Source organism: Tachyglossus aculeatus, chromosome 16 (assembly GCF_015852505.1).
Source record: "Tachyglossus aculeatus isolate mTacAcu1 chromosome 16, mTacAcu1.pri, whole genome shotgun sequence".
In the NCBI taxonomy this organism is placed as follows: domain Eukaryota; kingdom Metazoa; phylum Chordata; class Mammalia; order Monotremata; family Tachyglossidae; genus Tachyglossus; species Tachyglossus aculeatus.
Genome location: NC_052081.1, coordinates 22,243,056 through 22,531,413, shown reverse-complemented (window position 1 = coordinate 22,531,413; position 288,358 = coordinate 22,243,056). Strand labels below are relative to the sequence as shown.

Sequence of the window (288,358 nt, the reverse complement as noted above, 5' to 3'; positions counted from 1 at the left end):
TTTTCCCATTTAATGATATGAATTATGGTATTTGTTAAGTACTGTTACTACGTCCCGTGAGGAATCGCATAGAGAACACGGAGACCCCAATCTTCCACAGACTCAGGCTCCTTTAATCCCATTCCTTCCCGGAAGAGTTTACCACACAATCAAGGATCAAGGCACTGAGCGACTCCACATACTGTGTTTGGACTTCTTATCCGGAATGGGTTAGAACATATCTTTGCATTTGAATGAGCCCACTCCGAGCTGAAAAATATAGATGGTCATGTGTCTTCCAAAGATGCTTCCACAGGAGAGAACCCTCATTAGTCCCCTCCCTAATCGTACGGTTCCCACGTAGTCGAGCTCAGTCACTGACACAGCTCATCAGGCCCTGTCACGAGGTGAGGGAGCGAGGCATGGTGGCTCAGGGCACAAAGACTACTAGGAGTTGTATTTTGATGCTCGTTCTAGACAGCATTCACCTTCACCTACTGAACTACCATTCCCGTCATTCCCTTTCGCGAGGAGAGGGAGGGGGCATGGTGGCTTGGGGCATAAAGATTTATCACACCACCAAGTGTCAAGGCACTTAGCGGCTCCACATACTGTGTTCAGGCTTCTTACCCGAGTTTGGTTATAATATATCTTTGTATTTGAATAAGCCCGCTCCGAGCTGTCAAATGCAAGTGGCCTTGTCTCTCCCAAAGATGCTACCACAAGAGCGAACCCTAAGTCCCCGCCCTATTCGTAGGTTTCCTATATACATGAGCCCAGTCACCGACAAAAGCAATCAGGCCCAGTCACCAAAGGAGAGAAAATGGCGGGGCTGCTCGGGGCACAAAGACATCTGAAGTAGGGTGGCTTAGTGGAAATAGCACGGGTTTGGGATCAGAGGTTATGCGTTCTAATCCCGGCTCCGCCACTTGTCAGCTGTGTGACTTAGGCAAGTCACTCAACTTCTCTGTGTTTCAGTTACCTCATTGGTAAAATGGGGATTAAGACTGTGAGCCCCACATGGGACAACCTGATAACCTGGTATCTACCCCAGCCCTTGGAACATTGCATTGCACATTGTAAGCGCTTAACAAATGCCATTATTATTATTTTTCTGGGAGTTGTAATCTCACTTTTGCTCTCGACTGTGTTCAACTCCGCCTACTGAACTACCACTCCCGTCATTCATTCATTCATTCATTCATTCGTATTTATTGAGCACTTACTGTGTGCAAAGCACAGTACTAAACGCTTGGAAAGTACAAGTCGGCAACATATAGAGACGGTTCCTACCCAACAACGGGCCCACAGTCTAGAAGGGGGAGACAGACTCGGCGGGGGCTGACTCTATGTCTGGCCCTGTCGAGACGAGAGGGAGAGTGGAATTGCGGCTCGAGAAACAAAGACTTCTGGGAGTTTTAGTACGATGCTCATTCTTGACTACGTTCACCTCCGTCTACCGATCTACCACTCCCGTCATGCCCCGCGGGGGAGATTCCGCCATATCAGGCACTGCTGCGCGGACAGGGAGAGTGGTGTGGCGGCTCAGGGCACAAAACCTTCTGGGAGTTGCAGTGTGATGCTCGGTCTAGGCAGCGTTCACCTCTGCCTACCGAACTACCACGCCAGTGATGCCTCGCGGAGGAGCCGCGGCCATTTTGTGGAGCCCGGCAGGTGCAGGAGGTGGATGTTCAGGGCGTTTTCCCATTTATAATAATAGTAATTGTGGTATTTGTTAAGTACCTGCTACCACTCCCCATGAGGTGTTGCATAGAAAACACGGAGATCCCAACCTCGCTAAAATCAGGCTTCTTTAATCCCACTCCCTCTCGGGAGAGTTTACACAAAACCAAGTGTCAAGACACTGAGCAGCACCTTATACTGTATTCGGGGATCTTACTGGGTTATAACACATAATTATATTTGAATGAACCTGCTCCATGCTGAAAAATGCAGATGGTCTTGTGTCTCCTGAAGATACTCCCACAGGAGTGAACCCTCATTAACCCCCATCCTAACCATAAGGTTCCTATGTGGTCGAGCCCAGTAACTGAAACAGCCAATCAGGCCCTGTGGCAAGGTGAGGGAGAGTGGCATGGTTTCTCAGGGCACAACGATCTCTGGGAATTACCATGTGATGCTCATTCGAGATGGCATTCACCTTTGCCTACCGAACTGCCACTTCTGTCATGCCCTGAGGCAGGGTCCTGGCCATGTTTGGCGCTGTCTGGAGAAGAGGCAGAGTGACATGGCGGCTCGAGCACAAAGATATTTGGGAATTATAGTGTGATGCTCGTTCTAGGCAGCGTTCACTTTCGCTTTCCGAACTACCACTCCTGTCATGCCCCACTACTAGGCCCGTGTCCGTGTCTGGCCATGTCGCAAGGAGAGGGAGAGTGACATGCCATCTCAGGGCACAAAGATTTCTGGAAATTCTAGTGTGGTGCTCCTTCTAGATGACATTAACCTCTGTCAATCTAACCTCCACTCCTGTCATGCCCCGCGGGGGAGACTCGGTCATTCATTCATTTAGTTAGTCAGTCGTATTTATTGAGCTCTTACTGTGTGCAGAGCATGTGCAGAGCACTGTACTAAGCGCTTGGGAATTACAAGTCGGCAACATATAGAGACAGTTCCTACCCAACAACAGGCTCACAGTCTAGAAAGGGAAGACAGACAACAAAAGAAAACATGTAGACAGGTGTCAAAATCGTCAGAACAAATAGAATTATAGCTATATTCACATCATTAACAAAATAAATAGAATAGTAAATATGTAAGAGTAAAATAAATATAGTAATGAATCTTTAGAAATATATACAAGTGCAGTGGGGAGGGGAAGGAGGTAGGGCAGAGGGGATGGGGACGATGAAAGGAAAAAGCGGGCTTAGTCTGGGAAGGCCGCCTGGAGGAGGTGAGCTCTCAATAGGGCTTTGAAGGGAGGAAGAGAGCTAGCTTGGCGGATGTGTGGAGAGAGGGCTTTCCAGGCCAAGGGAAGGACGTGGGCCGGTGGTTGATGGCGGGACTGGTGAGAACGAGATACAGTGAGGAGGTTAGCGGCAGAGGAGCGGAGGGTGCGGGGTGGGCTGTAGAGGGAGAGAAGGGAGGTGAGGTAGGAGGGGGCGAGGTGATGGAGAGCCTTGAAGCCAAGTGTGAGGAGTTTTTGCTTGATTCGTAGGTTGACAGGCAACCACTGGAGATTTTTGAGGAGGGGAGTGACATGCACAGAGCGTTTCTGTTCAAAGATAATCCAGGGCAGCAGGTCATGTCAGGCTGTGCTGCAAGGAGAGGGAGAGTGGCGTGACGGCTTGGGGATCAAAGACTTCCAGGAGTTGTAGTGTGATGCTTGTTTTAGACAACGTTCACCTCCGTCTACTGAACTACCATTCACGTCATGCCCCGCAGTGGGGCCCGCGGATAAATCAGGCCCAGTTGCGAGGAGAAGGGGAGTGGCATGGCAGCTCGGAGCACATAGACTTCTGGGAGTTGAAGTGTGATGCTCGCTCTAGACAGCATTCACCTCCGCCTACTGAACTACAGCTCCCGTCATGCCAAGCGGAGGCTCCGGCCACCATTACTGGCCCTGTCGTGAGGAGAGGGAGAGTAGCATAAAAGCTCAGGGTACAAAGACTTCTGGGAGTTCTAGTGGGATACTCGTTCTAGACAGCGCTCACTCTGCCTACCGAACTACCACTCCCGTCATACCCAGCGGCCTGCCACGTTGACATGTCAGGTTCTGTCGCGAGGAGAAGGAGAACCTTCATATGAACAAGAAACTCCTCATTTTTGCCTCAAAGCTCTCCATCACCTTACTCCCTCTTACCTCACCTCCTGTCTACCCTTCCTCTACATCCTCCCTCTGCTCTATCCCCCCACTCTCCCTACAGCACTTATGCATATTTATTTTTCTATTTATTTTATTAATTATGTGTATATATCTGTACTTCTATTTTTTTATTGATGCTATTGATGCCTGAATACTTGTTTTATTTTGGTATGCACAAGTGCTGTGGGGAGAGTGGGGGATAGAGCAGAGGGAGGATGTAGAGGCAATGGGTAGGAGAGAAGGAGCAGAGGACAAGAGGGTCTCAGTATGGGAATGCCTCCTGGAGCACTTGTACATATTTATTTTTCTATTTATTTTATTACTTATGTGTATATATCTGTACTTCTATTTTTTATTGATGCTATTGATGCCTGAATACTTGTTTTATTTTAGTTTGTTGTCTGTCTCCCCCTTCTGATTGTTTGTGTCAGTGACTGGACTTGACTATATAGGAATCCTACGGATATGGTAGGGATTAATGAGGGTTCGCTCTTGTGGGAACATCTTCGCGGGAGACAAGGCCATCTGCATTTGACAGCTCGGAGCGGGGTCAATCAAATGCTAGGATGTCTTATGATCCAGCTTGGGTCAAATGCCCGAACACAGTAGGTGGAGTGTCTTGATCCTTGGTTGTGTTGTAAACTCTCCCAGGAAGGAATGGGATTAATGAAGCCTGATTTTGAGCGAGGTTGGGTCTCCGTGTATTCAATGCAACACCGCATGAGGAGTGCCAAGAGGTACTTAACAAATAACATAATTACTATCACTATAAATGTGAAAACGCCCTGATCATCAGCCTCTTTGCCCTTGCGCCTTCCGCAAAATGCCCACGGATATCTCACGGAGCATGATGGCAATGGTAGTTTGGTAGGTGGAGGTGAATTCTGTCTAGAACGAACATCACAGTAGAACACCCAGACTTCTTTGAACCCCGAATCGCTATGCCACTCTCCTTCTCCTCCTCGACAGGCCTGACATGGCCGAAGCTCCCCCTCGGGGCATGGTGGGCTTGGTAATTCGATAGACGGAGGTGAACAGTTTTAGAAGGAGCCTCACACTAAAACTCCCGGAAGTATTTTTTGTGCCCCTAGCCGCGATCCCACTCCCTCTCCTACAGATACTGAAGGACATGGCCACAGTTCTCACCAGGAGCATGACGGGAGAGGTGTCGGTCTCACCTCCACAATATCGCCAAGATCCGCCCTTTCCTCTCCATCCAAACCGTTACCTTGCTGGTTCAATCTCTCATCCTATCCCGACTGGATTATTGCATCAGTCTCCTTTCTGATCTCCCATCCTCCTGTATCTCCCCGCTTCAGTCTATGCTTCACTCGGGTTATCGTTTTAGTGAAACGCTCTATGCATGTCATTCCCCTCTCAAAAATCTCCAGTGGTTGCCTGTCAGCCTACGAATCAAGCAAAAGCTCCTCTCTCGGCTTCAAGGCTCTCCATTACCTCCTCCCCCTCCTACCCGCACACTCTGATCCTCTACCGCTAACCTCTTCGCTGTGCCTCGTTCTTGCCTGTCCCGCCATTGATCCCTGGCCCACGTCCTTCCTCTGGCCTGGAATGCCCTCCCTCCACAAATCTGCCAAACTAGCTCTCTTCCTCCCTTCAAAGCCCTACTGAGATCTCACCTCCTCCAGGAGGCCTTCCCAGACTGAGACCCCTTTTTCCTCTCCTCCTCCTCCTTCCCTCTCCATCCCCCCTTCACTTCGCCCTCCCCCTTCCCATCCCCACATCACTTGTATGCATTTGTACATATTTTTCACTCTATTTTATTTGTACGTATTTACTACTCTATTTTATTAATGATGTGTATATAAGCTATAATTCTATTTATTCTGACGGTATTGACACCAGCCTACCTGTTTTGTTTTGCTGTCTGTCTCCCCCTTCTAGACTGTGAGCCTGTTGTTGGGTAGGGACCATCTCTATATGTTACCTATTTGAACTTCCCAAGCGCTTAGTACAGTGCCCTGCACACAGTAAATACTCAATAAATATGATTGAATGAATGAATACATGAATGAAATGAATTAAAGAGCACATATCGGTATGAAGATGTTGCGCTGAGAAGTTTAGGCCATTAACGCAAAACATCTATATTGTATTCTAGGAGGCTTATTTCATTACCTTTCTGTGGACGTACATGTTCTCTTATCCTTTTTGTACAGTGTGCCATAGTGCTTGAGTCCACATACCAGTCACCACACTCTAGCAAATCACCTTTGTTGAAAAATGTTCCACGTGATATCTCTAAAGGACTCTTCATGAAATTTTAACTGGTCAGTTCCATGTACAGTATACAACCAGTCACAAGTCTAATCCTCCCAATGTGCCATTATATATCTATCTGCTAAGCAGGCAAGTAAAGTGAATGAGTAGTTCTGTCCATTCTGTCAAATAGACTGCCTTCACAGGATGTCCACTGGACAACGTAATGATTGTGTCTCTAACCCAGCTCAAGGTTTTTTTTTCTTTTTAACTGTAAATTGGGATATGAGTGAACATAAGTGCAAAGGTTTTGTGCTGAGCAGTTTAGGCCATTATCTAAAAATATCTCTATTGCATTCTAGGAAGCTTATCCCAATAACTCTATGTGGACTTACGTGTTTCTTATTATTATTACTATTATTATTATTATTACAGGGTGACATAGTGTTTGAGTCTATACCACTCTCTAGAAAGTCACCTGCACTGAAACCCATCCATCATGATTTGCCAAATGAACTCTTCATGAAATTTCAAATGTTCAGTTCCATGTACAGTAGTAATACAGCAACAGAAGATATCTATACTGATCCTTGCACTGCAGAGAACAACCTACCAGGAGTCTAGTCATCTCCATGTGCTATGATTCATCTATCCTTCTCAGTAGGCAACGTAAGTGAGTATGTGCTTCTGTGCATTCCATCGAATTGACAGTCTGAACAGAATACTCATGTGATGCTGTAGCAATTCTTGCAGCAACTCTGGAGTCTTAAATCAGTGCTCAACCAATGCTTCAGTACTTTTGTACTTCATCATCCTCTATGACATCCTCTTACTGGGATTATATTTTTAACCCTCCTCCCATCTACACTGTCTAGTGCCTTGGTGCAGGGCCTTGTGTACCATATCCTGCCGATTCCTCCAACTAGACATGTTCAAAACAACTCCTTCTCCTTCCACTCAAATGCTGCCCCGGCACCTGGGGTTTTTTTCATTATTTGTTTGTTTGCATTTTCTTCTAATGGTATTTGTTCATAAGCACTTGTTCTGCACCAAGCACTGCACAAAACCCTGGAGTAATTTCCAGCTAATTTAGTTGGACACAAATCCTGTCGCACATGGGACTCGCGGGCTTACCCTTTCCTTTTACAGATGATGTAACTGAGGCCCAGAGAAGTCAGTCACTCAATAATTCGCTCATTCATTCATTAATTCATTCAATCATATATATTGAGCACTTGCCATGTGCAAACCAATGTATTAAGTGCTTGGGAGACAACAATATAACAATAAAAGGGCAGATTCCCTACCACATTGAGCTCTCAGCCTAGAAGGGGAGACAGACATTAATCTACATAAACAGATTAAGAAAGAAATGAATAAATAGCTAAATTACAGAGGAAGTGACTTGCCCCACAGGCTCACACAGTCGAAATGTGGCAGAACCAGCATTAGAGCCCAGGTCCTTCTGACGCCCAGGTCCAAGCTTTATCCACTAGATCACACTGCTTTCCTATCCCATCAGTGTAGACAATACCACTTTTCTTCCTGCCTCACCAGCCTGAATCCTTGGTCTTGTGCTCGATTCAATCAATCCATCGATCAAACCATCGCGTTTATTGAGCACATCCTGTGTGCAGAGCGCTGTACTAGGAGCTTAGGGGAGTACAATCCAACAGTATAGCAGACACATTGCCTGCCCATAACAAGTTTTCCATCTAGACGGGAAGACAGACACCAATATAAATGAATTAATTTCGTCTCTAGACCGAAGTGCTAGAGGGTTAGGTTGGGAACTAACATTCTTCCCGTGGTTCTGGTTCCCCACATCTGCCCAGGCCTGGCCCTCCTCCTTTCCCTGGTCATGGCCTTCCTCCTCTGCCCATTCCTGGCCCACCTCATCCTCTGAATACTGGCCTTCCTACTTCTCCCGCTCCTGTCCCTCCTCCTCCACCTGGTCCTGGCCTTTCTCCTCTGCCCGTTCCTGGACCTCCTCCACTGCCTGGTCCTGGCCCACTCCTCCATCTGGTCCTGGTACTCCTCCCTCACCTAGTCCTGGCCTTCCACCTCCCACTCCTCCTGGCGCTCCTACTCCTTATGGTCCTGACCTTCCTCCTCCACCCTGTCTGGGTTCCCCTCCTCTGCATGGTCCTGGCCCTCCTCCTCTGCCAGGTGCGGACATTCCTTCTGTGACTGTTCCTGGCCCTCCTCCTTTTCTTGGTCCTGGTTCTCCTCATCTCTCTAGTTCTGGCCTTCTTTGTCCTCCTGGTCCTGGCCCCTCCTACTCCTCTTACTCCTGGCCCTCCTCCTCCACCCATTCTTGGCCCACCTTCTCCGCCTGGTCCTGGCCCTCCTCGTCTGTCTGGTCTTGGCTCTTCGCAATCAATCAATCAATCAATCAATCAATCGCATTTATTGAGCACTTAATGTGTGCAGAGCACTGTACTAAGCGCTTGGGAAGTACAAGTTGGCAACATATAGACCACGGTCCCTACCCAACAGTGGGCTCACAGTCTAGAAGGGGGAGACAGAGAACAAAACAAAACATATTAACAACATAAAATTAATAGAATAGATATGTACAAGTAAAATAAATAAATAGAGTAATAAATATGTACAAACATATATACAGGTGCTGTGGGGAAGCAAAGGAGGTAAGACGGTGGGGATGGAGAGGGGGACAAGGGGAAGAGGGAGGAGGGGGCTCAGTCTGGGAAGGCCTTCTGGAGGAGGTGAGCTCTCAGTAGGGCTTTGAAGGGAGGAAGATGGCGGATGGGCAGAGGGAGGGCATTCCAGGCCAGGGGGATGACGTGGGCCGTGGGTCGACGGCGGGACAGGCGAGAACGAGGCACGGTGAGGAAATTAGCGGCAGATGAGCGGAGGGTGCGGGCTGGGCTGTAAAAGGAGAGAAGGGAGGTGAGGTTGGAGGGGGCAAGGTGATGGAGAGCCTTGAAGCCGAGGGTGAGGAGAATCTGCCTGATGCGCAGATTGATTGGTAGCCACTGGAGTTTTTTGAGGACGGGAGTAACATGCCCAGAGCGTTTCTGGGCAAAGACAATCCGGGCAGCGGCATGAAGTATGGATTGAAGTGGGGAGAGACACGAGGATTGGAGATCTGAGGAGAGGATCCTTCCTAGAGCAGCAATGCCACACGGTGTGATGGCGTGCGGGCCTCTCGGGAACGGAGTCCCGGGCATCCCTGGCAGCACTCTGAGGAGAGGATCCTTCCGGGAGCAGCGGGTGCCACGTGGTGTGATGGCGGGCGGGCGGGCCTCTAGGGAACGGAGTCCCGGGCGTCTATGGCGGCGCTCAGAGGAGAGGATCCTTCCGGGAGCAGCGGGGGCCACGCGATGTGATGGCGGGCGGGCGGGCCTCTCGGGAACGGAGTCCCGGGCGTCTACGGCGGCGCGCTCTGAGGAGAGGATCCTTCCGAGAGCAGCGGGGGCCATGCGGTGTGATGGCGGGCTGGCGGGCCTCTTGGAAATGGAGTCCCGGGCGTCTGTGGCGGCGCTCCGAGGAGAGGATCCTTCGGGGGCCACGCGGTGTGATGGCGGGCGGCCGGGCCTCTCGGGAACGGAGTCCCGGGCGTCTATGGCGGTGCTCTGAGGAGAGGATCCTTCCGGGAGCAGCGGGGGCCACGCGGTGCGATGGCGGGCGGGCCTCTAGGGAACGGAGTCCCGGGCGTCTATGGCGGCGCTCTGAGGAGAGGATCCTTCCGGGAGCAGCGGGGGCCACGCGGTGAGCAGCGGGGGCCACGCGATTAAGACTGTGAGCCCCACGTGGGACAACCTGATCACCTTGTAAATTCCCCAGCGCTCAGAACAGTACTTTGCACATGGCAAGCACTTAATAAATGCTATCATTATTAGAGTCATTCTCCTTTGGCTGGTCCTGATTCTCCTCATACCTCTTGTCCTGGCCCTCCTCATCCTCCTGGTCCTGGATAACCTTCTCCTCCTGATGCTGGTTCTCCTCATTCGCCCAGTCCTGGCCCTCCTCCTCTGCCAGGTGCTCCCTTCTCCTCCACCCTATCCTGGCTCTCCTCCAACACCCGATCCTGGCACTCCTCCTTCAACCGCTGTTGGACCTCCTCCTCCTCCTGGTTCTGGCCCTCCTCTTCCGCCTGATCCTGTCCCTCCCCCACAACCAGGTCTTGGCTCTCGTCCTATACCCCTTCCTGCCTTAACTCCTCCCTCTGGTCCTGGCCTCCTCCTTTGGCTGGTCCTGATTCTCCTCATCATCATTCTGGTCCTGGCCCTTCTCAGCCGCTTGATTCTGGTCCTGCCCCTCCCACCAGTTCTGTTCTTCTTCCTCCCCTATGTTCTGTCCCTCCTCCTCCACCGAGTCCGGACCCTCCTCCACCACCTTGGTTGGGTATTCCTCCTCTGCCACGCCCTGACCCTCCACACCGCCTGGTTCTGGCCTTCCTTCTTGGCCTGGTCCTGGACCTCGTCCTCCACCTCATCCTGGCCCCACTAATAAGCCCGGTCCAATTCCTCCTTTTCTACCTGGTTCTGGACCCCTCCTCCTTCTGGTCCTGGCCTTCCTCTCCCACTTTGTCCTAGCCCTCCACCTCCTGCTCCCCCTTGCACTGCTCCTCCTCCCGCTCCTGGCCCTCCTCCTCTGCACGGTCCTAGCCCTCCTCCTCTTCCTGGTTCGGGCCCTCCTCCACTAGGTGATGGCCTTCCCTCTCTGCCTGATCCTGGCCCTCCTCCTTTGGCTGGTCCTGGTTCTACTCATCTCTGTGGTTCTAGCCTTCCTTGTCCACCTGGTCCTGGCCCTCCTCCCCAACCTAGTCCTGACCCTCCACCTCCTGCTCCTACTGGTACTCCTCCTCCTGGTCCTGGCCCTCCTCATCCACCTGGTACTGGCCCATCTATTTCCTCTTGTCCAAGCCCTCCTCCTTTGCCAGGCCCTAGCCTTCCTCCTGCTCCTGCTCTTGGCCCTCCTACTCCTGCTCCTGGCCCTCCTCAATCAATAAATCAATCAATCTTAATTATTGAGCGCTTACTGTGTGCAGAGCACTGTACTAAGCGCTTGGGAAGTACAAGTTGGCAACATATAGAGACAGTCCCTTCCCAACAGTGGGGCTCACAGTCTAAAAGGGGGAGACAGAGAACAAAACCAAACATACTAACAAAATAAAATAGAATAGATATGTACAAGTAAAATAAATAAATAAATAAATAGAGTAATAAATATGTACAAACATATATACATCTATACAGGTGCTGCGGGGAGGGGAAGGAGGTAAGATGAGGGGATGGAGAGGGGGACGAGGGGGAGAGGAAGGAAGGGGCTCAGTCTGGGAAGGCCTCCTGGAGGAGGTGAGCTCTCAGTAGGGCCTTGAAAGGAGGAAGAGAGCTAGCTTGGCGGATGGGCAGAGGGAGGGCATGGCCCTGGTTCTCCTCATCTCTCTGATTCTGGCCTTCCTCCTCCGCCTGGTTCTGGCCCTCCTCCCCAACCTAGTTCTGGCCCTCCAACTCCCACTTCTCTTGGCACTCCTCCTCCTCATGGTTCTGGCCGTCTTCATCCTCCTGATCCTGGCCCACCTCTTTCCCCTGGTCTTGGACCTCCTCCTCTGCCAGGCCCAGGCCCTCCTCCTCTGTGTGATCCAGGCCTTACTCCTCCCCCAGGTCCTGGCCCTCCTCCCCCACCCATTTCTGGACCACTTCACCCATCTGGTCCTGGCCCTCCTCCTCTGCCTCATCCTGGCCTTCCTCCTTCTCCAGGGTCTGACCCTCTGCCTCAGCCTGATCCTTGCCTAACTCCCTGGTCCTGGCACCCCTCCACCTCCGGGTCCTGGCTCTCCTCATCTAGCTGGTCCTGGATCATCTCTTTCCCCTGGTCCTGGACCTCTTCCTTCAAGTCCTGGCCCTCCTCCTCTGTCCAGTCCAGGCCCTCCTCCTCAGTCCAGAACTGCTTTCCTCCCCTGCCTGGTCTTGGCCCTTCTCCTCCACCCATTTATGTTCCACCTCCGCGCCCGGTCCTGACACTCCTCCTCTGCCCAGTCCTGGCCCTCCTACTTTGCCTGATCCTAGCCCTCCTCCTCCTCCTCCAGATGCTGGCCTTCTGCCTCTGCCTGTTCTTGGCCCTCATCCTTTGCCTGGTACTGGTTTTCCTCATCTCTGTGGTTCTAACCTTCCTCGTCTGCCTGGTCCTGGCCCTCCTCCTCCATCTAGTCCTGGACCTTCACCTCCTACTCCTCCTGGCGCTCCTCCTCCTACCGGCCCTGGCTCTCCTCATTATACTGGTCCTGGCCCACCTCTTTCCCCTGGTCCGGGCCCTCCTCCTTAGCCAGGTTCTGTCCCTTCTCCTCTGCCTGGTTCTGGCCCTCCTCCTCCTCCAGGTGATGGTCTTCCTCCTCTGCCTGATCCTGACCTTCCATTTCTGTCTGATCCTGGCTCTCCTCCTCCCCCTGATCCGACCCTCCTCCTCCTCCCGGTCATGGCCTTCCTCATCCGCCTGGTCCAGACACACTATTTTCCCCTGGTCCTGTCTCTCCTACTCAGCCTGATAATGGCCCTCTACCTTTGGCCATTCCTGGCCATCCTCGTCTGCCTGGTACTGGCCCTCCTTATCTGTCTGGTCCTGGCTCTCCTCCTTTGGGTGATTTTGGCCCTCCTCCCTCTCCCGGTCCAGGTTTTCTCCTTCCCATACTCCTGGCCCACCTCTCCCCCATGGTTCTGCTCCTCCTCCAGCCCATGATCCTGGACCTGGACCTGATCCTGTCTGTCTTCCTCCACCTGCTCCTGGCCTTTCTCTTCCAGGACCTGGCACTCCTCCTTTACCTGGTTATGGAGGTTATAATTTCCTTCACCGTTATGGTCTCTCCTCCATCGCCCGGTTCTGGACCTCTACCTCCACCAGCGGTGGCCCTCCTACTCCCCAATTCCGGTCCCTTCTCCTCCGTCCGGTCCTGGCGCCCTCCTCCACAAAGTCCGGGACCATCACATCGGACTGGCCCTGGCCTTCCTCCTCCGCCCGGTCCAGGCCTTCCTCTTTCACCAGGTCCTGGGCCTCCTCCTCCACCCCTTCCTGTCACTCTTCCTCTGCCCAGTCCTGGCCTTCGTCCTCCACCCAATCCTGGCCTTCCTCCTCCACACAATCCTGGCCCTCCGCCTATGCCCAGTCCTGTCCCTCCTCCTCTTCCTGGTCCTGACCCTCCTCAGCCTTGTAATGACCCTATTCCCTTGGCTGGTCCTGGCTAACCTCTTCCCCTTTGTCCTGGAGGAGTCTTCTGCCGGAGCCTGGCCCTCCTACTCTGCATGGTCCTGACCCACCTCCTCTTCTGGACCTGGTCCTACTTCTCTACCTAGTCTGAGCCCTACTCCCCCGCCCAGTCCTGGCCCTACTCCTTTGCCTTGTCCTGGCCCTCCTCCTCCACCCAATTCTGGCCCTCCTCCTCTCCCTGATCCTGGCCTTCCTTCTCCATACGGTCCTGGCCTTCCTCCTCCACTCAGTCCTGGCCCTCCTCCTCCATCAGTCCTGTCCCTACTCCTCCTCCCAGTCTTGGCCCTATTCCTCCACCCAATTCATTCATTCATTCAATCGTATTTCTTGAGCCCTTACTGTGTGCAGAGCACTGTCCTAAGCGCTTGGGAAGTACAAGTTGGCAACATATAGAGACGGTCCCTACCCAACGGCGGGACCAATCCTGGCCCTATTCCTCTGCTCGGTCCTGGCCCTACTCCTCCTCCCAGTCTTGGCCCTATTCCTCCACCCAATCCGGGCCCTACTCCTCTGCTCGGCCCTGGCCCTTCTCCTCCACCAGTTCCAGGCCTTACTCCTTCGCCCCATCCTAGCCCTCCTCTTCCTCCAGGCCCTGATCCTACTCCTCCACCAGTTCCAGGCCTTTCTCCTCCGCTCCATCCTGGCCCTCCTCCTCTGGCTGGTCCTGGTTCTCCTCATCTCTCTGGTCTTTGCCCTCCTCATCTGCCTGGTCCTGAATAACCTCCTCCCCCTGGTGCTGATTCTTCTCTTCCACCCGATCCCGGCCCTCCTCATCCACCTGGCCCTGCCCCACCTGCTCGCCCTGGTCCTGGCCCTCCTCCTCTACCCGGGATAGGCCTAACTCCTCTGCCTCCTCCTCTTCCTCTTCCTCCTCCACCTACTCCTGGTCCTCCTACTCTACCAGGTCCTGACCCACCTCCTCCAGGTGATCCTGCTCCTCCTCTGGCCCCTGATCAAGTCCTGTCCGTCCTACTCCCCCGGTCCTCGCCTTCCTCCTCCTCCTGGTCCTGGCCCTCCCCATCTGCACGTTCCTGTCCCTCTTCCTCTGCCCAGTCCTGACCCATCTAATCTGCCTGGTTCTGGCCTTCCTATTCTGCCTGATCCTGGCCCTCCTCCTTTGGCCGGTCCTAGTTCTCCTCATCTCTCTGGTCCTTGCCATCCTCATCTTCCAGGTCCTGACTAATCTCCTCCCCCAGGTACTGCTTCTCCTTATCCACCCAGTCCTGGCCCTCCTCATCCACCTGGTCCTGCCGCACATGCTTCCGCTGGTCCTTGCCCTCCTTCTCCGCTTGGTCCTGACACTCCTTCTCCTCCTCGCCCTGGCCTTCCTTCTCCACTCATTTCTGGCCAACCTCATTCCCCTAGTCCTGGCCCTCCTCCTCTGCCCAACCCTGGTCGTCCTCCTCCAATTGGTCTTGGCCCTTCTCCTCTGCCTGATTATGACCCTCTTCATTCATTCATTCATTCATTCATTCGTATTTATTGAGCGCTTACTGTGTGCAGAGCACTGTATTAAGCACTTGGGAAGTACAAGTCGGCAACATATAGACATGGCCCCTACCCAACAACGGGCTCACAGTCTAGAAGAGGGAGACAGACGACAAACCAAAGCATGTGGACAGGTGTCAAGTCATCAGGATAAATAGAAGTAAAGCTAGATGCACATCATTAACAAAATAAATAGAATAGTAAATATGTACAAGTAAAATAAGTAGAGTAATAAATCTGTACTAACATATACATATATGGAAAAAGGAGACTCAGTCTGGGAAGGCATCCTGGAGGAGGTGAGCTCTCAGTAGGGCTTTGAAGGGAGGAAGAGAGCTAGCTTGGCGGATGTGCGGAGGGAGGACATTCTAGGCCGGAGGAGGACATGGGCCGGGGTCGACAGCGGGACAGACGAGAACGAGGTACAGTGATGAGGTTAACGGCAGAGGAGCGGAGGGTACAGGCTGGGCTGTAGAAGGAGAGAAGGGAGGTGAGGTAGGAGGGGGCGAGGTGATGGAGAGCCTTGAAGCCGAGATTGAGGAGTTTTTGCTTGATACGTAGCTTGACTTGTAGCCACTGGAGAGCCATTCCTGGCTTTTCTTGTCCGCCTGGTACTGGCCCTCCTCATCCGTCTGGTTTTGGCCCATCTCCTCTGCCTGGTTTTGGCCCTCCTCCTTTTCCCATTCCTGGCCCTCCTCCTCCACCTACTCCTGGCCCTCCTCCTCCACCAGGTCTTGGCCCCCCTCCTCTCCATGGTTCTGCTCCTTCTTCTGGCCCTGATCCTGGCCTTCTTCCGCCATCCGATCCTGTCTGTCCTCCTCCACCCTATCCTGGTCCTCATCCTCTGCCTGGTCCTAGCACTCCTCCACTGCCTGGTCCTGGCCTTTATCCTCTGCCTGGTCCTAGCACTCCTCCACCGCCTGGTCCTGTCCTTCATCCTCTGCCTGGTCCTGGCCCTCCGACTTTGGCTTTCCCTGGCTCACTGCATCCACCTGGTCCTGGTCCTACTCCTCCTACTGGTCCTGGCCCTCCTCCCCTGCCTGGTCCTGGCCAACCTCCTCCCCATGGTCCTGCTCCTCCTCCTCTTGCACCTGATCCTGGCTTCCTCTCCACCTGGTCCTGGTCCTCCTATTCCGACTTGTCTTGGCACTCCTCCCCGACCCTGTTCTGTCCCACTTCCTCCGCCTGGTAATGACCCTCTTACTTTGGCTGGTCCTGGCCCTACTCAATCACCTGTTCCTGGCCCTCCTCCTCCAGCTGGTTCTGGCCCTCCTCCCCCACCCGATCCTGGCTTTCCTCCACCTTCTGGTAAAGATTCTCCTCCTCTGCCTGGTCCTGGCCCTACTCCTCCACCTAGACATGACCCTACTCCTCCCTGTCCTGGCCCTCCTTCTTTGCCTGTTCCTGGCCCTCCTCTTCCACCTGGTTCCGAACCTGTTCCTCTGCCCAGTCTTGGGCCTCTTCCTTTGTATGGTCCTCGCCCTCCTCCTCTGTATGGTACTGGCCCTCCTCCTCCACCTGGTCCTTGCACTCTTTTGGATGGTCCTGGCTCTCCTGTTCCTCTCAGTTCTTCCTCTCAGTCCTGTTGCTCCTCCTCTGCCCAGTCGTGGACCTCCTCCCCCAACCGGTACTGGCCCTCCTCCTCTACCCCGTTCTGTCCCTCCATAATTACCATCATTATTAATGTGAACATGGCCTGAATAACCGCCTCCCGCGCATTCTGTGCTCCGCCCAATGGCCGTGCTCCCCGCCGCGAGGTGCCTGATTTTGAATGAGTTTGGGGTCTCTGTGTTCTCAACGCTGCACCTCATGGGGAGCGGTAGCAGATACTTAAGGAAGACCATAATTACTATCATTATTAATGTGAACACGGCCTGAACAACTGCTTCCCGAGCATTCTGTGTTCTGCCCAATGGCCGTGCAGCACGCTGCGAGGTACGACGGGAGTGGTAGTTTGTTGGTGGAGGAGACCTCTCCGTTGACCCCACTGCCCCTTCCAGTTATCGCCCGATCTCCCTCTACCGTTCCTTTCCAAACTCCTAGAGCGAGTCGTCTACATTCGCTGCCTCAACTTCCAACTCTCTCCTGGACCCCCTTCAATCTGACTTCCTTTCGCTCCACTCCACCAAATCTGCCCTCTCAAACGTCACCAATAGCCTCCTTCTTGTCCAATCTAATGGGTCCTACTACATCCTAATCCTCCTCGACCTCTCAGCTGCCTTTGATACTGTCGACCATCCCCCTGCTCCTCAACACGTTATCCAACCTTGGCTTTATGGACCCTGCCCTCCCCTGGGTCTCTTCATCTCTCTAGCCATTCATTCTCTTTCTCCTTCGCGATTCCTACTCCCCCTCCTATCCCCTAACTTTAGGGGTTCCTCAAGTGTCAGTTCTTGGGCCCCTTATCTTCTCCATCCATACTCACTCGCTTGGTGAACTCATTCGCTCCCATGGCTTCAACTATCAACTGTAGGTAGATGATACCCAAATCTGTTCTCTGTTCTCTCTCCCTCCCTCCAGGCTCGTATCTCCTCCTGCCTTCAGGGCACCTTCACCTGGATGTATGCCCGCCACCTAGAACTCAACATGCCTAAGACGGAGGTCTTTATCTTCTCTCCAAAATCCTGTCCTCTCCTTGACTTTCTCGTCACTGTGGACGGCACTAGCACCCTTCCTGTCTCACAAACCCGCAACCTTGGTGCCATCCTTGATTCCGCTTTCTCAATCACCCCACACATCCAATCAGTCACCAAAACCTGCCGGTCTCCCCTTCTCAACATCGCCGAGATCCGCGCTTTCCTCTCCATCCAAACCGCTATCTTGTTGGTGCAATCACTCATCATAATCCGACTGGATTACTGCATGAGCATTCTTGTTGATCTCCCAATCTCCTATCTCTCCCCACTTCACTCTCTACCCGGGTTATCTTTTAACAGAAACGCTCTGGGCATGTCACCCCCTCCTCAAAAATCTCCAGTGGTCGCCTATCAACATCCGTGCAAAGCAGAAACTTCTCACTATTGCTCTCCATCATCTTGCCCCCTCCTACCTCACCTCCCTTCTCTCCTTCTACAACGCAGCCTGCGTACCCTGCTCCTCTGCTGCTAACCGCCTCACTGTGCCTCATTCTCGCCTGACCCGCCATTAACCCCTGGCCCACGTCCTACCTCTGGCCTGGAATGCCCTCCCTCCTTACATCCCCCTAGCATACTTCCCCTCTTCAAGGTCCTACTGAAAGCGCACCTCCTCCAAAAGGCCTTCTCAGACTGAGTCTCCCTTTTCCTCTGCTCCTTCTCCCCTCCCATCGACCCTACCCCCTCCCTCCGCTCTACCCCCTCCCCGCTCCACAACACTTGTGCATATTTGTACATGTTTATTATTCTATTTATTTTATTAATGATGTGCATATATCTATAATGCTATTTATTTATATTGATGATATTGATGCTTGTCTACTTGTTTTGTTTTGTTGTCTGTCTCCCCCCGCCCCAGACTGTGAGACCGTTGTTGAGTAGGGATTGTCTCTGTTGCCGAATTGTACTTTCCAAGCACATAGTACAGGGCTCTGCACACAGTAAGTGCTCAATAAATGAGAATGAATAAATGATTTAATTAATTAACGCCATCTAGGGCGATTTTCAAACTAGACTCAGAGATGTCTTTGAGCCCCGAGCCGCCATTCTACCCACTCCCCCCTCGCGACTAGGCCTGTTTGGCATATTTGCAGAGGTGTCAGCGCAAATTTGCATATTTGCACTGACTATAAAATCAGGCCCGAGGCAACCTGCGTCCCACATCGAGGTTCGCATGTGGAAGAGGGAAAAGAGGTAGGTCATCCCCAATTTTACACGTGTGGCAGCTGAGGCACACCAATGCCAAAATGTTTTGCCCAAGGTCACACAACACAAAAGTGTCGGAGCCGGGACTACGACCCACGATTCCCACCTCCCAGACCTGTGCCCTTTTCACTCATTTTGCTGATTCTCGAAGTGTTGTGTGGGGTTGTTTGGTAGGCGGCGGTGCTCTGGGAATCCAGAGGCTCCGGCCTTGGCCATTGTAATCAGGGCAGGTGACCTCCTGTGGCAACTGTGGAGAATTACCTCAGCGCTCAACCGACGCTGTTTTTGTACTTCGTCATCCTCTCTGACGTTCTCCTACCGGGAATATTTTTTGTCCCTTCCTCCCATCTACATTGTCCAGTTCCTTGGGCAGGGACCATGTGTACTATTTCCCACCAACACCTCCAACTAGACATTTTGGTCCTTCCAACTAGACATATCCAAAACAAAACTCCTTCTCTTACCACTAAAACGCTGTCCTGGGACCTATTTCTTTTGTTTTGTTTGTTTTTTTCTTCTACTGTCATTTGTTCCTAAGCGCTTGCTGTGTTTCAGGCACTGTACTAAGAGCTGGGGTAGATTCAAGCTAATTTAACTGGACACAATCCTGTCCCAAATGGGATGCACAGTTTTAAACCTCCTTTTTATGTATGAAGTAACTGAGGCCCAGAGAATCCATTCATTCACCTAAGTCGAATTGTACTTTTCAAGCTCTTAGTACAGTGCTCTGCACACAGTAAGCTCTCAATAAATACGAATGAATGAATGAATCACACATTCCTTCATTCAATCGTCTCAACCGAGAGCTTACCATGTGCAAAGCACTGTACTAAGCACTTGAGAGAGTACAATATAACAATACACAGACACATTCCTTACCCTTAACGACCTTACAGTCTAGAGGGAGAGAAATAGATCGATATAAAAAAGAAATGAATTAATAGTTAAATCACAGGGAAGTGACTTGTCCACAGGCTCACACAGCCAAGATGTGACACAGCTGTGATTACAGCCCAGGTCCTCCTGATTCCCTGCCCATGCGCTATTCACTAGACCATGCTGCATCTCTCTTTTCCATAACTCTAGACAGTACCATTTTTCTTCCTGTCCCACAAGACTGAATCCTTGGTGTTGTGCTTGACCCAATCAATCAGTCAATAATGCTTATTGAGTGCATTCTGTATGCACAGCACTGTACTAAGTGCTTGGGGGAGGGCAATACAAGGCAATAGCAGACACCACGAGTTTTCAATCTAGATGGGGAGACGGATACCAATTGAAATAAATTAATTTCGGCTATAGATGGACGTGCTGGGCGTCTGTGGGTTGTTGACAGGAGGGGTTTAGTGCACCTCAGCGTGGCTGCTTCACCGCGCTTCGCTGCCCTTCCCCAGGCTTAATATCCGCTTCTCATGCTTTCTGCCCGCCCTTCAACGGGTGGGAGCTCCGCTGTTGGGCACAATGGTACTGGTAGTTCGATAGGCAGAGGCGAACTCTGTCAAGGGCGAAAGCCAGACTACGATTCCCAGGAGTCTTTGTGCCCCAAGCCAAAATGCCAGCCTCCCGCCCTTCGCGACTGTGTCTGATTGGCTTGGTTGGTGCCTGGGCTGGGTTACATGGGAACTCGACGGATAGCGCGGGAACTAATGAGGGTTTGCTCCTGTGGGAGCATCTTTGGGACATCTGAGGGGATCTGCATGGATCTGCTTGGAGCAGGCTCATGCAAATACAAAGATGTTTTATCAGCCCACCTCACCCATGTGGGTGAGTTCTTCCAGCCCCCAGAACTATGCCAGGGATATAGACTGCCCTAATCCTAACCATAGCCCTAACCTAACCCAAACACTAATCCTTACCCTAACCCTAACTCTAACCCTAATCAGACCAACCCTAAACCTAGCCTTAGCCCTAACCGTACACCTAACCCTAACCCTAACTCACCTGGCTCCAGATGCGTGTGGGTGGGCTCTTCCAGCTCCAAGAATTCAATTTCAAACTCCCCCAGAACAATAAATTTCCCTGACCCTAATCCTCACCATAACCCTATGGCTAACCTGACTCAATGCTAAAAACAGAAATAACCCTAACTCTATCCCTAATCCTAACCCTAATGCTAATCCAAGTGCTGACCTTAACCATGACCCTAAACCTTACCCTAAAACTAACCTTACACACAAACATACCCTAACTCTAACCCTAACCTTAACTCTAACCCTGAATCCTAGAAGTGTGTCTGGGGGTCTGTGTGCCTGTAAATTTTCAGCCCCAAGAATTTCACTCAACCTTTAACTCTTCCAAGGCAAGAAATTAGCTTAACCTTACCCTTGGTCCTAAACATAACACCAAATCTACCCCGAACCCTAACCCTAAACCTAATCCTAACTTTAAACTTCACCCTAACACTAACTATAACCTTAGCCCTAATCTCAAAAATAACCTTAAATACTCAGAGCTGTGGAAACATTTCTGGGGGCTTATGTGAGGGGGAAATTTCGGTCCCAAGAATGTCGCTCAACCTGTAACTCTTTCAGGGCAACAAATTGCCCCGATGCTAACCCTAACCTTGGAGAAGTAGCGTGGCTCAGAGGCAAGATCACGGGCTTTGGAGTCAGAGGTCATGGGTTCAAATTCTGACTCTTCCAATTGTCAGCTGTGTGACTTTGGGCAAATCACTTAACTTCTCTGTGCCTCAGTTACATCATCTGCAAAATGGAGATTAAGACGTGTGAGCCCCTGTGGGGCATCCCGATCACCTTGTATACTCCCCAGTGCTTAGAACAGTGTTTTACTCATAAAAAGCGCTTAATAAATACCATCATGATTATTATTAACCCTGACCCTAAACCTAACCCCAATGCTATCCTTACCCCTACCCTAACCCTACCCTTAAACCAAACCCTCAACCTATCCCTAACCCTAACAACCCAAATCTAACTATAACCTTAACTGTAACCTTAACACTAGTCCTAACCCTAACCATAGACTTAGCCCTAACCCTAGGCCTAACCTAACCATAAACCTAACTATAAACCTAAATTAGCCACAACCGTAGCACTAGGCCTAATCCTATCATTAACAATAGGCTCAGCCTTACCTCTAAACCCAATCGTAAACCTAACCCTAATCCTAGCACTAAACCTAACTGTTAACCTAGCCCTGGACCTAGCCCTCGCTCTAGCCCTAACCTTAACCTTAACCTTAACCCTAAACCCAACTCTAACCCTAATCCAACTTTCTCTCTAACCCTAACACTAACCCTAACCCAAACTTTAATGAGAACCTTAATCCTCAACCTCAACCCTAACCTTCATCCTAACCCTAACCCTAGCCCTAGCCTTCAACCCTAATCCTAACCCAAACCTAAAACCAAACCTTAACTCTAAATCGACCTGTGAACCTAACACTATCCCTAGGCCTAGCCCTAGCCCTAACTCTAACATTAATGCTAGGCCTAGAAGTAAATCTAATCCTTACCCTAACCCTTACACTAACAATAACTCTCACCCAACCCTAACTGTAGCTCGAACCCTAACAATGACCCAAACTTAGCCCTAGTGCTAACCATAATCCTGATCCTACCCTTAGCCCTGTCACTAGCCCTAGCCCTGGTCCTACCACTAATACTAACCTTAACCCTAACCCAAATCCTAACCATTCATTCATTCATTCAATGATATTTATTGAGTGCTTACTGTGTGCAGAGCACTGTACGAAGTGCTTGGAAAGTACAATCGGGCAACAAATAGACACAATCCCTACCCAACCATGGGCTCACAGTCTAGAAGAGGGGAGACAAACAACAAAACAAAACAAGTAGACAGTCACCAATAGCATCAATATAAATAAATAGAATTATATATACACATCTCTACTGAAGTAAATAAAATGATAAATATGTGCATATATACACAAATGCTGTGGTGCAGAGAGTGGGGTAGAGCAGAAGGATGAAGTCGGGGTGATGGGGAGGAGGGGCGGAGGAAAAAGGGGGCTCAGTTTGGGAAGGCCTCCTGGAGGAGGTGAGCTTTTCCTAAACCTAGCAATAACTCAAACCTTAACTCTACCTCTAGTCCTAATAATAATAATAATAGTAATGTATTTTGTTAAGTGCTTCCTATGTGCCAAGCACTGTTCTAAGCGCTGGGGGTAATCAGGTAATCAGATTGTCCCACAGGGGCTCACAGTCATAATCCCCATTTTACAGATGAGGTAACTGAGGCCCAGAGAAGTTAAGTGATTTGCCCGAAGTCACACAGCAGACAAGCGGTGGAGCCAGGATTAGAACCCATGACCTCTGACTCCCAAGCCCGTGCTCTTTCCACTGAACCACGCTGCTTCTCTAGTCCCAGTCCCAGTCCTAGCTCTTATCACTAACCTTAATTCTAACCCCAACCCTAACCCCAAATTTAACCCTAACCCTTTTCCGTAACCATAACCCTAACCCTAGACCAACACCTAGACCTACACCTAGCCCTAAACTTATTCCTAATCATTACAGGATCCCTTGTTTTACACTGACCGAAACACTAATCCTAAACCTAACCCCAACTTTAAAACCAAATTTAACCCTTAACTTAATTTTAACCTTAGGCCCAGCGCTAAACCTAGTCCTAAGTCTAACCCTAACCCTGAACATAATGCTGAAACAGCCCTAACTATAAACCTGGCCCTAGCCCTAATTCTGACAGTAATCCTAACTCTAATCCTAAACCCCATTATAACCCTTAACCTAGAACTATTGCTATCACCAACCAAATCCTAACCCTACTCCTACCCCTCACCATGGCACTAGCTCCAGGCCTAAAGTAAACCTAATAATAACGCTAGCCCTAACCCTAGCCCGAACCCTATCTCTAACACTAACCCTAAATCATTCATTCATTCAATCGAATTTATTGAGTGCTTACTGTGTGCAGAGCACTGTACTAAACGCTTAGAAAGTATACGTTGGTGGCATATAGAGACAGCCCGTACCCAGCAACGGGCTCACAGTCTAGAAGGGGGAGACAGACAACAAAACAAAACATGTAGAAAGGTGTCAAAATCGACAGAACAAATTGAATTAAGCTAGATGCACATCATTAACAAAATAAATAGAATAGTAAATATGTACAAGTAAATTAACAGAGTAATAAATCTGTACAAACATATATACAGGCACTGTGGGGAGGGGAAGGAGGTAGGGCAGGGGCAAGGGGAGGGGGAGGAAGGGGAGAGAAAGGAGGGGGCTCAGTATGGGAAGGCCTCCTGGAGGAGGTGACCTCTCAGTAGGGCTATGAATGAATGAATGAATGAATGAATGTGTGCAGGGAGGGCATTCCAGGCCAGGGGAAGGACGTGGGCCGGGGGTCGATAGCGGGACAGGTGAGAACGAGGTACAGTGAGGAGGTTAGCGGCAGAGAAGCGGAGGGTGCGGGCTGGGTTGTAGAAGAAAAGAAGGGAGGTGAGGTAGGAGGGGGCGAGGTGATGGAGAGCCTCGAAGCTGACAGTGAGGAGTTTTTGCCTGATGCTTAGGTTGATTGGTAGCCACTGGAGATTTTTGAGGATGGGAGTAACATGCCCCGAGCGTTTCTGCACAAAGATGATCCGGGCAGCAGCGTGAAATATAGATTGAAGTGGGGAGAGACAGGAGGATGGGAGATCAGAGAGGAGGCTGATGCAGTACTCCAGTCGGGGGAGGATGAGAGATTGAACGAGCAGAGTAGCAGTTTGGATGGAGGGGAAAGGGCGGATTTTGGCGATGTTGCGGAGGTGAGACCGGCAGTTTTTCATGACGGATTGGATGTGAGGGGTGAACGAGAGAGCGGACTCGAGGGTGACACCAAGCTTGCGGGCTTGTGCGACAGGAAGGATGGTAGCGCCGTCTACAGTGACGGGAAAGTCAGGGAGATGGAAGGGTTTGGGAGGGAAGATATGGAGTTCAGTCTTGGAAATATTGAGTTTTAGTTGGCGGGAAGACATTCAGATGGAGATGTCCTGAAGTCACGAGGAGACCCGAGCCTGAAGGGAGGGAGAGAGAGCAGGGGCAGAGATGTAGATTTGGGTGTCATCAGCGTAGAGATGATAGTTGATGCCACGGGAGCGAATAAGTCCACCAAGGGAGTGAGTGTCGATAGAGAACAGAAGAGGACCAAGAACTGACCCTTGAGGAGCCCCTACAGTAAGGGGATTGGATGGAGAAGAGGAGCCCATAGAAGAGACTGACAATGAACGGCCCGAGAGATAAGAGGAGAACCAGGAGAGGCCGGAGTCTGTGAAGCCAAGGTTGGATAGCGGGTTGAGGAGAAAGGGGTGGTCTACAGTGTCGAAGGCAGCTGAGAGGTCGAGGAGGATTAGGATAGAGTAGGAGCCGTTGGACGTGGCAAGAAGGAGGGCACTAGTAACTTTTGAGAAGGCAGTTTCGGTGGAGTGTAGGGGACGAAAACCATATTGGAGGGGGTCAAGGAGAGAGTTGGTATTGAGGAATTCGAGGCAGCGGATGTGGATGACTCGTTAAGGAGTTTGGAAAGGAATGGTAGGAGGGAGATAGGGAGATAACTAGAAGGGGAGGTGCGGTCAAGAGAGGGTTGTTTTAGGATGGAGGAGACGTCGGCATGTTTGAAGGCAGAGGGGAAGGAACCAGTGGAGAGTGAGCGATTGAAGATGGAAGTTAAAGAGGGGAGGAGGGAAGGGTCGTGAGAGTGAGAGTGGGCGAGGTGGGGTGGAGCAGGGGATTGGCAGCGTCAAGAAGAGATAGAAGGCCAGCAGCAGAAGAGTCACCAGGGACATCCATGTGGAGGTTTAAGTCTCCGAGGATCAGAGTGGGCATGGAAAAGGAGAGAAGAAAGGTGAGAAAGGGGTCAAAATCATTAAAGAAGTTGGAGGTGGGGCCGGGGGGGCAGTAGATGACGGCTACAAGAATCTGGAGGGGGTGGTAGAGGTGAATAATGTGGGCTTCAAAGGAGGGGAAGGAAAGGGAAGGGGGAGGAGGGATAGTGTGAAAGCGACATTGGGGTATGAGAACGAAGCCGACACCTCTTCCTTTTCCGGTGAGTCTGGGGGAGTGGGAGAAGATGAAGCCTTTACTGGAGAGAGCAGCAGATGAGATCGTGTCTTCCGGAGAGAGCCATGTTCCAGTTAGGGCGAGGAGGAGTAGAGAGCTGGAGAGGAATAGGTCCAGGATGACAGTGAGCTTACCTATAATGGAGCGGGGGTTCCAAAGGCCAAACTTGGAAGAAGCTGTGGAGGGAGGGGAGGGAGGGGTAAGGGTGCGAGGCGTGGGGAGGGTTTGGATTGGGATGAGTTGGCGGGGGCCTGGGCGGGTAGAGGGAGAAGAGGGGTGGCGATGAGAAAGGAGAACTGTGATGGGGTGGGGACGGGGAGGAGGGGAAGGAGGGGGCTGGAAAGGAGGAGTTGAGGGTTGGCGCTTGTACAGAGGGATCCTGGGGAGGGGGTGAAGGGAAGGGGTGGGGGTGTGGGAAAGGGAGGGAAAGAGCTGGGTGGGAGAGGGGAAGTGGAAGGTGAGGAATGTTCTAGTTATCGCCCTATCTCCCTCCTACCATTCCTTTCCAAACTCCTTGAACGAGTCTCCTACACGCGCTGCCTCAAATTCCTCAACGCCAACTCTCCCTTAGACTCCCTCCAACCTGGCTTCCGTCCCCTACATTCCACGGAAACTGCCCTCTCAAAGGTCACCAATGACCTCCTGTTTGCCAAATCCAACGGCTCCTACTCTATCCTAATCCTCCTCGACCTCTCAGCTGCCTTCGACACTGTGGAACCACCCCCTTTTCCTCAACCCGCTATCCAACCTTGGCTTCACAGACTCCGGCCTCTCCTGGTTCTCCTCTTATCTCTCAGGCCGTTCATTCACAGTCCCTTTTGCGGGCTCCTCCTCCCCCTCCCATCCCTTTACTGTAGGGGTTCCTCAAGGGTCATTTCTTGGCCTTCTTCTGTTCTCTATCGACACTCACTCCCTCGGTAAACTCATTCGCTCCCACGGCTTCAACTATCATCTCTACGCTGATGACACCCAAATCTACATCTCTGCCCCTGCTCTCTCTCCCTCCCTTCAGGCTCGGGTCTCCTCCTGACTTCAGGACATCTCCATCTGAATGTCTTCCCGCCAACTAAAACTCAATATTTCCAAGACTGAACTCCATATCTTCCCTCCCAAACCCTTCCATCTCCCTGACTTTCCCGTCACTGTTGACGGCACTACCATCCTTCCCGTCGCACAAGCCCGCAAGCCTGGTGTCACCCTCGAGTCCGCTCTCTCGTTCACCCCTCACATCCAATCCGTCATGAAAACCTGCCAGTCTCACCTTCACAACATCGCCAAGATCCTCCCTTTCCTCTCCATCCAAACCGCTACTCTGCTCGTTCAATCTCTCATCCTACTCCCTACCCGACTGAGGAAGTAGAAGTATCCACCCACATGGAGGAGATATTGATTCTCCTATTAGCGGCCAGAGGTGAGGTGGAGGTTATCCACACGGACTCATGGCCCTCTTTTAAAAGTGCAATCACGTGGGCCCCTGCCTGGGAGTCCACGAGTGAAAAGCCCAAGGTCGGATCGTCTGAGAAAAGGAGCTGTAGTGAGAATGGCTGAAAATCGCATTTCGGGAGCCTTTGCACGTCGGACACAGTGGATGCCCATGGCAGGGGCTGTGATCTCACAGCAACTCACTGGAACAAGGATGTGGATCATTTGGCCCAAATTCGGGGGGTCCAGACCTCAGACCAAAAGCTGTTGGACTAGATCGACCAAGAGATGGTGGAGTACAGAACCTGGTGGGTCCAATGGCCGGTCACGTGGAAACAAGCATATTCATTCATTCAATCGTCTTCCTTGAGTGTTTACTGTGTGCAGAGAACTGTACTAAGCTCTTGGGAAAGTACAACAGCAAACGGATATATTCCTGCCCACAGTGAGCTCACAGTCTAGAGTAGGGGAGACAGATATCAAGACAAATAAATAAAATTACAGATATGTACATACGTGATTGGGGGCTGGGAGGGGGGAAGAGCAAAAAGACCAAATCAGGGCGATGCCGAAAGGAGTGGGTGATGAAGAAAAGTTGGGCTTAGTCTGGGAAGGCCTCTTGGAAGAGAAGTGCCTTCAATAAGGCTTTTAAACAGGGGAAAGTCGTTGTCTGTTGGATTAGAAAACATAGGATGTCCCAGGCCAGAGGAAGGATGTGGGATAGGGGCTGGTGGTGAGACAGGCAAGATTGAGGCACAGTAAAAAGGTTAACACTAGAGGATCGAAGTGTGCTGACTAGGCTGTAGAATGAGAGACCTGGGATAAGTAGAAGGGGGCAAGGTGGTGGAGTGTTTTAAAGCCAATGGAGAGGAGTTTTAAAGCCCCTGGAGGTTTTTGAGGAGCAGGGTGATGTGACCAGAATGCTTATGTAGAAAAATGAAAAAAAAAAGTTAAAGTACGGACTGGAGGACATGACACTGTCCGATCCTTCACACTATGTCAAGTCAGGCAGGAGGTGGTCGGCCAAGGGCACGTGTGGGGGAGCCTCAGTGAAGGGAATTTTCTCTGGTCAGCATCGCAGGTGGACTTCATAGGGCTCCTTCCCCGGAATAGGGAAGGATGATGCTATATTTTTCCAGGCATAGAGATTGTCAGTGGTTTAGGCATGGGGAACCTTTGTCCAACCGCCACCACCGACAAGGTCATCCGTGAGTTGGATGCTTGGTTTTCACACCTACCCACGTCGAATGAAGAGTGCTGTAAAACAACAGCTCACATTTTGCCTACCGGGTAGTAGCCCAATGTGCAGAGGTTAGGGGGATTAGGTGGGTCCTCCGTGTCCCCTGCCACCCTCAGTCTAATGGAATGGTGGAAAGGTATGCTTAGAGGCAACTTGGGGTGGCCCAGGGCAACCCGGGCAAACGGGGATTCTGGGGACCCAGGTTGCATAGAGAGGTTTGGGCACTCACCCCCGGGAGATACAGCAGAGTAGCCTGATATGGATCACCTCTGAGACAGATTGTCAAGTGAATAGGAATACGGTTGGTCAAGAGCCCCCCCCCCCACCCTGTGGACATGAGAGAATTCCCTGCAGGTGGGGTTGCAGGTGGTCACCAGTCATCTACCCCAGGGTAAATTTGAGGGGGTCTTAGTCCAGGCCATCTCCAAGGCAACATGGAGAGCCCAGGGGGACAGGGAGAGTTCCCTGACAGTGTGGTCAGTTCAGAATGGATTCAAATCCCGAAGGAGTGGTGGAGGGTGAGGGGGGATGTTGGGGGATAGGGGGACATTCCGGGTCTTGTTTCTTCCCCACAGGATTCTGGCAATCTGCTGTGGAACGAGAATGGGACCCCACCAACCAAGGATCCCTTCCGGTATGGCTGGCCTGTCTGGGTAACGCTGATGCATGCATGGAGAACACTGCCCTGTCACTGGCTGAGACAATCAACCGGAAGGCTTACCCCAGTAACATCAACAAAGGCACAGCCTACTGGGTCAGGCTGCACCTTCCACTTCACTTTGGGCAGTGTACTCATTTTCTGGCTGTTCCCTTCCTGTTAGTGGACTGGACAATGGGGTGGAGCAACTTTACGGTATCTCATCGGACTTAACAGAGGGATGCTTGGTGGGGTTTGGAGGTAACAACCCCTCTAGATGTACCCCTTTGTTATAACTTCACATGAGGTAACCTTTCACTGGGGCAGTACGACGGGTGTCACTCTACCATCACCCTGTGTGACTGACAGAATACACTCCAATATTGTTGTTCCTCCCACAATGTTACTATCCCAGGGGAGGCTGTCAGAGTCCAAGAGACTTTAGAGACTGGCCGGAGAAACCTCACAGTATGTGTACAAACGGATGTGATGGTTTTCAAACGTGACATGCTGTGATTTAGGGAATCTCAACCAACAGCCTAGTCCAAGTTAGCTGTTTAGGGACGATGGCCTCAATACCATTGTGGTTGAGGATGCCCTCACTACTGTCTTTCCTGGGCTGAAGGAGGATCCGGGATGGACCCAACCTCCCGGCCTATTCCTTGTGTGCGGAACCCTTGCATACTCCTTCCTCCCCGATGACGCACCCTCGCCTACCTGGTCTCTTCTGTCTGGTTTCACTCTGTATTGGCCGTTCCCCTGGAATCTGGCGTGAGGTCAATGCTCCAAAAGAGCAACTTCCAAAGCCATAGTGGCTGGCGTCCTGAGGGTCCACTTCCCGGGGATCACCTCCCGAGTTACTGGGCAGAGTGAGATAGACATGGCCTGTGGAACCTTAGAGGCACTCTGATGCAAATGGCCAATGGGGCAAAGAATGTGGTCCCTGGCTTCCAAGAAGAAGTATAAGGACTATAGCGGATGGCCCTTCAGAGTAGGGCTACACTTTGGACACACTTCTAGCAAGCCAGGGAGGTGTAGTATCATTATTATCAAATGTGTTGCGTCGTTTCTGACTCAAAATGACTCCATGGATATATCTTCTCCAGCACATCCTGTTTTCTGCCATAATCCGTAACCTTGCCGGGAACAGTTCTTCCGTTATCATTGTTAACTTCCATCTTCAACCTCTCACTCTCCACTGGTTCCTTCCTCTCTGCCTTCAAACATGCCCATGTCTCTCCCATCTTAAAAAAACCCCTCTCTTGACCCCACCTCACCTTCTAGTTATCGCCCCATATCACTCCTACCATTCCATTCCAAACTCCTTGAACGAGTTGTCTACACACGCTGCCTAGAATTCCTCAACAACAACTCTCTCCTCGACCCCCTCCAGTCTGGCTTCCGTCCCCTACATTCCACGGAAACTGCCCTCTCAAAGGTCACCAATGACCTCCTGCTTGCCAAATCCAACGGCTCATACTCTGTCCTAATCCTCCTCGACCTCTCAGCAGCCTTCGACACTGTGGACCACCCCCTTCTCCTCAACACGCTATCTGACCTTGGCTTCACAGACTCCGTCCTCTCCTGGTTCTCCTCTTACCTCTCCGGTTGTTCATTCTCAGTCTCTTTTGCAGGCTCCTCCTCCCCCTCCCATCCTCTTACTGTGGGGGTTCCCCAAGGTTCAGTGCTTGGTCCCCTTCTTTTCTCGATCTACACGCACTCCCTTGGTGACCTCATTCGCTCCCACGGCTTCAACTATCATCTCTACGCTGATGACACCCAGATCTACATCTCTGCCCCTGCTCTCTCCCCCTCTCTCCAGGCTCGCATCTCCTCCTGCCTTCAGGACATCTCCATCTGGATGTCTGCCCGCCACCTAAAGCTCAACATATCGAAGACCGAACTCCTTGTCTTCCCTCCCAAACCTTGCCCTCTCCCTGACTTTCCCATCTCTGTTGACGGCACTACCATCCTTCCCATCTCACAAGTCCACAACCTTGGTGTAATCCTCGACTCCGCTCTCTCATTCACCCCTCACATCCAAGCCGTCACCAAAACCTGCCGGTCTCAGCTCCGCAGCATTGCCAAGATCCGCCCTTTCCTCTCCATCCATACCACTACCCTGCTCATTCAAGCTCTCATCCTATCCCGTCTGGACTACTGCATCAGCCTTCTCTCTGATCTCCCATCCTCGTGTCTCTCTCCACTTCAATCCATACTTCATGCTGCTGCCCGGATTATCTTTGTCCAGAAACGCTCTGGGCATATTACTACCCTCCTCAAAAATCTCCAGTGGCTACCAATCAATCTGCGCATCAGGTAGAAACTCCTCACCCTCAGCTTCAAGGCTCTCCATCACCTCGCCCCGTCCTACCTCACCTCCCTTCTCTCCTTCTACAGCTCACGCCACACCCTCCGCTCTTCTGCCGCTAATCACCTCACCGTACCTCGTTCTCACCTGTCCCGCCATCGACCCCCGGCCCACGTCATCCCCCGGGCCTGGAATGCCCTCCCTCTGCCCACCCGCTAAGCTAGCTCTCTTCCTCCCTTCAAGGACCTACTGAGAGCTCACCTCCTCCAGGAGGCCTTCCCAGACTGAGTCCCTTCCTTCTTCTCCCCCTCGTCCCCCTCTCCATCCCCCCATCTTACCTCCTTCCCTTCCCCACAGCACCTGTATATATGTATATATGTTTGTACGTATTTATTACTCTATTTATTTATTTATTTATTTTACTTGTACATATCTATTCTATTTATTTTATTTTGTTAGTATGTTTGGTTTTGTTCTCTGTCTACCCCTTTTAGACTGTGAGCCCACTGTTGGGTAGGGACTGTCTCTATATGTTGCCAATTTGTACTTCCCAAGCGCTTAGTACAGTGCTCTGCACATAGTAAGCGCTCAATAAATACGATTGATGATGATGATGATGATGATGATCTAGCTGCTGATCTGCCTCTTCCACGTTTTTCCTGGACTTTTCCTAGCATTAGTGTCTTTTCCAGAGAATTAGTCCTCCTGATTATGTGTCCAAAATATGTCAGTCCAAGTTTAATCATCTGGACTTCCAAGGACCACTTTGACTTAATAGGTTCCAAAGTCCATCTGTTTGTTTTTTGGGCAGTCCATAGTGTTCTCAAAAGCCTTATCCAACACCACATTTAAAAAGAAACGATGCTCTTTCTATCCTGTTTTTTCACGGTCCAGTTTTCAGGTCCATGCATCGTCCCTGGAAACAGTCGATCGTGTTGCATGTACGTGGACAAAACAAGGAGGGTGACCCGGGACACTGAACAACCCAGTCAGAGAGTGCTTTCCCTACAGCACACCCAGGGGGAACTGAGTGGGAACCTCCTCTCCAGAATTGGCAGGTGGCTCCTGAACGTGTCACAGTGGTCCCAATCATTTGTTCATCTTCTTTTTATGCTTATTTTACAAGTTGCTTTGCTTGTCTGCATGTGGAAGCTGCTTAAATGCCTTTGGAATGCAGGTTGTACTTTCCCCAAGAATAACGGCGACAGGGCCAAACCCATACCCACCACCTAACCATTGATTGAGCCATGGGCAGTGATGTGGCCATCGAATGCGATGTCACACGAGACCTAAATGAGTCCGCTGTGGCTGAACTATTATTACAGAGCAAGTCAGGGAACACGTGGAAGAAGCTTGATGAAGGTGAGAATCAAGGAAATCTTGGAGTGTCTGTCTACCCCACAGCCATGGTCCTTTCTTGTGAGCCCGCTGACTCACACATTTGAATAATGTGCATAACCAGGGGAGGGGCGCATGCAGACTCAATACCTGTTACAACCTGGCTTTGGTGGAATGGGATTGGAGAACAACAACCAACTGGTAGTCGCCCTCATTTACTAACAGGTATAAGACTCCCACTCACAAAGGAGTGGTTGTCACATTCCAGTCTGTCAGAGGGTACACAGACCGACCTGGAGTGATTCCCGAATACCAGGTGGGACTAGGTGGGCAGTTAAGCAGTGTCGTGCTAGGCCCAGATAAGTTCTGGTGTTGTTGTGGTCTCCTGGAGATTTGAGTTGATTATAAGTTGGATAGTGATTTGAAGAAATAGTGTTTTGAGACTAGGTTATGATAGAGGAAGAGTGGGCCTTAGCATGCATTTCTGTGGGTGTTGTTCATTCTGTATTTTGTTTGCATAATAAATTGTGATTGTTTTAATAACTGCCTTGTCTGAATTTTGTGCTCTTCTTCCCAGGCAAGTCCTGAATCACCTACCCAGGTCGGGGTATGGTCTAGCCCTATCTGTAAAATATATATCCTAAGCATATTCCGAGGCCTGCCCTAACGTTAACCTCAACCCTAGGCCTAATCTTAAGCCTACCACTACCCCTAACCTTAAGCCTAACTCTAACCTTAACCTGAACCTGAACCCAAAATCTAGCCCCATCACTAACCTTAAACTTAACCCTAAGAATAACCATATCCCTAACCATAGCCCTAGACAAAGTGCTAACCCTAACCTTAACACTAAACCTCACCACAATCCTTATCCTGACATTATATCTAGTCCAGCCCTAGCTGGGCCTAGCCCTCACCCTCATCCTAACCCTAGTCCAAGGAATACCTACATGCCATTCCATAACCCTAATTCTGACCCTAACCCTAACCCTAACTTTAACCTTAATTCTGACCCTAAACCTAACCCTAATCCTAACCCTAACTCAAGCCTAGCCCTAACCCCAATCCTAACCCTAACTCAAGCCTAGCCTTAACCCTAACCCTAGCCTTACCCCTAGCCCTAGCCCTAAACCCAGCCCTTGCCCATACCCTATCATAAACCCTATCCCAAATTTATCCTGGTTGCAGAAGCATGTCTGGGATCCTATGTAGGTACCCTTTTCTAACCCCAAGAATTTTGTTCATCCTGCAACTCTCAGAGACCAACATTTGTCCTATCATTAACCCTACCCCTAACTCTAAACCTAAACCTAACCGTAACTCTAAAACAAACCTTAACTCTAGCCTTATCCCTAAATCTAGCCCTAAAACTAATCCTGACCCTAACCCTAGCCCTGGGCCTAGCTCCAGCCCTAGCCATAATATGAACCCTAAAACTAAAACTAACTCTAAACTTTACCCTAGCCCTAGTCTAACCCTACCCCTAACCCTAACACTAAACTTCACCATAACCCTAACTCTAACCCAGTCTTAAGATATAATCTTAACTCTAGCCCTAAGCATAGCCTTAAATCTAATACTAACCCTAACCTAATAAGGGCATCTTTACAGCTTCGGATACTCATTTCTCATATGACAAATGAAAGAATGTGTTCAAATCCCACGTGTGTAAGTGGCCTATGTTCAGTAAGTGGATGGTTCAGTGCCTGGACCAGTGGTCATGAACTGAGCCCTCCTGGGAGAGAGGGGATTAAAGGTACCTAACTTGAAGCGAGTTGTGGTCTCTATCTAGCCCTATCCCTAAAGCTAACTCTAATCTTGGCATAGCATAAACCCTAAATCTATCCTCAAGCCTAACCCTAATACTACCCCAACCTTAACTGTAACTGTAACCTTTAACCCTAGCCCTAACCTAAACACTAACGCTAACTCTAATCCTAACTCTAATTCTAGAGGAGCACTAACCTGAACCCTAATTCCTAGGCCTAATTTCCTAAACTAAATTCTAACTCTAACCCTAGGCCTGTTTTGAGAAATGCATTCAGTTGTATTTATTGAGCACTTACTGTGTGTGGAGCACTGTCCTAAGGGCTTGGTACAATATAACAATATACAATATAACAATGAACAGACACATTCCCTGCCCATAATCAGTTTACAGTCTAGAGTGGGAGACTGTCATTAATATGAACAAATGAATAACAGAAATAATGATAATAATAATAATTGTATTTGTTAAGTGCTTACTATATGCCAAGCACTGTTCTAATCTGTGGTAGATACAAGGTAACCAGGTTGTCCCCCGTGGGGCTCATAATTTTAATCCCCATTTTACAGATGAGGGAACTGAGGCACAGAGAAGTGAGTGACTTGCCCAAGGTCACACAGCAGACAAGTGGCAGAGCCCCTTCTAGACTGTGAGTCCATTGTTGGGTAAAGACTGCCTCTATATGTTGCTGACTTGTACTTTCCAAGCGCTTAGTACAGTGCTCTTCACAAAGTAAGCACTCAATAAGTATGATTGAATGAATGAATGAATGAGAACCCACATTCTCTGACTCCCAAGCCCGGGCTCTTTCCACTAAGCCATGCAGCTTCTCATGAATGTTCATAAGTACTGTGAGGCTGGGAAGGGGGATGAATAAAGAGGGCAAGTCAGGGAAATGCAGAAGGGTGAGGGAGAAGAGGAAAGGAGGGTTTAGTCAGGGAAGGCCTCTTAGAGGAGATGCACCTTTAACAAGGCTTTGAATGGAAGGAGAGTAATTGTTCGTTGGATTTGAGGAGGGAGGGCATTCCAAGCCACAGGAAGGACCTGAGCGAGGGGTCGGTGGCAAACGGATGAGATGGAGGAACAGTGAGAAGGTTAGCATCAGAGGAGTGAAGAGGGTTGCTGTAGGAGAGTAGCAAGGCGAGGTAGGGAGGGGGTAAGGTTTACTTGTATTGATGCCTTTCTCCCCCTTCCCCCCCCCCCCACGTACTATGGGGCTCGTTGTGGGCAGGGATTGTCTCTCTCTTTATTGCTGTGTTGTACTTTTCCAAGAGCTCAGTACAATGCTGTGCACACAGTAAGCGCTCAATAAATTCGGTTGAGTGAATGAATGAAAGGTGATTGAGAGTTTTGAAGCAAATGGTAGAGGAGTCTTTGTTTGATACGGAGGTGACTGGGCAACCACTGGAGTTCCTTGAGGAGTGGGGAAACAAATCCTGAACATTTCTGTAGAAAAAACCAATCCGGGCAGCAGAGGGCAGTATGAACTGGAAGTGGAAGGGACAGCTGGCTGGGAGGTCAGCAAGGAGGCTGATACAGTAATCAAGGCGGGACAGGATAAGTGACTGGATGGAGAGGAAAGGGCAGGTTTTAGCGACGTTGGGGAGTTGGGAGCAACAGTGCTCTGCACACAGTAAGCGCTCAATAAATACGATTGAATGAACATTTAGTGATGAATTAAATATGTGGGTTGAATGAGAGAGATAGAAGTCAAGGATGGATTCATGGGTTCAAATTCTGGCTCCACCACTTGTCTGCTGCGCTACCTTGGAATACGTCACTTCACTTCTCTATGCCTCAGTTACTTCATCTATGAAACGGGGAATGAGACTGTGAGCCCCATGTGGGACAGGACTATGCCTAACCTGATTTACTTGTATCCACCCCAGGGCTTAGTACAGTGCCTGGCACATAGTAAGTCTTTAACAAATACCACAATTCTTATCATTAAGGATAACACCCAGGGCACGGGCATGTGAAGATGATGATGCTGTCTACAGCAATGGGAAAGTCAAGGGGAGGCGAGGATTTGGGTGAGAAGATAAGGTGTTCTGTTTTGGACATGTTAAGCTGAGGTGACAGGAAGGCATCCATGTAGTGATGTTTTGAAGGCTGGAGGAAATGTGAGACTGCAGAGAGGGAGAGAGATCAGTGGTGGGAAATATAGATTTGAGGTATCATCCACCTACTGGTGCTACTCAAAGCCATGGGAGCGAATAAGTTCTCCAAAGAAGTGGGTGTAGATGAAGAATGGAAGGGGACCCAGAAATGATCCTAGAGGGAACCTCCGAGTTAGGGGGTGGGAAGCAGAGTAACAGCCCATGAAGGAGATTGAGAATGAGCATCCAGAGAGGTAAGAGGAAAACGAGAAGAGTACAGTGTCAATGAAGCCAAGATTGGTTAAATGTTTCCAGTAGAAGGTGGTCGACAGTGTCGAAGTCAGCTGAGAGGTCAAGGAGGATTGGAATGGAAGACATCGGATTTGGAAAGAAGGAGATCATTGGTGACCTCTGAGAAGGTGGTGTCTGTGGAGAAGGAGTTGGAAGCCAGATTGGAAGGAAAGAATGGGCAGAGAGGAATTTGTGACAGCGGGTGGAGACACCTCTCTCAGGGAGTTTGGACAAGAATGGTAGGAAACGAATGGGTCGATAACTCGAGGGAGCAGTGGGATCAAGGGAGATTTGCGGGTTTTTTATGTTGGGGGAGAGGCAAGTTTGAAGGCAGTGGGGAAGAAGCCCACTCTCTCTGATCTCCCATCCTCCTGTCTCTCCCCAATTCAGTCTATACTTCACTCTGCTGCCCGGATTATCTTTGTACAGAAACGCTCTGGACATGTCACTCCCCTCCTCAAAAATCTCCAGTGGTTGCCTACAAATCAAGCAAAATCTCCATCACCTCGCCCCCTCCTACCACATCTCCCTTCTCTCCTTCTACAGCCCAGCCAACTTCCATTCTTCTTCTGCTAACCTCACTGTGCCTTGTTCTCGCCTGTTACACCGTGGACCCCCGCCCCACATCCTTCCCCAGGCCTGGAATGCCCTCCCTCCACACATCCGCCAAACTAGCTCTCTTTCTCCCTTCAAAGCCCTACTGAGAGCTCACCTCCTCCAGGAGGCCTTCCCAGACTGAGCCCCCTTTTTCTTCTCCTCCTCCCGAACCCCTACTCTGCCCTACCTCCTTCCCCTCCCCACAACACTTGTATGTATTTGTACAGATTTATTACTCTATTTTACTTGTACATATTTACTACTCCATTTTGTTCATGTGCATGTGCATATAGCTATAAGTCTACTTAATCCGACGGTTTTGACACCTGTCTACATGTTTTGTCTTGTTGTCTGTCTCCCCCTCCCAGACTGTGAGCCCGTTGTTGGGTAGGGACCGTCTCTATATGTTGCCGACTTGTACTTCCCAAGCGCTTAGTACAGTGCTCTGCACACAGTAAGCGCTCAATAAATATGATTGAATGAATGAATGTTTATACATATTTATTATTCTAATTAATTTATTAATGATGTGTATATACCTATAATTCTATTTATCCATTTCGATGCTATTGATGCCTGTCTACCTGTTTTATTTTGTTGTCTGTAACCCCCTTCTAGACTGTGAGCCTGTTGTTGGTTAGAGATTGTCTCTCTGTTGCCGAATTGTACTTTGCAAGGGCTTAGTATAGTGCTGTGCACATGGTAAGAGCTTAGTAAATAAGATTGAGTGAATGAATAACCCTAGCACTAAACCTTACCATAAGGCAAACCCCAACTCTATGACCCTATCTCTATCCATAATCCTAAAACAAGCCCTAGGCCTAGCCCTAATCCTAACTATAACCCTAGCCCCAGCCCTTTCATGTACACTAACTGAAACACTAGCCCTAGACCTGGACCAGCACTAACCATAACCTTAACCTAACCAATCCCTAAACATAGAACTAACACTAGCTCTAACTGTTAGTCCTAGCTCTAACACTAACTGCAAATTTAAATCTAACCCTAGTGCTTTCCATAAACCTAACCCTAGCTCAGCCCTAACCCCTACCTTAATGCTCTCTACCCCTATATGTAACTCGAGAAACTGACCTTGTCCTAGCCCTAACTCTAACAATAAGCATAACCATATTTTTAACCCTAACCTTAACCACCCTTGTTCTAACCCCAACCTTAATCCAAACCATAGGCCCAAACCCAGACCTAACGCTAACCCTCTCCCTAACCCTAACCCTAGCCCAATTTGTAACCCTAACTATTATACTAAACTTCACCATAAGTGAAACCCCAACCTTAACCCTATTCCTATGCATTATTCTAAAGCTAGCCTTAGGCCTAGCCCTAATCCTAACCATTACCCTAGTCTTGGTCCTAGCCAAAATACTACTATTAATCATAACACTAACCTGAAAACTACCACTAGCCCTAATCCTAACCCTATCCCTAACCCAAACCTTATCCCAAAGCCCAAACCTAGGACTTACACCAACCCTCTCCTTAAACGTATCCCTAGACCATTTGCTAATACCAACCCTAGCTCTAGACACAAACTTAACCTAACCTAACCATAAAACTAATATTAGTTCTAACACTACCATTAGCCCAAGTCCTAACACTAACCCCAACCCTAACATTAACCCAAATCATATCCATAACTCTAACCCTAGCTCAGCCCTAATACCAACTTTAAAGCTAATTCTACCCCTATCTCTAACTCGAGACAATGATCTGGCCCTAGCCCTTACTCTAACAATAAGGCTAACCATATTTTCAACCTTAACCTGAACCCTGGTTCTAACCCTAACATTTAACCCAAATCCTAAACCCAAACTTAGACCTAACGCTAGCCGTCTCCCTAATTCTGGCCCAAGCCCAACTGGTAATCCTAACCATAACACTAAACCTTACCATAAACCAAACTGCAACCCTAACACTACCTCTACACCGAATCCTAAAACAAGCCATAGGCCCAGCCCTAACCCTAACCATGACCCTAGCTCCAGGCCTACCTCAAACACTATCTGTAACACTAACCCTAACTCTGGCCCAGCCCTGGCCTAATCTTAACCGTAAAACTAACTTTAGCTCTAACACTACTGCTAGCCCTAGCTCTACCACAAACCCCAACCCTAACGCTAACCCCAATGCTAACCCTAACCCTAACCCTAGCTCAGTCCTAACCCCAACCTTAACACCAATTTTACCCCAGCTCTAACGGTAGAGATTGCCCTGGCCCTAGGTTTAAAGCTATCAATAGTCCTAACCATATACCTAACCCTATCTCTAACCCTAAGTTTAACCCTAACCCTAGACTAAACCTAGACCTAACCCTAACCCTAGGCTAAACCTAGACCTAACACTAACCCTCTCCCTAACCCCAGCCCTATCCCAACTGCTTGCCCTAACCATAATACAAATCCTTATCAAAAGCCAAACCCCAACACTAACACTATGCTGACACCTAATCCTAAAACATGCCCCAGGTCTAGCGCTAACCCTAACCATACCCTTAGCCCTAGGCCTACCCCAACACTATCCCTAACCCTAACCGTGGCCCAGCCCTAGCCATTACTTTAACCATAAAACTTATACTAGCCCTAACATTCCTGGTAGCCCTCATTTTAACACTAACCTCAACCCTAACCCTAACCCAAATTATATCCATAACACTAAACCTAGTTCAGTCCTAACCCCAACTTTAAGTCAGAATTGTGAGACAAGAAGAAATGTCCTATGATATAAAGTGATACAAAAGAAAAGCAGATGGGTCTGATGTAGAGAGCTCTAATTCCAGCTCTTGACTATGTCAACTCTGTAATTAACTGATTAATTCATTTCTTTCTTTCCTTCTTTATCAATTTCTGTATATTAACGTCTGTCTCCCACTCTAGACTGTGAGCTCGCTGTGGATAGGGATTGTGTCTGTTCATTGTTCTAGTGTAATCTTCCAAGCTGTGAAGGCAGTGCTTTGCAAAGAGTAAGTGCTCAATCAATGAGAATGAAGGAATGAATGAAGGAATAATTGGATGAGTTCTAGGGGCCTCAGTTATCTCATCTGCAAAAGGGAAGATGAAGACTGTGAGTCTCATGTGTGACAAGAGTGTGACAAACCAGATTAGCTTGAATCTACCCCAGTGCCAAACCTGGACCATAGCAAGCGCTTATGAAGAAATACCAATAGAAGAAAAAATACCAAGAAACCAATAAAATAAGCACATGCCGGGACAGGGTTTTAATAGGAACAGAAGGAGGACTGCTTTGGATATATGTAGCTGGAAGTGTCAGAGGGCCCTAGTACACATGGTCCCAGCTTCTACACTGTGAGCCTGCTGTTGGGCAGGGACTGTCTCTATTTCTTGCAAACTTGTACTTCCCAAGCGCTTAGTACAGTGCTCTGCACACAGTAAGCGCTCAATAAATATGATTGAATGAATGAATGAATGCTTAAGGAACTGGACAGTGAAGTCGGGAGGTGGGACAAAAACTATATTTTCCCAGTAGGAAGATGTCATATAGGACAACGAAGTACCAAACGACTGAAGCACTGATGTAAGACTTGCCTCAATAAGGCAGCTGCCTGGATTTATCTGACCCCGGAAGCCTGCCCTGGATTTCCACAGCCCATCACCATTGAAACAACCTTGCAGCACCCTCGAGAAGCAGCGAAGCGAGTTGGAAGGGGTGTGGCAAACCTGGGACGAAGTCCCGGCTGTGAGAGTTTTGTGCTGTGTTAGCTTGGCTCAGGCATCTTGGAATCTGTGTGTCTCAGCTGGTACACCTGTAGAATTGACGATGAACCACATGTTAAACCTCTTCCAATGGCTGCGAGCCCCGATGAGGGACGCGGGCTGCCTTTGCTCTGGTCGTATGATCCCCACACCCGCGATTGGCTAAGAGTAATCGCTAAATCAACATCACTACGAGAAAGCGGAGGCGACAAATGCAAGACCAGGGATACAACCAAACAATCCGGCCGTGGCCGTGGAGAGAGCGTGGTATAGCGGATCTGGGTACAAAGACTTCTGGGAGTAGTAGTCAGACGCTCGCTCTTGACTGGCGTTCACCTCCACCTCCGGAATTACTAGTCCCATCGTGTCCCGCGGCGGGGCCCAAGGCCATGGATCGGAGCGCAGTGGGCATGGGCGGCAGTTGATTAGAACTATTTCCGATTGAGATTGATAGTAATTATGGTATTTGCTAAATACGTGCTACCACTCCCAGTGAGGTGTAGAGCAGAGAACACAGAAACCCCAGACCCGATCTCCGTTCATCCCATTCGCTCTCGGGAGAGTTTATCACACAGTCAACCGCCAAGAGACTTGAGCAGCCCCATGTGCTGATGGTCGACCCCTTAAATCGGGAGGATTTTTACGCACGCTTTCATTGGCATGAGCCCGCTCCCCTCTGGTCCAGGCAGCTGCCCTTGGCCCTCCCTAAGATGTTCCCTCAGGAGCAAAACCTCATTAGTACCCCTCGACCTCCATCGGGTTACCATTAAGCCCAGCCCGGGCACCGACCTAGTCAATCAGACCCTTTCGGGATGTTCTGTGGAAGCTCAAAAACGTCTTGGAGTCGTATTATGATACTCACTCTGGAAAGCAGTGGCCTCCGCCTACTGAGCTACCATCCCCTTCATGCCCCACGAGCTGTCTCGTGGCCGTTGGGGGGCTCGCAGAAGGATCAGGTAGACGATATTCAGCATGGCAAAGGGTGGCTTTGCACAGTGCTGCGACTGTGCTGAGCCTCTCCCCGCAACCCCTAGTCTCCCGGGACTTCTGTCTATAGCCGCAATGCACTGGTTCCAATTGCTGTCTGTCTTCCCCTGAAGACTGAAAGCTCGTTGTGGCCAGGGGATGTCTCTGTTTTGTTGTTAGGTTGTACTACAGACAAAGCTGAGTACAGTGTTCTACGCACAGAATGTACTCAATCAACAAGATTGATCGATAGATCGATCGATTGATTGAGTCAAACACAACACCAAAGAATCAGACTTGTGAGACAGGAAGAAAAGTTGTAAGTACGACAATGATGCGAAGGAAAGCAGATGAATCTGGTTGAGAGAGTGCACACACTGGCTTTTGACTATGTCACGCTGTTGGCAAGTCCCCTATCTGTAATTGACTTATTGGTTCACTTTTTTTCTTCCTTCTTTATCTAATTCTGTATATTAACGTCTGCCTCCCCCTCTAGACTGTGAGCCCACTGTGGGCTGGGATTGTGTCTATTTATTGTTCTAGTGTCCTCTCCCAAGCTCTGAGGATGGTGCTTTGCATACAGTAGCGCTCAGTCAGTGTAACTGAATGAATGAATGGAGGTTTAAATGAATGAGTACTCGGGGCCTCAGTTACATTATCTGTAAAGGGCAGGTGAAAACTGTGAGTGTCATGTGGGATGGTAGTGTGTCCAACAAGATTAGCTTGAATCTACACCAGCTCTGCAGACGGAATCTGACACATAGCAAGCACTTATTATGAAATACCTGTTGAATAAAAAAACAAGAGCCCAGTAAAAAATCAGGTGCTGGGACAGGGGTCGAATTGGAACAGAAGGAGGACTCCTCTGGACATGTGAAGTTGGAAGTGTCGGAGGGCCCTAGTACACGTGGTCCCTGTTTAAGGAACTGGACAATGTAGACGGGAGGAGAGACAAAAACTATATTTTCCCAGTAGGAGGACGCCAAAGAGGATGATGAGGAACAAAGCAACTGAAGCATCGATTGAGTGTCGATGTAATAATCCAGACTTGATACAAGAGGGTAGCTGCCCGGATTCATCTGGCCTCGAATGGCTGGCTCCTCTGGATTCCCACAGCCCGTCGCCATCGAAACAAACTCACACCACCCTTGAGAAGCAAGCGAAGTGAGTTGGGAAGGGAGCAGGGCTGGAGTGTGACAAACCTGGGACAAAGTCCTGGTTGTGACACTTTTGTGCTATGTGACCTTGGGGAAGACACTGTGGAATCTGTGTGCTGTCACTCCTGTGAACCTGAGGATGAACTTTGTGTTAACTTTCTTCCACAGGCTGCAAGCCCCGAGGTGGGATGCAGGCTGCTTCGCCTCAGGTCGCAGCGTCCCCACACAGGCCAAGAGTAATCACTGAACCAACATCACTGCGAGACAGCGGAGGCAACAGAGGCCAGCCCAGGCACCCACCCAAACAATGTGGCCTTGTTGCTGTGGGATGGAATGAGGCATGGCGGATAGGGACACAAAGATTTCTGGAAGTCGTAGTCTGACGCTCGCTCTTGACTGGCGTTCACCTCTGCCTCCCGAACTACCAGTCCCATCATGCCTAGAGGAGGGGCCCGAAGCCATGGGCTATAGCGCAGTAGGAGTGAACAGTGGTTGTCTAGACCGTTTTCCAATTGAGATAGATAGTAATTATGGTATTTTTTCAGTAATTGCTACCACCCCCTGGGAGGTGTAACGTAGAGAGCATACAGACCCCAAATCCGGTCCAAATCGAGCTTCTTTCATCCCATTCGCTCGCTGGAGAGTTTACCACACAATCAACTGTCAAGGCACTGAGTGGCCGCATGCACTGGAAGCCGGTCCCTCAAATCGGGAGGGGCTTTTAAACATCCTTTCTGTGGTATGGGCCCGCTCCCCGCTGGTCCACTTAGCTGCCCTAGGCCCTCCCCAAAATGCTCCCACGGGAGCAAACTCAAATTAGTACCCGGCACTCTCCATCAGATCCCCATGGAGCCCAGGCCAGGCACCGACTCACTCAATAAGACCCTGATGTGAGGGTCCTGTGGAGGCTCGAGGCCCAAAGACTTCTGGCAGTCGTAGTCTGATACCCTCTCTGGACAGCGATCGCCTCTGCCTACCGGCCTACCATCCCCATCGTGACCCACGGTCCACGGTCTGCTTCGAGGACGTTGGGGGTTCGTAGAAGGTTTGGGTAGCCGATATTCAGCCTGATAAAGGGTGGCTTTACACAGCGCTTCTGCCATGCTGAGCCTCTCCCCGGAAATCCCAGCTACCCAGCCCTTCTGTCTACAGCCGCAATGAATTGATTCCTATTGGTGTCTGTCTCTCGCTGGACACTGAAAGCTCGTTGTGGCAAGGAAACCTGCCGCTTTTATTGTTGGGTTGTACTGACACAAAAGCTGAGTACAGTGTTCGATGTACAGAATGCACTCAATCTAAACGATTGGTCAAAGGATCGATCGATGTACTGAGGCAACCACAACACCAAAATTCAGACTAGTGGGACAGGAAGAAAAGGCGTACAATCTACTCTGTTGCCAAGATCTGGTGGCGAGAGCTCTAACTCTGGCTCTTGATTTTGTCACCCTGTGGGCAAGTCCCCTCTCTACAAATGTCAGATTTACTCATTTTTAAATTTCCTTCTTTATCTTTTCCTGTATATTAACGTCTCTCCTCACCTCTAGACAGTGAGCTCACTGTTGGTGGGGATTGTGTCTGTTTCTTGTTATAGTGTACTCTGCCAAGTTCTAAGGACAGTGGTTTGCACACAGAAAGCTCTCAATCATTGCGATTGAATGAATGAAAGAACAAATGAATGAATTATCGGGGCCTCAGTTACCTCATCTGTAAAAGCGAAGGTGAAGATTGTAAATCTCGTATGGTACAGGGGTGTGTCTAACCAGATTATCTTGACTCTACCCCAACGCCGGGGATAGTACCTGGCACATAGCAAGCGATAATTAAGAAATACCAGTAGACGAAAAAATAAAGAGATCAATAAAGAAGCAGGTGCTGGAACAGGGTTCGAATTGGAAGAGAAGGAGGTCAGCTTCGGACATGTGTATTGAGAGGTATCGGAGGGGCTTAGTACACATGGTCCGTGGCCAAAGAAACTGGACAATGTAGATGGGAGGAGAGAAAAAAAGATTTTCACAGTAGGAGAACGTCATAGAGGATGAGGAAGTATAAAAAGATTGAATCATCAGTTGAGCGCGAATATAATACTCCAGAAGTATCACAAAAGGGCAGCTTCCCGGATTCGTCTGGGCCCCGCCGGCTCCTCTGGATTCCCGGAGCCCCGCCGCCATCAAAACAACCTTGCATCACTCTCGAAAAGCAGAGAAGGGAGTTCGAAAGGGCGCAGGGCTGGGATGGGGCAGATCTGGGACCAAGTCCCGGTTGTGACACTTTTGTGTATGTAACCTTGGTAAAGACACTCTGGAATCAGTGTGCGTGAGCTACTACACCTGTAAACCTGAGGGGGAACTACGTGTTAACTCTCTTCTAGAGCTTGTGAGCCCCGTTGTGGGATTCAGGCTGCCTCTGCTATGGTCGGATGGTCCTCACAGCCATGATGCGCTAAGAGTAATCACTGAACCAACAGCACTGCGAGAAAGCGGGGGTGACAAACACCAGCCCAGGCAAACCCTCAAACAATCCGCCCGTGTGGCAGTGGGAGGAAGCGTTGCGTGGTGGATCAGAGCACAAAGACCTCTGGGAGTAGTAGTCTGAAACTCGCTATTTACTGGAGTTCACTTCCGCCTCCCGAAATACTATTCCCATTGGTCCCAGCGGCGGGGCCTGAGTCCAGGGGCCAGAGAGCGGATGGCGCAGGCAGCAGTTATTTAGATCGTTTTCTGATTGAGATTGATAGTAATTTGCTACCAATCTCTGTGAGGAGTAGTGCGGAGAACACAGACACCTCGAACTCCGTCCAAATCGGGCTCCCTTAATCCCATTCTCTCACGGGAGAGTTTACCAAACAACTAAAACGCCAAGGCTCTGAGTGGCCCCATGTACTGAAGGCCGGCCCTTTAAATCGGGAGCGGTTTTTACACATCCTTTAATTGGCATAAACCCACTCCCCGATGATCCAGGCAGCTGCCCTTGGCCCTCCCACTAGAGCGAACCCTCATTAGTACCCTTCACTCTCCATCAGATCGCCATGGAGCCCAGGCCAGGCACCGACTCAGTCAATCAGACCCTGGCGGGAGGGTCTTGTGGGGTCTCGAGCCCCAAAGTCCTCTGGGAGACAGTCTGATGCTCTCTGTGGACAGTGATCGCCTCTGCCTACGGATCTACGATTCCCGTTGTGCCCCACAGTCTGTTTCGAGAACGTTGGGGGTTCACAGAAGGCTCGAGTAGCCGATATTCACCCTGACAAAGGGTGGCTTTATGCAGCGCTGCTACCACGCTGAGCCTCTCTCTCCCCATAAACCCCAGATACCCCTTCCGTCTGTAGCCGCAATGTTACTTGTAACTACCCCAGCGCTTAGAACAGGGCTTGGCACATAATAAACCCTTAACAAATAACATCATTATTATTGTTCCTAAATTTAAACCTACCCCTAGTCTTTACAGGAGCCTTAGCCTTAAACCTAACCCCAATAATTTACCCTAAATTTAACCCTAATCCCAGACATAATCCCAACCCAACCATACTCCTACCCCTTACTCTAACCTTAACTCTAACCTAATCCTAACCTTAATCTAACCCTAACTCTAACCTAATCCTAACCTTAATCTAACCCTAACCCTATCCATAACACTAACCCTAGTCCTACTCCTAACACTAACACTATCCTTAGGTTTAAAGGTTTAATTGAACCTTATCCCTAACCAAAACCCTAACCATACCCCTAACCCTAAATCTGACCCTAACCCTGAACCTAATCCTAACCCTAGCCCTAACTCTAAACCTAAACCTAACCCTGAACCTAGTTTTAGCCCTCATCCTAACTCTATCCATAACCCCAATTCTAACCACAGTCTTAATCCTAACTTTAACCCTAAACCTACCCCTAACACTAATCCTAACACTAAACCTACCTTAACCTGAATCCTAACCTAACATGAGCCTTAACACCCTAATCCAAAACCTAACCCTAACCCAAGACCTAGCCCTGGCCCTAATCCTAACTGTAACCCTATCCCTAACCTTAGCCCTAGCCCTAGCCTTAACCCTAACTGTAACCCTATCCCTAACCCTAACCCTACCTCTAACTCTAACCCAAACCTTGGCCCTATCTCTAACCTAATCCTCACCCTGACCCTATCCCTTACACTCTCCCTAATCCTAGCCTTACTCTGGACCCCAACTCTAACCCATATGTAATCCTAATCCTAGTCCTAGCCATAATCCAAACACTAATCCAACACTTAATGCTCACTATAACCCTAGCCATAGCTCAAATTCTAAGCCTAACTCTATCCCTAACCCTAACCCTAGCCCTAGGACAAGCCCTAGGCCTAACTCTATCCCTAACCCAATGTTAACCTTAAAACTAACCCTAAATATAATCCTTGCCTCAGGACTAAGCCTAACCCTAGCCCTAATCCTAATCCTAGCCCTAGGCTTAACCCTATCCCTAACCCAATGCTAACCCTAAAACTAACCCTAAACTTAATCCTTGCTTTAGAACTAAGCCTAGTCTTAATTTCAACCCTAACCCTAAATCTAACCATAGGCTTAACCTTGTCCCTTAGCCTAACCCTAACCCTAATCCAACTCTAATACTAAACCTAACTATTAACTTAATCCTAATCCTTAATTCTAACACCCTCTCTAGGCCTAGACCTATGCTTTCCCCTAACACTCAATCATATTTATTGAGTGCTTATTGAATGCGGAGCACTGTACTAAGCACTTGGGAGAGTACAATACAACAATGAACAAATGCATTCCCTGCCTGCAACAAATTTACAGTATAGAGTCTAACATTAACCTTAACCCTATCCCTAATCCCTACAGGCATCCTAGCTGTAACCCTAACACTAATCCTAAACTTAATCCTAAACATAACCCTAACCTTAACACTAACATTCATTCATTCATTCAATCACATTTATTGAGCATTTACTGTGCACAGAGCACTGTACTAAGTACTTAGGAGAGTACAATACAACAATAACCTTAACACTTCCTAATCCTTACAGGAGTCCTAGCCCTAAACATAACACTGATCTTAAACCTAATTCCAACCCTAACCATAATCCTAACCCAAACTCTAACCTCAATCTTAAACATAGGGTTAGCTCTAGCCATGGCCCTAAAACTAACTCTACCCATAAATCTAGAGCTAACCCTAACCATAACATTATCCCTAACCCTAACCCTAATCCTAACTTTAAACCTCACAATAACCCTAACCCTAAATTTTACCCTATCCTTAACACTAACTCTATACCAAACAATAACCCTAAATTCCTAGGGATGCAGAAGTGTGTGTGGAAGCCTGAGGGCAGAGGCTTCCAGCACCCAAAATGCCCTTCAAGGCCCTACTGAGAGCTCACCTCCTCCAGGAGGCCGTCCCGGACTGAGCCCCCTCCTTCCTCTCCCTCTCCTTCTCCTCTCCATCCTCCCTGCCTTACCTCCTTCCCTTCCCCACAGCACCTGTACATATGTATATATGTTTGTACGTATTTATTACTCTATTTACTCATTTATTTTACTTCTACATATCTATTCTATTTATTTTATTTTGTTAATATGCTTTGTTTTGTTCTCTGTCTCCCCCTTCAAGACTGTGAGCCCACTGTTGGGTAGGGACCGTCTCTATATGTTGCCAACTTGAACTTCCCAAGGGCTTAGAACAGTGCTCTACACACAGTAACTGCTCAATAAATATGATTGATTTATTTCACCTTGCAACTCTCAAATTGCACTAATCAAAACCAAAACTATAACCCTAATCCTAACCCTAGCCCTAAACCTAGCCCTAGCCCTTGACCTAGCCTTAATCCTTACACTAACCCTAGCCCTAACCCTAACTGCAAGCTAAAAGTAACCTTAAACCTAACCCTAACCCTAATCCTAAACCTAACCCAAACTCTAACCTCAGCTCTAGTCTTAACTCTAACCCTAAAACAAACCATAAACCAAACCCCAACCCTAATCCTTGTCCTAACCCTAAACCCTAACCCTAAACCGAACTCTAACCCCGACCCTAAATCTAACCTTAGCTCTAGTCATTTATTCATTCATTCACTCAATCGTACTTATTGAGCACTTACTGTGTGCAGAGCTCTGTACTAATCACTTAGGAAGTACAAATCAGCAACATATAGAAACAGTTCCTACCCATCAATGGGCTCTCTGACCCTAAAATGAACCATAAACCTAACCCTAACAATAACCGAAACCTAGCCATATCTGTAACCATAACCCTAACCTTAACCTTAGACTGAGCCCTAACTATAGCACCAACCCTAACTCTAGATTTACCATTAACTCTAACCCTAAAAATAACCCAAACTTTAACTCGGGCCCCAGCCATAAGCCTAAGCCAAACTTTAACTTCTAGCCCCAGCCATAAGCCTAAATCTAACTCTAAGATACCCCTAACTCTACCCCTACCCCAAGCCCAAGCCCCAAGCTTAAACATAAACCTAACCCTTTCCCTAACACTATCCCTAACTGCACCTCTAACCCTAACCCTAGGGTAAACAACCTGAAAACTAGCCTAGGGCCTAGCTCTAACTCTAGCCCTAACTCTAACTCCAATGCTAAATATAGTCCTAACCCTAACTTTAACCCTAACCATATCAAAAACTAATCCTTAACTGACCTTAACCCTTACCATAAACCTAAGATTAATTCTAACCCTAGCCCTTGCCCTAACCCTAGCCCTAGCTCTAATATTAACTCTAGACCTAACCCTAACTCTAGCCCTAAGATTAAACCTAGGTCTACTACTAAGCCTGATCCTCAACCCCAACCTACCCCTAACATCAACCCTCAGCCTAAACCTAACCCTAACACTAATCCTTTGTGAAGCCTTCAGCATAGTCCTATCTCTAAGTCTTAACTTAACCATAACCCTAACCCAAACTGAGACTCTAACCCTAATCCTAAACCTAGACCTAGGCCTAGCTTTATACCTAGGCCTAGGTCTAATCCTAACCCTAATCTTAGCCCTAATCATTAAACTAGCCCCAACCCTAAAACCAATTTAAGCTCCAACTGCAACCTTAAATTTTAATGTAGCACTCACCCTAACCCTAACAATAACCCTAACCTTAACACTAACCTTAACTGTAAATCTTACCCTAAACCTAAGCTTAAACCTCATCAAAACTTTAACCCTAGCACTAGGTTTAGTCTTAACCCTGTTTTAGGATTTAACAATAGCGTTAGTCTGAACTCTAAGTACAAGTCTAAACATAACCCTAACCTTAATCCTAACCCCAAACCTAACCCTAACATTAATGCTAATTCTAGCCCTACCATAGTCCTAGCCCTAGTACTAAACCTAACCCTAATCCTAAACCTAGCCCTAACCCTAATTTTAAACCTAACCCTAACCCCAACCTTAACTTCAGCTCTAGTCCTAACTCTAACTTTAAAACTAATTATTTAGCCCTAAAATTAACCCTAAACCTAGCCATATCTATAACCCTAACCCTAACTATAATCCTAGCCCCCAAAATTACCCAAACCCTAGCACTACCACTAACCCTAGCCCTAGCTCTAAATTTAAACCTCACCCTAACCCTAACCATAAATTAACCCTAACTCTAAACCAAACCCTAACCCTAACCCTAGGTTTAGCCCAAGCCTTAAGCCTAATTCTAACCATAAACCTATTCCTTACTCTAACTGTAACTCTTATCCTAACAGTAACTCCAAATGTAGCCCTAGGCCTAGCTCTATCCCTAGCCCTAACCCTAACCTAACCCTAACTCTAATCTAACTCTATCCCTAACCATAACACTAACCCTTACCCTAACCCTAATTCATTCATTCAATTCACTTAATCACATTTATTGAGCATTTACTGCGTGCAGAGCACTGTACTAAGTACTTGGATAGTACAATATACTTGGATAGTACAATATAACAATAAACAGACACATTTCCTGCCAAAACTAAGCTTACAGTCTATAGGGATAGACAGACATTAATATAAATAAATTACAGATTTGTACATAAGTGCTGTGAGGCTGGGTGGGCGAATAACTAAAGGGAACAAGTCAGGGCACAGCAGAATAGAGTGGGAGAAGAGGAAAGGGGGCTTAGTCAGGGAAAGATTCTTGGAGATGTGCCTTCAATAAGGCTTTGAAGAGGGGAGAGTAACTGTCTGTTGGATTCAAGGAGAGAGGGTGAAGATATTACAGGGCAGACGCAGGATGTGGGTGAGGGGCTGGCAGCGAGATAGAGCAAACCGAGGTACAGTTAGAAGATTAGCATTAGAGGAGCGAGGTGTGTGGGCTGGTTTTAGTAATAGTAATATTAATAATAATTATGGTATTGATTAAGTGCTTACTATGAGCCAGGCACTGTACTAAGCACTGGGGTGGATACAAGCAAACTGGGTTGGACACAGTCCGTATTCCATCTGGGGCTCAGAGTCGCAATCCCCATTTTACAGACGAGGAAACTGAGGCACAGAGAAGCAAAGTGACTTTCCCAAGGTCACAGAACAGGCAAGTGGTGGATCTGAGATTAGAAACCATGACTTTCAGATTCCCAGGCCTGTTGCTTCTCCTAGGAGAGTAGCAAGGTGAGTTAGGAAGGGCAAGCTGATTGAGTGCTTTAAAACCAATGGTGAGGAGTTTTTGTTTGATGTGGAAGTGAATGGGCAACCACCGGAGTTTCTTGAGGAGTGGGGAAATATGTCTTGAATGTTTTTGTAGACAAATTATCTGAATTGGAAGTATGGACTGGACTGCTCAAGGAGGGATAGGACAAATGATTACGTTAATTTGTTAGCAGTTTGGATGGAGAGGAAAGGGCAGACTTTAGCAATATTGTGAAACTGGAATTAACAAGATTTAGTGATGGTTTGATACGTGGGTTGAATGAGAGGGAGGAGTCTAAGATAGCACCAAGGTTACCGGTTTGTGAGACAGAAAGGATGGTGGAACCCTAACCCTCAACCTAAAGCTAGGGCAGCCCTAGTCCTATTACTAACCTAACCCTAATTCTAACCCAAACCCTAGGCTTAATCCTAACTCCAGTCCTAGCCCTGACACTAACTCCAATCCTAACTTTAACCCTAACCCTAACTCTGACCTTAGTCCTAGGCCTAACCTTAATCCTAACATTAAATTTAATTTTAAACCTAAACCTAATTTTAGCTCTAATCTTAATCCTAACCCTAACCTTAGCCCTAACCCTAAATTTAAACCTAATCACAAACCTAACCCTAAAACTAAACCAAGTCCTAGGCCTGGTCCAAGCCCTAACCATAACCCTAACACTAACTTTAGCATTAACCATAATCCTAGGCCTGGCCTTAACCCTAACCCTACCCTAACCCTTACCCCAACCCTAGCCTTAAATTTAAAACTAACTTTACCCATAAACCTAATCCTAACACTAATCCTAACACCAACTCCCTGAGGCAGGGTAAGCAAGTCTGGACGTCCGTTTGGATAGGCTCTTCCCACCCCAAGAATGCCGTTCACCCTGCAACTCTCCCAGGGCAACAAAGTGCCCTAATACTAACCATACACTTAACCCTAACCATGACTTTAACCCTGACCCTAACCTAAACCTAACCCTAACCCTGGCTCTAACCTTAACCTTAAACTTAAACCTAACCCTAACACTAGTTCTACCCATAAACCTAACTTTAACCCTAATCCTAACACTAACCCTAACCCTAGCCATAACTGTAATGCTAACCATAACTGTGACTCTAACCCAAAGCATAGCGGTAACACTATTCCAAATCCCAGCTATAGTTTTAGCAATTAATCTAGTCCTAGGCCTAGCCCTAACTGTAATCATAACTCTAGCCCTAGGCCTTGTTTTAAATTTAACACTAACCACAGCCCTAATACTAACCATAACCCTAAACCTATGCCTAACCACAGCCCTAAACCTAACCATAACCCTGACCCCAGTTCAAGTCCTAATTCTAACCCTAACCCTAAACCTAATTGTACTAACATTAGCCATTTCTATAACCCCAACCTTAATGCTAACCTTAACCCTAAACTGAATCCTAAACCAAACCCTAATCCCATACTGCCCCTAATCCTAACATTAACCCAAACTCACATGCCTCCAGGCTGCAGAATTGTGTCTGGGGGCTAAGGTGGGTGGGCTCTAACCCTAACCCAACCTTAGGCCAAAGGCCTAGTCCTAGCCCTAAGCATATGCCTAGTACTGACCCCAATCCTAGTCCTAACCCTAACCATAGGGCTAACTCCAAACTTAACACTACCTTTAACACTGATCATAACACTAATACTAACTCTACCTCCCCAGGTCTGGGGAAGCCGGTCTTGGAGTCCCTGTTGGTTATTCCTTTCCAGTACAAAGAACGCTGTTGACCCTGTAATCTTCCAGGGCAAAGAAATTGTCCTAACACTTACCATATGCTCAACCATAATGCTAACCCTCACCCTTAACCTAATCCCACTTCTTACCCTAACTCAAACACTAACCCTAACTCTAATCCTAACCTTAACCCTAGCCCTAGCATCAATGCTAAAACTAACCGTAACTTTAACCTAACCCTAACTCAAATCTTACCCCAACCCTAAACCTAACCCTAGCCCCGAGCCTAGCCAAAGCCTAACCCTAGTCCTAAATTTCACTTTAGCCCAAGCCCTAACCATAACACTAATCCTAAACTTAAATTTAACCATAGGCCAAGCCTAGCCCTTATCCCTAACCCTAGACCTAACCATAACCCTAAACCTCACTCTAACCCTAACCCAGTGCCCTAGCCCTAGTGCCAAACCTAGCTTTAACAATATCTATAGCCAGACCCTAAACTTAACCTTAAACCTCACCCTAAACCTAACTGTAACTCTAACCCCAACATTAGCCCTAGGTCTAACCTTCGTCCTAATCCTAATTCATCTTAACCCTAATTCTAATTCTATCCCTAACTCTAACAATAACCCTAGCCCTAAACCTAAATTAATCACAACCATAAACCTAGCCCCTACCCCTAACATAAGACTAACCCTAACTCTAACCTTAACCCTAACCTTAGCCCTAGGCCTAGCACTAACCCTAACCCTATCCTTAGGCCTGACCCTAAACATAACCCTAAAGCCAACCTTAACTCTTAACCCTAAAACTAATCCAAACCCTAACCCTAATCTCAACCCTAACTTTAATGCTAATGCTAACCTAAAAGTAGCTCTAGGCCTAGCTCTAGACCTATCTTTAACCCTAGTACTAACTCTCACCCTCATCCAAACATAACCCTAACCCTAACTCTAGTCCTAGTTCTAGCTGTAATCCTATCACTAATCCTAGTGCTAACCTTAACTCTAGCCATGACCCTACACCAGCACCCTACCTTAACCCTAATCCTAATCCTAAACCTAACTCTAACCTTAGCACTAGCCCTAGTGCTAATCCTAACCCTAAACTTCATTCATTCATTCAATCATATTTATTGAGCGCTTACTATACACAGAGCACAGTACTAAGTGCTTGGAAAGTACAATTTGGCAACAGAAAGAGACAATCCCTACCCAATAATGGGCTCACAGTCTAGAAGGGGGAGACGGACAACAGAACAAAACAAGTAGACAGGCATCAATAGGATCAAAATCGATAAACAGAATTATAAATATATACACATCATCAATAAAATAAATAGAATGATAAATATCTACAAATATACACAATTGCTGTGGGGTGGGGAAGGGGGTAGAGCAGAGGGAGGGAGTATGGGCTATGAGGAGGGGAGGAGGAACAGAGGAAAAGGAGGGCTCAGTCTGAGAAGGCCTTCTGGAGGAAGTGAGCTCTCAGTAGGGTTTTGAAGGTGGGGAAAGAGCTAGTTTGGTGGATGTGAGGAGGGAAGGCATTCCAGGTCAGTGGTAGGATGTGGGCCAGGGGTATACAGCCAGACAGGCATGAAAGAGGCACATTGAATAAATTAGTGGCAGAGGAGCAGAGGGTGTGGGCTGGGCTGTAGAAGGAGAGAAGGGAGGTGAGGTAGGAGGGGGCGAGGTGATGGAGAGCCTTGAAGTCGAGAGTGAGGAATTTTTGCTTGATTCGTAGGTTGACAGGCAGCCACTGGAGATTTTTGAGGAGGGGAGTAACGTGCCCAGAGCATTTCTGCACAAAGATGATCCGGGCAGCAGAATAAAGTATAGACTTTAGTGGGGATAGACAGGAGAATGGGAGATCAGAGAGGAGGCTGATGAGATCCAGTCAGGATAGGATAAGAGATTGAACCAGCAAGGCAGGGTTAGGGTTTGGGTTAGGGTTAAAGTTAGGGCTAGAACTGGGCATTGCCTATGGTAAAGGTTATGGGTAGGATTAGGGTTACTATTATGGTGAGGTGAGGGTATGGTGAGGTTTACGGTTAGGTTAGGGTTACCTCTAGACTTGGAGTTTGGGTTAGAGCTAAGAGTAGTGTTAGGCTTAAGCCTAGGCCTAGGGTTAGGGTTGTCCTTATGGTTAGGGTTAGGTTTGGCATAAGGCTAAGAATGAGGGCTAGGGCTAAAGTTAGTTTTAGGTCTAGGGTTAGGGTTAAGGTGAAGGCCAGGTTAGAGTTGTGTTTAGGGCTATGGTTAGTGCTAGGGCTAAAGGTAGGATTAGGGCTAGGGTTGAGGGTTGGGGTTAGGGATACAGATAGAGCTTGGCCTAGGGATAGAAATTAGGTTAGGGTTAGTTTTAAAGTTAGGGTTAAGGCTAGAGCTAGATTTAGTGTTAGGGTTAGGTTTAGGATTAGAGTTTGAGTTGGTTTAAGGTTAAGCGTAGGGATAGGTTTAGGGTTAGAGTTTTACCATCATTCTTGTCTCACAAGCCCACAACCTTGGTGTCATCCTTGACTCTGCTAACCTAGGCCTAGCTACTAACCTAAACATAACCCTAAAACTAACCCATTGACCTAGCCCTAGTGCTAAACCTAACACTACCCACAACTCTAACCTGACACTAACCCTAACCCTAATTATAACCACCAACCTAAAACTAATTCTAACACTATTGCTAGTCCTAAATCTAGACCAACCCCTAACACTAACCTTAATCCTAACCTTAACAATAGATGTAACTGTTATCCATAACCAAAACCCTAACACTAAACCTTGCACTATCTGTAACAACACTAATCTTAACCCTGATATTAACTCTAACCAAGCCCTATGCCTACCTCTAGCCCTAAACCTGAGCTTAACTCCAGTTCTAGCCTGAGCCCTAACCTTAACCCTAACCCTAAACATCACCAAAACCTTAACCCTAACCCCAAATCTAACTCTAACCCTAACTGTACACCTGGTCATAATCCAAACTCTAGATTTAGGCCTAGCCTCAAACCTAACACTAACCCTAACTCCAAACCTAACCCTAACACTAGCCCTAGGCCTAGTCTTAAACCTAACACTAACCTCACCCTAATCCTAACTCTAAGCCTAAATTTATTTATTCATTCATTCAGTAGTATTTATTAAGAGTGTACTGTGTGCAGATCTCTGTACTAAGAGCTTGGGAAAGCACAATACAGCAGTAAAGAGAGATAATACCTGCCCACAATGATCTTACACTCTAGAGTGGGGGAGACAGACATCAATACAAGTAAACAAGCATCAAAATAAATAGTATAATTACACATATATACATAAGTGCTGTGGGATGGGGTGAGGTGGGATGAGCAAAGGGAGCGAGTTTTGGTGTCACAGAAGGAAGTAGGAGATGAGGGAAAGTGAGGCTTTATTTGGGAAGACCTCTTGGAGGAGATACACCTTCAGTAAGGCTTTGAATGGGAGGAGAGTAATTGCATGGTGGATTAGAGGAGGGAAGGTGTTACAGGCCAGAGGAAGGATGTGGTCCAGGGCTTGCCTGCGAGACAGGTGAGATCAATGCACAGTGAGAAGGTTAGCAGCAGAGGAGCAAAGAGTGCAGACTGGGTTGTAGAAACAGAGAAGGGAGGTGAGATAGGAGGGGGAAAGTTGATGGAGATTTTTAAAGCCAATGGTGAGGAGTTTTTGTTTGATACGGAGGTGGATAGGCAGCCACTGGAAATTTGGGAGGAGGGGGTGACATGCCCTGAACGTTTCAAAAGAAAGATAATCTGGGCAGTGGATTGAAGTACGGACTGGAGTGCCAGTATGGCAGGAGGTTGGGAGGTCAGAAAGGAGGCTGATGAAGTAATCTAGGCTGGATAGTATAAGTGTTTGTTATTAATGTGTTAGCAATTTGGATGGAGAGGAAAGGGTGGATTTTAGCAATGTGGTGAAGATGAGACCAACTGGATTTGGTGACAGATTGGATATGTGGGTTGAATGAGAGAAGAGTCGAAGATGACACCAAAGTTATGGGCTTGGGAGAAGGAAAGGATAGTTGTGCCATCCAAGTGACGGGAAAGTTTGGGACAAGATTGTGTTTGGGAGCTCTGTTTTAGGCATGTTAATGTTCATTCGTTCATTCATTCAATCATATCTATTGAGCACTTACTGTGTGCAGGTCACTGTACTAAGCGCTTGGGAAGTACAAGTTGGCAACATATAGAGATGGTCCCTACCCAACAGTGGGCTCACAGTCTAGAAGGGGGAGACAGAGAACAAAACAAAACATATTAACAAAATAAAATAAATAGAATAAATATGTACAAATAAAATAAATAAATAAATAGAGTAATAAATATGTATAAACATATATACATATATACAGGTGCTGTGGGGAGGGGAAGGAGGTAAGGTGGGGGGATGGGGAGGGTGCATGTTCATGTTTTGGACATGTTAAGTTTGAGATGGCAGGAGGACATCCAAGTAGAGATGTCCTGAAGTCAGGAGGAGCTGCGAGCTTGGAGGGAGGGAAAGAGAACAGGGCTAGGGTTAAGGTTAGGGTTTGGGGTGGCCTAGGGCTAGGGTTATGTTTTGCAATAGGCTTAGAGCTAGGGTTTGTTTAAATCCTAGAGATAGGCTTAGGACTTGGGATAGGGTTAGAGTTAGGGTTAAATCTAGGCCTAGGTTTAGGGTTAAGTTTAGGTTTAGGTTTAGGGTTATGGTTAAAGTTAGATTTAGGGTTAGGATTAGTATTAGATTTAGTCAAAGACATAGGGTTAGGGTTAACATTAGTGGTAAACATAAGGCTAGGCCTAGGTCCAAGGTAAAGGTTAGGATTAGGGCTTGTGTTAGGTATAGAGTTAAGGTTAGAGTTGGGGTTAGGCCTAGGGATAGGGTTAGGGTCAGGGTAAGGGCACGGGTTAGTTTTCAGATTAAGGTAAATGATAGGATTATGGATACTGTTAGGATTAGGGTTATGGCTAGGGCTAGGGTTATGGCTAGGGCTAGGGCTAGTGCTCAATAAATAAGATTAATAATTATAATATTGAGCACATTCTGTGTGAAAAACACTGTACTAAGGTATTGGAAGAGTAAAATATAAGGATATACAGACACATTCCCTGCCCACAGTGAGCTCACAGTCCCATCTAAATAAATACATTACATATATTACATTAAATAAATAAATATTATCTCTACGCAGATGAAACCCAAATCTACATCTCCTCCACTGTTCTCTCGCCTCCCCTCCCTCCAGGCTCATATCTCCTCTTGCCTTCAGCACATCTCCACCTGGATGTCCACCTGCCTCCCAAAGCTCAACATGTCGAAGACTGAGCTCTTTATCTTCTCTCCCAAACCCTGTCCTCTCCCTGACTTTCCCATCACTGTGGATGGCACTACCATCTTTCCCATCTCACAATCCCACAACCTTGGTGTCATCCTTGACTCTGCTCTCTCATTCACCCCACACATCCAATCCGTCACCAAAACCTGCGGTCTCACCTTCACAACATCTCCAAGATCCGCCCTTTCCTCTCCATCCAAACCACTACCTTGTTGGTTCAAACTCTCATCCTATCCCGACTGGATTACTGCATCGGCCTCTTTTCTGATCTCCCATCCTCCTGTCTCTCCCCGCTTCAGTCTATACTTCACTCTGCTGTTCGGATTATATTTCTACAGAAACTCTTTGGACATGTCACCCCCTCCTCAAAAATCTCCAACCTATCAACCTTTGCATGAAGCAAAAACTCCTCACTATCGGCTTCAAAGCTCTCTATCACCTTGCCCCCTCCTACCTCCCTTCTCTCCTTCTACAGCCCAGCCAACACACTCAGCTCCTCTGCTGATAACCTCCTCAATGTGCCTCATTCTCTAGTGTCTCACCGGCAACCCCTGGCCCACATCCTACCTCATGCCTGGGATGCCCTCCCTCCAGCTCTCCGCCAAACTAGCTCTCTTCCTCTCTTCAAAACCCTACTGAGAGCTAACCTCCTCCAGGAGGCCTTCCCACATCGAGCCCCTGCTTTTTCCTCTGCTTCTCCTCCCCTCCCTATCACCCCCACTCCCTCCCTCTGTCCTACCCCCTTCCCCTCCCAACAGCACTTGTGTGTATTTGTAGATATTTATTATTCTATTTATTTTATTAATGATGCTTATATAGCTATAATTCTGTTTATTCCAATGGTGTTGACACCTGTCTACGTGTTTTGTTTTCTATCTCCCCCTTCTAGACTGTGAGCCCGTTGTTGGGCAGGGACCGTCTCTATATTTTGCCAATTTGTACTTCCCAAGCGCTTAGTACAGTGCTCCACTCACAATAAGTGCTCAATAAATACGATTGATTGAGTGAATAAATGAATGAATGGATGAATGAATGAATGACAGATATGTACATAAGTGCTATGGTGCTGGAAGGAGGGGATGAATAAAGGGAGCAAGTCAGTGTGACACAGAAGGGAGTGGGAGAAAAGGAAATGAGGGCTTAGTCAGGGAAGGCCTCGAAGGAAATGTGCCTTCCATAAGGCTTTGAAGTGGGGAATAGTAATTGTCTGTTGGATTCAAGGAGGCGGGGTGGGGGGGGGGGTGTTCCAGGCCAGAGGTAGGATATAGGTCGCTGGTGAACTAGATAAAATTGAGGTACAGTGAGATGGCTAGGAGCAAAGTGTGTGGTCTGGGTTGTAGTAGGAGAGTAGCAATAATAATAATAATAATAATAATAATAATAATGGCATTTGTTAAGCACTTACTATGTGCAAAGCACTGTTCTAAGCGCTGTGGAGGTTACAAGGTGATCAGGTTGTCCCAAAGGGGGCTCACAGTCTTAATCTTCATTTTACAGATGAGGAAACTGAGGCACAGAGAGGTTAAGTGACTTGCCCAAAGTCATACAGCTGACATTTTTCAGAGCCAGGATTTGAACCCATGACCACTGACTCCAAAGCCCGTGCTCTTTCCACTGAGCCATGCTGCTTCATCAAATGAAATTTATTTCATTCATTCATTCAATCGTATTTATTGAGTGCTTACTGTGTACAGAGTACAAACACAGTGTACAGAGTACTGTGTGCTGTACAAGCGCTTGGGAAGTACAAGTTGGCAATGCAGAGATGGTCAATCAATCAATCATATTTATTGAGTGCTTACTGTGTGCAGAGCACTGTACTAAGCGCTTAGTGATTGTACAACTGGTAGGGGATCACTTATGCCTTGTCAGTTATAGAAAAGTTCAATAACAGTTATTTTGATTCCAAACAAATTATTTTTCCAGTCTGAGTTATTGCTAGCATGTTTATCCCTAAAAAAAAATAATATGGAACATTGTACATTGTGTATAAACTCATACCAAGAAGCTTAAAGAACCTATTTTTGCCTTACATATTCTGTATAAGTACTTGGGGGTACGGAGAAGTATTTGAATTGCATGTGTAGAGACTGCTTTCTGGCAACCTACATCATTTCATTCATCCATTCAATTCAAGTGCATTTATTGAGCGCTTACTGTGTGCACAGCAGTGCTTGGGAAAGCACAATACTACAATAAACAGACACATTCCCTGCCTGTAATGAGCTTACAGTCTAGAGTTGGGGAGGCAGACATCAATTCAAATAAATCCATTACAGATATGTACATAAGTGCTGTAGGGCTGGGAAGGGGGAAGAGCAAAGGGAGCAAGTCAGGGTGACTCAGAAGGGAGTGGGAGTGGCTTAGTCTAGGAAGGCCTCTTGGAGGAGCTGTGCCTTCAATAAGGCTTTGAACGGGGGAAGAGTAATTGTTGGATTTGAGAAGGGAGGGTGTTCCAGCCCAATGGCAGTATGTGGGCTAGGGGTTGGCAGCGAGATAAGTGAGACTGAGGCACAGTGAGATGGTTGGCACTAGAGGACCAAAGTTTGCTGGCTGGGTTGTAGAAGGAGAGTAGCGAGGTGAGGTAGGAGGGGCAAGGTGGTGGAGTGCTTTAAAGCCAATGGTGAGGAGTTTTTGTTTGATGTGGAAGTGGATGGGCATCCACTGGAGTGTTTTGAGGAGGGGGCAAGGATGGGCAGTGAGTGAAGTATGGACTGGAATGGGGAGAGACGGGAGCCTGGGAGGTCAGCAAGAAGGTTGCTGCAGTAATCCAGGCAGGGTAGGATGAGTGACTATATTGATGTAATAGCAGTTTGGAAGGAGAGGAAAGGGCATCATCTGAAATTTATCTCCCTTTTGTGGATTGAAGTCCCAAATAAACTAGGGTTTAAGGGTCCAATATTAAGTACTATAGAATATCTTAACACAATGTAAGAAGATAAAATACCCGAATCAGAGAATTGTAATGCACAGCTTCTAGGAGAATCAGTTGTCCTTGGTTACTTGAAGAACAGTTCATAGCCATAATGGTTATTTTGATTCCAAGCAAAGGGATTTGACACTGTATTCTAGGTTGATACATTGCTGGTAAATCTAGGTTTAATAAAATATCATAAGGAGTATGGCACACTGTGTCTAAACATCTACAGCTCATACCAAGAAACTTTTCTCAGAACTTTCTGTTTTCTTATATATTCAGTATATTGTACTTCCCCAAATAAGGGGAAGTATTTGAGTCCTATCATTAGGGACCATTTTGTGGTGGGATACATCAATAGAAACTCATCTCCCTGTTCTTAAGTGAAGTCCCATATGCACTAGGGATGAAGGTTCCAATTTTAAATACAATAGAATACAGAAATCCCATGACATTTGATATTTATATTGGTAAGTTAATTGAATTGTGCACCTCTTAAGGGATCTCTTATGCCTTGTCAATTACAAAATCGACAAGCCATAACAAACCCTTAACAGTTTCCAGGCAAGCGGTTTTGTCATTATATTCAAGGTTAATATAATAATAATGATAATAATAATGGTATTTGTTAAGCACTTACTATGTACAAGCACTGTTCTAAGCCCTGGGGTAGATACAAGATAATCAGGTTGTCCCACGTGGGGCTCACAGTCTTAATACCCATTTTACAGATGAGGTTACTGAGGCTTAGAGAAGTTATGTGACTTTCCCAAAGTCACACAGCTGATATGTGGCATAGCCGGGATTAGAACCCACAACCTCTGACTCCCAAGCCCGTGCTCTTTCCACTAAGCCACACTGAGTCTCAAAATCTAGCTCTAAGAAAATATAACAAGGAGTATTGTACATTGTATATAAACCTCTACATTTTGTTCCAAGATGCTTTTTTCAGTAACTTGTTACCTTACATTCTGTATACTTCCCTTATGCTGTGAAAAAGTGTTTGAGACCCATCACCAGAGACAGCGTTCTGTCAAGTTACACTGACTGAAACTTATCTCAGATTCAGTGGTGAAATCCCATTGGCACTTTGAATGAAGGTTCCAATTTGAAGTCCCATATGATACAGAAACACAGTGACAAGAGATATGTAGATTGATCACTGAACTTCATCGCAAAGGACTCATACTAAGTATTATTGAATAAACACAATATCTGGAGAGAAGTACACTGATCTGGGACTTGCACTGCACAGATTCTAGGAGGATTAGCTGTCCTGGGTTTGTCACAGAACCATTAAAAGCCATAAAGGTATTTTGAATCTAAGCAAATGGTTTTGTCATTCATTCATTCAATTATATTTATTGAGCACTTACTGTGTGCAGAGCACTGTGCTAAGCGCTTGGGAAGTACAAATCGTCAATATATAGAGACAGTCCCTACCCAACAACGGGCTCACAGTCTAGAAGGGGGAGACAGACAATAAAACAAAACATTGTCATTGTATTCTAGGTTGACACATTGCCAGTAAATCTTGGTCTAAGAAAATGTAATAAGGAGTGTTGTACACCGTGTTAAAAGATCTATTATTCCTACCACGATTTTTTAAAATTAACTTTCTGTTGCCTTACATATCCATAGCGTCTCTATGAATCAGAAATGACTCAATGACATTTGATGATGATGATATATTCTGCCATTATGGGCAGGGAATATATCTGCTAATTCTGCTGTTTTGTACTCTCCCAAAGGCTTAGTACAGTGCTCTGCACATAGTAAGTACTCAAGAAATACGATTGATTGATTGACTGATTCTGTATACTGTACTTGTGGTGTACAGAAGGATGAGTGTCCCGTTGCTGGACACCGTTCTCTGGAGCTTTATATCAATTTAAAATTATCTCCCTATAGTGAAAAGCAGTTCTACATTAACAAGTGATGAAAGTTCCAATAGTTAAGTACTATAGCACACATAAACACAATATCAGGAGGGTAAGTGTAACACACTATGGCCATTCACAATATAACACATTTTTGAGGAACATATCACAGTATGTATCACAAGATATACCTGCAAGATTGTAAACTCCTTGAGGGCAGGGACTGTGTCTATTAAATCTATCACCCCCTCCCAAGCACTCTTAGCACAGTGCCCTATGCAGAGTAAGCACTAGTAAGCACTACTATCAACGTTACGCTCTCCCCCTTCAGACAGCTTGCTGTGGGCAGGGAAATGTGTCTTCTACTTCTGTCATATTGTGCTCTACCAAGAGCTCAGTACAGAACTCAATAAATATAATTGATTGATTGATTGAATACTAGAAACTATTGAGAGACTGATGTACCCAGGGCCTCAAAACATGCATATAATAATAATAATAATAATGATGGAATTTATTAAGCGCTTACTATGTGCAAAGCACTATTCTAAGCGCTGGGGGATACAAGGTGATCAGGTTGTCCCACGGGGGGGCTCACAGTCAACCCCCATTTTACAGATGAGGTAACTGAGGCCCAGAGAAGTTAAGTGACTTGCCCAAGGTCACACAGCTGACAATTGGCAGAGCCAGGATTTGAACCCACGACCACTGACTCCAAAGCCCATGCTCTTTCCACTGAGCCACGCTGCTTCTATATATGCATATATCTTATATACATATATATGCATCTATCTCTCTTTTCTGATCAATCAATCAATCAATCAGTTGTATTTATTGAGCGCTTACTGTGTGCAGAGCACTATACTAAGCGCTTGGGAAGTACAAGATGGCAACATATAGAGACAGATCGATTCCTACCCAACAGTGGGCTCACAGTCTAAAAGGGGGAGACAGAGAACAAAACCAAACATACTAACAAAATAAAATAAATAGAATAGATATGTACAAGTAAAATAAATAAATAGAGTAATAAATATGTACAGACAAATATGTACAGACATATATACAGGTGCTGTGGGGAAGGGAAGGAACTAAAATGGGGGGATTGGAGAGGGGGACGAGGGGGAGAGGAAGGAAGGGGCTCAGTCTGGGAAGGCCTCCTGGAGGAGGTGAGCTCTCAGTAGGGCCTTGAAGGGAGGAAGAGCTAGCTTGGTGGATGGGCAGAGGGAGGGCATTCCAGGCCAGGGGGATGACGTGGGCCGGGGGTCGATGGCGGGACAGGCGAGAACGAGGCACGGTGAGGAGATTAGCAGCAGAGGAGCGGAGGGTGTGGGGTGGGCTGAAGGGAGGTGAGGTAGGAGGGGGTGAGGTGATGGAGAGCCTTGAAGCCGAGGGTGAAGAGTTTCTGCCTGATGCGCAGATTGATTGGTAGCCACTGGAGATTTTTGAGGAGGGGAGTAACATGCCCAGAGCGTTTCTGGACAAAGACAATCCGGGCAGCAGCATGAAGTATGGATTGAAGTGGGGAGAAACATGAGGATGGGAGATCAGAGAGAAGGCTGATACAGTAGTCCCGATGGGCTAGGATGAGAGCTTGAACAAGCAGGGTAGTGGTTTGGATGGAGAGGAAAGGGTGGATCTTGGCAATGTTGCGGAGATGAGACCGGCAGGTTTTAGTGACGGCTTGGATGTGTGGGGTGAATGAGAGAGCGGAGTCGAGGATGACACCAAGGTTGTGGGCTTGAGAGACGGGAAGGATGGTAGTGCCGTCAACAGAGATGGGAAAGTCAGGGAAATTCAGAGATGGCAAATTCTGATCCCAATGAATCTGTTTTCATGAATCAATCAATCGAATAGGGGCATGAAGCTGGGAGGTCAGCAAGGAGGCTGATTTCGAAATCAAGTCAGAATGAGATAATTGCTTGGATTAATGTGGTAGCAGTTTAAATGGAGAGGAAAGGGCAGATTTTAGTCAAGTGAAGGTTGAACAGTTTGAACATGTGGACTGAATGAGAGAGACAAGTCAAGGATAATGCCAAGGTTATGAGCTTGGTGGATGAGCGTGGTGCTGTTTACCGTACTGGGAAAGTCACGGGGAGGACAGAGTTTGGGTGGGAAGATAAGGAGTTCTCTTTTGGACATGTTAAGTTTGAGGTAACAGAAGGACATCAAGTCTTGAAGGCAGTAGGAAATGAGAGTCTGCAGGAAAGGAGAGAGGTCTGAAGTTTTGGGAATCATCTGCTTAGACATGGTAGTTGAAGCCATAGGAGAGAATGAGTTCACCAAGGGAGTGTGTGTAAATGGTCAGTAAAAGGGGGCCTTACACTGAAGTAATTTAATAATGTATATTTATAATATAGTAATACAATATAATAATATGCACTTGGATCTGTACCCCTAAACAGTTGATATTCAATCCTCTATCAGCTCCACATCACTAACTCATAATACGTCTATTCTGCCTCTTCCCCTATCTGCAATTTATTTTAATTTGTGTTTCCCCCTCCAGACTGTAAACTCCTTGTTGGCAGGGATCACGTCTACCAACTCTATTATACTGCACTCCTACAAGTGCTTAGTAGTGCTCTGCACACAACAAGCACTCAATAAACACTTCTGATGGTTTGACTGATTAAAGTACCATTCATTTGTCTTGAAATTGTTGCTCTACTTCATTGATTTAGTTGTTTACTTTCTACAAATCTTTGTTATTGTTCTTACTTGTCTGTCTCCAGTTAGATTGTATGCACTAATAATTAATAACTGTAGTATTTAAGTGTCCGAAGGGCCGGCAGTGGCATGTCCTCAAGTAGGGCAGAACAGTTCTTTCATGAATTTCTTCTTCTTCATTGTTGTTCGTGGGATCACAAACAGTCACTAGTAAAGAGGCTCACTGTGGGCTCACTAGATCACACATCCCTCCCCTTGATCCCGTGGATCAACAACATTCACACTCATCCAGGGGTACAGTTGATGGGGGGGGGGCATTTACATTAAGGTTACATATATGAGTGATGATCAGTATCACCACCAGTCCCTTCAATAGGAATTGCTCCAAACAGGTTGTAAGCTAACCTGAAAATAAAAGACAATCTTAAACAACAACAACAACAAATGTCAACATAAGTAATATCACCATCAAGATCTTCAATAGGAATTTTGCTACACCTATAGTTATAGTAAACCCAACAACTATATAAAACAATCTTCAAACAAAAAGGAAAAATGTTAATACATATGTGGTAATCAATATTGCCAATCCCTTCAACAGGGATTGTTCTAAACTGTTAGCATAATAACCCAATAATTACATAAAACAACCTTCGAACAAAAAGAAAACTGTTAATATGTGTAATACGATCATCAGTCCCTTCAATAGGGATTTTACTGCACCAGTAGTATAGTAACAGTGGGACACAGGGTTTTTTTTGAAACCTGCCACTATTTGTCCTTGGTTCTCCCATTTGGCTGAGCAATAGCAAAAACAATAGGATGGCAAAAAGGAGGGATCTAAGGAGAGCCCTTGTATTCCTACAAAATAACAATATGTGGGATTCTTCAGATTCACAAATTATTTCCAATATTTTATTATTCTATTATTAGATCAATAAAAATAAATCCAGTAATTATTCTTTCATTAATTGAATCATATTTATTAAGCTCTTACTGTGTGCAGAGCACGGTACTATAAGAACCACTTTTCAAACAAAAGGAAAAAAATGTTCTTACCGTTTTTGGAGTTCCCATCTTTACCCAGGCACTGATGCCCAAACTCTCGGGACCAGGTATTCTAGTAGGGACATGTCCTTTCCTTTCATGGCTCGGACTGAAGTAGGTGCTCTGTGAAGCAGCTGAGCGATGGTCTCTTTTCAGGCCCTGTCTTCAAGCCAACGTGTCCTTGCTGGATGAAAATCTCGGGAGTTACAATTTCAACCACTGAATTGCTATGTAGGTTAAGTGCCCAGCAGCATTATACAGTAAGACCACTGATGCAGTTTGAACCTAAACTTTCTTCAAGAAAATTTTGTACAATTCACTCCAATATACATACTTTTTCATTCACCATACATTGCTAAGTCCATGGTGAATATCTCAAAGCAGGGTTCTTTGCTCGAACTGTCACGTTCCCCCAGCCAGATTTAAAGGTGATGGTTTCTAACCCATTTACTGACCTCTTTATTCGATTAGTACTAAATTTGCCACCCCTGCAGTCATTCTTGCCAGAGTGTGAGAGAGAGAGTAGTTGCAGTTATCTCCTAACTACCTCTTTTGCATTTCTGTACCTTAACTAATAGCAGCTAATCCTTCCAATAAGGAGATCCACATTTCACAATACGGGAAGTTAATCATTTGCTTGAAGGAGGAGCATTCCCACAAACAAATTCCCTTTTTCCTTTCTAACTGAACTGTGGAGCTACCCAGTTTTCTCTAGGAATTTTACCATGCATAACACATATTCTGAAACCACTTCACCACCTTGGCCAGTTCATCTAACCACAACTTATTCTATACATTCTCTTACACACAGATGAGCAAGTGTAGCCAATCCCAGCACACTCCTTTCCATACTTAAGAATCCTTTCCATACTTAAGAATCCTTTCCATACTTAAGACTGAATGGTCATCATCAGGAAACCTTTCTTCATTAAGAATGGTAAGTAACAGTTTTCAGTGTGAAGAGGCCTGTCTCATACGAGGCTGATTGGGTGCCTGCAAATCTAACTCAAAACTTTAGTTAGTGGTTAGTACTGATATGCCTAGATATATCGCATGAATAGAACCTCCTAAGGACCTGCTGGAAAAAGGAAAACTATTCTCGGGGTCTGATTCGTGACTCTGGGACAAAGGTTATTATTCCCCGGGGGTCCATCACCCACCAGGTCTGACCAGAAACTGGGGCTTAGCAGTCATCCCAGGTAGTGCCTTTTGGGTCCTTTACTTGCACCTTTGTTCTGGGGCCTGAGGCCTGGAAGGTTGTTCCTAGGACTTAGAGGAAGTTGCTTGAGGCCAAACCATTCCCATATGCACTTCCAAAGGACTGTCCTGAGGATGGACCTGATTGTTCAGGTTCCGTACTGCCTGGTCCAATACCCGGTTCCAGTTTCTCATCCTCCCTCTTGTAGTTGTTGCTTCAATAGCCCATTAATTCCTTCCACCACCCCTGCAGCCTGAAGGTGATAGGATATGGAGGATCCACTGGATGTTCTTCTGGCTTGCTCATTCTTGGGCAAATCCTGGCCCATTTTCAGATTCAATGATTACTGAGGTTCCATGCCTATAAATAATATGGCTAGTAATTTAATTTATAGTTTTTTTCTGGTCCATACCGGCACTAAATGCTGCTTCTGGCCACCCCGACCAGCTGTCTACCATGACCAGAATGCACTTTCTGTCCACCCCTCTCAGAGGTCCTAGGTAGTCAACCTGCCATCTCATCTGGGGCCACGTTCCCTGGGAAATTTTTCCAGAAGGTAGAAGGGACAACGAGAGCTTTTGGAAAAATGGACACAATCACACTCAGGGCACACAATGACAACCTGCCTTACTATGTCTTTGGAGGCCTGATGACCCATCTACCTGAGCCAACAGCAGGTGTCTTCTCTTCTCATGTCCCCACTTTGCTAGACTGCAGCCTTCCCTGACAACTGGGGTTGTGTGAACCCCTTGGAGTTGGACCCAGCAATCGGCCTCATTATTTTGCATCTTCATCCCTAGAAGTGCCATAGGGGAAGTGAGCATCTATGGGGTGGATGTAAATGGCTTGGTCATGGCCTGCTTCCCACACCTCCTTACACAGCTCTTTTCCGAAGGTAGGCTTGATTTTAATAATCCAGTCCACCCAACGGGGTGCCTAAATAATCAGCCCATTAGCCACTGCTCATGCATCAGTATATAAATACAGAGTGCCTGGGCCCCACTCTGCACTCATACCAGCTAGTGAATGGCCACAAGCTCAGCATACTGAATTTAGTGTTCCTGACCCTCCCATCACAGTTCCTGACCAGTGGTAGGATTGAACGTAACCGAAATCCATCTCCAGGAAGCAATTTTATCTATTTTTGCTGTATCATCTGTCAACCAAGCCACGTATCTCTTTTCAGGGGTCAGCCATCATACACTGGGGCCCACTGAACTCGGCTAGGAACTGCTTGCAGAAGAGGTTCCACTATTTCTGTTCTGGAAGGCCACTGGAGGAGGGTTTCTACTAAGGCTGGGGTACCTCCAGAGCTGAGTTTAGCCGTAGCACACACATAGACTGCCCATTTCACTCAGGTGGACTGCTGTACCATTCCCGTGGGGTGTTGCCCATTCAACAATATACCTAATATCAGCCACCCCGTTCTCACCTGGATTGGCTTGCTCGCTGCAGCATTTCAGTGTTAGCCAATCCCTCAAAACAGCTAGGGCCTGTTGCTCCAGGGGAAAATAATCTGCTTCTGCCCCCTTATAGAAGTGGCTCCAAAACCATAGCAGTTGTGAACAGACCGATTCCGCAGGTTTTTCCCATAGGCTTCAAGCAAAGCTCATGGGGGCAGCTTCCACAAATAGGACCTTTTCTGGCTTGGGGTCCCACGGTCAGAGTGAGGGATATTTTTTGCTTTTAGCCCTGATATGCTTCCTCCTAAGTGGGGCCCCATTGAAACTCATTCCATCTCCTATGTAAGTTGTAGAATGGTTTGGGAGTTTTGGCCATATGTGGGATATGGGCCCTCCAGAACCCCACTATACCAAGGAATGCCTGGACCTCCCTCTTGCTAATGGGGGTGTCCCATGCCAATACCATCTCCACAACCTCTGACAAAATACTGCGTACATCCCCAATCCACTCAATCCCAAGGAATTTGATGTGCTGACTGGGCCTCTGGATTTTATCTGCCCTGAACACCAGCCCCGACACCTCTAGTGAGGACACTGAGTTGCATCACCCGCTCTACTTCATTAGGGTCTACCCCACCAAACAAGGTATCATCAATATAATGGTAAATCGTGACTGGGAGTTCCCCTACTCCAGGGATTTCTTTTATCTCTTCTGCCATAATACCATGGCATAATGAAGGTCTATTCACATAAGCCTGTGGCAATCATGTGAAGGTATATTGGATTCTTAACCAAGTAGAAGCAAATGGTTCCTGGGAAGTGAGGTAAATCGATACACTGAAAAAGGCTTTGGCAATGTCCATGGCCCCCATGTATCCCGCCAACCCCACTTGAGCAATCAGGTCACATAATAAGGGAACTGATCCCGTCATCTTTGGGGTTACCATGTTTAATTTCCTATAAGTGATGGTGAGCCTCCATTTCCCATCTGGTTTCTTTACTGGCCAGGCAGGGCTGTTGAATGGGGAGTGGGCAATATATACCACCCTTTGCCATACCAGGTCATTAATGACCGCTTGAATCCCTACAGCAGCTTCTGGCGATATTCTATATTGCCGGGTGAGAACAGGCTGCTGAGGGGGTGGCAGCTACAGCGGAGTACATTTAAGGGTCCCAACAGTGGCATGTGGAGTGCCCAAGACTACTATTGCCATAACTCTGACTGACCGCTTCTCCCCCGAGGCTCCTTCCCATTTGTGTCCCTGAAGTGTGTCAATTCTGATTATGCTTCCAAATTCCTAGGCTAACAAAACTAGCCCCTTATAAAATTGTTTGCCAATTTTTAGGGCGAGCTGTATAGCCTTTGCTTGGGCCCCTCCTCTAGTGGCCCCAGTGACCATTGCTCAGGGGCCCTGATGCTTTTCCAGATTCCCTTCCGCAGTGATCTCTTGAGCACCTGTGTCTAAAGGAAGGATCGGTGTTCTACCTGTCTGGGGGTTCAGTATATGGCTACCAGCCAAGAAGGCCTTTGATCAGGTGATGCCGAGGCCAATGCCACAGGAGAATTTGAGGTGGGCTCCTCCTGAACACTCCCAGGTGTTTGGGAATCCTCTCCAAGTCCTACCTAATCCACTTGCCTTCCAGGCTAGGGCAGGGGGGAGCAGAAGGAGCGGGTGCCCTGTCTCCTGGCTGGGAGTTAACTGGAGTTTTTCCTTTTCTGCCACTCTTCCCCTTTGTTAGGGTCCGGAGGATTCCCTCTAAGACTGGCGTGGGGAGCCCATCAATCTTTACCCTCTGTATTCCCAGGTCCAGGAGTTGGCGCCAGATTGTGTTGCAGTGTGGGTTGGAGCCGGCACTTCACCAGGGTCCTGTCTGCCACTAGAAAGTGCCCATCCCTGCCTGCCTCCCTTCCTTACGGCTACTGTGTGGACCCGGGTGGGAGGAGGGGAAGTACTTTCCACAGCCATGAGCCAGAGCTGCATTTTGTCCATCTCAGCCAGACGGTCTTAATGCAGTGGAGACAGTGGCCTCCTTCCCTAGTCCCGTTAGACCATTCACCAGGGTACTCCGAGAGGACTTTGAGGCGAATTGAATCAAGGTCCTCAACATAGCTTTTTTAAGGGGGGATTTTTCAGGCTCTAGGTCAGACTCTTCCCCTGATATAAATGCGCTTCAAATTTACCATACAAAATCCAGGGTGCCCAATCCCTCTTGTGCCTCATCTAAATCCTTCCAGGGTCTGTGGGTGTAAGGGACCTCTTCAGGGCCTTTGTAGGTCCCCTTTAGTGCTGCCATTATCCTATTCCAAAGGGAACCTCGGTTCACACGAAAGGTCCTTATAGCCTTGCTGCCGAATCTGCCCAAGTCACCTACACCCTTTGTTTCTTCCTCTGTTAGGGTGAGTATAGCTGCTCCACGATCATAGAGGAGGCACCATTCTGGAATGTGCTCTCCAGTGCCACTGACCTAAATGGGCTAGTTCTGTCCCGATGTAATCCCTAGTAGTCTGATTGGGAGGACCCCCTCCCCATGGTCTTGGTAACCGTAACTGGGACCACACTTAAAGTGGGGTCAGTTTCATAGTCTGCTTCTAAAACCAGATATCTCCATTACAACAGTCAGGTCAAACCCACCTGAAACAATAGCATCAAATTTGGCCTGACTAATTTTCCCGACCTTTGTCTGCAACATGAGCTCAATTACCTTAATGGCTTCATTAGCAGCTTGTTTAGATTCTTAGAAGTCACCATACAATCAGAAGTAGCTGCTTGAACCATTAGCAGGTTTCTCCTCATATAGAAGAAAAACACAATATTGCCACCAGACATGTGCCCAAAGTTAAGGGTTATTGTGGATGACAATATTCCAACATTGATTGACCCTAACCCAGAACTCCATAAGGGAGATGAGATAAGAGCAGAGGGAAGAATTGAGAGAACACTAGCAAACCATGACACAATAAACACCAGTCCACAGTGACCAACATCCACAAATTCCATCCTTATCACCATTTTATGTCATGAGCCCCCAGGTCATACCAACCAGGACTTTTCTGGGCCAGGCAGCCTCTCTGTGACACATAAAGAGTCAAACCAAACCACCAAAGTTACTGCTGAAAGCTTCACTTAGTTTCTTACCAACAAGCAGGGGAGTGACACACGCACACTCTCACTCACACCCACTAGGGTTCAGGACCAGTTTGCTGGTCAAGGGAGCCCGTTCTGTTGAATCTGCAGAGGAAGGCTGGGAGAAGTTCCCGGCGACACAGACCAATGATGATGCAGAAAACCTCCTCCATTTGTTACTTCCCCCACTTGCAATTCAAAATGACCACCTTTTACCTACCGTAGGCGTCGCAGCAGCGGCCCTACATGGTAGTTGTTGATTGGTCCAGGCCCATTACTGGATAGAGCAGGGGGAGAAGGCCACACCTCCCTCCATGCCCTGCCCTGCCACGGGCCGGCAACAACCTGCCCTCAAGTGGAGTGGCGCAGTTCTTTCACGAATTTCTTCTTCTAAATTGTTGTTTGTGGGATCACAGAGTCACTAGTAAAGTGGCTCGCTGTGGGCTCAGCACACTTACTATGTGCCAATCAAAGTAGCACTGAAGGCAATGGGGTAGGTATAGTACAAGCAGCCCTGAGAGTGACAGGGACTGTTATATTTGTATCCAGAGCTTAGAACAGTGCTTTGCATATAGTAAGCTCCTTCTACAGCCCAACCTGCACCCTCTGCTCCTCTGCCGCTAACCTCCTCACTGTATTTCGTTCTCGCCTGTCCCGCCACCGACCCCCGGCCCACGTCCTTCCCCTGGCCTGGAATGCCCTCCAACCACACATCTGCCAAGCTAGCATCCTTCCTCCCTTTTCCCTCTCCTCCTCCCCATCTCCCCCACCCTACCTCCTTCACCTCCCCACAGCACTTGTATATATTTGTACAGCTGTATTACTCTATTCTTTTTACTTGTACATATTTAATATTCTATTTATTTTGTTAATGATGTGCACCTAGCTTTAATTCTATTTGTTCTGATGACTTGACAACAACACGAATAAATTACAGATATGTGCATAAGTGCAGTGGGGCTGGGAGATGGGGTGAATAAAGGAAGCATTTCAGGGCAAGTCAGAAGGGCATTGAAGAGGAATGGAGGGCTTAGTCAGGGAAAGCCTCTTGGAGGAAATATGCCCTCAATAAGGTTTTGAGGTTGGGGAGAGTAATTGTCAGATATGACGAGGGAGATTGTGCCAGGCAGGAGTCAGAATGTGGGCAAGAGGTCAGCAGTGAGATAGATGAGATCGAGGTACAGTGAGAAGGTGAGAATTAGAGGAGTGAAGTGAGGTGAGGTAGGAGGGAGAAAAGTGATTGACGGCTTTAAATTCATTCAATTCATTCATTCAGTCATATTTATTGAGCACTTACTGTGTGCAGAGCACTGTACTAAACAAGCACTTACTGTGTACAGAGCACTGTACTAAACACTTGGGAAATTATGACAATGAACAGTGGCATTTCCTACCCACAATGAGCTTACAGTCTAGAAGTGGGGAGGCAGACATCAATACAAATAGATAAAATTACAGATATGTACATAAGTGTTGTGGGGCTGGGAGAGGGGAAGAGTAAAGGGACCAAGTCAGGGCAAGGCAGAAGGGAGTGGGAGTTGAGGAAAAGTGGAGCTTAGTCTGGGAAGGCTTCTTGCAGGAGATGTGTCATTAAAGTGGGAAGAGTAATTGTTTGTGGTATTTGAGGAGGGAGGGGTTTCAGGCTAGAGGCAGAACGTGGGCTGGGGTTGGCGGTGAGACGGGTAAGATCAAGGCACAGTGATAAGGTTAGCACTAGAAGAGCCAAGTATGTGGGTTGGGTTGTAGGAGAGAAGGAAGGTGAGTTAAGAGGGGCAAGGTGATGGAGTACTTTAAAGCCAATGGAGAGGAGTTTTTGTTTGATATGGAGGTGGATGGTAACCACTGGAATTTTTTGAGGAGGGACATGTCTTGAATGTTTTTGTAGAAAAAATGATCTGGGCAGCAGAATGAAGTATGGGACGTCATCCCCCTGGCCTGGAATGCCCTCCCTCCACACATCCGCCAAGCTAGCTCTCATCCTCCCTTCAAAGCCCTACTGAGAGCTCACCTCCTCCTGGAGGACTTCCCAGACTGAGCCCCCTCCTTCCTCTCCCCCTCTGCCCCCTCCCCATCCCCCCTGCCTTACCTCCTTCCCCTCCCCACAGCACCTGTATATATGTATATATGTTTGTACATATTTATTACTCTATTTATTTATTTATTTTATTTGTACATATTTATTCTATTTATTTTATTTTGTTAATATGTTTTGTTTTGTTGTCTGTCTCCCCCTTCTAGACTGTGAGCCCGCTGTTGGGTAGGGACCGTCTCTATATGTTGCCAACTTGTACTTCCCAAACGCTCAGTACAGTGCTCTGCACACAGTAAGTGCTCAATAAATACGATTGAATGAACGAATGAAGAGGTTCGGAGGTCAGCAAGGAGGCTGATGCAGTAATCCAGGCAGGATAGGATGAGGGATTGTATTAATATGGTATCAGTTTGGATGTAGAGGAAAAGATGGATTTTAGTGATGTTGTGAAGGTGGGACCGACAGGATTTGGTGGCAGCTTGAGTATGTGGGGTGAATGAGAGAGAGGGGTCAAGGATAACATCAAGGTTATGGGCTTGTGAGATGGAAAAGATGGTGGTGCCATCTATAGTGAAATGAAAGTCAGGGGGAGAACAGGGTTTGGATGGGAAGATAAGGAGCTCTGTTTTGGACATATTAAGTTTGAGGTGATGGGAGGACATCCAAGTAGACATGCCTTGAAGGCAGGAGGAGATGTGAGACCGGAGAGAGAGAGAGAGAGAGAGAGAGAGAGAGAGAGATCAGGGCAGGAGTTGTAGATTTGGGTATCATCTGCACAGAGGTAGTTGAAGCCATGGGACCGAATGAGTTCTCCAAGGGAGTGGCGGTAGATGGAAAATAGAAGGGGACTCAGTACTGAACCTTGAGGGACCCCCCACAGTTGCGGTGTGGGAGGCAGAGGAGGAGCCCCCAAAGGAGACAGAGAATGAGCAGCCAGGTAGATAAGAGATTGATGCCTATTTACTTGATTTGATGTCTGTCTCCCTCCTTCTGGACTGTAAACCCAGTTTGGGCAGGGATTGTGTCTCTTTATTGCTGAATTGTACTTTCCACGTGCATAGGACAGTTCTCGGCCCACAGCAAGTGCTCAATAAATACGAATGAATGAATGAATGAGAGGACAGAATCAGTGAAGCCTAGGTTGGATAATGTTTCCAGGAGAAGGGGGTGGTCGACTGTGTTGAAGGCAGCTGAGAGGTCGAGGTGGATTAGGATGGAATAGAGGCCATTGGATTTGGCAAGAAGGAGATCATTGGTGATCTTTGAGAGGGCTGTTTCTGTAGACTGAAGGTACAGAAGCTTCATTGGAGGGGGTCAAGAAGAGAATTGGAGGAGAGGAATTTGAGACAGCGCTTGTAGACAACTCATTCAAGGAGTTTGGAGAGGAATGGTAGGGGCAATAACTGGAGGGAGCTGTGGGGTCAAAGGAGTGGTTTTTCAGGAGAGGGGAGACATGGGCATGCTTGAAAGCAGTGGGGAAGAAGCCACTGGACAACAAATAGTTAAAGATGGCTGTTAGGGATGGAAAGAGGGCAGGAGATCTCATCTAGAGATACTGCCGGGAAGGATTGGAGAGTTGAAGAGAGGGCTGGAAGGGGGAGGAACTGATGAGGGGCAGGGGCGATTTTAGGGTGCTCACACTTGATGATACTAATTTTCTTAATAAAGTAGGTGGCCAGGTCATTGGGGGCAAGGGATGGGGGATGTGGAGAACAGAGGGCCTGAGGAGGGAGTTAAGTATCTGGAACAATCAATCAATCAATCAATCGTATTTATTGAGCGCTTACTATATGCAGAGCACTGTACTAAGCGCTTGGGAAGTACAAATTGGCAACACATAGAGACAGTCCCTACCCAACAGTGGGCTCACAGTCTAAAAGGGGGAGACAGAGAACAGAACCAAACATACCAACAAAATAAAATAAATAGGATAGAAATGTACAAGTAAAATAAATAAATAAATAAATAAACAGAGTAATAAATATGTACAACCATATATACATATATACAGGTGCTGTGGGGAAGGGAAGGAGGTAAGATGGGGGGATGGAGAGGGGGACGAGGGGGAGAGGAGGGAAGGGGCTCAGTCTGGGAAGGCCTCCTGGAGGAGGTGAGCTCTCAGCAGGGCCTTGAAGGGAGGAAGAGAGCTAGCTTGGCGGAGGGGCAGAGGGAGGGCATTCCAGGCCCGGGGGATGACGTGGGCCGGGGGTCGACGGCGGGACAGGCGAGAACGAGGTACAGTGAGGAGATTAGCGGTGGAGGAGCGGAGGGTGCGGGCTGGGCAGTAGAAGGAGAGAAGGGAGGTGAGGTAGGAGGGGGCGAGGTGATGGAGAGCCTTGAATCTGAGGGTGAGGAGTTTCTGCCTGATGCGCAGATTGATTGGTAGCCACTGGAGATTTTTGAGGAGGGGAGTAATATGTCCAGAGCGTTTCTGGACAAAGATAATCCGGGCAGCAGCATGAAGTATGGATTGAAGTGGAGAGAGACACGAGGATGGGAGATCAGAGAGAAGGCTGGTGCAGTAGTCCAGACGGGATAGGATGAGAGCTTGAATGAGCAGGGTAGCGGTTTGGATGGAGAGGAAAGGGCGGATCTTGGCAATGTTGCGGAGCTGAGACCGGCAGGTTTTGGTGACGGCTTGGATTTGAGGGGTGAATGAGAGAGCGGAGTCGAGGATGACACCAAGGTTGCGGGCTTGTGAGACGGGAAGGATGGTAGTGCCGTCAACAGAGATGGGAAAGTCAGGGAGAGGACAAGGTTTGGGAGGGAAGACAAGGAGCTCAGTCTTCGACATGTTGAGCTTTAGGTGGCGGGCGGACATCCAGATGGAGATGTCCTGAAGGCAGGAGGAGATGCGAGCCTGGAGGGAGGGGGAGAGAGCAGGGGCAGAGATGTAGATCTGGGTGTCATCAGCGTAGAGATGATAGTTGAAGCTGTGGGAGCGAATGAGGTCACCAAAGGAGTGAGTGTAGATTGAGAACAGAAGGGGACCAAGCACTGAACCTTGGGGAACCCCCACAGTAAGAGGATGGGAGGGGGAGGAGGAGCCTGCAAAAGAGACTGAGAAAGAACGACCGGAGAGATAAGAGGAGAACCAGGAGAGGACAGAGTCTGTGAAGCCAAGGTCAGATAGCGTGTTGAGGAGAAGGGGGTGGTCCACAGTGTCAAAGGCAGCTGAGAGGTCGAGGAGGATTAGGACAGAATATGAGCCGTTGGATTTGGCAAGCAGGAGGTCATTGGTGACCTTTGAGAGGGCAGTTTCCGTGGAATGAAGGGGATGGAAGCCAGACTGGAGGGGGTCGAGGAGAGAGTTGTTGTTGAGGAATTCTAGGCAGCGTGTGTAGACAACTCGTTCAAGGAGTTTGGAAAGGAATGGTAGGAGGGATATGGGACGATAACTAGAAGGTGAGGTGGGGTCAAGAGAGGGTTTTTTTAGGATGGGAGAGACGTGGGCATGTTTGAAGGCAGAGGGGAAGGAACCAGTGGAGAGTGAGCGGTTGAAGATGGTAGTTAAGGAGGGGAGAAGGGATGGAGCGAGAGATTTCATAAGATGAGAGGGAATGGGGTCAGAAGCACAGGTGGCCGGAGTAGCACTTGAGAGGAGGGAGGAGAGTTCCTCTGAGGATACCGCTGGGAAGGATGGGAGAGTAGCAGAGAGTGTTGAGAGCCGGGGGGATGGAGAAAGGGGGGAAGAGACTTTGGGGAGGTCGGACCTGATGGATTTAATTTGTTAATGAAGTAGGAGGCCAGATCGTTGGGGGTGAGGGAAGGAGAAGGGGGAGGAACCGGGGGCCTGAGAAGGGAGTTGAATGTACGGAAGAGCTGGCGGGGGTGATGGGCATGAGTGTCAATAAGGAACAACTGGAGAGGGCAATGGGCATGGATACTGATAAGGGAAGAGAAATAGTTTTGCCAGGCAGAGGACAGGGCAAAGTTAAAATATGCAAGGACATACTTGAACTGGACAAATTTGGCCTGATATTTAGATTTCCATGAGCAGCGCTCTGTGGCTTGAGCAACAGAGCGAAAGAAGCAGACTGTGCTGTGTTTCGCACATAGTAAGCATTTAACAAATGCCATCATTATTATTATTATTATGGGCTAGTGGTACGAGACTGATGAAGAGATAGGGGAACTAGTGAGTTGAGCTCAGTAGACAGGGTGGTGTTGAGAATGTCTATTTGGTCATTGAGAGTGGGTAGATTGGATATGGAGGCTAAGTGGGGTGTTTTGATTTGAGAAAATTGGATGGGTTATAGCACAGAGTTATGGGGAGGAGAAGTGTGGGTGAGGAGGCAAGTGAGGAGGCTGTGGTCAGATAGAGGGATTTCAGATTTAAAACTGATAATAATGAATTTCTGTTTGATGTATTGGTAGCAGCAGCTGGAGGTTCTTGAGGAGTGGGGGAACATGGCCTGAACGTTTTTGTAGAAAATAATCTGGGCAGCAGAGTGAAGTATGGACTAGAGTGGGGAGAGAAAGGAGGCAGGGAAGTCAGCAAGGGGCCTGATAGAGTAATCAAGGCAGGATAGGATAATTGCATGCACTAATTTGGTAACAGTTTGGATGGAGAGAAAAGGGTGGATTTTAGTGATGTTGTGAAGGTGGAATTGATAGGATTTAGTAATGGTTGGACTTTGTGGGTTTCATGAAGGAGGGGAGTTAAGGATGACACCAAGGTTATGGGCTTGTGAGACAGGAAGGATGGTGGTGTCATCTACAGTGATGGGAAAATCAGGGGAAGGACAGAGCTTGGGTGGGAAGATAAGGAGTTATGTTTCAGACATGTTAAGTTTGAGGTGATGGTGGGATATCCAAGCAGAGATATCTTGAAGGCAGCAGATGTGTGAGACTGCAGAGTGGGAGAGTATCTAGGTCAGAGATGTAGATTTGGGAATCATTCGCATAGAGATGGTAGTTGAAGTCATGTCAGCAAATGAATTCTCCAAGGGAGTGGGTACAGATACAGAATAGAAGGGGATCCAGAACTAACCTTTGAGGGACCCCCATTTTACAGTTAAGGGGTGGGAGGCAGAGGAGGATCCCGTGAAGGTCTGCAAAAGAGTGGCTAGAGAGATAGGAGAACCAGGAGAGGACAGTGATGTGAAGCCAACGTTGAATAATGTTTCCAGGAGAAGGGGCTGGTCGACAGGATCAAAGGCATCTGAGAGTCGAGGAGGATTAGGATGGAGTGAAGGCTGTTGGGTTGGTCAAGAAGGAGATCATTAGTGACCTCTGAAAAAGAGGTTTCTGTGGAATGAAGGGAACTGAAGCTAGATTGGAAGAGTTCGAGAGAATTGGAGGAGTGGAACTTGAGATAGTAGGTGTAGACAACTTGCTCAAGGTGTTTGGAGAGGAATGGTAAGAGGGAGCCAAGGGGTCAAGAGAGGTTTTTTTTTTAGGATAAGAGAGACATTGACATGTTTGAAAGCAGTGAGGAAGAAGCCACTGGAGAGGAATACTTGAAGATGGTGGTTAGGGACGGAAAAAAGGAGGGGGCAAGTGTTTTAATAAGGTGCGAAGGGATGAGGTCAGAAGTGCATGTGGAGGGGGTGGATTTTGAGAGGAGGCAGGAGATCTTCTCTTGAAATACTGCTGGGAAATATGGAAGAGTTAAAGAAGGGGCAGGAGGAGGGAAGGGACTGGGGAGGGACCGGGAAGATTTTAGGGAGATCACGCCTGATAGTTTCAATTTTTTCAATAAAGTATATGGCCAGGTATTGGGGGCAAGGGATGAGGGAAGTGGGGGGGGGGGCAGAAGATCAGGTGGATGTACCTCCCCCCAATCCCCGTGCATTAGGGATTGGAATAGGCATGAGGGATTAGTGATTGGATTAGATGGGGAGGGGGAGCTCGATGTGGAAAGGGAATGTCACTGTTTATTGTTTGTTGTATTGTACTTTCCCAAGCGCAGAGTACAGTGCTCTGCACACAGTAAGCACTCCATAAATGATTGAATGAATGAATGAATGAGGAAGAGAGGGACCATGATTTAACAGAGGGAGCAGGGAGGTGGGGATTTGGATGCTTGGCTTCAAGACTCTCCATCACCTCGCTCCCTCCTACCTCACCTCCCTTCTTTACTTCTACAGCCCAGCCCTCACCCTCCGCTCCTCTTCCGCTAACCTCCTCATTGTGCCTCGTTCTCGCCTGTCCCACCGTCGACCCACGGCCATGTCCTCCCCCTGGACTGGAATGCCCTCCCTCTGCACATTCACCAAGCTAGCTCTCTTCCTTCCTTCAAAGCCCTACTGAGAGCCCACCTCCTCCAGGAGGCCTTCCAGACTGAGCCTCCTCCTTCCCCTCCCCCTCGTCCCCCTCTCCATTCCCTCCGCCCTACCTCCTTCCCCTCCCCACACCACATGTATATATGTTTGTACATATTCATTACTCTATTTATTTTACTTGTACATACTTACTATTATATTTATTTTATTTTGTTAATATGTTTTGTTTTGTTGTCTGTCTCCCCCTTCTAGACTGTGCGCCCAATGTTGGGTAGGGACCGTCTCTATATGTTGCCAACTTGTACTTCCCAAGCGCTTAGTTCAGTGCTCTGCACACAGTAAGCGCTCAATAAATACGATTGAATGAATGAATGAATGAATTCTTAATTGGGCATTTTACAAGGCAATCAATAATCAGATAAAAACCAAAGGTGCTTGCATGGTGGTAATTCAACTACTTAAACTTGTAAACTCCCCTCCAGACTGTAAACTCGTGGGCAGGGAATATGCCTGTTATATTGTCGTGTTGTACTCTCCCAAGCACTTAGAACAGTGCTCTGCTCACTGTAAACTCTCAAAAAATACGACTGATTGATTGATTGTCATCTTTCCTTTGAAAACAAGATAAGCAAGGAAAATGCTTAGTGCTGTCAGGGACCTGGAAAAATCTCCAGATTTTTTATTTTAGTCCATGCTGAATGTAAGACACCACCCATCACCACCATCCTTCCTGTCTCACAAGCCCATAACCCTTCCTCAGCTCCTTCTCCCTGCCCCATCGCCCTGATTAGCTCCCTTTGCTCTAGCCCCCCTCCCCGCAACAGAACTTGTATATATATGTACATATTTATAATTCTATTTATATTAATGATGTGTATATATCTATAATTCTACTTTGGATATCTTTTCACAGCACGGAAAGTTTTTTGCCATTATCTCCCCTGTTTGTTTTTTTTTTTGCGTCTTACATGATGTGGATTAGCATCTAGGTAATCCATTTGAGACTGCTATTTGAATAGGGCAGTATCTTTTTGTCACAGGGATACAGCAGAGAGCTCTGCTCAATGAGGAAATTTCTATTTCAGTGCCACCATAATTTGTAACAATTTTGTGGATGATTAATATTTTGTTGGTTGCTAACTTGTACTAATCGGTAGACTGTTCATTCTCTGAGGATTATGAAAGTGAGTGTGACAGGTGTTTTTCAGGTTCAATAGTTGAAGTGGAAGTCATTTTATGTAATTGTGATTGAGTCAGATTTCAGTATGCTCCAGAGCATCTTCTGAAAAGAAGGAAGCAGAAATGGAAACACTCCTCTCAACCAACCCTCTTGCCAAGGGAGGGATGAAGGGGAACCTTTTAGTAGACTATATTGTGAGAGAAGGATATTTGGAGCCGGTCTCTAGTAGATCTGTCCATCTCTTTCCACTCCATAATCTGCTGCTCCAGCCTGGTTTTTAGCTAAAATTAAGCATGGCCAGAGCCCTTTTCCTTTGGCTAAGGACTTGCTGAGGCTACATGGAGCCAGGAGCAGCCCCTTTTGCCTAGTGTCAGGTACCATGATCTTTAGGGAAATGTATTCCTACCAGTTTTTTCTATCAAAGGAGAAATCTATATACTCCACTTCCTCTGAGCTTTTGGTTGCTTTTTATGGGGGAAGGGGCGAAGGGGAGAGGTTGCATTTCTCTGGTCCTTCTCTCCAGAGAGTAATGTGGCTTGAAAGAAAGACCTCAAGCATTCATGTAGAGAAGCAGTGTGGCTCAGTGGACAGACCACAGGCTTTGGAGTCAGAAGTCATGAGTTCAAATTCTGGCTCCACCAGTTGCCAGCTTTGTGACTTTGGGCAAGTCACTTCACTTCTCTGTGCCTCAGTTACCTCATCTGTAAAATGGGGATTAAGACTGTAAGCCCCCCGTGGGACAACCTGATCACCTTGTAACCTCCCCAGCACTTAGAACAGTACTTTGCACATAGTAATTGCTTAATAAATGCCATCATCATTATTATTATTGTTATGTAGTCCTAGCCCTGCAAATAAGCACTGGCCCAAGTGTCCAGAAATCAAGGCGACCTAATGGAAAGCAAGAGCAAAATGTAAAATAAGTCCCACTTACCATACCTCTCTTTCAGTTTCCAAATTGGGTGTGTTTGCTGCAGATAGGTATTGGGGGTCTCTTTGCCTAATGACCTGGGGAATGGTAAGAGGAGGTGGAGATGGCTGGAAGCATGAGGAACATCAATAAATGCGGGCAGAGCTAATGTGAATTTTGCAACTGGCTAGAAGTTTTGTGGTTTGTGGACCTTTTAAAATATTTTAACTTGATCTAGTGCTCCTCACACTTTAAGTACGACTTTCAGAGAATAGTTATTGTATGATTGGTTGAGCATGTGAATGTCGAAAGCCTGCCCTTGTCCCACAGAAGTTGGCATAGCTTCAACTCTTGTCTAGTAGTTCTGGATTGGGAACACCACTTAATTCTGGAGTCTTTAAGATTCAGCATCAGTCAGGGTAGAGCTTAGCGATGCCTGTTCCCTAAGGCCATGAAGTGATCAGGGAAGTAGCGTGGCTCAGTGGAAAGAGCCCGGGCTTTGGAGTCAAAGGTCGTGGGTTCAAATTCCAGCTCCGCCACTTGTCAGCTGTGTGACTTTGGGTAAATCACTTAACTTCTCTGTGCCTCAGTTACCTTATCTGTAAAATGGGGATTAAGACTGTGAGCCCCCCGTGGGACAACCTGATCACCTTGTAACTTCCCCAGTGCTTAGAACAGTGCTTTGCACATAGTAAGCGCTTAACAAATGCCATTATTATTATTATTATTTATAATGATGCTATTGATGCCTGTTTACTTGTTTTGATTCCTGTCTCCCTCCTTCTAGACTGTGAGCCCACTGTTGGGTAGGGACTGTCTCTATATGTTGCCAACTTGTACTTCCCAAGCGCTTAGTACAGTGCTCTGCACACAGTAAGCGCTCAATAAATACGATTGATTGATTGATTGCTCTGCACACAGTAAGCACTCAATAACTACAATTGAATGAATGAACCTTGGCGTTATCCTTGATTCCTCTCTGTCAGCCCACACATTCAATCTGTCATTAAATCCTGTCAGTCCCACCTTCACAACATCACTAAAATCAGCCCTTTCCTCTCCATCCATATGCGACCATGTTAATCTAATACTTTATCCTATCCTACCTTGATTCTTGTATCAGCATCTTTGCTGACATTCCAGCCTCCCTCTCTCCCCCAACTTCATACTTCCATACTTCCCTCTGCTGCCTGGATCATTTTTCTACAAAAACATTCAGGCCATGCTTCCCCTCTCTTCAAGAACCTCCAGTGGTTGCCCATTCAAGTACACATCAAATAGAAACTCCTTACCATTGGCTTTGAAGTACTCAATCACCTTGCCACTTCCTACCTCATCTCGCTACTGTTCTACTACAACCCAGCCCACACACTTCACTCATCTAATGCCAACCTTCTCATTATACCCTGATCTCATCTATCTCGCTGCTCCCCCTGGCCCACATTCTGCCTCTGCCCTGGAACACTCTCCCTCCTCAAATCTGACAGATAATTACTCTCCTCCGTTTCAAAGGCTTATTGAAGGCACATCTCCTCCAAGAGGTCTTCCCTAAGCCCCAGTTTCCTCTTCTCCTACTTCTTTCAGCCTCATCCTGACTTCCTCCCTTTATTTACCCTCCCTCCCAGCCTCACAGTACTTATGTACATACCTGTAATTTGTTTATATTAACGTCTGTCTCCCCCTCTAGACAGTTCATTGTGGGATGGGAATGTGTCTATTTATTGTTATATTGTATTCTCCCAAGGGCCTAGTTCATTGCTAGGTCAGTAGGCACTCAGTCAATACAACTGATTGACTGACTCATCCTCCTGCTTTTTCCTTTTGCATTGCAGCTAAAGTTTAGAACAGCAAAACTGCTCTGGTAACAGAAGTGGTAAAGCTAACAAGCAAAATCCCCTATTTTGGTTACAAATAAAACATTCACCCTGCTGGTGTGGTGGACACTGGACACAAAGCTTGTAGAGCTTTGTTCTCTTCTCAGCTGGCCATACTATGCAAGCCACTTGATTTATTTTTACCTCAGTTTTTCTACCTGTAAAATGGAGAGCATAACACCTTCCATCTTCCTGCGACTATTAGGATGAATAAAGTGAGAAATGAAAGAAGGCTAATGTCTTAGGACAACTGACAAATAATAAAATTGGAACTACAAGGAAAATGGTAATGGTGGTGGGTGATGATTTGGCAGAATCAAAGATGGCAGTAGCAGGGCAGCTCCGGGCTGTGGGAGGGAAGGATCCTGGCCACTGATGGTGACCGGGAGTGGGTTTGTCAATGTGCTGCCCAAAGGCACTAAATGTAAGAGCACCCAGAAGCTCCCTTCCAATTTGCTGCGGTCGGATACCAAATCCCATCCATCGGGAAGTGTTACAGTGAGCCCAGATTTTGTTCATCACCAACTCTTTCTACAGAAACGTCCAGGGCATGTCACCTCCCTCCTCAAAAATCTCCAGCAGTTACCTGTCAACTTCTGTATCAAATAAAAACTCCTCAACATTGGCTTCAAAGCTCTCCATCACCTTGCCCCTCCCTACCTCATCTCCCTTCTCTCTCCCCTTCTACAGCCTAGCCTGCACACTCCGCTTTTCTTGTGCTAACCTTCTCACTGTGTCTCATTCTTTCATTCATTGCTTACTGTGTGCAGAGCACTGTACTAAGCGCTTGGAAAGTACAATTCGGCAACAGATAGAGCCAATCCCAACAATGGGCTCACAGTCTAGACGGGGGGGACAGACAACAAAACAAAACAAGTACACCGGCATCAACAGCATACATTCTCACCTGTTCTGCATCAAACCCCGGCCCACTTCCTACCTCTGGCCTGGAACTCTCTCCCTCCTCAAATCCACCAATCACTCGACCCCTCTTCAAAGCCGTACTGAAGGCTCACTTCCTCCAAGAGGCCTTCCCAAACTAAACCCACTTTTCCTCAGGCCTCCCTTCCGTGTCACTCAACTCTCCCTGTTTGCTCTTCCCTACCTCCCCCCCCCCCGCCCCACAGCTATTATGTATCTATGTATATATCTATAATTCTATTTATTTATATTGATTCGTGTTTACTTATGTCGATGTCTGTCTCCCACCCTCTGTATTGTAAACCCGTTGTGGGCGGGGATCATCTCTATTGCTGAAAGGTACTTTCCAAGCGCTTAGTATAGTGCTCTGCACACAGCGCTCAGTAAGTACGCCTGAATGAATGAATGAACGAACGAGCAAATAGGCACGGCAGCCTGGTGTTGTTCACAGCAGGCACGCATTTTTACTTTGGAGATTCTTATTCTTCCTGAAAGACGACCGCCCCAAATACGTCGCTCCACGCCGGCAGCCGTGGCCCGACGAGCTGCGGAGCGGGCACTGGGCAGGAAAGGGGCATTGATTCCCGGGGCTCCAGCCTGCAGCGGGGACCGCGGCCGGGAGGTAAGATTTCCCGCTCCCGCCCCCTGCTCCCGCCCCCTGCTCCCGCCCCCTCCCCTGAAGCTCGGGCTCGGCTGGGCGGGGGTGGGGTCTCCGCGGGGCGGGGTCTGGAGCCTTGCACTCACCTGCCCTGCGCCGCCCCGCGGCCGGGAAGGCGCCGGCTTGGCTCCGCTCGTTTCCCGGCTCGTCTTTCCGCTCGGCGAACTCGTGGGAGAGCGGAGGCCCGGGCCCTGCGGGGCAGCCCGGCAGACGCGGGATCGGGGGGGGCCGGGGCCGCGGGGCCGCCATGGGCGCGGGCCCGCGGGGGCTCGCCCTGGTGCTCTGGGGCTTGGCCCTGCTCCAGGATCCCCCGGGAGGCGCGGGCCTGCGGGAGCGGGATTTCCCCGGCCGGACCCCTGGGCTCGGGAACGGGCTCCATCGCGGACTCCCGCTGCCCCGGGAGGAGCCGCCGGCGCCACCGCAGTCCGAGGCGGGGGCGAGGGACCTGGAGCCCGGTGGAGAGCCTTGGGAACCCCCTCCACCCAAGCTGGCCAAGAAGGAGCAGAAGTCGAAAAAAGGCCCCGGGAAGGGGCTGGAGACGCCCCCAGGTAACGCAGCTCCGCGGTTTGCTAAATCCCCGCATAATCCCCCGTGCCCCCGATTCGCGGGGGTTTGGGAGGCAGCACGTGGGGGCGCCCGCGCCTGGGCAATCAGATGGGAATAACAGACTAATAATAATAATGATGATGATGGTGGTGGCGATGGTATCTGTTAAGCGCTTACTGTGTGCCAAGCACTGTTCTGTGAAATCTTTCGAGTTAAGAAATTCCCTGACTCTTTTTACCCTCCCGCCTATTCCTGATTTACGTACACAAAATCCAGTCATCAAATTCCACTCTCCAACCCCCCTAGAGCCCCTGTTTCTCTTCATCTCACTTGACGATTCCCTCGAGTGCCAAACTACGTTTAAGGCCCCTACATTCTTAAAAGCCATTTGTTCTGAACTTCTTTAAAGCGGATGGTGTGAATTGCCACCTGATTATCCTGAAAGCCCTTTCAAGGAACGTCAAAAGATTTGTAGATTTTTTTTGTCACCCAGTTACTTCTCACATCGATACTGTACATTTTCCCCTTTCCCACTCTCTTCAGTATCACCCTTGCATTTTGTTCTGCATCCATAATTCACCCCTCCCTCAGCCGCACAGCACCTATGTACGTATAATAATGATGGTATTTGTTAAGCACTTACTATATGTCAAATATTTATTAACATTAATGTTTGTATCCCCCTCTAGTTGTGAGTTCGTTGCCGTCAGGGAACGTGTCTACCAATTCTGTTTTATTGTATTCATTCAATCGTACTTATTGAGTGCTGTACCCTCCCAAAGGCATAATACAGTGCGCTGCACACAGTAAGCACTCAATAAATACGATTGATGTATAGTTCATTTTAACTTCCAGGCAATCATTGGACTATGAGCCCGTTGGGACGGTCTCCAACCTAATTAACTTGTATCTACCTCAGTGCTTAGGGCTGTATTTGACACATAGTATGCACTTAACAAATACCATAAAAACCCAAAGCATTGGCAGAAGCTGTGTCCTTGTTGGTAGTAAAAGTCTTATCTTCAGAGCAGTAAAAAGCCAATTGAAAATTTGCAAAGCTCTTAGCTCTGACAGCATTGCACTTTAAAAAATTTTGATGCGCAGGATAAAGGACCCAGAAGTTTCAGCTCTTTCACTGAACTTATGTATTTTAGTCATGTGCTGTGTGTTTATAGAACAGTTGCAGATTTATTTTCTGTTCTCAAAGTAACTTTTGGAAGGAGTTAATATTCTCAGGGCGATTTTCTGGGTTGTTGAGCTGTGCTAATAATAATAATGATGATATTTGTTAAGTGCTTACTTGGTGCCAGGCACTGTACTAAGAGCTGGGGGTGGATATAGGCAAATCAAATTGGATGCTGGCCTTGTCCCCTATGGGGCTTGCAGTCTCAATCCCCATTATCCAGATGAGGTAACAGGAAAATGAAGTGACTTGCCCAGGGTCACAAAGCTGACAAGTGGTGAAGCCGGGATTAGAACCCATGACCTTCTGGCTCCCAGGCCCAAACTCTACCCTCTACACCATGCTGCTTCTCTGCCTCAGAAGAGGTTTGGAGCCCATGTATTTTATTTTTAGATAATAATGAGGGTATTTGCTAAGTACTTACTATGTGCCAAGCACTGTTCCAAGTGCTTGGGTAGAAACAAGGTGATCAGGTGGTCCCACGTGGGGCTCACAGTCTTAATTGCCATTTTCCATATGAGGGAACTGAGGCATAGAGAAGTTAAGTGACTTGCCCAAAGTCACACAGCTGATTAGTGGCAGAGCCGGAATTAGAACCCACGACCTCTGACTCCCAAGCCTGGGCTCTTTCCATTATGCTACACTGTGGAGTTGAAGCCAGTGGAAGGTGCAAAGGCCTTTGTTTCCTGTAGTTTGAAGGGCAGAGTCCAGGAAATTAGGACACTACAAAAACATTTACCATAGATGTTTGCAGACACTGGGTGGAAGAAATACAGGAAAAAATATTTCCAAGTTACCTTTAAAGACTGAGTCTTTCTTGTGATCATCTAACATCAACATACAGTTTCAGCGTAGAAGCCTTAAGTAAAGCCTTCCTACACCTTTCTGGTAGCTGTTGTGCTGCAGTGGTCAAATCTTACCATTGATTCAAATACTAGCTAAACCACAATGTTGCTTGTGAGTTTTTCAGAAGCCACATTGTGGTTTAGATAGTATTTGAATCAATGATTATCAATTGATGTTGTTTACTGAGTGTTTTCTATGTGCAGAGCTTTGTATTAACCCCTTGGGAGAATACAGTTAAACATAGTTGGTAGACATGTTCCCCACCTGCAAGGAGCATTAGCTATAGACTGTAAAGTCTAGAGAAGAAGACAGGTGTTAATTTACAGATATATACATAAGTGCTGTGGGACTGAAAGTGGGGTGAATAACAAGGGCTTAGGAGATGCAGAAAGGGAGAGGGAATAAGGGAAATGGGGCTTTGTTGGGGAAGGCCTTTTTGAGGAGCTGTGATTTTAATGAGGTTTTTAAGGTGTTGGTCTGTTCTGTATGAAGGAGGGAGGACAAGGGCAAGGGGGTGGTGGCAAGATAAATGAGATGGAGGTACAGTAAGTAACTGGGCGTTAGAGGAGCAAAGTGTGTGGGTTGGGTTGTAGTAGGAAATATGAAAAGTAAGTTAGGCTTGGTACAACTGATTGAGTGCTTTAAAGCCAATGGTTAAAAGTTTCTGTTTGATGCAGAGGTGGGTGGGCAGCCACTGGAGGTTCTTGAGGAGTGGGGAGATGTGGGCTGAATGTGTTTGTAGAAAAACGATTTGGCAGTAGGGAGAAGTAAGGAAGGAATGGGAAAGGGACATGAGACAGGGAGGTAAGTGATGAGGCCAATGCAGTCTCAAGGGAGGATATGATAAGTGCTTAGATCAGCGTAGTAGTTCAGTTAGAGAGGAAAGGCCAGACTTTAGCAATATTGTGAAGGTAAAACTGAGAGGATTTGGAGAGCAGCATGGCTTAGTGGATAGAGCACTGACTTGGGAGTCAAAAGGATGTGGGTTCTAATCCTGACTCCAGCACATGTCTGCTGTGTGACCTTGGGAAAATCACTTCACATCTCTGTGCCTCAGTTACCTCATCTGTACAATGGAGATGGAGACTGTGAGTATCATGTTGGACAGGGACTTTGTCCAACCTGGTAACTTGTATCTCCCCCAGTGCTTAGTACAGTGCCTGGCAGATAGTAAGCACTTAACAAATGCCATTATAAATAAATAATGAAAGACATTTGAGGATAATGCCGCAGTTACAGGCTTGTGAAACAGGGAGGATAGTGGTGTGTTAATTCTGTTACAAAATAAACCTCTTTAAATCTATCTCTCCAACCCTGACCTCTCTTCTTCCCTGCAACCTGGCATTTCCTCTTGCCTCCAAGACATTATACATGGATGTCACACAGACACCTCAATCTTTAACATGTCCAAGACAGTATTCCTCATCTTCCCACCCAAACCCTGTCTTCCTGCTGACCCTCATTCGCTCATTCAGTCGTATTTATTGAGAACTTACTGTGTGCAGAGCACTGTACTAAGCACTCAGTAGAGTACAATACAACAATTAACAGACACAGTGAGCTTACAGTCTAGTGCGGGGGAGACAAACATGAATATAAGTAAATAAATTACAGCTATGTACAAAAGTGTTGTGGGTCTGGGTTGGGGGAAGAGCAACAGTAACAAGTCAGGGCAACACAGAAGGGAGTGGGAGAAGAGGAACAGAGGGTTAGTTAAGGAAGGCCTCTTGGAAGAGATGTGCCCTCACTAAGGCTTTGAAGGGAGAGAAAATAAGTGTCAGATTTGAGGTGGGAGGGCTTTCCAGGCCAGAGGCAGGATGTGAGTGAGCTGTCTGTGGCGAAATACACTAGACTGAGGCACATTGAGAAGGTTAGCATTAGAGGTGTGAAGTGTGTGGGCTGGGTTGTAGTAGGAGAGTAATGAGGTGAGGTAGGAGGGGGCAAAATGATGGAGTGCTTTAAAGCCAGTGGAGAGGAGTTTTTGTTTGATGTGGAGGTGGATGAGCAGCCACTGGAGGTTTTTGTGGAGGGTGGTGGTGACATGTCCTGAGCCCTTTTTAGAAAATGATCTGGACCTCAGAGTGAAGTGTGGACTGGAGTTGGGAGAGACAGGAGGCTGGGAGGTCAGTAAGGAGTCTGATGCAGTAATCCAGGTGAGATAGGATAAATGTTTGTATTTAATATGGTAGCAGTTTGGATGGAGGATGGGACAGTTGTTTTGATATGGTCGAAAGGGAGGGTTGGAGGGACTAGACTTTGAGAAGAGGTAGAATGTCTCTTGGGATACTGTTGGGAAGATGGGAGAGTTGAAGAAAGGGCAAGAGGAGGGAGAGACTGTAGACCAGTAGGGGGTAGTAGTTATATTATCTTTGAAATCCTGTGGTACTTATTTGTGCGGATATTTGAGAAATAAAATGCAATGAGATCTGGGTACTCTTTTGTCAAAAATTGAACTCCTTGTCCTCTCCTATCTCCTAACTTTCTCATTGTATTGACAACACCACCATTCTCTCTGTCTTTGAAGCTTATGATTTTGATATTATCAGTCAATGGTATTTATGGAAGAGTAGACTGAATCCCCCCCCATTTATTTTATTAATGATGTGTATTTATAATTCTCTTTATTTATATTGATGCTATTGATGCCTGTCTACTTGTTTTGTTTTGCTGTCTATCTCCCCCCTTCTAGACTGTGAGCCCATTGTTAGGTAGGGATTGTTTCTGTTGCTGAATTGTACTTTCCAAGCGCTTAGTACAGTGCTGTGCACACAGTAAATGTTCAATAAATATGATTGAATGAATGAATGAAAGAGCAGCACGGCCTAGTGGAAAGAGTATGGGCTTGAAAATGAGAGGATCTGGGTTTAACTGGCTGTACTACGTACCTGCTGTATGACCTTGGGTGTCACCTGACTTCTCCATGCCTCATTTTTCTCATTTGTTAAATGGGGATGGAATACCAGTTACCTTTATTCCTTGGGCTGTGAGCCCCCTGTGGGACATGGACTGTGTCTGACCCAAGACCTACCCCAGCAATTAGTACAGAGCTTTATGACATGATTAGTGGTTAACAGTTACCACTCCTCCCCTCCCCATCACCCCCCTTGCCCTACCCCCTTCCCCTCCCCACAGCACTTGTATATATTTATACATATTTATTACTGTATTTTACTTGTACATATTTACTACTCTGTTTTATTAATGATGTGCATATAGCTATAATTCTATTTATTCTGGCAGTTTTGACATCTGTCTACTTGTTTTGTTTTGTTTTCTATCTCCCCCTTCTAGACTGTGAGCCCATTGTTGGGTAGGTACCATCTCTATATGTTGCCGACTTGCACTTCCCAAGCACTTAGTACAGTGCTCTGCACACAGTAAATGCTCAATAAATACATTTGAATGAATAAATGAATGAATATCAATTCAAACAAGAGATCATCTGTATTGTGCATAGTCATGACTATAGTAACCGTCTCTACAGGGATCTGTATTGATCTGATTTTTCCAGTTAGTATTACCTGCAATTACCTTTCAGGGTGGCTGAAAAATTAGAAAGCAATGTCCTACTCATCATAGATGCAAAATAAGCAATTGAGAAACCTGATTTACAGATTAACTGAATTGCAGAATGTACAGACCAACATGAATGCATTCAGAATTTTGCTTAAGTTGCTCACAAGTGAAATTGGACCAGGAATTTGATAATGTAATAATTGTGGCATTTGTTAAGCACTTAATGTGTTGGAAGCACTGTCCTAACCACCGGAGTAGATAGAAGGTAATTAGGGAAGACAGAGTCCCTGTCCCACATTGGGTTTGTGTATAAAAAGTAGAATGGATGTGCAGAATTACCTCAGTGCACCTCAAATCAGTCTCTAGGGAATTACTCTTTAAAATGGGAAAAATAATTGACCTGGTCCTTAGTGAGGTTTCATTGCACAACACCATTATTTTTTTGTCCTACAGAAAGATAATCATTTCCCAAAGTGGGATTTGTAATGTAACCAATGCCATTAAATTAAATATGTAAAAAAGAGGCAAATGCTTTTCAAATTCTGTAGTTTATGGAGAGCCTCAGAAAATGAGATGAAACTTTACACATACACATAGTAGGAAAGCTTACCAGTGTTCAGAATCTTTTCTTTTCAGAATCCCTTTCCTCTCCATCCAAACCGCTACCCCGCTCGTTCAAGCTCTCATCCTATCCCGTCTGGATTACTGTATCAGCCTCCTCTCCGATCTCCCATCTTCCTGTCTCTCCCCACTTCAGTCCATACTTCACGCCGCTGCCCAGATTGTCTTTGTCCAGAAACGCTCTGAACTCCTTGTCTTCCCTCCCAAACCCTGCCCTCTCCCTGACTTTCCCATCACTGCTGACAGCACTACCATCCTTCCCGTCTCACAAGCCCGCAACCTTGGTGTCATCCTCGACTCCGCTCTCTCATTCACCCCTCACATCCAAGCCGTCACCAAAACCTGCCGGTCTCAACTCCGCAACATTGCCAAGATCCTCCCTTTCCTCTCCATCCAAACCGCTGCCCTGCTTGTTCTCATCCTATCCCGTCTGGACTACTGTATCAGCTTCCCCTCCGATCTCCCATCCTCCTGTCTCTCCCCACTTCAGTCCATACTTCATGTCGCTGCCCAGATTGTCTTTGTCTGGAAACACTCTGGGCATGTTACTCCCCTCCTCAAAAATCTCCGGTGGCTACCAACCAACCTACACATCAGGCAGAAACTCCTCACCCTTGGCTTTATGGCTCGCCATCACCTTGCCCCCTCCTACCTCACCTCCCTTCTCTCCTTCTACAGCCCAGCCCGCACCCTCCACTCCTCTACCGCTAATCTCCTCACTGTGCCTTGTTTTCGTCTGTCCCGCTGTCGACCCCCGGCCCACATCATCCCCCTGGCCTGGAATGCCCTCCCTCTGCACATCCGCCAAGCTAGCTCTCTTCCTCCCTTCAAGGCCCTACTGAGAGCTCACCTCCTCCAGGAGGCCCTCCCAGACTGAGCCCCCTCTTTCCTCTCCCCTTCCTCCCCCTCTCCATTCCCCCCGCCTTACCTCCTTCCCTTCCCCACAGCACCTGTATATATGTCTGTATGTTTGTACGTAGTTATTACTCCACTTATTTCACTTGTACATATTTATTCTATTTTATTCTGTTAATATGTTTTGTTGTCTGTCTCCCCCTTCTGGACTGTGAGCCCACTATTGGGTAGGGACCGTCTCTATATGTTGCCAACTGGTACTTCCCAAGCGCTTAGTACAGTGCTCTGCACACAGTAAGCGCTCAATAAATACGAATGAATGAATGAATGAATCTTTTTTCTGCATCTTCAGGTGAATTTTGAAGTACTGTATCTCAAACATTACAGGTAATTTGGCTGTATTTTCAGGGTTGTGATGATTTGTGGTCTCACAGATGTATTTTAACCTAAAGTGTTTCTCCCCCTGGTATGACAGTGAAAAATATTTTAACCATTCTTAGGTTGTTTCTCTATTTTATTCTGTTAATATGTTTTGTTCTCTGTCTCCCCCTTCTAGACTGTGAGCCCACTGTTGGGTAGGGACCGTCTCTATATGTTGCCAACTTGGACTTCCCAAGCTCTTAGTACAGTGCTCTGCACACAGTAAGCGCTCAATAAATACGATTGATTGAATGAATGAATTTGTTACTCTATTTTATTTGTACATATTTATTCTATTTATTTTATTTTGTTTCTATGTTCTGTTTTGTTCTCTGTCTCCCCGTTCTAGACTGTGAGCCCACTGTTGGGTAGGGACCGTCTCTGTAGGTTCCCAACTTGTACTTCCCAAGCGCTTAGTACAGTGCACTGCACACAGTATGCACTCAATAAATACGATTGAATGAATGAATGAATAGTTGGTACTTTGGAGCTCTTAAAACTCCACCAATACAATCAACTGGGAATGTTCTTAGTTCTACATTGTGCCTTGCTTCGTTAGTTCACCCTCCTTTAAACAGTGTTTTCTTTAAAGGCTACAGATGCTTAGCCCAAGAGATGCAGGGCTATTAAAGTCCTTCCAGTTTTAAGCAAACACTGGGGCAGGAATTGGTTAAGAAAGTTCATCTGTGCTGGAATCTGATTTTATCTAAAGAGGCATATTCCATTACACATACAACCAGGGATAAAGCCATTATTGTTTGGTACTTTACCCAGGGTGAACAATCTTACAATACAACCTTTTTTATGGTACTTTTTAAGTGCTTACTACATGTCAAACGCTGTTCTAAGCACTGGCATAGGTACAGGTCAGCTAGGTCAGGCAGAGCCCCTGTCCTGCATGGGGTCACAGACTAAGTATTAAGGAGAATAGGTATTGAATCCCCATTTTACAGTTGAGGAAAACTAGGCACAAAGAAATCAAGTGACTTGCCCAAAGTCACACAGCAAGCAATTGGCAGAGCTGAGATTAGAACCCGGGTCCTCTGACTCCAAGGCCTGTGCTCTTTCCATTAGGCGACACTGCTTCTCTTAGGAATATAGTTTGGTGATTTACCCTTTGCAGAAGCTTGGCAGCCCTGATGCTTCGGTCAAAGCAAATCCACCCCAGTGATTAAACAGTCGACAATGAGTGAATTTTGGAGGAAGCTCTGCCCGCATTTGGTGTGAGATTATCAAGGCATTAAAGAGACTCCTGAGCAAATAGTATTAGGTCTCTCTATCTTCAGCTAAATTTTTGACATTAAAAAGTCATGCCTCAGTTTTCAAGAACTGCTCTTGAGGCATTCACATGATGTGAATTAATTTACATACATGATTGAAGAAGACGTAAGAGGGTTGAAGGTGTTCGAGTTAGTAGGCTGCATGGCACTTTATGAAGATGAGAAGGCTGTTAATTGAATATAAATTGGAAAAAAATCATTTACTAAGTTTGAAAAACTTATCGTAATTAGAACAAGTTTACATTTCTGTATCCTTATGCAAAGATTAATAATCATACCATAACTCATTTAGTTGATAAAATGATTTTTAAGTACTTTAATAAAGATTAAACAATAGTTCTTTAACCTTGCAGTATATAGTATAGTTCAGTGTATGGCACTTAACAAAAGCTATAATTATTAATTATTGTTATATAGTTTTATATTAATTTTCCAGAGGTTCTGGAACAGCTCCAAACTTATACAATAAACAAGTCTGTGGAAATATATGTGGCGATTTGTGATACAGCCACCTTTTCCAGGAGCATGACCCCACTGTATCAGGGGTATGTTTGCATATAGGTATGTGTTTTTGTGTGTTGGGTGTGTGTATGGCCAGGGCTGGGGGAAGAAGGGAGCGAGCGAGCGCATACACATACATTCTGTCTTTGGATTTTGAAGGTGATGCCACTGACAGTGAGACCCTATTCATGGTTATGTGGCTTAATAGACCTTTGGGCTCTGAGTCAATTCCACATTGTGACTCCAGGAAGTTTGCTCCTTGCTATGTTGATATACTTGCCACTTGCAGAACCTGCCTCAGTTTTGAAGAATGCTTCTTTATCTCAATTTCTTTACTACTGCATCAGCCTCTTTGCCAACTTCCCTGCCTCCTGTCTTTCCCATCTCCCATCCACACTTAACTCTGCTGCCCAGATCATTTTCTAAAAAAAGTTCAGTTTGTGTCTCCACTCTTCTCAAGAACCTCCAGTGGCTTTGCATCAAACAGAAACTCCTTTGTTGTTGTCTTATGCTGTCAAGTCGTGTCCGACCTACAGTGACACCATAAACACGTCTCTCCCAGAACGCCCCACTTCCATCTGCAATTGTTCTGGTGGTGTATCCATAGAGCTTTCTTGGTAAGAATACGGAAGTCGTTTACCATTGCCTCCTTTCATGCAGTAAACGAGTCTCTGCCCTTGATTCTCTCCTATGCTGCTGCTGCCAGCACAGGTGAGTTTTGACTTGTAGCAGATTGCCTTCCACTCACTAGCCACTGCCCAAGCTAGGAATGGAATGGGTATGCCTCTGCTTGACTCTTCCTCCTGTAGTCATGACTGGTAGAGTACTGGAAACTCTCCAGATGCGGCCCTGAGAGGAAAGAAACTCCCTACCATTGGATTTAAATAACTGCCCTTCTCCCCCTCCAATCTTACCTCGCTGATTTCCTACTATAATTCAGCCTGCACATTTCGCTTTTGTAATACCACCCCACCTTCTGTACCTTGAACTTGTCTATCCTGCTGCTCACTACTTACACGTGTTTTCCCTCCGGCCTCTAACTCTCTTACTCTTCCTATTTTTATAGAATACCACTCTCCCCACCATCAAAGCCCTACAAAAATCTCACGTCCTCCATGAGGCCTTCCCTGAGTAAGCTTTCCATTTCCTCTACTCCTTCTGTCTTTTGAATCATTTATGCACTTGGATCTGTACCCTTTTAGCACTTGACATTTACCCTCAGCCCTGCAACACTACATATCTGTAATTTTAATTTATTTTAATTTCTGTCTCTCCCTCGAGCCTGCAGGCAACTTTGGGGCGGGGAATATGCCTACCAACTCGTATTGTATAATGAATAAATAATAATGATAGTATTTGTTAAGCGCTTACTATGTGCTGAGCACTGTTCTAAGCACTGGGATAGATATAAGGTTATCACATTGTCCTACGTGGGGCTCATAGTCTCGTGGCTCAGTGGAAAGAGCCCGGGCTTTGGAGTCAGAAGTCATGGGTTCAAATGTTGGCTCCACCAATTGTCAGCTGTGTGACTTTGGGCAAGTCACTTAACCTCTCTGGGCCTCAGTTCCCTCATTTGTAAAATGGGGATGGAGATTGTGAGGCCCCCATGGGACAACCTGATCACCTTGTAACCTCCCCAGTGCTTAGAACAGTGCTTTGCACATAGTAAACACGTAATAAACACCATTATTATTATTAATCCCCATTTTACAGATGAGGTAACTGAGGCCCAGAGAAGTTAAGTGACTTGCCCAAAGTCACACAGCTGAAAAGTGGGAGCTGGGATTAGAACCCATGACCTCTGACTCCCAAGCCCCTGCTCTTTCCACTAAGCCATGCTGCTTCTCTATGCTCCCAAATGCATAGAACATGTGCTCTGAACACCTTAAGTGCACAGTAAATTCCACTAATTCCTTGATTGAACCACATGACTCCACATTTCCTTATAGTCCGTGTACAAGGGTCCCCAATTTTCCTTTCTAGACCTTTTTTCAAAAGACTTGAAACTTTTATAATTCTCCCATCATATCTATAAGGTTGGAAATAAAGATTCTTTCCCTAGTGTGTTGATACTAATATCAATCTGTGGTATTTATTGTTATTAATAATAATAATAATTATCATTATTATTATTATGGTATTTGGTAAGCACTTACTATGTGCCAAGCACTGTACTAGTGCTGGGGTGGATACAAGCAAATCAGGTTGGTCACAGTCCATGTCCCACATGGGGCTCACGGTCTTAATCCTCATTTTACAGATGAGGCAGTTTGAGGCACAGGGAAGTGAATTGACTATTTATTTATTTTACTTATTTATTCTACTTGTACATATTCTATTTATTTTATTTTGTTAATTTGTTTTGTTTTGTTCTCTGTCTCCCCCTTCTAGACTGTGAGCCCACTGTTGGGTAGGGACCGTCTCTATATGTTGCCAACTTGTACTTCCCAAGCGCTTAGTACAGTGCTCTGCAACAGTAAGTGCTCAGTAAATACGATTGAATGAATAACTTGCCCAAGGTCACATAGCAACCAAGTGGCGGAGCTAGAATTAGAACCCATGACCTGACTCCCAGGCCCGTGCTCTGTCCACTACACCATGCTGCACTTACTATGTGCAAAACACAGTACCAAGCGCTTGTGAGCCTGTTGTTGGGTAGGGACCATCTCTATATGTTGCCGACTTGTACTTCCAAAGCGCTAAGTATAGTGCTCTGCACACAGTAAGCACTCAATAAATACGATTGAATGAATGAATGAATGAGTGTAGTACAGCAGATATAGCAGATATGCTCCCTGCCCATGATGAGTGTGCAGTTTAATGGGGGAGAGAACTAACATGGGAGAGAAACTGTTGAGTGAAAGAAAATTGGACAATTTGGGTTTCCTCAGATCCCCCAATCTGGGTGATAGGTTCTTGTACAGTAAGTATAGATATTTACTATAAAAATACTGGAGTGATATTTTACCATGGTTAATCTGTGTGTGTGATTTTAAGAGTAGTTTGTTGAAAACCATTTTCCTATTATTGCTTCACAGTAAAAGCAGAACCTTTTTATACTTCATATTCTCTAGTATTTTATGGTACTTAGGAATATCCTGATCAGATATTATGTTGTGGTAAAATTAGGAATTTATGAAGCAGTTGAAAAGCAGTATAGCTTAGTGGATAGAGCACGGACCTGAGAACCAGGAGGACCTGGGTTCTAATCCCAACTCTGCCACTTGTCTGTTGTGAGACCTTGGACAAGTCACTTCACTTCTCTGTGCTTCAGTTACCTCATCTGTAAAATGGGGATTAAGACTGTGAGCTCCAAATGGGACATGGACTGTGTCCAACCTGATTAATTTGTATTTACCCCGGTGTATATGTAGTACAGTGCCTCAAACATCATAGGTACTTAACAAATACCATTAAAAAAAATGAGGATGTTCATTCAAATTTTATCTCCCTCATGTTAGCTCACATGTGCATTGTTATTGAAAGAAAAAGACCCTCCAGCAACATAAAGCTCCAGTGTCACTTTGTTTGGGGTGAAGGAAGGTGGGAGAAGGAAATGAGGAGTGGATAGCAGCTGGTTTGTTATGTGGTATACCCAAATTTGTAGAATAAATACTTTTCCTTTAAAAAATTCGCTGTGACTACCAAGCTTTTAGTTTACTGGCTGAAAATTGAAGAATCACTGTTTTATACCTGAGTCGGTGCTTTATTTGTTTTTTCACCACTTTTGAAAACATACATTTTTAACTCTGGTGTTTTACTTTCACAGGAGGAAGTAAATGTGTTCACACGTATATTAAATATTTTTTTCAGGTAAAAATAAGAACAGGGAGAAAAAGAAGAGCCATGAAAAGACTGCTAGTATTGACTATGAAACTCAGATGCTCTATGAAGATGTCAGAGAAAGTAAGTGGACTGTTCTTTGAATATCTTCATTCTTCTGAATTGTAATATAATTATGATAATAATTGTGGTATCTGTTAAGCTCTTATGTTCCAAGCACTGTACTAAGTGGTGGGGTAGATAAAAGATACAATAATAATAATTGTGGTATTTGTTAAGGCACTGTACTAAGCACTGGTGTGGATGCAAGCAAATCAAGTTGGACACAGTTCTCGTTCCACATGGGGCTCACAGTCTTAATCCTCATTTTACAAATGGGGAATTGAGGCACAGAGAAGGAAGTAACTTGCCCAAGGCCACATGGAAGACAAGATAAAAGATAGTCATTTGTTACTTGGGTCTCACAGTCTAAGGCGGGTAGGGAGAACGGGTAGTGAATCCCCATTTTGCTCAAAAGAGAACCGAGGTCCGGAGAATAATAATGGTAATGATAATTGTGGCATATGTTAAGCACTTACTATGTGTCAAGCACTGTTCTGAATGCTGGGGTAGATATGAGGTAATCATGTTGGACACAGTTCCTGCCCCACATGGGGCTCATAGTCTAAAGGGAAGAGAGAACAGATTGAATCCCCATTTTACAAATAAGGCATCTGAAGCACAGAGAAGTTAAAGTGACCTGCCCAAGGTCATGTAGCAGACAATTGGCAGAGCTGAGATTACAACCCAGGTCCTTTGACTCCCAAGCCAGTACTCTTTCCTCTAGGCCACGCTACGTCCAATACTGCTTGTCTGAGATGTCCCATTTTGAATTACAATTTGAATGCTTGATAATTAGCATTTTTATTATAAGTGTTTTTGATAAATGCTATGTTTTTCAAGGAGAACTTGTTTGATATTTGTGTACTGAGTGCTTGTGACAGGTGGCGGCCTGAAGGTTGAAAGTAGAGCTTCTTTTCATTCATTCATTCAGTCGTATTTATTGAGCACTTACTGTGAGCAGAGAACTGTACTAAGCACTTGGAAAGTACAATTCAGCAATAAAGAGAGACAATCCCTGCCCACAATGGGCTTACAGTGTAGAAGGGGGAAGACAGACATCAAAACAAGCAAACAGGCATCAATAGCATCAACATAAATAAATGGAATTATAGATATGTACATATATTCACAAGCACTGTGGAGCGGAAGAGGGGGTAGAACAAAGGGAGCGAGTCAGCAGTGGGGGAGTGGAGGGGGAGCTGAGGAAAACGGGGGCCTAGTCTGGGAAGGTCTCTTGGAGGAGGTGAGCTTCAGTAGGGCTTTGAAGGTGGGGAGTGTGATTGTTTGGAAAATTTGAGGCGGGAGGGCATTACAGTCCAGAGGTAGGACATGGGCCAAGGGTCTATGGTGGGACAGGTGAGAACGAGGCACAATGAGAAGGTTAGCACCAGAGAATCAGAGAGCAGGCTGGGAGGTAGAAGGAGAGAAAATTGGTGAGGTAGGGTGGGGCAAGGTGATGGAGGGCTTTGAAGCCAATAGTTTTTTTGCTTGATATGGAGGTTAATAGGCAACCACTGGAGATTTTTGAGGAAGGGGGAGACGTACCCCGAACATTTCTGTAGAAAGATAATCCTGGCAGCAGAGTGAAGTATAGACTGAAGTGGGGAGAGACAGGAGGTTGGGCAGTCAGAAAGGATGCTGATGCAGTAATCCAGTTGGGATAGGATGAGTAATTGTACTAATGTGGTGGTGGTTTGAATGGAGAGGAAAGGGCAGATCTTGGCATGGTTGTGAAGGTGAGACCGGCAGGTTTTGGTGATGGATTGGATATGCGGGGTGAATGAAAGAGCGGTGTCAAGGATGACAGCAAGGTTGCGGGCATGTGAGATGGGAAGGATGGTAGTGCCCAGGGTTTGGGAGGGAAGATACGGAGCTCTGTCTTAGACATGTTGAGTTTTAGGTGGTGGAAGGATATCCAAGTAGAGATGTCCTGAAGGCAGGAGGAGAGGCGAGCCTGGAGAGAGAACAGGGGAGGAGATACAGATTTGGGTGTCATCCGCTTAGAGATGATAGTGGAAGCCTTGGGAGCGAATGTGTTCATCAAGAGAGTGAGTATAGTTGGAGAACAGAAGGGGACCAGAAACTGACCCTTGAGGAACCCTTACAGTTAGGGGATGGGAGGGGGAGGAGGAGCCCGTGAAGGAGACTGAGAATGAATGACCAGAAAGATAAGAGGAGAACCAGGATAGGATGGAGTCAGTGAAGTAGTATATGCCAGTAGTTTATCTCAGTGTATGCTGAAAATGTACAGCTAACTTACTGAAAAAATGTAAACCATCTAGGTGTTGATTGTGTTCTAGTGTTGATTGAACTAAGGCTCCCTTGCCTGGATTTATAATTGGGGAGGAAGACATATTTCCACCAGAGACCAATCACGCAGCTGGGATAATAAGTGCAGGGGTTAGAACATCATCTAAGAAGTGAAGGGGATTGGTCCTTGGAAATTAAATGATCGTTGATTTTTTTTTAATAGTATTTGTGAAACAGTTACTATGTGCCAGACACTGTACTAAACACATTTGAAGTTTCTAAGACTGAAATTCTTGCTTTCATGCACATGTGGATATATCCTGAAATTCTTGGTAGTAATTATAGCTATATCCGGTAGTTTTAATATCTCTATCATATATCATAAATAAGCATGCTTGCAATCTGCTTGTTTATTTTAGTTCCAGATAGAGAGTATTTTAACTTTTACTGTCTGTTACTTTCTTATAATTACATTGCCACCTGCAGTGCTCTCAGAGTCTAAAACCTTTATCTTATATGGCTTAGTTGACAGATGTGAAAGAGTGTTTCATGGATATCCATTTTGGGTGGAGAGGAGTCATTCTAGGGAAGTGACATATTTCTTAGGAACTTGGGAAACTAATCATTCAATGCACCCTAAGACTTTGGGAACTTGGGAGGTTTTTTGTATGCATTTTTTTTTCTTTTGCAGTCAGAGGAGGGAAAGAGAATTGAATTTGCAGTTGTGTACTTTTCTGATGGCCTACTATACTTGAAGCTTTAAAGATGATGGCTCTGGATTTGTTTAGTTAAGAAGAAATACTCTTCAGAAGATTATAACTATAACTGAATATGTAAAATTCATTCCATAATGTTGAAAATGTAAATAATTTTTAAGAACAGTTTCAATTCATGTGAACATTGAAGCCTTCATTTATTTTGTTCTTTCAATTATGACATACAATTCTTATTAAGTTCATACAAGAGCCATAGGGCTCTTGCCTGGTACAAATTAAATTTCACTGGAAACTTCTGGGTTTGCTAATGAGCAGTGTAGAGAGATGGGGCATGTCTTGGAACGACAACCCTTAAAACCCATCTATAATTCATTTCTCATGTTGGAATGTCTTTAAGCTTGCCATGTAGAAATACTACATTGAAAGCCATGACATTTTTTATTCTTCAGCAAGCAAATTCTTTGAGGACTGTTGTGTCCGTGTAGTTCCCTGTAAAAGAATAGTAAATATACTTATTTTATCTAATTTTCCATGAGTAGTTCATCTCATTAACGTTATCCATTAGCACCTGTAAAAGATTGATGCTGTGCTTTGGATATGCCATTTAACCCTCTCCTGGTTTTTGCCTGCCAACCTGGTCAATTTGGCTTTGTAGTGTTGTTCCAACATTAAACTGCTTTGTCACACAGTTAGGAGCTATGCTTTACCATGTCTTCATATGATTTTCTACAGAAACTTTCTGGGCATGTCACTCCCCTCCTCAAAAAGCTCCAGTGGTTGCCTATCAACCTTCGCATGAACCAAAAACTCATTATTGACTTCAGAGCTCTCCATCACCTTGCCCCCCCCCCCCCACCTCACCTCCCTTCTCTCCTTCTACAGCCCAGCTCTCACACTCCGCTCCTCTGCCACTAACTTCCTCACTGTGCATTGTTCTTGCCTGTACTGCCGTCAATCCCTGGCCCATGTCCTACCTCTGGTTTGGAATGCCGTCCCTCCTCACATCCGCCAAACTGGTTCTCTTCCCCTCTTCAAAGCCCTACTGGAGGCCTCCTCCAGGCGACCTTCCCAGAGTGAGCACCCCTTTTGCTCTGCTCCTCCTCCCCTCCCCATCCCCCCTCCTCTGCTCTATCCCCTCCCCCCCACAGCACCTGTGTATATTTGTACATATTTATTACTGTATTTTATTAATGATGTATATATATCTATAATTCTGTTCATCTATTTTGATGGAATTGATGCCTGTCTACTTGTTTTGTTTTGTTGTCTGTCTCCCCTTTCAAGACTGAGGCCATTGTTGGGTAGGGATTGTCTCTACCTGTTGCTGAATTGTACTTTCCAAGCACTTAATACAGTGTTCTGCACACAGTAAGCGCTCAGCAAATATGATTGAATGAATGAATGAATTCTTTTCTGTCTTCTTGGTTGGATGTGTGCTCCCTTCTGATTATTCTATTAGCTGTCCTTTTTTTTGTAAAGCTTCCAAAATGGTATTTGATAAGCACTTACTATTTGACAGGTACTGTACTAAGAGCTAGGTAGATACAAGCTAATCAGGTAGGACGCAGTTCATGTCCCACATGGGGCTCACAGTCTTAATCCCCATTTTACAAATGAGGCACAGAGAAGTGATGTCTTGCCTAAGGTGAATCAGCAGACAGATCACCTAGCTAGGTTTAGAACCAGGTCCTTCAGACTCCCAGACCAGTCTTTTGTCCAATAAGTTACACTGCTTCCCTACTTCCTGCTGTCATCTGTTTTTAAATGTTACACCCTGTGGAACTGTGGAGCTTGGAGCATTGCTTCAAAGCTGATGAGCTGACTGCATTTTAGGACCTTATTGTTGGCAAACTTGTCCTGCGATTCGATGCTTAGTGCGGTGTGCGGATGACGCTGATGAAACCGCTGCAGGAGCTGTTTACGTCTGCTATACTTGGTCCAAGCGTCACAACCATGTGGAAGGTTGGATATCACAACACACTGGGATCTTCAACTTGATATGGAACGTGATGATCTTTGCTGCTCCACTGTTTTGCAGCTTTCCAAATGCCATGCTGGTCTTTTGAATTATGTTTTCCATCTTTTTTTTTTCTGTGCATCATTGGATAAGGCCCATCCTCAATAGCAGAATTTGGTTACATCTTTAAACTTTGTGTTGTTGATTCAAACCATTCATTATTTATATTATTTTCTAGACTGTGAGCCTGTTGTTGTATTTCCCAAGTGCTTAGTACAGTGCTCTTCACGCAGTAAGCGCTCAATAAATATGATTGAATGAATGAATTTATAGCTTTGACTTCTGCTTCCTTGAGACTTGTTATCAGACCATAGCACAATGCTGCTTCTGCAGAGCAATTCATAATAATTTAGATGCCTTCTTGTTTAGAATGCCTCTGGAGTACTGTCTTCTGCATAGAGCAATTTCTGAAGCACTATCCCAAAAGGCTTTTATTGTGCTCGTAATCTTCTGAGCTGAAACAGTGTCATAGTGAATTGGAAGCAGAGTCTATCAATCAATTGTATTTATCAAGAGATTACTGTGTGTCGAGGGGCTGTACTAAGCGTTTGGGAGAGTACAGCTCAACAATGTAACAGACACATTCCCTGCCCACAGTGAGCTTACAGTCTAGAGAGGGAAATAGACATTAATATAAATAAATAATTTACTGATATATACATAAGTGCTATGGGGCTGGCGGAGGTGAATAAAGGGGCCAAGTCAGGGTGACACACAAGGTAGTGGGAGAAAAGGAAATGAGGGCTTAGTCAGGGAAAGCCTTTTGGAGGAGACATGCCTTTAGTAAGGCTTTGAAGGCAGGGAGAGTTACTGTCTGTCAGATATGAAGAGAGAGGGAGTTCCAGGCCAGAGGCAGGACCTGGGATAGATAATATTGAGGTCCAGTGAGTAGGATGACATTAGGGTGAAATATGTGAGCTGGCTTATTAGAGGAAAGTAGTGAGGTGAGGAAGGACTGGACTTGATTTAGAGGTGGATGGGCATCCACTGGAGGTTCCTGAGCAATGGGGAGATATGGACTGAATGTTTTTGTAGAAAAATGATCCAAGCAGCAGAGTGAAGTATAGACTGGATTGGGAAGAGATAGAAGGCAGGGAGGTCAGCAAGGAGGCTGATGCAGTAACCAAAGCAGAGAAGCAGCATGGCTCAGTGGAAAGAGCCCGGGCTTGGGTTCAAATTCTGGCTCTGCAACATGTCTTCTGTGTGACCTTGGGAGTTACTTAACTTTTCTGAGCGTCAGTTACCTCATCTGTAAAATGGGGATTAAGATTGTGAGCCCCATGTGGGACAACCTGATCACCTTGTAGCCTCCCAGCACTTAGAACAGTGCTTTGCGCATAGTAAGTGCTTAATAAATGCCATAAAAAAGCAGGATAGTTAAATGCTTGAATGTCCTTAGTAGTAGTTTGGATGGAGAGGCAAAGGCAGATTTAGTGGTGTGGTGAAGGTTCACTCATTCATTGTATTTATTGAGTGCTGACTGTGTTCAAAGCACTGTCTTAAGTGCTTGGGAGAGTAAACTGTAACAATAAACAGACACATTTCTTGCTCATGACGAGCATACAGTCTAAGGGGGAAACAGATATTAATACAAATCAATAAATTACAGTTATGTACATAAGTGCTGTGATGCTGGGAGATGGGATAAATAAAAGGAGTACATCAGGGTGATGCAGAAGGGAGTGGGAGAGAAGGAAAGGAGGGCTTAGTCAGGGAAGGCCTCTTGGAGGAGATGTGCCTTCAATAAGACTTTGAAGTGGAGGAAAGTAATTGTATGTCAGATATAAGGAGGGAGGGTGTTCCTGCCTCTGGTCTGGACCAGAGGCAGGACATGGGCCAGAGGTTATTGGCGAGATAGACAAAAATGACCTTACAGTGATAAGGTTAGCATTAGAGGAGTGAAGTAAGCGGGCTGGGTTGTATTAAAAGAGTAGTGAGGTGAGGGAGGGAGCACAGTGACTGAGTGCTTTAAAAGCCAATGTTGAGGAGTTTCTGTTTGATGCAGAGGTGGATGGGCAACCACTGGGGGTTCTTGAGGAGTGGGAAACATGGTCTGAACGTTTTTGTAGGAAAATTATCTGGGCAGCCGAGTGAACTAGACTAGACTATGGATTAGAGTGAGGAGAGATAGAAGGCAGGGAGATCAGATAGGCTGACACAGTAATCATAGCAGGATAGTATAGATGCTTGGATTAACGTGGTAGCAGTTTGGATAGAGAGGAAAGGTGGATTTTAGTGATTCTGTGCAGGTGGAATTAACAGGATTTATTGATGGATTGAATATGAGGATTGAATGAGAAAGGTGAGTTGAGGATAACACCAAGGTTACCGGCTTGTGAGACAGAAAGGATGGTGGTGCCATCTACTGTGTTGGGAATGTCAGGAAGAGGATAGGGTTTAGGTGGGAGGATAAGAAATTTTGTTGTAGACATATTAAGTTCGAGGTGATGGGAAGACATTTAAGTAGAGATGTCTTGAATGCAGGAGGAAATGTGAGGCTGCAGAGAGGGAGAGAGTTAAGGGCTGGAGAGGTAGATTTGGGTATCATCTGCATAGAGGTAGTAGTTGAAGTCATGTGAGTGAATGAATTCTCCGAGGGAGTGGATATAGATTGAAAGTAGAAGGGGGCCGAGAAATGAACCTTTAGGGATGCCCACAGTAAGGGGGTGGGAGGCAGAGGAGAAGCCAGCGAAAGAGATTGAGAATGAGTGGCTAGAGAGATAAGAGGAAAACCAGGAGAGGACAGTGACAGCGAAGCTGAAGTTGAATAATGTTTCCAGGAAAAGGGGGTGGTCGACTGTGTTGAAGGCAGCTGAGAGGTTGAGGTGGATTAGGATGGAGTAGAGGCCATTGGATTTGGCAAGAAGGAGATCACTGGTGACCTTCGAGAGGGTTGTTTCTGTAGAGTGAAGGGGACAGAGCTAGATTGGAGGGGATTAAGTAGAGAATTGAAGGAGAGAAACTTGAGACAGTGGGTGTAGCCAACTCACTCCAAGAGTTTGGAGAGGAATGGTAGGAGGGAGATGGGGTGATAACTGGAGAGCTCCATGGGGTCAAGGGAGGATGTTTTTAGGATAAGGGAGATATGGGCAAGTTTGAAAGCAGTGGGGAAGAAGCCATTGGAGAATAAACAGTTGAAGATGGCAGTTAGGGAGGAAAGAAGGGAGGGGAAAAGTATTTTGATAACATGTGAAGGAATGGGTCACATGTGCAGGTGGTTGGGGTCGATTTGGAAAGAAGGCAGGAGATTTCTAGCGATACTGCTGGGAAAGAAGGGATCATTGAAGAAGAGGCTGGAGTGGGGAAGGACTGGGGAGGGGCAGGGGAGATTTTAGGGAGAACATGGCGGTTAGTGTCATTTTTCTTAATAAAGTAGGTGGTCAGGTCACTGGGGACAAGAGATGGGGGATGTGGGAGGTCAGACTGTTTGAGAAGGGGGTTAAATGTTTGGAATAACTGGCAAGGGCGATGGGCATGGGTGTCACTAAGGATGGAGAAATAATTTTGGTGGACAGAGTTAAAGCACTCAAGGATAAACTTAAAGTGGATAAAATTGGTCTAATATCTAGATTAAAACTACCAATGCTCTTTGGCTCATGCCAAGAGCAAAGGAGGCTGACTGTGGTGGTGAGCCAGGGCTGTGGGTTAGTGGTACAAGATTGACAAAGGGTTAAAAGAGCAAGTTAGTTGTGTTTAGGAGAGAGGGTGGTATTGACCGTGTCAATTTGGTTATCAAGGGAAGGTAGTTTGGGTATGGAGGCTAAATGGTGCATGATGAGTTGAGAAAGTTGAATGGGGTCAAAAGATTGGAGGTCTCTGTGGGGAAACAGTACAGATTTACTTGTAGGAAGTGTGTGGGAGGGAAAGCAGGTGTGGAAGTTGTGGTCAGATAGGGATTTCAGAGTCGTTGATTGTAGAGATTGTGCAGTGGCTAGTGATGATAAAATCGAGTTTGTGTCCAAATTGTTGAGTGGGAGAGGCGGGGTGGAGCAGGAGGTCCATGGAGTTTAGGAATGATAGAAGGTGGGCAGTGGAAGGGTCATTTGGAACACATGTGTGGATATTGAAGTCCCCAAGGATCAATGTAAGCAGGAGAAAGAGAGAAGTAATGTGAGAAATGTAATTTATTCAGATTAATGTCTGTCTCCCCCTCCAAACTGAGCTCACTGTGGGCAGGGAATATGTTTATTGTTATATCTTACTCTCCCAAGGGCTTAGTACAGTGCATTGCACACAGTAAGTACTCAATAACCACATTTGAATGAATGAATGAGAAAGGGATTAAAATGGTTAAAGTTGGAGGTGTAACCTGGTGGGGTGGAAGATGACCGTTACAAGAATCTGAAGTGGGTGGTAGAGGTGGAATGGTATGGACTTTGAAGGAAGGGAAAGAAAGAGATGGGGGAGGTGGAATGGTGTGAAAGCGGCATTGGAGCATGAGAAGGAAACCAATACTTTCTCCTTTCCCAGTGAGTCTGGGAGAGATTGAGGCCCCCTCTGGAGAGAGCGGAAGGGGAGACCAAGTCATCTGGGAAGAGCCAGGTTTCAGTGCTGGTGAGGAGGAGTAGTGATTGAGTCAGGAACAGGTCAATGATGAAGGGAATCTTCCCTAGGATGGAGAGGGTGTTCCACAGGTCACACTTGACTGAAGCTGTGGGGAGCTTGTGTGGGGTGGAGAAGGTGTGAGCAGTAGGAAGGGGTTCATTCATTCATTCATTCAATCGTATTTATTGAGCGCTTGCTGTGGGCAGAGCACTGTACCAAACGCTTGGGAAGTACAAGTTGGGTTGAATGGAGGTGAGCTAATGAGGGCCAGTGCTTGGGGAGGGAGGGAGGGGTGGTGCTGGAATAGGATGACAAGGTTGAACTGACAGGATTTAGTGATAGACTGAATATGTGGGTTGAATGAGAGAGAGTAGTCAACGGTAATGCCAAAGGTAAGGGCTTGTGAGACAGGAATGATGATAGTGCTGTCTCCAGTGATGGGAAAGTCATGGGGAAGACATGGTTTGAGTGGGAAGATAAGGAGTTCTATTTTGGACATTTATTCATTCATTCAATCATATTTATTGAGTGCTTACTGTATGCAGAGCACTGTACTAAGTGCTTGGGAAGCACAAATCGGCAACATATAGAGATGGTCCCTACACAACAACAGGCTCACAGTGTAGAAAGGGGCTCACAGACAAGTTTGAAAGGACAGTGGGATATCCAAGTAGAGATAGATGTCTTGAAGGCAGGAAGAAATGTGCGCTTGTTGATATCTCACTGCATCTGTGAGCATGGCAGCATAGAAGAAGTTGAACATAACTGGACCAACCAATAGTGATGGGGAAAGGGTTGGACAGGATTCCTTCCACTCCCTTCCCACCAACCACCCTACCATGGAGTAGCCCAAAGGCTATAATGTGTGTTCCAGGACAGCTGAATTTGTTTAGCAGTCTTCAGAGGCCAAATCTATTGTTGTGTCAAATGCTTTGGTAAGATTAATAAGCATGGTATAAGTTATTAGAGGTTGTCCGCAGATTGCTTGAATTCATGCTGCAAATGTGTCGGTGCTGTGATTTGTTCTGAAGCCTCTTTGTAATTGAAGTAGTGCAAATTTGACTCTGTTCTTCAGTAGACTGTTCAGAAGGACTCTGGCTAGAGTCTTACCAGTGGAAGAGAGAGCCCCTTGTAGTTTTCACAGTCATTGTTCTCTTCTTTCTTCGTGGTGATTATTGAGGCATTTTTGAAATTTTATGGCTGGTCCTCAGGAATACATTTTTGAGGAAAAGCTCATATGTATGTTTAGTGGTGTGTGTGGTGTGTGGCCTGGGACTATAGAGCTTCTTCATTACTGAATGGCACTCCTAATTGTGGTGCTGGATTTGGTTCTTGGATCTAGTAGTGGAGGGAATAATATTTTTTAAGTGCATACTGTGTGCAGAGTGCTTGTTAGCACTGGGAAAATAAACATGGGTGAGAGTTAAACACAGTTCCTAATCCTCCATGGGCTCGCATTCTAAGAATAAAGTGGGCAAGGGTTTGGAACAGATGGAAGATGAAACAGTATAAATTAAGAAAAATGAAATAATGTAAATACACCTCAAACTTATGTACAAAACAGAACTCCTCACCTTCCACCTAAACCTAGTCCTCCTCTTGACTTCCATCACCATCTTCCTTGTCTCTCAAGCCTGTAATGTTTGCATTACCCTTTTTTCTTGTCTCTCATGCAACCCACATATGCAGACTGTGACCCAAATCCTGTCAGTTCAACCTTCACAATATCAGTAAAATCTACACTTTCCTCTCCATCCCAATTGCTACTACACTGAAGCTATCCTGCCTTGACTACTCTATCAGCCTCCTAGAAACTCCTTGACTTTGGCTATAAAGAACTCAATCGTCTTGCCCCCTTGTATCTTATTTCCTCACTTATTTCCTGCTACTCCAAGCACACTCATTTTGTTGCTGTAATCCCCCCTACTCACTTTACCTCAGTCTCTTCTATCTTGCTACTGACCCCTCACCCACATCCTGGCTCTGGCCTGGAACTCCTTCCCCCTTCATAACCAACAGTTTACCACTCTCCTCACCTTCAAAGTTCTATTAAAATCACTTCTCTCTAAGAGGCCTTCCCTGACTAAGCCCTCATTTCCTTTACTCATTCTCCCTCTGTGTCACCCTTGTACTTGGTAACTTCTGCCCCACAGCACTTATGCACATATGCGTAATTAACTTTTATATCTGTCTCCCCCTGTAGGCTGTAAGCTCCTTGTGGACAGAGAACAAGTCTAGTAACTCTATTATTATTGTACTTTCCCAAATTCTTAGTACAGTGGCTTCCATATTGTAAGTGCTCAATAAATACTATTGAATGAAAGGCAAAGCATGAGACAAATCAGTCATATTTATTGAGCACTTACTGTTTGCAAAGCACTATACTAAACACTTGGGAACATACATTATAATAGAATTGGTAGGCATGTCCCGTACCCACAATGAGCCTACTATCTAGGATGGGGAGGCAGACATTAATATAAATAAATTAGGGTTATGTACATAAGTGCTATGGAGCTGATAGAGGGGGTGAATAAAGGGTGCAAGTCTAATTGCAAGGGCAACGTAGAAGGGAGTGGGAGAAGAGGAAACAAGGGCTTAGTTGAGGGGAGAGTCTCTCATAGGAGATGTGCTTCTAGTCAGGCTTTGAAAGTGGGGAGAGTGATTATCGGATATGAAGAGGGAGGACATTCCAGGCCAGAGGCAGGACGTGGGCAAGAGGTTAATGGTGAGATAGATGAGGTCGAGGTACAGTGAGTAGGTTTGTATTAGAGGATCGGAGTGTGCAGGCTGGGCATGTAGTGGGAAGGAGGGGGCAAGGTGATTGTGAGCTTTATGCCTATAACATGGAGTTTCTGTTTGTTGTGGAGGTGGATGGGCAGCCACTGGAGGTTCTTGGGGAGTGGGGAAACATGGACTAAATGTTTTTGTAGAAAAGTGATCCTGGTAGCAGAGTAAAGTATGGATTGAAGTCGAAAGAGGCAGGCGGCAGGAAGGTGATCAAGGAGGCTGATGGAGTAATAATAATAATAATGATAGCATTTATTAAGCGCTTACTATGTGCGAAGCACTGTTCTAAGTGCTAAGGAGGTTACAAGGTGATCAGGTTGTCCCACGGAGGGCTCACAGTCTTCGTCCCCATTTTACAGATGAGGTAACTGAGGTCCAGAGAAGTGAAGTGACTTGCCCAATGTCACACAGCTGACAAGTGGTAGAGCCGGGATTTGAACCCATGACCTCTGACTCCAAAGCCCGGGCTCTTTCCACTGAGCCACGCTGCTTCTCCGGGAAGCAAGTAATCAAGGAGGGATAGGATAAGTGCTTGCCCCCTCCTACCTCACCTCCCTTCTCTCCTTCTACTGCCCAGCCCGCACCCTCCGCTCCTCCACCACTAATCTCCTCACTGTACCTCGCTCTCGCCTGTCCCGCCATCGACCCCCGGCCCACGTCATCCCCCGGGCCTGGAATGCCCTCCCTCTGCCCATCCGCCAAGCTAGCTCTCTTCCTCCCTTCAAGGCCCTGCTGAGAGCTCACCTCCTCCAGGAGGCCTTCCCAGACTGAGCCCCTTCTTTCCTGTCCCCCTCGTCCCCCTCGCCATCCCCCCATCTTACCTCCTTCCCTTCCCCACAGCACCTGTATATATGTATATATGGTTGTACATATTTATTACTCTATTTATTTATTTATTTATTTATTTTACTTGTACATTTCTAGCCTACTTATTTTATTTTGTTGGTATGTTTGGTTCTGTTCTCTGTCTCCCCCTTTTAGACTGTGAGCCCACTGTTGGGCAGGGACTGTCTCTATGTGATGCCAATTTGTACTTCCCAAGCGCTTAGTACAGTGCTCTGCACATAGTAAGTGCTCAATAAATACGATTGATTGATTGATTGATTGATCCCTCTAGACTGTAAGCTCACTGTGGGCTAGGTATGCGTCTGTTGTTGTACTGTACTTTCCCAAGTGCTTAGTATGGTGCTTTGCACACAGTAAGAGCTCAGTAAATACTATTGAATGAGTGAATTAACATGGTAGAATGAGTGAATTAACATGGTAGTGGTCTGTATGTTGAAGAAAGGGTGGATTTTAGAAATGTTATGTAGGTTGAACTGATAGGATTCAGTGACATTGATTATGTGGGTTGAATGAGAGAGATGAGTTGAGGATAACAGAGAAGGGTATGGGTTTGTGAGACAGCGAGGTTGCTGGTATTGTCTATGAGACTGCAGAGGAAAGAGATCAGGCCTGGAGTTGTAGATTTAAGAATCATCCACATAGAGATAGTAGTTGAAGCAATGGGAGCAATTCCATTCTCCAAGGGAAGGGGTATAGGATGGAGAATAGAAGGAGATTCAGAACTAAGTCTTTAGGGACTCAATCAATCATATTTATTGAGTGCTTACTGTGTACAGAGCAGTGCAGGCTCCTACAGTTAGGGGATGGAAGGCCAAGGAGGAGCCCAATGATGTTCAGAGCCGAACAAGTTTGGTGTTAAAGGGAGCAGGAAGGGCTTCAGGGTGCTGCCACCCAGGTCATAGTAGATGCAGTCACAGCTAAAGCTTCCCAAAGTTCTAAACTTTGTAGAGCCTGTGTGCTGCTGCTACCTAAATCTCTGTGGCCTCGGGTTTACCAGGTAAGTCTGGCGTTGGGACCCTGGGTGTCATGATGGGAAGGTGGCAGGGATTAGTAGTGGTGTCATTCAGCAACCTGGTGGAAAGAGAGGCCAAGTTTAAATCCACAAATGCCCCATCTGCCTCCCATCCCGACACCAAAGGACATTCTATTCACCCCACTTCCAGCCCTACAACATCCCCTGTATCCCCTGCACAGGTGGGGCCTTGGGTGTAAGGATAAGAAGGCAACAGGGATTCCTGGCAATTTAGTTCAGCAGTCCTTTTGGATGGAAATTCTGGCATCCCACCACTGTTTCACATGCTTTGAAGCCTGATCACTGTGTCCCGTTGCAAGTTTTGGTTTTATTATTAACAGGTGTTGTTGAGTCATTTCCGATTCATAGAGTCTCTAGTGGATATATTTTCTCCAGAATATCCTGTCTTCTGCCATAATCTGTAACCTTTCTAGCAGTTCTTCTGTTTTCATTGTTATGCTGTTGATCTGCCTCTTCCACGTTTTCCCTGGACTATTTCTAACATTCATGTGTTCTCCAGAGAATTAGTCCTCCTGATTATGTGTTCAAAATATGCTAATAATAATAATGGCATTTATTAAGCACTTACTATGTGCAAAACACTGTTCTAAGCGCTGGAGCACTGCTAATCTAAGTTTAGTCATTTGATTGTTTGATAGAAGCAGTAAAACAGATTTTAGCACAATGAACTGCGTGAACAATAGAAAATAAATGCACCAATACAACAGAGTGGAACAGACAGCACATTCAGATTGGCATCATATGGCCTAATGGATAAGACTTTGGATCAGAAGATTGAGGGTTCAAATCACTTCATGATTAGTTTTTGAAACAGCATGGCGTAGTGGATAGAGCTAGGCCTAGGAGTCAGAAGGTCATAAGTTCCAATCCCAGGTCTTCCATTGTCTGCTGTATGACCTTGTGCAAGTCACTTCACTTCTTTGTGCCTCAGTTACCTCATCTGTAAAGTGATGATCGAGACGGTGAACTCCATGATGGGACAGTGACTGTGTCCATTCCAATTTGCTTGTATTCACCCCAGCACTTAATACAGTGCCTGGCATGTAGTAAGAGCTTAACAAGTACCATAATTACTATTTTAAATAAACCACTAATCCTGGGAATTGATGAAATGCTGTGTATCTCATCATGAGGCTGCTTCAGTGCTGCTTTTTGACAGATAAACGTATTTTAGGAATGTTATGCTATTTAAAGTACTTTTAAATTGGAGAAAACAGGGAGTTATGGAGTTTTAAATTTTGTTGGTTTGGCAGTGAATTTCTAGTAAGCACAGAACACTGTTCTCTATATAATCAAGTTCCTCTTTTCTTCATTTCTTTTTTCAGCATGGACAATAGACCATGTGTTTTCAGACAGGGAAAGCATTGCAGCTATGCCTCTTTATTGTCAGCTTTTGCATTCCCAACCCCAAAACAAAAGTCCTTTGCAAGTAGGAGGTTCAGGATAAAAATTGTTTGACTGCTAATGAGGCAGCAGTGTCAGTCTGCAACAAAGAGATTGACCGGTCCCACTTAGGAACACTTGGGGACACTCAGCTCACCCCAAATAAAGGAGGAGCAAGAACCATCGCCTGCCTCACTGAACTCAACACTGACTCTTCAGAGAACCAGACCTCATGAGCATTAATTAATATTGTGGTGCAATAACAAAAAATAAACCAAAGTATAGATAGAAAATAACAATCATGTCATGGGAGGCAGTGGAAAGAATATGCGGGTCAGGAAACCTGAGTTCTAATCCTAGATCTGTCACTTGCTTAATGTGAGGCCCTGTGGTACCACAAAGTCAACTCAACCTTATGGGCAGAGGTTGTTCCTTTGGTGAATTCCCCTGTAACTGATCGTTTTTGAGACAGCTTATCAAAGGTAACTATTCCCTTTCTCAAACCTACTAAGTCTTGGTTTTGGCTCACCTAGAGGAGTCAGAGGGAGGAGGCAGGACTCCCTCTGACACAGAACCACCTCCCCAGGGACCACCTATTGACCCCCAGTTTTCCTGGAGCTGAATGCCTTGGTCCAATCTGCTTGCCTCCCTCTCCCTTTCCCCACCCAGCGTTCCAGCAGGGAAGAAAACCACAGCTGTACCTCTAGATTGTAAGCACCTTGTGGGCAGAGAATGTGTCTACCACCTCTGATGTACTGTACTCCACCAAAGAACTTAGTTCAATGCTCTGTACAAAGCAAACATTCAACAAATAATACTGATGGGTTGATTGCAGTCACCTACCCAGCCATCTGGAATTTGCTGAGGAAATCTGCAGGAAAGCAAGGGAAAAGCTGCCAAGTAACAGGGTCCAGGACACTGCTCCCCACAACCACCACCTTCAGAGGTTACCAATTTACCCAAATTTTCCTCTAGTTGAGGGCCCGGGTTCCAAACTGTTCACACCCACACGCCCCTGCCCCCCTCCCCCACCCCCACCACCGGCCCAACACAGGTCCTGCACCCAGAACGAAAGAAAGCTGTAGCAGCAGGCAGGTTTTGGGGTGGGCAGAGGGGTTCAGAGCTACAGGATCTATGAGAGGGAGAAGTAGCAGTCCAACACTGTCCTGTTCTGTCCTCTGATCTTGGAGGTCAAGCCCCTCTCCTAGCCTGAAAAATCCCCCTCACAACCATGAATCCTTTTATGGGAGCCCCACCCTGCTCTCTCCACAGTGGCTGGTATGGAGAAGCTGCCATCCTAGCCCTTCAAAATGCTATAGAAGTCTGGGGTTTGACATAGTGGTACTACTAGATGTTAGTACTGTGGACACTGAGCAGGTCTGCCTGGGTGGTAAGGGGCATGAAACCTTAACTCTTGTACTGTTTACTCTTGCCACTGTCCTTTCATGTTATTTTCTGGGGAGGTTTATAGCCTTATCAGAAGTGCAAAGTTATGGAGGGGAGCCTTGGAGGTCTGCTCCAGCAGGAGGTATCTATAGGAAAGGATAGGGGTTACCAGGCACCGAACAGCCCCAAATGGAAAAAAAAAAACCTTTCTCCAGTTATGTACATATCTTTAAACTCTATTCCTTCCCCATACCCATAATTTTCCTTAGTGTCTGCCTTCCCAGCTCCTTGACACCTGTCTACTAAGTCTATTCAATCAATCAGTCAATATTTACTGAGTGTTTATGGTGTGCAGAGCATTATAGTAAACACTTGCAAGTACAAAAGAGTTGGTAGACATGTTTCCTTCCCAAAATGAGCTCATGGTCTGGGGGAAGACAGGCATTGATATAAATAGATAATTTATAGATATGTACACAAATGTATGGGGCTTGGGGGTGAATTAACAGTACAAATCCAAGTACAAGAACAGTGTAGAAAGGCGAGGGAGCCTGGGAAAAGAGGGCTTACTCAGGGAAGCCTTCTTAGAGGAGATATGACCTTAATAAGGCTTTGATGGGGAGAATGTAAGCTTGTTATGGGCAGGGAATGTGTCTGCCAACTTTGTTGTACTCTAGCTTCCCAAGAGCTTAGTTCCCTCTCAGGGTCACACCTGGAGAGTTTCCAGAAATCTATCACTTTTGACTACGGGACAGAGAGTCAAGCAGAGGCCTGTCCATTCCATTCCATTCCATTCCTATCTTGGTTAGTGAGTGGAAGGCAATCTGCTACATGTCAAAACTCACCTCTGCTGGGCAGCAGCAGCATGGGAGAGAGTTGAGGGTGGAGACTCAAGTTTACAGTGTGGAAGGAGGCAGTGGTAAACCACTTCTATATTTTTACCAGGAAAACTCTATAGATACACTACCAGAATGATTGCTGAGGGAGGTGGGGTGTTCTGGGAGAGATGTATTCATGGTGTCATTGTAGGCTGAGGACGACTCGATGGCATAAGATAAGACAAGAGCTTAGTATAGTACTCTGCACATTGTTGGTACTCAACAAATACCAGTGATGGTGATAAAGGAGTTCCAGGACAGAAGGAGAATGTGTGAAAGGGAGGCAGTGAGGTAGATGAAACTGGAGCATAGTGAGCAAGCTGACACTAGAGGAGCAAGTGTGCAGGCTAGAAGATTGGTGAGCTATGGTAGGAGGAGCAAGCTGATTGAGTGCTTTAACAAATAATGATAAGGAGTTAGAAGAAGTGAATAGAAAACAACTGGAGGTTCTTACGGAGTGGGGAGATGGAGACAACTCTTTTTTAGAAAAATGATTTGTACAGCAGAGTGAAGTATGGGCTGGAGTGGGGAGAGACAGAAGACAGGGAGGTGTCGGAACAGGTTCAGTATTCAAGGTGGGTTAGGGTAAGTGATTGGATCAGCATAGTAGCCCTTAGGGTGGAGAGGAAAGGGTGGATTTAGGTGATGTTGTTAAGGTAGAATCATCAGGATCTGGTGACTGTTGTGAGCAAGAGTGAACCCATCTTGTAATGCAGAAGCCACTTCATAAGAGACTATTCTTGGACCCCATGAACAACAATATCAAAGGAAGAACTTGAGAAGGAATTGAAGTGCTGAGGAGTTTGAAGAGAAATGGAGTTGTCTTGCAGAGGAATTTGAGAAGGAATTGAATTACTTACTGTAGGGCAGGAGAAAGATTGCCAGATGCTTCTTGAAAAAACAGCCCAAAGGGTGGGCTCATGCGGAGGAATAGCCATCCTCCCTGGTTTTACCTGGGAATGGGCTTGAGACAGCAGGCAATCGGAGAAGCAAATCAGGACCCCTGCTGTGACTGCCCCCCCCCCCCCAAACAACTGCCATGAGTAGATAAAAGGGGTAGTAAACCAGGTCCTGAGAGGAATGGCAAAACCATTTTAGAAGTGGACTGAGATGCCTACAGCAGCCACCAGAAATCACTTAAGACTTGAGGCAGGATGTTGTGCTGCAGGCAGCCAGACTCCTCGAACTCCTCCAACGTGGGACCATCAGCACAACCTTGGGGAAAACAGTTGGCGGGTGTGTGTGGGTGTGTACATGCAATTACCCCTCTTCATTAGACTAAGCATAAAATAAAGCTTTCCACTATTTACAGTGGTGGTTTGGTTTCATTTTGAACTTGTCCTTGAGCACCTGGCAAGGCTCAGTGGTAGAGGCCGATGTGGGAGGGTAATCCTCAGAGAGAGACTCAAAACTCAAGACTCAAGATGCTGCTGGAGAAGCAGCATGGCTCAGAGGAAAGAGCAAGGGCTTGGGAGTCAGAGGTCATGGGTTCAAATCCCAGCTCCTCCAATTGTCAGCTGTGTGACTTTGGGCAAGTCACTTAACTTCTCTGTGCCTCAGTTACCTCATCTGTAAAATGGGGATGAAGACTGTGAGCCCCCTGTGGGACAACTTGATCACATTGTAACCTCCCCAGCGCTTAGAACAGTGTTTTGCACATAGTAAGCGCTTAATAAATGCCATCATTGTTATTATTATAAAAAGGTTTGTGCTTGACAGTAGGGGGAGACAAATCCCAAGAGATGGGCTCATAACCTGAGTGCTTGACATAGGGGGAAGTGAATTCCCGGAGACAGGTTCATGCCAGTGATAAAATGAACACGTGGGTTGTATTAGTGACATGAGTCAAGGACAGTGCCAAAGTTACAGGCTCGAAGGTAGAGAGGACAGTGGTTTTTGTCTACAGTGATGAAAAACACAGGGGGAGGTCTGTTGGGTAGGAAAATAAGGAGTTCTGTTTTGGACATGTTTGGTTTCAGGTGTCAGCAACCAGGTGGAGAGGTTCTGAGGCAGGAGGAAATGCGAGACTGTAGAGAAGGAGAGAAATCAGGGCTGGAGATGTAGATTTGGGAATCATCCATATAGACAGGGTAGTTGAAGCCATGGAAAATAATTAGTTCTCCAAGGTTAAGATGGAGAATAGAAGGGGACCAGAACTGAGCCTTATGGGATCCCTGTGAGAGAGTTGGAGGCAGAGGAACCTGCAGAAGAGACTGAGAAGGAGCCACCACAGAGATAGGAGGAGAACCAATTTTAGGCAGTGTCAGTGAAGCCAAGGTTGGATAAAGTTTCAAGGAGAAAGGGATGCTCCAGTGTCAAAAGCTGCTGAGCGGTCGAGGAGGAATAAGATGGAATAGAGGTAATTGGATTTGGCAAGAAAAAGGTCACTGCTTACCTTAGAGAGTGTTGTTTCTGTGGAGTGAAGGAGGCAGAAATCAGACTGGATATTAATAATAATTGTGGTATTTCTTAAATGCTTACTGTGTGCCAAGCACTGTTCTAAGCACTGGGTAGATACAAGGTAATCAGATTGTCCCATGTGGGGTTCACAGTCTTAATTGCCATTTTACAGATGAGGTAACTGAGGCACAGAGAAGTTAAGTGACTTTCCCAAAGTCACACAGATCCAAGAGAGAATTGGCTAGGAAGGGAATACTGCAGGTGTAGAGAACTCTCTCAAGAAGTTTGGAGAGAAATGGTAAGAGGAAGATGGGATGATAACTGGAAGGAACCATGGAGTCAAGGGAGGGATTTTTTTAGGATAGGAGATACATAAGCATGTTTGAAATCAATGAGGAATAAGTCATTGAAAAGTGAACTGTTGAAGATGCCAATCAAGGAGAGAAGAAGGGAGGGGACGAGTGTTTTTAATGAGGTATGAAGAGATGGGGTCAGAAGTGCAGTTGGAGAGGCTAGATTTTGAGAGGAGACAAAGGACCTCTCCTTGAGACTGCAGGGGATATTGGGGGAGTCAGAGAGGGCAGAAGAGGACAGAGGAACTGGTGAGGAATAGAGGAGATTTTATGGAGATCACGCCTGATAATTTCAATCTTGTTAATAAAGTATGTGGCCAGGTCATTGAGGGAAAAAGATGGTAGAGGGACAGGAGGCTGTCTGTGCTGTACACAAAGAGGTCAATACATAATACTGATCAAATGACTGAGTGGCTGGAGGAGGAGGGTCTGGAGGCTTGTGGGGAGGAGCAAATTTCAGACTCTCCTAGCCCTAATGTATGCATCCAGTGACCCTGCTCTAGGGGAATTTTTCCACTGGCACAATGAACAACCTCTGAAACTAACATACTAGGCAATATAGAAACAGTATGGTCTAATAGAGAGAGCTGGGTTTTAAATCTCAGTTCGGCCACATGTCTGCTGAGTGACATTGGGCAAGTCACTTCACTTCTCCATGACTCAGTTACCTCATCTGTCAAATGGGGATTAAGATTGTGAGCCCCATGTGTCCAACCTGATTAGTGTATACCTATCCCAGCAATTAGTAGGGTGCTGTCACATACTAAGCACTTAAATACACACACATATATATATATATATATATATATATATATATGTGTGTGTGTGTATTTGTATTTCTATATTTCTATTTGTATTTCTATAATGATTATATATTTGTGTATGTATTATATATATATTCAGCAATAGATTGGTGTTATATATATGACTTGTCTAGCTCACCATCTTGGACCCACACTCAATCTCATCTGTAGTCACTGTACAGTCTCTTACCTCACCAACTCAAATTCCACTCTCTAAGCACAACTTCCTCACCAGCCTTCTCTCTTTGCCTTCCCCACTGTAAAACCATCCTGTTCCTTCAGAGACCTCCAATCTCTCAATCCCCTCCAATTCTCTAAAGTCATCATACTCAATTTGGCTTCTTTCCATACAGTGCTGAGGTGAACTTGGGCACTCACCACCTTAAGGTCAAAATGCTATCTGTAACTTCCTGAGCTAGCAGGAAGTGGTGTGATGCGGAAGTGTGGGTGGAGTGCCAACACTGAAACCACTAGACACCCCTCAGCACCGCCCCACAACCAAAACTGCTAGACTTTCCAGGCCAGAAAAGCAGAAGGAAGTGTCCCTTGCCCCCATGCTGATCAAATAAGGTGTATAGGAGGAGGAGAGGAAAGGCGGGGATTGGACAAGTCGGAGTGGGAAGCTAGAAGCTAGAATGGCCCGGGAGGAAAAATACCTGCCAGCTCAACATTCTGGGCAGTGGATCAGGATTTGCAGCAGCATCCCATGTGTTATCCCTGCTCAGAGTGGAAGACACCCACAAATAAGTGATCTCCCAGGTGGGAAGTGTTTGTGGGCAGGAGCTAGGTGCTTCATCACTTGTAACATGTAATGATTAAATAATTATATTCCACCCCTATCAGTCTCTTTGCTGACCTCCTTGCTTCATGTCTTTCCCTTCTCCAGTCCCATACTACATTCTGCTGCTTGGATCATTTTTTTAAACAAACTCTTAGTCCACATCGTCCCACTCCTTAAAAACTTCCACTGGCTGCATATCTACCACCACAAGCTTTAAGGCTTGCTTTAAGCATTAAAGGATTTAAGTTTAAGGTTTAAGGGTTTAAGCTTTAATCACCCCCTCATACATTACCTCACTGATCTCCCACTTCAACTCAACTCACACACCTACTCACTGAACTTTGATCTTGCCTGTCTTACCACCTATCCCTTGTCCATGTCCTCCCTCTGGCCTGTATCTCCTTCAATCCTCATATCATACCCTCAATCAATCAATCAGTGCAGTGCATCAGCATCAGCATCATTGGTATTTGTTGAGCGCTTACTATGTGCAGGAGCACTGAACTAAGTACTCGGGAGAGTATGCTACAACAGAGTTAGCAGATGCATTCCCTGCCCTCAACAAGCTTAAGATTTATTGAGCATTCACTATGTACAGAGCACTATACTAAGCACTTTGGAGAGTATCTAAACATATATACATATATGTGTGTGTGTATATTTTATATATATATATATATATATAGAGAGAGAGAGAGAGAGAAAGAATATATACATAAACATATGCTCTCTGTATAGTATATGGAGTATAATACAGCAGAGTAGGCAGGCATGTTCCCTCCCCATAATGATCTTACAGTCTAGAGGTAAAGACAGTATTTTTAAGTTAAGAAATCAGGGAATCACTGACCCTGGACCCAAACTGTTTTTTCATGAACCCCTTCAATTTAAATTTGTCTTTTTTATCTGTGCATTGTTTAATTGATAGCAACGAGTTGTGGACATGCCCATGGTCCATGGCAAAATAAAAGAAAGGTGGATGATTGGTCTAACTCAGAGGGGCATATCATATTCTTCTGGCTCACTTCCAGAGTCCAAACTGAGCCCGCCGACTTATCCCATAAAAAGAGGGGAGAAGGTGGAAAGATAGTTTGAAGAGGAGAGGAGAAAAGAGGAGAAAATGTATGGGGTGTAGGGGAACGGACAGAAGGCATGGGATGGGGCAGAGTAGTTGCAGGAGAAAAGAGAGTGTTCAAAGTGGGAGTGAGAAGGAAGAAGAAAAGTTTTTTCCCCACTCATAGTTTTTTGTCACTTTCCATCCTTAGCTCCACAAACTTGCTACTTCTTTCTGCTGTTGCAGCTGGCTCCGGGAGGAGGAAGAGCCACTGGGGGCCTTTGAGGCAGGGCTGGGCCCCAGGTTTCTAGTACTGCAGGAGTATATAGAGTAATAATAGCAGTATTCATTAAATGGCATTTAATGTATGCAGAGCACTTGACTAAACGCTGGGAGAGAATACATGAGGAAATTAAACATGGCTCTTGTCCCTCAGGGGGACTTACAGTTTAAGAGTTTCATGATGTGTGAGTGTGGCAGCTGCCCCTCATCAGAATAGCAGCTGGGAGCCCTCACCATATAAGGCTTAGGGTTCTCTGGAGTACATATGGCCTGAAGATGGAGGGAATAGCGTGAAAATTTCAGTGGCTGAAAGGAGATATCTTCAGGAAGAAGGAGACTAGCCATCATAGAGGGGACCTGAGAAAGTTTTTTTTTTTCAATAAACAGAACAAAGAAACAAGCAAACATAGAGGCTGAGGAGGACACCTTCTCCCCTGCCCCTTCCCACTCATATCCCCTCTTTGCCCTAATCCCCCCTTTCCTGGGGACTGTCAGATGAGGGGGTTCTCCATGAATAAGCTTATCCCAGCTAAACTGACCCTGACTTTTGTAGAGGACAATGCAGAATCCACAGGGAAAGGGAAAATGACATAACACACACCTCCTCCTCATATAAACATCAGCCAGAAACTGTCCCCCAAATATCCAGGACCCCAGACCACACAAGAGATGACCTCATAAGTGAGTATACCCACCTTGGAGGGGGAAACATGGGCATTTGGGGATGGTAAAAGGGACCTGATATTCTGTGATTTTGGTTCCAGTCTGCCCTGTAGGGTCAAGGGTGGAGACCACTGGTTGGCTTGGTTTTTATGATGTCATTAACACCTATATCCAGTAAGCTGCATTGCTGTGGACCTCCTTGCCTGTTGGTTCCTTCTATGGGTAACTATTCTGGGGCTGGGTTTGGATTCTAACGTTTTGTGGATTCTTTGTCAAGGATTCACATGGGACTTTGTTTCGATGGAGGGTTATTGTCAGCAACCCTGAGAGGGGCATTACTAGGGAAGACACAAGTTAATCAGGTTGGACACAGAATTTTTCTCACATAGGACTCACAGTCTTAATCCACATTTTACAGATGAGATAACTGAGGCACAGAGAAGTTAAGTAACTTGCCCAAGGTCACACAGCAGACAAGTGGCAGAGCCAGGATTTAGAACCCAGGGCTTTCTGACTCCCAGACCCATGCTATCTCCATCTGTTCAGAATTAAGGCAGCTATTTATATTAAGGAGATAGAGAGCTCCTTTAGAATTTGCATATCACTGGCTTAGATATATACAGTAGTTGGGAAAAAATAATAGGCACTTGACAACCCTATTTTTTAATGATAGCATCACTTTGCTATTTTATGACAAGGTAGCAACTAATTTTCCGTATAAGTAATATCTTCTGTTGTTTTAGAAGTAATATCCCTGATGTTTTCCTTTACAGTCAGTAAGTATTAACACCATCCAGATCTTAATTTAAGATCATCACCAATTTTTTTGTAGAGAAGCAGTAAGGCTGGAAGATGAAGTAAAAATTGAAAGTGTGAGAAAATGAGAGAGCCAGAAAGAATAATTTAGTAGTATTTACTGAGTGTGTACTCTGTAATGAAAACTATTCTTAGCACTTGGCAGAGTACAGTAGAGTTAGTAGATATGAGATATGATCTCTTGTCCTCAAGGAGCTTTGATAAACCTAGACATTAAAATACATTTCAGATAAGGGAAAGCAGCAGGAGCTTAAAGATATGTACATAAGTGCTAACCTTTATGCACACACACACACACACACACACACACACAGAGTTATCCTTCATATTCTAAGATGATACTCTGATAGAATGGTGTTACCCATACTTTCAAATGTGGCTGAAAAGAATTTTTACCCTCTAAATGTTTATAAGGGCAGAGTCTTGTTAGTCTAGTGAGTTTGTCCCACATTAAAACCCTCTCTGTATTTGATTTTGCTTATGTTCCAGTTTTCACAAAGGCTTTGACCTTGGAAAGCAGTCCCTCCCCTGATGTTTGCCTGTTTAGCTTGTCTGTATAATGCAGTGCTCTCCCAGCAGGCCACTGCTGTTTCACATTGTTTGAGACTGTGCTTCATGTGTTTAAAATATTTCTATTTTCTGTCCTCTGGGGTTTTGTTTGGGCCCCATCCAGTTCCTCATTCACCTGCTGCTTGGTTATCCCATCGTGCTGTTATTGACTCTCCTTGTTGGTCATACCAGCTGGGTTGCTGTGAGCATTGCTTAAATGCCAGTGAACAGACTGCTATCTGATGTTGTCCTTTTTTTAAAAAAAAAAATAGTATTTAAGTGCTTACTTTGTGCCAGGCAGTGTACTAAGCCTTGGGGTAAGATATATGCTAATGCATTCAATCATATTTATTGAGCGCTTACTGTGTGCAGAGCACTGTACTAAGCACTTGGGAAGTACAAGTCGGCAACCTATAGAGATGGTCTGTACCCAACAATGGGCTCACAGTCTAGAAGGGGAAGACCAAAAAAAAGCTAATGAAACTGCTTCAGGAGCTGGATGTGTTCTAGTAGTTCTAGGTTTCACAGCTGTATAAGAGATTGTATGCCTTCAACTTGGGTTGGAGCCTGATGCTCTGTTTTGTCCTTGTTCTGCCTTGCAGTCTTCCAAAGGCCATGCTGGCCTTTCGGTTTAGATTTTCCATCCCTCTATCTGTACATTTTTGAGCCGAGTGCTGTCTAGGTAGCCATATTTGGTCACTGGTTTGAGTTCTAGATTGCCTATAAAAGCCTCTGTTTTCTGGAAGGTTTTCCAGGTGTTGTTGTAGGCTAGTACAGGCCTTCCATTTCTTCATATATATTTCCTGACTATAGCTATATCTGCACAACTTCTTATATAAATGTCTCTAGAGGACTGTCATCTGCATAGAGGACTTCCTGAACAACCCTTTCAACGACTTTCGAAGATGCTCTTAACCTATTGATCTGGAACAATTTTTCAGTGGATCGGATGAGCATTCTGATTCTTGCTTGCAGATTTCCATTGCATCCTCAAGTACTGAAGCGTTGAATAGGTTGAACCATGTTTCATTCCTACAGTCATGGGGAAAGAGTCATACAGGAATAGGGATTCTTCAGCCATCAGCATGACTGGAGGTGTTCAGTCCCATGGAGAAGCTGTCCAGCCAAACCCCAGCATGGCTTCTCTTCAGCCCCTGCTGAAGCCTGGGAAGGTTGAGGTACCCCAGTAGCATTAGGCCTTTTTATGTTGAAGAATGATGTGAAGCCTATCTGTACTGTTGGATTCTGAGCTATAAGGAAACTGAAACTCTTGATTTTTTTTTTAAACAATGGTATTTAAGCACATACTATGCACCAGGCACTAAGTGTTGGGGTAGATACAAACTAATCAGGTTCGACATAGTCCGTGTCACACATGGAGCTCACAATCTTAATCCCCATTTTACAGGCGAGGGAACTGAGGCACAGACAAGTGACTTAGCCAGGGTCACACTGTAGGTATGTGGCAGAACTGGGAGTAGAACCCAGGTCCTTCGACTCCCAGGTCCATGTTCTTTCTACTAGGGCATGCTGTTTCCACAGCTCTGATGTGGCTCTTCTGGCCATACGACTGTATTGCTCCTTTTCTGTTTATCTTTTAATTTATCTTCGGGGCTGGTTTTATGTTCTTATTATTTCATGTTTTTCTGTGTGTCATTCTGTAAACCTCTTGTCCCCATTTATTCAAAGACTGTGAGTCCCTTGTGGCCTAGGAACGGTGTATAATTCTTATATGTGTTTTTTTTTTTTACCAAAACTTACACGAAAACTACTGCTATTACTATTACTGCTACCACTGTTACCACTGTGATTAATATTGCTTTAAAGTCTAAAGAAGAACTTAACTTCTCACCCAAATGTTGTCTTCCCCCTGACTTTATCATCCCTGATGACTCTTCTGCCGCCCGCCTTCTATCTCTCCTCGACACTGCCAACCTCTTGCTCCACTCCACCTCACCCACTCACCAACTTGGTCATACCCTCGACCTCATCATCTCCTATCGCTGCACTCTGTCCACCCTCACCAACTCTGAAATCCCTCTCTCTGATCATAATCTTCTCATCTGCCTCCTCACTCACACTCCTTTCCCCTGTAAATCCATATTACTCCCTCACAGAGATCTCCGATCTCTTGACCCCATCCATCTTTCTGAGCGCCTCACACCCCACCTCGCCGCCCTCTCCTCTCTACCTAGTCTTGATGATCCGATTACTGCTCTCAACTCTACCCTTTCTACTCAGCTAGACTCACTCGCTCCCCTTTCTCTTCGCCGCTCTCGTACCACTAACCCACAGCCCTGGATCACTGCCACCGTCCACCTACTTCGCTCTTATGCTCGAGCTGCTGAACACTGCTGGCGAAAGTCTAAACACCATGCCAACCTCGTTCACCTGAAGTTCATCCTTTCCTGCCTTAACTCAGCCCTCTCCTCTGCCAGACAAAACTATTTCTCCTCCCTTATTGACACCCATGCCCATCACCCCTGTCAGCTCTTCCATACATTCAACTCCCTTCTCAGGCCTCCGGTTCCTCCCCGCCCCCCTTCCCTCACCCCCAACGATCTGGCCTCCTACTTCATTAACAAAATTAAATCCATCAGGTCCGATCTCCCCAGTGTCACTTCCCCCCCTTCTCCAACCCCCTGGCTCTCAACACTCTCTGCTACTCTCCCATCTTTCCCAGCAGTATCCTCAGAGGAGCTCTCCTCCCTCCTCTCAAGTGCTACTCCGGCCACCTGTGCTTCAGACCCCATTCCCTCTCATCTCATGAAATCTCTCACTCCGTCCCTTCTCCCCTCCTTAACTTCCATCTTCAACAGCTCACTCTCGACTGGTTCGTTCCCCTCTGCTTTCAAACATGCCCATGTCTCTCCCATCCTAAAAAAACCCTCTCTTGACCCCACCTCACCTTCTAGTTATCGTCCCATATCCCTCCTACCATTCCTTTCCAAACTCCTTGAACAAGCTGTCTACACGCACTGCCTCGAATTCCTCAACACCAACTCTCTCCTTGACCCCCTCCAGTCTGGCTTCTGTCCCCTATATTCCACGGAAACTGCCCTCTCAAAGGTCACCAATGACCTCCTGCTTGCCAAATCCAACGGCTCATATTCTGTCCTAATCCTCCTCGACCTATCAGCTGCCTTCAACACTGTGGACCACCCCCTTCTCCTCAACACGCTATCTGACCTTGGCTTCACAGACTCCATCCTCTCCTGGTTCTCCTCTTATCTCTCCGGTCGTTCATTCTCAGTCTCTTTTGCAGGCTCCTCCTCCCCCTCCCATCCCCTTTCTGTGGGGGTTCCCCAAGGTTCAGTGCTTGGTCCCCTTCTGTTCTCGATCTACACGCACTCCCTTGGTGACCTCATTCACTCCCACGGCTTCAACTATCGTCTCTATGCTGATGACACACAGATCTACATCTCTGCCCCTGCTCTCTCCCCCTCTCTCCAGGCTCACATCTCCTCCTGCCTTCAGGACATCTCCATCTGGATGTCTGCCCACCACCTAAAGCTCAACATGTCCAAGACTGAACTCCTTGTCTTCCCTCCCAAACCCTGCCCTCTTCCTGACTTTCCCATCTCTGTTGACGGCACTACCATCCTTCCCATCTCACAAGCCTGCAACCTTGGTGTCATCCTCGACTCCGCTCTCTCATTCACCCCTCACATCCAAGCCATCACCAAAACCTGCCGGTCTCAGCTCCGCAACATTGCCAAGATCTGCCCTTTCCTCTCCATCCAAACCGCTATGCTGCTCGTTCAAGCTCTCATCCTATCCCGTCTGGACTACTGCATCAGCCTTCTCTCTGATCTCCTATCCTCGTGTCTCTCCCCACTTCAATCCATACTTCATGCTGCTGCCCGGCTTGTCTTTGTCCAGAAACGCTCTGGGCATGTTACTCCCCTCCTCAAAAATCTCCAGTGGCTACCAATCAATCTGCGCATCAGGCAGAAACTCCTCACCCTCAGCTTCAAGACTCTCCATCACCTCGCCCCCTCCTACCTCACCTCCCTTCTCTCCTTCTAGAGCCCACCCCACACCCTCCGCTCCTCTGCCGCTAATCTCCTCACCGTACCTCGTTCTCGCCTGTCCTGCCATCGACCCCCGGCCCACGTCATCCCCCGGGCCTGGAATGCCCTCCCTCTGCCCATCCGCCAAGCTAGCTCTCTTCCTCCCTTCAAGGCCCTACTGAGAGCTCACCTCCTCCAGGAGGCCTTCCCAGACTGAGCCCCTTCCTTCCTCTCCCCCTCATCCCCCTCTCCATCCCCCCATCTTACCTCCTTCCCTTCCCCACAGCACCTGTATATATGTATATATGTTTGTACATATTTATTACTCTATTTATTTATTTATTTATTTATTTATTTTACCTGTACATATCTATTCTATTTATTTTATTTTGTTAGTATGTTTGGTTTTGTTCTCTGTCTCCCCCTTTTAGACTGTGAGCCCACTGTTGGGTAGGGACTTTCCCTATATGTTGCCAACTTGTACTTCCCAAGCGCTTAGTACAGTGCTCTGCACACAGTAAGCGCTCAATAAATTCGATTGATTGATTGATTGACTTTCCCATCCCTGTAGATGGCACCATCATCCTTCCTGTCTCACAAACTCTTAAGTGGCATTATCCCTGACTCCTTTCTGTCATTCATCCCACAAATTCAATCCATCACTAAATCCTGTGAGTTTGACTTTCACAATATTGCTAAAATCCACCCATTCCTCTCCATCCAAACTGCCACCACGTTAATCCAATCACTTATCCTATCCCATCTTGGTTACTGTATCAGCCTCCTTGCTGACCTCTCAGCCTCCTGTCTCTCCCCACTCCAGTCCATACTTCACTCTGTTGCCTGGCTCATTTTTGTACAAAAATGTTTCTCCTCTCCTCCAGTGGTTGCCCAGCAACCTCCACACAAACAGAAACTCCTCAAAATTGGCTTTAATCAGTCCATCACCTTGCCCGCTCCTACCACCTCACTTCTCTTCTTCTACAACCCAACCTGCAGACTTCGCTCCTCTAGTGATAACCTTCTAACTGTGCCTCAATCTCGCCTGTCTTGCTGTCAACCTCTAGCTCATGTCATGCCTCTGGTCTGGAATGCCCTTCCTCTTCATTTCTGACACATACTCTCCTCTGCTTCAAAGCCTTACTGAAAGTGCATCTCCATCAAGAGGCTCCCCTGACCAAGCTCCCCTTTCCTCTTCTCCCACTCCCTTTTTTGTTGCCATGACTTGCTCCCTTTATTCATCTCCCCTACTATCCCCAAAGCACTTAGGTGTGTATCTGTCATTTATTTATATTAATGTCTTTCTCGCCCTCTAGACTGTAAGCTCATTGTGGACAGGAAATGTGTCTGTTATATTGTATTCTCCCAAGTGCTTAGTACAGTGCTGTGCACACAATAAGCGCTCATTCATTCATTCTGTCATACTTATTGAGTGCTTACTGTGTGCAGAGCACTGTACTAAACACTTGAAAAGTACAATACAGCAATAATAATAATAATAATAATGATGGCATTTATTAAGTGCTTACTATGTGGTAAGCACTGTTCTAAGCGCTGGAGAGGTTACAAGGTGATCAGGTTGTCCCACAAGGGGCTCACAATTTTAATCCCCATTTTACAGATGAGGTAACTGAGGCACAGAGAAGTTAAGTGACTTGCCCAAAGTCACACAGCTGACAATTGTCAGAGGCAGGATAGAGACAATACCTGCCCACAATGGGCTTACATTCTAGAGGGGGGAAGACAGACATCAAAACAAGTAAACAGGAATCAATATAAATAAATAGAATCATAGATATATACATATATACCCAAGTGCTGTGGGACAGGGAGAGGGGGGTAGAACAAGGGGAGTGAGTCATGGTGATACGGAAGGCAAGGGGAGCTGAGGAAAAGCAGGGCTTAGTCTGGGTAGGCCTCTTGGAGGAGGTGTGCTTTCAGTAGGGTTTTGAAGTGGGCAAGAGTGATTGGCAGATTTGAGGAGGGCGGGTGTTCCAGGCTAGAGGCAGGATGTGGGCTAGGGGTCGGTGGTGAGGCAAGCGAGATGAAGGCACAGTAAGAAGTTTAGCACCTGAGGAGCGGAGTGTGAGGGCTGGGATATAGGAGAGGAGGGAGGTGAGGTTGGAGGGGGTAAGGTAATGAAGAGCTTTAAAGCCAGTTTGATATAGAGGTTGATAGGCAACCACTGGAGATTTTTGAGGAGGAGGGTGACATGCCCTGAACGTTTCTGTAGAAAGACAATTCAGGCAGTGGAGTGAACTATGAAGTGGAGAGATGCAGGAGGTTGGGAGGTCAGAAAGGAGGCTGATTTAGTAATCCAGGCAGGATAGGATGAGTGATTGTACTAACGTGTAACAGTTTGGATGGAGAGGAAAGGGTGGATCTTGGTGATGTTGTGAAGGTGAGACCGACAGGATTTGGTGATAGATTGGATTTGTGGGTTGAATGAGGGATTAGAGTCAAGGATGACACCAAGGTTATTGGCTTGTGAGACCGGAAGGAATGGTTGTGCCATCTACAGTTGAGGGAAAGTTTGGGAGAGGTCAGGGTTTGGGAGGGAAGATTCATTCATTCAATTGTATTTGAGTGCTTACTCTGTGCAGAGCACTGTACTAAGTGGTTGGAAAGGACAATTCAGCAACAGATAGAGACAATCCCTACCCAACAGCAGGCTCACAGTCTAGAAGATAAGGAGCTCTGTTTGGACATGTTGACGTGGTGGGAGGACATCCAAGTAGAGATGTCCTGAGGGCAGCAGGAGGTGTGAGCCTGGAGGAGTGGAGAGAGAACAGGGGAGGAGATATAGATTTGGCTGTCGTCCACCCGAATAGTTGAAGCTGTGGGAATGAGTGTAGATAGAAGGGGACCAAGAACTGAACTTTGAGGAACCCCTACATTTAGGGGATGGGAGGCAGAGGAGGACCCTATGAAAAAGACTAAGAATAAACAGCCAGAGAGATGAGGAGAATCAGGAGAGGACAGATTCGGTGAAGCCAGGGTTGGATAATGTCTTGAGGAGAAGGGGATGGTCCACAGTATCAGAGGCAGCTGAGAGATCGAGGAGGATTAGGATGGAGTAGGAACACTTGGACTTTGCAAGATGGAGGCCCTTGGTGACCTTTGAGAGGGCAGTTTCAGTGGAGTGAAGTGGGCAGAAGCCAGATTGGAGAGGGGTCAGGAACGAGTTGGAGAGGAATTTGAGACAGCGAGTGAAGACAACTCGCTCAACGAGTTTGGATAGGAAGGGTAGGGGAGAGATGGGGTGATAACTGGAGGGGGCTGTGGGGTCAAGGGATGGTATTTTTAGGATGGGGGAGATGTGGGCATGTTTGAAAGCAGACGGGAAGAAGCCATTGGAGAGTGAGTGGTTGAAGATGGTAGTTAAGGAGGTAAGGGGTTAAGAGTTTTTATAAGGTGTGAAGGAATGGGGTCTGATGTGCATGTGGAGGGGGGCACTTGAGAGGAGGCAGGAGATCTCCTCTGGGGATACTGCTGGGAAGGATGGGAAAGTCGACAAGGGGGCCAAGAGGAGGGGGCATTGAGGAGGGGGAGGGGTGATTTTGGGGGAGCTCAGACGTGATGCTGTTAATTTTCTTAATGAAGTAGGTGGCTAAATCGTTGGGGATGAGGTATTGGGGGAGGGTGGCAGGGGGCCTGAGGAGGGAGTTAAATGTCTGGAACAACTGGCGAGGGTGATTGGGCATGGGTGTCAATAAGGGAAGAGAAACTCCCACTCCCTTTACTGGTGGCTCAGCATCCACATTGACCCCAAATTTCCAATATTGAGTGCGGACTCCATATGTGGCATTGTTTTAAGTGCTTGGGACCATAAAAACCTGAAGTACTTAGATGTGAGAGGACTGATTTTAGGCATGAAGACCCAGTAGAGCTATAGGAACTCTTCCCCTTGGCCCAGATTAGTCTTGAGCCTCCCCTGTGGTTGTGGGGGAAGATACAGTCGAGTGACTGATGGACTGGCTGACTTGTTGAATAATCTGAGAATCTTGGTGAATTTCTTAAGGGTAGCTCAGATTTCCTAGCAATTTCCGGAGCCCTAATCCGGTGATAGGGTCAAGTGCTTTTGTAAGACCAGTTGAGTCGCGAGTAACCACTCTGCTCCTTTAGCTGCATTGCTCTTGGATTCTCACTGTGTTTATCTTTGGCCATGACTTTTTTGTGGTTTTTATGTTTTTATTATTTCAGCTTTCCTTATGTTACCCTTGCCAAAGCACTTCCTCTCTCATTCTTTGATTGTGAGCCTGCTTTGGAGGCCACGGACCATGTCTGTTTCTCAGCTGGTATTTTTTCCAGTGCTTAGTATAATACTTTACATACAATAGGCACTTAAAAAGTATTACTAAATGAGTGAACAAATAATAAAATTTGTGGTATTTTTTAAATGCGTACTATTTGTCAAGCATGGTTTAAATGCTGGGGTGTCTGCCAATTACGTCAGCTATACCTCCCCGTCCCACATAGGACTCAGAGAATGAATGAATGAATAGGAGGACACTGAACCACTTAAAGCCACTTTTTGCTTTTTGTGTACCCTCCTGCTCATCTGATGCAGCAGAGGGAACTTCTGTGGAAGCATGGTCCCGTGCCTTTAGCTTCCTGGGTTGTGTAGTGAAGAGTCTGATTTTTCTTTTTTAAGATTTTTGGCTGTTTTTACTCCATTACTTTACTCTCTGTCCCACTTCCATGATTTGGAACGGCGTAGTTGGTGAAAGAGAGAACAGGTCTCTCCTCAAAAGAATGGCATATTGTAACATGTGGGCTGGCCAGATGTGCAGTTGATTTTACAGTACTAGGCTAGGTTTTTCGGTTTGATGAAAGTTGGTTCACAAAGATGGGTGCTGGGTGCAGTTTTTTTGGAGAAAGTTTCTCATGATCTGATCATTGGCTGTCAGACGTGACTTCAGTCAGGCAATTTCTGGGAACAGTCCTCCTAAATCTGCCCAGAGATAAAATGACCATCTAATGATACTGCACTAACCCCTGAAACAGTCACCCTTGCCTGCATTTGCTCCTGCCATTTTCCAGCTCTGGTCTGTCTGATTGAGCATAGGAAAATCAGTCTTTCAGTTGTATTTATTGAACATCTACTGTGTACTTAGCATTGTCCTAAATACTTGGGAGGGTACAGTATTCAGGTGTATTTATTGAGTACTTACTGTGTGCAAAGCATTGTACTAAGTGCTTGGGAGAGTAAAATATAACAACAGATAGACAAATTCTTGCCCACAACGAACTCACAGTCTACAGTACAGTACAAGCAGCGTATCCTAGTGAGATGAAGTTTAGCCTAGGGGAAAGAGCATGGGCTTGGGTATCAGAGGCTCTGGTCCTAATCCCGGCTCTGCCACTTATCTACTCTGTGTGATCTTGGGTAAGTCATTTAAATTCTCTGTGCCTCAGTTTCTTCATCTGTAACGTGGAGATTAAATGCCTTTTTTCCCTTCATGTAAGGCTGTGAGTCCATGTGGGCTAGGGACTGTGTGTATCCCAGCTCTTGGTTCTTCTTATTATGATGATAATTATGATTATTATAACTACTATTACATAGACCTGATCTCTGCCATCAAAGAGCTTACCATCAAACATGGGAGAAAAACATTAAACTAAATTACAGGTAAGGGAAATAACCAAATGTAAAGTTATGTACATAAAAATCTTATGGGGTTGGAAGGTGGGTGAGTACCTAACTGTTTAAGGCATACAGACTTCCGAAAAATAGTATGGGGAGTTCAGTGATGTCTCAGAGAAGGCTTCTTGGAGGAAACATAATTTTTCAACTATGTGCTTTGTTGTTGCTGCTGTTCTTTGTTTTGTTTTTATTTCTTGCTTTTACAAGAGGAAAAAAACTATCTTAACCCTTATTAGGCCACTCAGTATTATTTTTATAGGCAGGATAGTGACGGTTGCCAGAGTAGAAAGAAAAGATGGATCAGAATGAGTCTCTAAGAATGGATCTTAGACATGCATTAATGCACTTGACATTTTTTTCACTGGGAAACTATAATTTGGTTAGCACTCTTTTGCTCAGTATTCTATTCTTAGGGAATTGATAAAAAATGGTAAATGAGATTATAATGATCCTTTCCTTTATTGAAATAAAACATTAAAGTTCAAATGTCCTGAATTAATTTTTGGTAAAATGCTTCTGAGCTTGATCCTAACTAGTAGGGTGTGTTTTCATGAGCTTTTAAAGGTGGCTAACTAAATTGTCTATGTGGAATTTCTCACTTTCTGTATTTTCTATTAAGAATGAATTACTGGAAGAACTGTAATGCTTTCCAGATGGTATGAGAAGAGGAAAGTTTATCAAAACAGTGAGAAATTATTTAAACAGGGATTTTTTTCAGTGGGATGCTTCTAATATTTGGCTGAGTATTAAAGTTCTCCAAAGAGCTTAAGGACACAAAAATAAGTCAGACTTTTAAGCCAGATATTTAGTTTTTTGTGCTGATCCATGTTATTCCTGTTGCTACATTTGGCTTTAAAGCTGTAAGAAAAGTGAGATATAGCTCACAATAACACAAGTAAGAAAATCGGGCATTGTAGTGTGTACTAGGAAGGGGATGGGATGAAAGTCTGTGAGTGTACTATGCCCCACCGATTGCTAGGGGAGGGTTGTTTGAGGAAACAGTATGATGTTCAGAATATTAGTGAGTAGTGGATTAACAGTGTAATGAAGAAAGGTGATAAGGGTCCTACACTGAGCCGTAGGAAGAGGGTAAGGCAAAGGGGCCTCTGCTCTGGGCTGCTGTGGAGCTTGGAGTCCAAGGTGGCTTGGCCCCCAGCCCCAGAGCTCTGGGTGGGCCAGATTTTCATGACTTGACATTTTCTGGCTCCACTGTCTCCAACATAGTTTATTCTTTATAAGCCCTTGTGGAAATTTTAAAGTATTTGTCTTGATTTCTTCAAGAAGCCCTTTGGATTTCCTGGCAGTTCTAGAAGCATGTGTAGTTCAGTAGTGTGGCTAAACATTTTCTCTGCTCAAAGTTCAACAGTTTCCTGTGGGAGTGGAATCCAAGCCATGTGCAATGCTCATCAAATTCAAGAGGAACTCAAAATTTAATTTTAATAGTGTATTTAAAATCTCAGCCTCTTGCTCATGCCTTACCTCTAGCATGGAACTCCCTCCTCTTTCATAGCTGAGAGAACACCACTCTTCCCATGTCAAAGCCATACTGAAGTAACATCCCTTCAAGCTCCTTCTTGCCAGAAACAGTAGCCTCCGTTCTAATCCTCATCCCCATCTCAGCTGCCTTCGACACTGGACCATGGCCTTATTTCTGAAACATTATATAAACTTGGCTTCACTGATGTTGTCGTCCCCTGTCCTGTCTCTCCCTTCACCCCACAATCTCTCTTTGGCTGCCTCATCAACCAATTGTATTTGAGTGTTTACTCTCTGCAGCAAACTGAAATAATAATAATAATTATGGTATTTGTTAAGCGTTTATTAAGTGCCAGGCACTGTACTAAGCACTGGGGTGTGAGCATGTTGTGGGCAGGGGTTTGATCATTCATTCATTCAATTGTGTTTATTGAGTTCTTACTGTTTGCAGAGCAATGTACTAAGCGCTTGGAAAATACAATCCAGCAACCTATAGAGACAGTTCCTACCCAACAATGGGCTCACAGTCTACAAGGGGGAGACAGACAGCAAAATAGAACAAGTGGATAGGTGTCAATACTATCAAAATAAATAGAATTATAGATATATACACATCATTAATAAAATAGAGTAATAAATATGTACAAATATACACAGATTCTATGAGGAGGGGAAGGGGGCAGGGCAGAGGGAGGGAGGGGGCAGTGGGGAGGAGGAGGAGAGGATAAGGGGGGGTGGCTCAGTCTGGGAAGGTCTCCTGGAGGCGGTGAACTCTCGGTAGGGCTATGAAGGGAGGAAGAGAGCTAGTTTGGCGGATGTGTGAAGGGAGGGCATTCCAGGCCAGAGGTAGGATGTGGGCCAGGGGTCCACGGCGGGACAGGCGAGAACAAGGTACAGTGAGGAGGTGAGCGGTAGAGGAGTGGAGTGTGTGGGCTGGGCTGTAGAAAGAGAGAAGGGAGGTGAGGTAGGAGGGGGCAAGGCGATGGAGAGCTTTGAAGCCAATAGTGAGGAGTTTTTGCTTCATGTGAAGGTTGATAGGCAACCACTGGAGATTTTTGAGAAGGGTAGTGACATGCCCAGAGCGTTTCTGTAGAACGATAATCCGGGCAGCAGAGTGAAGTATAGACTGAATGGGAGAGTGACAGGATGATGGGAGATCAGAAGGGAGGCTGATGCAGTAGTCCAGTTGGGATAGGATGAGAGATTGAACCAGCAAGGTAGCAGTTTGGATGGAAAGGAAAGGGCAGATCTTGGCAATGTTGTGGAGTTGAGACCAGCAGGTTTTGGTGATGGATTGGATGTGTGGGGTGAATGAGAGAGAGGAGTCAATGATGACACCAAGGTTGTGGGCTTGTGAGATGGGAAGGATTGTAGTGCCGTCCACAGTGATGGGAAAGTCAGGGAAAGGACAGGGTTTGGGAGTGAAGATAAGGAGCTCAGTCTTGAACATGTTGAGTTTTAGATGGCGGGCAGACATCTAGATAGAGATGTCCTGAAAGCAGGAGGAGATACGAGCCTGGAGGGAAGGAGAACGGGGTAGAGATGTAGATTTGGGTGTCATCAGTGAAGAGATGATAGTTGAAGCCATGGGAGCGAATGAGTTCACCAAAGGAGTGAGTATAGATGGAGAACAGAAGGGGACCAAGAACTGACCCTTGAGGAACCCCTACAGTTAGGGGATGGGAGCGGGAGGAGGAGCCCACGAAGGAGACTGAGAATGAACGACCAGGGAGATGAGGAGAACTGGGAGAGGACAGAGTCTGTGAAGCCAAGGTTGGCTAGTGTGTTGAGAAGGGGATGGTCCACAGTGTCAAAGGCAGTCAATGGGTTGTATCTCTTTATTGCTGTATTGTACTTTTCAAGCACTTAGTACAGTGCTCTGCACACAATAAGTGCTCAATAAAAACTAATGAATGAATGAATACAAGCAAATCGGATTGGACGTAATCCCTGTCCCCTTTGGGGTGCACAGTCTTAATCCCCATTTTATAGATGAGGTAACTGAGGCACAGAGAAGACAAATGACTCACCCAAGGCCACACAGCAGAAAAGTGGCAGAGCCTGGATTAGAACCCATGACCTTCTGACTCCCAGGCCCGTGTTCTATCTACTATGCTATGCTGCTTCCTAGTAAGTACTAAGTGCTTGGGAGAGTACAGTACAACAGAGTTAGTAGACACATTCCCTGCACACTTCTCAGTCTTTCATAGACTCCTCCCTGTGCCTCCCACTATAGGAGTCCCCCAATCAGTGGTAATAATAATAATAATAATGATGGCATTTATTAAGCACTTATTATGTGCAAAGCACTGTTCTAAGCACTGGGGAGGGTACAAGGTGATCAGGTTGTCCCACGTGAGGCTCACAGTCTTAATCTCCTTTTTACAGATGAGGTAACTGAGGCACAGAGAAGCTAAGTGACTTGCCCAAAGTCACACAGCTGACAGGTGGCAGAGCAGGATTTGAACCCATGACCTCTGACTCCAAAGCCCATGCTCTTTCCACTGAGCAACACTCCTTATTTACTGAGCACTTACTGTGTGTGTACAGCATTGTACTAAGCCCATGGGAGAGCACAGTACAAAAGAGTTGCTATAAATGTTCCCTGCCCAAAGGGACTTACAGTCCAGAAGCAAAGCTCAATTCTAGTTCCCCTTCCGTTCTCCATCTACATCAACTCCCTTGGAGAATTTATTTGATTCAACTCTACGATGATGATTCCCAAACCTCTCTTTTCAGCCCTGACCTCTCTCCTTCCTCCTGCTTTCAGGGTAATTCTGCTTGGATGTCTGCCAGCCCCTCAAATTGAAAATGTCCCAAACAGAACTCCCACCCAAACCCTTCCCTCCCTGTCTTTCCCATCACCCAAGGCAACACCATTCATTCATTCATTCATTCAATCGTATTTATTGAGCGCTTACTGTGTGCAGAGCACTGTACTAAGCGCTTGGGAAGTATAAGTTGGCAACATATAGAGACGGTCCCTACCCAACAGTGGGCTCACAGTCTAGAAGGGACATGTCTGCTGTGTGACCTTGGGCAAGTCACTTAACTTCTCTGAGCCTCAGTTACCTCATCTGTAAAATGAGGATTAAGACCATGAGCCCCACATGGGACAACTTGATCCCATTGTATCCCCCCAGCGCTTAGAACAGTGCTTTGCACATAGTAAGCACTTAACAAATGCCATCATTATTATCTATTTATTCTGTCATATTTCCACTCACAATGGTGGTCGCGTTGTTCTTTCTCCTCACCCTGAGGATGGAGTGACAGAGGCAAAAGTTGAAACAGCCCTGCAAATAACAAACTTATCCGTGTGCTATCACTACTTACAAATATAATCTTTCCTTTCCTCCTCCAAAGCTGGTGATGGTGGTGGAGGAATTATGTGGTGGAAACAATTAAGAGAGTGAATTCATTGAATCAATTTTGTTGGTTTTATGGGATTTGTTAAACGCTTACTATGTGCCAGGCACGGTACTAAGCACTGGGGGAGGTAGAAACTAATTAGGTTGGACATAGTCCCTGCCCCACAAGAGGCTCACAGTCCCAACTCCCACTTTACATGCGAGGCAAATGAGGGATAGAGAAGTTAAGTGACTTGACCAAGGTTACAGAGCAGACAAGAGGCAGAGCCAGAATTAGAATCCAGGTCCTTCTGACTCCACTAGACCATGCTGCAGGGGCTGGAAAAATGATTACCTTCCACACACTAAACTTGTGGTGGGCAGGGAACATGTCTGCCAACTCTGTTGTATTGTATTCTCCCGCACACTTTGTTCAGAGCTCTGCACATAGTAAGAGCTCAGTAATTACCACTGATGATGATACTGATGTAGCATTTTAGGTGAATATTTTCACTTTTCAAGTTAACATTTAAATTTGGTGAGGCTGAATAATTACAAAGCTATACACTGTACCTGCGAATCAGGTTACCTTCTGTCTACCCAAGTGCTTAGTACATAGTGAGCACTTAAATATCACAAGCACTTGGTATTCACACCGCCCTCAATCAATCAATCAATCGTATTTATTGAGCGCTTACTGTGTGCAGAGCACTGTACTAAGCACTTGGGAAGTACAAGTTGGCAACATATAGACGGTCCCTACCCAACAGTGGGCTCACAGTCTAGAAGGGGGAGACAGAGAACAAAACAAAACATATTAACAGAATAAAATAAATAGAATAGATATGTACAAGTAAAATAAATAGAGTAATAAATACGTACAAACATATATACATATATACAGGTGCTTTGGGGAAGGGAAAGAGGTAAGGCAGGGGGGATGGAGAGGGGGAGGAGGGGGAGAGAAAGTAGGGGGCTCAGTCTGGGAAGGTCTCCTGGAGGAGGTGAGCTCTCAGTAGGGCCTTGAAGGGAGGAAGAGAGCTAGCTTGGCAGATTTTGGGAGGGAGGAGAACTGAACCTTGAGGAATCCCTACAGTAAGGGGATGAGAGGGGCGAGGAGGAGCCTGCAAAAGAGACTGAGAATGACCAACCGGAGAGATAAGAGGAGAACCAGGAGAGGACAGAGTCTGTGAAGCTAAGATTGGATAGCGTGTTGAGGAGAAGGGAGTGGTCCACAGTGTCGAAGGCAGCCGAGAGGTCGAGGAGGATTAGGATAGAGTATGAGCCGTTGGATTTGACAAGCAGGAGGTCATTGGTGACCTTTGAGAGGGCAGTTTCTGTGGAATGTAGGGGACGGAAGCCAGATTGGAGGGGGTCGAGGAGAGAGTTGGTGTTGAGGAATTCGAGGCAGCGCGTGTAGATGACTTGTTCAAGGAGTTTGGAAAGGAATAATAGGAGGGAGATGGGGCGGTAACTAGAAGGTGAGGTGGGGTCAAGAGAGGGTTTTTTTAGGATGGGAGAGACATGGGCATGTTTGAAGGCAGCCTAACAGCACTTATTTACATAGCCATAATTTATGGTAATACCTGTCTGCCCCTCTAGACTGTAAGCTCATTGTGGTCAGGGAATGTGTTAACACTTAGTACAGTGTTTTACATACAGTAAGCACTCAATAAATACCACTGATTTAGTTTGGTCTCATGCAGAACACCACTATCCTTTCTGTATCAGACGCTTGTAACCTTGGCGTTATCCTCAACTCATTTCTCTCATTCAACCCGCATACTCAATCTTTCACCAAATCCTTTTGTTTCTACCTTCACAATATAGCTAAAAGCCACCCTCTCCTCTTCATCCAAACTACAGTCCTACTGATCCAAGCACTTATATCCTGCCTTGACTACTGAAACAGCCTCCTTGATTACCTCTCTGCTGACTGCCTCTCCCCACTCTGGTTCTTAGTTCACTCTGCTGTCTGGATGATTTTTTTAAAAAAATATCGGTTCATATCTCCTCAGTCCCTAGGAACGTCCAGTAATTGCCCATCCATCTTCTCATCAAACAGAAACTCTTTACTGTTTGCTATAAAACACTCCATCAGCTCTCCCCCTCCTACCTTACCTTGCTGATTTTTTATTGCAACCCAGCCCACATACTTTCCTCCTCTAACGCCCACCCACTCACTTTACCTCGATTTCTTCTATCTCTCTACCAACCCCTTTCTCACATCCTCCCTCTGCCTTGGAATTCCCTCCTACTCTCCTCATTTTCAAAGTTTTCCTAAAATCTCATCTCTTCCAAGAGGCTAAGCTCCCACTAAGACCTCATTTCCTCTCGTCCTTCTCCCTTCTGTGTTGCCTATGCACTTAGATTGATAATCAATCAGTCATATTTATTGAGAACTTACTGTGTGCAGTGCACTGTACTAAGCATTTGGGAGAGTACAGTTTAACAGAGTTGGTAGACACATTCCCTTCTCACGAGAGTTTATAATCTAGAGGGGGATACAGATAGTAATATAAATAAATAAATTGTGGTAATGTGTATAAGTGCTTTGAAGTTGAGGGAGGGGTGTACCCTTTAAGTACTTGATATTTATCCTACCCTCAGCCCCAAAGTACTTAATTTATTTTAATGTCTGTCTCTCCCTCTAGACTGTTAGCTCCTTTTGGATAGAGAACACATCTACTAGCTCTGTTATATTGTACTCTTCTAGTACAGTGTTGTGCAAAAAGTATAAGTACTCAATAAATACTTTGAGTGATTTATAAGATACTTTCCATTATTAACCTGTCATTTCCCCACCCTATTCACCCTCCCCTCTGAGTGTCCATACCCTTGGGTGTGTACCCCTTAAACATTTCGATTCCAAAGCCCCATAGTACTTATGTACATGCCCTTATATTCAGTCTTTTCCCCTACCTGTATTTTATGTTAATGTCTGTCTCCTCCATTAGACTGCAAACGTCTTGAGGGCAGGAATCTTGTGTACCATCATTTTTGTGCCTTCAATATTGGACCACCTCCATTTCCTGGAAACATTATTTGACCTCAGCTTCACTGACACTGTTCTCTCCTGGTTCTCCTCATGGCCTCTGGTTGCTCATTCTCTGTCTCTCTCACAGGCTCCTCCTCTGCCTCCCATCCCCTAACTGTGGGAGTCCCTCAGGGCTCAGTTCTGGTCTCCTTCCATTCTGTATCTACATGCATTCCCTTGGAAAACTCATTTTCTCCCATGGCTTTAACGATCATCTCTATGAAGATGATTCCCAAATCTACATCTCCAGCCCTGATCTCTCTCCTCCTTGTCCTTCCCACATTTCCTCCTGCCTTCAGAACATCTCTACTTGGATGTCCCACTGACACTTCAGACTTAACATATTGAAAGAGAAATCCTTATCTTCCCTCCCAGACCCTTACCTCTTCCTGAATTTCCCATCATTGTAGAGCACCACTATTCTCCCTGTCTCACAAGCGTGAAACTTTGAAGTTACCCTCGACTGATTTCTCATTCTACACACATATTCAGTTTGACCCAAATCCTGGCAGTTTATCTTTCAGTTCATCATCAATGTCGCTAACATCTGCAAACTGTTACCATGTTAATCCAGGCACTTATCCCATCCTGCCGTGATTATTGCATCAGCCTCTGCTAACTTCCCTGCCTGTGTCTCCCCAATTCAGTCCATGTTTTACCCTGCTGCCCAGATCATTTTCCTACAAATATGTTCAGTCCATGTTTCCCAACTCCTCAAGAACCTCCAGTGGTTCCTCATCCACCTACTTATCAAACAGAAACTCCCTTATTAACTTTAAAGCACTTAATCACCTTGCCCCCTCCTACCTCAGCTCACTGCTCTCGTATTACAACGTAGCCCACACACTGCACTCCTCTAATGCCAGCCTACATATTGTACCACATTGTGGGCAGGAAATGTGTCTGTTTATTGTTGTTTTGTACCTTCCCCAATGCCTAATACAGTGCTCTGCATATAGTAAGCACTCAATAGATATGATTTGACTGACTGACTGACCTTTATCTCTTCTATTGTGCTGCCTACCTCTTACCCACATCCTGCCACTGGCCTGGTATGCCCTCGCTCTTCATATCTGACAGACATTAACTCTCCCCACCTTCAAAGCTGTATTGAAGGCCATCTCCTCAAAAAGACCTTCTCTGACTAAGCCCTCTATTCCTTTTCTTCAACTCTCTTCTGCTTCACCCTGATTTCCTCCCTTTATTCACCCCTCCCTCAGCCCCACAGTACTTTCGCACATATCCAAAATTTGATGTATATTGATGTCTGTCTCCCCTGTCTAGACTGTGAGCTTGTTACAGAGGCAGGGAATGTGTCAACTAGTTCAATCATATTTTACTCTCGCAAAGCACTTAGTACAGTGCTCTGCACATTGTAAATGCTCAATAAATACAATTGATTTATTGATTTTTTTTCTCTGGTTATGGAGAAGTAGGAGGAGAAGGGAAGGAGGGAGTAGGACCAAGGAGGATCACCCACATGACTGAATGACCTTTTTTGACATGCCTCTCCTCCTCACTCCTCCATGCTTTGCCCTGTCATTTGCTCTCCCAAAAATTACGATGTGGGGAGCCCCCTCTTTCTCCCAGTCATGGTGACTCTACACAACCAGAGGCAAGTGACCTTTTATAGCACTTTTCCTCTTTCTATGTGCTGTTAGCTTAGTGACCTCTCCCAACAAGGAGCCAACGAGGTTCCTCCTGGAGATAAAACAGTAGATGGAGGGATGGTGATAAGCACTGATGATTAGCTTCACTACTGTGGTTGGGCCAATTCAGGCTGAGGTGGGAGAGTTTTAAAGGAACTCCTGTGGACCTGCATGCTCCTCTCCCATGTTAGCCCACCCAATCTTGTGCCTGTGGCCATGACAGCACAGGTTATAAGCCCCATAGGAACCCTGGCTGGAATCCGCACTTGCATACATGATGTGGCAACAATGGTTTCAAACCACGTGGTGGTGGCTCAGGTAGCTGGGAGATGTCAGCAGAGGCTCCTTTGTGTTGGAAGATGGTGGCGGTGAAAGCATGTGCAGCAGTGGCACCACTCATGACTAACAGGGCTTCTTTATATTCACAGTGTAAAGATTGTAGATTGGGTTTTGGAATCCCCATGGGCCCACCCCCCCAAGCTTGGGGCCTGGGGCTTAAGTCCCATACGCCTTTGGGATAATCAGGGCCTGCTTGCACCACTGGGGTTCACAGTTATTCAGTCTCTATTGTACAAATGAGAACACCGAAGCATAGAAAAGTTAAGTGACTTGCCCAAATTGATATAAGACGCAAGTGGTAGAGCCAGGATTGGAACCTTCTTCTGTGCTGTATCTACTAGGCACACTGCTCTGAAAAGAAATATGTCCTTTTGTTTTGAAACAAACCTTCAAGATCCAGTGGGTGTATCCTCATTCAAGTGCTGGGATCAATCATTATTGTTCAGAGCAATCAATCAATCAGTGGTATATGAGTGTTTACTTTCTTATGGTGTTTGTTAAGCACTTATTACATGTCATACACTGTATTAAAAGCTGGGAGAGATACAAGTTAATTAGGTTGGACACAGTAGTCTCTGTCCCGCATTGGGCTCAGAGTGTAAGTAGGAAGGATAACAGATATTCAGTCCTCATTTTACAGTTGAGGAAACTGAGGAACAGAGAAGTCAAGTGACTTCCCAAAATCACACAGCAGATTTGTGGCAGAGCAGGGACTAGAACCCAGGTTCTGTACCTCCCAGGTCTGTTCTCTTGCCACTAGGCCATGTTCTTTCTCACATTTATTTCTGTGAGTCTGTTGCTCAGGAGAAGGGAAAGTAAGTGGGCATAATGAAGCTCTGGGAGTTTGTGGAGAATTGTTCTAAGTGCTTGGGAGAGTTGGTAGGCACATTCCCTGCCCACAGTGAGTTTACAGTACAGCGTTTATAGGATTGATCAGTAATTACATTTTTATTTCCCATGCCCTCATGTTTTCATAATGTTCAATTGTGCCCCTCCCACATCTTTTTCCTTAAGTCATTTTAGTAATCCCTTTTTTTCATTTTTCTGTCTTATGCCTTTGCTAAAGATGTGGCACAGTCTTTTTTATCGTATTTGTTAAGCACTTACTTTGTGCCATGCACTGTACTAAGCACTGGGTTAGATGCAAGCTAGTCAGGTTGGACACAGTCCATATCCCACATGTGGCTCACAGTCTTAATCCCCATTTTACAGATGAGGTAACTGAGGCATAAGGAAGTTAAATGATTCACCGAGGGTCATATATCAGACAAGTGGCCAGAGGTAGATTTACTGTGGTTTCAAATAGCAAAACTATGCCCTTTTTTTCCCTCTGTCCTTCCTAATGATGCCTCTTATACTGTTCACCTTTTTGGCTAACACTGCACATTAGACTGGTGATTTGAAGAATCGTGGGTTCTTGTAGTCTCTTGGTCTCTTGTAGTGTGACAGCTCAGTGTCTCTTATCAAGTAGTTTTAGTTTGAATTTCCTAGGTGGCTTCTTATTTTTGCTATTTTTAAAGAATCCTTTATTATTAGCTTTAGCCTCCTTGCAAGGCACACTTCAAATTCCTATTTTACCTGGCTTATCCATGAGAAATCTGGAGTGCTTCTCGCCCATCAAGGGAGCAACCGTCTTGGGTTTTGGCCTCTTGATGTTCATCATAGCTGGGTAGAAATCTCAACCTGATTATGTTCTGTATATGGTTCTTGCACTTTCCATTGGCTGTCCAAGCCTGGCTTCTCTGTGTGGCAGAAGGTAGTGTTAGTGCATTCATTCAACAGAAACTGCTGATTCATACACTTTTCATATAACCTGGGAGTTAAGTTTATGGCTACCACTCCTGGCGAGGTGTAGTATAGAGAAAACAGAGACCATAGCTTGCTCCAAGTCAGGCACCTTTATTCCCACTCCCTCTTGGGAGGGCTCAGCACACGACCACTGGTCCAGACACTGAGTGGTCCACATACTGAGCATGGGCTGCTTACACTAGTCATCCTATCCCAACTGGATTACTGCATTAATCTTCTTTCTGACCTCCCAACCTCTTGCCTCTCTCCACTTCAGTCCATATTTCACTCTGCTGCCCGGATTATCTTTCTACAGAAATTTTCCGGGTATGTCACTCCCCCCACAAACCCCAACCTCCATATCAAACAAAAGCTCACTATTTGCTTTAAAGCTCTTCATCATCTTGCCCCCTCTTACCTTGCCTCCCTTTTCTCCTTCTACATCCCAGCCCACACACTCTGCTCCTGGTGCTAACCTTCTCACTGTGCTTCGATCTCGCCTGTCTAGCTGCCGACATCTGGCCCACGTCCTACCTCTTGCCTGAAACATCCTCCGTCCACAAATATACTCTTCCACCCACTTCAAAGCCCTACTGAAGGTACACCTCCTCCAAGAGGCCTTTCCAGACTAAACCACACTTTTCCTCAGCTCGCCCTCCCTTCTGCATCGCCACAACTCACTCCCTTTGCTCTTCCCCCCCTCCCCGCCCCACAGCACTTACGTATATATGTGTCTATCTATAATTATATTTATATCGATGTCTGTTTACTTGTGTTGATGTCTGTCTTCCCCCTCTAGACTATGAACCTGTTCATTCATTCATTCAATCGTATTTATTGAGCGCTTACTGTGTGCAGAGCACTGTACTAAGTGCTTGGGAAGTACAGGTTGGCAACATCGTCATAGAAAGCTGATCTGGTTATCCTTCAAATGGAGGAACTTGATCTTGGAGGGAGAGGTTTACGTTGGGCCTTACAGGGTTCCTCTTGTGGGTGTGGATTGTCTCTTTATTGCTATATTGTACTTTCCAAGCGCTTAGTACAGTGTTCTGCATACAGTAGCACTTGTAAATATGATTGAATGAATAATTGAATAAATGAGCATAATGATAATAATAATGGCATTTATTAAGCGCTTACTATGTGCAAAGCACTGTTCTAAGCTCTGGGGAGGTTACAAGGTGATCAGGTTGTCCCACAGGGGGCTCACAGTCTTAATCCTCCATTTTACAGATGAGGTAACTGAGGCACAGAGAAGTTAAGTGACTTGCCCAAAGTCACACAGCTGACAATTGGTAGAGCTGGGATTTGAATCCATGACCTCTGACTTCAAAGCCCGGGCTCTTTCCACCGAGCCATGCTGCTTCTCCTTCTCAAAGCTGAGCATCCTTTCATTTTCATTAGCCCACCTCTGGCTGACGTAGTCAGCTCCCCTTGGCCCTCCCAAAGGTGCTCCCATGGGAGCAAACCCTCATTAGCCCTCATGCTGTCAGTCAGGTTCCTTGGCTTCTCAGCAGTTGAGCGGAAGTTGGCATCCATTGTTCTTCAGTGGTACTCATTAATTGTGCTTAGTCCTTCCTCCATTGGCCTGTTTGTGTCCACTTCATGACCCGATCGGCCATCTTGGAGCCACGTGGCCTGGGGTGGGGGAGCAGGGGGCACTTCCAAAATGCTAAGGTGTTGTGCCGAGAATCAGCAAGTGAGACCCAGGTAGTAATTTAGAAGTGTATTTTATTAGTGCGCGGCTGCACGGGGCCAGGAACCCAGATCGAGCAGCCCCCATCAGGGGTAGGGCCGGAGTTTATAAAGGCACAAAACGGAAGGCTAACGGTCAGGAGTTGCGAATCAGTGGAAAGTTTACAGAAACAGAGGCTTGCAATTGGTTAATTTTCGCTTGGGGTTATATACGGCCCCAAACAGGGTGGGGGAGGGCTTTTGTCAGGCAGGTCAGGGTGGGGGAGGGCTTTTGTTAGGCAGGTTTTGTGGCGGGAAATTTTGGCGGACATTCTTCTTCCGTGAAGAAGGGTGTACAAAATGGGGGGAGGAAGGGATGGGAAAACAAAATGGAGACCAGACAAACCCGATCACAACAAAGGCACTGGGGAAACATGGGGCACTAGAGTCAATCCCACATTGTGGTGGAAAGGGAATTTGGAGGTGTACTGCAGTGGCAGCAACTTCAGGATGCCTCACGACAGCAAAGGTTCTATGCATGGGACTTTATGCTAGAGGCTGTGTGGGCTCATCTCTCTGCCCCAGAGCCCAAGCCTAAGGAAAGTAAGGATAAGACTTTCTTTAGGAACAGCTCACTTTTTAGTACTGGCCCCAAACCCTAAATTGTGCATATCCTTACAGCCATTTCATCTGACTCCATATTGTGTTGTATCAAGTCCAATGTGCATTGTCCCCATTTTGATCTATTCTAGTGTAAGCACAGTTTCTGGCAGAACTGAGTATGTTTAGATTTCCAGTGTCATTAACTCCAGTGAGTCCTTTCTGTTTTATGAAATCCCTACTCCCCTGGTGTTACATCCCAGTAGAGTCGGTTTAGTGACAGGGGCAGGGTTCGTGACTCAGCTTTACCGAAGGAATAAACCATGAGACTCAGTATCACAGTGAGAAAACATTTATTAGCCCACAGATAAACATTAATATAAAGGATCCTTCTTCTGATAAGCCCTCATCCCAGGGGCATTGAGAATATCCTAACGGGATGATCAGTCCCATTCGGTGTTCAGGACTGGCACGGACATCCCCCGGGCAAGAGGTCTTCTGCCCAGGTTGTCTCCACCTGCCCTTTGGAGGACAGCGAGCAGCCAAGTACAGGCCGAGATGTGGATGGACATTCCCATTGGAAGGTGTCTTGTGCCCGGGCAGTCTAGGTTTTCCATTTTGGATAACAATGAGAAGCAGCAACAAGCGTTCCCCCCCCACCCCCCCCAGCCTTTTATACTATGCTTGTTGACTGATACATTGAGCTTCTTCCATATAAGGGCCATAATCTACTAATTACAGTCCCATTGTCTTCGAAGACACCTTACCCAGACTTCTACTGGTATGTCAACATTTAGATCTTTGCTTGGAGTCAGTTAATCTGTCTCACCTGGAAGCAATATGCCTAAAGACATTAAATTCAGCAGGGTGCTTAGTGAAGTGCAAATTGCACATTTCACCTTGGCATTTAAACCTCTATATTGATCACTTTGTTGGATTTTGTTGGTATTAGCAAAATGCCCAAATTTTGTTAGGACATATGTTGTAATAGTGGCAGCAAATTGCTTTCACTTTGGAGGAAATATGTGGGTCTTCAGTCAGCCCTTTCGAACTGGGGATATTCAGAAAGCCATACAGGAAGGACTATCTAATTGTAAATCGAACACCAAGTGGGGCTACTGAAGAGGTTGTGGGGTATGGGGAGTAGGTTCTTCTGGAGGAGGTATACCCAGCATCTGTCTCTGTGAGTTTAGGTCAGTCAATTGTACTCAATTGCTTACTGTGTTAAGAGTACTATACTAACCTCTTGGGCGAATACGGTATAACAATATAAGCGATACATTCCTTGCCCACAAGAAGCTTACATGGGGAGACAGACATTAATAAAATTAAATACATTTCAGATATGCACTAAGTGCTGTGGGGCTGGGATGGGGGATGAATAGAGGGAGCAAGTCAGTCAACCCAAAAAGTAGTTAAAAGGAAAAGAGGGCTTAGTCAGGGAAGACCTATTGAAGATGTGCTTTCAAAAATGCTTTGAAGCTGGGGTAATTGTCTATCATATATGAGGAAGGAGGGCATTCCAGCCAGAGGCAGGACAAAGGTGAGAGGTGGTGAGATAGACGAGATGGAGGTAAAGCAAGGTTAGTATTAGAGGAGTGAAGTATATGGGCTGGGTTGTAGTAAGAGAGTAGTGAGGTGAGGTAAGAGGGGGCAAGGTAATTGAGTCCTTCAAAGCCAAGGGTGTGGAGCTTCTATTTGATGCAGAATTGGATGGGCAACCGCTGGAGGTTCTTGGGTAAGGGGAAGCATGGCCTGAACATTTTTGTAGAAAAATGATCTGGGCAGCAGAGTGAAGTATGGCCTGAAGTGGGGAGAGACAGGAGGCTGGGAGTTCAGCACAGAAGCTCTCCATCTGCTGATCCAGTAATCAAGGCAGGATAGGATAAGTGATTGGATTAATCTGGTAATAGCTTGGATGGAGAGAGGATGGCAGATTTCCTTCATCAGGCCTCCCTGTTACCAGCAGCAGCAGATGTTGCAAGCAGACAGATCAGGGTTAGGGGTGCAGTCTGTGGAACTGAATATACCTGGGTGCCCCATACAGCATTAGACCCTTTCAGGACCTCATCTGCTTTTCATGTTATCACTGAATGCAACACTCACACCTGCACTTGAAATCCGTTGAGTTATTTTTCTACTTTCCAAAGGGATGTTAGTTGATAAATTATTAGTTGGGCTTGTAGATCCTTGAAACTAATTATCCATGTTCATAATGGAGGTGTCTTAGACGTGAAGAAAGTTTAGAAGGATAGTAGGTGATGGAAGAGGAAGGGCGACTAAACCTGATATATGCCTGAAAATCATAAAGTGCATAATTTAACTCCACCATAGACCCTTAATTAATATGAAAATTTCTGAAAGGAGAGATATCCAAGGATTCAGATCAGTTCCCATCTACACGGATGACAGTATGGAGGGGTACCTGCCATATTTTCCCAGGACCAGGCTAATCTGCCTCCTCAAGGTGCTAGAGCCACCAATGAGGTTAAGCTGTTTTGGCAAGTGAGGTTGGCTACAATGGGTGATTTCAGTAAGGACTGAGAAGATGTAGTGGGCTAACATGTTTTGTGAAATTGATTTATTGAAGCAGCGTGGCCTAATGGATTGAGCACTAGCCTGGGAATCAGAAGGACCTGGATTCTAGTCCTGCCTACCGCATGTGTCTGCTGTGTGATTTTGGGCAACTTAACTTTTCTGTGCTTCAGTTATCTCATCTAAAAAATGGGGATTATGATTGTGAACGCCACATGGGACATAGACTGTGTCCAACCCGATTAGCTTGTGTCTGCCTCAGGGCTTAGTATGGTGCCTGGCACACACTTAACAGATACCACTTAAAAAAAAAATCTGGCTTCCACACCCTTCAATCCACAGAAACTGCCCTCAAAGGCCATTATTGATCTCCTTCATACCAAATCCAAAGACCTATTCTTCATCCTAATCCTCCTTGACCTCTCAGATGTCTCTGACACTGTTGACCACATCCTTCTCTTCGAAACTTTGTCCTTCCATGGCTTCACTAACACTGTCCTCTCCTGATTCTCCTCCTATCTCTCTGGCCGCTCATTCTCTACATCGGCCTCCTCTCTGATCTCCTATCCTCCTGTCTCTCCCCGCTTCAGTCTATACTTCACTCTGCTGTCCGGATTTTGTTTGTTCAGAAACACTCTGGACATGTCATTCCCCTCCTCAAAAATCTCCAGTGGTTGCCTCTAACCCTATAAATCAAGCAACAACTCCTCACTCTCAGCTTCAAGGTTTTCCATCACCTCACCCTGTCCTACCTCACCTCTCTTCTGTCCTTCTACAGCCCAGCCCGCACACTCCGCTCCCCTCTTCATTGTGCCTCGTTCTCGCCTGTCCCACCATCGACCCCCGGCCAACATCCTTCCCCTGGCTTGGAATGCCCTCCCTCCACACATCCGCCAAGCTAGCTCTCTTCCTCCCTTCAAAGCCCTACTGAGAGCTCACCTCCTCCAGGAGGCCTTCCCAGATGGAGCCCCCTTTTTCCTCTCCTCCTCCCCATCCCCACTCTGCCCTACCTCCCGTCCCCACAGTACTTGTATATATTTGTACAGATTTATTACTCTATTTTACTTGTACATATTTACTACTCTATTTTGTTAATGATGTGCATATAGCTATAATTCTATTTATTCTGACGGTTTTGACACCTGTCTACATGTTTTGTTTTGTTGTCTGTCTTCCCCTTCTAGACTGTGAGCCCGTTGTTGGGTAGGGACCGTCTCTATATGTTGCCGACTTGTACTTCCCAAGTGCTTTAGTACAGTGCTCTGCACACAGTAAGCGCTCAATAAATACGATTGTATGAATGAATGAATGAATGAGTTCTCATTTCGCTCCTCTTCTGTCTTCCACCCCCTAACTGTAGCAGTCCCTCAAGGCTTAGTTCTGGGTCCCTTTGTATTCTCCATCCACACCCACTCCCTTGTAGAACTCATTTGCTCCCTTGGCTTCAGCTGTTATCTCTGTGCAGATTATATCTAAATCTACATCTCCAGCCCTGATTGCTCTCATTCTCTGCACTCTTCAGGACATCTCTACTTGGATGTCTTGTCGACACCTCAAACTTAACATGTCCAAACCAAAACTCCTTATAATCTCACTTTAACCCTGTCCTCCCACTGACTTTCACATTATTGTAGATGGCACAACCATTCTTCCTTTCTCACAAGCCCATAATCTTTTTGGCAATATCCTCTACTCCTATCTCTCATTGAGCCCACATAGTCAATCTGTCACCAAATCCTGCCACTCCTGCTTTCACAACATTGCTAAAACCCAATCTTTTCTCTACATCCAAAACTGCTACCATGTTAATCCAAGGATTAGCCTATTTTATTTTGTTTACTGCATCAGCCTCCTTGCTGACCTCCTATCTTTCCCCACTTCAGTGCATACTTCACTCTGCTGCCCAGGTCATAGTTCTACAAAACCATTCAGTCCATGTTTCCCCACTCCTCAAGAACCTCCAGTGGTTGCCCATCCACCTCCACATCAAACAAACTCCTCACCATTTACTTTAAAGCACTCAATCACCTTGACCCTTCCTACTTCACCTCACTACTCTTGTCTTACAATGCAGCCAACACGTTTCACTCCCGTAACCCCAGGCTACTCACTATACATTGATCTTGTCTATCTTGCTGCCAACACCTGGCCCATATCCTGTCTCTGGCCTGGAATGTCCTCCCTCTTCATATCCAACAGACAATTACTATCTCCACCTTCTAAACCTTATTAAAGGCACATCTTCTCCAACAGGCCTCCCCTGACTAAGCCCTCATTTCCTCTTTTCTCACTCCCTTCTGCGTCACCCTGATTTACTCCCCTCATTCAGCCCTATTTTAGCCCCATAGCACTTCTTTCCATGTCTGTAATTTATTTGTATCAATGTCTGTCTCCCCCTCTAGACTGCAAGCCTGTGGAATGTGTCTACCAACTCTGTTGTACTCTCCCAAGTGCTTAGTACAGTGCTCTGCACACAGTAACTCTCTATAAATATGGTTAATTAAGCTTGTTGTGGACAGGGAATGTGTTTACCAACTCTATTATTTTGTACTTTCCCAAGCACTTAATACAGTGCATTGAACACAGTAAGCACTAGATAAATACAATTACTTACTGGTTGGGTGGAGAGAGGCTATTTTAAAACCCTGTCCCAGGATGTCCCCTTTTTCCCAGTGTCTTGGTTTTCAAGAAATGTTATATGTTGCTACATATCACAACTTCTGAGAACATAAAGTCAAAAGAACACCTGAGCACTTTTCCACTCACAGTCTGTTGTTAAATGTTGCTCCATATTGATTTACATCTTGTTTTATGCTTTTGAGTCATCTCTGACCCATTAGCGACTCCAGGGACACATGTCTCCGAGAATGCCCCACCTCCATCTGCAATTGTTTGGATAGTGTATCCATAGAGTTTTCTTGGTAAAAATAAGGAAGTGGTTTACCATTGCCTCCTATTGTGCAGTAAACTTGAGTCTCCACCTTTGACTTTCTCCCATGCTGCTGCTGCCCAGCACAGGTGAGGTTTGACTTGTAGCAGATTGCTTTCCACTTGCTAGCCACTGCCCAAGCTAGGAATGAAATGGGTATGTCTTTGCCTGACTTTCCCTCCCATAGCCGAGACTGGTAGAGTTCTAGAAACTCTCTAGGTGCAATCCAGAGAGGGGTGTTGATTTATGTACTCTGCTATTTAAGCATTCCTTCCTCCGATATTTGTTTCTGTTACTCTGTGCCCAATACTGTAATAAATACTAAAGATTATCAGGTTGGACACAGTCTTTGTCACACATAGGGCTCAGTCTAAGGGAGGGGGTGGGAGAACAGGTATTGAATCCCGTAATAATAATAATAATAATTGTGGTATTTGTCAAGTATTTACTCTTTGGCAGGCAGTGTACTAAGTGCTGGGGTGTACAGGCAAAGTGGGTTGGACACAGTCCTTGTCCCACATGGGGCTTTTGACATCATTTTACAGGTGAAAGAACTGAGGCACAGAGAAGTTAAGTGACTTCTCCAAGGTCACACAGCAGGCAGGTGGTGGAGCCGGGATTAGAATCCCAGTCCTCTGACTCCCAGGCCCATGCTCTTTTCATTAGGTGACTGTGGGGAGATGCCCCCAAGTCAGCTGGGGTCACCGACCAGAGTGCGGCTCTGGTTTCTTTAGATTGGGCAACAATGAGCCAAAGACCAGACACCGAGCCAGAGTGATCAGTTCTGCCTCTTTATTGGGTGTACTTAGCTGTAGCGCAGCAAGCAAGCGAAGGAGGAGGTCCGAGTTCTAATCAGCAGGGAAGGCTCTGCAGGACTCGATCTGAATGCCTCCAACTAAAAATAGCAGCAATGCCTCTTATATACAAAGCCCCCTCATACCGGTTAGCCCTCCCCATATTCTCAGGATGTCTGTCTGATTGGGACAGTTCCCGTTCTGCAACCTTATAGTGCAGCAAGTCTTTGTCCTTGCTGTGGGTTGCTCAGACAGAGGAAGGGGGTGAATTCACAGCTAGGGCACCCTTGCCACACTCCACCCCTTCGCCCCCTCCATGTGCCCCCCACTCCATGCGCCTAGACAGCCTGGAGCTGGGGACCACAATAGTTTTGGTGGAGGGCGTGCATGAGTAGCAGCATCCTAGCACCAAAGCTATGCAGAGCACGATGCACCCTAGCATGATCCACTGGGTCCAGTGTTCCATTCCCACACTCCCACACCCCCACAGCCATGAGAACCACCCACAGTCTGTCACCATCTTTTGGTTCAGTGTTTGTATCTTGTATCGGCAGTTTGGCTTTGATTAGGCAGAGCGCGGTGCGGTTCCAGTCTTGCTGTGCGTCCACCACGTCTTGTCATATCACTTTCGTGGCCTCCTCCACCTGCTCTGACCAAGCTACTGAGTCCTAGATCTGTTGGAACGTCCCAGAGGAGGGTGTAATGTTCATGCCGCTCCCATCCGGAGAGGTCAATACGATTAGAAATGCGCAACCCTACTAAAGACATATTACTACAAGCAAGTGTTGAATTAGCACAGGCAGCACTTACATTATAATTAGATGTGATCATGGTTATGTTTATATGTTCTCTGCACATCCAATAGCATTTCCCATTACCCAAATACCAATAGTCTCCCTCTTCCACCCCAGTGATGGAAATCGCCCAACTGTCCTGTATGCTTTCACACCTCCTGGGGTTCTGTGAGCAGAACCAATCCCTCTTTACTTGAGTACATCCAGAAGAGGAGAAGGGCTCCCATTGATTCCTGGACCCATTCCACCATCCCCACCTCTCTCCCAGGGAGACCACCTACTTGCCATCCTGCACTATCCCTAATCCCACTAGGGCCGTGGCTCTCAGTGGCAGGTTGCCCACCGGCTGGCGTACCCTCAGTTTATAGTAATGGGTGATACACCCGATGTATAGTACTTGAATGGCCGGCCATGCGACAGAGGCTGGATACAGATGAGCCAAGCTGGGGGGCCACTTTGCTCGGCTTACTTCTTCCTGGTGAGATATGGAGGCAGTCCTAACTGAGTCTGGATGCAGGTATCCGAACAGGCAACATTTCGGGCCCAATGGGCCAGCTCCCCTGTGAGGATGCCCGCCCATGTTTTCAGAGCTCCAGCTGACAGTGCCATTCTTCTCCAGCCCCTGACATCCTGCAACATTCCAGTGTTAGTTAGCTGCTGGATCTGGCTTTCATATTGGAGGTCTTGGACTCAGGCATCCCATAAGCCTTGTATGTCCACTTGGTTCCATACTCTCCCAGCGCGTTGCTGACCCACCCAGTAATGTCTCTCTTCAGTCGTCTGGGTGCCCTTGCGGTGATGGGTTCCCTACCCACCAGGTCCATTGTCGCTGGAGCTGGGCCAGGGCAGTGGAGCAGTTTGGGTGGTGGGTATCTACCCACCACGGTTCCAATGACCAGAAGATTGCCTCGGTAGTTCATTGAGTGTGGGTGAACAGGCGAGCCCCTTCCCGGGTGGCCTCCCAGATATGCGGCCCTGGTCCCTGGGTATCCATTGTCCATATTGTCCGGTATTACTTCGACAATCAACAGGGGCATGCTGAGTTCCAGGAACCATCTGGAAGCAGCGTGGCTCAGTGGAAAGAGCCCGGGCTTTGGAGTCTGAGGTCATGGGTTCTAATCCTGGCTCCGCCAACTCTCAGCTGTGTGACTTTGGGCAAGTCACTTCACTTCTCTGGGCCTCAGTTACCTCATCTGGAAAATGGGGATTAAGACTGTGAGCCCCCGTGGAACAACCTGATCACCTTGTCACCTCCCCAGTGTTTAGAACAGTGCTTTGCACATAGTAAGCGCTTAACAAATACCATCATTATTATTATTATTTTCCGAGCCCGGGGCGGGGACGTTCAGCCAATAACCATACTTGGGCCATGGAGGGGTGATCCGGAAGGGGCATCTCCCAAGCAGCGTGATGGGTGCCACTAATGCTCCCTGATCCTCATATCCAGCTGGTTTCTCAGTAATTGGGTTGAGGCATAGCCAGGCCATTTTTGTGCCCGTCATTGGTGATCTGCCACGACATGGTGCCCTCTACAGTGACCTTGGTGACATTTGTCTTTGACATCGTGATGCTCACACTCCAATCATGAGAAGTATCCAGCATGTGGCAGGGCATCTGCACAGTGGTGTTAAATACCGTCACAGTCTCCCACGTCACACTGTATTCCCCAGCTATGATTAAAATGGCAGGCAACTGTCGTCCTTTAGAGGCTACGTCCCACCACACGTCAGTTCTGCCGGTCAACGGTGCTGGAGTGGTGGTGTCACCTTCCAACTGGGTAAGGGCCACAGAATATCATGTTGCACAGTCCACTCCTTGACCTCTTGTCCCGTAAAGTTGGTCCCCTGATCAGAATCTATGTAGACTAGCAAGCTGTATCCAGCCCCCATCACCTGAAGCCCTTGTATAGTAGCAACCTGCATGGCTGCTGCCACCGGGTAGGCAAATGCCACTCCTGTAGAAGTATCCACCTCCGTGAGCGCATATCTCTTTCCCTGGCTTAGGGGCAAGGGCCCTATGTTGGCCATAGGGCCACGAATTATTTTGCATACAGTGTTTGCAATCTTGCAATAATTCATGTACCTGCCTGCGGGTTCCTTCCCACTCCAGTCCCTGGAGGGCTTAATACATGGCATCCATCCCGCTATGAGCTAGTGCCTCCCTCACTTGAAAGAGCACATCTCCCTCCTTGTTCCTGCGGATCCCCCGGTGAGCTGGGACATGGTTCACGGTAGGGGAGCCTCCCAGGGTCTTAATATTTAGATGATGTCTCACCACATCTCTTTTCCCATACCCTGCCCCGTGTTACCATCCACTCCTTGGCTTCCCACACCCCCTACCATGGGGCTAGGCTGCTGTATATGGCCCACGAGTTGGTTACCAAGGCATCTACATCAGGGTGCATGGATAGGAGTATCCATACCACCCTGAGTTCAGCCCCTTGGCTGGACTGACGGACCCCTTCTTCCCAGAGGATGGTATCTATGGTGGGGGTTGGGGGGGGGGACTGCAACCGCAGCCCACCTATTTGGTTTCCTTTGGCTGACCCATCAGTGTACCATGTGCCAGTTGGTGGTGCCCCATCCCCCTCCTACACAGGCCAGTTCTCACAAATTGTTACTGAGGGGATCAAGGGAGGGGGTCCCGGGTCCTCAAATGTCACCACCCCCAGTATACACTCAGGTATCGCCATGATGAATACCTGATAGGTGGTGCGGGCCATCCAGCCCACACCCAATCGGAGGGTTGGTTCTCATGGCAGAGGGGCTGTGCCCCCCAAACCCTTTTATCTACAACTGGGGAGCCGTGAATTTGCTAGGGTCCCCATGTATAAGGGTGACTTTCACACCGGTGTCCACCAAGGCAAGGGTGAACTGAATATTCCGGGGACCCCAGTAAGTGGTCAGGGTAACGTATAGCCTCTGATCCCCTTTGATTGACCTGACCAGAAGGGAGGGGACTTGTCTACTTCCCTATGGCTGGTCTCCCCATTTGCTCAGGTCAGGGTACAGCATTGCAGAAGGCCCCACCCGGGGCTGAGTGAACGGGCCTTCTTTTTTGTGCCCATTGACACTTCTGGGTGCTGCAGCTGTTGGTTTGCCTTCCCCTGTAGTATACCTGTGATCCTTAGGTAATTTTTTTCCACAGGGCGAACAACATGGTGCTTGGCTGCTTATGTCTGTTTTCTCATTTAGTCCCATCCTCTATTAAATCCCTCCACATTTGGGATCGGGATATCTTCTGTATTGCTCCTTCTGGAATGTTGGGTTTTGTCAGGTCCACCCCTCAAATCCTGCTAGGCTTTGCAGTCAGCCGCTGCACTTTCCCCAAGGCCAGTATAAGATGTATGGCAGGCTTGCCCATCTTTTTCTTAACCAGAGGCAGCAACACTCACTGCATGTATGGGGGTGCTAACCAGAGGAACTTACTGCACATCCCGGAATTCAAGGGTGCTGCATCAGAGCTATAATCTGCCGTGGTTTATATTTGCTGTTTCATTCCCAACCTTCTCAATAGCACTCATGCCCCTTCTATATCCACCCAATCTTCTGGTTCAGCAGGTAACTCATCTGGGGTGGCCCAGGTGTCTTTTACGGTGCCCACTACCCAGTCCATCAGGGAGTGGCTACCCCTGTTGGCCTGACCCGCCTTCAACCGCTGCCTGACTTGGGGGGTAGCTGCTACTCCAGCTAGTTTAGGTAACTCCTGTGCATTTAACACAATCCCTTCACCACCCCCTTCCCACCCCCCACCAGTCCTAGCATAGGACCATCCAGGAGAGCAGCATTTCTCGAGGCTGCTGCCGGTATTATTTGTGGACCTCCATCAATTCCACCAGGGTATAATCCCGTATGGGGATGTGGTCCCTGGATTCGGGGCCCTCTATCCCTTCAGGGTTTAGAATTGTTTTAGTTTCTTGAGTGATGAGGGGTCGTACCCTCCCCTCGATGTCTTCTATGATGTTTATTTCCTCATCACCCTATTCTTCGTCTGGGTTCCAGTTCACCTTGCCTCGTTCTCGCCTGTCCCGCCATCGACCACCGGCCCAGGTCATCCCCCTGGCCTGGAATGCTCTCCCTCTGCCCATCCACCAACTAGCTCTCTTCCCCCCTTCAAGGCCCTACTGAGAGCTCAGCTCCTCCAGGAGGCCTTCCCAGACTGAGCCCCTTCCTTCCTCTCCCCCTTGTCCCTCTCTCCATCCCCCCGTCTTACCTCCTTCCCTTCCCCACAGCACCTGTATATATGTATATCTGTTTGTACATATTTATTACTCTATTTATTTATTTGTTTATTTATTTATTTATTTTGCTTGTACATATCTATTGATTTTATTTTGTTAATATGTTTGGTTTTGTTCTCTGTCTCCCTTCTAGACTGTGAGCCCACTGTTGGGTAGGAACTGTCTCTTTATGTTGCCAACTTGTACTTCCCAAGCGCTTAGTACAGTGCTCTGCACATGGTAAGCACTCAATAAATATGATTGATTAATTCCAGTTGGTGCCCATTATAAGTGCCTGTTCCCTGGGGTGGCCCATCGGTCGCCCCTTCAGTTTTGCTAGTCTGAACCCCAATATGACCCCCTTCTTGACTGCTTCTTTGGCGGTCTTATTTCCTGTTTATAGGAGTCCCACATAAAGCACTTTCGACTCCTAATTGTCTCAAGCTGCCTTTTCACCTTCATGGGCCTTACTTTCACTTTCCTGCCACATTTTCATTTCATGTTGGCATGCTGCCAGCAGCAGCCACGCTACATTTGCTACAGCTTTCCCCTCTGATTTCGACATCTTATCGATGTCGAGATCTCATAGAGCATCCCCTGTGCCCTTCGGGGTCTCCACTAGAGCAGCCCATTCCCAGGAGGGGGGTAGCCATATCAAACACTTCAGCTACACCCGTCCACACCCCCGAGTTCCACCCCGGGATCTGAGATCCCAGGCATCCTGCCTCCTTTTTACCTATGTCTGGGGTTTGGGGCGTTGCCACCCAATCCTGCCGACTACACCGATTGTGGGGAGATGTCCCCCAAGTCAGCTGGGATCACTGACCAGAGGGCAGCCCCGGATTCTTCAGATTGGGCGATGACGAGCCAAAGACCAGACACCGAGCCAGAGTGATCAGTTCTGCCTCTTTATTGGGTGTACTCACATAGCTGTAGTGCAGCAACCAAGTGATGGAGGGGGTCCGAGTCCTAATCAGCAAGGCAAGCTCTGCAGGACTAGGCCTAAACTCCTACAACTAAAAATAGCAGCAATGCCTCATATACGAAGCTCCCTCGTACCAGTTAGCCCTCCCCATATTCCCAGGATGTCCACCTGAATGGGACAGTTCCCGTTCCACAATCTTGTAGTGTAGTCGTTCTGTGTCCTTGCTGTGGGTTGCTCAGGCAGAGGGAGGGGGTGAATTCACAAATAGGGCACCCTTCCCAAAGTGACATTGCTCCTCATTTGACAGATGAGGAAACTGAGGCAGAAAAGTTAAGTGACTTGAGTAAGGTCACACAGCAGGCAAGTGGCAGAAACAGGATTGGAATCAAGTCCTCAATCAGTTAGTCTCACTGAGTGCCAGATGTCCTAACTCTACTAAGCACTTGGTTGAGTACAATATACCAGAACTGGTAGGCATATACCTGCCCACAAGAAGCAGGGAGTTTATAGGGAGAGACAGACATTTAAATAAATTATGGATATACACATAAATGCTGTGGGATGAATTGAGGGTACATATCCGAGTGCATCTCCAAAGGAACATTTCGTCCTTGGATTGGCTTTGTCAAAAGCAAAGATGGACTGACGATAAAATGATGCCAGCGAATCAGACAGAGATGGAAGGAATATACACAGGGACTATACCAGAAAGATAGCAATGTACAAGAAATATTTGAAGAAGTTCTTTTTGAATTAGAGCCACTCATCATGGAAAAGGAAGGTAGACCTTGCCATAAATAAGGCACCTGACTTTGATAGACTTCCTATTGAGATGTTTTAGGAAGGTGGAGAGGAAATAGTTGAAGTCTGTACCACATTATATCAACAGGTGTGGATGGCTCAATGGCCATCTGATTGGAAGAGATCAGTTTATGTTCCAATACTGAAGAAAGGATATAAAACTAAATGTGACAATTATCGTACAATTTTCTTCATCTCATATGCCAGCAAGGTATTGCTAAAAGTTATACAGCATCGAATGGAGACCTACATGGAACATGAATTGCCCAATGTTCAAGTGGGATTCCGGAGAGGACGATGGATGCTAGATATTATGGCTGATGTCCATTGGATAATTGAAAGGACAAGAGAATATCAAAAGGAAGTCAGCCTGTGATTTAGTAATTATAGTATGGTCTTTGTCTGCATGGATCACGAGAAACTCTGGAGCACATTAAGGAAAATGAGCATGCCATATCATTTAGTTGCATTAATTCAGAACGTATATGCCGAACAGGAGGTTACAATAAGAAAAGAATATGGAGAAACAGTTTGGTTTCCCATTAGTAAAGGTGTAAGTCAAGGATGCACCTTAGCACCTTATCTGTTCCTCCTTTGTACAGAATACATAATGAGAGAGCCACATTGGATGAAGTCGAACGTGGAGTAAAGATTGGACGAAGGAATATAAAACAACCTTCATTATGCTGTTGATATTACCTTACTAGCAAGAAGTGAAGAAGATTTGAAGGGCTTATTATTAAAAGTTAAGGAACAGAGCAAAGACATGGACCTACATTTGAATGTCAAGAAAACAAAGAACATGACAACTGGATGTTTTAACACATTTGTAGTGGATGGAGAGAGGATTGAAGTAATTGAAAGTTTTTTCTCTTCTGGGATCGATAATAATAAAGGAACTAGTAGTCAGTAAGTAAGCACTCAATAAATATGATTGAATGAATGAATGAAATATGCCAAAGATTAAATTTAGGAAGACTTGCTATGAAGAACCTTGAAAAAGTCATGACGTGCAGATGTAACAATTGCCACAAAAATATAAATTGTCAATTCTGTGCTGTTTCCAGTGACAATGTATGGATCTGAAAGCTGGATAGTGAAAACACAGGATAGAAAGAGCATCTATTCTTTTGAAAGGTGGTGTTGGAGAAGGCTTCTGTGAACCATGGACTGCCCAAAACACAAAACAAATCGATTTTGGAGCAAATTAAGGCAAAGTAGTCTTTCGAAGGCCAAATGACTTAGATTAACTTATTTTGGACACATAATCAGGAGGACTAATTCTCTGGAGAAGACAGTAATGCTAGGAAAAGTCCAGGGAAAATGTGGATGAGGCAGACCAGCAGCTGGATGGATAGAGACCATAACAACAATAACAGAAGAACCATTCCCAGCAAGGTTACAGATTATGGCAGAAGACAGGACGTGCTGGAGAAAATATAGCCTTAGAGTTGCTATGAGTCAGAAATGACTCAACGGCACTTGATAGTAATAATAAATCCTAGTGCAAGGGTATTGGAGAAGGGACAGGGAAAAGCCAGTAGGGTAAACCCAGCCTCCTTTGCAGATATGTCAAGTCCCATATTTACGTATCTGTTTCAAATTAGCTTTAAAAATTGAAAAAGTATCTTAGAGTTTGATAACTTAATCCACTGCTCATCATATCTGTTTCAAATTAGTTTTAAAAATTAAACCAATATCTTAGACTTTGAGAACTTTCCTCTGCTCCTCTAGCACCAGGTTGCTCACTGTCTCATCTATCTTGCCACCGACCCCTTTCCCACATCTTCCCTCTAGAATGGAATTTCTTCCCCCTCCATGTCTCTCACACCACCACCCTTTCCACTGTCAAAGCATTATTAAGGTCACATCTTCTTCAAGAGGCCTTCCCCAATTAAGCCCTCTTTTCCTTAGCTCGCTCTCCTTTCTCTGTCGCTTATGCACCGGGATTTGTGACCTAATATCTGTCTCCCCTTCTAGACAGTCAGCTCGGTATGGGCATGGAATGTGTCTAATTGTGTTGCATTGTACTCTCCCAAGTGCTTAGTACAGTGCTGTACACATAGTAAGCTCTCAATTAATATGATTGATTATCTTGAGTTCAGTTTTCAGAAGTTATTTTAAATCCATTTTCCATGAATCATATTATTAGGTGAGATTTTACTGTATCATTGTTTTCTACTATTTACTTCTTCATTTTTATGAACTTGTTGTTTTACAGGTTGTCCTCCTCTTGGTTTGGAAACATTAAAAGTTAGAGATTTCCAGATTCATGCTTCAACAGTAAAACGCTATGGCTTGGGAGCTCACAGAGGCAGGCTAAATATTCAGGTAATTTCTCCAAATCTTCCAAATAATTAAAAAAAGCTTCAAAAGAACTTCAGCTAGTCTCACCAAGGTGATGTGGCTAATCACTGTCTGTTTTCACACATTACTTAAATTATGTTTATGAAAGGAAATTAAGTTTAAGGAAGAGTTGATCAGATCTTTTTCAATAATTCTGGCAGTCAACTTGCTACTAGTGAACACCATTTTAATAGGGCACTTCCCTATTTTTCAGCAGCGTGTTTAAGTGTTTGTTAATAGACAAAGGACAGATTTATAGATATTGAATAGAGTTAGCTATTATGTCCTAGTTTGAGAGAAATGGAATTTGGCCTACAAGAAGAAGATTGTGCTGACCATATTCATGCTGCTAATTAAGTCAGTGTGGTGAGGGATCAGGTTATGATGAGAGAGTCTATCGCAGAGGAGGGGTGGCAGTACAGTGCAGTCAGTATTTTTACTAAGTGTTTTCGATGTGCAAGGCATTATACCAGTATTGATCGAGTTGGCAGACATGAACTCTGCCCTCAAGGAGCTTACAGTGTAGTGGAAAGAGTACAATACATGCATATTTACATACACACACTTGAGGTTGTTACCTGGAATGTTGCTTGAATATGACCATCTTCATATAACACCAGAAGTACAGGCCTGGACATCAGAAAGCATTTCAATTCTACATGAATGTATATCTCCAGAAAATGGTGATGGAATAAAGATACTGCTTTTTTCCCCCACACTATGCCTTTGTTTAATGGAGGATCATTGGTAAAACACAAAAATATGATTAGAAACATGATAAATTTTATATCAGGAACAAATGGCAAAGCTCTCTAATAATAATAATAACAAATAATTCTGGTATTTCAGTGCTTATTATATGCTGTGCACTGTAATAATAATAATTATTGTGGTATTTGTTAAGCACTTACTATGTGCCTGGCGCCATACTAAGTGCTGGGGTGGATACAAACAAATTGGGTTGGATGCAGTCTGTGTCCCATGTCAATCCCCACTTTACAGATGAGGTAACTGAGGCACAGAGAAGTTAACTGACTTGCCCAAGGTCACAAACAGCCAAGTGGTGGAGTTGGGATTAGAACCCATGTCCTTCTGACCCCCAGACCTGTGCTCTGTCCACTATGCCATGCAGCTTCTCAAACACTGTACTAAGTGCTGCAGTAGATACAAGATATTCAGGTCTGTCCCACATGGGGCCCACAGTCTATATAGGTGATAGAATAGGTATTGAATCCCCATTTTTCAGATGAGGTAACTGAGGTAGAGCAGCTTAGTGACTTGCCCAATGTCATACAGCAGCTACGTGGAGGAGCTAGGAATAGACCCCTGGCCCTCTGACTCTCATTCCCGAACTCTTTCCACTAAGCAACACTGCTTCACTCTAACTTGGTGATGACTTTGATGATCTTTCCTTCACTACTTTTTCATAATTCTTTCAAGAAAACACCCTTAACTGCTCTTCTAGCATAATATTTAAGAAAGAAAGTTTTCTTCCTTCCAACCCCTCTAAAACACTGCCTGCTTTCCTGTTCTCTGATGGCATGTAATATTAACTTCTCTGGACAGAACTGAAATCGGCTGAACAGACCAAGCAATTTCAGAGGAATAAGTATCCCATAGTGTATTAATGATTACTTCTGGCTCTCCCCTCTTCTTGATATCCTACTCATTCATTCATTCAATCATATTTATTGATCACGTACTGTGTGCAGAGCACTGTACTAAACTCTTGGAAAGAGCAATTCAACCATAGAGACAATCCCTGCCTACAACGGGCTTAAAGTCTGGGGTGGGTGGGTGGGGGAGACAGACATCAAAACATGTAAACAGGTATTAATATAAATAAGTAGAATTATAGATATGTACAAATATACATAAGTGCTGTGGAGTGGGAAGAGGCGGGCAAGATCAAAGGGAGCGAGTGGAGATGATGCGGAAAAAAAGGGGAGCTGAGGAAAAGTGGGGCTTAGTCTGGGAAGGCCTCCTGGAGGAGGTGCTCTTTCAGTAGGGCTTTAAAGTGGGGAAGAGTGATTGGTAGATTTGAGGAGGGAGGACATTCCAGGCCACAGGTAGGACGTGGGCCAGGGGTCAGCGGCAAGACAGGCAAGATCAAGGCACAGTGAGATGGTTAGCATCAGAGGAGTGGAGTGTGCGGACTGGGATGTAGAAGGAGAGAAGGGAGATGAGGTAGGGAGGGGCAAGGTGATGGAGACCTTTGAAGCCGATAGTGAGGAGTTTTTGTTTGATATGGAGGTTGATAGGCAATCATTGGAGATTTTTGAGGATGGGGATGACATGCCCTGAATGTTTCTGTAGAAAGATAATGCGGGCAGCTGAGCGAAGTATGGACTGAAGTTGGGAGAGGTAGGAGGTTGGGCGGTCAGAAAGGAAGCTGATGCAGTAATCTAGTTGGGACAGGATGAGTGATTGTACTAACGTGGTAGCAGTTTGGATGGAAAGGAAAGGGCAGATCTTGGCGATGTTGTGAAGGTGAGACTGGTAGGATTTGGTGACGGATTGGATATGTGGGATGAATGAGAGAGTGTAGTCAAGGATGACACCAGAGTTGTGGGTTTATGAGATGGGAAGTGACAGGAAAGTTTGGAAGATGACAGGGCTTGGGAGGGAAGATAAGGTGCTCTGTCCTGGACATGTTGAGCTTAAAATGTCAGGAGGACATCTAGGTGGAGATGTCCTGAAGGCAGGAGGAGGTGTGAGCCTGGAGCGAGGGAGAGAGAACGGGAAGAGATATAGATTTGGGTGTCGTACGCATTGATGTGGTAGTTAAAGCAGTGGGAGCGAATACGTTCTCCGAGGGAGTGAGTATAGATGGAGACTAGAAGGGGATCAAGAACTGAACCTTGAGGGCCACCTACAGTTAGGGGATGGAAGGGAGAGGCAGTGTCAAAGGCAGCTGAGAGGTCGAAGAAAATTAAGGTGGAGTAGGAGCTGTTAGATATGGCAAGAAGAAAGGCTTGGTGACCTTTGAGAGGGCAGTTTCAGTGGAGAGTAGGGGGTGGAAGCAAGATGGGAGGGGGTCCAGGAGAGAATTAGAGGAGAGGACTTCAAGGCAGCAAGTTTAGTTGACTTGCTCAAGGAGTTTGGAGAAGAAGGGTAGGAGGGAGATAGGGCGATAACTGGAGGAGTCTGTTGGGTCAAGGGAGGGTTTTTTTTAGGATGGGGGAGCTGTGAACATGTTTTAAGGCAGTGGGAAGAAGCCATTGGAGAGTGAGCGGTTGAAGATGGTAGTTAAGCAGGGAAGGGGAAAGAGTTTTTATAAGGTGAGAAGGCATGGGGTCTGATGCACATGTGGAGGGCGTGGCACTTAAGAGGAGGCAGGAGATCCCCTCTGAAGATGCTGCTGGAAAGGATGGGAAAGTTGAAAGGGGGGCTGAAAGGAGGGGGTTGGGGGAGGGGGGAGGGATGATTTGGGGGAGCTCAGACCTGATGGTATTCATTTTTTATAATGCAGAAGATGGCCAGATTGTTGGGGGTGAGGGTTGGGGTAGGTGGGGGGGACAGGAATCTTGAGAAAGGCATTAAATGTCTGGAACAACAGGTGGGCATGGATCATCATCATCATCAATCGTATTTATTGAGCGCTTACTGTGTGCAGAGCACTGTACTAAGCGCTTGGGAAGTACAAATTGGCAACATATAGAGACAGTCCCTACCCAACAGTGGGCTCACAGTCTAAAATGGGGAGACAGAGAACAAAACCAAACATACTAACAAAATAAAATAAGTAAAATAGATATGTACAAGTAAAATAAATAAATAGAGTAATAAATATGTGCAAACATATATATATATACAGGTGCTGTGGGGAAGGGAAGGAGGTAAGATGGGGATGGAAAGGGGGACGAGGGGGAGAGGAAGGAAGGGGCTCAGTCTGGGAAGGCCTCCCGGAGGAGGTGAGCTCTCAGTAGGACCTTGAAGGGAGGAAGAGAGCTAGCTTGGCGGATGGGCAGAGGGAGGGCATTCCAGGCCCGGGGGATGACGTGGGCCGGGGGTCGATGGCGGGACAGGCGAGAACGAGGTATGGTGAGGGTGTCAATAAGGGAAGAGAAATAGTTTTGCCGGGCAGAGGAGAGAGGGCAAAGTTAAAACAAGAAAGGACAAACTTGAAGTGGACAAGGTCGGCTTATGCATTCCCTAAACTTTTTTCTGTGACTCTTTATTCATGTTCATAATCAGTGACGTTGAAGCTGAGATCTTGGTGAATATTGAAGGTGATTTATTTTGTCTAAAAATATCTCTTCCTGGTCCACATAATTGTTGAACTTTAAGAAAATCTTGAGCGCATGTGTGCGTTTGTGTGTACACTTGATAGAATTATACATAGCATGTGATTTAGAATGTAAAGAGCCTCAGTATATTAGATCATCACTGCTGGATGAAAACATTTTTAGAGTTTATTTAAATGGAACAAAATTAGTTTTCGTGTTTTACAATTCTTCGGAGTATATAATCAAAACCTACCATCAAAAACTTCAAGTGTAATAATTTTTGCACTGTTCAATTAATGGAAGTTGATGAACAACTCTCAGTCTTCATTTCATTATGGATTTCAGTATGTTTTCATAAAAGCCATTTTCCAATAATTGAAGCAGGAGATCAATTTCAGCTTCCCAGCAGAGGGCTTGACTCTCAATCAATCAGTTAATAGCATTTATTTGGGTACCTATTGTATTAAGGGCACTATACGAAGTGCTTGAAAGACTACAATTTAGGTAAGACACAATTCCTGCTCTCAAAGGAGCTTACTATATGAGAAATGATATAAAAAGAAAATTGAAAGATGGATAGTTGAATACATTCTTAGAGTGCAAAAATAATCAGGCAATCGTATTTGAGTGCCTACTGTGTGCAGAGCTCTGTACTAAGTGCTTGGGAGCCTATAGTCTAGAGGGGGAGACAGACATCAGCATAGAGATAGTAGTGGAAGCCAAGGGAGTACATAAGTTCTTCAAGGGAGTGGATGTAAATCCAAAATAGAAGGGGACCCAGAACTGAGCCTTGAAGAATTCCCTCAGTTAGTAGGTGGGAGACAGAGGAAGAGCCTGTGGAAGAGACTGAGAGAGAGAGAGCTGCTAAAGAGATAGGAGGAGAACCAGGAGAGGACAGTTATAGTGAAGCCAAGTTTAGGTAGTGTTTCCAGGAGAAGGGAGTGGCCAACAGTATTGAAGATAGCTCTGAGGTCGAGGAAGATTAGGATGGGAAGATTAAGATGTTGAATTTTGCAAGAAGATCATTGGTGACCTTTGAGAGGGCACTTGGGTGGAGTGAAAGGATCAGAAGCCAGATTGGGAATTTTGCATGGTTGTTTATACACAAGTGCCTAATGAATCAGTTGTATTATTGAGCGCTTATTGTGTGCAGAACACTATACTGTTTGGGAGAGTACAGTGTAACAGAGTTTGTAGTCATGTTTACTGCCAGCAATGAGTATACAGGCTAGATGGGGAGGCAAGACATGATACAAATAATGAATTACAGATATATACATAAGTGGCAGAGGGAGGGGTGAATATAGTGCAAATGCAAGTTCAAGAGTGACACAGAGGGAGTGGAAGAAGAGTAAGTGAGGGTGTAGTTGGGGAAGGCCTGGGAGGAGATGTGCTTTTAAAAAGCCTTTGAAGGTGGGGAGAATGATTGTCGAATATGAAGGGGGAGGGAGTTCCAGGCCAGAGGCAGAAGGTCGGCAGTGAGATAGACAAGACTGAGGTACAGTGAGTAGGTTGGCATTAGAAGAGTGAAGTGTGCAGGCTGGTTTGTAGTAATAATAATAATAACAATAATAATAATAATAATGGCATTTGTTAAGTACTTACTTTGTGTAAAGCACTGTTCTAAGAGCTGTGGGGGGATACAAGATGATCAGTTTGTTCCACGTGGGGCTCACAGTCTTAATCCCCATTTTATAGATGAGATAACTGAGGCTCAGAGAAGTTAAGTGACTTGCCCTAGGTCACAAAGCAGACATGTGGCAGAGTCGGAATTAGAACCCATGACCTCTGATTCCCCAGCCTGTGCTCTTTCCACTGAGCCATGAAATCAGGGAGGTAAGGTAGGAGGGGGCAAGGTGCTTGAGCGCTTTAAAATCTTTGGTAAGGAATTTCTGCTTGATGTGGAGGCAGATGGGCATCCACTGGAGGATCTTGAGGAGTGGGGATACATGGACTGACGGTTTTGTAGAAAAATGATCTGGTCAGCAGAGTGAAGTATGGAAACTGCTACCCTGCTGGTTCAATCTCTCATCCTATCCCGACTGGATTACTGCATCATCCTCCTCTCTGATCTCCCATCCTCCTGTCTCACCCCACTTCAATCTATACTTCACGCTGCTGCCCAGGTCATCTCTGTGCAGAAACGCTATGGGCATGTTACTCCCCTCCTCAGAAATCTCCAGTAGCTACCAATCAACCTTCCCATCAGGCAAAAACTCCTCACTCTCAGCTTCAAAGCTCTCCATCACCTCGTCCCCTCCTACCTCACCTCCCTTCTTTCCTTCTACAGCCCAGCCCTCACCCACCGCTCCTCTGCAGCTAACCTCCTCACTGTGCCTCGTTCTCACCTGTCCCGCCGTCGACCCCCGGCCCACTTCCTTCCCCTGGCCTGGAATGCCCTCCCTCCGCACATCTGCCAAGCTAGCTCTCTTCCTCCCTTCAAAGCCCTACTGAGAGCTCACCTCCTCCAGGAAGCCTTCCCAGACTGAGCCCCCTCCTTCCTCTCCCCTTCCTCCCCATCCCCCCGGTCTTGTCTCCTTCCCCTCCCCGCAGCACCTGTATATATGTTTGTACATATTTATTACTCTATTTTACTTGTACATATTTACTATTCTATTTATTTTATTTTGTTAATATGTTTTGTTTTGTTGTCTGTCTCCTCCTTATAGACTGTGAGCCTGCTGTTGGGTAGGGACCTTCTCTATATGTTGCCAACTTGTACTTCCCAAGCACTTAGTACAGTGCTCTGCACACGGTAAGCGCTCAATAAATACAATTGAATGAATGAATGAATGAATGACAAGTGGGGAGAGGCAGGAGGGAGGGAGGTCAGCAAGGAGGCCAATACAATAATTAAGGCACGATAGGATAAGTGATTGGATTAGCATGATAGCAGTTTGGAGAGACAGGAAAGGGCAATTTTTAGCAATGTTGTGACAGCTGACCCTCCAGGATTTGGTGACAGATTGAATATATGAGTTGACTGAGAGAGATGAGTTGAGGCTAATGCTAAGGTTACAGGCTTGAGAGATAGGGATGTGGTGCTATCTACAGTGATGGGAAAGTCAGGGGAAGGACAGGGTTTGGGTGGGAAAATAAGTTCTTTTTGCATGTGTTAAATTTGAGATGTTGGTGGGACATAATGATTGTGGTACTTAAGCACTTATTATGTACCAGGCACTCTATTAAGCACTGGGGTGAGTACAGACAAATTGGGTTGGACACAGTCCCCATCCCACATGGTGCTCACAGGCTTAATCCCCATTTTACAGATAAATTGAGGCACAGAGAAGTTAATGACTTGCCCAAGGTCATACAGCAGACAATTGGCAGAGCCAGGTGAATTGTACTTTCCAAGTGCTTAGTACAGTGCTCTGAACACAGTAAGGGCTCAGAAAATACGATTGAATGAATGAATGATCACTCTTCATTCTTTTTTTTATTCCTTTATGCATCTGTTTGAAAGTTTTGCTTTTCGGTTTAGTTTTTGTAAATACAGATTTATGAAACCTTAAACTGTTCTTTTAGGCAGGTATAAATGAAAATGATTTTTACGATGGAGCCTGGTGTGCGGGAAGAAATGATCCTCATCAGTGGATTGAAGTAGATGCTCGACGGCTGACCAAGTTCACTGGCGTGATCACTCAGGGAAGAAACTCTTTGTGGTTGTAAGTACCAACAGTAGTTTGATTTTTCTAAAGACCGTACACTGTATGCCATTTCTAACATGGTTCAAATTAGAAGAAATAAGATATGCCATAGAGAGTATAGGTATAGAGATAAAATAATCAACCTAGCCTAATGGAAAGAGCACAGGCCTGGAAGTCAGAGGAATTGGGTTCTAATCCCAATGGCCACTTGTCTGCCGTGTGATCTTGATCTTGGGTAAGTCACTTAACTCTCTGTGCCTCAATGACCTCATCTGTACAGTGGGGATTGACTGAACCCTGTATGGGACAGGGACTGTGTCCAACCCAGTGACCCTGTATCTCCTTCAGCACTTAGTAGTGTGCCTGGCACATAGCTTACTGGAAATTACATATATGGTCTTCACCTACATTAGCCAGCTAAAACGGGACCAGAATAGAACCCAGGTCTGCTGATTTCCAGAGCAGTGCTGTTTTCACTGTACCAACAGCAGTGCTATATACTGTGGAACAGAAACAATGGAAATAGTTTCTCACTCTCCAGTTAGAAATGCCAAGGACTCAAGACGTTATTGCCTTTTCTTTAACATTTCATAGCAGATAAACTTCATTTACTAAGTTATCCAAACAGACATATGATTTTGCCCACTTAGTTTTCCTGACCAATGTCCATTTCACAAATAACCTTTTGAGAATCATAATATAATATCATTATAATTCACACTGAGATTCAGTTTTTATCTTTCAAGACCAACATCTAAAGATAAGATGGGGTCAAATAAGTATAATTTTGTCTAGGCCTACCAGGCATTGTCCTGCCAATACTTCAAACTTAATATAGACAAAGCACTGTACTAAGAGCTTGGGAGAGTTCAGTATAGCAGTATAACAGACAAAGTCCCTGCTCACTATAAGCTTACAGTCTAGAAGTGAAGACAGACATGAATATAAATAAATAAATTACAGATATATGCAGAAGTGCTGTGGGGCTGGGAGGGGTGTTGAATGAAGGGAGCAAGTCAGGGCAACACAGAAGGGAGTTGAAGAAAAGGAAAAGAGGGCTTAGGAAAGGCCTCTTGCAGGAGATGTCCCTTCAGTAAAGCTTTGAAGAGGGGGAGAGTGTGTCACATATGAGGAAGGAGGGCATTCCAGGCCAGAGGCAGAACATGGATGAGAGGTGAGTGGCAATATAGAAGATTAGCATTAGAGGAGTGAATTGTGTGGGATGAGTTGTAGTAGTAATAATAATAATAATAATAATAATAATAATGGCATTTATTAAGCATTTACTATGTGCAAAGCACTGTTCTAAGTAGTGGGGAGGTTACAAGGTGATCAGGTTGTCCCACGGGGGGCTCACAGTCTTAATCCCCATTTTACAGATGAGGTAACTAAGGCACAGAGAAGTTAAGTGACTTGTCCAGTCACACAGCTGACAAATGTCAGCTCTGCCAATTGTCAGCTGTGTGACTTTGGGCAAGTCACTTCACTTCTCTGGGCCTCAGTTACCTCATCTGTAAAATGGGGATTAAGACTGTGAGCTCCCCGTGGGACCTCCTGATCACCTTGTAACCTCCCCAGCGCTTAGAACAGTGCTTTGCATATAGTAAGCACTTAATAAATGCCATCATTATTATTATTATTATAAATGGCAGTGTCGGGATTTGAACCCATGACCTCTGACTCCAAAGCCCGGGCTCGTTCCACTGAGCAACGCTAGGAGAGTAGTGAGGTGAGGTAGGAGGGGCAAGGTGAATGAGTGCCTTAAAGCTAATGGTGAGGAGTTTCTGTTTGATGTGGAGGTGGATGGCCAACCACTGGACGTTCTTGGGGAAATGGGAAACATGGACTGAGTATTACTGTAGAAAAATGATCTAGGCATCAGAGTTAAGTGTGGACTGAAGTGGGGAGAGACAGGAGGCTGGAGGTTCAGCACAGAGGCTGATATAGTAATCAGAATAGGATAGGGTAAGGGAATTAACTGGATAGCAGTTTAGATTGAGAAGCAGCATGGCTCAGTGGAAAGAGCCCGGGCTTTGGAGTCAGAGGTCATGGGTTCAAATCCTGGCTCTGCCAATTGTGAGCTGTGTGACTTTGGGCAAGTCACTTAACTTCTCTGTGCCTCAGTTACCTCATCTGGAAAATGGGGATTAAGATTGTGAGCCCCCCGTGGGATAACCTGATCACCTTGTAACCTCCCCAGCACTTAAAACAGTGCTTTGCCATAGTATACACTTAATAAATGCCATCATCTTTATTATTATTATTGAGAGGAAAGGGTGGATTTTAGCGACGTTGCGAAGGTTGAACCAATGGGATTTTAGGGATGGATTCAATATGTGGGTTGAATGAGAGAGAAGAGGCAAGGATAACATCAAGGTTATGGGCATGTGAGACAGAAAGCATGGTGGTGCCATCTACAGTGATAGGAAAGTCAGGGGGAGAGCAGGGTTTGAGTGGGAAGACAAGATCTCTAGATCTGATCTCTTGCCCTCTCTGCAATCTTGCATTTTCTCCTGCCTGCAAGACATCTCCACTTGAATGTCCACCCGTCACCTCAAACGTAATATGTCCAAAACTGAACTTTGTATCTTCCCACTCAAACCCTGTCCTTCCTCTTAAAACCCTATCACTGTAGATGACACCACCATCCTTCCTGTTTCACAAGCTCATACCCTTGGCGTTATCCATGACTCCTCTCTCTCATTCAACCCACGTATTCAATCCATCACTAAATCCTGTCAACTCCACCCTCACAACATCACTAGAATCTGCCCTTTTCTCTCCGTCCAAACTGCTACCACATTAATCCAGTCACTTATCATACCCCACCTCGATTACTGAATAAGCCTTCTTGTTGACCTTCGTGCCTCCTGTTTCTCCCCACTCCAAACTTTACTCTGCTGCCTGGATCATTTCTCTACAGAAATATTCAGGCCCCTTTCCCCTGGCCTCATGAAGTTCTAATCAATCAATCAATCGTATTTATTGAGCACTTACTGTGTGCAGAGCACTGTACTAAGTGCTTGGGAAGTACAAGTTGGCAACATATAGAGACAGTCCCTACCCAACAGTGGGCTCACAGTCTAAAAGGGGGAGACAGAGAATAAAACCAAACATACTAACAAAATAAAATAAAATAGATATGTACAAGTAAAATAAATAAATAAATACATAGAGTAATAAATATGTACATACATATATACAGGTGCTATGGGGAAGGGAAGGAGGTAAGATGGGGGGGATGCAGAGGGGGACGAGGGGGAGAGGAAGGAAGGGGCTCAGTCTGGGAAGGCCTCCTGGAGGAGGTGAGCTCTCAGTAGGGCCTTGAAGGGAGGAAGAGAGCTAGCTTGACGGATGGGCAGAGGGAGGGCATTTCAGGCCCGGGGGATGACGTGGGCCGGGGGTCGATGGCGGGACAGGCGAGAACGAGGTACGGTGAGGAGATTAGCCGCAGAGGAGCGGAGGGTGCGGGGTGGGCTGTAGAAGGAGAGAAGGGAGGTGAGGTAGGAGAGGGTGAGGTGATGGAGAGCCTTGAAGCCCAGGGTGAGGAGTTTCTGCCTGATGCGCAGATTGATTGGTAGCCACTGGAGATTTTTGAGGAGGGGAGTAACATGCCCAGAGCGTTTCCGGACAAAGACAATCCGGGCAGCAGCATGAAGTATGGATTGAAGTGGGGAGAGACATGAGGATGGGAGATCAGAGAGAAGGCTGATGCAGTAGTCCAGATGGGATAGGATGAGAGCTTGAATGAGCAGGGTAGCGGTTTGGATGGAGAGGAAAGGGCAGATCTTGGCAATGTTGCAGAGCTAAGACCGGCAGGTTTTGGTGACGGCTTGGATGTGAGGGGTGAATGAGAGAGCGGAGTCGAGGATGACACCAAGGTTGCGGGCTTGTGAGACGGGAAGGATGGTAGTGCCTTCAACAGAGATGGGAAGTCAGGGAGAGGGCAGGGTTTGGGAGGGAAGACAAGGAGTTCAGTCTTGGACATGTTGAGTTTTAGGTGGCGGGCAGACATCCAGATGGAGATGTCCTGAAGGCAGGAGGAGATGCGAGCCTGGAGAGAAGGGGAGAGAGCAGGGGCAGAGATGTAGATCTGGGTGTCATCAGCGTAGAGATGATAGTTGAAGCCATGGGAGCGAATAAGATCACCAAGGGAGTGAGTGTAGATCGAGAACAGAAGGGGACCAAGCACTGAACCTTGTGGAACCCCCACAATAAGGGGATGGGAGGGGGAGGAGGAGCGTGCAAAAGAGATTGAGAATGAACGACCGGAGAGATAAGAGGAGAACCAGGAGAGGACGGAGTCTGTGAAGCCAAGCTCAGATAGCGTGTTGAGGAGAAGGGGGTGGTCCACAGTGTCGAAGGCAGCTGAGAGGTCTAGGAGGATTAGGATAGAGTAGGAGCCGTTGGATTTGGCAAGCAGGAGGTCATTGGTGACCTTTGAGAGGGCAGTTTCCATAGAATGTAGGGGACGGAAGCCAGACTGGAGGGGGTCAAGGAGAGAGTTGGTGTTGAGGAATTCGAGGCAGCACGTGTAGACAACTCGTTCAAGGAGTTTGGAAAGGAATGGTAGGAGGGATATGGGGCGATAACTAGAAGGTGAGGTAGGGTCAAGTGAGGGTTTTTTTAGGATGGGAGAGACATGGGCATATTTGAAGGCAGAGGGGTAGGAACCAGTGGAGAGTGAGCAGTTGAAGATGGAAGTTAAGTAGGGGAGAAGGGGTGGAGCGAGAGATTTCATGAGATGAGAGGGAATGGGGTCTGAAGCACAGGTGGCCGGAGTAGCACTTGAGAGGAGGGAGGAGAGCTCCTCCGAGGATAATGCTGGGAAGGATGGGAGAATAGCAGAGAGTGTTGAGAGCCGGGGGGTTGGAGAAAGGCGGGGAGTGACTTTGGGGAGGTCGGAACTGATGGATTTAATTTTGTTAATGAAGTAGGAGGCCAGATCGTTGGGGGTGAGGGACGGAAGAGTGGGAGGAACCGGGGGCCTGAGAAGGGAGTTGAATGTACAGAAGAGCTGGTGGGGATGTTGGGCATGGGTGTCAATAAGGGAGGAGAAATAGTTTTGTCTGGCAGAGGAGAGTGCTGAGTTAAGGCAGGAAAGGATAAACTTGAAGTGAACGAGGTTGACATGGTGTTTAGACTTTTGCCAGCAGCGTTCGGCAGCTCGAGCATAAGAGTGAAGGAGGCAGACAGTGGCAGTGATCCAGGGCTGTGGGTTAGTGGTACGAGAGCGGCGAAGGGAAAGGGGAGCGAGTGAGTCTAGCTGAGTAGAAAGGGTAGAGTTGAGAGCAGTAATCTGATCATCAAGACTGAGTAGAGAGGAGAGGGAGGCGAGGTGGGGTGTGAGGCGCTCAGAAAGTTGGTGCCCTAGTGGTTGCCCTTCCATCTCTGCCTCAAACAGAACCTCCTCACCATTGGCGTTAAAGCACCTTACCACCTTCTACCTCACCTCGCTACAGCCCAGCCCACTCACTCATGCTAACCTTCATGTTAACCTCTCATGCTAACCTTCTCACTGTAGCTCAGTTTCATCAGTCTCGCTGCTAAACTCTTGCCCACAATTTACCTCTGGCCTGGAACACCCTCCTTCCTCTTATCCATTAGACAATTTCTCTCTCCCCCTTCAAAGCCTTATTGAAAGCACATCTACAAGAGGTTTTCCCTGTCTAAACCCTCCTTTTCTCTTCTTCCTCTCCCTTCTGAGGCGCCCTGACTTACTCCTTTTATTCTTTCCCCCTCTAATCCCCCCAGCCCCACAACACTGCCTCCCCCTCTAGATTGTAAGCTCGTTGTGGACAGGGAATTTGTCTGCTTTTTATTTTGTATTCTCCCAGGCAATTAGTACAGTGCTCTGCACTCAGCAAGTGCTCAATAAATGCGATTGAATGAATGCATAAGGATATATGTCCAAGACTGAGCTCCATATGTCCAAGACTGAGCTCCTTATCTTCCCTCTCAAACCCTGCCCTCTTCCTGAATTTCCCGTCACTGTAGATGGTACTACCATCCTTCCTGTCTCACAAGCCCACAACCTTGGTGTCATCATTGACTCCGCTCTCTCATTCACCCCACACATCCAATCCGTCACCAAAACCTGCCGGTCTCACCTCCACAACATCATCAAGATCTGCCCTTTCCTCTCCATCCAAACCACTACCTTGTTGGTTCAATCTCTCATTTTATCCCGACTGGATTACTGCATCAGCCTTCTCTCTGATCTCCCATCTTCCTGTTTCTCCCTGCTTCAGTCTATACTTCACTCTGCTGCCCAGATTATCTTTGTACAGAAATGCTCTGGACTTGTCACTCCCCTCCTCAAAAATCTCCAGTGGTTGCCTGTCAACCTACGAATCAAACAAAAACTCCTCACTCTCGGCTTCAGGCTCTCCATCACCTCGCGCCCTCCTACCTCACCTCCCTTCTCTCCTACAGCCCAGCCTGCACCCTCCACTCCTCTGCCACTAACCTCCTCATTGTGCCTCGTTCTTGCTTGTCCTGCCATTGACCCCTGGCCCACATCCTTCCCCTGGCCTGGAATGCCCTCTCGCCACGCATCCGCCAAGCTAGCTGTCTTCCTCCCTTCAAAGCGCCACTGAGAGCTGACCTCCTCCAGGAGGCCTTCCCAGACTGAGCCCCCTGTTTCCTCTCCTCCTCTTCATTGCCTGCCCCGGCCCCACCTCCTTCCCCTCCCCACAGCACTTGTATATATAGCACTTGTATATATTTGTACATATTTATTACTCTATTTTACTTGTACATATTTACCTCTCTATTTATTTTATTAATGATGTGCATATGTCTATAATTCTATTTACTATGACGGTTTTGACACCTGTCTACATGTTTTGTTTTCTTGTCTGGCTCCCCCTTCTAGACTGTGAGCCCGTTGTTGGGTAGGGACTGTCTCTATATGTTGCTGACTTTTACTTTCCAAGCACTGAATACAGTGCTCTGCACACAGTAGGTGCTCAATAAATATAATTGAATGAATGTATGAATATATTTTAAATATATTTAGATATATTTATATTTATTTAAGATAAACATATATATATTTTAGATATATTTCATTCAATCATATTTATTGAGCCCTTACTGTGTGCAGAGCACTGTACTAAGCACTTGGAAAGTACAGTCAACAGAGACAATCCCTACCCAACAACGGGCTCACAGTCTAAAAGCAGGGGGACAGACAACAAAACAAAACAAGTAGGCATCAGTAGCATAAATATAAACAAATAGAATTATAGATATATGCACATCATTAATAAAATAAATAGAATAACAAATATATACACAAGTGCTGTGGGGTGGGGAGGGAGGTAGAGCAGAGGGAGGGAGTAGGGGTGATGGGAGGGGAGGAGGAGCAGGGGAAAAGGGGGGCTCAGTGATGGAAGACCTCCTGTAGGAGGTAAGCTTTCAGTAGGGCTTTGAAGGGAGGAAGTGTGCTAGTTTGGCAGATGTGAGGAGGGAGGGCATTCCAGGCCAGAGTTATAACGTGGGCCAGTGATCAACGGTGGGACAGCCAAGAACGAGGTATAGTGAGGAGGATAGCACCAGAGGAGCAGAGTGTGTGGGCTGGGCTGTAGAAGGAGAGAACGGAGGTTACGTTGGAGGGGGCAAAGTGGTGGAGAGCTTTGAAGCTAATAGTGAGGAGTTTTTGCTTGATATAAAGATAGATAGACAACCACTGGAGATTTTTGTGGAGGGGGGTGACATGCCCAGAGCGCTTCTTTAGAAAGATAATCCGGGCAGCAGAGTGAAGTATAGACTGAAATGGGGAGGGAAGCAGGTTGGGAGATCAGAAAGGATGCTGATGCAGTAATCCAGTCGGCATATGATGAGTGATTGTATGTGATGGAAGGGCATTCATTCATCCATTCATTCAATCATATTTATTGAGCGCTTACTGTGTACAGAGCACGGTACTAACCACTTGGGAAGTACAAGTCAGCAACATGTAGAGATGGTCCCTACCCAACAACGGGCTCACAGTCTAGAAGGAGGAGACTGACGACAAAACGAAACATGTAGACCGGTGTCAAAATTGTCAGAACAAGTAGAATTAAGGCTATATGCACACATCATTAACAAAATAAATAGAACAGTAAATGTGTTCAATAAAAAAGAGTAATAAATCTGTACAAATATATACAAATGCTGTGGGGAGGGGAAGGAGGTAGGGCTGGGGGGTGGGAAGGAGGAGAGGAAAAAGGGGGCTCAATCTGGGAAGGCTTCCTGGAGGAGGTGAGCTCTCAGTAGGGATTTGAAGGGAGGAAGAGAGCTAGCTTGGCAGATAAGTGGAGAGAAGGCATTCCAGGCCAGGGGAAGGATGTGGGCCAGGGGTTGATGGCGGGACAGACGAGAACAAGGCACAATCAATCAATCAATTGTATTTATTGAGCGCTTACTGTGTGCAGAGCACTGTACTAAGCGCTTGGGAAGTACAAGTTGGCAACATATAGAGACAGTCCCTACCCTACAGTGGGCTCACAGTCTAAAAGGGGGAGACAGAGAACAAAACCAAACATACTGACAAAATAAAATAAATAGAATAGATATGTTCAGGTAAAATAAATAAATAAATAGAGTAATAAATATGTACAAACATATATACATATATACAGGTGCTGTGGGGAAGGGAAGGAGGTAGGATGGGGAGATGGAGAGCGGGACGAGGGGGAGAGGAAGGAAGGGGCTCAGTCTGGGAAGGCCACCTGGAGGAGGTGAGCTCTCAGTAGGGCCTTGAAGGGAGGAAGAGAGCTAGCTTGGCGGATGGGCAGAGGGAGGGCATTTCAGGCCCGGGGGATGACGTGGGCCGGGGGTCGATGGCGGGACAGGCGAGAACGAGGTACGGTGAGGAGATTAGCGGCAGAGGAGCGGAGGGTGCGGGGTGGGCTGTAGAAGGAGAGAAAGGAGGTGAGGTAGGAGGGGGCGAGGTGATGGAGAGTCTTGAAGCCCAGGGTGAGGAGTTTCTGCCTGATGCACAGATTGATTGGTAGCCACCGGAGATTTTTGAGGAGGGGAGTAACATGCCCAGAGCGTTTCTGGACAAAGACAATCCGGACAGCAGCATGAAGTATGGATTGAAGTGGGGAGAGACACGAGGATGGGAGATCAGAGAGAAGGCTGATGCAGTAGTCCAGACGGGATAGGATGAGAGCTTGAACGAGCAGGGTAGCAGTTTGGATGGAGAGGAAAGGGCAGATCTTGGCAATGTTGCGGAGCTGAGACTGGCAGGTTTTGGTGACAGCTTGGAAGTGTGAGGTGAATGAGAGAGCAGAGTCGAGGATGACACCAAGGTTGTGGGCTTGTGAGACGGGAAGGATGGTAGTGCCGTCAACAGAGATGGGAAAGTCAGGGAGAGGGCAGGGTTTGGGAGGGAAGACAAGGAGTTCAGTCTTGGACATGTTGAGCTTTAGGTGGCGGGCAGACATCCAGACAGAGATGTCCTGAAGACAGGAGGAGATGCGAGCCTGGAGAGAGGGGGAGAGAGCAGGGGCAGAGATGTAGATCTGGGTGTCATCAGCGTAGAGGTGTTAGTTGAAGCCGTGGGAGCGAATGAGGTCACCAAGGGAGTGCCTGTAGATCGAGAACAGAAGGGGACCAAGCCCTGAACCTTGGGGAACCCCCACAGTGAGGGGATGGGAGGGGGAGGAGGAGCGTGCAAAAGAGACTGAGAATGAACGACCGGAGAGATAAGAGGAGAACCAGGAGAGGATGGAGTCTGTGAAGCCAAGCTCAGATAGCGTGTTGAGGAGAAGGGGGTGGTCCACAGTGTCGAAGGCAGCTGAGAGGTCGAGGAGGATTAGGACAGAGTAGGAGCCGTTGGATTTGGCAAGCAGGAGGTCATTGGTGACCTTTGAGAGGGCAGTTTCCATAGAATGTAGGGGACAGAAGCCAAACTGGAGGGGGTCGAGGAGAGAGTTGGTGTTGAGGAATTCGAGGCAGCGCGTGTAGACAGCTTGTTCAAGGAGTTTGGAAAGGAATGGTAGGAGGGATATGGGGCGATAACTAGAAGGTGAGGTAGGGTCAAGAGAGGGTTTTTTTAGGATGGGAGAGACATGGGCATGTTTGAAGGCAGAGGGGAAGGAACCAGTGGTGAGTGAGCGGTTGAAGATGGAAGTTAAGGAGGGGAGAAGGGATGGAGCGAGAGATTTCATGAGATGAGAGGGAATGGGGTCTGAAGCACAGGTGGCCAGAGTAGCACTTGAGGGAGGAGAGCTCCTCTGAGGATACTGCTTGGAAGGATGGGAGAGTAGCAGAGAGTGTTGAGAGCTGGGGGGTTGGAGAACGGGGGGAAGTGACACTGGGGAGATTGGACCTGATGGATTTAATTTTGTTAATGAAGTAGTAGGCCAGATTGTTGGGGGTGAGGGAAGGAGGAGGGGGAGGAACCGTGGGCCTGAGAAGGGAGTTGAATATACGGAAGAGCTGGTGGGGGTGGTGGGCATGGGTGTCAATTAGGGAGGAGAAATAGTTTTTTCTGGCAGAGGAGAGGGCTGAGTTAAGGCAGGAAAGGATGAATTTGAAGTAAACGGGGTTGGCATGGTGTTTAGACGTTCGCCAGCAGCGTTCGGCAGCTCGAGCATAAGAGCAAAGGAGGCGGACAGTGGCAGTGATCCAGGGCTGTGGGTTAGTGTTACGAAAGCGGCGAAGGGAAAGGGGAGCGAGTGAGTCTAGCTGAGTAGAAAGAGTAGAGTTGAGAGCAGTAATCTGATCATCAAGACTGGGTAGGGAGGAGAGGGCGGCGAGGTGGGGTGTGAGGCGCTCAGAAAGATGGATGGGGTCAAGAGAGCGGAGATCTCTGTGAGGGAGTAATATGGATTTACAGGGGAAAGGAGTATGAGTGAGGAGGCAGGTGAGAAGATTATGATCAGAGAGAGGGATTTCAGAGTTGGTGAGGGTGGACAGAGTGCAGCGATAGGAGATGATAGGTCGAGGGTATGACCATGTTGGTGAGTTGGTGAGGTGGGGTGGAGCAAGAGGTTGGCAGCGTTGAGGAGAGATATAAGGCAGGCGGCAGAGGAGTCATCAGGGATATCCATGTGGATGTTGAAGTCTCCGAGGATCAGAGTGGGCATGAAGAAGGAGAGAAGGAAGGTGAGGAAGGGGTCAAAGTCGTTAAAGAAGTTGGAGGTGGGGCTGGGAGGGTGGTAGATGACGGCTACAAGAATCTGGATTGGGTGGTAGAGGCTAATAATGTGGGCGTCAAAAGAAGGGAAGGAAAGGGAAGGGGGAGGAGGGATAGTGCGAAAGCGACATTGGGGGGCGAGAAGGAAACCGACACCTCCTCCTTTTCCGTTGAGTCTGGGGGAGTGGGTGAAGAAGAGGCCTCCACTGGAGAGAGCAGCAGAATAGACCGTGTCGTCTGGAGACAGCCATGTTTCAGTTAGGGCGAGGAGGAGTAGAGAGCTGGAAAGGAATAGGTCCAGGATGAAAGGGATCTTACTTAAAATGAAGTGGGGGTTCCAGAGGCCACACTTGGCAGCAGCTTCGAGGGAGGGGAGGGAGGGGGAAGGGTGCGAGGGGTGGGGAGGGTTTGGTTTGGGATGAGGCACAGTGAGGAGGTTAGCGGCAGAGGAGCGGAGGGTGCAGGCTGGGCTGTAGAAGGAGAGAAGGGAGGTGAGGTAGGAGGGGGTGAGGTGATGGAGAGCCTTGAAGCCGAGAGTGAGGAGTTTAAGTGCTTAGTACAGTGCTCTGCACACAGTAAGCACTCAATAAATACAATTGAATGAATGAATGAATGAATGAGATATCTTGAAGGCAGGAGGAAAGTCGAGTCTGCTGAGAGGAGAAAGAATATCTCTCGAGCTGTAGATTTGGTTATGATCCGTATAGAGGTGGTAATTGAACCCATGGCAGTGAATAAGTTCTCCAAGGCATTAGGTGTAGATAGAGAATAAAAAGGGCCCCAGAACTGAACCTTGAGGGACATCTACAGTTAGGGGCTGAGAGGTAGAGGAGGAATCTGAGAAAAAGACTGAGAATGAGTGGCCAGAGAGATAGGAGGAGAACCAAGAGAGGGCAGTGTCAGTGAAGCTGAGTTTGGGTAATGTTTCTAGGAGAAGGAGGTTGTTGACCATGTCGAAGTAAGCTGAGAGGTCAAGGAGGATTAAGATAGAGTAGAGGCCATTGGATTTGGCAAGAAGGAGATAAGATTGTACGGGGTCAAAGAGAGAACTGGAGGAGAGGAATTTGAGATATTCAATATGGACAATTTGCTCAAGGGGTTTTGAAAGGAAAGGTTTAGTAAGGGGGAGATGGGGCTATAATTGGGGGGAGCCATGGGGTCAAAGGAGGGTTTTTTAGGATAGGGGAAACATAGACATGTTGAAAAGCAGTGGAGAAGAAGCCATTGGAGAGGGAACAGGTGAAGATGGCAGTTAGGGAGGGAAGAAGGGAGGGGGCAAGTGTTTTGATAAGATATGAAGGAATTGAGTCAGATATGCAGGTGGAATGTGTGGATTTTGAGATCTCCTCTAGAGTTACTGCTGGAAAAAATGGGATATTTGAAGAATGGGCGGGGGGAAGAACTGTGGAGGGTCAGGGGAGATTGTTGCCGACTTGTACTTCCCAAACAGTACAGTTCTCTGCACACAGTAAACACTCAATAAATACAATTGAATGAATTAATTTTAGGGAGCTCACACCTGATAATGCCAATTTTCTCATTGAAGTCTGTGGCCTGGTTAACAGGGGTAAGAGATGGGGGAGGCTGGGGGAGTCCAAAACAAAACTCCTCATTTTCCTACCCTTACTTTGTGTCCCCTGTACACTCTGGGCTTTCCCATTACTGTAGGCAACACCATCATCCTCTCTGTCTCACAAGTCCATAACCATGGCATTATCCTTGACTTATCTTGTGTTCGACCCACACAGTCAATCTGTCACCAAATCCCATTAGTTCTACCTTCATATCTCTAGCATCTGACCATTTCTCTCCATCCAGACTGCTATTACACTCATTCAAATACGTCACACCCTGCCTCAACTACGCATCAGCCTCCTCACTGACCTCCCTGCATGTCATCTCTCCCTTCTCCAGTCCATAATTTTTCTAAAAAACAGTTCAATTCACATATCCCACTGAGGAATGTGCAGTGGTTGCCCATCCACCTTTGCATCCAACAAAATCTCCTTTCCATGAGTTTTAAGGCACTCAATCAGCTCTCCCCCTCTAATCCTACCTTGTTGATTTCCCAACCCTCAGCTCCACTCCCCAATACCCACCTACTCTCTGTACCTCCACTCCATCTATCTTACTGCTGACCCCTCTCCCGTGTCCTGTCTCTGGCCTGGAACTCCCTCTTCCTTCAAATCTGACAGACTTCCACACTCCCCCATAAAATTACATCTCCTCCAAGAGATGTTTCCTGACTGAGCCCTCATTTTTCCTGCCTGCCTTTCCCTCTGCATTGCCTGTGCATTCTGATCTGTACCCTTTAAGTCCTTGATAGTCACCCCACTCTCCACACTCTGCCATTTCCCCTATCTGCAATTCATTTCCGTGTCTGTCTCTCTTTGTAGACTTCAAGCTTTTTATGGGAAGGGAGCGTGTCTACCAACTCTTATATTGCATTTTCTCAAATGCTTAATAAAATGTTTTGCCCACAGTTAATCAATTCAGTTGACTGATTGATTTGAATAGAAAATAACATGCTCAAATGTAATGAATTTTGAAGTATTTCATGATAGTTAAATCTATGTTTAGTAAAGAACATAATGACTTTCACTCCTTTGGTTAGCATTTCTGTAACAACCATAAATACATGCATCTTGCTGTTGGGTATGAATGTATAATTGTCTTTGCTGTTAGGTTTGAATGCCAGCTTTTATAACACTTGCATATTATTGCTAATACTGTTAAGATTTTGATTCTGAGGCCAGAGGTACTGTTTAGAAGAGCTGGGAATTTAGAAAAAAGAGGAATAATCAGGAAAGATAGACCAATCTAGAGTGGCTCCTCAATTGATTGCTTGTAACCATCTTATTCTTCGGAAATTTAGGTGAACCTGTCAGGTGCTTAGTGGAAAGAGCATGGACCTGGGAATCAAAGGACCTGCATTCTAATACCTGGTCCACCACTTGCCTGCTGTGCTAAGTAAAAGTAGAGACAAGGGATCAGAGACAGGAAGTATTTCTACCTCTAGGGCAGTTTTATTCATTCACTCTTTCTTTTCCGTGTGTGTGTGTGTGTGTGTGTGTGTGTGTGTGTGTGTGTGTGTGTGTGTGCTTGAGGGATTAATAAAGAATGGGCTCTTTTCCTGGATGCATTCTCCCTAAGGAAAGGAGAAGGAAGGTTTTGGGAAAATAGGGTTGATTCATTCAAGTACTAATTGCCAAACTTGTAAAGCAGACTTTATCTTGAAGTAAACTCCTTAAAAACATTATCTTAGATCCATAGTGTCACCACTGCATGTTCAGTGAATGAAGAGACTTTGCTTTTCTGTGATCTTGGTTATTCTAAGAGTTAGGGGCTCAGCTGGAGGGGTGGTGGGGAGGAGGGTAGTGTGGAGAGCTGAGTCCCCAGACCCTCAAGGGAATGGTGGAAGGAGGCACCTAGAAGGACCTCCTCTAGACTATAAACACTTCAGTCCTATTTATTGAGTGCTTACTGGTTTTCAAAGCACTGTACTAAGCACTTAGGAGAGTATGGTATAACAGAGTTGGTAGACATGTTCCCTGCCCATAACAAGCTTACAGTCTAGATGGGGAGACAGATATTAATATAAGTAAATTAAATTGTGGATATGTACATGAATGCTGTGGGACCAAGGGAGCAGTTAATAGTGCAAATCCAAGTGCAAGGGTAACATTGGAGTGGAGAAGAGGAAGTGAGGACTTAGTTGGGGAGGGCCTATTGGAGGAGATTTGCTTTTACTAAGTCTTTGAAGATGGGGAGAGTGATCATCTGTCAGATTTGAAGACGGAGGGTATGCCAGGCCAGAGGCAGGACCTAGGTGAGGGGTTGATGGCGAGATAGATGAGATCAAGGTAGAGTGAGTAGATTGGCAATGCAAGTGTGTGGGCTGGATTGTAGTAGGAAACCAGAGGAGAAATTTAGGAGTGGTAAAGGTGATTCAGTGCTTTAAAGCCATTGGTAAGGAGTTTCCATTTGATGTGGAGGTAGATAGACAACCACTGGAGTTTCTTGAGGAGTGGGGCAACATGGACTCAACAGTTTTGTAAAAAAAAAAAATGATCCAGGCGGTAGAGGAAAGTATGGACTGGAGTGGGGAGAGACAGGAGGCAGGGAGGCCAGCAAGGAGGCTGATGCACTAATCAAAGTGGGATAAGATAAGTGCTTGAATTAATGTGGTAGCAGTTTGGGTGTAGAGGAAAGGGTGGATTTTAGGGATGGGAAGGTTGAAATGACAGATTTAGTAGCAGAATGAATATGTGCATTGAATGAGAGAGTTGAGTTGAAGGAAACACCAAAGTAATGTGCTTTAAGTCGGATGTGGTGGTACTGTCTACAGTGATGGGGCAATGAGAATTTGACTGGTGTTCCCTGTAGCTAAATTTAAGAGATAATGGTTAAATATGAACCGTTGTTATTCAAATTTAGGGTGAGCAGTTGTTTCACTTCGATAATCTGAAATGTATTATTGGGATAGAATCTGAATTGGGAGGCCTGGGGAATATCCCATAGTAAAGGGTGATATTTCTTACTTTCAGCCCCACAAATTGGCATTTATGGTTATAATTGTTAATTTGACTTTTGCAACAATTTAGGGCCAAGGAAATTTTAACCAAGATGTTAGATTTTGTTTTGCTACAAAAGATGTTACAGAATTTCCAGTGTAAAAGAATTCCAGTGTAAACACTGATTGTAGCATAATACATTGTGTCTCTCATCTCTTCTAATATTAGGGCATATATTTTTACAATTTTTACATCTAAGCTTTTTGGCTATCAGCTTCTACCAGTTAAATTCATCTCTTTAAATCAGAGTCCACTTGAGTCTATTTTTATTTTCCTGAACAAAATGTATTAATGCTTCTGTGCATAGCAAATATCTTATAATTCCTCCTTCAAAAATATCACAATAAATGCCTATTATAGAAAGGCATAAATTTTGTCAGAATGCTCCACTTTCACACTGTACTGGGAGAGGCCAGAGTTAAGACAGGAGAGAATAGGCAGCAGTGAGAGAGGACGGAATTGGGTATCATTCTGAGGGAAAAGTGATTTCTGCCTGTTGATAGGGAAATCATCATCGTTTACTAGCAGAGAGATTGAAACTGAAAATCACATTTGATATATTGCTACCAACTACAATTTCACTATTGTTAAGTTTGATTTGTGTTTGGAAGTTTGATTTAATTGTTTTTATTTCCTATTGTAATAAACACCCCCAGTCATTTGAAAAAGAGTGAACCCAGTTTTCTCGATGAGTAAGTAATTTTCTCAAATCATGCTACTTTTAGCTTTCTCAAAGCTAAAATGAAATTAATCTCAAGCTTCACATGGCGAATTCTGGTATAATACTGACTCCATTGAGACAGGCTTGTTTTTCTCTTCTAGAATATTTACATAAAATAAGAGACTTCTACTAGCCAGCCTCCTCAAGAAGCACATGTGCCAGAGGTCTTGAACATTTCATCATTTAGAATAACTAGAAGGAAAGAAACTCCAATTTAGTCAGGTGTTTTCATGATGATTCTAACCCTGAAATGAAAGATTGAGGGGAAAAAAAAACCTCAGGGAAAGTATTTACAGATTCCAATGGCCACCCAGTGTGTTCATTTTAGATATGAAGGCACTTGACAAAATAATGTTTCAGATAAGATGCTTTGCAATGGATTTTCAGTTATTTCCAAAGTGATTTGAAATTACTTTCTGAATGTCTTTCTCTTTTGCTGAATGCTAATTTGTAATTTCCTAAAGTACCTGAAATAAATTTCCAGGAAAGCTTTTTTACAACTTGAATTGAGGCATTTACTTGAACTTTTAATTAAAAATGGGGCCCTTCCAAAAAAAGGTTTATAAGGTATGACCATTTATATTATCAATTAATCAATGATATTTATTGAGCTCCTTCTGTGTGATGAGCACTATACGAAGCACTTCAGAGAGTACAATACAGTAAGAGTTGGTAGACCCAATCCCTGCCCACAAGGAGCTTATAGTCTAGGTTTTTCACACACTTACACATACAATCTGTGCATGTGTGTGTGTATATGTGCATGTCTTATGCACACATACTTGCCAAAATCCATATTCACCATGTTCAACAAGGAGGTTTACTACATGATGAGGACAATTAACTGCTAGAATTATGGCATTGCAAAGGCCAACCACTTTACATTTTAAATTTCTTAACACAAGTTAAGAACCTCCCCTTTCCCTCCGCACCTTCTCTCACCAAGGAGAAGTCCTGTCTATTTCAACCAGGGCAGAAAAAATCTAACTTGTTCAACCTTTGGTAGCATTTGAGAAGGTTGTGACAGCTTAGATCTAAGAAGGCCTTGGAGCAGGAAAGTGCCTGAACAATACCCAGTTGTGATGTAACTATTGCTTTATTCTTGAGATTGTTGTGCTGAAATGGTGTTTTGATTGAATTGACTTTCATTCTGTCCTTTCCACTCTTGTTAATAGTTGTGTTTTTGTTAAGCACTTGCTACATGTCAGGCATGTTCTAAGTGCTGAGGAAGGTACAAGATAATAATAATAATAATTTTGGTATTTGTTAAGCATGTGCTCTGTGCCAGGCAGCCTTCCAGCCCCATAACAATTAAATATATATCTGTAATCAATTTATTTATATTAATGTCTATCTCCCCTTCTAGACTGTAAAGCTTGTTGTGGGCAGGAAGTGTGTCTATTATATCATACTCCCCCAAACACTTAGTTCAGTACTCTGCCCAATGAATACGATTGACTGACTGACAGTTTTGCAGTCTTTTGCATGTCGATCAGGTTCACTGCATCACTGCTTGTGAATGGCTATGACAGAGAACTCTGGAAACCAGAAGACAAACCCCCCTTTTCCCTTTACAGCATTTTGATAATTTCAAAACCAATCAGTATTACTTATTAAGTGTACGCTTGTTACGGGCAAGGAATAGGTCATATTGTTATATTGTACTCTCCCAAGCTCTTAATACAGGGCTCAGCACAAAATAAGTGCTCAATAAATAAGATGTATTTATTGAATACTGAGCATATGGACGAGTACAATGTAGTTAGTAAACAAGATCCCTATGCTTTAACAGCATACAATCTAGCAGGAGACACAGATATTAAAATAAATTACAAGTAGACAGAGGAAGAGAGGATGTGCACATGAGTAGGACTTAAGGAATTAGGGGATCAAAGCTATGTATATTGCTATGGAAGGTCTTGAGTACTTAGTTGGCCCCAAATGCTTGTCAATTATGCCATGATTTGGGGGCACGTTCACAAGTCCTCTCCCTTCATTCATTCATTCATTCAGTCATATTTATTGAGTGCTTATTGGGTGCAGAGCACTGTACTAAGCACTTGGGAAGTACAAGTTGGCAACATAGAGAGACGGTCCCTACCCAACAGTGGGCTCACAATCTAGAAGGGGGAGACAGACAAAATAAAACATATTAACAAAATAAAATAAATAGAATAGTAAATATGTACAAGTAAAATAGAGTAATAAATCTGTACAAACATATAGGTGCTGTGGGGAGGGGAAGGAGGTAGAGTGGGGTAGATACAAGGTCGTCAGGTTGTCATTTCATTCATTCATTCAATCGTATTTATTGAGTGCTCACTTTGTGCAGAGCACTGTACTTTTCATTCATTCAGTCGTATTTATTGAGCCCTTACTGTGTGCAGAGCACTGTACTAAGCACTTGGGAAGTACAAGTTGGCAACATATAGAGACAGGCCCTACCCAACAACGGGCTCACAGTCTAGGAGGGGGAGACAGACAACAAAATAAAACATTTTAACGAAATAATATAAATAGAATAGTAAATATGTACTAATAAAATAGAGTAATAAATCTGTACAAATATCTATACAGGTGCTGTGGGGAGAGGAAGGAGGTAGGGCGGAGGCAATGGGGAGGAGGACCTGTGGGGCTCACGGCCTCAATCCCCACTTGACAGGTGAGGTCACCGGGGCCCAGAGAGGTGAAGTGGGTAGCCCAAGGTCACCCAGCAGAGGCAGGATTAGAACCCATGTCCTCCAACTCCTAAGCCCGGGCTGTTGTCCCGAAGCCACGCAGCTTCCCTCATAAGCCAACCCCCCAGCTCTGAGGGGGGCGGTGATTAATTCGGGGTCCGGGTTTCCATCCCGGGGCTGCCGGTCCCCTCCTGGAAGGGCGTCGCTGAGCGAGGTGGCGGGGGGAAGCTCCCGGGGCTACTTATGCAGTGGGTGGCCCTCAGGGCCATGCAGAGAAGCAGCATGGCCTTGAGGAAAGAGTTTAGGACTGGGAGACAAGAGACTTGTTTTAACTCCATCTCTACCCTGATTTGCTCTCTGACCTCAATGCCTCAGGTTCCTCCTCTTTAAAATGGGGATTAAATACCTGTTCTTTCTCCCCTCTTACTCGGTTAGCCCCGTGTGGGACAGGGACTGAATTTATTCTGATTATCTTGTCTCTGCACCGGTGTTTAGGACAGTGCTGGGCACTTAGTAAGTGCTTAACAAATACTGCAATTATTATTACTTTCAAGCCCCCCATTCTGAGGCTCAATCAGTTGTTTACTGCTGTCCTCAGGTTTTCTACCTCTGAGTAGATGGTTTTGATTCTGTCATTATTTCCCAGTTTCACTTACCAACTTGGTCATAGATACTCTGAGCTCATTGTGGTCAGGGATCATGTCTATCAACTCTGTTGCATTATACTCTCCAGTCACGTAGTACAGTACTCTGCACACAGTAAACACTCAGTAAATACTGTTGATTAATATAGGTAGGGCTTCTTGGGAGTGTGTTGCACAGTGCCTGGCACATAGTAAGCACTTAACAAATATCATTAAAAAACATCCTTTAAAATTTCTCTATGCAATTCCACCATAAGAAAAATAACAAATGACATAAAACATACAACCTTCACATGTAATATGTAATATTAATGACTAGTTATTGTGTAAGTGCATAAAATCATCTGTTCCCTTTACATAAAATAACTGGTCAGTAGTCACTGTAGGAAGCATGAATATGATTCTTGGGGTTGAGGACTTGGCTCTCACATTCTCAAAATGTTTCTTAACTGGTCCCATTCTTCACTTTTATAGTCAGACTGAACGTCAAGTATATCAGAAAATCTGCACACCCAGTAGGCACTCAATCAGTACTAACAATTGATTTGTCTCATATCTGTTTTCTTTAAACTCTATCAAAACATGTATTGATTTTTTTTGTGAATTTCATATGACTAATAAGGAGTAAATTTTATGTCTGTTACTGATGTTTTCATTTAGGAGTAAATGGGCATTTGGGACAGGAGCCTGGGAAGTAGAGAGTAGAACCCCTTCCCAGTCTGTGATCACATCCTTGTTGGGCTCTGAAATAGGAGGGAAGGAGTGGCTCCAGAAAGGGATCCAGCCTTTCCACTGCCCCTTCACTCCCATCACCTTTTCCTCACACCAGGCTTCTGCTCATTCTGTTATTTCCCTGCATTGCTCCCCGGAGTCTTCACCAATGCACTTGATGGAGTTTGGTGGGACATTAAGGAACGAGGATAGCTTTTTCAAAATCCAAGGATTATTCATCTTTCCTCATTGAATGTAGCTCCTTATTCCACTTTTTTCACACCAGTTAATGTAATTATAGATTGTGCCACTCGGAGAAACTTTTCTGAATTGGAAAGTATCTGCCAAGCCAATGCTTCTGTTTCAAGTTGGCTTTACCGGGTGGAAGAAATTACAGATACTTGTGAATTTGAGGTGGAACGTTCTGCTGATTCTAAAGACCTTCCAGATGATAATAATAATAATGATGATAATAATAATGCTATGTGTTAAGCACCTGCTATAATAATAATAATAATAATAATAGTTATTATTATGATGATATTTGTTAAGTACTTAGTGTGTGCCAGGCACAGTACCAAGTGCTGGGATGGATACAAGCAAATTGGGTTGGGCACGGTCCCTACCCCATGTGAGGCTCACAATCTCAATCCCCATTTTACAGATGAGGTAACTGAGGCATAGAGGAGATAAGTGATTTGCCCGCGGTCGCACAGCAGATAAGATAAGAACACATGACCTCTGACTTCTAGGCCTGTGCTCTACCACTATGCCATGTTGCTCTTCAAGAAAAATTACCATGGGTTTATATACCTTCAGTATGATTTTGAGTGGGTAGAAAGAGCAGTCATAAATTTATATTACAAAACACATCACACCCAAATAGGGACTTGAAGCACTGTACTATGGGCTGGGGTAGATACAAGATGTCCAGAATGGACACAGTCTGGGTCCCACATGCAATTCACAGTCTAAGTAGAGGGAGTAGGATTTTGTCCCCATTTTACTGATGAGGAAACTGAGACACAGAGGAGTTAAGTGATGTTCCAAGGACACACAGCAAACAAGTGGCAGAGACAGGATTAGAACCCATGTCCTGTGACTCTCAGGCCCATGCTCTTTTCACTAGGCCACCATGCTTCCTGATAGTTTTAGTCCTTTTGATTCCATTATGTATTTCAAGGGCTGAATTGATTTTGCCATCTTGCTCCCCAAGAAATAGCCATTAAATCATTTATATGCACTGGCTTTTAAACTATAGATAACATTCCTTTTCTTCTTAGGAGCGACTGGGTGACATCCTACAAAGTCATGGTGAGCAATGATAGTCACACATGGATCACTGTCAAGAGTGGATCTGGAGATGTGGTGAGTATCACACCTATGCTCTTGTGCCACTTAAAGGGTGTTGGGTTCCCAGATTTATTGAGTATCAAATTAAGGGATTCCTCTGTTTATTCATGACCTCTAAGACCAAATTAGTATACAAAACAATATCAGATTTCAGTCTTTACTGTTTAATTTGTTACTGTGATTGTCTGAGCACTAGCCATTTATATTTCTGATATACATATGCAGTCTAAATGTTCTACAGCTTTCAAGTAACATGATTCTACTTTAATTCATACTAAATTAAACTCATGGCCATGCCAGAGTGTGGGCCTAGCAACAGTATGAAATATTAGTTAAGCAGCATGGCCTAGTGAAAAGAGCAGGGACCTGGAGTCAGAGGACCTGTGTCCTATTCTCAGTTCTTCCAGTTGCTTGCTGTGTGACCTTAGGCAAGTCACTTAACTTCACTCTGCCTCAGTTACCTCAATTGCAAACTGGGGATTATATTCCTGTTCCCCTTCCTACTTAGACTTTGAGCCCAAGTGAACAGGGACTGTGTCTAACCTGATTAACTTGTATCTACCCCAGTGCTTGGCCTCTCAGGATTGCACCTGGAGAGTTTCCAGTACTCTTCCGGCCTCTGCTATGGGTGGGAGAGTCAAGCAGAGGCCTACCCATTCCATTCCTAGCTTGGGCAGTGGCTAGCAAGTGGAAGGCAATCTGCTACAAGTCAAAACTCTCCCATGCTGGGCAGTAGCAGCATGGGAGAGAGTCGAGGGCAGAGACTTGAGCTTCCTGCGTGGAAGTCAGCAATGGTAAACCACTCCCATATTTTTACCAAGAAAAGTCTATGGATACACCACCAGAACGATTACAAATGGAGAGTGGGGTGTTCTGGTAGAGATGTGTCCGTGGTGTTGCTGTGGGTTGAAAATGACTCGATGGCATGACAAGACCCCAGTGCTTAGAACAGTGCTTGATACATATTCATTCATTCAGTCATTCCTTCAGTCATATTGAGTGCTTACTGTGTGCAAAACACTGTACTAAGCACTTAGAAAAGGACAATAAAATAATACACAGGCACATTCCCTACCCACAGAGAGCTTACAGTCTAGTGAGCATTTAACAAATATAATAATAATGATAATTAAGGTGACTTCACCAGGCCATCTTCTGGGCACTATAAATTCACTTCATCCTGCTCTCCATTCTGCTAAAGCGTCTCTGTTCTTCCATTCCTTCCTCCCGAACTCCTATGCCCACAGCCCTTCCCTTCTGCCTTTAAACACCCCAAGGTACGATCTTTGCTACGTGTCAGATATAGAAGTACAGGGAACAGCACCAAGACCCCCTACACAGTTTTGATAGAACTTAATCTTACCAAAGCATTTGATGCAATAACCACAGCAGAGCTCTGGAAATTACTAAGCAAATTTAGCTGCCCTGAAGGGTTCATCAAGGTTCTGAAACTGCTTCATTACAGCATGGCAGGCCGAGTCAGGTGCCCCTCTCCAACCCATTCCCCATTGCCAATGGAGTATAACAGGGATTTGTGGTGGGCCTGGTCCTGCTTAGCTTGTTCATTACAGCCATGCTGGAGGAGGCAACAAAAGATCTAGATGCATGTTTTAGAATATGCATCTCTGGTAAATCCTTCCATCTCAACAGACTTCGAGTATCATCCAAGATCCTAGAAGCTGATATTTAAGAATTCTGCATGCGGGCAACTGTGCCCTGGACACCCAGACCCCAGTAGAAAGGCAAATTCATTCATTCATTCAGTCGTATTTATTGAGCGCATACTGTGTGCAGAGCACTGTACTAAGTACTTGGTAAGTACAAGTTGGCAACATATAGAGACAGTCCTTACCCAACAACGGGCTCACAGTCTAGAAGGGGGAGATAGACAACAAAACAAAGCATGTGGACAGGTGTCAAGTCATCAGAATAAATAGAAGTAAAGCTAGATGCACATCATTAACAAAAAAAATAGAATAGTAAATATGTACAAGTAAAATAAATAGAGTAATCTGTGCAAACATATACAGGTTCTGTGGGGAGGGGAAGGAGGTAGGGTGGGGGGATGGGGAGGGGGAGAGGAAAGAGGGGGCTCAGTCTGGGATTATTATTATTATTACTATTTATTATTATTACTACTGCTTCTACTTCTACAGTGTGGCTCAGTGGAAAGAGCCTGGGCTTAGGAGTCAGAGGTCAGGGGTTCTAATCCCAGCTCCACCACATTCATTCATTCATTCAATCATATTTATTGAGCACCTACTGTGTACAGAGCACTGTACTAAGCGCTTGGGAAGTACAAGTTGACAACATATAGAGATGGTCCCTACCCAACAACAGGCTCACAGTCTAGAAGGGGGAGACAGACAAGTGATTAAACCACTACAGAAAATCAGCCAGGTGCTATGGACTGACAATAAGTCTAAAGACAACTGAGGATGTATCATCCTGCACCATGGAAGCAACACACACAGCTTCTCAGCTTCCTTGGGATCAGGAAGGGGGTGGAAACTACACTGGAGATCCTAAGCTCTTGGATCTGCACTTGTATCAGTGACCTTTGGTGATTGATCCTGAGCTCTTGGATCTGCACTTGGATCGGTGACCTTTGGTGATTTGGTATCTGCCCTGTCCTTAGTCCCACAGCACTTAATGAGAACCTCCAATGGCTGCCCATGCACCTTCACATAAAACAGAAACTCCTTACCATTGGCTCTAAAGTACTCAGTCAGCTTGCCCCATCCTACCTCACCTCACTGATGTTGAACTACAGTCCAGTTGGCACACTCTGCTCCTCTTAGCTCCAGTTTATGCAATTTGCCCTGATCTCGTCTATCTCACTCCTTTTCCACATCTTCACCTTAGCTGGGAACTTCTTTCCCCTCCATATACATCAGACCACCACTCTCTCCACCTTCAAAGCATTATTAAGGTCACATCTTCTCCAAGAGGCCTTCCCCGATTAAACCCTCTTTAACTCACCCTCCCTCCTGCATCTTCTATACACTTCAATCTGTGACTTTTGCACATTTGATAATCTCCCCACCCCCAATCCCACAGCACCTATGTACATATCTCTTAATCATGTATTATAAATTATTTATTCATGTTAACATCTGTCTTCCTCTTTGGACTGTAAACTTGTTATGGGCAGGGAACATATCTGCTAATTTTGTTGTATTATACTCTCCCAAGAGCTTAGTACGATGCTCTGCCCATAGTAAGCGTTCAGTAAATACAATTGGTTGATTGATTAAGAAGCAGGATGACGTAGTGGAAAGAGCATGGACCCTTGTCAGAGAATGTGGGTTCTAATCCTGGCTACTGTGGGATCTTGGCCAAATCACTTAACCTTCCTGTGTCTCAGTTTCCTCATCTATAGAAGGGGAATTATTAATAATAATAATGGCATTTATTAAGCGCTTACTATGTGCAAAGCACTGTTCTAAGCACTGGGGAAGTTACAACGTGATCAGGTTGTCCCACGGGGGGCTCGCAGTCTTAATCCCCATTTTACAGATGAGGTAACTGAGGCACAGAGAAGTTAAGTGACTTGCTTAAAGTCACACAGCTGACAATTGGTGGAGCTGGGGTTTGAACCCATGACCTCTGACTCCAAAGCCCGTGGTCCTTCCACTGAACCACGCTGCTTCTTAATTCAGTGCCTGCCCTTCTCCTAATTAGACTGTGAACTCCATGTGGGACCTGATTGTCATGTATTACTGGGCATTTAGTACAGTGCTTGGCACATAGTAAATGCTTAATAAATACCACAAGTATTATTATAATTATTATTATTATTTGCATATCTGTAATTTTATTTGTATTGATTTTTTTTTGTTTTGATGGCCGTCTCTCCCTTTCTAAACTGTGAGCTCATTGTGGGCAGGGATTGTCACTCTTTTTGTTATATTGTATTTTCCCAAGTGCCTAGTGCAGTGCTCTGCAGACAGTAAATGCTTAATAAATACGATTGAATGAATTAATATCTGTTAATTGTATAGTATACATCATTTATTTATATTAATGTCTTTCTCCTCCTCTAAACTGTAAGCTCCTAAAGGCAGGGAATGTGTTGTGTTGCAGTCTCCCAAGTGCTTAGTACAGTGCTCTGCACACATGAGAGAAGCAGCATAGCTCAGTGGAAAGAGTATGGGCTTGGGAGTCAGGTCATGGGTTCTAATCCTGCCTCTGCCACTTAGCTGTGACTTTGGGCAAGTCACTTCCCTTCTCTGGGCTTCAGTTACCTCATCTGTAAAATGGAGATTTAGACTATGAGCCCTATGTGGGACAACCTGATTACCTTGTATCCCCCCAGTGTTTAGAACAGTGCTTTGCACATAGTAAGCGCTTAACAAATGCCATTTTTATTATTATTAGTAGTAGTAGTATTACATGTTCAGAAAATATAATTGATTGTTAAAAATTTATATTGGCAACCCAGACCTAAAAGTTGTGACAGACTTCTGTTAGGTAGCCCAGTGACAAAGCAGAAAACCTTGACCCCATCCAATTTTCTCAAGTCATCATGCCCCATTTAGCCTCCATACCCAAACTACCTTCCCTTGATGACCAAATTGACAATCTCAACACCTCCCTTTCTACTGACTCACTCTCTTATCCCTTCGTTGATCTCGTGCCACTAACCCACAGTCCTGGATTACCTCCACAGTTCGCCTTCATTGCTCTTGTGCATGAGCCACAGAGTGCTGGTGGCGGATATCTAGACATCAGGCTGACCATGTGCATCTCAAATTCATCCTTGTGTGCTTTTAGCTCTCCTCTACCTGGCATAATTATTTCTCATTCAATCAATCCATCAATCAATCATATTTATTGAGCGCTTACTGTGTGCAGAGCACTGTACTAAGCGCTTGGGAAGTACAAGTTGGCAACATATAGAGACGGTCCCTACCCAACAGTGGGCTCACAGTCTAGAAGGGGAAGACAGAGAACGAAAGAAAACATATTAACAAAATAAAATAAATAAATAGAGTAATAAATATGTACAAACATATATACAGGTGCCCTGGGGAAGGGAAGGAGATAAGGCGGGGGGGATGGAGAGGGGGAGGAAGGGCAGAGGAAGGAGGGGGCTCAGTCTGGGAAGGCCTCCTGGAATAGGTGAGCTCTCAGTAGGGCCTTGAAGGGAGGAAGAGAGCTAGCTTGGCGGATGTGGGGAGGGAGGGCATTCCAGGCCCGGGGGATGACGTGGGCCGGGGGTCGACTGCGGAACAGGCGAGAACGAGGCACGGTGAGGAGATTAGCGGCAGAGGAGCGGAGTGTACGGGCTGGGCTGTAGAAGGAGAGAAGGGAGGTGAGGTAGGAGAGGAGGGGGCGAGGAGGGTGTCATTCCTTATTGACACCCATCCCTACTGCCCTTACCAGTTGTTCCAGACAGTTAACTCTTTCCTCAAGCCCCCTGCCCTCCAGCCTCCTCCATCCCTTGCCCCTAATGACCTGGCCACCTACTTTAATTAAGAAAGTTGACACAATCAGGTATGATCTCCTTAAAATCTCCCCTCCCCTTTTCCAGGCCCTCCCTGCTCCTGCCCCTTCAACTCTTCCGTCTTTCCCAGCAGTATCTCAAGAGAAGATCACCTGCTTTCTCTCAAAGTCCACCCCTACACCAGAGCATCTGATCCCATTCCTTCACCCCTTATCAAAACACTTGCCCCCTACCTTCTTCCCCCCTACCTGCCATCTTCAGTCTTTCACTCTCCAATGACTTCTTCTCCACTGCTTTCAAATATGCTCATTTCTCCCCTATCCTAAACAAACCTTCCCTTGACCTCATGGCTCTCTCCAGTTATCACCCCATCTCCCTCACACTATTCCTCTCCATACTCCTTGAGCAAGTTGTCTACACCCACTGTCTCAAGTTCCTTTACTCCAGCTCTCTCTTTGACCCTCTCCAATCTGGCTTCAGTCCCCTTCATTCCACAGAAACCTCCCTCTCAAAGGTCACCAGTGATCTCCTTCTTGCCAAATCCATCAGCCTCTACACCATCCTAATTTTCCTTAACTCTCAGCTGCCTTTGACCATCGCCCATCCCCTTCTCCTGGAGACATTATCCACCTTTGGCTTCATTGACACTGTCCTCTTCTGGTTCTCCTCTCTAGCCATTCATTCTCAGTCTCCTAAGTGGGGTCTGCCTCCCACCCCCTAACTATAAAATGGGGGTCTCTCAAGGTTTACTTCTGAATTCCCTTTATTCTCTATCTGCACTCCTTCTTTTGGAGAACTCATTTGCTCACATGGCTTCAGCTACCACTTCTGTGTGGATGATTCCCAAATCTCCATTTCCAATCCTGATACCTCTTCCCCTCTGCAGTCTCACATATCCTCCTGCCTTCAAGACATCTCTACAAGCTGCAGAATGGAAACAGAATGGTTTCAGGTGTTTCTATATTCTGGGATAGCATATCAAGTTTCTATAGTCTGGGATAGCATATACTTCCTTATCTCAACCAGCTTCAAGCACTAACCTTAATTCAGTTTCTGAATATTTTTCTTAAAATATAAAACAACATCAAACTAATTTTCTCTTCAAAATCAATCTTGGCTCCATTTTCAATTTCCAGAGCTGTCATAATCCTTTAGGAGTAATAACATTTGAGCACTTTTGTTTACAGATGTTCTTCCTTCTGTTAGGGTTATCCATATAAGTAGATATTTCATTTCCATGGTTGTGGGCTTATCAGGAGTTATGGTCATCAGAACCAAGGGCACTGTGAAACAGTCTTGTTGCATTTTTTTTTTTTATTTAATGGTATTGGTATTACTGCTACTCTCCCATCCTTTCCAGCAGTATCCTCAGAGGAGCTCTCCTCCCTCCTCTCAAGTGCTACTCCGGCCACCTGTGCTTCAGACCCCATTCCCTCTCATCTCATGAAATCTCTCGCTCCATCCCTTCTCCCCTACTTAACTTCCATCTTCAACTGCTCACTCTCCACTGGTTCCTTCCCCTCTGCCTTCAAACATGCCCATGTCTCTCCCATCCTAAAAAAACCCTCTCTTGACCCCACGTCACCTTCTGGTTATCGCCTCATATCCCTCCTACCATTCCTTTCCAAACTCCTTGAACAAGTTGTCTACACGCGCTGCCTCGAATTCCTCAACACCAACTCTCTCCTTGACCCCCTCCAGTCTGGCTTCCGTCCCCTACATTCTATGGAAACTGCCCTCTCAAAGGTCACCAATGACCTCCTGCTTGCCAAATCGAACGGCTCCTACTCTATCCTAATCCTCCTCGACCTCTCAGCTGCCTTCGACACTGTGGACCACCCCCTTCTCCTCAACACGCTATCTGACCTTGGCTTCACAGACTCCGTCCTCTCCTGGTTCTCCTCTTATCTCTCTGGTCGTTCATTCTCAGTCTCTTTTGCAGGCTCCTCCTCGCCCCACCCATCCCCTTACTGTGGGGGTTCCCCAAGGTTCAGGGCTTGGTCCCCTTCTGTTCTCGATCTACAGGCACTCCCTTGGTGACCTCATTCGCTCCCACGGCTTCAACTACCATCTCTATGCTGATGACACCCAGATCTTCATCTCTGCCCCTGCTCTCTCCCCCTCTCTCCAGGCTCGCATCTCCTCCTGCCTTCAGGACATCTCCATCTGGATGTCTGCCCGCCACCTAAAACTCAACATGTCCAAGACTGAACTGCTTGTCTTCCCTCCCAAACCCTGCCCTCTTCCTGACTTTCCCATCTCTGTTGACGGCACTACCATCCTTCCCATCTCACAAGCCCGCAAGCTTGGTGTCATCCTCGACTCCGCTCTCTCATTCACCCCTCACATCCAAGCCGTCACCAAAACCTGCCGGTCTCAGCTCCGCAACATTGCCAAGATCCGCCCTTTCCTCTCCATCCATACCACTACCGTGCTCGTTCAAGCTGTCATCCTATCCCATCTGGACTACTGCATCAGCCTTCTCTCTGATCTCCCATCCTCGTGTCTCTCCCCACTTCAATCCATACTTCATGCTGCTGCCCGGATTGTCTTTGTCCAGAAACGCTCTGGGCATGTTACTCCCCTCCTCAAAAATCTCCAGTGGCTACCAATCAATCTGCACATCAGGCAGAAACTCCTCACCCTCGGCTTCAAGGCTCTCCATCACCTCGCCCCCTCCTACCTCACCTCCCTTCTCGCCTTCTAGAGTCCATCCCACACCCTCCGCTCCTCTGCCGCTAATCTCCTCACCGTGCCTCGTTCTAGCCTGTCCCACCATCGACCCCCGGCCCACGTCATCCCCCGGGCCTGGAATGCCCTCCCTCTGCCCATCCGCCAAGCTAGCTCTCTTCCTCCCTTCAAGGCCCTACTGAGAGCTCACCTCCTCCAGGAGGCCTTCCCAGACTAAGCCCCTTCCTTCCTCTGCCCCTCGTCCTGCTCTCCATCCCCCCATCTTACCTCCTTCCCTTCCCCACAGCACCTGTACATATGTATACATATTTATTACTCTATTTATTTATTTTACCTGTACATATCTATTCTATTTATTTTATTTTGTTAGGATGTTTGGTTTTGTTCTCTGTCTCCCCCTTTTAGGCTTTGAGCCCACTGTTGGGTAGGGACTGTCTCTATATGTTGCCAGCTTGTACTTCCCAAGCGCTTAGTACAGTGCTCTGCACACAGTAAGCGCTCAATAAATACGACTGATTGGTTAAGTGTTTACTATGTGCCACACCCTGTTCTAAGCAGTGGGGTAGTGTCACCTGTTGCACAGGGACAGGTTTGAGGATCGACATGGTGAGAGTTAAAGACTGGAGTCAGAGATGCTGAGCCATACAAAATTTACTCCACATGGTGAATTGAACTTCGTTTTGGGGAGGAATATTCTTATTTTTAGTTATTCACATGCAGCAAATTGAGCTTCCCTCTCAGGAGGAATACACTTATGCATTACTCGCACATGGTGAAGCACTGAACTCCTGCCCCCGGTTGCTTCCCTCTCAGGATGAATTCACTTATGCATTATTCAAACCTGGCAAAGTACCTAGCTTCCCCCCATGAATGCTTCCTACTTAGGAGGAATACACTTATGCTCTACTCGCAAGTGGTGAAGCACCTGGTTCCTGCCCATGAACACTTCCCACGAACACTTCCCACTCAGAAGGAATTCATCTGTGTGTTACACACACATGGTGAAGCCGGTAGCTGACAACCCCCATAAGCATTCAGCGGGACACTCACTTTCCCAAGGTCCCTAACTTGATGTGGACAGAGTAGGCATTCCTCGCCCTGGGTGGAGGCAACATGCAGTCAACTGCTGCAAGTCTTGATCCACTGCCCAGAACATTGGAGGCAGCAGGTATTTAGTACCTGTCCTTCTGAGCTACTCGGGCTTCCTGATTCTGATTGTCCAAATCTCCACCTGTTCTCATACTCCATTGTTCCTCCATACCTTATTTTATTGGCCCAAGGGTGAGGGACCCTTACTTCTGCATTCCTGGCCTGGGGTGCCCAAAGGCTTTAGTCGTGGGGGGGTGCCCTACCCATGCTTCCTAGTTTCCGAGTTCTGAATTGTACTTCCCAAGCAGTTAGTACAGTGCTCTGCACACAGTAAGCGCTCAATAAATATGATTGAATGAATTTTTTTGTGCTAGCTCGAGTAGTCACAAGATAGCATTTGATCTTGAGATGATGGATGCCCTGGTTTATCTTGAAACAGGTAGATAAAAGCTAATCAGGTTGGACACAGTCCATGCCCTACAAGGGCTCATGGTCTTAATTCCCATTTTACAGGTGAAGTAGCTAAAGCAGAGAGACATTAAGTGACTTGCCTAAGGTCACATAGGTACAAGTAGGTTGTCATTAAAGGAGTGAAGTGCATGGGCTGAGTTGTAGTAGGAGAGCAGTGAAGTAAGGTGGAAGGGCAAGATGATTAAGTACTTTAAAGCTGATGGTAAGGAGTTTCTGTTTGACACAGAGCTGAATGGGCAACCATCATGCTTGGATTAATGTGGTAGCAATTTGGAGGAGCGGAAAGGGCAGACATTAGCAATGTTGTGAAGGTTTAACCAACAGGACTTAGTGATAGATTGAATATGTTGGTTGAATGAGAGAGAGGAGCCATGGATAATGCCAAGGTCTTGTGAAGTAGGGAAGATGGTGGTGCTGTCTGCAGTGAAAGCAATATCAGGGGAGGACAGGGTTTGGGTGGGAAAATAAGGAGTTCTGTTTTGGGCATGTTAAGCTTGAGGTGTCCTCGGGACATATAGGTAGAGATGTCCTGAAGGCAGGAGGAAATGTGTGACTGCAGAGCGGGAGAGAGGTCAGCACTGGAATTGTATATTTGGGAATCATCTGCATAGAGTTGATATTTGAAGCCATGGGAGCAAGTGAATTCTCAAGTACTGCACTAAGGCATTCAGTAAACATGATTGATTGCTACTACTATTATTAGTACTTCTCTGGTTCTGCTACTACTATTCTACTACCACTGTTACTATTAGATCGTAAGTGACTCAGAGGAGTAATGAATGGAAGCTCAGGGGCTTTAAGAGGTTAGTCAATCAATTAATCAGTGGTATTTACTGAATATCTGTGTGTGCAGAGCTCTGTTCAAAGTGCTTGGAGGACTATAGTAGAGTAAGTAGACATGATCCCTACCCTCAAGGAGCTTACAGTTAGTGTGAGAGAGAAATTTAAATGAATTACAGGTAAGGGAAGCATCCAAGTATAAAGATATTTACATAAGTGCTGTAGTGGTGGGGATTGGGTGTTTAAGGGGTATGGACTCAAGTGCTATGTGATGCAGTATAGAGGGAAAACAGAATGGAAAGATGAGAAATCTGGTGAGCCTATGGGAGCCATTTTGTTGGCTAGGAATCCATTTTGTGAGCAACTCTTTTGAACCCATAAACAACAACATGGGAAGGAATTTGAGAAGGATCTAGACTGTTCTGCAAGTCGGGTCTTTGAAAAAAACGAGTCTGTGATGTGGGGTACTGAGGGAGGGATAGCCTCCCCTCTACAATTTGCCCAGTAATAGGCTTGGAGCGATTCAACAACTGCCACAAAACCTGAGGCAGCGAATCAGGAACCACTGTGACTTCAGAAGTAGAGGCAGATAAAAGGCAGTCACCTTGAGTCGGGGTCCCCCAGGCCTCCCCTGCTACTACCCCTGGAGTTGAGTCACAATCACAGACCAGCACGACCACCATGAACCAGCTAAAGCTTGCACAAGGAGTCACACTGCCTCTCAAAGCCATCACGAACCAGCGCAGCTCCCACTAACCATGAACCGCGAACCTCTAAGAATCACATCAGTTGTTTGCGCCACTGCCACAGCCACCACAAGGCAGGGTGGCCACCCGTGAACCGCAAACTGTGAAGACTCACTGATGTTCGGGTCACCACCCACAGCCATGATGAGGCAGCGTGGTTGCCATGCATCCAGACTCCTCGGATTCCTCTGACGTGGGATCACCTCATTGAATTTTGGGTAAACCATCAGACAGGTAGCGGTGTTCGTGGGGTGTGTGTGTGTGTGTGTGTGTGTGTGTGTGTGTGTGTGTGTGTGTGTGTGTGAATTTGCATGTGTTTCCTCATTTAGTTAGGCCAATAATTGAATAAAGCTCTCTCCTGCATATAGTGGTGTAAGATTTATTTTTTTAACTTATCACAGAGCACCTGATCTAGGAATCTCCTGGTCATTACATCTGATTAGAATCTGACTCAGACATACTGGCCCAGTTAGTATATTCCCAACTGTTGGGGTCAGTTAAGATAGTGGGCTTTCCCAGCTCAGGAGGAGGGGCTGATTCGGAACCTATATCGCAGGGCCTGGGGCTTGTGACACGTAAATTGGCGACAAGGAAAGTTTTCATTTAGAACTTTTCTTGAGTACCTGCAAGGATTTTAGTAGGGGCTCGTGACATAATTTGGCGACAAGGATGGGATTCTGATACCATGACGGGATATTGAAACCGAAAAAAGCACTAGGGAGGTACTCGTGAGTGGTTGCACAGACTGGCGTCTAATTCTTTGTTATCAGTACCCTCTTTCTTGTCTTTGTTTTGCAGACTTTGTTGTCTGCATGCTTTGTGCTCCAAACAATACTGTTGGGGCTAGGTGTATTCCTCCCAAAAGGGAAGTTCCACTCACGAAGTGTATATTCATATCGGCACTTATTAAGTTTAAGTTGCAGACACCAAACCAGCATCTCATGAAGAATCAGGGTTTGTCTGAGACAGACAGGCCATGCTGTAGCCCGATACACATGTCCCTGGAAGGAGAGTGTTAAAGGCTCCTTAGGTGCAGCTAAATGAAGAAGTGTTCTTGAAAATGACTGGAGAGCATCCCCGTTCTGTGAAACTGCTGAAAAGATTGTGTGAATGTGTTGGCTTGGGTGTACCGTTATGTTTGTGTAAGTGTGAATGTGTAAGAGAAGCGTCATGGCTTAGTTGAAAGGGCACGGGCTTGGGAGTTAAAGGACATGGGTTCTAATCCCTGCCCTGTCACTTGTCTTCTTCATTCATTCACTCATTCAATCATAATTTTTGAGCACTTACTGTGTGCAGTGCACCGTACTAAGTGCTTGGGAAGTACAAGTTGGCAACATATAAAGACAGTCCCTACCCAACAGTGGGCTCGCAGTCTAGAAGGGGGAGACAGACAACAAAAGAAAACATGTGGACAGGTATCAAGTCATCAGAATAAATAGAAGTAAAGCTAGATGCACATCATTGACAAAATAAATAGAATAGTAAATATGTACAAGTAAAATAGAGTAATAAATCTGTACAAACATATATACAGGTGCTGTGGGGAGGGGAAAAAGGTAGGGCAGGGGTGATGGGGAGGGGGAGAGGAAAGAGGGGCTCAGTCTGGGAATGCCTCCTGGAGGAGGTAAGCTCTCAGTAGGGCTTTGAAGGGAGGAAGAGAGCTAGCTTGGCAGATGTTCAGAGGGAGAGCATTCCAGGCCAGGGGGAGAGTGTGGGCTGGGGGTCGACAGCAGGACAGGTGAGAATGAGGCACAGTGAGGAGGTTAGCGGCAGAGGAGTGGAGGGTGCAGGCTGGGCTGTAGAAGGAAAGAAGGGAGGTGAGGTAGGAGGGGGCGAGGTGATGGAGAGCCTTGAAGCCAAGGGTGAGGAGTTTTTGCCTGATACGTAGGTTGACTGGTAGCCACTGGAGATTTTTGAGGAGGGGAGTAACATGCCCAGAGTGTTTCTGCACAAAGATGATCCGGGCAGCAGTGTGAAGTATAGACCGAAGTGGAGAGAGACAGGAGGATGGGAGATCAGAGAGGAGGCTGATGCAGTAATCCAGTCAGGATAAAATGAGAGATTGAATCAGCAGGGTAGCAGTTTGGATGAAGAGGAAAGGGTGGATCTTGCCGATGTTTCAGAGGTGAGATCGGCAGGTTTTGGTGACGGATTGGATGTGAGAGGTGAACGAGAGAGCCGAGTCGAGTATGACACCAGCTCGCGGGCTTGTGAGATGGGAAGGATGGTAGTGCCATCTACAGTGATGGGAAAGTCAGGGAGAGGCCAGGGTTTGGGAGGGAAGATAAGGAGTTCAGTCTTGGACATACTGAGTTTTAGATGGCGGGCAGACATCCAGATGGAGATGTCCTGAAGGCAGGAGGAGACACGAGCCTGAAGGGAGGGAGAGAAAGCAGGGGCAGAGATATAGATTTGGGTGTCATCAGCGTAGAGATGATAGTTGAAGCCGTGGGAGCGAATGAGTTCACCAAAGGAGTGAGTGTAGATAGAGAACAGAAGGGGACCAAGAACTAACCCTTGAGGAACCCCTACAGTAAGGGGGTGGGACAGGGAGGAGGAACCTGTAAAAGAGACTGAGAATGAATGGCCGGAGAGGTAAGAGGAGAACTAGGAGAGGACGGAGTCTGTGAAGCCAAGTTTGAATAGCGTGTTGAGGAGAAGGGGGTGGTCCATAGTGTCGAAGGCAGCTGAGAGTTCGAGGAGGATTGGGACAGAGTAGGAGCCGTTGGATTTGGCAAGCAGGAGGTCAAGAGGGCAGTTTCGGTGGAATGTAGGGGATGGAAGCCAGATTGGAGGGGGTCGAGGAGAAAGTTGACGTTGAGGAATTCGAGGCAGTGGGTGACGACTAGTTCAAGGAGTCTGGAAAGGAATGATAGGAGGGAGATAGGGCGATAACTAGAAGGGGAGGTGGGGTCAAGAGAGGGTTTTTTTAGGATGGGGGAGACATGGGCATGTTTGAAGGCAGAGGGGAAGGAACCAGTGGAGAGTGAGTGGTTGAAGATGGAAGTTAAGGAGGGGAGGAGCGAAGGGGCGAGAGATTTCATAAAATGAGAGGGAATGAGGTCAGAAGCACACGTGGCCGGAGTAGCACTTGAGAGGAGGGAGGAGATCTCATCTGAGAATACTGCTGGGAAGGATGGGAGAGTAGCGGAGAGGATTGAGAGCAGGGGGGTTGGAGAAGGGGGAGGAGTGACTTTGGGTAGCTCAGACCTGATGGAGTTAATTTTATTAATGAAGTAGGAGGCCAGAGGTGAGGGAAGGAGGAGGGGGAGGAACAGGGAGCCTGAGAAGGGAGTTAAATGTACAGAAGAGCTGATGGGGATGACAGGCACTTCTTCAGTTCTCACTTCTTCTTCACTTCTCACTTCTTCACTTCTCTGTGCCTCAGTTCCCTCATCTGTAAAATGGGGATTTAAACTGTGAGCCCCACATGGGAAAACCTTATTACCCTGTATCTACTCCATCACTTAAAACAGTGCTTGGCACATAGTAAGCATCATCATCATCATTAAAGTGTTCTGCTTTAAAACGTGAAAAGATTGCATGAATGTGTCCACCTCTTGTTTATGTGTAGAATGGAGGATGTTCTGAGAATGCAAAAGAGTTGAGATTTGAGATGATAGATGTATATTGATATGAGTGGGGCAGAAATGAGGAAAAGGTGTATAGATGGAAAAGAGTGAATGGCTTGAAGGAAACAAGTGAGAGGCCTAAAGGGCTATCACTAAAGAGATAATGGGGGAGTGAATATAGATGAGAGGAAAGTCCCTCCCTCAAGCAAATAATTTGTTTCCCTTATTGTGAAGTATGGAGAGCAGGACCTGGTAGGGCTTTCCCAGCTCATGAGGAGGGGTTTGTTTGGAACCCATAGAGCAGGGCCTGGGGCTCGTGACACAGACATTGGTGACAAGGAAAGTTTTCATTTAGGACTTGTCTTGGGTGCCAGAAAGATTTCAGTTGGAGCTTATAACAAGAAATTAGTTAGGAAATGTTTTATTGAGGAGCTATGATTTTAATAGGGCTTTGAAGATGGAGATAGTGGTAGTCAGATATAAAAGGGGAAGGAGTTCCATTCAGGTTGGAGAACATGAGCAAGAGGACAATGGCAAGAGAAATGAGAATGAGACACAGTTGGTATTGAGGACTCTAGTGTGCTGGCTTGGTTGTGATGGGGGAAGGAGAAAGGAATGGTGATAGGGAAAGAGCTGTTTAAGTGCCTTAAAGCCAGGAATGAAGCGTTTCTGATGGATATGGCAATAGATGGTTAACCATTGGAGGTTTTATGCAGAGCAGTGCTTTAGAAAATTGGTACAGGGAACAGAATGAGGTATGGATTGGACAAGGGAGCAGCTGGAAACACAGACGTGAGTGAGGAGACTAATTAATGCTTGGACCAGTGTGTTAGTAATTTGGTTGGAGAGGAAGGAGCAAATTCTGGAGATCTTGCCACTGGCTTTGGTGACTGATCGAATATGCAAGTCTGAGTGGAATTGTGAGTCTGTCCTTTCTCTGAACCTTTGTCTGTAAAAATTGTGGTGTTAAGACTAAAATAACCATTACAGTTGTTGGTGTCGCTGATTCATACATTTAGTATCATAAGGTGCAATATGAATGTTGAATGTTCTACTTCAAACAGTTGGGGTATGTTTATTGACCTCATCTATGATGTCTAAATCATCCCTGATTTACCAAAGCACACATGGATGTCTATGTATGCATGTGCGTGAAATCCAGTTTACATAGTGTTGTCTAGTTTCCTTGGGATTTTCGTTTGTGAATAAGATGGGAAATGGCTGGAAACCAAGGGAATAAATTAATCTAACCATCCCCAAATCCCAAATGTATATATTTTAATGCTAAATTCTTTGCTGTAGTAAAAACTGATTTCTATTTATTAAACTACTTCTCCCTCCAATAGATTTTTAAAGCAAACAGTGAGAAAGAGATCCCTGTTCTCAACGAGTTGCCAATCCCACTTGTGGCTCGTTACATCCGTGTTAATCCTCAGTCGTGGTTTGATAATGGGAGCATCTGTCTGAGATTGGAAATTCTGGGGTGCCTATTACCGGGTAAGTGGCATCCTTTCTTGCAAAAAGCAGAAAAGTGTCCTGGCTAGCCAGTAAGCAAAAGGTTTTCATTGATCTGAAATATTTCCCATCTGTTTTGAAATCTCTTAAATCTAAGCATAAAAAGTCCAGAATTATCCATCAGGCAGTGGAATTCCTATGCTAACTAAGCAGGTCAGTTTGTATGAATTATGTATCTAAATCCAGACTTGGCAGGAATCATACACAACTGAGACTTAAGAAGTTTAGTCCCTGTATTTTTTTAAGGAAGAAGTGTGACATTTGGTTCCACACATCTCAGCTTCCTTGCTTTAAAGAACATCTCTTCTTACAGCAGTAGATGTTTCAAAAAGGGTGAAGAATTTGGAGCACAATTTATGTGCATATCAATAATTTTTGAATTATATATTAATGTCTTTCCCGCTAGACTGTAAGCTTGTTGTGGTCAGGGAATGTGTTATATTGTTATATCGAGCTCTCCCAAGCACTTAGGACAGTGCTCTGTACACAGTAAGCGCTCAATAAATATGTTTGATTGAGTAGAGACTAAGCAAATATTTTATTGTGTAGCTGTTTTGTACATTTAGTTTTCAAGGTCCAATTATGGACATATTTGAAGTACTTTCAAGAAATAATAATTGTTATATAGAAATATCTGTATGTGTCAAACGTTTTCCCCACAAAATATATATATTTTCAGGAAACTGAAATAGTGAGATATTCCCTTGGAAAAACGTTCAGACTTTCAAACAAGTTTTCTGGAATTTCCATGACATAATAATTGTGGGCACACTGTTGGTCACAATTACCTCTCAAATCCAGAAAATAGTGATGGAAAACCAGGTAGGATTACTGAATCTAACTGAATGTGAGAGTTGAAGGATAGTGAGAATTAGACGATGGAGTCAACTGTGATGGGCAATTTAAATGCGAAGGGTTGGGACGAAAGAAGAAGGCAGAAGATCTGAACCTTTACTAAGCAAGCAGCTGTCCCCCCTTAAACCAAGTTTTCCCTGCCCATCTGGGGCATCTGGTTCCTGTGGAAGGTGTGGAGCACAAGGGGACAAGAGGAATTGGTGGGATGCCACATTGTTAGTTTCTTGGATAAGGGGACATCATCATCATCAATTGTATTTATTGAGTGCTTACTATGTGCAGAGCACTGTACTAAGCGCTTGGGAAGTACAAATTGGCAACATATAGAGACAGTCCCTACCCAACAGTGGGCTCACAGTCTAAAAGGGGGAGACAGAGAACAAAACCAAACATACTAACAAAATAAAATAAATAGAAGTATTATATTATAAGTATTATAAATAGAATAGAAGATGTACAAGTAAAATAAATAAATAAATAAATAGAGTAATAAAGATGTACAAACATATATACATATATACAGGTGCTGTGGGGAAGGGAAGGAGGTAAGATGCGGGGGATGGAGAGGGGGACGAGGGGAAGAGGAAGGAAGGGGCTCAGTCTGGGAAGGCCTCCTGGAGGAGGTGAGCTCTCAGTAGGGCCTTGAAGGGAGGAAGAGGGCTAGCTTGGCAGATTTTGGGAGGGAGGGCATTCCAGGCCCGGGGGATGACGTGGGCCGGGGGTCGATGGTGGGACAGGCGAGAACGAGGTACGGTGAGGAGATTAGCGGCGGAGGAGCAGAGGGTGCGGGCTGGGCTGTAGAAGGAGAGAAGAGAGGTGAAGTAGGAGGGGGCGAGGTGATGGAGAGCCTTGAAGCCCAGGGTGAGGAGTTTCTGCCTGATGCGCAGATTGATTAGTAACTCTACTGTACTTTCCTAAGTACTTAGAACAGTGTCCTGCAAACAGTGCTCAGTAAGTACCATTGGTTGATTGAGTTCAGTTTTAAACATACTGAGCTTGAGGTGCTGGTAGGACATCCTTGTGGGAATGTCCTGGAGACAAAAGGAAATTAGAGCTCTGCATGCCAAGTGAAAGATCACACCCAGCATGAATTTGGGATTCATTTGCATAGTGGAGGTAACTGAGTGCAAAGGAGTAGATGGCTTTCCAAGTGAGAAAATGTAAAGTGAAAAGTGTAGGGCCTCAGAGGAGGAAGTCCCAGTCAGTTAAGCTGATAAGGATTGGCCAGAGAGGTAGAAGAAGAGCCAGAAGAAAATTATCTCAGAAAAACATAACATGTTTAAAACAGAACCCCATATCTTCCCACCCCTGAATTTACCATCACTGTAGACAGCACCACCATCCTTCTTGTCTCACAAGCCCATAACTTAGGCGTAATCATTGATTCCTTTCTCTCTCATTCAAGCCACACATTCAGTTCATCACTAAATCCTATTGGTTCGATCTGCACAACATCGCTAAAACCTGCCCCTTCCTCTCCATCCAAACTGTTACCATGTTAATACAAGCACTTATCCTGTCCCATCTAGATTACTTGATCAGCCACCTTGCTGTCCACCCAGCCCTTCTGTCCATATTTCACTCTGCTGTCAAGATCATTTTTCTACAAAAACCCTTGAGGCTGTTTCCCCACTCCTCAAAAACCTACAGTGGTTGCCCATCCACCTCTGTCTGCATCAAACAGAAACTCCTCAATATTGACTTTAAAGCACTCAATCACCTTGCCCCCTCTTTCCTTACCTCGCTACTCTTCTACTATAACCCACTTTGCTCCTCTAATGCTACCCTTCTCACTGTACCTCGATCTCATCTATCTTGCCACTGACATCTTGCTCTGGCCTGGACCGGTCTACCTCCATATCCAACAGAGCTCTCCCCACCTTCAAATCCTTAATTGAAGGTACATCTCCTCCAAGAGGTCTTCCCGGACTCAGCACTCTTTTCCTTTTCTTAACGCACTTCTGTGTCACCCTGACTTGCTCCCGTTATTTATCTCCTCTCACAGCCCCACAGCACTTATGTACATATCTGCAGTTTATCTATTTATATTAATGTCTGTGTCCCTCTCTAGACTATAAGCTCCTTGTGGACAGGGAATATGTCTGTTCATTATTATATTGTACTCTCCCAAGAGCTCAGTACAGCGTTTCCTCAAGCTCCCCACTGTCTTAAGCACTTGGGGAGAAGGTAGGCATTTGCTAACCTCACTGTACCTTGATCTCGTCTATCTCACCACCCCTCGTCCACGTCCTCCCTCTGGCCTGGAAAGCCTACCCTCCTCAAATCTGACAATTACTCTCCAGCCTTCAAAGCCTTATTGAAGGCACATCTCCTTCAAAAGGCCTTACCCGACTAAGCCCTCTTTTCCTTTTATTCAACTCCCTTGTGTGTCACCCTGACTTGCTCCTTTATTCGTCTGAAGAAGCAGTATGGCTCAGTGGAAAGAGCACGGGCTTTGGAGTCAGAGGTCATGGGTTCAAATCCCAGCTCCGCCAATTGTCAGCTGTGTGACTTTGGGCAAGTTACTTAACTTCTCTGTGCCTCAGTTACCTCATCTGGAAAATGGGGATTGAGACTGTGAGCCCCCCATGGGACAACCTGATCACCTTGTAACCTCCCCAGCACTTAGAACAGTGCTTTGCACATAGTAAGCACTTAATAAATGCCATCATTATTATTATTATCTCCCCTCACAGCCCCACAACACTTATATACATATAGCAGTGTATTCATTTATATTAATGTCTGTCTTCCCCTCTAGACTGTAAGTTTGTTGTGGGCAGGGAATATGTCTGTTTATTGTTATATTGTACCTCCCAAGCACTTAGAACAGTGCTCTGCACACAGTAAGGTCTCAGTAAATGTGATTGAATGAACTTGGGGGAGTTCAGTACACTAGAGTTGATAGAGCCCCCTGTGGGACAGGGGTTGTGTCTGATCTGATTATCTTGTGCCTGCCCACTGCTAAATATAGTGCTTGAAAATGGTTAACGGATGCCATGAAAATTATTCTCCCTACGTTTGATGTTGTTAGAAACGCTGCAAATGCCAAGTGGAAAAGGAGCACAGGCTTAGGAGTCAGAGGACCTGGATCCTAATCCCAGTCTGGCACTTGTCTGCTGTGTGACTTTGGGCAAGTCATTGAGCTTCTCTGTACCTCAGCTCCCTCATCTGCAAAATGGGGATTCAGTACCTGTTCTTGCTCCCTCCTTAGACTATGAGAGCCATGTGAGACCAGATCATCTTGTATCTACGCCAGCACTTAGTACAGTTCTTGACACATAATAAGTAAATACCACAGTTATTATTCATTCAGATCTCTCCCTCCTGCTGTCTTGGGCAGCAGCTCCCTCCTCACTGTTAGTATTCAACCTCTTCTTGAAATCCTGCCTATTATCATCTCCAGCAGTACCTACTTAATAATGTTAAATGCCTTCTCAAATTGCTTATAGCTTCCTTGTTTTCTCAGAACTTCCCAAAAAGAAGGATTAGGAGACAGGGTGAGAACTGGTCTTTCTTGACATCTCAAGTCCTGGGGCAGGCTCTGAAGTGCCCTGGTAGTACACTTAACTTTGTTTGTCATCAGAGTAACTTAGCTCTTTGTTTCTGACCAGAATATGATGTAACCCTTTCTCCAGTTATCATAGGCTTGCAGACTGCCCCCTGTCTGGGAAAGAGCTCTCAAAAGATACACTTGTCCCCTGCCAAGCTAAGAGTTCATGTAATTCTGTGTTTCGTAAATCAATGTTTTTTTAGTGGGTTTGTTTAATATTGCCCCTGAAATGTCTATTAAGCACTTCAGGGATGTTTTTTAATTGAAAGCTTTAACTGCTTAGGGAAGATGGGAAAGCAAATTCAGTCTGATTGAAAATTTAATCAGTTCCTTTCAACCAGGGATTACCTGTAATGAAATCCAAATGATAAAAACTTGAAATTCTAAAATAGATTTTTAGTGGGAACTCAGGGGAAGGTGGCACTGGTGGCAAGGGGGTGCAGACAAAATGGGCAGTGGAAAACCCCAGGCCAGTGGGTAGGAAGAACACTTGCCATGACCCTTCTGGGGCCTGGTTGGGCAACTTTCTAAAAAAAAAAAAATTCACAAGCTGTCTTTCCTTGAAAACAGTTCATTCATCAGGCTGCTTATACTCTTAATCCTTTTAATACTTTTAATTCAGAGGAACCTCCCCTGAGGAGAGAGTGCTGATGTTAAATTCCTACCACTGGCTAGTAAACTCCTTGAGAGCAGGGATTGTGTCTACCAACTCGACTTTATTGTACCACTCAAGTGCTTAGTACAGTGCTTTGCACACGGTAAAGTGTTCAATAAATACTGTTGATTGAGACTACCTTTGCCCCGGAGGCATAAAGGACATTCCAGAGAGGGGACATTAACTTTTACAGGAAAAGAGGGAGGGAGAGAAAAGAAAAATCATTGCAGAAGGCAAAAAAAACCAAACCCAAAACAGTGGCACCACAGTCTAGGCACCAGGCCAGAGGCTTGTGGGCCAGCGGGTGGTCCAGATCCCTGCTTCTCTCACACCAGGGTATACAGTGGTATGGGGGTAACTTATAATAGATATTGGGCCTTAAGTATTTTCTCTAAAAAACAAGGAAATATTTACTCTAAAGATCTGAGGGGCCGAGGGCAGCATGTGCTGCCTACTTGTATGTTTGTGCAAATTCACAATCTGTGGGCTGGTGGCAGCTAATTACTTAGGAAATTCTGATCCTCTGATCCTCGGAGACTTCAATATCCACATGGATATCCCTAACGACTCCTCTGCCGCCCGCCTTCTATCTCTCCTTGACGCTGCCAACCTCCTCCTCCACCCCACCTCACCCACTCACCAACTTGGTCATACCCTCGACCTCATCATCTCCTACCGCTGCACTGTGTCCACCCTCACCAACTCTGTGATCCCTCTCTCTGATCATAATCTTCTCACCTGCCTCCTCACTCACACTCCTTTCCCCTGTAAATCCGTATTACTCCCTCACAGAGATCTCCGCTCTCTGGACCCCACCCATCTTTCGGAGCGCCTCACACCCCACCTCGCCGCCCTCTCCTCTCTACCCAGTCTTGATGATCAGATTACTGCTCTCAACTCTACCCTTTCTACTCAGCTAGACTCGCTCGCTCCCCTTTCCCTTCGCCGCTCTCGCACCACTAACCCACAGCCCTGGATCACTGCCACTGTCCGCCTCCTTCGCTCTTATGCTCGAGCTGCTGAACGCTGCTGGCGAAAGTCTAAACACCATGCCAACCTCGTTCACTTCAAGTTTATCCTTTCCTGCCTTAACTCAGCCCTCTCTTCTGCCAGACAAAACTATTTCTCCTCCCTTATTGACACCCATGCCCATCACCCCCGCCAGCTCTTCCGTACATTCAACTCCCTTCTCAGGCCCCCGGTTCCTCCCCCTCCTCCTTCCCTCACCCCCAACGATCTGGCCTCCTACTTCATTAACAAAATTAAATCCATCAGGTCCGACCTCCCCAAAGTCTCTTCCCCCCTTTCTCCAACCCCCCGGCTCTCAACACTCTCTGCTACTCTCCCATCCTTCCCAGCGGTATCCTCAGAGGAACTCTCCTCCCTCCTCTCAAGTGCTACTCCGGCCACCTGTGCTTCTGACCCCATTCCCTCTCATCTTATGAAATCTCTCGCTCCATCCCTTCTCCCCTCCTTAACTTCCATCTTCAACCGCTCACTCTCCACTGGTTCCTTCCCCTCTGCCTTCAAACATGCCCATGTCTCTCCCATCCTAAAAAAACCCTCTCTTGACCCCACCTCACCTTCTAGTTATCATCCCATATCACTCCTACCATTCCTTTCCAAACTCCTTGAACGAGTTGTCTACACGCGCTGCCTAGAATTCCTCAACAACAACTCTCTCGTCGACCCCCTCCAGTCTGGCTTCCGTCCCCTTCATTCCACGGAAACTGCGCTCTGAAAGGTCACCAATGACCTCCTGCTTGCCAAATCCAACGGCTCATACTCTGTCCTAATCCTCCTCGACCTCTCAGCTGCCTTTGACACTGTGGACCACCCCCTTCTCCTCAACACGTTATCTGACCTTGGCTTCACAGACTCCGTCCTCTCCTGGTTCTCCTCTTATCTCTCCGGTCATTCTTTCTCAGTCTCTTTTGCAGGCTCCTCCTCCCCCTCCCATCCTCTTACTGTGGGGGTTCCCCAAGGTTCAGTGCTTGGTCCCCTTCTGTTCTCAATATACACTCACTCCCTTGGTGACCTCATTCGCTCCCACGGCTTCAACTATCATCTCTACGCTGATGACACCCAGATCTACATCTCTGCCCCTGCTCTCTCCCCCTCCCTCCAGGCTCGCATCTCCTCCTGCCTTCAGGACATCTCCATCTGGATGTCCGCCCGCCACCTAAAGCTCAACATGTCGAAGACTGAGCTCCTTGTCTTCCCTCCCAAACCTTGTCCTCTCCCTGACTTTCCCATCTCTGTTGACGGCACTACCATCCTTCCCGTCTCACAAGCCCGCAACCTTGGTGTCATCCTCGACTCCGCTCTCTCATTCACCCCTCACATCCAAGCCGTCACCAAAACCTGCCGGTCTCAGCTCCGCAACATTGCCAAGATCCGCCCTTTCCTCTCCATCCAAACCGCTACCCTGCTAATTCAAGCTCTCATCCTATCCCGTCTGGACTACTGCACTAGCCTTCTCTCTGATCTCCCATCCTCGTGTCTCTCTCCACTTCAATCCATACTTCATGCTGCTGCCCGGATTATCTTTGTCCAGAAACGCTCTGGACATATTACTCCCCTCCTCAAAAACCTCCAATAGCTACCGATCAATCTGCGCATCAAGCAGAAACTCCTCACCCTGGGCTTCAAGGCTGTCCATCACCTCGCCCCCTCCTACCTCACCTCCCTTCTCTCCTTCTCCAGCCCAGCCCGCACCCTCCGCTCCTCCACCACTAATCTCCTCGCTGTACCTCGCTCTCGCCTGTCCCGCCATCGACCCCCGGCCCACGTCATCCCCCGGGCCTGGAATGCCCTCCCTCTGCCCATCCGCCAAGCTAGCTCTCTTCCTCCCTTCAAGGCCCTGCTGAGAGCTCACCTCCTCCAGGAGGCCTTCCCAGACTGAGCCCCTTCTTTCCTCTCCCCCTCGTCCCCCTCTCCATCCCCCCGTCTTACCTCCTTCCCTTCCCCACAGCACCTGTATATATGTATATATGGTTGTACATATTTATTACTCTATTTATTTATTTATTTATTTTACTTGTACATTTCTATCCTACTTATTTTATTTTGTTGGTATGTTTGGTTCTGTTCTCTGTCTCCCCCTTTTAGACTGTGAGCCCACTGTTGGGTAGGGACTGTCTCTATGTGATGCCAATTTGTACTTCCCAAGCGCTTAGTACAGTGCTCTGCACATAGTAAGCGCTCAATAAATACGATTGATTGATTGATTGATTGATTGAAATTTGAGGGTGCATTAACTGGAACTACTTGGAAATGGATAGTAAAGGAGGAGCAACATGAGGCTCCCCATTTCTTCCGGAGGAATGTGATTGGATGAGGGTACCTTGGCAGATAAATCAATCAATAGTATTTGAGTGCTAATGGTGTGCAAAGCACTGTACTAAAGCCTTGGGAGAACACAATACAGCAACCACTTTATTAGACACTTTCCTTGTTCTCAGTTTACAGTCTAGAGAGAAAGATTACAGTCTAGCAATGTTTTATAGTAATAATAATAATTACTATTATAGTATTTGTTAATCACTTCTATGTGCCAAGCTCTGTTCTAAGTGCTGGGGTAGATGCTGGCTAATTAGATGCAGGGTAATTAGGTTGTCCCACGTGGGGCTCACACTTTTAAGCCCCATTTTATAGTTGAGGTAACTGAGGCACAGAGAAGTTAAGTGATTTGCCCAAAGTCACACAGCACATATGTGGTAGAGCTGGGATTAGAACCCATGTCCTCTGATTCCCAAGCCTGTGCTCTTTCCACTAAGACATGTTGTAGTCTGCCTCAGGGCAAGGAATACAGTCCAGGCACCAGGGATTCAAACCCTTGGGTGAGTCCTCATTGAGTCCTGGGTGGCCACAAGGCTATGGGAATGGTACTCGGCCCTACAGTCCCCTGCGGGGAGGGGGATGGAAAGAGCAAGTGTAAGGTAACAAGTTTTGGCTGCAGGAGCCCTGGAGATAAATCCAGAGCAAACTTTCCCATTTCAGAAGATGGCATTTGGCCCCAGGAAAGTGAGAGGGTCAAAATGGTGGTTAGGGTGCAAAGACGTGTTGGCATACAGGACTTCAGTAATTGAAAGGGAACTGGGTCTGAGGCACAGGTAGATGGGATAGAGTCTGAGAACAAGTGGGAGACTTGCTCTTTAGAAATAGGAAGGATGATAGTGGTTATAGGGGTAGGAGATGTTGGAGAGGTGAGGAGTTACTTTAGGAACTCACAGCTGATATTTTCAGTTGTTTCACCAAAATAGGTGAAGTCATTTAGGGGCAAGAATGGGAGGTTGGAGGATACCAGGGGCTTGTTCTGGAGTTAACACTTTGAGATAGTAGTGGCAATGGGTATTGCTGGCAGTTGAAATGGTAGAGGAAAGGATGACTTTGACTTGGCAGGTCAGCTTGGTAACTGCCTCTAAAGAATCTCTATGTTGAAAAGCAGAGTGGCCTAGTGGATAGAGCATGAACCTGGGAACCTGAGTTCTAATTCCAGCTCTGTCACTTGTCTGCTGTGTGACCCTGGGCAAGTCGCTTAACTTCTCTGTGCCTCAGTTACCTCATCTGTAAAGTGGGGATTAAAATTGTGAGCCCTATGTGGGACACAGACTGTGTTCAAGCTGATTAGTATGAATCGACCCCAGTGCTTTGTACAGTGCCTGTCATTTTTCATGGAAGTATAATATTTTGAATTTTAATAACACTGAAAAATTTTGGTGTGGTATCTTTTCAGCTAGAAATCCTGTGTGATTTTTGGTTTGTCATGCTATATTTAGTTTAAGGCAAGTTTAACAGGGTCCTATAATACATCATATATATTGTGCCCCAGTGTCATTGATTATATAAGATGTTAATTAGTTCTGCCTCATCTGACTGAAAATGCTTTCTTGAGTCATTATTATATGGCCTTTAAAATTTAACAGTTACTAGTCTATCACAAAACTACAGCAAAATATGTTAAATAAAATATTATAAAAATACTGTCCATTTGAAGGCTAAAAATAGCAAATCATTCCTTAAGTTTATCTAGGCTGTATTTCTACAAAATAACACATGTTAAAAGTGAGAGAAAATGTTAGTAAATAAAAAGAATAATTACTAATTCTTTGTATGTAGTTTTTATATTTTGATAGAAGAATGTCTCTTGGGGCAAGATTTCCACCACCTTTCCATCCTTTTTGCTGACATTTGCTTTGATTAGTTTTGGTCACAGCTTTCCCCCCATAAAGCCCCAGGATGTGTTTTTTGTCCTAATGTTGCAACTATTAGCAGTTTGAGAATGCAGTTTACTTTATTTTACCATTTGAAAACTTCGTCTTCATTAAGCATGTGTGTTGTGGTAGCGAAGTTCTTTTTGTAATTTGTGAAATCCTATTCCATGTTTGGAATATTACTAATATCTAACTGACCACTTTTATTTCTTTCCTTAGATCCCAATAATTATTATCACAGAAGGAATGAAATGACAACTACAGATGATCTGGATTTTAAACATCATGATTACAAAGAAATGAGACAGGTATTCTATAAGCACTGGAACTTATTTGAAGAGCGAGTGGAAATACATAATGACTGTAAGCTTGTTATGGGCAGGGAATGTGTCTGCTACTTCTGTTGTATTTTTCTCTCCCAAGCACTTGCTGTGCTATAGTAAGTGCTCAGTAAATACCATTGATTGACTGATTGATCAAGGGATAGCTAATAATTTTTGTCTGACATGATGATTACAGTCATTACAATTGAATGATGTTAGTGTTGATAATGCAATATTGAGCGTAGTTAAAATGTTGGATTGAATAGTTTAGAATATGCTCATATTGAACAATTTTCACTCTCTTCCTGGTCTTGAAAACCCTGCCAAGCTTTCCAAGTGCATTTTTTTCCTCTTGGGAAAGTTCTAATTTGAAAACTATTAAATCTAGTTTTCACGAAGATAGCATCAGGATATTCTTATGCTCTTCAAATGTGCAAGATCAAGAACCAGTACAAGAAAAACAATTTGTTGGGAATTTGCAAGCCTCGGCTAAGTATGTCCTGATTATGGTTGTTACATTATTCCCATGTTTCTTCTAAGTCAAGATGAATTGTTTCTCTACTTCACCAACTCAGCACCGTATTTGTCTCTAGAAGACAAAGAGTTGCTCTAAAATCAGTCAATAGTATTTTTTGAGCAATTAGTCTCGCATTTCCTTGTGCCTCTAGGACATCTCCATCTGGATGTTCCACTTACACCTCAAATTTGACATGTCTAAAACAGAACTCCTCATCTTTCCACCCAAACCTTGACCTCCCTATTACTTTCCCATCACCATCATCCTCCTTATCTAAGTCCATAAACTTGGTATTATCCTTGACTAATCCCTCTCATTCAACCTAAATATTCAATCTGTCACAAAATCCTGTTGTTTCCAACTTCCCAACATTGCTAAAATCTGCCCTTTCCTCTACATCAAAACGGCTACCATGCTGATTCAAGCATTTGCCACCTTTACTACTGTATCAGCCTCTTTAGTCCATACTTCAGTCTGCTACCCAGATCATTTTTCTGAAAAATGTTCAGTCCATATCTTCCAATTCCTCAAAAACCTCCAGTGGTTACTGGTCCACCCCTGAATTGAAGAGAAATTTGTCACCTTCTGTTTTAAGGCACTGAATCAACTCTCTCCTCCTAGTAACCTCACTGATTTCCTACCACAACCCAACCTGCACACTCCACTCTTCTAACATCAGCCTAACTTTGATCTCATCCATCCCACCATTGACTCCTCTCCCACGTTCGCACTTTCATTCATTCATTCATTCACTGTCGTATTCATTGAGCGTTTACTGTGTGTAGAGCACTGTACTAAGCGCTTGAGAAGTACAAGTCGGCAACATATAGGGACAGTCCCTACCCAATAATGGGCTTACAGTCTAGAAGGGGGAGATAGACAACAAAACAACACAAGTAGACAAGTGTCAAAATCAGCAGAACAAATCTACTTAAAGCTATATGCACATCATTAACAAAATAAATAGAATAGTAAATATGTACAAGTAAAATAAGTAGAGTAATAAATATGTACAAGTGCTGTGGGGAGGGGAAGTAGGTAGGGTGGGGGAGATGGGGAGGAGGAGAGGAAAAAGGGGCTCAGTCTGGGAAGGCCTCTTGGAGGAGGTGAGTTCTCAGTAGGGCTTTGAAGGGAGGAAGAGAGCTAGCTTGGCAGATGCATGGAAGGAGGGCATTCCAGGCCAGGAGAAGGACGTGGGCCAGGGGACGATGGCGGGACAGGTGAGAACGAGGTACAGGGAGGAGGTTAGTGGCAGTGGAGTGGAGGGTGTGGGCTGGGCTGTAGAAGGAGAGAAGGGAGGTGAGGTAGGAGGGGGCGAGGTGATGGAGAGTCTTGAAGCCGAGGGTGAGGAGTTTTTGCTTGGTTGACAGGCAGCCAGTGGAGATTTTTGAGGAGGAGAGTAACATGCCCAGAATGTTTATGCACAAAGATGATCTGGGCAGCAGAGTGACGTATAGACTGAAGTGGGGAGAGACAGGAGGATGGGAGATCAGAGAGGAGGCTGATGCAGTAATCCAGTGGGGATAGAATGAGAGATTGCTGACAGTTCATCCCTCTTCCCTCCATCCAGGCCTGTTCTCTTTACACTAGGCCATGCTGGGCAGGAATCATGTCAGCCAACTCTATTGAATTATACCTTCTGAAGTAGTTAGTACAGTACTCCGCAGTTAGTACACTACTCCGCACACGATTGATGGATCGATTAATTGCAAAGCACTGTACTAAGTATTTGTGACTACACAACAGAGTTAGTAGACATGATCCCTGCCATCATGATCCCTGCCCTCAAAACTAAAAGACACTAAAAGTCAGTTACAGTTATGAGGAATCAATTATGGGGAAATACTTGTACTTGTGCCAAGGTGGGTGGTGTGAGTCCCCAAGTGCTTAGGTGACTCTGAGTCAGTCAGTAGTACTATTAGTGTTTACTGTGTGCAGAGTATTGTACTAAGTGTGTGGGAAAGTACAGTACAGTAGAATTGTAGACAAGTTCCCTGCCCATTCGGAACTTAACAGTCTAGAGGGGCATACGGACATTTAAATGAATTACGAAAATGCTCATAAGTGCTGGGAGACAGAAGGTTTTGTGAATAGCAAATGCTTAATGGGTACAAACCCAAGTTCAAGGATAATGCAGAAAGGAGAGGAAATAGGGGAAATGGGGGCTTGGTTGGGGAAGACCTCTTGGAGGAGATGTGATTTTAATAAGACTTTTCAGGTGGAGAGAGTGGTAGGCCGTCATATATGAAGGGGGAAAGAGTTCCAGAGGGAGGATCTGGGCTTTGGGTTGGCTGTGAGATATACAAGATTGAGGTACAGTGAGTATGTTGGCTTTAGAGGAGTGAAGCATGCAGGATGGATTATATTAGGGAATCGGCAAAAGATCTGATTGAGAGGTTTAAGGCCAATGGTAGTGGAATTAGGGTATGGAGGTAATCTGTGAAGGCCTTCTGGAGGAGATGTCATTTCAAAAGGCCTTAATGATAGGGAGAATAATGATCTGTTGTATGTAAAGCATGGGAGAGAGCTCCAGGCAGGAAGAGGGGTATGAGCTATAGGTCAGCACTGAGAGAGGTGAGAATGTGGCATAGTGAGTAGGTTTGCTTGATTGAAAGAACTACTCCATCAGCCTCCTTACTGACCTACCAGTCTCCAACTTCTTCCCTCTCCAGTCCATATGTCACTCTGCTGCCAAGCTCATTTTTCTAAGAATTCATTTCCCCTCTCCTCAAAAACTTCCAAACAGAAACTCCTCACCATTGGCTTTGACATTGTCAGCTCACACCCTCTTTAACCTGTTTTCACGCTTCTCCCACTACCATGCAGTCTGCACACTTTGCTCCTAGCAGCAGTGGGTGTTAGACATCTGAGAATTACTGCCCCATTGTCAGAGTCCTGAAAAGCCTTTGATGAAATATGTGTATATCCTGACTGTAGAATAAAATGGTGGGGACAGAGGCTGAAGAATGGGACAATTATTATGCAGTAATTAATAATAATAATAGTTATGGTATGTGTTAAGCACTTACTATGTGCCAAGTACTATTCTGAGTGCTGGGTTAGTTACAAGGTAATCAGGTTGTCCCACTTGGGGCTCACAGTCCTAATCCCCATTTTACAGATGAGGTAACTGAGATACAGAGATGTTAAGTGGATTGCTTAAGCCACAGAGAAGTGGCAGAGCCGGGATTAGAACCCACGTCCTCTGACGTGGGTGTGTCACACCTCTTTAAGAACTTCTCTTTAATGCAGTGTCACATCTCTTTAATAACAGGTTCAATGCTCTACTACTCTAATAAATGTCAGTGACTGTTATGAGTCAGCTTTTAGAAACAGAAAAATAAATTAAATATGCTTACTTTTGCACTTAGTGTGCCAGTACTGAGTGAAAGAGCTTGAGGATCATTTTCTTTGCAAGTTGCACTTACTTGTCTGGGTTGTTACGTATTGATGCCAGTGAATGTGCTTTCTGCTGAGAAACAGCGTGGCCTGATGGAAAGAACATGGTCCTGGGAGTGAGAGGACCAGGTTCTAATCCTGACTCTGCCACTTACCTGCTGTGTGACCTTGGTCAAGTCACTTAACTTCTCTAGGCCTCAGTTACCTCATTTGCAAAATGAGGTTCTCCCTCCTACTGTAAGCCCCAGGTAGGACTAGATTGTCTTGCATCTACCCCAGCACTTGGCACAGTGCTTGGTGCACAGTTATTTATTATTATTAGTCTGCACCTGTCTCCCATATCCTCTCCTAAGCTCAGGCAATCATCCAGGGATAAGGGAGAAAGTGCCTCCCACTTCTGAGGAACTGCAATTTTGAAGACTTGGAACTGACCAACATCAAAGACGAATCCTGATGAACACTTTCTCCCTCCTTTCTCTCACCATGTCAAGAGGAATCAGGGAATGTGCCTGTTAAGGGAATCAAGCCTCTGGTCCATGGCCACAGGATAGGCAAAATGAACCTGATTAACTTCCTCCTGAGACTTACTTGTCTTCTAAATGGTGAAAGCCCATTCCAGCAGTCAGTGTGGCCATAAATGAGCCAGCGTAGCTGGGAGTTAGGTACCCTGTGTGGGATAAATGCATGTGATTTCCCCATATCTCTGTTGCTCTTGTGTCGAAGTTATTGGGCTGGTGGTAGGAGGGGAGATTCAGCATTTCTAAGCCTGTTGTCTTGAAATATTAATTGATAAAACAATTCGCATTTAATTTGAAGTTAAAACTCAGGAAATTATATAAAAAGACTCCATTACTGCCACAATTGCACCAACCCACTGGGAAGATTGGTGGATGGGAGGAATGTCAGAGTGCCAACCCTCTGGAGAGCCAAGCTGGTATACTGATATCCCAGACCATCCCCTACTGCATCACTGTGGGACCTCAGTTCCCACCTGTGTAGGTGCAGCTTGTCAGAGCATATGAGCAGTAACAGCGTGCACCTCTACAAAGTGTTGAATGTGTGAAGTGATAGCTGTGGCAGTGGGTGCTGGGACTATAGCTGTAACTGTTGAACTCTAAACCATGAAAATCCCAAAACTCTGCTTTCCTAGCTACAATACTGACTGCTTTTTACCTGCAATTCTTTTATTCATCTCTGTCCTCATCTTTCATATTGTTTTTAATGTTCTTTTTGTCTTATCTTTCCTTGTGTGTCTAAGTAGTAGTAGTAAGTAGTATTAGTAGTATTAAGTGCTTACTGAGTCAGAGTACTGAACTAAGCGCAAAGCAATACACACATTGAATTGGACACTGTCCTTGGCTTTCACCAGGCTCACATTCTAAAAGAAAGGGGGGGAGAGGGGGACTGGTAACAGACACGTGTGGAGAGGGGAAACAAAATACTGAGACAACAAACTTAAAAGCAAAAAACAATGATCAGTAGGAAACAGTGCTAGAGGAGCAGAATTTCCGGCTCCTCATGGTTCAGGGTCCACAGTCAAAACTGTAGCCACAGTTACCACCATAGAATCCCAAGGTTTGGTAAAGGTGGCACTAGGCTGTGGCTGCTTTTTTCTGCCCCATCAGGATGGTACAGGGCATGCCAGGACAGAGCTTCCTCGGGAACATGGAGGAGAGCTACTGCTGATTCCTGCGTAGATAGCATGGCTGTCCGGTAGAGGACTCCAGGGACACTGGATGTCATGGTAAAAAGGAGGCCGGTTCCTAGAGGATTTCCTCAGCCTTCTTGTAGAGAGGGAGAGCCGGGACATGTTCTGTGGTGGCTTTACTCAATGCGGCTCACAATATATGCAGCATGCCAGAAGCAGGGAACTGGGAGACGTGACGTTAGGGACAGGATCCTAAAGAAGTTGGTAGTCTTTTCCAGTCCCCTTTCCCCCTTTATTCTTCAATTGTGACTTTGTTGAAAGCCAGAGATATCTTATTCTCACTCATCCATTATTTTCCAGTGCTTTAGTTCAGTGCTCCACTTATAATAAGTACTATGGGACAGCAGCTAGAACACTGGCATGGGAGTCAGAAGGTCATGTGTTCTAATCCTGGCTCCTCCGCTTGTCTGTTGTGTGATCTTGGGCAAGTCACTTCCCCTCTCTGTGCCTCAGTTACCTCATCTCTAAAATGGGGATTGAGACTGTGAGCCCTACATGGAACAGGGACTGTGTCCAATCTGATTTTCTTGTATCCACCTAGCGCTTAGTGCAGTGCCTGGCAAATATTAAGCGTTTAACAAGTACCATCATTAATCCATAGTACATTTATTAGTACTAGTATTTGGAATGGAGCCAAATGCAGCTTGCACCATAACTGGGAATATGCCATCACAATTTGCTCAGACCTGCCACAAAAGTAATTTTTATGAAATTATTTGGGAAGTTTAGGAATTTTTTTTAAAAGAATTAAACAGAGGAAAAAACTAAAAAATCAGAATTTTTTAGAACATTTTGGGTTTGGTGGTGCATTAAAAAACCATATAGAAAATCTCATTGCCTGCTAGTGAGAAAGTCTTATTCAAGGCCTCTGTGTCCAAGTCTCACCTTTTCTATAGTTCAATACTTGCCTGCATACAATTGCCCAGAAGCAAAAGAGGGGAAATATATTCATGATTCATGGGTTGTTGGGAGTAAGGAGGTCAACTGGCTCGTTGAAAGTTGAAGTATTATCATTTAGGTGTATATCTTGTTTTTCAGATGATGAAAGTGGTGAATGAAATGTGCCCCAATATCACAAGGATTTACAATATTGGAAAAAGCCATCAAGGACTGAAATTGTATGCTGTTGAAATCTCTGACAACCCAGGAGAACATGAAATTGGTTAGGTTTATGAATAAATATTTCATTCAACTTTATTCAATTCCATATGTGTAAAGCACAATGTAATAAAGGGAGGTCAATCAATCAACCAAAAGTCCTTACCGTGTAGGATTTCATGAGGTCTTTAAAGTTTGGAAAGTTGATATTTGGCAGATTTGACACAGAAGGGAACTCTGGGCAGGGGGAAGCTGTGGGCAAAGAGCGTGAAGTGACAGAAAGAGTAACAGTAAGAAAGCCTGCTTGTACAATGCTAAGAGCATAGACCAGGGAGTAGTGAGTAAAGACAGCAATTTTGTAAAATGAATAGGGAGGGTAGGGAATCTTAAAGTCAGTGGCCAGAAGTTTTTGCTGAATGTTGGAGATTAATAGCCATTGGAGGTTTTTGAGAAGGGGATACGATTAATCATATTTTAGGAAGATAATCTGAGCCACAGAATGTGGTGTAAACTGAAGAAGGGAGATGTTGGAGACCAGGAGAGCACTCAGAATTCTGATACAATCTCCTGTCTTGTCTTACACTGTTGAGTCATCGCCGACCCATAATGACACCATGGACACATCTCTCCCAGAACGCCCCACCTCCATTTGCAATCGTTCTGGTAGTGTGTCCATAGAGTTTTCTTGGTAAAAATATAGTAGTGGTTTTCCATTGCCTTCTTCCGCACAGTAAACTTGAATCTCTGCGCTCAACTTTCTACCATGCCACTGCTGCCCAGCACAAGTGAGTTTTGACTTATAGCCGATTGTCTTCCACTCACTAGCCATTGCCCAAGCCAGGAATGGAATGGGTATGCCCCTGCTTGACTCTCCCTCCCATAGCTGAGACTGGTAGAGTACTGGAAACTCTTGGGTACTGTGCTGAGAGGGTAGTTCTATTTTCACTTAATGTTAAAAATAATAATTGTGGTACTTAAGCACTTAACAGTGTGCCAGGCACTGTAATAAGCGTTGGGGTAGATACAAGCTAATCAGGTTGGAAAGAGCCCATGTTCCACATGGGTCTCATAATCTTAATTCCCATTTAACAGATGAGGTGACTATAATAATAATAATGATAATGGCATTTATTAAGTGCTTACTGTGTGCAAAGCGCTGTTCTAAACAGTGGGGTGGTTACAAGGTGATCAGGTTGTCCCACATGGGGCTCACAGTCTTAATCCCTATTTTACAGATGAGGTAATTGAGGTAATTGAGGCACAGAGAAGTTTGGGCAAGACACAGCTGACAATTGTCAGAGCTGGGATTTGAACCCATGACCTCTGGACTCCAAAGCCCATGCTCTTTCCACTGAGCCACACTGACTAATGCACAGAGAAGTTAAGTGACTTGCCCAAGGTTACACAGCAGACAAACAGTAGAGCTGGGTTTAGAATCCAGGCCCTTCGGACTCCCAGGCCCATACTTTACCCACTCAGCCATGCTGGGACACTTCAGAGTAATCCCTCTTCCTCCCTACAAACCCATTCCATATATCGGAGAATGAGTTTCTTTGGTTCGATTTAGCTGACTATGAATTGAATACATTGCCAAAAGGACACTCAACCATTCCATATCAAACTGTAAAAGCATGATCTATTATTATGTTTCATTTTTATAGTAATAATACTAGCAATCAGTCAGTGGCATTTGAATGCTTACTATGTGTAGAGCATGGTATCAAGCATAGAAGCAGCATTGTGTAGTGGAAAGAGATTGGGCTCTACAGATAGATTCTTTGCTCAGCTTTTTGACATGCTTCCATTGGATAACTTGTCTCTGTGTTTACAGAGCATGTTATAAACCTAATCCCCAATTAATTCCTATTTCTCAACCTTCTACTACTTCAGCACTCGCAAGTCATGCAAACCACTCATGGAGGCACTTACGTGCATATCCCTAAACAGTTTTTTTCCCCAAATCTATAATTTATTTTGGTGCTTGTCTCCCTTGCTAGATTATAAGATCCTTGAGGACAAAGATTATGTCTACTAACTCTGTTGTGCTCTCCCAGATGCTTAGTAAAGTGCTCAATAAATTCTCTTGATTCATTGATTGATCCCTTGCTTCTCTTGGAATCTTTCTAACAATAGCTTATCAGCCTCTCAGCCATTTCATCTAATATGCTTGAACTCTAAGTTGTAGCCCTTTCCCCAGCCTTAGTTACCATCTGGTGAGACTCAATCATTTATTTATTGAACGCTTACTGATTGCAGAATACTGTACTTGGGAGAATACAATACAGTTGGTATATAAGATCCCTTCCCATAAGAAGATTATAATTCAGTTGAGAAGACAGACCATAAAAGAAACTACAAGAAGGGGAAGCAGTAGAGTGAGTAAGACTCCCCTAGACTATTATTATTATTGTGGACAGGAAGCATATCCAACAACTTTGTCATATTGTACTCTCCCAAGCACTTATTACAGTGCTCTGTACTCAGTAAGTACTCAATAAATATGATTGATATGTAAGTGCTGTGGGGGTGGGATCAATCAATCAATCGTATTTATTGAGCACTTACTGTGTGCAGAGCACTGTACTAAGCGCTTGGGAAGTACAAGTTGGCAACATATAGAGACAGTCCCTACCCAACAGTGGGCTCACAGTCTAAAAGGGGTAGACAGAGAACAAAACCAAACATACTAATAAAATAAATAGAATAGATATGTACAAGTACAAGATATGTACAAGTACAATAGATATGTACAAGGGATGAGCATCAAAGTGCTAATGGGGGATGAACATAAGTGACTCAGGAGAATAGTGTGGGGAGATGCGGGGTTATTCAGTGAAGGCTTCCTGGAGGAGATATGATTCTAGTAAGGCTTTGAAGATGGAGAGAGTGATGGTCTGTGGGATATGAAGAAGAAGGGAGTTCCAGGCAGGAGAACAGGCATGAGCAAGGGGTCGATGGTGAGAAAGACCAAATCAAGGCACAGTAATTAGGTAGGTGTTAAATGGAGTGAAGTGAGTGGGCTGGGTTGTAGTGGGAAATGAGCAAGGATAGGTAGAAAAGAGAGAGTTGATTGAAGGTTTTGCAGGCAATGGTGAGGGTGTAGAGATGGATGAGCAACCATAGAAAGATTGTGCTGAGTGGAGAGACGTGCACAGAACTTTTTTTGGAAAAATGATCCGGGCAGCAGAGTGAAGAATAGATTGGAAAGGGAATAGGCTGGAGGAAGGGAAGTAAAAGAGGAGGAAGTAATAGTACTAGTAGTCAAGGCAGAATTTGGTAAGTGCTTGGACTTGTTTAGTAGCTATTTAGATGGAGGGGAAGAGGGGATTTTAGAGAGTTTGTGAAGGTAGAATCAACAGGGTTTTAAACAGACCTAATATGCAGGTTAAATAAGAGAGATGAGAAGCAGCGTGGCTTAGTGGAAAGAGCACGGGCTTGGGAGTCAGAGGTTGTGGATTCCCACCCTGGCCCTGCCACATGTCGGCTGTGTGACTTTGGGCAAGCCACTTCACTTCTCAGTGCCTCTGTTACCTCATCTGTAAAATGGGGATTAAGACTGTGAGCCCCATGTGGGACAACCTTATTACCTTGTATTTACCACGGTGCTTGGCACATAGTAAGTGCTTATCAAATACCATTATTATTATTGTTATTATGAGTTGAAAATAATGCCAAAGATGGAGGCTTGTGAAGATATCCCAGCACTATCTCAAGAGGAGATCTCCTGAATTCTCTTAAAATATACCCCTTTTACTATACCTTAGATCCCATCCTTTTGTGAAACACCTGGCTGTTCCCTCCCCCGATTGCCATCTTCAACCTCTCACTCTCCAATGGCCCCTTCCCCTTCACTTTCAAACATGCCCATGTATCCCCTATTCTAAAAAAAAAAACACTCCCTTAACCTCACAGCACTCTTCAGTTACCACCTCATCGCCTTTCACCCCATCTCCTTCCCACATATTCTTCATGTTCATATTCCTCAGGTGAGTTGTTGAAACCCACATCCTCTCCTCTAATTCTCTCCTTGACTCCTAGGTATGTGGATTCTGCCCCTTCCTCTCCACAGAAACTGCTTTGAGGTCACCAATAACCACTATCTTGCCAAATCCCAGAGCCTCTGCTCTGTCCCAATCCTCCTAGACCCCTCAGCTGCCTTCAACACTGTGGACCACCCCCTTCTTCTGGAAACATTATCTCAACATGGCTTTACTGCTGTCCTCTCATGGTCCTCCTCCTATCTCTGGCCACTCCTCAGTTTCTTTCTCTGGCTCCTCTGCTGCCTTCTACTCCCTAACTGTGGGGTCCCTCAAGGCTCGGTTCTTGGTACTTTCTCTTATTCTCAACTTACACCCATGCCCTTGGAGGGCTCATTCGCTCCTTGACTTCAACTACCATCTCTATGGGAATGACTCCCTAAATCTACCTGCCTCCTCCTCTCTTCTGTCCCTTAAGCACTTGGAAACTCTTCCCACTCCTAGCCCCAAAGCATGTGTGTACAAATCAATCAATCACTCATATTTATTGGGTACTTACTGTATGCAGGGCACTTTACTGAGTGCTTGGGAGAATACAATATCACAGTGTTGGTAGACACATTCCTTTCCAGAAGGAGTACGTATCTTTATAGTTGTTGACTCCCTTGCCTGTAATTTATCTTAATGTCTGTCTCTGTGACTAGATTGCAAGCTCCTTGAGAAGAGGAATCTTGTCTACCATTGCATTGTATTGTACTCTCCCAAGAGTCTCCCAAGCACCGAGTCCAGTGCTCTGCAAACAGTAGGCATTCAATAAATACATTGATTGACTGATTGAATTAAATTTGGTTGTCCAAGTAGGTTTCTGGGTTGGGCCATCATTTTTTTATGCAAAAATTTTCAGGATAGTGTTTTTGACATACTGGGAAACAGCTGATATATTTTGTTTCTATTTAGAATCACACCCTGAACTGGAAATGTAATGGAATTTAAATATTATTAAATGGGCATTAATGATTTCTTTAATGGAGTAGCTCAATTACAATTTCCTGAGGATAACAGTCAGGTGAATAGCATAGTAAGAGGGCCATTAGTGTATTATATTATTGGCATACTTTGTGGATCCCTACACAGTTTACTTAAGGACATTATTTAAGTTTAAAATTTTATTTTTGTTTTCCCAAAGATTTTCATTTTTTGTTGCTCTTTCCCTTCCACTTTCTTAATTAATCATGAATAATCACTGACAGATTTTATATAGCAGGAGTGTATACCTGAGGCTAGGGGGCCAAGAAATAAAAGGGCCACCAGAATTCTTTTTCAGACCACAAATAAAACACAAAGTCCTCAGAGAACATTGGTTGGATGTTCCTGGAAAACCTGGGTGAATTTTCACTTACATTGATGGAGCAGAATTATAGTTTAGCAAAAACAATGTTAGATCTAACAGTGATCTAACTGACAGTTTATATTAGTCAGTGGTCTTTCTTAATACAATAATGTAAATGACTTTGGATGTGAATATATATACATTTTTTTCTTCTTTTCCCTTTGATAAAGGTGAGCCAGAATTTCGGTACATAGCTGGGGCTCATGGGAACGAGGTGCTTGGACGGGAGCTACTGCTTTTGCTAATGCAGTTTCTCTGCAAGGAGTATATGGCTGGGAACCCTCGGCTTGTGCGCCTCATTGAGGATACTAGAATCCATCTCCTCCCTTCAGTCAACCCAGATGGTTATGAGAAAGCTTATGAAGTGGTAATGTCAATTTTGTGTCTTGACTTAGTCATCCGGAAAATACTAGTCATTCTTTGTTTACAGAGTTAGCCAGTTAGATTCTCCCCTGAGCCTATGGTAGAATTCTACTATTGTGCCCTCCTGAATGTGAGTGACAGTGGGACATCCCTTGGCACCTGTTCTGGATTGTCCCTTCTAATTTGCGGCCTCCCCAGCTGCCAGAAGAATAGCTTCCTTGTGCCATGTAGGAAGATGCCATGGTAACAGCAGTATGGCTTGTTCATCCAATTTAGCCCTCTAGTTGGTTGTTCTGCCCCAGTATGGGCAAGTGGGAAGTTTCAAATGAAATCGATCCATCCCTGGATTCAGTGATGGGCTACATTACAAAGTCCTTCCCTCTAAAAGTGCTGAGCCCCAGGACGTCTTTGAAGTAACATTGTCTTCGCCAGAATGAAGAAAGTTCAGAACGAGCAAGCATGCCTCTTCATGTCACTTAAAAAAAAAAGCAGCCAATTTGTTTCATGAGATTGTAGAACATTTTCCTAGGTTTCTGAAGGAAAGGAGAGTTGATTATTGGTAGTTGTCAGATTAACAATGTGTGTGTGTGTGTCTGTGTCTGTGTGTGTCTGTGTGTCTGTGTGTAGCTTAACTGGCAGCCCTTTAGAACCATAAATATATGAAGCTGTTGGGTCACATCAGAGATTCAGAGAAAAAGGCCACTGTTCTAATAAATATATGTCAGTGGGTTACCAAAATGTCAGGGATTATAGCATGAGCATGATCTTATTATTGTAAAAAAACATTTTCTATTTCCAAAAAAAAAAAAAGAAAAAAACATATTTCCTAAAACATACTTCCTTTTTCGATGTTGCTCCATAGGGATCAGAATTAGGAGGCTGGTCTCTGGGACGATGGACCCATGATGGTATTGATATCAACAATAATTTTCCTGATTTAAACACTCTGCTTTGGGAATCTGAAGATCGGCGGGACAATTCCAGAAAGGTCCCCAATCATCATATTCCAATACCAGAATGGTATTTGTCTGAAAATGCTACGGTCAGTAAAAAATGGTGGAATATTTTAAAATCACTGCATAATCATTTCAAGGAGTATGTGAAATCATTCTACACCAAGAAAGAAGTGCTAAAAAAATGTGTCCATGAAATTTTAATATTTTTGAGAAGATAAAGAAAAAAAGTAAAAAATACTGGACAATACCCAAATGGTATTTTTCAGATTTCTCTGACCTTTTTAGCTTATTCATTGCCTATCTATTAAGAAGCAGCGTGGCTCAGTGGAAAAAGCACGGGCTTGGGAGTCAGAGGTCATGGGTTCAAATCGTAGCTCTGCCACTTGTCAGCTGTGTGACTTTGGGCAAGTCACTTAACTTCTCTGTGCCTCAGTTACCTCATCTGTAAAATGGGGATTAAGACTTTGAGACCCACGTGGGACAACGTGATCACCTTGTATCCTCCCCAGCGCTTAGAACAGTGCTTTGCACATAGTAAGTACTTAACAAATGCCATCATTATTATTATCTACTTAGTGCTTTTTGACAAAATGCAAAATCCTGTCTTTCAATGTTTTTTCATCCTTATTAATAGTATTAAAATTGGGGGAACTATGAAAGGGAACTAAGGAGCCACAGCCATCAGCTTTACCCTCGCAGCCTTCCTGGCTGGACACCCTTGCTAAGCTTCCTCCCAACCCCCCACAAACCCTCTGGAGTATAGCCATCTCCATCTTCAAAATGCTCCTAAAGCCCCACCTCCTCCAGCAAGCCTTCCCCACTGAACACCCTAATCGTGAGGTTAGGATACAAATGTCAAGTTTCTGTTGCTCTCTCCCAAGTGCTTTGTACAGTGTGCAGAAAAATATGTCTGAATGAAATGAATGAATGTTGTACTCTTCCATTTGCTAAGTACAATGCTTCGCACTCACTTTGTGCTTAATAATTCTCATTGATTAATTGAGTAACTAGCTTCCCCCTTCCCTTGAAGCCAGACAGGCTGTGATGTCATCACATCCCACAGCACATGACATCGTTGGGCAGCAGCAAGAGAAAACTCCCCAGAAGTATCCAGGACCTTTTCCCTGCTTCTTCCCCACGCAACTCCCCACCACCACCCGCCCCCAACACCCTCCCGAATGGGGAGGCCTACCTAATCCTTGTGGACATCCAGGCTCTTCTAACAGCATTTCCAGTCTTCAGACAGACTTCTCCATTGTCTCTGGGTAGACTGAGTGAGTGACAGTCCAGGGAACTTCACTGGGGTTGACCATGTCCAACTTGCAGAAGAGGTGAAAGGGAGGATTGGCACCCACTTGCAGGCCTTGCGGGTGCAGGTGGAGAACCAACAAGCCAGGTCTTAGTTCCATTTAGACCAGTAATTCATCTGGGGTCTCCCTGTCTACACAGGAAATGTCTCTAAATTTCTGACTCAGGGCACAAGTGAACAGTTTCTTTCCCTGCTCACTTCTGTTTGTTTTTTCCCCAAGTAAAAGCTTTGGAGATGCTCCCTGAGATTACAGCTGGTGAAGTCTCCTGTGCCAAAAGAGGAGGTGGTGCCAGCAGGCACAGTCCCAGATAGCACTGCTTTAGGTCCCCATCCCTCTGGTTGGATGATAGCAGCCAATCTGTGAGATCCATTGTCTTCTTCCCCAAAGTTGCCATTCCTTTTTCCTTCCACTGCCCTACCAACCAGCATCCTGTGCCCATCACCCTGCAGCATCTCTCTACACTTCCAAGTCCTTCCACTCACCAGTGGGCCACTTGTCTACCAGTCATATGCGGGACTGGTTCCAGTGACAGGCCAGAACTACCGCAGAGGTGAGAGTAATGGCATGAGGAGAGTGATTGCAGAGGGAAAGCATGCTATAACTGGCCAGGTGTTACAGCAGCCTTAGGCATGAGTTTGGGTGTGAGCCATAGTGGCAGCAGCAACTGCAGTTTGGGTAACTGGTAGCCACATTATGGGGTATTCAGCTTTCTGTTATCCCTGGGGATCCTCCCTGCTAGCTATTGTGTAAATCCAACCCTGGTGCCAAGCCTTACTATCCTGTTGTTGACCATCCTCGATGTTTTCTCATGCAACACCAGGAATATCTGCAGGTGTTGTTTATGGCATCCGTGAATACTGGGCACTCAGCCTCCAGATCCATACTGTGGGAAATTCATTCATTCAATCGTATTTATTGAACACTTACTCTGTGCAGAGCACTGTACTAAGCATGTGGAAAGTACAGTTCAGCAATAGAGACAATCTCTGCCCACAACAGGCTTACAGTCTAGAAGGGGGGAGACAGACATCAAAACAAGTGAACAGGCATCAGTAACATCAATATAAATAAGTAGAATTATAGATATATACACATGAAAACAAGTAAATGGGCATTAATATAAATAAATTGTTGCTTTATGCTGTCAAGTCATATCTGACCCTTAGTGACGTCATGGACACATCTTTCCCAGAACTCCCCACCTCCATCAGCAGTCGTTCTTTTAGTGTTTCCATAGAGTGTTCATGGTAAAAAAAGGAAGCAGTTTACCATTGCCTTCTTCTGTGCAGTAAACCTGAGTCTCCACCCTCAGCTGTCTCCCATACTGCTGCTGCCCAGCACAGGTGAGTTTTGACTTGTAGCAGGTTGCCGTGTGCTTACTAGCCACTGCCCAAGCTAAGAATGGAATGCATATGCCTCTGCTTGACTCTTCCTCCAATAGTCAAGACTTGTAGAGTACTGGAAACTCTCCAGGTGCGACTCTGAGAGGTGATAAATAAATAGAATTATAGATATAGATATGTACATATATACACAAGTGCTGTGGGTTGGTGGGGGGGGGGGTACGGCAAAGGGAGCAGGTCAGGGTGATGGGGAGGGGATGGGGAGCTGAGGAAAAGGGGAGCTTAGTCTGGGAAGTCCTCTTGGAGGAGGTGAGCCTTCAGTAGGGCTTTGAAGGAGGGAAGTGTGATTGGCGGATTTGAGGAGGGAGGGCATTCCAGGCCAGAAGTAGGACGTGGGCCAGGGGTCAATGACGGGACAGGCGAGACCTGAGGCATAGCTAGAAAGTTAGCCAAACAGGAGCAGAGTGTCTGAGCTGGGTTGTAGAATGGAGGTGAGGCAAGGTGATGGAGTGCTTTGAAGCCAATAGTGAGGAGTTTTTGCTTGATACAGAAGTGGATAGGCAACCACTGGAGATTTTTGAGGAGGAGGGGTGCATGCCCAGAATGTTTCTGTAAAAAGATAATCTGGGCAGCAGAGTGAAGTATAGACTGAAGTGGGGAAAGACAGGAGATCTGAAAGGATGCTGATGCAGTAATCCAGTCGGGATAGGATGAGTGATTTGGAAATATGGGATGAATCAAAAATCTCATGCTTTTTGTTGGCTAGCTTGCAGTATTTGTAGCTAGAGCTAAAACTCATACACTGAGCTTATTGTGGGGTGGCTTGGAATGCCAGTGCATCATTGGTGCAAGCTATGTTTACATTCTGCTGGACATAAGAAGGTGTTCAGACAATATAACGTTCTGTCCAATGTGACATCTTGCAGTAATATAGTCCGTTCAATACCTGTTATTGGAACAGGAGGACCTTTGTGAGTTTTTCTGTTTTGCTGCCTGCTAAAACACAGTGTTTGAGATTATCAACTGGTTATATGTGCAGCTGTTCAGAAGAAGTGCCGTTTCTGTTTGCTATTCATAAACCCTGCCTATTTAATACCATTGGACCAGGCCTTGAAACTGTGACCAACTGTAGCATTTAAGTCACCTAGAATAATGAGCTTACTGAAAGCCCCTGCAGTAGCTTGATCTTCTATTATTGAAACCCTTGGAGTAAACCAGGAGCAAGAAAAACATACCCCGATGGTGTGTCAAACACCTCAACCCTATTCTACCTAACTTGCAAGGGACCAGGAGCTAAGGGGAAGGCTTTGGGCATCCTCATTCCTTTTCTATTTGCCCACTCCCCACTCTTCACCCCCCTCACATGTGAGCCCAGCTCATGCCTGCCCTATGCCTCTTGGCTCAGGCATCATCATCCAAAGAATTCACTGAGCTTGGCTCTCTGCTCCAGAGAACAGATTACTGTGTAAGGACAAGCCAATTGAAGAAGCATGGCCTAATGGAAAGAGCATGGGACTGCGAGTCAGAGGACCTGGGTTCTAATACTGGCTCTGCCACTTGTCTGCTGTGTGACCCTGGGCAAGTCACTTAACTTCTCTGTGCCTCAGTTCCTTCATCTATAAAATGGGGATTAAGAATGTGAGCCCCATGTGGGTTATGGACTATGTCCAACCTGATTACCTTGTACCAACTCCAGTGCTTATTAAAGTGCCTGGCACATAATAAGCATTTAACAAATACTTCAAAAAAAAAAACCCTGAGGACTTTGTAATCTAAATAAGGGGTTTATCTTAATTATGACCCTAGTTCCAGCTCTTCATTGCAGAAAATATGAGGTTAACTGCAGACTCTCTCTTTGACACCCCAATCCATCAATTTTCTAACCCAGGTTATGACATTCCAGAGAGCAAAGTGTTGTCATGAAACACTCTTCCCATCTCTGACATCCTAGGCTAGTGGATAGAACACAGGACTGGGAGTCAGAAGGTCATGAGTTTTAATCTTAGGTCCGCTGCTTGCCTGTTGTGTGACCTTGGGTAAGTCACTTCACTTCTCTGTGCCTCAGTTCCTTCATCTGTAAAATGGGGATTGTGATTGTGAGCCCCACATGGGACATGGACTGTGTCCCACCTGATTTGGTTTTATCCACCCCAGCACTTAGTACAGTGCCTGGCACATAATAAGTGCTTAACAAATACTGCAATTATATTATTATTTGCACACAACTATTTGCACACAATTATTATTATTACTTTGGTGGCACTGCCTAAGTCCTCATAGGAGTGCCCCTTGTCATCATCAGATTGAGTCATAGTTGATAAATATCAAGTGATGCCAATAACATAGTGTGGCTGAATTAGAGTTAGGCATACAATGATCGTTAATTTCTCTCAATCATTTAATCAAGCAATGGTATTTAATGAGCACTTGCTGTTTGCAGAGCACTGTATTTAAGCACTTGAGAGAGTACAATAGAACAGAGTTGGTAGACTCAATCCCTGTCCACAGGACTTTACAGTATGCAGGGGGAGACAGACATTAAAGTAGATTGGGGATGGGGAAAATAACAGAGTATAAAAATATTGATTTATGTATTGTGCTGCCAGGGTGAGTGTCGAGGTGCTTCAGGCATACACAGCCAGTTCATAGTTAATGCAGCTGGGAGGGTGGATAGGGGAAATAAAGGGGTTAGTCTAGGAAGGCCTCTTGGAGGGCATGATTTTAAGAGGTTTTTGGAGGTGGAGAGATTGAGGGACTGTCAAATATGAAGGGGGAAGGATTCCAAGCCCAAGGGAATCAATGGTAGGCTAGACGAGCTTAAGGTACAGAGAGTAGGTTGGTGTTAGAGGCGTGGAGTGTGCAAGTTGGGTTGTAGTAGAGTAGATAGTTGATTGAGTGCCTTAAAGGCGATGGTAGGAAGTTTTTGTTTGATGTGTAGGTGGATGGGCAACCATTGGAAGTTTTTGAGGAGTGGGAAGAAATGGGATGAACGGTCTTGCATAAAAGTGAACCAGGCAGCAGAGTTCAGTATGAACTGGAGAGCGGAGAGTTATAATGCATGGAGGTCAGCAAGGAGGCTGATGCAGTAGTCCAGGCAGGAAGTAATGAGGGCTTGTATCATTGTGGTAGCAGTCCAGATGGAGAGGAAAGGCCGGATTGTAGAGTTGTTGTGATGGTAGTACCAACAGGATTTTGTGATGGACTGAATGTGTGGATTGAATGAGAGAGATTAGTGAGTCAGTCGTATTTATTAAGCACTTGTTGTGTGCAAAGCACTGAACTAAGTGTTTGGGTGAGTACAGTATAACGACAGACACATTCTATGCCCAGAGTAGAAGGTAATGATAAGATTCTGAGCTTGTGAGACAGGGGGGACAGTGGTGCTGACTGCAGTGATAGGAAATTCAAAGAGAGAAAAGATTTAGGTGGGAAGATTAGGAGTTCTGTTTTTGACATGTAAAGTTTGTGGTTTTGGTGGAGCATAGAAATAATGTGGCTTAGTGGATAGAACATGGGCCTGGGGATCAGAAGAACCTGGATTCTAATCCTGGCTCCACCATTTGTCTGCTTTGTGATCTTGAGAAAGTCACTTAACCTTTCTATGCCTGTTACCTCATCTGTAAAATGGGGATTGACTGTGAGCCCCATGTGGGACATGGACTCTGTCCAACCTGATTAGCTTCTATCTACCCCAGTGCTCAGTACAGTGCCTGGCTCATAGTAAGCGCTTATATGAGAAAGAGTATAGCGTAGTGGATAGAGCACAAGCTTGTGGATCAGGTCTTGGATCTGCCACTTGTCTGCTGTGTGACCTTGGGCAACTCACTTCATTGCTCTATGCCTCATTTCCTCATCCATAAAATGGTGATTGAGACTGTGAGCCCCACTTGGGACAAGGACTGTGTCCAACCCGATTTGGTTGTATCCACCCCAGTGCTTAGTACAGTGCCTGGCACATAGTAAGCATTTAACAAATACCACAATTATTATTAGTAAGCACTTAATTAATACCTTAAAAAATATCCAGGTAGAGTTGTGCCCTGAAGTCAGGAAGAAATGTGAAACTGTAGAGGAGAGTGGTCAGGGCTGGAGAGGTAGACATGAGAATTACCCAAAATAGAAATGACAGTTGAAGTGCATGAGTTCTCCAAAGGAGTGGTTGTATATGAAAAAAAGACAGGGCCTCAGAACTGAATCCTGAGGTACACCCACAGTTAGAGAGAGGGAGGTAGAGGAGAAGCCTGTGAAAGAGACTGGGGAGAAGTGGTCAGAACAATAGGAGGAGGACCAGCAGAGGACAGTGTTGGCAAAGCCAAGTTTAGACAAGGTTTCCAGGAGAAGGAGTTGGTCCATAGTGTTGAAGGCAACAGAAAGGTAAACGAGAATCAGCTTTCACTACGTTACATCAGTGTATTGACCAATTGGATTTAGCAAAAAGATCACTGATGACTAAAGAGGGCTGTTTCGATGGAGTGGAGGTGGTGGAAGCCAGTATGCAGGAGCCCAAAGAGAGAGTTGGGGGAGAGGAAATGGAAACAGTGAGTGCAGCCAACTCATTCAGGAGTTTGGGGAGGAATGGTTTGCAGTAAATGAGTACCATGGGATCAAAGGAGGGTTTTCTTAGGATAGGGGATAAGTTGCCTTGAGTGAAAGCAGTGGGAAAGGCCACTGTTAAGTGAGCGGTTCAAGATGACTGTCAAGGAGGGAAGATGGCAGGGGACATTTCATTGATTCAATCATATTTATTGAACACTTACTATATGCAAGGCACTTTACTAAGAATTTATGTTCATTCGTTGTATTTATTGAGTGCTTACCATTTGCAGAACACTGTACTAAGCACTTGGGAGAGCACACTATAACAATAAACAGACACATTTCCTGCCTGCGGGGAGACAGACATCAATACAAATAAATTACAGATATGTACATAAGTGCTGTGGGGCTGGAATGGAGAGGAACAAATTGAGGAAGTCAGAGCTATGCCAAAGGGAGTGGGAGAATTGGGGGCGAGGGGCTTAATCTGGGAAGGCCTCTTGGAGGAAATGTGCCTTCAATAAGGCTTCGAAGCAGGGAAGAGTAATTGTTAGATATGAGGAGAGAGGACATTCCAGGCCAGAGGCAGGACATGGGTTAGGGGTTGGCGGCAATGATAAGGGATGGGATAAGAAGCTCCGGTGGAGGGGGTAGAATGTGAGAGGAGGTGGGAGATCTCCTCAGGATGGGAGAGTCAAAAAGGGCTGGAGGAGGAAGGGACAGTGGTGGTGTTGTCCACAGTGATAGGAAAGAAAGGGGGAGGATAGGGTTTGGATGAGAAGATGCGTAGTCCTGTTTTGCACATCTTAAGTTGGTGATGTCAGTGTGACATCCAAATAGAGATGCCCTTTGTCAGGAGGATGTGCGGAGGAAGTGCAATACTACCGAGCAGGAGAGAGGTCATAACCGCTGATGTAGTGATATTGATGACAACAGCTGGAACCACTCGAAAAGTAGCCCAAGACATTACAGCGATCTTCTGGAGACACATTATACCACTGAGTTTATGAGGACCTTAGACAGACACACAGAAAGCTGGCTAAAATGGAAAAACATGGTCATAGCTCTAAATTTAAGGAAATCAAAACCTTCAAACCCATCAGTCATTCATGATATTTACTTATTTAACATAAACTATGTGCAGAACATTGAACTAAGTACTTGAGGCAGTACAACAAAAGAAAAATACATGCTTGCTGCCTTGAAGGAGGTTACAATTTCTTGAAAATCCATAAAGCCCTTGGATATAATGGTATTCCCGCAGAAATCTTCCAGTAAAGATGGGTGGGAACCTAGTGCTTGGACATCTGCACAAGCTCTTTCTCACCATACAAAAGATTGAGGAAATGTCATAGGATTTCAAGGATGCCATCATACTGTCCATCTCCAGGAATGAGTGAAAGAAAGCTCCCTGGAAACTACCAGGGTACCTTACTGTTTTCCACTTTCAGTAATATTCTAGGAAGAATTCTCTGAACAAGCATAGTTAACCATGTACTCTCTACCCAAAATACAATGTGGCTTCAGAGCAAAATGCAGCAGTGCACATATGCAATGACCAATGCAGCAGAAGTGCAGAGGGATGCAGTAGTGATGCCAAGGCTGTCATTTTCAAGGACCTTACAGAAGCTTTTGACAAAATCAGTTAAATCTGGAAATTAATAAGTGGAGTTTGGCTCAGTGGGTCATCGAGTGAAATATCTAAGTGATGGTCTATAAAACTGCTGTGCTATTCAAACTTTTAAATGTCTGCAAGATCAATAAGATCTTAGGATTCCACTACTTCACCAACACTCAAGAAATGCTCCTGGCAGCACAGTTTCACAAGCCAGAACATCTGGGAGGAATGCATGACACCTAGAGTTTCAAGGAGCTGCTGCATGGTGACCTGAAAGTGAGCAAGTGCAGACAGGGAAGAAAAAGCAGCTATTTGGTAGACAATAAAGCACAGTCTCAAACATAATACATCATGGAGCACCCCTTCCCTCCCTCCATGCCCCGGAACCACTACTAGGAATCCACTGTCTGTGCCATGATCTTGGCCGACATCAATTTGCAGCTGCCAGACCCAGAAGCCTTGTGAAATGTGTTCTCTCAGCTATAAAATAATGTTCAGCAGTTGCTCTTTCAAAGGACCAGGAACTGGAAACTGCTGTCCCTTGGGACTAGAGTCTGGATGCTACAGGACTTCACCATGATCTCCCCCAGCCCATCATTTGTTCACCACATCCTGTCCTCTCACCACCACCCCAAAACCTCCGTCCCCAGAATCATGCCCTGTCCTCTTACTCCCACCCATCAACCCCTCTCCACCTAGCTCCCCTACAACTTCACCTAAAAGCTTCTGGTGAGACTCCCTCATCCATCTTGGACAAAATCATCAATCATCAGAGAGTGGTATTTATTGTGTGCTTACTCTGCAGATCACTGTACAATGTGCTTGTTACCTGTACTTCAACATGTCTAAAACTGAACTCCTCATCTTTCTCCCAAACCCTCTCCTCTCCCACTCGCTTTCTCATCACTGTTGACACCATCATCCTCCCCATCTCTTAAGTCCACAACCTTTGCATTGTCATTGACTCATCTCTCTCTCTCTGTCTCTTTCAACCCCATATTTAGTCTCACCAAAATCTGACTCACCGAGTCAGTTCTTCCTTCACAGCATTTCCAGAATCTGCCCCTTCCTCTCCATCCCAAGTGCCGGTACAAAGCAGTTATCATATCATTACTCAGCTACTGCATTGACCTCCCAACAGACCACCTTGCCTCCCATCCAGATTTCACTCTGCTGCCAGGATCACTTCTCTTAAGCATCATTTTGCATATGTCTTTCCACACCTCAAAAATCTCCAGTGTTTATCCTTCCCTCTCTAAATCAAGTTGAAACTCCTGGCCATTAGCTTTAAGGCACTCAATCAGCTCTCTTCCCCTCCTTATGCCCCCACTCTTCTACTACACTCTCTCTTGCATGCTTTGTTCCTCAAGCCCCCCTACTTATTGTGCCTCATTTGTGTTTTTCTCATTTCTGACTTCGTACTCATGCTCTCCTCCTGGAATTCCTTCCCACGTAACATCCAATAAACCATTGATCTCCTTGCCTTCAAGGAGATCTTCCCCAAGTAATCACTAATCAATCAATCAGTGGTACTAATTAACACTTACTGCATGCAAATCACTGTATTAAGCATTTTGGAGAGAGCAATGCAGCCACATTTTTAAATGGTATTTGTTAAGGACTTACTGTGTGCCAGGCACAAGGTAATCAAGTTGGACACTGCTCATGTCCCACATGAGGTTTACAGTCTTAATCTCCTTTTTGTAGATGAGATAACTGATGCACAGAGAAGTCAAGTGACTTGCCCAATGTCCACAGCAAAAAAGTGGCAGAGTTAGGACTAGAACCTAGGTTCTTCTGATTCCCAGGCCAGTGCTCTATCCCCAGGATACACTGCCTCCCACTTTATATCCCCAACTGCCATTTCAGCTATTCTGTTCCACCAAAGCATTCAGGGATCCTGTCTCCCAATTTTATTGTATTGTACTCTGCCAAGCACTTAGTACACTGCTCTGCACATGGATACTCAATAAATACCCTTGATTAATTGTCACAAGCCCAGTTCTCAAGTATATAGTTTAGACACTCTATTACTCCACCTAGTCATAATTTATCCAAGGGGTTGGGTCCCCAAGTAAGCTGAACTTGTTGTTGGCAGGGATTGTGTCTTTTTGCTTTTTTGTACTCTCCCAAAGGTTTTGTACAGTGCTCTGTGCAGAATAAGCACTCAAATATTATTGATTATCATGCTATAGCAGAGTCAGTTGAGAGACAGCAATAGATATAATAATCTGACATAGAGCAATCAAAAGTCACTTTCCATATACAAAGTTTGTGAGATTATTGGAATACCAAGTGATAGGTTTGAAAAGACCTTCAGCCACAGCAACTGCATTTTAGGGGCAGGGAATGTGTCTGCTAATTCTGTTGTTTTGTACGCACCCAAGCACTTAATATAATGCTCTGCACATAGTAAGTGCTCAATAAATACCATTGATTAATTGTTTTACTCATTTATCATGTGGGCTTTTCAATCCCATTAACACATACAGATAAATTCACACCATTAACAGTTTAATCTTTGAAAACTAAATTTTAAATGTTGTGATGAAGGGTGAAAAAGTGGGAAATTCAGGTAAGTGTCATAAATATATGGTATATGGTATATAGAAATGCAAGTAGTCTGCTGCCTTGGGACAAAATTGGTTCCTGAAAACCACTTTTGGAGTTGTAAATTGGAACCAAATTGTTTAGCTGAACTCTTTCCTGCTGTATTCATTCATTCAATCGTATTTATTGAACACTTACTGTGTACAGAGCACTGTACTAAGTGCTTGGGAAGTACAAGTCGGCAGCATATAGAGACGATCAATCAATCAATCGTATTTTTTGAGCACTTACTGTGTGCAGAGCACTGTACTAAGCACTTGGGAAGTACAAGTTGGCAACATATGGAGACAGTCTCTACCCAACAGTGGGCTCACAGTTTAAATGGGGGAGACAGAGAACAAAACCAAACATACTAACAAAATCAGCAGGTTAATGGTCTCCAGGAGCTCAGCATCCCTGCATGGGAGATGCCCCTCAGAACACTCTACTCCAACCTGTGGATCCCAGTGAACCTATTCATCAGTCACACTTGGTATGTGGCTGGGTCCCTTTTAGCACAGCTTTTTCACAAACTGAAATCATTTATCTGGATCAGAAGGATAATAGTGAGGGCATTTGCTAAGTGCTTATTATGTGACAAAAAAACACATCTGGAGTTGAAATGTAAATCGGAAACCAGTTTTCTCAGAAGAGAAATTTTATTAATGGCAGATTAGTTCCTGAAACAAGGTCAGAACCCTCCTTTCCCGCTTTCTAGCACAGCTTTCCCCTGTGGTATTTCTTTCCGTAATCTCAGAACTAGGACCATAAAGGGAGCTAATATTGTATAGTCGAAGCAAGTGTGTTATAAAACTGAATCAGTGTGCAAATATAGAAACCTTTTAAGTGCCATTTATCCTCATTCAAAACATCTTAAATCAAGGACTACTGTAAATCATAGTTGTATTTTGGATTAACACAATCTCTGTTGGCAGTGAGATTTTGTCACTGTCTGAGTGTGACTGAGAAGACCGATGTGTGATTAGCAGTCCCCACATCATGTGCTTTAAAGGTTACCCACTGGGCTGTCAATATTATGTTTTCTTTCTCTTGGTGTCATGATCTCTCTAAAGTGTCTTTTCTGACCTGATTATCTTGGATCTACCCCATTGCTTAGTACAGTGCTTGGCACATAGTAAGGACTTAACGAGTATCATTGTTATTATTCTAAGGCAGTCATCCCATTTCTGATTGTTGCATGGCAAGCTGACCTGTATTCTGAAGCTTCTCCCAACTGTACATAACATTTGTTGTTTTGCTGCATTACTTCATAATGGTGGAAATAGTCTGTTATGCATTGCATCTGAGTGACTGTGAGGAATAATACTAATTCTACCAACTGTTATAGTGTACTCACCCAAGTAGTGTGCTTTGCACACTGTAAGCACTCAAGTATGGTTGATTGATTGTGGTATATGTTAAGTGTTTGGGTAGATACAAAATAATCAGGTCCCACATGGGGCTCACAGTCTAAGAAGGTGGAAGAACAGGTCTTGAATACCCATTTTACAGATGATGAAACAAAGCCATGGAGAAGCAGCATGGCCTAGTGAGAAACAGTGTGGCCTAGTGGAAAGAATATGGGCCTGGGAGTCAGATGGACCTGGCTTCTATTCCTGGCTCTGCCACTTGTCAACTGATTGACCATGGGGAGGTCACTTAACTTCTTGGTGCCTCAGTTACTTCATCAGTAAAATAGGGATTAAGACTCTGAGCCCCTTGTGGGACATGGACTGTGTCCAACCTTGTATCTGCCCCACCATTTAGAACAGTGCACGTAGTAACTTGCCCAAGGTCACATAGCAGACAAGAGGCAGAATTAAGATTAGAACCCAGGTCCTTCTGACTCCCAAGCCTGTGCTCTATTAGGCCCTGTGGCTTTCCATTTGGCCATGCTGCTTCACTTACTGCCCTAGAGGTTGAATGTCGTGATAGTAATAAGTCCAGGTCCAGATCCCCCATTCACAAAGAAAATTGAACACTACAGTTTCCTATAAGCCTTCTGTTTGAATCTTGATGCCTTTTTGATGCTATAATCTCTCAGCCATAAAAAAGACACACCAGCCTTCTTAATTCAATCTTTTACTTTCTTTTCTACCCTTGCCTTACTGGCCAAAACGTTACCCAGATAACAGAATCCAGTCCCAGGCTTCATCTCAGTACCACTAGGTTGATGTTAGGTTGTATGAAGACTACCTTACCACAGTCTATTTCTGATTAATTGTCAGTCCATAGTACTTCATTGATTCTGCATGTCTTGTGCATATACTACCAATGCTTAGTGATCAGTCCATAGGTGCTTTAATATGAGTGATTCCAGGACCATTTTTGATGCTCAACCTGTTGAGTTGAGCTTCTCCAAGGATCAGAACCATATTCTGACAGCAGCTTCCAGCTGTCTTGTATCATTGAGCATGGTTGTAAATAATAGGTTGAACAGGACTGGATCTGTAACACAGCTGTGCTAGACAAATATGTGAATGTGTGTGTACACACATACCATATATACTTCCACTAGATTGACTGGCGTTCCCCACCTGTTTCTCTACCAATGAAGAAAATTGGATGTCATTTAGGGACAGATGCAAACCATGGGTCAATATAATTAAAGAATGCATCTCCTTCTGCTTCCAGGTTGCAGTTGAAACCAGAGCAATAATTGCGTGGATGGAAAAAATTCCATTTGCTCTAGGTGGGAATTTACAAGGAGGAGAATTGGTGGTGGCATATCCGTATGATATGGTTCGATCAATGTGGAAAACCCAGGAACATACCCCTACCCCTGATGATCATGTGTTCCGCTGGCTGGCCTACTCATATGCTTCTACTCATAGACTAATGACTGATGCAAGGAGGAGAGTGTGCCACACGGAAGATTTTCAAAAGGAGGATGGCACTGTCAATGGGGCCTCATGGCACACAGTTGCAGGAAGTGAGTACTTATGTGGCTTCCTTCTGAAAATTCTAATCATTATCTTCAATTCCATATAAAGCATTTTGGTTAAGTGCTATTATGCTAAAAATATTCACTGGAGTCTCTGAGTTACCCCTGTACTTGGATGATAATTTAGTATTCCATTTCAGATTAAGGACTGATTTTTAAGGATCATTAACTGTGGTGAAATTCCGTTAGTTCACAAAATTTGAATGTCTCAAGTCCTAGCACCCCAATTTCCTGGTACTGCACCCCCTATCACTAGGCTAAAGGAATTGTCTATAAACAGATACTCTCAACAACATAAATGTAAAAGCAATTTCCACAATAATTTTAAAAGGTAGAGTTTACTACTTTGATTTAGCCTAATTATCATTTGTCAATTTCAGATTTTTCTTTAGACCCAGTTGAACATCGTGTATCATCATGTCACAGGAATCAAGAATTGTTTCCATGGTTAAATTGTAGCTGTGACCAGGCTTTTAATGAGAAACAGTGATCATAAATAATTTGCTAATGCTAAAAATTTTTCCTAATCCTTTTTGTGAATATGCCCCTCTGCCCACTTGTTCACAATTCAATTAACAAAAGGGAGAATAATTACAGTATTAAATTTCATATACTAGAACCCCAATTTTGGCATTATGCCCTCCATATTTAAAAAAGAAATACTGTATTTTAAAAATTTCTTGCTTTTGATCATGTACTGAGAAGTTACAGTTTTTCAACTCTGCTTTTTTCATTCCTTATGGTCACAGAAAAGATAGTTTGAGACATATCTGTCACCAAGAATCTATCAGTAGCTTTAAAACCTTACACATAATAGCTAAAAATCTGCATCTAGTTGATTATTTCAAAATTAAATTAGAGCAGCATGGGCTCAATTTGAGCCCTCACTGACAAATTCACCAAATCAATGATGGCATTCTTAAAGGCTTCAGAATAACTTCTGTGCAGTGCTTGATTTTTCTAACAATTGTTCTTGGGATTTTAAAAATTGAGTTAGTTTCGCAGGTCTAGAATAGTTAAAATCTCTTTATGTACTTACTGCTGGTAGAGTTAGGTATGTGCAGTTGTTTCTTGGGAGATTGTGATGGACTGAAGGCACTAGAATAGAGGAAATCACCCTATCATGCAAGTTTCTTGGAACCTCCAAAAAACAGACTTTCCATATGTATCTGAATTGGAAGATCACTTGCATGCCTGCACTTTCAGGCATGCTGAGTGCTAATGATATAAGTGCTAGGTCTGCTGTTAGATGGATGTGACCTCGGCAGGAGGAGCTTAAATTAATCAGGGAATGCCTCCTGGAGGAAGTGGTTTTTCAGGAGGGTTTTGATGATGGGGATTTATAGCGGGGAAGTAGTTCCAGGGAGGTTGAAAAAGCAAGGGCAAAAGCAGGAGATCATAGATGGGAAAGTTGAAAATGCAATACAGTGAGATGGTGGGCTGCATGTGGGACCTATCCACTCATTTACTGTATGACAGTAACTCTGAAAGCCACTTGTAGAACGTTTTGGAGCCCCATGAAATGTTCCAGGGGCCTAAAACTCTGACTTTCCTTTCCAAGATTTGGGTTAGATTGCAGGGCTCACCTTGCCACCTTCCCATTGTTTCCTTTCGGCAGCAAAGGATTCATGTGGAGTCCTGCTAACCAGTCCAGCGAGGGCTGGTCACTGGGGCTTGGAGAAGATATTCCCTAAATCTGCTGTGCCCTACTGTGGCATATTTCCATCATATACTCACTCTGTCTAGCCACATAGACTTGAGTAAAGAAATAAACTGGTATTTAGTAGTTTAAGAAACTTAAGGGTAGCATCCTTTAATTAGATAACTATTACAAACCAAGTTCAAATTCAAACCACATTTCCCCAAAGCTCTACCCAAAGGTAACCTATCTCCAAACCCTTCCCATTCCCTATAAATAGCAAGTATGTGGCCTCCTCTACCCACAGGTTTTCCTGCCTGTTCCTCTTGCTGAACATATCCTCTTAGGAGAACTCCTGCTTCTCCAAACTGCCCCCTGGGTTCTCCCCTCAGTTTTCCCCTCAGAGAGTAAGTTCTGCATCTATACTCGGTCCAAACGTGTTGTCCTGAGCCATCTCAAAAAGTCTGTGGGACTTATTCCCCCAGCAGTTAGCCCTCCTCCTATTGCCCACTCTCCCCTGTGATTGGCCATGGCCCAGGTAAAGCCATCAAACAAGTGATTAGGACCTATGTAGACGAAACTATACTCTGAGAGGTATCCAGGAAGGTATTCCAGAAATCCCAGAAACTTCAGAATTTCTTTCCTTGGCTAGCCTTACCTGGCTGTCACAGATAACTGATGGGACACCTTAAAACTATGAGTTTCTGCTTGATGTGAGAAGGGTGACAGCTATTGTTGAGGAGTCAAGAGACATGTGCTGCATGGTGTTTTTAGAAAACTTATCTGGGAAACAGAGATAAGTATTGACAGGGGAGGCAAGAGACTGCAGACCCTAAGACAATGAGAAGAATGATAATCTAAGTGACCCTTAGGCAAGTCACTTCATTTCTCTTTGCCTCAGCTTTGAGGAAGCAGCATGGCTTAAAGAAAAAATATAGACTTGGGAGTCTAGGGACCTGGGTTATAGTTCAGGTTTGTCATATGCCTGCTAGGTGGCCTTGGGCAAGTCACTTAACTTGTCTAGGTCTCAGTTTCCTTATCTGAAAAATGTGGTAAATAGCTGTTCTCCTTTCTCCTTACACTGGGAGCTCCACGTGGAGCACTGTCTTTGTCCTATTGTCTTATACTAAATCAAACCCAGTGCTTAGTTCAGTGCTTTGCATATAAGTGCTTAACACTTTTATAATGAAGATTGCCTGGACCAAATTGGTAACCATTTGGATGGAAAAGAAGCTGTGGATCTGGGAAATGCTGAGGAGGATTCAGTGAGTGGTGAAAGACAGTGAGAAGCTAAGATTGCTATCTTTTGAGATAGGCAGGGTGGTGAGGTTGTCAAATGTGATTGAAGGGATTAGAGACTTGGGTTTAGGAAAGAAGATGCATTCAGTTTTGGACATGTTTGAGGTGATGGCTAGCCATGTGGTGATGTCTTAGAGGTAAGAGGAAATGTGAGAATGTAGAGCAGATGAATGGCCAGATCTAGTGAAATCATTTCGGATTCATTCACAGAGAATTTACCTGGGTAACCTCAGGCACTGATGCAAAAGCATTCCTGCCAGAAGGGTGAAGGCTGGATACTTGAGTGTTAGCTTTTGAAACACTGACAGCTCGGGTCGGGGAAACCTTTGGCGTTTCAAGTGGTAAGGAGCCAGGCACAGGGCAGGTCAGCTGTTGAGAGTGGGGGCTTTTGACCATAACACCCCATCTATTTTTTTTTGCCAGTCTTCATATGGGCCGCATAAAATCTGTCATCCATGGTAATAGTGGTGCTTTATTCTCTGCTTTCACAGTGCCTAAAACATCACAGAGACTAATGAACTGATGTTTGTAATTTCTCATTTTTTTCCTTCCTTTCTTTTACGTTGATATCCATTAGTGATAAGCCAAAAAGCAGTAGCAGAGCGTTTTTATAAAACATTTTAAATGAATGAAAATCCAGTTTAAACTGAAAAAAATGGACTTTAAAGTTCCTCTTCTGTAGGTAATTCATTCATTCAATCATATTTATTGAGCACTTACTGTGTGCATAGCACTGTACTAAATGCTTGGAAAGTACGATTAGGCAACAGATAGAGACAGTTCCTACCAAACAACAGGCTCACAGTCTAGAAGGGGGAGACAAACAACAAAACAAGTAGACAGGCATCAATAGCATCAATATAAGTAAATGGAATTATAGATATATACACATCATTGATAAAATAAATAGCGTAATAAATATGTACAAATATATACAAGTGCTGTGGGGCAGGGAAGGGGGTAGAGCAGAGGGAGGAGCAAAGGAAAATGGGGGCTCACTCTGGGAAGGCCTCTTGGAAGAGGTGAGCTCTCAATAGGGCTTTGAAGAGGGGAAGAGAGCTAGTTTGGCGAATGTGAGGAGGGAGGGCATTCCAGGCCAGAGGTAGGACAGCGGGGCAGGTGAGAATGAGGCACAGTCAGGAGGTTAGCGGCAGAGGAGCAGAATGTGTGTGTTGGGCTGTAGAAGGAGAGAAGGGAGGTGAGGTAGGAGGGGGCAAGGTGATGGAGAACTTTGAAGTCAATAATGAGGAGTTTTTGCTTCATGCAAAAGTTGATAGGCAACCACTGGAGATTTTTGAGGAGGGGAGTGACATGCCCAGAGCATTTCTGTAGAAAGATAATCCGGGAAGCAGAGTGAACTATAGACTGAAGTGGGGATAGACAGGAGGATGGAAGATCAGAAAGGAGGCTGATTCAGTAATCCAGTCAGGATATGATGAGAGATTGTACCAACAAGGTAACCATTTGGGTGGAGAAGAAAGGGTGGATCTTGGTGATGTTGCAAAGGTGAGACTGACAGGTTTTGGTGACAGATTGGATGTGTGGGGTGGAGGTCACTCCCTTGGTGACCTCATTCGCTCCCACGGCTTCAACTATCATCTCTATGCTGATGACACCCAGATCTACATCTCTGCCCCTGCTCTCTCCCCCTCTCTCCAGGCTTGCATCTCCTCCTGCCTTCAGGACATCTCCATCTGGATGTCTGCCCACCACCTAAAACTCAACATCTCCAAGACTGAACTCCTTGTCTTCCCTCCCAAACCCTGCCCTCTCCCTGACTTTCCCATCTCTGTTGACGGCACTACCATCCTTCCCGTCTCACAAGTCCGCAACCTTGGTGTCGTCCTCGACTCTGCTCTCTCATTCATCCCACACATCCAAGCCATCGCCGAAAACTGCCGGTCTCAGCTCCGCAACATTGCCAAGATCCGCCCTTTCCTCTCCATCCAAACCGCTACCCTGCTCGTTCAAGCTCTCATCCTATCCCATCTGGACTACTGTATCAGCCTTCTCCCTGATCTCCCATCCTCATGTCTCTCCCCACTTCAATCCATACTTCATGCTGCTGCCCAGATTGTCTTTGTCCAGAAACGCTCTGGGCATGTTACTCCCCTCCTCAAAAATCTCCAGTGGCTACCAATCAATCTGTGCATCAGGCAGAAACTCCTCACCCTCGGCTTCAAGGCTCTCCATCACCTCGCCCCCTCCTACCTCACCTCCCTTCTTTCCTTCTATAGCCCAGCCCGCACCCTCTGCTCCTCTGCCACTAATCTCCTCACCGTGGTTCGTTTTCGCGTGTCCCACCATCAACCCCCGGCCCACGTCTTCCCCTCCCTCTGCCCATCCTCCAAGCTAGCTCTCTTCCTCCCTTCAAGGCCCTACTGAAAACTCACCTCCTCCAGGAGGCCTTCCCAGACTGAGCCTCTTCCTTCCTCTCCCCCTCATCCCCCTCTCCGTCCCCCCATCTTACCTCCTTCCCTTCCCCACAGCACCTGTATATATGTATATATGTCTGTACATATTTATTACTCTATTTATTTATTTATTTTACTTGTACATATCTATTCTATTTATTTTATTTTGTTAGTATGGTTTTGTTCTCTGTCTCCCCCTTCTAGACTGAGAGCCCACTGTTGGGTAGGGACTGTCTCTATATGTTGCCAACTTGTACTTCCCAAGCGCTTAGTACAGTGCTCTGCACACAGTAAGCACTCAATAAATATAATTGATTGATGAGAGAGCGGAATCAAGGATGACACCAAAGCTGCGGGCTTGTGAGACGGGAAGGATGGTAGTGCCGTCCACAGTGATGGGAAAGTCAGGGAGAGGACAGGGTTTGGGAGGGAAGATAAGGAGCTCAGTCTTGGACATGTTGAGTTTTAGTTGTCGGGCAGTCATCCAGGTGGAGATGTCCTGAAGGCAGGAGGAGGTATGAGTCTGGAGGAAGGGACGGAAAACAGAGGAGGAGATGTAGATTTGGGTGTCATCTGCATAGAGATGATAGTTGAAGCTGTAGGAGTGAATGAGTTCACTAAAAGGGTGAGTATAGATGGAGAACAGAAGGAGACCAATAACTGACCCTTGAGGAACCCCTACAGGTAGGAGATGGTAGGGGGAGGAGGAACCTGTGAAGGAGGCTGAGAATGAATGGTCCAAGAGATGAGGAGAACCAGGAGAGGGTAGAGTCCGTGAAGCAAAGGTTGGTTAACATGTTGAGGAGAAGGGGATGATTGACAGTGTCAAAGGCAGCTGACAGGTTGAGGAGGATTAGGATAGAGTAGGAGCCATTGGATTTGGCAAGAAAGAGGTCATTGGTGACCTTTGAGAGGGCAGTTTCGGTGGAGTGGAGAGGATGGAAGCCAGATTGGAGGGGGTACAGAAGAGAGTTGGAGTTGATGAATTAGAGACAGTGAGTGTAGACTATTCGCTCTAGGAGTTTGGAAAGTAAGGTTAAGGGGGATATTGGGTCGTAACTGGAGGGGGCAGTGGCGTCAAGAGAGGTTTTTTCAGGATGGGGGAGACGTGGGCATGTTTGAAGGCAGAGGGGAAGAAGCCGTTGTAGAGTAAGCTGTTGAAGATGGAAGTTAAGGAGAGGAGGAGGGAAGGGGTGAGAATTTTCATAAGGTAAGAGGGAATGGGATCAGAAGCGCAAGTGGAGGGGGTGGCACTTAATAATAATAATAATAATAATAATGGCATTTATTAAGCGCTTACTATGTGCAAAGCACTGTTCTAAGCTCTGGGGAGGTTACAAGGTGATCAGGTTGTCTCACGTGGGGCTCACAGTCAATCCCCATTTTACAGATGAGGTAACTGAGGCACAGAAAAGTTAAGTGACTTGCCCAAAGTCACACAGCTGACAATTGGTGGAGCCGGGATTTGAACCCAGGAAGTCTGACTCCAAAGCCCGTGCTCTTTCCAGTGAGCCACGATGCTTCTCCACTTAAGAAGAGGGAGGAGATCTCCTCTGAAGATACTGCTGGGAAGGATGGGAAAGTCGAGGGGGGGATGGGGGAGGAGAAGGAAAAGGGGTGACTTTGGGGAGCTCAGACTTGATGGAGTTAATTTTCCTGATGTTGTAGGTGGCCAGATCGTTGCGGGTGAGGGAAGGAGGAGAAGGGAGGAACAGGGGGCCTGAGGAGGGAGTTAAATGTCTGGAACAGCTGACAAGGGTAATGGGCATGGGTGTCAGTAAGGGAAAAGAAGTAGTTTTGTCTGGCAGAAGAGAGGGCAAAGTTAAGGCAAGAAAGGATAAATTTAAAGTGAACAAGTTTAGCCTGGTGTTTAGACTTCCACCAGCAGAGTTCAGCAGCTTGAGCATAAGAGCGAAGGAGTCGGACAGTGACTCTGATCCAGGGCTATGGGTTAGTGGTGCGAGAGTGATGAAGGGATAGGGGAGCGAGTGAGTTGAATTGAGTAGAGAGGGTGGAGTTGAAAGCATCTATTTAGTCATCAAGAGTGGGTAGAGTCGGTAGGGAGGCTAAGTAGGGTGTGATGCGCTGAGAGAGATGGATAGGGTCGAGAGAGCGGAGGTCTCTGTGGGGGAGTAAATATTTCTTAGGTGGCCTTCCAGGTTCTGCTTTCGTCCATCACCTCAGTGCAACGTTGACATTCTAAACCTTTCAGAACTCTCTGCCTGACCTACCTTCCCTTCTTAAACCCTCTCCTTCCTTCTTCAATTAAACTTCCAACAGAGTGATTCCGGTAGGATAATGAAGATTAGAATTGATGGAAGCCTCAAATGCCAAGAAGAGCATTTGGAGATGTTTCACTTTATAGTAGGGATTGATGCTTAGACTGCTGGCAACAGTGAAAAATGATCTGAAAACCTACTTGTTCAAGAGAATAATTAGAGTTCACTGTTACATATGTTGTGATAATTTAACTAGATAGTTGTTCAATATATACTGGGAAAAAATTGGGGTCTGATTCCCTAGAAGAAAAAGGATAGTGTAGAACATGTTATGCAATGAAATTTCATGCTGTCCCCTAGAAATTCATGTAATGATTAGCTGTGGTGTACAATACTGTTACTTAGAAATCTGGATGCCACAGATTTCTCATTTAAAGAACTTTAAACTTGACCGATATGATGTGGCTATTGAATGGTTCTTGATTAAACAGTGGATTTGGTAAAACAAAGTTATTTGAAAGAATGATGCAGGTGTCTTAAACCTACTGCTATAAATGCTATTCTTAAATTAAGCTGTTGTGTTTCCTTTTTCTACTTATTTTGTTTATGTTTGCATGAAATAGCTGATTTCACTTAATGCTATTTAACTTGTTACTCTTTATTTTATTTTATTTTTTTGTTGGTATTTTTAAGTGCTTACTATGTGCCAGGCATTTTTTTAAGCTTTAAGGTAGATACAAGCTAATAAGGTTGGATACAGTCCATGTCTCCCATAGAGCTCACAATATTAATCCCCATTTTACAGATGAGGTAACTTAGGCACAGAGAAGTTAAGGTACTTGCCCAAGGTCATGCAACAGGCAAGTGGTGGAACCAGGATTAGAACCCAGGTCCAGTGACTCATATGCCCGTGCTTCAACCATTGGGCTACACTGCTTCCCATTGTTTATTGCTCGTGATTCCAGCAACCTTTAGATAACTATAGATTACCTTTATTTTTCAAGTGTACTAATTTCTCCCTCTTGAAAATCAAACTGTTGAAAAGACGTATTCCTTGTTGAATTTCAATTGGTCAAGGGACAATTTGCTCAAATTGTCTGATTACATTAACAGGTATGAATGACTTCAGTTATCTTCATACAAACTGCTTTGATCTGTCAATATATGTGGGTTGTGATAAGTATCCTCATGAGAGTGATCTGCCTGAAGAATGGGAAAATAATCGAGAATCCCTGATAGTGTTCATGGAACAGGTATGAAGTAAAACAATATCTTATGAATGCAAATCCTGTAGACTGTTTTTTAGCCTCATTGACTACTCCATCAGCACCCTCATTAATCACCTTGCCCCTATTATTGCCCTCTCCAGTCCATACTTCACTCTGCTGCCAGGATCATTTTTCTAAAAAAAAACAAAAACTTAGTCCTAATCTCCCCACTCCTCATAAACATAGAATGGTTGCCCATCTATCAGTGAATCAAACAGAAATTCCATACCATTGACTTCAATCAATCATTTTCATTGGCTGCTTACTCTTTGAAGAGCACTGTACAAAGCTAGTGGGAAAGTACAGTATAACAGAGTTGGTAGACACATTACCTGCCTACATCAAAGTTAAGGTCTAGAGGGGAAGACAGATATTAATATGAATAAATAAATTACAGATGTATAATAAGTGCTTTGGGACTGAGGGGAGTGGATAAAGGCTGCAAATCCAAGTTCACAGTTGGCGCAGAAGGGAGTGGGAGAAGAAGAAATGAGGGCCTAGTCACAGAAGGCCTATTAGAGAAAATATGCCTTCAGTAAGGCTTTGAAAGTGGGGAGAGCGATCGCCCGTTGGATATGAAGAGGGAGGACGTTCCAGGTCAGAGGCAGAATGTGGGCAAGAGATCGCAGTGAGGTAAAGAGATGAGATCAAGGTACAGTGAGTAGGTTGGCATGAGAGGAGTGAAGTGTGTGGACTGGTGTGTAGTAGGAAATCAAGGAGGTATGGTAGGAGAGGGCAAGGTGATAGAGTGCATTTTATGTCTATGGTCTGGCATTTCTGTTTGATGCAGTGGTGGCTGGGCAGCCACTGGAGGTTCTTGAGACTATGGGAAACATGGAATGAATGGATTTTTAGAAACGCGATCTAGACAGCAGAGTGAAGTATGGACTAGAATAGGGAAAAACTGGAGACAGGGAGGTCAGCAAAGAGGCTGATGCAGTAATCAAGACAGGATAAGATAAGTGCTTGGACTAATGTGGTAATAGTTTGGATGGAGAGGAAAGGGCGGATCTTGGCATCTCTCTCATTCACCCCACATATTCAATCTGTCACCAAATCTTGTCAGTTCCACCTTCGTAAAATCGCTAAAATCCACCCTTTCCTTTTCCGATTTTACGAAGGTGGAACTGACAAGATTTGGTTACAGACTGAATATGTGGGGTGAATGAGAGAGATGCCAAGGTCCACCCTTTCCTCTCCATCCAAACCGCTACCTTGTTAGTACATTCACTCATCATATCTCGACTGGATTACTGCATCAGCATCCTTTCTGATCTCTCAACCTCCTGTCTCTCCCCACTTCAGTCTGTACTTCACTCTGGTGTCTGGATTATCTTTCTACAGAAATGCCCTGGGCATGTCACCCCCTCCTCAAAAATCTCCAATGGTTGCCTATCAAACTTCGTATCAAACAAAAATTCCTCACTATTGGCTTCAAAGCTCTCCATCACCTTGCCCCCTCCTACCTCACCTCCCTTCTCTCCTTCTACAGCCCAGCCCGCACACTCCACTCCCCTGCCACTAACCTCCTTACTGTGCTTCATTCTTGCTTGTCCCACTGTCGACCCTTGGCCCACGTCCTACCTCTGTCCTGGAATGCCCTCCCTCCTCACATCCGCCAAACTAGCCCACTCCCCCTCCTTCAAAGCCCTACTGAAAGCTCACCTCTTCCAGGAGGCCTTCCCAGACTGAGCCCCCTTTTCCTCTGCTCCTCCTCCTCCCCTCCCCATCGCCCCACTCGCTCCCTTTGCTCAACCACCTCCCCCACAGCACTTGTGTATATATGTACATATTCATTATTCTATTTATTTGATCAAAGATGTGTCTATATCTATAATACCATTTATTTATATTGATGCTATTGATGCCTGTCTACTTATTTTGTTGTTTGTCTCCCCACTTGTAGACTGTGAGCCCATAGTTGGGCAGGGATTGTCTCTATTTGTTGCCAAATTGTACTTTCCAAGCACTTTGTACAGTGTTCTACACACAGTAAGCGCTCAATAAGTATGATTGAATGAATGAATGAATAATGCCAGGGTTACGGGCTTGTGAGATGGGGAGGATGGTGGTGCTGTCTACAGTGATAGAAAAGTCAGGAGAGGATAGGGTTTGTGGGTGGAAGGTATGGAATTCTCTTTTGGACATATTAAGTTTGAGATGTTGGCAGGTTATCCAAACAGAGATGTCCTGAAGGCAGGAGGAAATGTGACACTGCAGGGAAGGAGAGATAAGGGCTGGAGGTGTACGTGGATAATGTTTCCAACCTTGGCTTCAATGACTCCATCCTCTCCTGGTTCTCCTCCTATCTCTCTGTACCTTCATTCTCAGTCTTCTTCACAGGCTCCTTCTCTGCCTTCCACCCCCTAAATGTGGGTGTCCCTCAAGATTCAATTCTCGGTCCCCTTTTATCCATCTACACCCACTCCTTTGGAAAATTGATTTGCTCACACGGCTTCAACTATCACCTCTATGCCGATGATACCCAAATCTTCATCTCCAGCCCTGATCTCTCTCCCTTTCTGCAGTCTCCCATTTCCTCCTGTCTTGAAGACATCTCTACTTGCATGTCCTCCCGTCATCTCAAACTTAACATGTCAAAAACAGAGCTCCTTATCTTCCCACTGAAACCCTGTTCTCCCTCTCACTTTCCCATCACTGTTGATGGCATCATCATCCTTCCTGTCTCACAAGTCCGTAACCTTGGCATTGTCCTTGATTCCTCTCTTTCATTCCCAGACTGAGCCCCCATTTTCCTCAACTCTCCCTCCTTTCTGTGTCACCTTGACTCGCTTCTTTTGCCCTTCCCCCTTTCTCCCCGCCCCACAATGTATATATCTATAATTCTATTTATTTGTATTGATGCCTGTTTACTTGTTTTGATGTCTGTCTCCCCCCTTCTAGACTGTAAACCCGGTGTTGGCAGGGATTGTCTCTCTGTATTGCTAAATTGTACTTTCCAAGCACTTAGTACAGTGCTCTGCAAACAGTAAGCGCTCAAGAAATATGATTGAATGAATGAATGAATGAAATTTCCATTCACATATTCAAGCCATCACTAAATCCTGCTAGTTCTACCTTCACAATATCGCCAAAATCCACCCCTTCCTACAACATTAATGCAAGCACTTATCCCATCCTGCCTTGATTGTCATATCAGCCTCATTGCTGACCTCCCTTCCTCCTGTCTCTCCCCACTCCAGTCCACACTCCATTCTGCTGCCCAAATCAGTTTCCTTCAGAAACGTTCATACCATGTTTCCCTGCTCCTCAAAAAAATGTCAGTGGTTGCCCATCCACCTCCACATCAAACAAAAACTCCTCATCATTGGCTTTAAAGCACTTAATCAGCTTTCCCTGTCCTTCCTCACCTCACTACTCTCCTACTGAAACCCAGCCCACACACTTCTTTCCTCGAGTGCTAACCTTCTCATGGTACCTCAATCTCATCTATCTTGCTGCCGATTTCTCACCCACATCCTGCCTCTGGCCTGGAACACCATCCCTCTTCATATCAGGCAGATAATTTCTCTCCCCCTCTTCAAAACCTTATTGAAGGCACATCTCCTCCAAGAAAACTTCCCTGACTAATCCCTCCTCTCCTGTTCTCCCACTCCCTTCTGCGTTGCTCTTACTTGCTCCTTCATTCATCCTCTCTTCTGTCCCCACAACACATTTCAGATTTGGTGAGGGCAGAGATTGTATAATGCCTAGAGATGAGGTACTTTAAGACACTCAATCAACTGTCCACCACCTACCTTTCCTTGCAATGTACTGCAACCCAGCCTGTATTCTTCACTCCTTCACTCGTCTTCTCACTATATTTGGATCTTTCCTGTTTAACCACCAGCCCCTTTTTCACATCCTCCCTCTGGCCTGTAACTCCAATGCCCTTTCATATCCAACAGACAGCCACTACTCGAAGTCCTACTCAAATCACATCTCTTAAAGGCCTAGCCTGACTAGTTCCTTATTTCCCGACCCTATTCACCCTCCCTTCCACATCACCTATGCACTTGTGTCTGTACCCCTTAAAACCTTTGATATCCCAACCCCAGCTACGCAGCGTTTTTGTGTACATGGCGCTGCGGGGGTTCCCCCCAACCCATCATTTGTTGAGCACTAGTATGTGCCAGGCACTGTGCCAAGTGCTGGGATGAATACAAGAAAATGGGGTTGAACACAGTCTCTGGCCCATGTGGGGCTCACAGTCTCAATTCCCATTTTACAGATGAGGGAACTGAGTCTCAGAGAAGTGAAGTAACTTTCCCATGGTCACCCAGCGGACAAGTGGTGGAGTCGGGATTGGTATCCAGGTCCTTCTGAATGCCAGGCCCGGGCTCTATCCACTAGCTTACATGCACTAGCCAATGGACCCAGATCTCTCACCCCTGCTGTCACCTCCAGAAGCAGTGTGAATCCAGGCCTGAGCAATTGCCCAAGGGGAGCATTGTATCAGTGATGGTACTTATTGAGTGCTTACTATATGTGTGGAGCACTGTACTAAGTGCTTGGGAGAGGACAGTACAACAGTGTTAGAGGTGAACTCTCCTAAGCACTTAGTACAGTGCTCTGCACATAGTAAGCCCTCATGTACCACTGACCAATTGTTTGGGAGAGACATAGGACTGGGAGACTCAGCAGACTGGGATTCTTGTCATGCTTCTGCCCCTGGACTGCTGTGTTACCTTGGGCACTTCTCTGAGCCTCAGTTTCTCTGCTTTATAAAATGGGGCTAAAAGCTCTGTATTTGATCCCTCTTAGATTGTGAGCTGTCTGAGGGACAGTGGCAATGTCTAATTCCCATCTGAGTGATAATATTATTGTATTCAGCGTTTACTGTGTACAAGTGGTGGAGCCCAAATTGGATCTCATGACCTTCTGACTGCCAGGCCCATACTCTATCCACTATGCCATGCTGCTCCTTCATGCTGGGAAAGATACAAGTTAATCAGGTGTCTTCTCTCCAGCACATAATAAGTGCTTAACAAATAGAATGAATACGATTCTTGAACCTATTACAAGGACTCTGATAAATCCTGAAAGGTAGAGTTGCTTAGTGGAAAGAGCCCGGGCCTGGGCTTTTATTTACCCCAGCGCTTAGTACAGTGCCTGGCACATAGTAAGCACTTTACAAATACCATAATAATTATTATTAGTATTATACTCTGCCATTTCCCCTCTTTGTAATTTATTTTAATGTCTGTCTCCCCTTCTAGACTTCCTTTTGGCCCGGGATCATAACTACCAACTCTATTGTTAAGTATTCTCCCAACCATTTAGTACAGTGCTTTGCACACAGTAAGAGCTCAAACAGTGCTATTGATTGATGGATTTTATTGTTAATCTGAGTCTGCATATGTTGGAAGCTACCTCCTGATCACATTTCAGAACTAGTGTTTGTTTGAAAGAGACATGCTGAGACATGCTGATCATTCCTATTTAGAAGAGTCTCATTTCATGGATCTTTAAGCTTCTTGTGAGAAATGAGGTGTGTTTCAAGTAGCAGTCAGTATTTATGGAGTGCCTACTGAATGCAGAACACTGTACTTAATAAGCATTTAGGAGACTACAACTATGAGATAAGATCCCTGCCCTCAAAAAGTTTAATAATAAACTAAAGACTTGATAGTACTCTCCCATTCACTCTGAACTGCCACTATAATGACTTCCCAATTGTAGTTTAGGACTTGTGGATTCCCCCAAGCTGGGAACTGCTGAGTCCCCACCTACTAGAGGAACTTGCGTTGGCCGCTGTGCTCTACAGATCTACTGTTGCAGCTCCAGACTTTCTTTCTGTTATTCCCTAGCCCCACCATGTGTCCTCAGTTCCCACCCTCTGATTCCCCACCCCTACCCCCAACACCCAGCACCCATCCTCATTGGCTGGCCTCCTCAGCTCACTCTCATCCTCCCCTCCCTACTCCCTGTCACTCCCACCCATCTCCCCCATCTTATCCCTGTCATCCTGTCCCAGTGCTGCTCCTTACCCTCCTCCTGTCACATTGACCCCCCTCCAGCTCACCCCCATTTTACACCTTGCACTGTCCCTACTGCCTGCACCCTCCCCACAGCCTCAGCCAAGCGCAGCCTATGGAACCTCCCGCTCAACTGTGTAAAAGCTTCTTTTCTTACTTGACCTGTTCCTGACTCAGTCACTACTCCTTCACCACCACTGAAACCCGGCCCCTCCCAGGAGGCATGGTCTCCCATGCCACCTCTCTCTGTGCAGGGCGATGGAGGGGGTTTGGAAAATGCCTCATCTTCTCCCACTTGCCCAGACTAAATGGGAAAGGGAGAGGAGTTGACTTCCATCTTGCTCCCCAGTGCCCCTTTCCCACCATCCTACTTCCCTCATCCCTTTCTTTCCTTTCCCTTGAAGACCATGTCATCCATCTCTACCACCTACTCCGATTACTACTCATCTACAACACCCCAGGCACCTCCTCTAACTTTCTGACCTACTGTGATCCCTTTCTCACATTTCTTCTCTCATTCTCCAATTCTACATTGATCCTTGGAGGCTTCAATATCCATGTGGATTTTCCCCGTGACCCTTCCACTGTTCCCCTCCTCTCTCCTACTCCAATGACTTCCTGCTCCACCCCACCTCACACACTCACCAACTTGGGCACACACTTGATCTTATAATTTCTAGTCACTGTACAATCTCTACCACTCATTCAGTTGTATTTATTGAGTGCTTACTGTGTGCAGAGCAATGTACTAAGCACTTGGGAGAGTACAGTACAATAATAAACAGACACATTCCCTGCCCACAATGAGCTTACAGTTTCCTTACCAATACTGAAATTCTGTTATCAGACCACCACCTCCTCACTTGCTCTCTTTTCCATACACCCCCTCACAAATCTGTTCTTTTCCACCATAGAGACCTCCATTCGTTTAACTGCCGCCCTCCCCGGCCCAAAATATTCTTCAGCCATCTTGCCCCATTTGGTCTCCATTCCCGAACTACCTTCTCTTGATGTGCAAATTGATTGCCTCAAACAATCAGTGATATTTATTGAGCACTAAGTATCAGTGCAGAACACTTGGAAGAGTACATCAGAATTAGCAGACAGGATCCCTGCCCATAACAATCTTACAGTCTAGAGGGGAGACAGACATTAATATGAATAAAAATTTATAATTTAAAGATATGTACCTAAGTGCTGTGGGGTTGGGGGTGGGGAAAATATCAAATTTGTAAAGGTCACAGATCCAAATGCATAGACAGTGCCAAAGGAGGGCAAGCTGGGTAAAAGAGGGCTTAATTGGGAAGGGCCCCTTGGAGAAGATGTGACCTTAATAATGCTTTGAAGCTGGAGAGAGTGGTGGTCTGGAGTATATGGAGCGAGAGGGAGGTCCAGGATAGGGGGAGGAGATGGGAATGGGGACAGCAATGAGATAGACAATATTGGGACACAATTAGTAAGCTGGTGCTGGAGGAGTGGAGTGTGTGGGCTGGGCTTTGGTAGGAAGTTAGTGAGGTGAGGTAGGATGGGGTAAGCTGATTGAGTGTTTCAAGGCCAATGGTAAGAAGTTTCTGTTTGATGCGGAGATGGATGTGCAGCCATTGGAGGTTCTTGAGGAATGCAGAGACATGGACTGAACGTCTTTGTTAATAAATGACCGATGCAGCAGAGTGTATTACCTCCCCAGCGCTTAGAAAGTGCTTTGCACGTAGTAAGCGCTTAATAAATGCCATTCTTCTTCTTATTATTATTATTATTACGGATTGGAGAGACAGGAGATCAGCGAGGAGACAGATGCAGTAGTCAAGGCAGGAAAGGTTAAGTGCTTGGATCAGCATGGTAGCAGTTTGGATGGGGAGGAATGGGCAGATTTTAGCAATGTTGAACCAACAGGATTTGTTGAGAGATTGAATATGTGGGTTAATGAGAGAGATGAGTCGAGGACAACGCCAAGGTTCTGGGCTTGCGAGATAGGGAGGATAGTAGTGTTGTTTCCAGTGATGGGAAAGACAGTGGGAGGGCAGGATTAGGGTGAGAAGATAAGGAGCTCAGAATTAGACATGTTTAATTTGAGGTATTGGCAGGACATCCAAATAGATATGTCTTGAAGGTAAGAGGATATGTGGAATTGTGGGGAAGGAAAGAGGTCAGGTCTGAGATGTACATTTGGGAATCATTTGGGCCTCAACGTCACCCTCTTCACTGAACTCCCTTCTCTGCCCCTCCACTAGTCTTGTACCACTAACCCTCAGCTGTGGATCACCTCCACATTATGCTTCCTCTGCTCCTTTGCCCAAGCTGTGGAATGCTGTTGACAGAAATCCAGACATCTCTGACATAGTTCACCTTAAATTCATTCTTATTCGCTTCAATCCAGCCCTCTCCTCTTCCGAACAACAGTACTTCTGTTTCCTAATTCACTCCCATACCCACTGCCCCTGCCAACTATTCCACATATTTAATTCCCTTCCCAAACCTCCTGTTCCTCTGGCCTCACCATCTCTTTCCTCTAATGACCATCAGGTGTGATCTCCCTAAAATCTCCTCTGCTCTTCTCCAATTCCCCACTCCTCCTCCATTCTCTTCAACTCTCCCTATGTTCCCTGCAGAAACTCAATCTCTTTTGCTGGCTCCTCCTCTGTCTCCCACCCTCTGACAGTAGGCATCCCCCAAGGCTCAGTTCTGGGTCCCCTTCTATTTTCGTTCTACATACAATCTCTGAGAATTTAATCGCTTCCGTGTCTTCAGTCACCATCTCTATCCAGACGATTCCCAAATCTACATCTCCAGCCCTGACCTCTCTCCTTTCCTGCAGCCTCACATTTCCTCCTGCCTTAAGGATATCTATGACTGGATGTCCCACACACACTTCAAACTAAACATGTCCAAAACTGAGCTCTTTATCTTCCCACCCAAACTGTGACCTCCTGACTTTCCCATCACTGTAGACAATACCACTATCCTCCCTATTTCACAAGCCCATTACTTTGGTGTTGTCCTTGACTCATCTCTCTCATTCCACGCACATATTCAATTTTCTATCAAATCCTGCCGGTTCTACCTTCACAACATTGCTAAAACCTGCCCATTCCTCTCCATCCAAACTGCTACCATGCTGATCCAAGCAGTTGTTCTATCCCACCTTGAGTACTTTATCTGCCCTCTCGCTGATCATCCTGCCTCCTGTCTTTCTCGATTACAGTCCATACTTCACTCTGCTCCATGGATTATTTTAGCAAAAAAAGTTCAGTCCATATTTCTCCACTCCTCATGAACCTCCAATGGTTGCCCATCCACCTCTGCATCAAACAGAAACTCCTTACCATTGGTTTTAAAGCATTCAATCAGCTTGCCCCATCCTACCTCACCTCACACTGATCTCCTACTACAGCCGCTCATTCCACTCGTCTAGCTCCATTTTACTCACTGTGCCCCATTTCAATTTTCTTGCTGCCAACCCTTTTCTCATGTCCTCCCCTTAGCCTTGAACTCCCTCCCCCTCCATATATGCCAGCCCACCACCTTTCCCACCTTCAAAGCATTAGAGCACAGGCTTGGGAGTCAGAAGGACCAGGGTTCTAATACCGGATCTGCCACATGTCTTCTGTGTGACCTTAGGCAAGTCACTTAACTTCTTTGGGCCTCAATTACCTCATCTGTATACTGAGGATTAAGAATCTGAGCCCCATGAGACACAGGAATTGTGTCCAACCTGATTAACTTGTCTCTATCCCAGTGCTTGACACAGAATGAGTGCTTAACAAATGTTATTACTGTTATTTTTATTATTATTATCTTTATGAAGGTCACTTCTCCTCTAAGAAGCCTTCCCCACTTAACCCCTCTTTTCCCCAGCTCCCTCTCCCTTGTGCCTCATCTATGCACTTGAATCTGTGCCCTTTGGGCATTTAATATTCACTCCACCCTCAACCCCACAGTACTTATGTACATTATCTTTAAATTATATATTATAAATTATTTATTTATATCAATTTCTGTCTCCCCCTCTAGACTATAAGCCTGTTGTGGGCCAGGCACACGTCTACCGTCTCTGTTATATTCCCCCAACCACTTAGTACAGTGCTCTGCATATATTAAGTTCTCAATAAATGCCATTGATTATGATAATAGGGAAGACTGACAGATACAAGCCATTCACAAATAAGAGGAGAAAGAAGTAATGCTGTACCTGCTGATAGTAAAATAATATATAAATTGAGAATATGTATGAGTGTTAAGAGTAAGTTAAATTGCCAAGGGCGACTGTCCAGTGGACACAAACTGGGAAGGTGGCACCTAATTAGGGAATTCTTCTTAGAGGGGGTGAATTTTCAGGAGGACTTTGAAGGTAAGGAAGACTCTGGACAGCAAATTTGAAGTGGGACTTGTGTTGCAATTCCAGCTTGCCATTTGCCTGCAGTGTGACCTTGCTTAAATCACTTAACTTCTCTGTGCCTCAATTTTCTCAACTGCAAAATGGGGATTCAATATCTATTCTCCCTCCTACTTGACTGTGAATCCTATATGGGCCAGGAACTGTATCTGGTGTGATTACATTGTATCTTCCCCAGTGCTTTGAACAGTACTTGGCACATAGTAAACACTTAACAAATACTATAAAACAATGAGGAAAGCTGTTCCAGGTAGGATAAATTGATCAGTCAATAAATGGAATTCAACGAGCACTGTGTACTGTGTGTAGGATGTCATTTAAGCACTTGGGAGAGTACAGTACAACAGAGTTTGTAGGCACATTCCCTACCCACAAAGATCTTAGAATCTAGAGGGGAGGATGTAAGCAAGGGGTTGGAGGTGGGAAAGTCAAGAGTCAGACAAAGTGAGAAGGTTAGGTTGGGAGGAATGAAGAGAAAAGAGCTGTTAAGTAAGGCAGAGATTTGAAGCCATTAGGAATTCTGATTTGTTATGGAGATGATGAGTAACCACTGGAGGTTTTTGAGGAATGGAGAGACATGCAGAATGGCAATTTATACAATGATCTGGCAACAGAGTATGGACTGTACAGGTGACTGGCTGAAGAGAGGAAAACTAGTGAGCAGATGGCAAGGGCCTGGACCAGAGTGAAGACCCATTAGATGATGAAAAAGGGGAAGATCAGGGGAATGTTGAAGAGAATATTCTTGCATAGTTATTGACAGACTGAAAGAGATTCTTGAAAGACAAAGAGGAGAATAATATTTAATAAAAATTCATGAATTCAGTTATATGAACTTAAATCTAAGTTAAATGGAGGTCAGTCAAGCCCTACTTCTTATAGACCTAATTTGTAGGAAAGATTATAATTGCCTATACTGAACTGTTAAAATGAATGATTTGGCTCTTAGATCAGCAAAAGAGAGCCTCAGTGCTCCCCTGACTTGCCTGGCCTCCCATGCAAATTCTCCTGGGAATTCTGTTTGCATTTTGTTATGAAGAACCAACATGTGGGAGATACATTTTAAGAAAATCCCACATTAGGAAAAAATCATGGTGCAGTGTTCACAGTGTGTGATACTGAACTAATGTGCACATGTGCACAAGTCAGTTTTCTGACAGCATGGCTTCCTGTATGTAAACAGACCTTTGTATTTAGATAAAGCTTTCCTAATATTCTCTCATCATTCTAGCAAACACGTTTAGTGACAATTTTTGGTGGGGCACAACTGCATTTATCCCTCATTTCTCTTGTTGAATTCAAATAGCACTTTACTTTTTCTACATAAGAATTTGTTTTGCCAGAGATGTTTTTAAGGGCTCAGATGTGCTGGTCTGTTTTTAATTATGAATATTTTACCAAGAGATCTGGCACTGGCTGAAGAAACTTTACCCTGCTGAAAATATTGGCAACATTTTAAGCTAAAAATATTTTGCTTTCAGTTGATAAAATAATGAAATGAATGATGTTCTTCAAGAATGCAGTCCTTCGTTAAAAAACAAAATGAGAGGGAGAAAAAAATTTGGCCAGGTAGATTTAAGTATTTCATTGCACAATTTATTGGATTACTCCAGACAGAGCTCTAGGCAAGTCTCAAAAGAATCAACAACAACGTATGCCTTTATAGTAGTTTTTTTAGATATATATATTTTCTTGTTTTCCCTGCTAGTGGAAAGACCATAGTCCTGAGAGTCAGAGGAGCTGGGTCCTAATTCTGGCTCTGCCAGTTGGTTGCTTTGTGACTTTGGTCAAGTTACTTTACTTCTGTGCCTCAGTTTCCTTAACTCTGAAATGAGGATTAAGTACCTGTTCTCCCTCCTACTTAGACTGTGAGCCCATGTGGGAAAGGGACTCGGTACAATCTGATTGTTATTATCTTCACCAGCGCTTAGAGCAGTGCCAATGTTCTGAGTGTTACTTGTCTCATAGTAAGTGCTCAACAAATATAATGATTATATATTATACTATATTAATGAGCATCCAGTGTCTCCATCTTCAGCTTCTATAAATTCTCCATTAGACTTGCACCTGTAGTGAACCTTTTGACATCCAATAATACATATTTTGAACAGATGGACTGTAAATGATCATTTCCAAAACTATTCATAGCAGGCCAACTGATGGATAAGATTTAAGATAATCAATGACATTTACATTTCTTGGGATAAGTTAATGTCTCTAAAATAAACCAATCAATATTTACTGAACACTTACTCTGTGCAGAGCACTATACTAAGTGATGGAGAGAGTACTAATATAATTAGTAGATGTAATCACTGCCCTCTTTTTATAATTTTGATTTGTGAGGCTATTGTTTAGGAAGGGTTGTCATATAGTTGTTTGCCATATTATAATAACTGCCTCAACTTGTTCTGTAACAATTGTTTCATAAACAGGTTCATCGGGGCATTAAAGGCATAGTACGAGATTCACATGGCAAAGGAATTCCAAATGCCATCATTTCCATTGAAGGTGTCAACCATGACATTCGCACAGGTAATGATAAACATTTATATACTGTCTATTGTTATCAGTTGTTGTAAAATGCTGCTGAATATTCCTGATATCCCTGAATATCCCTGAAATCAGTAAATACAGAGATTGGGGTGAAGGGACTAGACTGTAAGCTCGTTGTGGGCAGGACTGTCACTGTGTATTGTTGTACTGTTCTTTCCCAAGCACTTATTACAGTGGTCTACACACAGGAAGTGCTCAATAAATATGATGGAATGAATGAATGGTATCCTGAGAATGTGTGTAAATGGACCGGAGGAAACTCAGTAAATATCTATAACTGTGTTTGCTGCCTTGCATTTGAGCATGTTATGGGTAGGGAATGTGACTGTTTATTGTTGTATTGTACTCTTCTGAGCACTTAGTACAGTGCTTTGCACACAGTAAGCACTCAATAAATACAAATGACTGAATGAATGAAATGATTATACTTGATAAAACTGAAGGATCTGTTACTTGTGTGCCCTTGCCAGTTGTTTCAGATGTACAATTCCCCCTTCGAATTCCCTGTCCCATCCTCTTGCCCCCAGTGACATGGCCATGTACATTATTGAGAAAATTGAAACCATCAGGCAAAATCTCCCCTACTGCTTTTCAGTCCATCCCTCCTCCTGCCCCTTCTTCATCTCTTTCCCAGCAGTATCTCAAAAAGTGAACTCCTGCCTCTTCATATCTGGCAGTGGTGGTCTGTCGGATATGAAGCAGGAGGAAGTTCCAGGCCAGAGAGAGGATGTGAACAAGGGGTCAATTACAAGATAGACAAGATTGAGAATCAGTGAGGAGGTTGACATTTAAAGGAGTGAAGCATGCAGGCTAGGTTTTGGTTAAAAAATCAGTGAGATAAGATGAAATGGGGTGAGCTGGTTGGGTGCTTTAAAGCTGGTGGTAAGGAGTTTCTGTTTGATGCAGTAGTGTATGGCTACACCTGGAGATTCTTGAGGAGTGGGAAGATCTGAACCTAATGGCTTTTTTTAGAAAAATGGTCCAGGCAGCCAAGTTGAGTAAGGACTAAAGTGGGGAGAGACAAGAAGCCGGGAAGTCTGTGAGGAGGCTGATGCAGTATTCAAGGTGAAATATGAGCCCATTTGGAGGATTTAATATAGAGAAGTTTCTTGTTTTTGCTGTTTATGATATTTGTTAAGCATATACTATGTGCCAGGCACTGTACTAAATGCTGAGGTAGATGTCCTCCCGTCACCTCAAGCTAAACATGTCCAAAATAGAACTTCTTATCTTCCCACCCAAACCCTGTCCTCCCCCTGACTTTCCCAGCGCTGTAGATGGCACCACTATCATTCCTGTCTCACAAGCCAGTAACCTTAGCATTGTCCTTGAATCCTCTCTGTCATTCAACCCACATATTCAGTCCTTCACTAAATCCTGTCAGTTCCATCTTCACAAAATCACTAAAATTCAACCTTTTCTCTCCATCCAAAGTGCTACTGTGTTAATACAATCACTCATCCTATCCCATGTGGATTACTGCATCCTTTTCCTTACTTATCTCCCAGCCTCCTGTCTCTCCCCAATCCAGTCCACACTTCACTCTGCTGCCTGGATCATTTTTCTACAAAAACATTCAGGACTTGTCACCCCATTCCTCAAAAAACTCCAGTGGTTGTCCCTCCACCTCTGCATCAAACAAAAACTCCTCACCAGCTTTAAAACACTCTTGTCACCTTGCCCCCTCCTACCTCGCTTGGCTACACTCCTACTACAACCCAGCCTGCATACTTCGCTCTTCTAATGCTAACCTTCACACTGTGCCCCGATCTCGTCTATTTCACTGTTGTCCCCTTGCTCACATCCTGCCCACATCACTCCTCAAATCTGACAGACAATTACTCTCCCCGCTTCAAAACCTTATTGAAAGCACATCTCCTCCAAGAGGCCTACCCCGACTAACCCCCCTCCCCACTTTCCTCTTCTCCAACTCCCTTCTATGTCACCCTGACTTGCTCCCTTTTTTCTGCCCCCCACCCAACCCCACAGCACTTATGTATGTATCTGTAATTTATATTAATGTCTGTCTCCCCACCTCTAGATTATAAACTCGTTGTGGGCAGGGAATGTGTCTGTTCATTGTGTATTGCACTCTCCCAAGTGCTTAGTGCTCTGCACACAGTAAGCACTTGATAAATATGATTGAATGAATACAAGATAATCGAGTTGGACACAGTCCCTGTCCCACATAGGGCTCATGGTCATAATCCCCATTTTACAAATAAGATAACTGAGGCACAGAGACACTGAGTGACTTGTCCAAAGTTACACAGCATACAAGTGGTGGAGCCAAGGTTAGAACCCAGGTCCTCTGATTCCCAGGTCCATGCTCTCTCCAATAGGCCATGCTGCTTCCCTTTGAAAGGTATCTCCCCAAATTTCTTAGAAAAATGACTTGTAATTTGTCCATCAATGGGATTGAAATTAATCCCATTTCAGATTATCTGGAAATGTTCTTATATTAAAGATGAAATTACATACAGTTACTTGGCTGGTAGTAGTAGTAGTAATAGTAGTGGTATTTACTGAACACTTACGAGGGGCAAGATACTGTACTTAGTGCTTGGGAAAGTACAACATAAAACAGCATTCTCTCTGCACTGAGAGCTTTTATTCTTGTGGTGGAGACAGCCATAAAAATAAATATATATTGAGTAATCAGATTTCCAGTAGGATAATTGACAGTGCAATTGATTATACCAACTTTGTTGTTTTACACTCTACCAAACACTTAATATAGTGCTCTGCAAACAGTCAGTTGTATTTATTGAATGCTGATTGATTTTTTATGCTCAAGAGAGAAGCAGCGTGGTTTAGTGGGAAGAGCATGGGCTTGGGAGTCAGGGGTCGTGGGTTCTAATCCCTGCTCTGCCACTTGTCAGCTGTGTGACTTTGGGCAAGTCGCTTAACTTCTCTGTGCCTCAGTTACCTCATCTGTAAAATGGGGATTAAGACTGTGAGCCCCAGGTGTGACAACCTGATTATCTTGTATCTACCCTAGTGCTTAGAACAGTGCTTGGCATATAGTAAGCACTTAACAAATGCCATCATTATTATCATTAAGTGCTGAAGATCAGGACACAGGTTATAAACAACTAAATATGTTCTTAAAATGGCTGCTATTGCTGCTATATCAATCAATCAATCATATTTATTGAGCGCTTACTATGTGCAGAGCACTGTACTAAGTGCTTGGGAAGTACAAATTGGCAACATATAGAGACAATCCCTACCCAACATTGGGCTCACAGTCTAAAAGGGGGAGACAGAGAACAAAACCAAACATACTAACAAAATAAAATAAATAGAATTAGGGTGTGGGATTTAATGGGCAAGTGCTTGTTGGCAAAAATGAGATTTTAGGAGATCAAGCATGGTAGGAGGTAGGCTACTGTTGGATTAGGTTGGGAAAGGAGATACAGGCTAGGGGAACAGTTTGAACAAGGGGATGGGTGGAAGAGTTGAGAACAAAGTATTGGATAGAGAACAGGCCTGGGCGTCAGAAGGTCATGGGTTCTAATCCTGGCTCTGCCACTTTCCTGCAGTGTTACCTTGGGCAAGTCACTTCACTTCTCTGGGCCTCAGTTACCTCATCTGTAAAGTGGGGATTGAGACCGTGGGCCCCATGTGGGACAGGGACTATGTCCAACCTGATTTGCTTGTATCCACCCCAGTGCTTAGTACAGTGCTTGGCACATAGTAAGTGCTTAACAAATACGACAGTACCAAATACCACTTTACAGTTAGCACATGAGGAATGAAGAGAATGAGTTGGGAGGTAGTAGTAAAGGGAGCTGATATTCATGATAGGGAGAAGGAGGAGAGCCTTGAAGAGCTTAATCAGTTTTTGCATGATCCAAAAGGGAAATGGAAAGCAAATCAATCCATTGTATTTAATGAGAAACTGCTGTGCTTAGAGCACAGTTTTAAGCACTTGGGAAGCTGAATAGAATTAGAAGACATGATTCCTTGCCTTCAAAGAGCTTACAATATGGTAGATCTAGAAGTTTTGAGGAGAGGGATGTGATGAGTGATGCTTCAATAAGATGATCCTTGCAGCAGAGTGTACTACAGATTGGAAGAGGGAGAGGCTGTAAATTTATCGTGGGTGGAGAACATGCCTACCAACTCTGTTATATTGTACTATCCCATTTGCTTTGAACACTATAATATATGATAAGTGCTCATTAAAGTGCTCAGTGCTCAAGAAGCAGCACTGGCCTGGGAGTGTGAGCCCACTGTTGGGTAGGGACCGCCTCTATATGTTGCCAACTTGTACTTCCCAAGCGCTTAGTACAGTGCTCTGCACACAGTAAGTGCTCAATAAATACAATTGAAAGAATGAATGAATGACCTGGGTTCTAATTCAGGCTCCTCCACTTGTCTGCTGGGTGTTCTTGCATAAATCACTTAATTTCTCTGTTCCTCAGTTATCTCATCTGTAAAATGGGGATCAAGACTGTGAGCCTTATGTGAGACATGGATTGTATCCAACCTCATTAGCTATTTGTTATTCTATTTTATTTTATTAATGGTGTGTATATATCTATGATTCTATTTATATATTTTGATGCTATTGATACCTATCAACTTGTTTTGTTTTGTTGTCTTTCACCCCCTTCTAGACTGTGAGCCTGTTGTTGGCTAGAAATTGTCTCTGTTTCCGAATTGCACTTTCCAAGTGCTTAATACAGTGCTCTGCACACGATAAGTGCTCAATAAATACAATTGAGTGAATGAATGAATTAGCTTATATCTGCCCCAGCACTTAGTACAATGCCTGGCACATAGTAAGTACTTAACAAATATCATACAAAATTAAAATAAATGCAATTGATTGGAGGCAGGGATACCAATGAGATTGAGGAGCCTAGCCATTTGATATCATCATCAATCGTATTTATTGAGTGCTTACTGTGTGCAGAGCACTGTACTAAGCGCTTGGGAAGTACAAGTTGGCAACATATAGAGACAGTCCCTACCCATCAGTGGGCTCACAGTCTAAAAGGATATGATATGAGATGTTTATGATATGAGAGTTTAGGGGTAGCATTTTGAAGAGGGATGGGTGGATGTGTGAAATGTTGTGTAGGAAGAACTGTCTGGATTTAGCAGTAGATTTAGTGTAGTAGTTGTAATAGTGATAACATTTCTTAAAAGCTTACTCTGTAAAAAGCACTGGACTAAGTGCTGGGAAAGAATATATGGGTGAGAATGAGACAGGATTTCTGGCTCTTCAAGGGTCTACAAGTCTAAGAATAAAAGAGGAGAAGGACTGGCAACAGACACATAAAGCAAAAATAAAGTAAGAACAAAATCAGCATAAAGGATGAGGACAGGGATAAATAAAAAAATAAAATAAGCAATGGGGTATAATGGCTAACACAACAGAGTTTCAGACTCAGAATCCTGTAGTCAAAGCCACAGCTGTAGCCTTCCCAACATTCTGCATTCTCTGGAGGTGGCCTGCTGTCATGACCTCTGTCCTTTCTGCCAGGGCAAAGTCAGACTTGAAAGACGGTGTGGAGTCCATTCTGACACCAAGTTTGTGGACTTTTTGGGAAGATAGGATGGTGATATCCCCAATCAAAATGGGGAAGTTAGGAGGGGGCATAGGTTTAGGAGGAAAGGTGAGATGTTCAAATTAAGATATTTTGGATTTTAAGAGCCAGTAGGACATACAAGTGTAGATTCCTTCGAGGCAAGAGGAGAAGCAGAATTATAGGTTAGATGTAAGGTTGAGACTGTAGAGATAAATTTGAGTCACCTTTATAAGCGTAGGAGCTGAAGCCATGTGATCAGATGAAGCAGCTTAGCCTAATGGATAGAGCATGGGCCTGGGAATCAGAAGGACCTGGGTTCTAATCCTGGCTCTGCCAATCAATCTGCGCATCAGGCAGAAACTCCTCACCCAGGGCTTCAAGGCTCTCCATCACCTCGCCCCCTCCTACCTCACCTCCCTTCTCTCCTTCTACAGCCCACCCCACACCCTCCGCTCCTCTGCTGCTAATCTCCTCAACGTACCTCGTTCTCGCCTGTCCTGCCATCGACCCCCGGCCCACGTCATCCCCCGGGCCTGGAATGCCCTCCCTCTGCCCATCCGCCAAGCTAGCTCTCTTCCTCCCTTCAAGGCCCTACTGAGAGCTCACCTCCTCCAGGAGGCCTTCCCAGACTGAGCCCCTTCCTTCCTCTCCCCCTCGTCCCCCTCTCCATCCCCCCATCTTACCTCCTTCCCTTCCCCACAGCACCTGTATATATGTTTGTACATATTTATTTCTCTATTTATTTATTTATTTATTTTGCTTGTACATATCTATTCTATTCATTTTATTTTCTTGGTATGTTTGGTTTTGCTCTCTGTCTCCCCCTTTTAGACTGTGAGCCCACTATTGGGTAGGGACTGTCTCTATATGTTGCCAACTTGTACTTCCCAAGCACTTAGTACAGTGCTCTGCACACAGTAAGCGCTCAATAAATACGATTGATGATGATGCTGTGTGACCTTGGGCAACACACTTCATTTCACTCTGGCTTGATTCCCTCATCAGATAAATGGGGATTTAGACTGTGACTCCCATGTGGGATAGGGACCGAGTCCAACCTGATTACATTGTATCTATCTGAGTGCTTAGTACAGTACTTGGCACATAGTACGTGCTTAACAAATGACCAAAGTTGTTGTTGTTATTATGAACTCTCTGAGAGAGAGGAAAATAGTAGTGGAAGAAGAGACGGGAACCTAAAATGGAGCCTTTTGGGACTTCTAGAGTTAGGAACTCAGAGATGAGACAAAGAAAGTGAACAAAGCTGAGGAAGAGGGAGCAGAGAGGTAGGAGAAGCAAGTTAAAAGGGTAACATTGCTGGGTGTACATCAGGCTGAGAGAAGTACCTTTCCAAACTTATATTACAATATTCTGCACACAGTGTGTTCAGTCAGTACAACTTATTGATTACACAAACATTCAGAATCCTGGAAACTCAGTTACAAGGATTTCTTTTCTTTTTCTCGATTCTTAAAGTGTTATACTCTTCTTGACCTAGACCAAGGACTTGATGGGAATTTTCTGAGCACCACATCTCATGCATTATTCACAGAGGAACCCTGCACATCTTGTAAACGACCTCACTAAGAGGTTAAACAGGAATGGAAGGTCTTGGAATCAATGGGAGTGAATCAACACTTGGGATATAACTTTTGCATAGCGGCGATGTGATTTTGCATCGCTTCTGGATAGCGGCGATGTGATTTATTTCCTACATCTTATGTTTTCTCTAAGGAAAAACTAGTAATAGTTTCAAGTAATAGAGAACCATTATTTTGGAACAACAGTTAACAGTTCATACAATATGTTGATATAAATATTACATGAAAAGATTCACACGGATGAGATGTATGAATTTTGTTCAGATTTTAAAGTCTAATATGCTTATTGATGACTTTTTCAGTGAAGTAATTAGATTAACAAATTATTGTCAGTCTATACTTCACCCTGCTGCCTGGATTATGTTTCTATAGAAACACTCTGGGCATGGCACCCCCCTCCTCAAAAATCTCCAGTGGTTGCCTATCAACCTTCGTATCAAGCTAAAACGCCTCACTGTTGGCTTCAAAGCTGTCCATCACCTTGCTCCCTCCTACCTCACCTCCCTTCTCCTTCTGCAGCCCAGCCCGCACACTTCGCTCCTCAGCTGCAAGCCTCCTCACTGTGTCTCGTTCTTGCCTGTCCCACTGTCGACCACTGACCCACGTCCTACCTCTGGCATGGAATGCCCTCCCTTCTCACATCCATCAAACTAGCTCTCTTCACCGCCTTCAAAGCCCTACTGAGAGCTCACCTCCTCCAGGAGAACTTCCCAGACTGAGCCCCCTTTTCCTCTGCTCCTCCTCCTCCCCTCCCCATCACCTCTACTCACTCCCCCTGCTCTACTCCCTTCCCTGCCCCACAGCACATGTGTACATATGTGCATGTTTATTATTCAATTTATTTTATTAATGATGTAGTGTAGTGGTAATGCCCCAGCCCCGACCCACTCTTCCATGCTCTGCTTCTTAGTATACATTCTTAGAATTCTGTCTCATCCCTCTGGGTGAGCAAGCCATTTACCCAGGATGTCTATCTGATTGGGAACAGTTCCTGTTCAGCAACCAGTGTAGCCTTGCTGAGGGTTGCTTATACGAAGGCCCCTTTTACAAGTTAGCCCTCCCTGTGTTCCCAGAATGTAGTTATAAACAACTGATAGCTCATAGTCTGTGGTGGCTAGATAAACCCCGCCCATAGCATCGGGGTTTGTGGTGTGCTGTTTGGGGCCCTGCCACCACCCAAGGCTGGTCTGTGAGTATACTTCCTCAAAATAAACCTCTATAACTCAGCACACTGGCGTGGTTTGCCTCCTTCTCCGGAATTCCTGGGCCATCCCATTACGCAGGGACAGCATTGGGCAGAATTTGCCGGAAGATGTGTATATAGCTATAATTCTGTTTACTTTGCTGCTATTAATGCCTGTCTACTTGTTTTGTTTTGTTGTCTGTCTCCCCCTTTAGACTGTGAGTCCATTGTTAGATAGGGATTGTCTCTATCTGTTTCCAAATTGTACTTTCCAAGAGCTTAGTACAGTGCTCTGCACACCATTAACCCTCAATAAATAGGACTGAATGAATGAAGAGGCAATGTAAATTATTCACCAATGTTTTATATGTGAGATATGACATGGAAATAAAATTGTTTTTCATGAGTTTTCCAACACTTCTGTAAAAATATAAAAGGAAAGGTCAAGATCAGACTCTTTATTAAAAATGATTTCTTATTGGAATTGATTCTGATTCTGATTTGACTGTAGAGGAAGAATACAATTCTCTTTTCTCTAGTTATCTTGCTGTGATTTTCATAAATCTGTAGTCATTTTTTCCCCTTTCCTCCCAGAACGTGTTTCTCTACTGGGTGATCAGTACATTTGGTATTGTGTAGTTCAGCCATACTGAAATGTGGAAGTTTTTTAAGCAAGTCTTTCATTGTAACATTGAATTGAATGTCACCTAGACATATGGCTGCCATTTTACATTTTCATTCAAGCCAGCCTTCCCTAAATAATACTGTGATTTACTCTTACATTCCAGAAGCCAGCTTGTTGTTCTTATAATTTCAGAAGTAATGTCTGAAGAGACATGGGTTTGGTTTTGGTTTCCTAAGTTTATAACTTTGGTTGTTTTTTTTTCCTACGTTGGGGTTAGGAACAGAAGAAAAATCTATTCCTCAATTCCTTCTGGAAGAAAATGGATTCCAGTGACAAAATGATAGTGAAGGGATGGAAATGAGGCATTTTTAGATTGAGTTAAAGTTTCTTGTTTTGCCAGTGGCCCTTGAGGAGCTTTCTGTCTTGGGTGAGGTGTGTGTTAATCCTGCTGCTATTTGTGGAGCTATGTGTAGCATACCCAAAGCTTGGAATATTTGAATTAAATTTACCTTGGCCTGAGGCTCATGGAAAGCAGTGGCATATTCCAGGGACTACTTCCAAACTTTCCTGGCCTTAACCTGAAATGTTCCTTTCATTATGTTTCAGGGGGAAGGGTAGGTTTTATTTTAAATGAGTGCTACAAAAAGCTGAAAAACCAGAGTACTAATGAATTTTCAGGGTGGCATTTTGTTTTCTTTGATCCACCTGTGAAAGTTCCACAATGATTAGTGCAGTAGAATTGCATAAAGAAAGGCGCATTTCTGATGCCTTTCCCAAATCCAACTCCACTCAAGTTGTTTTTATTAATAGTAGTAATAATAATAATAATGGTTTTCGTTAAGTGCTTAGTATGCGCCAGGCACGTTTCCCATTTAGAAGGATTAATGTAACTTCCAAGGGTGAAATTAATTGAGACCTGGCATTTGACAAAAATTAAACCTTCAGTAACCATAATGGAACCCTATTCTGGATTGAAACTCCTGAGTGGCAAGTGTTGACATTTGTTTTAAGAGATCAGGGTTCTAAAAAAAATCTCTTCTCCCATTTCACAGCCAGTGAAGGTGATTACTGGCGCCTCTTAAATCCAGGAGAATATGTGGTAACTGCAAAAGCAGAAGGCTTTACCTCCTCAACAAAGAACTGTGCAGTTGGCTATGATATGGGAGCTACCTGGTGTGACTTTACTCTCAACAAAACCAATCTGGCAAGAATTAAAGAAATTATGAAGAAGTTTGGAAAGCAGCCCATCAGTCTGTCATTCAGGAGAATGAAACAGAGAGCTAGACAGAGGCGTCAGTGAATAGGAACTGCGTATAAAAGATGGATTGACAAGCTCTCCTGAAATCAGAATCAGTTATATCAGTAGTTACATAAGCAATGTGTTAATGTATTTTTTTGTTATATTGTTACTCAAGGTGTGCCAGTTAGTTTGCATTGTAATAAGGTTCCAGAGACCTAAGCTGAGAATACTTCTAGTTTTGGTTCTTAATTTACTTGAATTTACTTGACTGAGCAGCAGGGTAACATTACTTGGGAAAAGGAAACCAGTCAAAGTCAGATCTGGTCATTTTAGGGCATTCTCTTCTAAACTGGAAGAACAAACAATGTATCACTCATTTGTGTGACAAAAAGAGTATAGTGTTCACTTTCCAGTACTGCATTGTTGATACCACAGTTATTGCTAGTTCACTGTTACTACACAATTATTTTGCTTCTTACTATGTTCTTTGTTACCTTGAAAGGAAGCTGTCATAAATATTAAAGCATTCAAAATTGTGGAAAATAAAATCAACAATAAAAAAACCACAGGTGAAACAAGAATGTGTCTGCTGCCATTATTTACTTTTTTTTCTTTCTGCAAAAAGTTTGATACATGAAAATGAATACAGGTGACAAAATAAAAACATTAGAAATGAGTATAGATTGTGTATCTTTGTAAATGAAATCTGTCATTTTACTTTGCCAGCCGAACCTTTCGAAAACTGTTAGATTTAATTATATTGTGTCTACTCCAATGCTTAGTAGTGTTTGGCATAGTAAGCACTTAACAAATACAATAATTATTTTTACAAGTTTATCATTATTATTAAGATAATAACAATAACTGTGCCCAGTAGTAGTGAGGGAAGCAAAGCACTACAGCTTGTGTTGCTTCAATTTTTTGTCCTTTGATTCAGGTATGCAGGATGTTCCAAAAGGTACAACATGTATTTGCAGTTGAACTGAATTTCCTTTACCAAAAATGGAGAGTTAGGGTTCAGCTCTTCAGGCCAATTAGTTGTCACAGAATTTAATTTAAACCAAAAAACCCCACCAGACCTCAGTTCGAAGATCAATTCAGTAACTGAATGATCATTCAGTAATTGAGGCTTGACATTTTTAAAATTGCTTATTACAATCAAAAATTTAGTCGAGGGGGTAAGGGGAATATAAAGTAATGCAAACCCATTTCATTAGCCTCCTCTCCACAAAAAAATGGGGATAAAGTGTTCTAGAAATATTGTAAAACAGAGCGGTAAAATAATAAATGGGCTATGTGTGACTGTTAACTCCTTGGCCAGGCTAAACTTAGTTCACTAGTGTTGGAGGGGCTGGTGGTGAGTGATAAGAAGCAGTTGGCTATACAAACACACCAGATACCACCCTGCACTACTGACCCTGGAGAGCTGGGTGAACAAGAAGTCCAAACAATTAAAATGGAATGAGTAAATTCTGACGGGTCATGTCACACAATTCCTTTCTCCTGCAAATATGGCCAATGGTAAGGGAGAAGATTTGGAAGTAGCAGGGTATATCTGGGTCTCCATGAACTCTTTGTAATAGTTTGAAGCTCTGTCGCACCCATGTGGCTAATCACCTCTACCCAGAGTGGGGAACGTCCACTCTGCCAGATCTTGTGTGGTGCCCAGTGACCAATTGGACCTCTCCACTGGAACAAGAAGTGGGTATTCCCACAAAAGATCTTGACTCCTTTGGGGTGATTTGAAAGGTAGCCTGGGCAATGGTAACCCCAGGGTGATTTAAAAGGTAACCCATACTAAGGGGTGATTTGAAAGGTAGGCCGTGGCAAAGGAGATTTGAAAGTTATCCCTGGAGACAAACAGTGTCTTCTCCCCAGTTCCATCAGCTATTAAAAGTTGGGGAGGGGACTGTGCTTGACAGTGTACTTGCTGCTTCTTTTGTGTAGATTGCCTCGCGGGAATTCTTTGTCTTATAAATCTCAACAAACCTTTCTACTGCTCATAACCCTCGAGGCTGTGAGTCCATTTCTAACCCTCTCAACTGCAAAGTCATGAGTTACCCTTGCAACTGGTTCTGCCCAGCGACATAATTAGTGTCAGGAGTGGGATCAGAGGCACCCAAAAGGGAATGAAAGTTCATGGGGGTGGGATTCCCCTAGGTAGGACTCCAACTGGGTCGACCAGCATTCAATCAGTCAATCAATCAAGCTCTTGGGAGAATGCAACACAACAATATAACAGACACATTCTCTGCCCACAGTGAGCTTTGGAATTATCCAACAGGCTTGGTGGATGAGTTCACCACCTGGCAGGTAGCAGCCCACAGGAAGAAGGAGAAGGCTGCCATTTTCAGACTCCTCACAGTTGCACTACAGGCACTGGGGTACTGATAATGTTTCCCTACTCAAGAACCTCCATGGTTGCCCAACCACTTTGACATCAGACAGGAACTCCCTACCATCAGTTTAAAAGCACTCTATCACCTTACCCTCTCATCCCTCACCTTGTACTCTCCTACTACAACCCAGCCCACACACTTCACTTCTTTAATGCCAACCTACTCACTGTACCTTAATCTCATCTATCCTGCCTATGACCTCTCGCCACATCCTGCCTCTGTCCTGGAATGCCCTCCTTCCTCATAGCCAACAGACAATTATCTCTTTCCCTTCAAAGCCTTATTGAAGGTACATCTCCTCTAAGTGGCCTTACCTGACTGTCCTCTTTTCCTTTTCTTCCACTCCCTCCTGTATTTCCCTGACTTGTTCCCTTTATTAATCCCCTGCTCCAAGCCCCACAGCACTTGTGTACATATCTGTAATCAATGTATTCATATGAATGTTTGTTTCCCTCTCTATATTGTAAACTCAATGAGGGAAGGGAATGTGTCTGTTATATTGTCATACTGTACTCTCCCAAGCACCTAGTACAGATAGAGGAGTGGAAGAAGCTCCCATCAATCACGTATAGTGGGAAGTTCTCAGTTTGAGTGGATGCAGGGTGTCATATGGTGCAGGGTGCCAAACTGAAAAAAAGTATATTCCTCCTAAGGGAAATTCAATTCACCACATGCAAATAACTAAAATAGGTGTTCTTCCCAAAGGGAAAGTTCAGTTTGCAGTGTGGAATAAATTTTGGTTGTCACCCCCCTCCCCCCCCACCCCCGCACAACCACCACCACCAATTCTCTTCCCTTTGTTGCTGCTCTGGCCAGCCGGCTCATCTATACTCATGCCTGAGGGTTAAGATGAGTCACCATGGCTCCCCTCCAACTTGAAAGGTGGTGTGATGGGGAGCAGAGTCAGGAAAGCACAGTTTCCTAAGGGTATGGATCGGTGGACAGACCCAAAAGATAAAATGTGACCAGTCACATCTTGGCTAGGCTAACAAGCTTAGCTCGCAAATGCTGGAGAGGTTGGAGCAATAGGAAGCAGTCGGCTATACAAACACACACCATAGCTCCCGGTGCTACCAACTCCAGTGAGCTGGTGAACAATGAAGCCGACTAATTAGACTGGAATGAGAAAATTCCAACGGGTTTTGTGTGACTTGTCAGGCCTTGGCCAGGCAAACAAGCTTAAGCTCACTAACCCCAGAGGGTCTGGCAGTGAGTGAAAGAAAGCAAACACTCCCTATACCTCCTGGCACTACCGACTCTGGAAGGACTGGGTGAGCAATAGGCCCAAAATATAAGACAAAATTGAATACATTCTGATGGATCTTGCTACACAATCCTTGTTCCCCCCAAAATAAGGTCAATGAAATGGAAGAGGATCAGGAAATAGCAAGGTATATTGGGGGAGGGGTCACCATGAACTCTTGTTAGTAGGTTGGAACTCTGTCACACCAACATGCCAAGTTGCCTCTACCCAGAATCAAGGATTCCCACTCTGTCATACCCTGTGTGATGCTGAGTGACCCATTGGACCTCCTTGCTCCAGCAAGGAGGAGTATCTCCTGGGTGATTTGAAAGGTAGCCTGGGCCTGGGTAATTTTGAAAGGTAGCCCTGGAGACTTGATGGTCAGGTGATTTGAAAGGTAGCCCCTAGAGCAACCAGTGTCTCCTTCCCATTTCCACCAGTTGCTCAAAATTGTAAACAATGTTGGCCACATAGGTGTATTCCTCCCAAGTGGAAAGTGCCCATGGGGCTGGAGCTAGGTGCTTTGCCACATGCAAGTAACTAAATAAGTGTATTCTTCCAGAAAGGGAAGTTCAGTTCACCACACAGAATAAATCTTGCATGCCTCAACCTTTCTGACCCCATCTCTCACTCTCACCATGCCAATCCTTAAACTCAACTCAGCTCAATGGGTGACATCTTTTCACACAATGCTTCCCCTTACTCCCCTAAATATGGCTAATGGAAAGGTAGAGGATTGGGAGGTAGCAGGGTATATCTGGGGAGGGATTTCCATGAACTCTTGTAGATTCTGTAGATAGTTGGAGCTCTGTCACACCAATGTGGCCAGTCACTTCTTTCCAGAATGGGGACTCCAACTCTGCCAGATCCTGTGTGGTGCTGAGTGATTGATCAGATCTCCTCACTAGAACATGGAGAAGTGAGCACTCCCACAAAGGATCTTGACACCCACACCATCCCCAACACCTGATATGATTTGAAAGGTAGCCTGGGCCAAAAGAGTGATTTGAAACAGGGTGATTTGAAAAGAGAGCTCTGGAGACAAATGGTGTGTTCTCCCCAGATCCACTGGCTGTTAGAAGTTGGGGACCATGATTACCAGTGTACTTACTGATTTTTAGCATAGGAATAACTTGGCTTTTTTGTGGATTACCATTAGGGTAGTCTTTGTCTTGTAAATCTCAATAAACCTACTTATTTCTGGTGCACACAACACTCCAGTCTGTGAGTCCATTTCCAGCCCTCTGATCCCTGAACTCAAGAGGTGCTCTGTGGCTGGTTCCAACTTGTGACACTATGCCAGACAGTGAATAACTATACACATTTGGTTTTAAGAAATCCTGGAAAACGAAAGCAGCAACCTGTCTACATATTTTGTTTTGTTTTGTTGCTGTCTCCACCTTCTAGACTGTGAGCCCATCTTTGGGTAGGAACTGTCTCTTTATGTTGCTGATTTGTACTTCCCAAGCGCTTAGTACAGTGCTCTGCACACAGTAAGCTCTCAATAAATAGGATTGAATGAATGAATGAATGAACAGCAACTACAACAACAACAAAAAGATAGAAACCTAAGCTTGCACGGTGGTCAATACCTTATTGAGTTATTTTGCTATTCAGTATCTCTATCAACAGTTCTACAGTTCTACCTCTCTACCCACTGATGCCCAAGTTTTGAAGATGGTGGCATAAAAGGGGACAAGGATTTTAAGTTGGGGTGTGAAGACTGGGAGGGGAGAGTTTTCAAAGAGTTTGTAGAAAATTTGAGGTTTTTCTTCCATGACTGAAAACTCTCAGATCTTGTCAGAGACCTGGGATGAGCAACCACGGGAGTTTTTTTGAAGAGTGGGGTGACATGTCCTGAACTTTTTTGTAGAAAAATGATCTGGGAAGCAGAGTGATGTATGGACTGGAGTGGGTAGAGACAGAAGGCTGGGAGATCAACAAGGAGGCTGATGCAGTAATTCATGTGGGATAAAATGAGCAATTGCATTAATGTAGCAGTTTGGAAGGAGAGGAAAGGGTGGATTTTAGCAATGTTGTGAAGGTGGAACTGGCAGCAAGCTCAGTTTGGGCAGGGGATATGTCTATTTATTATTGTTGTACTCTCCCAAGAACTTACTGCAGTGCTCTGCACATAGTAAGCGCTCAATAAATACAACTGAATGAATGAATGAATGAATGAGTGAATAACCCATCATCAAGGAAGAAAGGGACCCAGCAGGGGAAGTACAGTGCTCTGCACACAGTAAGTGCTCAATAAATATGATTGAATGAAGTCTCTACCCAGATCCAAATCTTTACAGCCACTGAGGTCAGGCAGCTCTTGAAGAAATTCACTTGGGAACAAGATGGCCACAGTTGATGATGGAGTCACTGCATCCCCATTCATGATCATCATAGTAAATGATAAGTGAGAAGTCCCCTTTTGGTAGTTTCTGAGCATCCTCTTTTGGTAGATACTGGCATCACAAATCTCAATGCTCACCCGGGTTGCCCTTGGCACCAGAGTGCCTCTTAAGCACCAACAAGTATCTATTGTAGAAGTGAGCAGCTGTCGGGAGACGCTCCTGGTGGTTTGGGAAAAAATAATTTTTGGAAGTGGCCAAGAGGTGCGGGGACCTCTTGCTCCCAGACTGTGGTAAAGGGGAGCACTCCTGGGACATAAAAAGAGGTTGTCCCACGGACAGCGATGATGGGAATTAGCTCTGTAAATCCATGGTCAACACATTCAATAGGGACTAGCCTCTTTACCAGTAAAGCGTGTGGTCAACCTGTGGTGCAGGGGGTGGGCCTCAAAAATTGAGACAATGGAATCACAACTTGGGTACTACGACTGAAGTGACTGAAGTATATGTTTAAACTAGCACTATCCAAGTTGGCAGATTTGTTACAGACACCAAACCAGCCTCACATGAGAGATCAAGGTCTGAAACAGACCATTTGTGCTGTAACCTGATATTTAAATAAGTAGAAGAATGTGAGTGACTCCTTAGCTTCAGCTAAATGGAGAAAGGTCCTAATTATGACCTGAGAACATCTCTGTTTTAAGTGCCAAAAAAATGTGTAAATATATTGGGATTGAGTGCACCATTTTGTCCATGTAAGAGTGTAAAGAATGGGTTATGTTTAAATGAACTGGCCAGAGTTGTGAAATTGTTTATTGTGTATTGTGCAATGTGGGGGCAAATTCCTAACTGAATTTGGGTAGCCCCACAGGTTGAGAATAATTTTGTTGTTCTGTTGGTTTTAATCTGTTTCCCATCTTTCAGCAATTCTTAAAATCATCCAGTTAGTTGCAGGGAATCTGCAACTGTGGCATGGGGGCAGGGAACCTAACCCACCTTTTTCAGGGTCTCATTAGGAATAAGAAAACCGTACTGGGCTGGAACTCTCAGTTTAGAAGGTCATAGAGAAAATGTGTTGGAGAGAAGGT

General features: G+C 45.4%; 1 protein-coding gene and 3 non-coding genes across 4 annotated transcripts; 2 read left to right on the top strand and 2 right to left on the bottom strand.

Annotated features, from left to right (window-relative positions):
• Positions 1-87,199: 87,199 nt before the first annotated feature.
• Positions 87,200-281,864, top strand: CPXM2 (carboxypeptidase X, M14 family member 2). The gene is made up of 14 exons (XM_038758418.1): positions 87,200-87,399; positions 100,433-100,525; positions 164,841-164,950; positions 172,723-172,862; positions 194,593-194,677; positions 210,807-210,957; positions 221,474-221,562; positions 228,240-228,363; positions 233,837-234,033; positions 234,892-235,071; positions 249,016-249,313; positions 258,010-258,149; positions 270,971-271,070; positions 281,096-281,864. The coding sequence occupies exons 2-14, from the start codon at positions 100,501-100,503 to the stop codon at positions 281,341-281,343; spliced, it is 1,887 nt and encodes a 628-aa protein (XP_038614346.1). The 5' UTR covers positions 87,200-87,399; positions 100,433-100,500; the 3' UTR covers positions 281,344-281,864.
• On the bottom strand, positions 97,341-97,478 carry LOC119938935. Its single transcript, XR_005454620.1, has one exon. It is a non-coding gene; the product is annotated as a small nucleolar RNA SNORA7 (small nucleolar RNA).
• Positions 155,186-155,323, bottom strand: LOC119938836. Its single transcript, XR_005454536.1, has one exon. It is a non-coding gene; the product is annotated as a small nucleolar RNA SNORA7 (small nucleolar RNA).
• LOC119938946 lies at positions 195,235-195,372 on the top strand. The gene has a single exon (XR_005454629.1). It is a non-coding gene; the product is annotated as a small nucleolar RNA SNORA7 (small nucleolar RNA).
• Positions 281,865-288,358: the final 6,494 nt, after the last annotated feature.

What these genes read in the sequence shown, in the direction of transcription:
- CPXM2 (XM_038758418.1), top strand. Translation starts at nt 100,501, where the DNA reads ATGCTCTATGAAGATGTCAGAGAAA. An exon ending in ATTACAAAGAAATGAGACAG is followed by an intron (nt 221,563 to 228,239) that starts GTATTCTATAAG and finishes CTTGTTTTTCAG; the next exon opens with ATGATGAAAGTGGTGAATGA. An exon ending in ATTTGTCTGAAAATGCTACG is followed by an intron (nt 235,072 to 249,015) that starts GTCAGTAAAAAA and finishes TTCTGCTTCCAG; the next exon opens with GTTGCAGTTGAAACCAGAGC.